Source organism: Pinus tabuliformis, chromosome 6 (assembly GCF_031772625.1).
Source record: "Pinus tabuliformis cultivar Carrire ecotype Pingquan chromosome 6, CPIR1, whole genome shotgun sequence".
Classification (NCBI taxonomy): domain Eukaryota; kingdom Viridiplantae; phylum Streptophyta; class Pinopsida; order Pinales; family Pinaceae; genus Pinus; species Pinus tabuliformis.
This window is the reverse complement of record NC_142292.1, coordinates 1174878460-1175166817: the sequence shown is the minus strand read 5'-3', so window position 1 is coordinate 1175166817 and position 288358 is coordinate 1174878460. Positions and strand designations below refer to the sequence as shown.

The window sequence follows — 288358 nt, the reverse complement described above, 5'->3', positions numbered from 1 at the left end:
CTTGGAGTGAAGATCATTTGGAGTTTCATCTTAGGGGAATATTGTAGGTGGAAACAAGTTTTGGAGGCCAAATATCTAAACTCTTCTCGTTTGAACCTTCTCTCAGAGAAAATCCCATCAAACCATGCTCCCAAATCTAGAAATTAGTCAAGAAAGTTCTCCCTCTTATCAAAGATAACACTTCGAGAATCCTAGGGGGTGGTAAGGACATAAATATTTGGGAAGACAATATCATGGGAAACCCTCCTATCTCCAATCATAATGGAATGAATAATCTAAAAACATGGATGATTAAAAAGGTAATTTGCACATTGGAAAAAATATCAAAATGGAGCCAGAATGATAACTCTTGGGAGGATTAGTTGCCTCCAGCTTTTCCCCATGATCACAAGTCGCAATGGGATATTCTCGTATCCCATCTCAAAGGAGCAGCTCCTATCATATATGGTCTTCAATACTCCTTTAAATGGAACCCAACGTGAGGAGAATATACAGTCAAATCAGGGTATTTAAAGCTACAAGATCAACATGACAATCAGCATTGGCCTTCATGGAAATCAGGTTGGAAGAGAAAGAGTCTTCCAAAAATAAAATATTTCATCTAGACCTTGCTAAAAGGGAAAATCCTAACATCAGAAAATATCAAGAAAAAAGGAATTCTTGGTCCATCTAGATTTCCAATGTGCCATGAAGAAGAAGAAAATATTCAGAATTTATTCATCGGATGCAAATTCGCCAAACAATGTTGGGCTCTCTTAGTTTTACCAATTGAGAAATCTATCAATTTAAATCTCCCCATTATTGAATTCTATTTGAAGTGGAAAGATAAGTATCCATATTCTTTAAAAAACAGGAAGATCATAAAAATATTTTGGAACAACCTTCCTTCATTCTTATGTTGGCAAATTTGGCTTGCCAGAAATAATCAAATCTTCCAAAATACCAAGCCTGAAGTCAGCAAAGTCCTTTCCAAAACTTGGGGACTTGCTACTGAATTTTTTTGTTGCAAAAGGAGTCAAAATGATGGACTACAACCTTCTCCAACAAGAGGAAAAAATATGGATGAGTATTATTACTAATAGGGCTTAGATTCTGAGAAGCCCAATCAGAACTGATTCTATCAAAAGCTGGAAAATTCACTTGAAAGAAAAATATTTTTTAATATGGTTAAATACTATAAAGAGGCCTTGTCTATTTTTTGAAGGAGCTTCAAAATCCAACCTCGGAAGAGCAAGTGCAGGTGGCTTAGTAATAGATCAAGATAAGAAAATCATAACTACTTTTGAATGGAGCTTGGGTATTGAAACCAACAACAAATCGGAGGCTTATGGCTTCCTTCTAGGAACCCAAATTCTAGAAAGGAAAAATTACATGAATCCAATAATCTTTGGTGACTCCTCAATTCTTATTCAACAAATGGTCAAGGATGTCAAGCCAAAAAATGAAAATCTAGCTGAAATCATCTCCAGAATTCAACTTCAGTTAAACATATGGGAAATGCTAATTTATATCATATTCTGAGGGACAATAACAAAGAAGTTGACAAATTAGCAAACAAGGTTGTAGCTCACTCCCTGGGAGAAACAAAAATTGATAATGAAATCCTCTTTCAATTTATCTCGTAACTTTAGTTCTTCCTCCTCATCCCTATTTCTTTTCCATGTGTTTGGGAATGTTTTTCATAGACCTCTTCTCCTCCTACCTCCTATCAGACTCGCAATCCCCACGCAATCCTCTTTTTCCTTTTTTCTCTTCCCCATAAAGATATATCGGATCCTCCTTCTCTCTGACCTCTGATCCCCTCATGATTCTTCACATGCTACCCCTTGTTTCTCTAAATTATCCCCTCCTCCTTCCTTTTTATTCTTGTTTTCCTCTCTTGTGTTCTACTCGTTCCCCTCTCGTTCTGTGTCGTGCGCTATTTCTATCCACAGTGCCTTGCTTCGTAATCCCTTGTTGTGTGTTTTTGTCCCTCAACCTGCCCCTTAGTGTTGTGTTTCTTGCTTATCCTCTAAGTTTTGGATTTGGTTTTTGTTGATCTTTAGGCCTTCATGTCTTTTTCCTCCCTACTTCCATTGACCTCCACTCTGTTTCCCTTTTTCTCTACTATCATTTCTCAAATGGATCCCATGGAAAGTTCTCCAAAGATCCAATCATGCTCGCATTGCAGAGCTCATAAGGTTGTCATTGAACAAGTCAAAGTTATGCATAATCAAATCCGAAGTCATACAAGAGTAGAGAATGCATTTCTTATGCAGCGGCTCAACAAACATCAAAAGGAATTCAAGAAGCTCAATAAAAAATTTGCCCACCTAGAAAACACGATCACCTTCCTGCGATCATCACTAATAAATCGGGTGAAAATTCTAACTCATTGGATCACATCAATAAGAACAAAGAGAAACAGGAAAACACAGTCAACCAGGAATAGCTGGAACTCAAAATCATTTGCTTCAGAATCATTTTTGTGCTTTGTCAGAAGGGTTTTTTCAGTTATAGATTTCTTCCTAAGTTACATATCTAAGTATGAAATGTATTTGTAAGTTGTTTATACAGTAGTTCGTCAAAATCTTTAAGTTAGTTGTAGTAGGAAAGCATGAAATATTTGAAGATAGTTTAGTATCTAGAAAAGAAGGAACGGGATCTTTGACTTTCTCTTCTTCCTTTCTCGCTTCAGCACTTTTGTAATCCGAAGTTTTTCTTCCTGTTTTTTTGGAATTAATACCAAATACCCGACTTTATTAAAAAAAAATTACAACTAATAAACCTAAGACAATTTGGCCTCCTAGAATAAGGATATTCGGCCTACTTGTAGAAAAAAATATGATCAAATCTGACACAAGTAATTCTGTTGTGGGGAAAAATGCCTATGCAGGACGATCCTATCCACCTAAGGTGTGACAGTGCCTTAGCAACAAACAGAGACAGCTATTCTAGTATTCTTCCTTTATGAATTAAGAATGAAGAGAGATGGATGGACTAACCGGTGTCTTCCGTTTGTCCCTCGATCCGGTTTCTCTTCTCTTTGTGAGTTCCCAGCTACTTGCCTTCTCGCTCGCCCAGCTTCAAGAGGCTTCTGCAAGATCACAAGAAGAGAACACTACACAAGACATGGATTCATATTCATAACTAGTTCAGGATTAGAAATAAACTAAACATACTAATGCAAACATACATCAAAGATACATCAGTATATAGGAGAAACAAAGATAGCTTTATTGATGAATAACAAGGTTTAGGAAGAGATACAACCCAGAGGACTCCAATCCAGCATCTCCTTCCCAGCAAATGGAATTCCTATCTTCACCCCCTTCAAAGCATTAAGCACCCAATGATTCCAATCTCAAACCAACAGCAATTCTTTACAATAACAAAATTCCAGCCTCCTGATCTCATGGAGGAGAGATCCATATATAGATGTTTGGAGAGAGGATGAGTCAGCTTGAGATCTGACTAGTGTCCTCTCCCTCTGTCAGTTCTTGATTCCACTTGGAGGTTCTTGCTTCCACTTGGAGATTGGGAACCTCTTACTCATCACTAGTCGAATTCACTGAGGCAAGTGTCATTGAGGAAGATTCTGGAAGCTTCCTGGGTCTTAACACCTCTTGGAATGAACTTGCCATTTGTCAACTCTTGCTCAGCGCACCCTGGTAGTGCTTCTACCTGCGTTGCAGTGCAGGTAGCCAGTGTTGGCTTTGACATTCAGCGCAGACAGCTAGTGGAGCCACTGAATTGATCCTGAATTGACTTGTTTTTTAGCAGTTTCTGGTGGAGAACTTCTGTGAATTGATGTGGTTTGTTAGCCTTGTTCCTCTAGGGGTAGGAACAACATGTTTAGGGACTTTGGATCCCTTAGATTATGGACATTTCATGCTTAATGCTGTAAGGCACAAAAATGTCTATAACAGTTTCCCCCTAAAGTATGAGGTCGTTTATCGAGTGAAATGCTTTATTAGGAGGATCCGAAGTTCATCCAATGCTGGGAGGAGACCTGTAATAAGATACAATACAATACATTATTTTTCATACTGCTTTCATGATCTAGCTGAGGCGGGAATTCCCATGCTCAGCTTTATAAATTCATTTTTCTGTACATAGAACAGACAATCGTCTGATGGTAGACTGATAATTTTAATGAAATTATCATCCTTTGAGTAGGATGATTATCTGCTGCAATGATGTACATGTCAATGTCTTTATCTTTTCTGAATATATATCGCAGCCTGGATGGATGAAACTAGATCCGGGGTCTTCAATCTCGTTCGATCTTCACTCTAAGTACAAGTCGATCCATGTGAGAAATGTTCTGAAGTCGAACATGGAAAGACATCGCTTGATTACCGGTCAATGAGGTAAACCGTTAACAAGCGCGAGAGGAATCACCGATAATGATAATGACCCTCAAGGTACTGTAGTACAATTCACGTGGTGTGAATAAAGGACTTGGCGTCGAACACCACGCAAAATCTTTCAGTTGAAGGTCATTGATGTATACCTGTCGCCGGAAGTGAGAAACTTGCCATTGAGGCATCCAAGCTTCAAAGTACTGAAGGGGTTGTTCCTAGATCAACTTCTTGGATAATGAGCTGATGTCGACAAGAAGCGATCCGTCAAAGGAGGGCCTTAATGAATCCCACATCAATGACACGGAACGGAGCTAATGATTTTGATGGAGGTGAAAACGATCTGTGACATATGATTCAGGGTGGCGGTCATGAAAGGATGAAGGATAATGTACGGTAGTGGATGGGACACGGTTGACTTTTCTGAACGACTTCTCTTGAACATATGGCGACACTGATGCGATGGATCGGTAGCATTACCCCAAATATGGATGGTATGGCGAGACCATGGATGTGGACGGTGAATGAAACAACCTAACCCGATTGTGGTACGGAGGAAAAGTGTCATGTTCAAGAGCGACTTGCTACCATCAAAGTTTTCTTGAGTTTCTCCCAATTTTTCCCCAGTCATTGCTGACCAGTACCTCTTTATTTTTGTCAAGCTTGAGGAGGATAACATATGCTTGTTCTATAACCTGCCCTTTGGGCAAGCCCATCGCTATGTTTTAACGAGCCTAGCGATAGTGAAACTCGTTCTCGTCTAAAGACAAGTTTGTCGCTATTTAATGATTTTAATGAGTCTAACGACAAAGATAACTCGGTCCTTTTCATTTTTAGAGAGTCTGAAAAGGTACATAAAGTTAACTCCAAAAGTCCTTTTTCGTCATCTAATCCCTTAAGTCCGAAAAAGTATAAAACAATACAAAAGGGATGAGTTTTCGATAGTTTTAACGAGCCGAACAAAACAAGCGCTCGATCTTTTTGTGCAATAATCCCTCAGGTCCAAAAAGATTAAAATCTAGAGGAGGGATAGCTCTTGCGGTCGCTTTAACGAGCTGGAAGGCCAAAACTCGGCAATCTTTTCATATTTTACGAGTCAGATGAAAAGAGCTTAAAGAAGACTCGTCTTTTGAGGAACGAGTGATAAAACGGGTTAGCAGTTGATTCCAGGTACAGGTTGGAATTTTCCAATCACGGCAGTGTCACAAGGATGGCTAGTGAAATCACTCTTCGCAGCTGTTCCTCAAAATGGGTAAACAAACATATGGAGGTGAACGATCGGCCGGATGAAAAGTGGAGGTGACGATGCAAACACGACCAAGGCTTTAATGGCTGATAAGGTTACATTCACAGTGGTTATTTACCGGGTAGGTTCATTTTTTATTTTAAAATGAGCTTAAACGCTGGTGGAAACACTTGCTCATTGCTTATGTTTATTTTTTAACGAGCATGAAGTCCGCGTTAAAACTGCTCGAATCTTGCGTTTATTTTTTAACGAGCATGAACTGTGTGCTAAAACTGCTCGATTTACCCAGTCATATGATAAGAGTGTCTCATTGAGATTCTATTTTTTATGGAGCTTCATCTCACAAAGCTATGCCCCGCATCCTTTCTTTATGCAAGTTAGGAAACGGCTAACCCAAAAAACAGATAAATAACCGCTCTTTGCTTGCACTCCAAAAGGTTTGCATGCCCCCAGGTATAAAGTACGATTTCAAGGTTACCCCTACTTCATTTCCGTCAAAACATTTGTTTCACCGAGAGAGGCCTACCTCTTTCAGGTTACCCAAAGATTGTCTCGTTAATCTTTCAAACAAAACACTTCCTCGGCAATGTCTACCGAAATAGACAAAGGTGAGCGACGTAGCCCGCCAACTCACATAACTTTGACAAAAGAATCTTATTCTAGAATAACCCCTCTTCCTAGACGGACGGGGTACAGACTAGTCATATTCTCCCGCGGAAACCTACTCTATACCCAAAGTTTTCCTGCCGAAGCAGACCAGGATGCATGCCCCCTGGGTTCCAGTCATATCCTCCCGGATTACTCGCGCTCATCAGGAGGACAGACCGTGGGTTGAGACACTTCTTGCGTGAAGAGACCATTTAGGGATGGTACATGACTATTTGCGATGCGTGATCCGGGAAATGAAAGTTGGTCCACGAGCTTGACCACTCTTCCTTCATGCGGAAAACACATTACTCTAAAGAGTGAGGAGATGATGGCTCCCATGCAATATATATAGTCTCGTCCAAGGAGTAGGTTATAATCCAAGGGTCCTTGAACGACCATCACGTTCATTTGAACGGTCTTCCCTTTCAATGTTATGGGCACATTGGGGAGGATCCCTAAAGGTCGACTGGTTCCTTTATCAAAGCCTGATAGATTTCTCATTTCAAGCAAAAGCGCTGGCGAACCAAGCGCTTTCCAAGCAATAGAGGAAAGGATACTCACAGATGCCCCCTCATCAATGATAGTGCCAGCCATTACCATTCTGTATATTTGAACGATAATTTTGAATGGTACGCTTGCTGGCAACCGGGGTCTGCCTAGTTGGTTCCAGTCGAAGGACACAACCAGGTTGCTTGGTGGTGGGACCGAGTAGACGGCCGGGTATGACTCTGACGAAGTTCCTTCCTGCGACAAAGGAATGGGCAAATTGCCCCCTTGTTCGTCGGAGTCTGTGTTGATGAAGAGAATTTGGACGGTGTCGTCTTTACTCTCCTCTGTGATGGTATCATTCGAAGATAGAGCCTCTGAAGGCAAAACCGGGTCAACTGCCATCTCAACCTTTAGACTTTCGTCAGTTATGGATTCAGACGGTTCATCTTCAATGATAGGTGCTTCGGCTGACCACCTGGGCGGGCCAGCCGGGTTCTCAACTAGTGAAGGACTTGGCAGGAGTTTTTGATATCCAGGAGGAAGTTGCACTCGTAAGATCGGGCGATCTTCCAAAACTCTTTTAGCCTCGTCTAAGAAGGGACAACGGTGGATGGCATGGTCGCCTTCACACAGTTTGCAGGGAAATCTAGCTTTCCCTCTCTGTCCTGGGACTTCACTTTCACTAGTTGACGGTGAGCTGTCAACATGGCTATCAGAGGTTGACGCCACCGAATTGTGCAAACAGGGAGACCAGTCCCTTAGTATCCGAGGGATGCAGGGACAATCTCTGTGGAAGTGGTCTCCCTTGCATATGACAAATGGCTATTTAGGCCTAGTCAGTGCTGTGTGTGGATTTTTGTCAGACGACACTTGTTTGCCCCCAGTCGTTTTTGGCTCCTTCTTCTTCTTCTCTTTCTTCTCCTTAGGAATTTGGTTTTTTGTTTTACCAGTTCCGTCAAGCGAAGAGGAAGGAGGAGAGGAAGAATTAGATGAAGTAGAAGGCTGGTGGGCAACTCTGGTCTGGTCCAACTGTTGACTCGACTGTTTAGGAATGGTGGTGTTCTGAACGACATTGGTTGAAAAGAGCCAGACCGGCGGGCCAATTGTCAGTCCTAGAAGCGACAATGTGGCCATATGGGGCGCACCAACATCTCCCCAAGAGGAGAAGGGACTAGGATTTCCACCAAGGGGAATTCCTTGGTTGGTGTGCTCCATTTTTTCAACCTAAAGATCAACGCAGGAATAAAGGGTGATTGTTCCGTTTAAAATAAATTTTAACGACGCTTTAGACACAACTTGCTTTTTCAATTTTAAAGAGTCGAGAAAAAGCTAAAGATGACTCTAGTCTCCTTCGATGTTTTAACGAGCCCGAAGTGACAAATGCTCGGATGGACTTTTTCCGTTATAGAGTCTGAAAAAGGCCAAAAGGAACTGCTCTGGAGTTCTAGGCAGAGGGTGTGCCAAACTTTTCGCAAAACCGCAGAATACTTTTTAGGGTACGGGCGGTCGATCTTCCTGAATGCTGTGTTCAGTGCATTGCGATCAGTAGGGCGGCCGACACGGCTTCCTAAGGATAAAGGTTTTATGCCTATAGGGGTCTCCCAATATATACGCGACGGTACGTGGGAGCACAATCCATATTGGCGCTATCGTCCCTCAGGAGGAATCACCCACCATCCACGAGATCGACAGTCACCAGGCTTTACGACGCCGGAACACGTCTCTAGCCTAGACCTCTATGTTGTGCGTTATGTTGCAAAGCGTTGTTAAGTTCATTCAATTTATTTTAGGGGTATCTTTTTAGAAGTTTGCCTTTCTGGTTCACCATGAGATGTATGATACAATTCCTAAATGCAGTCTAAAGATGATAAGCAAGCTTTATATCTTTTCAACTTTGAAAATCCTAGCTACTAAGGGAAAAGAAAGACACCATCTTTTCTCAAAGAGCAATCAGCACACTCTAATGCACTTTTCCTAAATCAGACATGCAAACTATCAAGATGCAAATGCACAATGCAGGTGTTTGTTTTCCGCTTTCTTAGTATTGATGCCTACAAAGAAAGCTTTTTGTACAACTTTGAATTCGCTTTTAAATGACAAATACAAACAAGTTTACTTTTTCGAAATCAGAGAGGGTAGAAGAGATTACAACACTTAACGATTTCCGAAATGAATACTTGTTTCGACACTTAAAAGAGACAAACTCAAACCAAATGCAAAAGTAAATGTATAATCAACTGCAAACAGCCAATGAACTCTCTCCTAAGATCACGATCAACAGATCTGAATCAAGGGCTACAGGATGATTATTTCACTCATGCAAAGGAAAACTGTAAATGACGCCACAAACACATAAAAACACTCACAGTCTTTTTGTACAAAAGGAGGCGGAATTTAAGCAGAGAAAAGGAGTTATCAGACTGGTACCTATGCTGGTTACAGGCTGCAAAAATCAGAGATCAAAACAAGGCAAAACAGAGCAGAGAACCCCAGCTACACAAGGCCTAACTGGTTCAGCGCAACCTCAACACAGGGGTTTTGACATTCAGCGCAGGTAGCCTTCACGGGACCTGCGTTGAAATGCAGAATCCCTTCACAGTGTCTGCGCTGAAGGAGAAACTCTCGTTTCTCACTGGGTTCTGGGTCACAGATTGCTATTTAATCTACTGTTTCAGGCCAAATAAAAGCAACAAGCAAGGTGCAATCAAAGGGATGCTTTGAGGGAGTACTAAGATCTATCACAAAGGATCATCAAATCATTTGTGAGTCCATTGTTCAGATCATAGACAAGTCCAGTGATTGGATCAAAGCAGCAACTGTCTACTTTGCATCTGAGAATAGCAGATGCAGTTCGATTGTTGTTGTTGAGTCTATGAAACAAACAATGATAGAAACACAAATAAAATGACTAAACAAATTCTCCCCAGCGGAGTCGCCAATTTGTTGTGGGGAAAAATGCCTATGCAGGACGATCCTATCCACCTAAGGTGTGACAGTGCCTTAGCAACAAACAGAGACAGCTATTCTAGTATTCTTCCTTTATGAATTAAGAATGAAGAGAGATGGATGGACTAACCGGTGTCTTCCGTTTGTCCCTCGATCCGGTTTCTCTTCTCTTTGTGAGTTCCCAGCTACTTGCCTTCTCGCTCGCCCAGCTTCAAGAGGTTTCTGCAAGATCACAAGAAGAGAACGCTACACAAGACATGGATTCATATTTATAACTAGTTCAGGATTAGAAATAACTAAACATACTAATGCAAACATACATCAAAGATACATCAGTATATAGGAGAAACCAAGATAGCTTTATTGATGAATAACAAGGTTCAGGAAGAGATACAACCCAGAGGGCTCCAATCCAGCATCTCCTTCCCAGCAAATGGAATTCCTATCTTCACCCCCTTCAAAGCATTAAGCACCCAATGGTTCCAATCTCAAACAGCAATTCTTTGCAATAACAAAATTCCAGCCTCCTGATCTCATGGAGGAGAGATCCATATATAGATGTTTGGAGAGAGGATGAGTCAGCTTGAGATCTGACTAGTGTCCTCTCCCTCTGTCAGTTCTTGATTCCACTTGGAGGTTCTTGCTTCCACTTGGAGATTGGGAACCTCTTACTCATCACTAGTCGAATTCACTGAGGCAAGTGTCATTGAGGAAGATTCCGGAAGCTTCCTGGGTCTTGACACCTCTTGGAATGAACTTGCCATTTGTCAACTCTCGCTCAGCGCACCCTGGTAGTGCTTCTACCTGCGTTGCAGTGCAGGTAGCCAGTGTTGGCTTTGACATTCAGCGCAGACAGCTAGTGGAGCCACTAAATTGATCCTGAATTGACTTGTTTTTGAGCAGTTTCTGGTGGAGAACTTCTGTGAATTGTTGTGGTTTGTTAGCCTTGTTCCTCTAGGGGTAGGAACAACATGTTTAGGGACTTTGGATCCCTTAGATTATGGACATTTCATGCTTAATGCTGTAAGGCACAAAAATGTCTATAACAAATTCGACCTCCTAAAGTCAAAATTTACTTTGTGGATTTAACCTTCCCCAAGAATGATTTCTAACTCTAAATATTAGAACTTGATCTCTGTCAATGATAACCCCAACCTCCAAAGAAATTTGACCGCAACAAGCTAAATTCGACCTCTTGGAGAAGTTTGATCACTGGAAACTCAACCTAGGTCAAGGTATAAACCCGATCCTCCAACAAATTGATCCATTTGGCCTTAAGATTAACTAATGGCACGACCTCTTCAGCAAGCAAGGAAATACTCTCTGCCTTAATGGATAACTCGGTCTCAAGAAAAGGACATGAACTAGTGACTAAACTCAGTTCGAAGATACTGACTCGACCTCAGGAATAACCTCAGCTTATAGATGATGCATTCAGCCTTTAAATTGATCTTCAATAATGAATTATTTTTCCTCCCAATGGAAACTTGCCTTCCTGAAACAATATGCAATTCATACCACAAGACTCATCAATCCATCCCTCCAAGGCTCCAACAATTTCGCAGAATGGGCAATTTGGCCCTCTAGTTTTATAATAAATTTGGCTCCTTTAACAAAATGGGTTCAACCTCTTATCAATGTCAATTTGGCCTCCTAAAAATGGGAACTCAAACCTTTTGCCAATACCAAACTCGGCCTGCTTTAAAAATATGAATTTAGTCTTCACCCAAATGAACTCAACCCTCAACGAGATGTTGCAAAATGATTTCAACATGGTTGTACCAATTAAACCTCTAACAATTGGATAATAATTTGTCCTACTGAGAATCTGCCTTCAAATCCCCTGCAAATTGAAGCACAAATGGAAAATCTATTTGATTCCCCACAAGCCAACTAGGGTGGCACTCGAAGTCCACCAAAATTAGTTGAGAACCAACTAGGGTGGCACTCGAAGTCCGCCAAAATTAGTTGAGAACTAGCTAGGGCGGCACTTGAAGTCCACCGAAAATAGTCAGAGAGTCTCGCTTGAAACCCTCGTGCTATAATTACTTGAGCCCCAATCAACCATCAAGAGAATAAGCATAAATCAAAATGCATGAAAAATGGATTTCTATCCCTTTTTACAATATTTGTCGAATCTTCTCCAATCTTATATAAATCTATTTTTTAATCATTTTATTGATAAGCAACTTATTTTCTCTAAAGGAATTTTTACCCCTTTTTATAAATAATACTTTGCCTCTTTTTATTCAATAATATTCACCCATTTTTATTTAATAATAATAATACCAAAATAGAGTTGGTAAAAACTCCCTTGTTCCCTTAACAAATTTCCCCTCTTGCTAGCCTAAAGGAGACAATTAGGCAGCGGGAATGGTATCTCCATGCTCAAACAATTGGGGACATTACGGGTTGATTTGGAAATTTCGGGATTGGAATCTTTTATCCCTAGCCCTAAATCATATGTGTCGGTAAGATACCATGACCATGCACTAGCTGCAAAAAGGGGCTTAAGCACGGAGTTTTTTAACTGAACCAACCACAAGGGATGACTTTGAGTACTACTGATGGCTCGATTGGCAAATAATTCAGTTGATTGAGAGGCAGGTCCTATTAGTTAACAATCCATTAACCAGAGTGGACCAAATTAGTTGGGAGATGAATTAAGTTTCCCATTGGTTGGTGGATTAGTTAACAAAACCACCAATTAATGAAGATGAAAATTCTAGGATATGTCAAGTGATGGGACCAAGGATCTAGAATCTACCAATATCTAAATTATATTAATAGCAATAAATAGGTGCTAGCAAACATGTCAAGTGGCAGAGAATATATGTAGAATATTTGGCTTCTTGCACACCATAAGTATCCCACTAATATTTGACATGGAGAAGGGACTTCAAAAGTGCGAAAATAATCTTCCAACAATTGGACAAGTTGTGAACAAAGAAATAAGCCTCTACCATGTTTAACCACATAAATAAAGCTTCTACGTTTATCAAGGATTCAAATAAAGGATGTCAAAATTAACTTGTATCTTGACGGATGTTGTTCCTTCAAAATGGATGTTTGTTGAATATGCCTCCATGATTATTAGGGGTCATTAAAGGATTTAGGCAAAATGATTCATCATATCCTTCTTCTGTCACTCAAGGGTTACTCACAACAACAACTTGATTAGATCTCCTACTTTGTTGAATTTCTTTACTTTGTTTGCCACATGAGGTTGTTGGAGTTGGCATGAAAGTCTCAACCACGCTCACCTAGTTTCAAACCCAACTCCGTATAACCTGACTTTGTTGGGGGCATTCATGGAAAAATAATAGGGAGGAGATTTTACTAATACCATTGATCTAGATTAGGCTAAGAACAAAATGGGAAAATCAAATATTGCGTAAAAAGCAAACTACGACATAATATTGAAAGCATAGTATTACAATGAGACCAAATTCTATTAATGAATTGTTTGGTGACAAATACCACATTATACATAATATATGAAGCGGAAAGAATCTAAGTAGTTTGTCCTCGAGAAGAGATGCAATGGATATGCTCATTCATAAAAAGTCTATAACATGAGGTTAAAACTAGATTTTATAATAATGCCAAAAAAGACATAAGAATTAATAGCCCTAAAATGCAATACCTTAACTCTAACATGATTAGGGTAGAGTTGGAATGTTGTCTACATGAATTTAATTTTTTCATAAAAAGGAGAGCCTTGTTAGTATCATAACTTTTTTCTTGGTTCTCCATTTTAGGTATTGTTTATCTTGTTGGGAAGAAGCTTAAGAAAGTAAGTTATATCTCTAGTTGTTGGGGATGTAATTGCTTTGAAAATCACATAGGAAGGCTCCAAAAAATGTGTCAAAATCACAGGCTAAAAATTGCTAGTATTAAGACTCTTTTTGAGATTGCATTAAATGGTCACCCAAATCACATAAGTTACATGAATAACATAAATAACATTTACATATGTAATTGACACATCTAACAAAACCAATGTACTCATGCACATCAGTGATGCATTCACGCACATAAGTGATGCACTCACACACCTAAGTGATACATTCACTTAAGTATCTGACTCACAATATAAGTGACACCCACATGCATTCATTTTGAGTGTGTGAGTGCATAAATTATGTTTCCATGAGTGACACTTCCATACATAAGCAACATAACCACACCTAACCCACACATCCACATAAGTGACACATAGTCAATGCACTCACACATAAGTGATGCATTCACACACACAATCAATATAGTGACACAAAAGCAATGCCCTCACACACACATAAGTGATGTCATCAAACATAAATAATAAACTGACACACTTAATATACGCACCCACATAACTGATTCACTCTCACACCAAACCCCTGACACCCACATAAATAATGCATTCACACACCCACATAAGCAACACATTCAAAACCCACACACCCACAAATGCAACACACTCGCACACATAAGCAATGCAATCTATAACAAGTGATGCATGTCATGACTATCATTTATTTTTAAAGCCTCTCACAAGCAACCGATTTCCTTATTTATTACAAAATGCAATATGGTCAAATACACAAGAAGATGAAAATACTAGAAGTTAGAATGTTAAAAGTTAAGGATGCTAACTAAAATAAAAAATGTCTAAATTCATAACTACTAGATATAAACTCATATTTAGACATATAATATTTCATTAGAAAACTCTACTCATATTTAGACATATAATATTTCATTAGAAAACTCTTCATGTAGAAAGAAACATAAAATACAAATGATGTATTAAAAATACACCAATTAAATTCAAAATAAACACAAAAGAATTACCCCCGATCGGGGTGCGAGCTAGCTAGATCCCCGCATGGGGATCGTCACCATGATTGATCATTTAATGTAAGGGTTGCTAGGCAACCTCTCACACGCTCCACCTCCTTAATGACATGAATGGTCGCAGATCTCAACAGATCTATGTCGTGCAGTTTGGTAGGCTCTTAAAATTCCAGGCAATAGGAAAGGAGGATCATATGCAACCATTTGTCCCATAATCAAATTGGTGTATCGGTATCTTAGGAGGCCCGAGACAATTGTTTTCTGGTTCATGGCACTGGGAACATGGGGAGGAAACTATGTTGTGGTTTGTCTTTGGGGAGGAAACTATGTTGTGGTTTGTCTTTGGGGAGGAAACTATGTTGTGGTTTGTCTTTGGGGAGGAAACTATGTTGTGGTTTGTCTTTGGGGAGGAAACTATGTTGTGGTTTGTCTTTGCTTGCGGATGGTGCAAATGGTCTGGTATGTTCTTATGCTTATTCCTTGGGTTGGGGGCTGCAATTAGTGACTCGCCTTGCATTTGGAGGGGAAAAGGAACAATGGTGAATTGGAAAGTTTTTGTGATAACAAGTTCTGGCTTTCTCGACTATGTTATGTCGATCTCCGTCTTTTTTGGAAATTTTCTATCTCGTATCGACATGATTCATGGGTTCCGGGGTCTTATTTATTATGTTTACTCTCCATGTTGAATGTGAGCTTCACCATTCCAAGTTTAAACTTCATTGGAAAACCCTGAGGAGAGAAAGGGTTCAAACATTTGGACCTGGGCGAGTCTACGAACTATGGTCTAAGGAGTGCAAGGGGGCCATTGTTTTCATTCAGATGGTGTCTCACACTCCAGGAGGGTTCTTGATTTTCTCTGAGTATTGGCTTGGGCTATGGATTCATGGTGTAGTGTAGTGCAATCTAGTGCTATCTCTGTCCTTTTGCCCTCCTATTAAGTTTAAGTTTGATCGTCTGTTGGTTTTTTGTTTTGTTGTTACTCCATGTCTACCTAAGTCGCTTCTCCCCAAAACCTTTACACAGTGGGTTGGGTCTCGAGTGCGGGTAGGTGAGAGCAAGTCAATGAAGGGTGGTCTGACTCTGTTCATCATGGTGAAGACTCCTCCTGGTGGTGGTGCCTCTGTGCGCAGAGGTCGTGGTTGCACGGACCAGGGTGGCAAGGGCAAGGGAAAAGGTTCGACGTCTAGCAGGCCTCCACACCAACGTGGAAGGAAAACAGATGCTGAGATTTTGCAAAACATCGTTCAGGCCTATTGTATAAGGACCCTGGCCTAGGTAAAGAATATGATTTTGGCCTAGGAGGCTAAATTAAATTTGAAAGCCAAGATTGAGTTGTCAACAGAAGATTGGAGTGACTTGATACTTGACCCTGGTTACACCTGCAGTCACTTCACTAGGTATAAACAGTCTGTTCATCTTTTTTGACTTATGAAATGCATTGTTGCTAAAGAAATGGCTTCCTCTCTCAATATAGTTGCGAATGAGGATCTTGTTCCTAGTCTCAGAGACATTCATAAAGAAATCCAATTAATTCAACTCTAGCTGCAACACCAGAATGCTCGCCTTGTCTGCATTAAGCACCACATTCCTTGTTTGCCTCAATTTGAACTCTTGGGCTCATGTGCAAAAGATCCTACTCCCGTGGAATCGTCAGATGACTAGTTGATGGAAAGTTTTGTCTGATAATTTTTGGCTTATATTTTGATGTATATGTCGGGTAACATTTATGTTTATAATTCTAAGTCTAGTAGATGGTTTCCATACTATAAGGCTTGGATAGACAGACTCAGACTATTTATGTTTTGGATGGCCTATAATGTGGTTCGGTGGCCAACAGATCTGGTTTTCCACTGGGCAAATTGAGGCCACCAAACGTTTCTTATGTTTGTAACCTGCTTGATTATTGAAATGAATAAATAGATAAATATTATCAAACTTACAAAAGAAAACACACAAAAATTACAATTGATATGAAATATTGAACACAACATCAACTCTAAATACATAACAATGTCTTGCATCTCATTTTCCAATTTGCATGAAGTAAGGATACTCTTTTAAAACAAGTTCATTCTTATCCCTGTCGTAGGGCAGGGATGACGTATTAGGTAAATCATTGACTACCCAATTAGTAACCATTTGACCAAAAACTAAAAATCTTTGTCTAAACTTAACTTTATAAAAACAAATTTTCTATTTTTTGAAATATTTTTTTGAGTTTTCTAGTCATCTATTGGTTAGGCTCTTATTTTGCAATGATTTCACAGTACTGATATGACAGTACTGAACATTTCAAATGGTTTAAAGTTACATGTCATTTCAAAGTAGCGTACCCATGAGCCTGTTGTCTAAAACCAAAAGTAAAGGAGAACTAATTACCTTGTGGGATCTAGTGGTGTGGTGGTAATTATTTGTTCAGTTATTAGTGGTAATCATCTGCGTCCCTTTTACTATTGTGATTTTTCCAATAGGAAGCTTGATTTTTGAATCTTGATATTTTATTTGAATTAAATGAAAGGTGAACCTTAGTGGATTTAAGATTCTCAAACTTGAGATATTAAATCTATATCTATTTAACCACTTAAGTTTCTATTTGATCATTTATATTTAGATTCAAATAAAACTTATCCAAAAATATGTTCGAGAAAAAATAATAAGTATAATTTAGACTGTGCTATATAAATATATATTATCAATACATAATTTGTATTAATAAGAGTGTTGGAGTACTAAGTTTTTATGAATACATCATTTTTATTTATTTTTTATTAATAAGAGTGTTGGAGTATTGATTTAATATGTTATTTCTAAATGTGTATTTTTCAAGGATTAAAAAATATTATATACAAGTGTAGTATTATAATTAATTATTTTAATTTGGATTAAATAAATAATATTTAAATTGAATATGATAATTTTTGGTGAAAATCACATCATAAGAAATATGTGAGAAAGTGAACCCACAGGGCCAATAATGAGGTCAATGCCCTCGCCTTCTTATTATCAGGCACGAATAAAGTAACCCAATTAGTAACCATTTGACCAAAAATTAAAAGTCTTTGTCTAAAGTTAACTTTATAAAAAATAAAACATTTTTTTTTTTAGTTTTCTTGTCATCTATTGTTTAGGCTCTTATTTTGCAATGATTTTAGAGTATGACAGTACTCACACTGACCATTTGCAACGCTAATATTGTATGTTTGCATATGTATTTATGCGTTTAAAGCAAGTACTGGCATGGAATTAATCACTAGATTACATCCTTATATTTCGCATCATTTAAAAAAAAATGATAAGACATGCCCTTGAGTTTGATGCCACTTTGGAGTCATTGTTCCATTGCATGTGGCATAGTCCCTATGTGTTCTTCTAGTGTCTGACATAGCTTGCGTACAACAACTTTAATAGTCTGTATTTTATTATGGAATACAAGTTGCTAGTATAAACCTTTTAGATCAACGAAAAGCCAATAAATTCACATCAACCATACTTCATGACATTGTGTATTGTGATTCGTGCCACGTGTCTTTTTATAGTTTTCCTTGGTGTATCATGAATACAAGTTGTTAGTATCAACCTTTTAGATCAACGAAAAGCCAATAAATTCACATCAACTATAAGTCATGTCATTGTGTATTGTGATTCGTGCCACTTGTCTTTTTACAATTTTCCTTGGTGTATCATTTCATCCAGTATAAACAACGCTCCGAGAAACTTATTTTCCAAGCTTTCCTTACTAAAATTGCCCACGTTGGTGCTTATTTGTTGACTTGAAAGGAATAGACATCCTTCATCAAAGCATAATGGTTTTTAAAATCAACTTGTGATCTCACCACGACAGTGGAATTAAATTAAAATATTAATAAAATATTTATTTTTATTTTATTTTTATTTTGAAAATATATTTTTCCATTATTTTGTATATATTATTTAACTTAATCTATTTTATTTATTAAAAAATAAAAATAATTTGTATCATTTAAATATTAAATTTTAAAATTAAACATTCATTAATTTTATTATATTTATTCACAACAAATGTAAAAAAGGTTAAAAATGTAACTTGTTTTTACCTTAGTGCATATATCATTATTTTAGAATTTGAAATGTAGTGAAATGGTTTGTCTATTTAGTTAATATTGTTTTACGTAATCATGTAGAAAAAGATAAAATCTAGTGGTAGATGTGGTTTGTTTATAAATTTGATGAATAATGTGAATTAATTTATTTTGGACTTTCAGTGAAACTTTTAATCAATTAGAAGTATTAATTTTATGGAAACAATATTATTACAAAGAAATACCTCATTGGTGATTTAAACAAAAAAAAAATCATTTTAAATTCCAAATCACTCTATATTGAGAGTTGTAAAAATAAAAATCTTAAGTTCCAATACGCAAAAATACATGACAAAATAACATTGAAAAAAATTGTATACATTGAAAAAAACATTTAACTTACTAATTTAGAGTTGTAAAAATAAAAATCTTAAGTTCCAATACGCAAAAATACATGACAAAATAACATTGAAAAAAATTGTATACATTGAAAAAAACATTTAACTTACTAATTTTAAAATTCAATAGCCAAAAAATATATATATATATATATATATATTAACTATACAGCTTTGAGTACTCATATACATTATGCATGACAAATTTAAATCACTAATAATATTAGTAAAAATCTTCAACTCCTTAAAATTTTCCATGGATATAAATATAACCCCCAAACATTTGAGTACACAACCCATTATAAAGAAATAGATAATGGGAAACAACTAATAAACGACATTTGATTGAACAGAAAGAAGATATAGTTGGGATATCACATCACATCACCAAGTCATGATAATGACACAAATGAGCATCAACTTCAAAAATGAGTGGATAAGAGCGACCTGAGTCTGCCAAATAATGCCAACAAAACCGGTGTGCTGATTCCGTGTTGGACAAGATTTCCATGCAAATTTTATATAATTAATACAAGATTTACTTATACAAATGCCCATGTTTTCAACACAAACATCCTTCGCAGACTATCTAAAAATCAAATCAGACGTGAAGCAACGTACAATTACCACAAAGTTATCCAAAATGGTGGAGACAACTTCCTAATTGCCGAAAGGCATTAATAGAATAATTTACTTTTAGTGACGAGCCTATGATTCATGGAATTTAGATATATATCAAACAAATGAACTTGATGCACCAGCGCAATTTTTAACTTATATTTTAAGTTAAATATAATAACAATTTCCACAAAGGAAATAGTACCTTATTGAAGAGTTATTAAGTCTACCTAATAGTCAAGATAACCTTTGATGGGTAGTTAATGTACATCCCTTGATATATCCCCTATGTTTTAGTTGCACACGAAAAGGATAACTTATAAAGCCAATGCACAATAACTAAGAGACAAAAGTTCATATTTTTATTATTTGTTTTTAATAAAATATTCTTATATTTTATATGGAAATTATATATATTTTGATTTTCTATAAATTTTTAGATAACCAGATTCAAAGTGATTATAAATATATACTAAATCTAAACAAATAATATAATAACATTTATGCTAATTATATGATTTACATTTAATTAATAAAATTTATAATATTTATCATATATTATATTATAAATGTTGATATTATATATTTTATAAATATGAAAAACTATTTCAACTATAAATTTCTTAGCAATGGTTTCTTGTTTAGAATTAAAAGTTACTATATTTATAAAATAATATTTTCATTTTCATTTTAGAATTAAAGTTATCATATTTATAAAATAATATTTTTATTTTTATTTTAATTTTTTTATTAGCAAATATGTGAGCTCCTGTGTCAAGTGATTTCATGTGAATGTTGTGATATTCAATTGAATAACATTATTCTTGTGGTATGGCTAATTGTAAATAATATTTTCATTTTCACTTTAATTCTTTTAGTAGCAAATATGTGAGCTTTTGTGTCAAGTAATTTCATGGGAATGTTGTGATATTCAATTGAATAACATTATTCATGTGGTGTGGCTAAACAATTTTATAAATTATTGTAAAAGTAAATTTATTAGATATGATATTAAATATATTTAATATGTGTGAAAAAATATTATAAAATAATTTATATTGTTATTTAAATAGGGAATAGTTTAATGGTTAAATGTTTTTGTTTGTTAGTTCCAATCATTGTATAATTTTTTGCCAAATCATACATTTTAATTGTTTAAAATGCATTTTTTAATGTATAGATGAATTTAATGCACCAAAAAGAAAATAGAGGAAAAAGAAAAGAGATTCTAAAACTACTTTAGACCTATTTTAATCTAAATTTATCCGCACAAAATGGAGCCAAAGTTTTTAAAGAGTAGTATTTTTACTGTCTAATTTTATGTCATGTACTAATTCCTTCATATTAAATTATTAAAAAAAGTACACACTAAAATATTTGATCTCTCTTAATGTTTTGATAAATTCGGATTTAAGATAAATCTAGGTTAGTTTAATTTTTTTTAAGCATGTCATATACATGTATACATATAATTATTTATTGTTTATTCAATGTTAAAAAATAAAATAAATTTTTTAATGTAAATTTACACCATCTCCTCCATATTGGGTTGTAAAGCATCTAGCTATATATAATTGTTTATGATTTCATATAAGTCATTCATTATTCAATTTGAAAGTTTATAGTATAGTGAACATTTTATGAATGACTAGATAAGATAGATGATATTGACAACCCTTTTCTAAATAATGATTTAAAGAGCAAAGGTACTACTTTTTTCTTTGATACTAGTATCAAATTTTCCATGAGAGTTGTATTTCAAAGTTTAATTGAAATAAGAAATATGTTTTGTTTTGTATTTTTTCTTTAAAGAAAAGAAGGGAGGAAAAAAAACATCATTTTTTTTCTAACATGGTGGGAAAACCTATCATAACTCAGTTGCCAAACCATTAGTGACGACAACCATCTATGGCTGCTAACTGCAAATGCAGGCTAACTCATCACCGTTATTTAAGGAAACCATATCACTTTGAATAACCCGTTGGTGGTCTGTAATGGGGTAGGCTTTCATTCGTCCTAGATGCCTCTAGGTCTTGGGTCGTTAACATGTTTCCTTACGTCCAAAGAAGATGAGCTCTTAGCCAAGCAAAAGCAGTTTTGGGGCATACTTAAGGCCCTAAAGCATCCCTTCTTCATTTATGTTATGGTTAGAATTAAGTATTTTAAATAAAATTAACTTTCCTTTTTGATAAAAGGCATATGATTTAATTTGGTGTGGTATAAGTCATTGGGCATGGTTGCCATTTTTATTTTATTTTAAGTATAATATATTTTTTAATTAAAAATTGAATTTAGACTTTTTATTTTTTCAAATTTATTTCAATAATAAATCATCACTTTTTAGTTTTTTTATTGTTGTAAGAGATTTCATGATTATCATTCAAGTAATTATTGAGACGTTTTCTTAGGTGGATAGTAAGTTGGCGAAAGTGATGGCCCATTTCACTAAGGAGGCAAAATCAATTAACACAACCTTGTTTTGTCATGTTAAATTTGAATTGAATGGAGAGGCAAATGATTTGGCTAAAAATGCCACATAATTATTACTAGGTGAAATTGAAAATGATGGGAAATGAACTATTTGCAACATCCCTTAATTGTTGGATTAATTTATATGTCATAGTAATAATTGCAAGCATGGCTTCACATGAGTTGATTTATGTAAATCCACCTAAATTGTTTTGAAATAAGAGTGTCAAGGATGAGTGCCTTTCTATCTTGCATGGGGGCTTCCATTAGCCTCGAATTATTGAATGCTTTTGTATGGGAATGCATAGGCAGATGGGATAATGCAATGTGGTGAATTTGGGAACAACGAACAACTTGATCGACTCCTCTAAGTGTCTAGTTTCCTGGTGAGTTTTGCGCCATGCTCTCAATGATTTGTTTGGATATCTGGAATGTTGAACATGTAACATAAGGGTGGTTAGTTATTTTGGTTTTGGTATCAATCTGGTGGTTCTATGGGTAGTTTTCTTTAATATTAACTCCTACTCAAGGTTGTTTTCTTAGGCACACCCTTTCTAAATTTGGGCTCACGTCAAGAACTTTAAACTTGGAACTCCTCTGAAAGGAGGTTAAATAGCCGTGTTTCGTCCCTCTTCTAGGCTTGCTTATATAAGGGCATTATGACATAAACATACAAGTCCTTTTTTATTATAGTGATTTCTTAAATAACTGGGAAGAATACTTTGCTCGTGTAAGTTATCGATCATTATTCTTATTGGCATTTTTAGATTCAATTGTTTGACATTCTGGTTTTGTATTTGTGGGAGTAGTGATGGAGTATAAGTAAAATATGGAAATTAGAAAAGTCTTGTGGAGGCATGAAGAGTTTACCTAATGTAATCATATTGTTAGTTTTTTATGGATATGGTAGCGTTAGACAAGTGTTCTAGTCTCCGAGGTGTCAGAGTGGCTAAGGAAGATGAGATCTCCAAAACCCATAAAAGGTTTTAAGAGAAAACACTTAGAAAACTCTCAATTAAATTAATTGATCAATAATTAAAAAGTTTCTAAGTCTAACTTAAGAAAATTGATTAATTAATAGGTATTCATTTGGTAAATCAATTTTGCTCTAGAGACTTCCAGGAAATTGACTTAATGAAGTCTAAGATGATATGAGCCATCGATCATGATTAGATCTTGGTCATTAATGCTCCAATGAGAGATTAAAAGAGCAGGTCGATGGGGTTTCTATATACACATAGTTTACAAGTTGTGAGGAAGGCAGTTCAAATTCCCCAGTTCGCAGTATTCAGTGAGGGTGCAATTCGAGCCAAGGAAAGAGAGTAGCAGGGGTTTGCAACAGGGAGAATTTCTGAAGGAGGAAAGGGAGGTTGAATTATCCAACACAAAGGTTGTATTTTGTAGTGTGAGTTTCCTAGTTTTCCAATGCAAGTTGTCAAAAGGAGGATTGATTCAGTTGCTAGTGCCCATATCTAGTCCCAAGAGGCTTAGCGAATTGTTTCCAGAGGTAGAAAGAGGCAGGACGACTCATCTGGAGGTGTTCTGATGGCAAAAAAAATTTCTCCAACAAGCAGTGTGCATTTCTAATCTAGCAGTGTGAATTAGCTGGGAAGTGTGAGTTTGCCAGAGAGGCCAAATCAAGTAGCTGTGAGGGAAACAATTTTCCCAATATATTTTCCATTTGAGATAAATTGTTGGAGGATTGTGAGTTGGGCATCCATTTGTAACTGTTTAAAATTGTTGCATAATAAAATAAACCCTCATTTGCTGCATCGGTTTTCGCTTCAGGGTTTTCCGAGGGATGTTTAGTCTAAAATAACAGTGTCATAATTTTATTGTGTATGTGCATCATTTCCTAGTAACTCCATTTTCATAATTCTGCGACATTTTTATTGTGAAGAATGCATCAATTATTTAATTGTTATTTGTCATAATCAAATAAGTTGCAAACAGATAGAATATTAAACTCCAATTGTTGCATTCGTGGAAATTTCACATGGTATCATATCGATAAGATCAAATCAAAGGCTCAGAAGTGAAGGAAGCGGGATTGTGCAGTTTCAGAGTGAGATCTGAAGCACTAGTTTCCATATCTGTGCAGGCCAAGCCAAGGGTGCAATTTGCATGGAGGTAGGAAATTTGATTTCAAATCTAGTTCAGAGGAAAAGTGTGAATTGCCTCAGAGTAGTAGCAATAGGCAGTGTGGGTGTTAGGAAGAGGTCCCGGTGAGAAGATCTGTAAATTCACATAGTATATTTGGGCGTAGAGATTTGTAGTAAGGGCTAGTATTTGTAGATCTACACAGAGAAGGGAAGAGAAAGCACACGAAGTGTTATACACGGGACTTCTGTCGTGTGTTTGAAGTTCTCAAATTTTCCATTATGGGCGCAGAGAGATTCAACATCTAGGAGGCTATGGATTTGTCTTCAAGATTGGAAGATAAATTTACTTAGATAGTTTTCCTCTCTAACTCGACTTCACAAGGTGTATGGTATATAGATAGTGGAGCATCAACACACATGACAAGAGTTAGAGATTACTTCTCTAGCTACAAGGAGGAGCTGATGGACTTCCAGATACATATCCAAATTAGAAACAAAAGTAATTATGCTCCAGTTGGGAGAGGTACCATCGAGATGCAGAGGGAGTTTGCGGTAACTACTAGTGTTACATATGTGTTGCATACGTCGAGATTAGGTATGAACCTTATTTTAGCGTCAGAACTACAAGACAAGAGATTGTAGGGAAGAAGGTGTTTATCAAACACCAAAGCTGGAAGAAGGTGAAGAAAATTGGAGCTTGTAGCAACATATGTATAAGTTGCAGCTCGACTCTCCAAAGGCACTCGCTATCAACAACAACAGTGATAGTAGTAATAGTGGGAGAGATATGAATGAATTGTGGCATTGGATAATGGGTCATATACACCATGGAGCACTTAGGATGCTCAAGGAGATAGTGAAAGGTGTTCTAGAATTAAGAGTGAAACATGATGATGTGTGTAGGGGGTGCATACTTGGGAAATATGTTAAGGAAACCTTCCCAATAAGTGATAATAGTTCATATGGTGTGTTGCAGCTTATACATTCAAATATTTGTGGTCCAATGTCTACCAAATATCTTAGAGGGTACAAGTATTTCATCGCCTTCATTTATGACTACTCCAGGAAAACCTAGATTTATTTTTTGAAGACCAAGGACGAGGTCTTCAGTCAATTCCAAGAGTTTAAGGCTCTAGTGTAAAAAATGAAAAGGAATAATATCAAGGTGTTTCACATGAATAACAGAGGAGAGTACACATATAGTGAGTTCATGGGTTTCTATGTAGAGGAGGGCATCAGGAGGGAGTGGAAATATCCATTCAATCATATGTAAAATGGAGTAATGAAGCAAAAGAACAGGTTTATAGTTGGGGCAGCAAAAGCTATGTTGTATGACCAGGACATGCCCAAGTTTCTATGGGAAGAGGCATGTATCACAATTGTGTATATATAGAACATGGTCCCTCATAGGGCATTTGGGAAGATGACACTAGAGGAGGTTTTCTCAGGGAAGAAGCCAGAGGTCATTCACTTTAGAATCTTTGGTAGTGTGGGCTACTTTCATTTACTGGATGAAAAATGCATTAAGTTATATCAGAATACAAAAAAGGGGTTCTTTGTGGGGTATAATGAAACCTTAATGGCATAAATGATCTACATTCCTAGCAGTAGGAAGATTATCGTGAAATGGGATGTGAAGTTCATGGAGGACAGGGCATTCAAGATATCTAGCAAGATGTCAGTAGGTGATTAGAGTGAGCCAACATAAGCTCCATTATTCTAGCAGCAGGGACAGTCGTAGGGACAATCGCAGGGATCTAGTATAGTTACCAGTACAAGTATGATCTCAAGTACATGGGATCTGTTGATGGTGTTGGATATCACCAACATACAGAGGGTCTCCTCGATGTGAAGTCCCATTTAGACCTAACATTGTTTGGAGTAAGAGCCCCATCCGCAGTATCGACACAACTACCATAACACAAAGGTTTGTCTCGGTTTAAACAGAAAACATAAGAGATTATATACATAAACCTTGAATAAGAAAGTTAGTTTACATTGTGAAACACTGATTGAAATGTGTAGAAGGAGACTTTCATGAGGGGAGAGATAAAAGTGAGCCTCTAGAAGGAAAGTAATAGTACTAACCTAAGAGAGATACATGGGAGCATAAAAAGATTCGTCAGTGAAATAGTTCACATAACGATGTTAAAGTGAATACAACACACATTCACTAAGATGAGTACTGAAGCCACCGAAATAGTTCAATTTCTCTAGTACATATAAACACAAGATATACTATAAACATCCCAAGAATAGTAATAAAACATTTGCGATACATGCATGAAAATGTGTGCGGCTCATATAGCTTCAATTAGGTGAAATATCCAAGTACACAATTACAATGATGAGACATTAGCTCCAATAGTAGAACATTAAGTCACTTCTTGCTTCTCCAAAGAATAGATTTTCTCTCCTATTCCATGTAGAGAAGCCAAGACTAGCTCTCCAAAGCTTAATCCTCCAAAATCCATTTGCTTGAGTTATGAGGTTTCTTTTATAACAAGTGGAATGGCCTTTAATATCCTCATGGATCTTAGATTACCCCCATGACTCTTGGACTTCTAAATAATTCTTGGACTTCTAAATGACTTTTGGAATTCTATACAATCTTTTTCCATATATGACTATGTGACTCTTCATGTTCCACATACGACTCTTAGACTTCCACTTATTTATCTTTTACAATGATTACAATACTACATGATAACCTCCACATCATCATATGATGAGACTTGACATGTCACTATCTTTGATGACTAGGACTGATAGTGACTGAAGACATGGACTTTCTCCAGTGGTGACATAGCTGCCACTTTGTCTTTGCTCTTTATTTATCTCCTGATCGTGGCGCTTTCACCCTCCAAATGTCTTCAATCTTGGAGTCTTTGGGGTGCTTTGATCATCAAGTTTCAAGTGTGTTCTTGGTTCTTTTCTTGCTTCCTTTGTTTGTACTCTTTGCCTGATCTTCCTCATGTGTGCTTGCCATGAGGTCCCTGGAATACCTACTTCTTTAATCACCCATGACGAGCAACTATCAACCTGAAAATTTCATAATCTACCATGTTTTATGCATGTTTTTTTGTTTATTCCTTTTCATTGTGCTCAAAAGGGTCAGAGGTGCTTCTAGGCACATGGGCGCACTTTGAAAGGTTGAAGGAAATATTTGAGGCTTTGTCATGTGCTCATGCACTCAATTGAGTAAGGCAGTCAAGGCAGGGTTCATGTCGCAAGTCCAAAGGATGAAGGGGAAGGCTTTGGGCTTACTAAGTACATTGAGCACTCAAGGGAGAGAAAGAGGGCGCATTCCTTCAAGTCAAAGGAGTGATATCGATGAGGGCGCATTCCTTTAGGTCGAAGGAGTTCTCTCAAGGAGGGTGCACTCCTTTAGTTCAAAGGAGTGCTCTCAAGGAGGGTGCATTCCTTCAGGTCGAAGGAGTGCTCTCAAGGAGGGTGCATTCCTTCAAGTCGAAGGAGTGCTCTTAAGGAGGGTGCATTCCTTTGGGTCAAATGAGTGCACTAAAGGATACCAAATACAGCACATAGAGTAATTCTGAAGGCTGAAGGATGAGGCTTCGTGCCTTCGTAGTGCGCTCAAGAGACCAAAGAGGGTTCATGGCGCAAGTGTGAAGGATGATGAGAAGAGCGTTGTACCTTCAGAGTGAACTCATGCAATCAAAGGTCTAGAGGGCACATGGCATATTGGGTAAGACTGAAGGATTGATATTTGAGTGTTTAGGGTGCACCAATGTGCTAAAAGAGGGTGCACTTCTTCGATTCAAAGGTGTGTGCTCACAGAAGACTTAGTCATTTTGGAGAGCACCGTTTAGAACAAGGAAGGGGATTCATGCTTTGGTAGTGTGCCCAGCTCTCAAGGAGGGAGCAATGTGAACTTTCGAAAAATGAAGGCTCTCCCATCAAGGCTTCGAAGAGTTCTCATGCACTCTTAGCCTTAATGACCTCGTTTTGCAACTGAAATTCGTCTAAGTCTGGGTGATAAGGCAAGGGATGAATAAGATGAGTTCTAGACATAAAACCACATGTGACACATACCAACTCATCAAGAGAACTTAGACAAGCTTAATCAACAAGGAATATACATCAAAACGCCACTTGATACACGTTCCCCAAGTATAACGAGTGAAGTGTGTGTGACTACAACTCGAAAGTGTTGTTTTACAACACAAAGATGTTGCAACCATGAAATGCACTTACAGATGTTCTAATCAATGTGAAGAAATTTGAGTTCATTCAAGAAGACTTATGACATACAAAGAAACATGAAAATGACACTTGACGAATGAGGCGACACTTCATATGACAATGAAGGAGGCTCCAAAATTCAAAATGTAGTGAAATTTTTAGAAGGTGTTGTAGCAGTGACAACACTTGGCGACACATTGAGCGATTTTCAGCTTCTCCGCATGGGAAACTTTTTCAGTTAAGGGCCAGACCTTGAAGAAGTATTGATTGCCCCAAGTTCCCCTTTTCGACTGGTTTTTATACATAGGATCTTACTTTTCTCTACTTGGTTGAAACATGTACAAAAGATACACTATATGACAATTATTTCAATACGGGAAGGGTAATGCCATGACGCGTTTATGATTTTTAGAGTATGATTTTTCATCTCTAGTGTTCCTCCATTGCCATCAATGGACAGTACCCCAACAGAGTCACTTCAGGAACACAAATGTTGCTTCGCTACCAACGAGCCTAGACAATACCCCAACGAAGTCGCTTACTTCACCTCCTTGGGTAGGAAGCCTTTCTCTTATTTCGCCCTTTATTTATTTATTTAGTAGAATTTGCATCCACACTTATTATTTTCCACGGGTGGAAGAGTGATCTCGACTTATTGAGAGTACGGGAGGTTTCTCCTTCAGAGAAGTATTTTAAGACCTCTGATATTAATTTCCTTGATTTATATTTTCCCCTTATCCTTTCTCTACTAAATTGGACAAGCGTTAACACACAGGTATATTTACACCAACTTGAGTAGTATAGAAATTATCATAGGCGCAGATCTAATAGGTTCCCTCGAGGTTATCCTCTTGGACAAATCATATTTTCCCTCCGAACTTAGCTCACCTATGGCAATTTCCCAAACAAAGAAGGAGAAAAATAGAAATCCAAGCATTGTGGTTGTCACACTTCTCTTTTATTCCACGAAAAAGGTACATTTTGAGCCATGCATTTTTTCACACAAGGTCTAATTAAGAAAACACGAATGAAAGACATACAAAACCAAACGTAGAAACAAGAGACAAAGAAAATGGAAATTGAAGCCAAAACATCATAGAAAAAAAAAATAGATGCAAAGACTAAATGGAGAGTAGGAAAGAAGGTGGATGCAATGCAAAGGAAACTAAATGCAACTAAGCCTACTACTAACCAAACGAACTAGAAGGTCATGGCTAAGTGTAATGACATTTCCAATGAAGCTAGCGTAATTTCTCCCGACCTGCAATCACAAAGATACAAGCAATGAAAACCAATATATGATAATGTGCATCAGAAAAGATAAAAATTTTAATATCTTTCACAACAAATAGAAGGTCTTTCTTAAACAAATAAAGATGTGTCATAACACTTGACTTTACCCAACCTGCCACCTTACCTTTTCAATAAGAACAGAAATCATACAAACCTCTACAACTCCTTGTGAAATCACTTGCACTTATATTGTCTTCCTTAGCAAACATAAAGAGAAATCGAAACTTGTTCTAGAAAATGGCCTTCCTAAGTATGAGGCCTCCAACTGATTACAGATTAGATCATGAAATTAAAAAACATCCCCTTGAGAAAACTGAAATCCTTGAAAAGATAATTTCTCGATTAATGGCATGGAATGGGGACAAGAATATTGTGGGGGAAAATATATCTGATCAAATTCAGAAGGTTTGTCAAGATAGTGAGCACCTGACATAACCATCAACAAAGGCTAAAGTGCCTCAACTGCTTGAAAAGAATATAAATATTGATATGATAAACCATAAATATCAGTTGATGTAAAATAACCATCATTATGTACCCTAGTGGGAAAATGATCAATCAAGTGACAGTTGTTAGAAAAAGAACCATGATCAGATGGGTTGATTAAGACATAAGATTCTCGATGGGGAGACAACAAAGATAAATCAAATTTAACAAATTTACAAATTCCTTGAATGAAAGAATCATCTTCCTCATATGTTGAATGTATCAAACCATCTACTTGTGATCAAGTACAACTAGGACTGACATCATAATCATTAAAAAGGAATGCCAATATGGAAAACACATGAAACTAGTCGAGATGTAGCGGATGAAAAAGAGGAACTTGATTCAGCAAATAACACAAGCATTCATTAATACTCAAGAGGAGATTAGGTGCCAAAACAAAAATGATTAGCATTAGAATATTCACAAGAAGGATTAGGAGATGATTACTTCCAAAAGAATGTGACAGGTATGAATCATTTGGCCAATTATAATCTTCAAAATTATCAACTTCAGAACTTCGCTCATCCATGTAAGGTATACGCTATGAACTGAAGTTACATATAAGAGACTTGCATGAGGAATGAGAAATTTAAATAGAATGCTCAATCCGACCAGAAACAAAATCTTGAAAGTTGAAAGAGCTATATTCAAAATAAATAACATCTTTCAAGAAGTAATTTGCATCTAATGAAACCATGCAAAGGAAATAATTTTGCGAGAATATTCAAATCTATTTTAGTTTGAGGGCCTTACCAGAGTCACGAGAACCTGACATAACAATCAACGAAAGTTGAAGTGCCTCGAACCCCTGATGATTCCTATAACTTTCAAGAAATATATAATTGAATTTTGAATATTGAATAAGATTATGCATGGTGCATGGACGGCTACCACCGGTAATTTTGATTAGATCACTACTATCCAAATGGCAACCATCTGCATCATTGATTCGATCACAATTTACATTTTCGACAAACAAATTACCCAAGTCAAAAGATTCTTCTAATAGCACATCTAAATATGGATAAATCAGACAAATCTCATGAGTAACCTAGATAAAAGAATTTTCTTCGTGCAAAAATTGGAAATGATAAGGAATGGAAAGGATACTTGATAAGTTGCTTACCTTCTTTTTCATCATGGATGACCTCACTATCTTGTGTAAATTTGAAATTCAACTCATTAGATGATGAACTTGAAGAGCATGGAGTATCTTCATCACAAATTAATGCATTACAAAAAGTAGAACACAAGGGATAGTGAGGTGAAGAGGGAGTTTCCATGATAACATCTTCTTTAACCAAAACAGATTCAAGATCTAAATATTTCAAATGAAAATCTTCTTGAGAAACCCCAAGATCAGTAGGTGCGCTTGGGCATTCATCACCATGTACTTCAATAGAATCATTATCCTCAAAATTATGGTTGCCCAAAACATTAGATTGATCTGGAAAATCAATTTCATTTGATTCATCACCGAGATTTCTAGATTCAAAATCAATCAAGGATGGAAGAACATATTCTTGACATGGAGGATTTTGGAAAAGAGAAGAAAGAGAAAAAGCATCCTCACCTTCCTGCTCCTCTACATGTGAAGAGTGGTTTCCTTGCACCTACTCACTATTTGGAATTGGAATAGGTTGATTAAGAAAATCATGGGGCAAGGGATGATGAGAAAGAGATGATAGAGGATCACGGGAATTCAAATCAGATTTAAGAATAGAGTTATGGGTTTCAATACCATCTTGACAAATCAAGGGATTAGCCTTCACCTTGGGCTCCATGAACCATTTCATGGTTTCCTCCATTAGATCTAAATCATGGAAAATAGAAGAAGGTTGAGAAGATTATTTTGGAATTTCATTTCTAGATTTCCCAACTTCAACATTATCACCAGGAGGCACCCAAATTAATACTGTAAAAGGAGGAGGAAAAGGAACAAACGGAATAATAGGTTCCTCCTTTGGAATTAGAGGTGTCTCACAATTTACAAAAGTTGGGAGAACATAAACATCAGGGGATTTAGATTCACCGTGTAAAGAGATTCGAACCAAACTTTCAAACTTCCTTTCAAGGAAATCCCAATCCAAAATTTGTCTAGGAAACTCATAACATAAGTGAAGAAAATGATTAGAAAATCATCGACTCATTATGTTAGGCCCCTATACTACTAGTGTAACCCCTTATTGTTATTAGTACAACCCCCTTATTATATTGATGTACCCATGTAGTGCCCATATTGTTACTATTGTGCCCCATAGAAGCCCACTATTGTTATTATTGTGCCCTTACATTATTATTGTTATGTCGGCTCTAATTATGTTATGACCCCTTAGAATCCTATATATAGAAAGGAGGTCTTTTCATTTGTATCATCGAAGAATTGTTCATTTATGTAATGTAAAGGAGGTTGCACCCTCGAAGAGGCTAAATTCTAAGGCATTGATCTATCTTTTCTATCTTTTCTTGAGCTGGTTTCATAACATTTGGTATCAGAGCTTTGGATTCTAGGGTTTCGCTGCTCCAAACAGGTCATCGTGGCATTTTCGCCATAACTTTTATTCTGTGACGTTTCAGAAGTCGCAAAAAAAACCCATTTGAGAAGCAATCTCGCTAAACCTTGGGTCCGAATTTCAGAGCTTTTCGCGCGATATTTGCAGAGATATGATCTGAGGAAGTTGGTCTTTTTGCAGACTCCTGAATTACATTCCAAACAGGTGACCTGGGGAAAATCATCATAACTTTCTCTCTGAGCATTGGATTGAAATTTCATAAGAAGGTATAGAAAGAGGACGGACTGTAGTTTCTTGTATATCTTTTTCAGAGCCAAAGGTCAAAAAATTGACACGTGGCACTTCATACAAGTTCGCTCTTCTGGAAAGGTCTATAATCAGGTCATCTTGGGAGATTGTGCATAACTCTTTCTTGGAGAATCCAATTTGGATCAGACTGGTAGCATTGGAAAGAGGACACAGAGGGCTACTATAGGTAGCAATTTTAGAACTTAAATATCTGAAGGTACAGCGTTACAGTCGTTTCAAGATCGAGGTCCTAAAATCAAGAAAAAGCAAGATGAGGAAGTTTGATGGTAAGGATCCGTTAAATTGGATACTTCAGATGGAGCAATATTTTGATCTACATGGGGTACCATTGTTACAAAAGGTACGTATTGCATCTTCTTATTTAGAACCAGATCAATTTTTATGGTATAAAGGGCTTTGTTCTCGTAAACAACTTGTTACGTGGTCAATTCTCACAGAGGAAATGATAGCACATTATGATGATACAAAGAGCAACACCTTCTTTACAGCAACACCACAACAATTGGAAAGAGTAAAAGGGCTTTATGACATATTGGAAAGTAAAATTATGGCAACAAGGAAGTCTACCCCTCACAACTATAAAGATGGAAGTGTTGTTTCTCATAGCCTTCCACAACCTACAAGGGTTACACCACAACAATTGGAAGAAAAAAGAGAAAAAGGGCTTTGTTACAATTGTGATAACAAATGCACTAAAGGTCATAAGTGTGATGAGAAGAAATTATTTTACATAGAGTATGAAGAGGAGGAAGAAAAGGATCAAGAAACATCAAAACAAGAGGATATATGCCAGGACCCAACCCCAGAGAAAGAAGAAATGAATCAGACCATATCTTGTAAACTATTGGCAAGAATGACCACTTCTCAAACTCTTAAGATAGAAGGACATATCAAGAAGAAAAATGTGCAAGAAGTGAAAGATCACATCAAGAAAGAAGAAATGAATCCAACCATATCTTGTAATTCATTGGTCGGAATTACCACTCCTCAAACTATCAACATAGAAGGACATATCAAGAAGAAAAATGTTCAAGAAGTGAAAGATCACAACGAGCGTCAAGAAATGAATCTGACCATATCTTGTAAAGGATTGGAAGAAATTACCACTCCTCAAAATCTAAAGATAGAAGGACATATCAAGAAGAAAAAGGTTCAAGCAGTGAAAGATCACATTGAGCATCAACAACAAGTTCTCCAACTTTTAAAGGATAACGCCACTTTGGTGCAAAATCAAATGAAACAACAGGTAGATCAACATCATAGTGAAAAATGTTTTGATGTAGGTGATTGGGTATTTTTACTACTACATCTAAAGCAAGCTATTTATGAGAAGGAAATGTTGGCAATACTACATGCACTTAAAAAATGGCGACCTTACCGAATGGGAAGACTCTTCAAGGATGAGGATGTGGAAGCATTGTTTTGTGCTATTTCTATTATCCAACCAGATCGGATAAACAAAGCAAGGGATGAATGGAAGAAGGACAAAGAAGTATGGCCACTTATTCAAAAGTTTCAGAAGATCCCAATTCAAACAATATTGCCAGAAATTGAAGAGGAAGGAAAAATCATATTGGAACCTAGAGTAGTCACAGAAACAAGAACCTGACAACTACGAAATCGATCAATTTCAGAGTCTCTCATCAAGTGGAAGAACTTACCTACTGAAGATTCCACATGGGAGGACAATAATTTTATACAGAAGCATTAAGAACTACTCAAGCGTTGAGGACAACGCTTTTTGAAGGAGAGGGGCATGTTAGGCCCCTATACTACTGGTGTAACCCCTTATTGTTATTAGTACAACCCCCTTATTATATTGATGTACCCATGTAGTGCCCATATTGTTACTATTGTGCCCCATAGAAGCCCACTATTGTTATTATTGTGCCCTTACATTATTATTGTTATGTCGGCTCTAATTATGTTATGACCCCTTGTCGTGGCGGAAAAAGTCGTTTGTGCGGACACAACTGACCTCCCTAGGAGTCTAAACTCTCTAGCGACAAACAAGACAAAATGGAGTGATCTTTCTCTAAATATACCTTTTAAAACATGAAAACTACAAGTGTTTAGGCTTACCTTATTCCAAAACGTTGTTGTTGTAGTCCGTCCTTGCTGATCCGGATGAGCTCCTCCTTCACATCAATTCCTGCAACCACAAACAATCAAACAATTACCAAGCACTTGCATTTCATATAATAAAACATATATTCAACATGCAGACCAAGGAACACATGAAATAACTCATTAACACAAGCTATTGAGAAAAATAAACCAGTTTGTATTAATAACGAAACAAAGAAACTCTTACAACCTGGCCTTGGTGTTGTGCAAGTTCCTCCCAGGGTCCATCAAGGGTTTTCCTCTACTTTGACAAAGCTCACCCACTTCCAAGTAGAATCAAGTAAAGACAATCTCTCCTCACAAGGTTCTAAATGGGAGTCCTAATTCCTGCAGCATTTACCCAAAGAAAATGTATAGCTCCAACCTCTTCTCCCTCTGGCTCAATGCCTTTATTTATAGTGCTGTAAAGAGGTTATTCAGGTCCACCATCAATGGGATAATCCCCCTCTTTGGGTGGGATAGCTCCCTTATTGATGGGATAAGTTCCTCCTTAATAGGGATACATGAACCAACTGGAGGCGCATCCATTTCATCAAACCGACCTCTAGAAAGTTCTAGAAGTAACCACAAGTAACTTTTTTAAGATGAAACTTGCGCATTTTGCCTTTTACAGAAGGACGCACCTGTCCCTTAACATACAGAGCGTCCAAGGACGCAGATTTTGTGAACATTGTGAGCGTCCCCGCAGGTAAGGCTAGAGAGAACCTGCGACCCCAGAGATAAACACATTTTTTACAAGACTTTCTCTCTTCTTTGAGTTTGAGATGGATAGCAGAGGCATAAGACTTGCCTAAGAGGGTAGCATGACTGTTGATTTGAGCCATACTAACTGTAAGTAGTCATGGTGACATTTTTTAGTGTAACAGATTGCCCCTAAAGTGCGAAGCCTGGAATAGATTAGGGTTTGTAATTCTAGGAAGGGTGAAGCGCTTTATCATTTCAAGGATTGTCTTGTGGATGACCTGGTTGGAACCTGCAATTTTCAACACAAAATACATGTATAAGATTATATCATCACTGAGGTAGGCATTCCCATACTCAGATTCAAAACTTTAACTAAAGGACTAACTACTCTGATACAGGAATGATCTTGCAGTACATCATTTTTATAGACTTTTGTAGACATAGTATGGACGCAGCCATCTGTTTATGATTAGTCTACATAGATAATGAATACAAAACTCCTCGCAGCCTGGATGGTAGAAACTAGATCCAGCGTCTTCACTTCTACTTCCCGAATTGGTACGATTCTAGCCATGTGATTAAATGATTTGATGTCGAACATGTTAGAAACCACTTGATTACCAGTCGATGATGTAAACTGTTAACAAGCGTGAGAGAGACCACCAGTAATGTCAATGGTTCTCAAAGTACCAAGCACAACCCGTGAAATGTGAATAGATGTTTTGATGTCGAACACTTCACGGAATCCTTTGATCGAAAGTCAATGATGCAAACTGACGTCAAAGGCGAGAAACCTGCCATTGATGCATGCAGACTTCAAGGTACTGTCAATTCCTAAGTCATCTTTCTAGATAATGTGTCGATGTCGATAGAAAGCGACCCGTTGCAGGCAAGCCCGCAACGCGAAATCATTGTTCAAGTTGAAGAAATGTTGTTGTAAGGACTGACTCAGGGATGGTCAAATGGATGACAAGTATTTTGCAGATGAAAGTTTTGCTCGCAGACCTCTTGAACACATAACGACACGACAGATGGCTTGGTGACGAATAACTCAAAGTTAATCCCCGGAACCCGGTTAAAGACTTTCAAAGTGGTTTGGTCAACTGTGAGGTAAAAGATTTCCCAACCCAGGTGAATGAAAAGTGTCGTGTTCAAGAGTGGTAATAGAGTTTCTTTTGAGACAAAAGGTAACAAACAGGTTCATTCTTCTCTCTTTTCCCCCACCATTTCTGGCAAGTACCTCTTTATTTTTAACAAGCTTGAGGAGGATAACATATGCTTGATTATAAGCTCATCCTTCGGACGAGTCCAACCTAGTTTAAATTCGAACCCTATGAAGGAGTGGTTCGTTCCTGTTTGTAATTGAACAGGTCCTCTACTGTAAAAGTTTTAACGAGCCCAGTATAGGAGAAACTCGGCGTTTTTCAATTTTAGAGAGTCTGAAAAAAAACTAAAGGAGACTCCACGTTGAACTTTTTCGTACGTTTGTGTCCCTCAAGCCCGAAAAAGTATAAAATAATACCTGGGGGAACCGCTTGATCTTGCGACCAAGGAGTACTTTCATAATTAGTGCCACTGACCTGAAAAGTAAAAAGCGGTCAAGGACACGTCGTTTTATTTCCGTATCGAGTTTGAAACGACAAAAACCCGGCAATCTTTTCCTGTTTTTACGGTCAGAAAAGAGCTATAAGGGGACCGTCTTTTAGTTCCGTTTTAACGAGTGTAAAAGAAAAGCTCGGCAATCTTTTCATATTTTAGGAGTCTGAAAAGGGCTTAAAAGAGAACTCCAAGGTTTCACTTTTTCGTAAGTTTTAACGAGTTCGAAAAAGGGATAAAAATGTACTCATGGTTTTCACTTTTTCGTAAATTTTAATGAGTTCGAAAAAGGGATAAAAATGTACTCATATGACCGACTTTCAATTTAATTTACGAGCAGGAAAAGACGGAAAGAACTCGGCATTTTCATTTGTTTTACGAGAATGAAAAATAGCAAAATAATCTCGGGATTTTCATGAGTTTAACGAGTCTTGAAAATAATTGAAATTGACTCGAGATAGGTTTCATTTTTACAAAAGCTTGAAACAGATAAAAACTATGCTTCAAATTAGTTTCATTTTTACACAAGCTTGAAACAGAGATAAAATTGTGCTTGATGCCCCCTAAGCATAACTGTTAGAGCGCATGAACCCCCAGCTTCATTTCATTCAACTAAGGTGGATGAAATGAAGGTTCAAGTACGAGATCATTTGAAAGAATTGACCTAAAACTGTAAGAAAATTATGCAAAAAACTGAAATAACTAACCTAAATACTTAACATCTATAAGATCTAGTCAATCTCTCGACTCAAGTAGAGGAGGATTTGTTTCATTTTTTAACGAGCTTGACACAGGAAAAGAACTATGCTCGGATTTGGTTTCATGTTTACGCAAGCTTGAAACGAAAAACTATGCTTGTTATAAGTTCACATGCCCCCAGCATAATGACGCAAAACGAGGTACATGCCCCCCAAGCTTCATTGCATTCAATGAAGTGGATGGAATGAAGCTTTACTTTCGAAATCTTGGAAAGACTCGTGGGAGTTGTTTCATTTTTTAGTGAGCTTGACACAAGACAAGGAACTATGCTCATAACTACTTTCTACAATCTACCTAACAAAAAACTATACTCTAAAAAAACCTTGATTCATTTTTTAACGAGCTTGACACAAGACAAGGAACTGTGCTCTAAAAACCTTGATTCATTTTTTAATGAGCTTGACACAAGACAAGGAACTATGCTCTAAAAAACCTTGATTCATTTTTTAACGAGCTTGACACAAGACAAGGAACTGTGCTCTAAAAACCTTGATTCATTTTTTAATGAGCTTGACACAAGACAAGGAACTATGCTCTAAAATCCTTGTTTCATTTTTTAACGAGCTTGATACAAGACAAAGAACTATGCTCATGACTACTCTCTACAATCTACCTACTTAACCTACCCTTGTTTCATTTTTTAACGAGCTTGACACAAGACAAGGAACTATGTTCAAAAAGTTCGCATGCCCCCAGCATAATGACGCAAAGAGAGGTACATGCCCCCCAGGCTTCATTGCATTCAACCGGCTGGATGAAATGAAGGTTTACTTTCAATATTTAACTTGAAAAGGGAGTTGTTTCATTTTTAAGGAGGTTGACACAAGAAAAGAACTATCCTCATACCTGATTCATTTTTTAACGAGGTTGACTCAGTAACAGGAACTATCCTCATACCTGATTCATTTTTTAACGAGGTTGACTCAGTAACAGGAACTATCCTCAAAACCCTATTCTCTACAATCTACCTACATATCCTAAAATCTAGCTGATTCATTTTTTAATGAGGTTGACTCAGTAAAAGAACTGTCCTCATGCTAGCCTATTTCATTTTTTAACGAGGTTGATACAGGAAAAAACTATCCTCGTACCTGATTCATTTTTTAACGAGGTTGACTCAGTAACAGGAACTTTCCTCGTACCATCCAATTTCATTTTTTAACGAGGTTGAGAGAGGAACAAACTATCCTCGTAACTCCTTGCTTCATTTTTTAATGAGCTTGACACAAGACAAGGAACTATGCTCATGACTTCCAGTTTCATTTTTTAACGAGGTTGAGACTAGAAGAAACTATCCTCATACACACTGATCATGGCTTCCAACTGGAAGAAAGACATGTCAATGGACTCACCTTGATCATGGCTTCCAAAAGGTCTTCATCAGAAGGAAGAACACTTCTCTGGAAGGAACACATGTCAAGGGACTCAAAAGGGATAAGAACATCGTGTTCAAGTAATCCCATAGAGTTTTCCATGTCAATTACCGGAGCTAAATCAAAGGAAGATGAGCAAACAGTGAGAGGCTCACTTACATCGGTAACTGAAATCATGGGACCGGTTGCCACATAATTAACCCGTGGCAGGGTAGATACCACTTTAGAATCAGGAACATTTAGGGGTGTCATATTATTGGTAGTTGAGATAAGACTAGGGAATGAAAGCTGGTCTACAGTCACAATACTGCCATTGTGAGGGAAAGACATCACGCGAAAGAGTGTCGATACGACAGCTTTCATTGCATAAACATAATCTCGCCCAAGGAGTAAATTGAAATCCAAGGGACCTCGAACTACCATAAGATCAATACAGACAGTTTTACCTTCCAAGGTAATAGAAAACTTAGGAAGGATCCCTAAAGGTTCACTAATGGTTCTGTTAAAAGCTTTCAGATTCTACGTAATAGGCGCAAGCTGAGGGGAACCCAAAGCTTTCCAAACAGCTGAGGATAAAATACTAACAGAAGCACCTTCATCTACCTGAGTACGATGTATGTCCCTACCACCAGCCTTGACAATGATTTGGAAAGGGATGGAGGAAGGAAGATGAGGTTCTGTCAGTCTATTCCAATCAAAGGAAAAGACCTCAGTACTTGGAGGGGGTTCTGTAGAAATAGGTGAAATGCCCCCCGGCATAGAAGAATCCGATGTAACAAGAAGAACATCAGCGGTATGAAATTTACTCTCGAAAAGGAGAGTGTGATCGACCGAATGTGAAATTGAATCGACCACTTGATCAACTAATGGATTGTCAACCTGAGTGACATGAGTTTCACTCTCCAATGGGAGAGTGTGATCGACTGTACTTGAATTTAGATCAATCACTCCGTCAGTTGACGGTAGGTTGGGAGAAAGTTTACGGTAACCAGTTGGAAATTCTTGCTGTGGAACAGTAAGGTTTTCCAACAATGTTGAGGCTTCATCCATGTGAGGGCAGATGTGAGTTTGATGACTCCCTTTGCATAACTTACAAGGAAACCTAACTTTACCCTTTTTCCCAGAAACCTGACTATCACTGGTTGATGGATCAATGGAAAGTTGATGAGATTTTTCTGACCATACTTCCAAGACCTTTGGAATACCAGGACAATTGACAAGGAAGTGGTCACCCTTACAAAGCCTGCAAGGGTATTTGGGTTTACGATGCATGTCGGAATTTTCCTCAACACAACTAACACTTACAGCCATGGTTGGTTGGTTGACTTCTTTCTTATCTTGCTTCTTCTTCTTCTTCTTCTTCTTCCCTTTCTTCTTCTTCTTAGCCTCCTGGTTACTAACATCAAGGCTTTTACCAGGCGAAGAGGAAGAAATGGAGGAAGAAAAATTAGGTGAAGAAGGTAAAGGGTCAACAGAAGGTTGGTGATGTTGAGACGGTGAACTCTGTTGAGGTGAAGCATCCGGTTGAGATGGAACAATTGGAGTATTTTGGGCCAACGAAGTTGAAAATAACCATATCGGTAAACCTATTGTAAATCCAGGTAATGACAAAGTAGCCATATAAGGAGGACCAACATTTCCAAAGTAAGGAAAAGTACTAGGATTCTCATTAGGAGGGGTTCCTAGGTTGATAAATTCCGGAACATTTGCCATTATATTCAACTTCAGTGAATTTTATTAACAATTTAAAACTAAAATTAACAATTCACAATTCACACTTAACAACTAAAATTCACAATTCACACCTATGGTCTCTAAAAGTAAAAACAAACAAATTAACACGCGCTATCAAATCTAGGAGTCAAACCACACACAAACAGTAAGCTCTCCGGACCGAAAACACTAGTTGGTGATGAAGCCCAACCTCGCAGAATTCAGTACAGAAATGGCGGGTGGAACAGTTACCCCGGCAACCTGCTTAATGAATAGACCGGCACAAGTTCCTCCACTTTAACCGTCTCGAAGTGAAGTGAACCCCCCGGAAAATCCAAGTGAGTATAACCGACGTCTGCTCCAGGTACAGTGGGACCTTCCCTCCACCGTCACCTCGGTAGAACCCTAAAGATTATGGTCACTAAGGTCACCAACAGTAACAAATACACCTGGGGGAACAGTCTAAACTCCGACAGCACGCAAGGGCAGAGTAGCAAGCTCAATCCCCTTACCGGCTCCTTGACAACAATCCAAGGTTTACCGATAAGTGACCCCTGGCTCCTCGACAATGGTTAATCCGAGGTTTACCGTTTGTAATACGTATTGTCTGGCGTTGTTCCCAACGAGGGGGGAATGATCCCCTCACTGGTTCAGACACGAGCTCGTGCTTCTCCTTTAAGAGGAGCTTTCCCAGAGTGCAATTGAAACAATTGGATTTATTCTACTCAAGATAAACTATCTGTTTGGTTTTGTAGTCTTGGAGAGTTAAGTACTCACCTACTCCAAGCCCCTAGCCTAAGCTATGTTGGTGTTTCAGAGCCCTAGAAATGTAAAAATTACTAGATGAATTTTAATTAAGCGCTGTGTTATTAAGGCTGTTATTACTCAAATGGTTAAATGGAGATGAAACCAATGGTGTTATGACCCGACTCAACTGAATGCAATCGAATATGATAATGCAATCCTTTCAATTCGATGAATCCTAACTAGAGTAAGGAGAGAGTTTCCATTCACTTCCAACAATGCAAAACATTGATCATTAAGAGAAAATTTAACAAATTCTCTAATGCACTAATTTCATCAAGAAAAACTAATGCAAATCAATTCCAAACCAATTTTTATTTTTATTTTTGTGTAAATTCAAATCAAAGAAAGCTGATCTAAATCTACGATTGATTTTTCAGAATGTAAACTATGCAATTGTAATCTATGCACAATTCACATGAAAAGTATGCAAATGTAATCTATGCACATTTTTCATTCATATTCTGAAACTGAGAACTCTAATTATGCAAATGTGATCTATGCAAGAGAATTCTCAAACACAAGATGATTCTAATGTAATCTAAGAACCAATCAAGTGCAAGTCGAGAAAATTGGGTGAGAGTTCCAAAGATCAAAACATAAAAACACTCAAAGGCGATTAACACTCATACACAATTTAGCCCCCCCGGTGAATGAGGGGGAAATTTTTTTGCAAAAACAAAAGCAAAAAGATGCAAAATTGTGAAAAGACTGAGAGAAACCTCCAAGTAATGACCAAAGGAAATCAAATTAAGAATTTCTCAAAAAAGAGACTCAAAACACCCAATTGATGAAAGCTAAAAGCAGGAATGCTAATGAAACAAGTTCAGGTGAAAATTTTTGACAGGGTACTAAAGGATCTGGGCAGAAAACACTAAGAAAAACCAAAATCTAAAAGCAATTAAAGCAAAAATGGAGTTTTCCTAAATTTTTACAGGAAGACGCAGGCAACCCGTTAGAACAGGCGCGGGCCCGCTCTGTGCAAACGGAAACAGCGCGTCCAAAGACGCACTGTGCAGTACTCAGAGGGTGCGTCCTTCTGGAAAAGTTAAGAAAAACCAAATCTAACTAAATCTAAAGCTAAGCCACCCAAATACTAATTCTCACAGTCAAAAACCAGAAAATAAAAATGATTTTCTCAGAGCAAAGTTCACACAAAGGAAAAGACTTTCTCATTAATGGATTCCCCAGTGGAGTCGCCAATTTGTCGTGGCGGAAAAAGTCGTTTGTGCGGACACAACTGACCTCCCTAGGAGTCTAAACTCTCTAGCGACAAACAAGACAAAATGGAGTGATCTTTCTCTAAATATACCTTTTAAAACATGAAAACTACAAGTGTTTAGGCTTACCTTATTCCAAAACGCTGTTGTTGTAGTCCGTCCTTGCCGATCCGAATGAGCTCCTCCTTCACATCAATTCCTGCAACCACAAACAATCAAACAATTACCAAGCACTTGCATTTCATATAATAAAACATATATTCAACATGCAGACCAAGGAACACATGAAATAACTCATTAACACAAGCTATTGAGAAAAATAAACCAGTTTGTATTAATAACGAAACAAAGAAACTCTTACAACCTGGCCTTGGTGTTGTGCAAGTTCCTCCCAGGGTCCATCAAGGGTTTTCCTCTACTTTGACAAAGCTCACCCACTTCCAAGTAGAATCAAGCAAAGACAATCTCTCCTCACAAGGTTCTAAATGGGAGTCCTAATTCCTGCAGCATTTACCCAAAGAAAATGTATAGCTCCAACCTCTTCTCCCTCTGGCTCAATGCCTTTATTTATAGTGTTGTAAAGAGGTTATTCAGGTCCACCATCAATGGGATAATCCCCCTCTTTGGGTGGGACAGCTCCCTTATTGATGGGATAAGTTCCTCCTTAATAGGGATACATGAACCAACTGGAGGCGCATCCATTTCATCAAACCGACCTCTAGAAAGTTCTAGAAGTAACCACAAGTAACTTTTTTAAGATGAAACTTGCGCATTTTGCCTTTTACAGAAGGACGCACCTGTCCCTTAACATACAAAGCGTCCAAGGACGCAGATTTTGTGAACATTGTGAGCGTCCCCGCAGGTAAGGCTAGAGAGAACCTGCGACCCCAGAGATAAACACATTTTTTACAAGACTTTCTCTCTTCTTTGAGTTTGAGATGGATAGCGGAGGCATAAGACTTGCCTAAGAGGGTAGCATGACTGTTGATTTGAGCCATACTAACTGTAAGTAGTCATGGTGACATTTTTTAGTGTAACACCCCTTAGACTCCTATATATAGAAAGGAGGTCTTTTCATTTGTATCATCGAAGAATTGTTCATTTATGTAATGTAAAGGAGGTTGCCCCCTCGAAGAGGCTAAATTCTAAGGCATTGATCTATCTTTTCTATCTTTTCTTGAGCTGGTTTCATAACACATTAGGTCACATCCTTAGTTGATCAATCCTTTTTAAAACATCTCTATAATCATACCTATAAAAATCTCGATGAAGCTCCTTGAGGAATTGATCAAAAGAGTACATGGAGGTAGACTGTAAAGTATGATACCATTGATTAACATGACCTTCAAGGGTGAGGAAGAAAAGCACACAAGAAAACTCTTCATCATCGATTTCTTAATATTCACAAAATTCAAGAAAATAAAAAAAAAGTGCTTGTCTAAGGATGTTCCATCCCCACCATCAAACTTTAATTGAGACAAGTCAGGATCTTCAAGGATTAAAAGTTGACTAATAGAGAAATTAGAGAAACACCATGGGATTATGATTTGAGGATGAGCCATTATAAATAAGAGATTCAAACAAACTCAATGGGAACAATTTATCATCTGGACCTCCTTCTAGTGCCAGAACATTGACGGTGCTAGATACCGCCACCATACAGGGGGTCTCCCTGATGTGAAGTCCCAATTATAACTCACACCATTTGGAGTAAGAGCCCAATCAGGAGTATCGGCCCAGCTTCGATAACACAAAGGTTCGTCTTGGTTTCAACAGAGAACAAATATATTATATACATAAACATTGAACAAGCAAGTAAGTTGACGTTGTGAAACACTGATTACAACGTGTAAAAGGAGACTTTCACAAGGGGAGAGACAAAAGTAAGCCTCTAGAAGGAAAGTAATAGTACTGGCCTAAGATAGACACACATAAGCATAAAAATATTCATTAGCAAAATAGTTCACATAACGATATTAAAGTGAATACAACACACTTTCAACAAGATGAGTATTGAAGCCAAAAATAGTCCTAAAACATTTGCAATACATGCATGAAAATGTGTCGGCTCATAGAGCTTCAATTAGGTGAAAGATCCAAGTACACAGTTACAATGATGAGACACTAACTCCAATAGTGGAACATTAAGTCACTTCTTGCTTCTCCAAAGAATAGATTTTCTCTCCTATGCCAAGTAGAGAAGCCAAGACTAGCTCTCCAAAGCTTAAGCCTCCAAAATCCATTTGCTTGAGTTATGAGGTTTCTTTTATAACAAGAGGAATGACCTTTCATATCCTCATGACTCTTGGATTACCCCCATGATTCTTGGACTTATAGTGTATCCTATGGAATTCTAAACAATTCTTGAACTTCTAAATAACTTTTAGACTTCTATGCAATCTTTGCCCATATATGACTATGTGACTCTTCATGTTCCACATATGACTCTTGGACTTCCACTTATTTGTCTTTTAAAATGATTACAATACTACATCATAAACTCCACATCATCATATTATGAGACTTGACATGTCACTATATTTGATGATTGGGACTGATAGTGACTGATGACATGGAATTTTTCTAGTGGTGACATGGATGCCACTCTGTCTTTTCTCTTTGTTTATCTTATGATTGTGGCGCTTTCACCCTCCAAAGGGTCTTCAATCTTGGAGTCTTTGGGGTGCTTCAATCATCAAGTTTCAAGTGTGTTCTTGGTTTTTTTCATGGTTCCTTTGTTTACCCTCTTTGCCCAATCTTCCTTGTGTGTGATTTCCATGAGGTCCCTAGAATACCGACTTCTAAAATCACCCATGACGAGCAACTGTCAGCCTGAAAATTTCTTAATCTACCATGTTTTATGCATATTTTATGTTTATTCCTTTTCATTGCGCTCAAAAGGGTCAAAGATGCTTCTAGGCACATGGGTGCACTTTGAAAGGCTAAAGGGTCAAAGAAGGGAATCTTTGAGGCTTCATCATGCACTCAAGGGGACAAGGCAATCAAGGTAGGGCACATTTTACAAATGCAAAGGACAAAGAAGAAGGCTTCAGGCTTCCCTAGTGCGGTGTGCGCTCAAGGAAGATAAAGAGGGTGCATTCCTTTAGGTTTAAGGAGTGCTCTCAATGAGGGTGCATTCCTTCAGGTCGAAGGAGTGCTCTTAAGGAGGGTGTGCTCCTTCAGGTTGAAGTAGTGTTCTCAAGGAGGGCACGTTCCTTCAAGTTCAATGAGCGCTCTCAAGGAGGGTGCATTCCTTCAGGTTGAAGGAGTGCTTTCAAGGACGACGCATTCCTTCAGGTTGAAGGAGTATGCTAAAGGATAAAAAAGAGGGTGCATAGCGTAAGTCTGGAGGTTGAAGGATGAGGATTCATTCCTCATGCACTCAAGAGACCAAAGAGGGTGCATGGCACAAGTCTAAAGGTTGAAGAGAAGAGCTTCATGCCTTCAGAGTGCGCTCTTGTGCTCAAAGGTCTATAGGGTGCATGGCACATCGAGGAAGGATGAAGGATTAAGCTTCAAGTCTTCAAGGTGGACCAGTGTGCTCAAGGAGGGCAGACTTCTTCGAGTTGAAGGAGTGTTCTCACGAAAGACTTAGTCATTTTGGAGGACGTAACTTAGAACAAGGAAGGGGTTTCGTGATATGGGAGTGTGCCTAGCTATCAAGGAGAGCTCAAGGTTCATTTTCGAACAATGAAGGGTCTCCCATCAAGGATTCAAAGTGTGCTCATGAGCTCTTATCCTTAATGAGCTCGTTTTTCCACTGAAATTTTTCTGAGTCTGTGTGATAAGGCAAGGGGTGAACAGGATGAGTTCTAAACATCAAACCACATTCGACACATACCAACTCATTAAGATAACTTAGAAAAGATTGACCAATAATGGATATACATCAAAATACCATTTTATACATGTTCCCTAAGTATAACGAGTGAAGTGTGTTTGATTGCAACCCTAAAGTGTCATTTTACAACACAAAGATGTTGTGACCATGAAATGCACCTAAAGATGTTCTAATCAATGCGACGACACTTGAGATCATTCAAGAACACTTATGACATACAAAGCAACATGAAATGACACTTGAAAAATGAGGTGACACTTGATACGACAATGAAGTAGGCTCCAAAATTCGAAATGTACTGAAAATTTTGGCGGTTGTTGTAGCAGTGACGATAGGATCCAATGATCTAGTCATAGACACGACAACAAGGGCAGGATGAGGAGTTGGTCGAACCAAAATAGAAGTTTGTTAGAAACTGAAGGATTCACATGAGTTTATGGGGGGGTCCTAGGATGGGAAAGAGAGAACATAGACAACCAAACATGTACCAAGCATTGGTGGCACAGGTTGTTGAGCCTTCCAGCTATCAAGAGGTTGCACAACATCAGGTGTGGCAGGATGCCCTAGTGTAGGAGTATAGATCCATCATGAAAAATGATGTATGGGAGGTATTTCCAAGACATGTGGATAGGTTAGTTGTAGGCTCTCAATGGATCTATAAGATCAAATACGTTGTAGATGGCAGTATGGACAAGTACAAGTCTAGTTTCAAAAGGAGTATGCACGGAAGAAGGCATAGACTATGAGGAGACCTTCACCCTAGTTACTAGATATACTTTCATATGGTCATTAGTATCTCTATCAACATAGATGGGATGGCATATTTACCAGATGAACATCAAGACAATTTTTCTTGAACAGGGTGATAGAGGAGGAGGTATATGTCGATCAGTCAGAGAGATTTGAGATACATGAGAGGGGAACACACATCTGCATACTGAAGATAGCACTGTATGGCCTCAAACAGCAACACGGGGCATGGTACGTTCAGATTGATAGCTACTTGCAACAAATGGGATTCATCAAGAGTGTTGCAGATCCCAACCTTTACTATATGATGGTAAGGGTGAGCCACTCATCCTAGTGTTGTATGTGGATTACCTCTTTCTTAATGGGTCATTGGGGCTCATAGAGGACTGGAAGAGGAACTTGGAAGCATAGTTTGACATGAAGGATCTGGGATTGATGCATTACTTCCTAGGCCTGTAGGTATGGTACAGGGATGGGGAGATATTCCTTGGTCAAGGGAGATACACTACAAATATCCTAAAGTGCTTCAGGATGCAAGATTATAGGCCTATTTCTATGCCTATGATTACTAACTGGGGGAAGATAGATGCATCAGAGGATGAAGATGTGGTCTCGACCTTGTACATACACCTCATCGGTTCACTCATGTATCCAGTCAACACTAGGCTAGACATCTCCTTCACAATCAACACTCTTAGTCAATTTATGATGGGACCTAAGAGAGTGGATTAAACAACAACGAGGCATATACTAAGGCAATTATGCAGCACAATCGAGTATGGGTTGAGGTATACTTAAGGTAATGGCGTCAGGTTATGTGGTTATACAGATGCAGACTGAGCAGGAAGTTCAATGGATCAAGAAAGCACATCAAGGTGTTACTTTAGCGTTGGATTAGGGGTTGTATCTTGGTGCAATAGGAAGCAGAAGTTTGTGGCACTAGGCTCTATAGAGGTAGAGTACATGGTAGCTAACATGGGCATGTGCGAAGCTATTTTGCTTCAGAAGATATTAGTGAGTTTGTTCAGTCAGAAGATAGAGATAACCAACATCAACCGTGATAATGGGAGTTGCATCAGGCTCTATGAGAATTTAATGTTTCATGATAGATCTAAGCATATCAATATGTGGTACCACTTCATCATAGATCGTGTACAGTGTGGAGAAATTCCCATAGACCAACAGGGGGCTAATATACTGACAAAGGATCTAGGGAGAGACAAGTTCGTCTACTGTAGAGAACATATGGGTATAGTGGAGAACACCTTCCTCACTAAGAGGGAGTGTTAGGTTTTGATGTATATGGTAGCATCAGATAGACGTTCTTGTCACTAAAGTGTCAAAGAGGCTAAGGAACACGAGATCTCTGATGAGCCTAGGTATTGCAACAATCATGCTACAACTCCCAGGGCTACCAACTTTACTTATCAACCCGAGGTTTGTACAAACTTGGAGGTGACCGTGCTATATGCACAAGTAGAAGTGAAGGTCCTTCCTGTTGTCACTGTTTATCTGGCAAGAGACCCCAGGGGTTTTAATTCAGACTTCTATAGGGTCAAAAGAAGCTTAATCCTTTGATGGAAGAAGAGAAAACATATTCTAAGAGAGAGCTACTCTACTGTGGTAATGAAGAAAACAACATGAAATGTTAAATCACACCATAACCTAACTAACTAACTAAATAGATATGCTAAGCAGAATTTCTAAAAGAATCACTAACCTAAAGTTGTTATCTAAGTTGCAGAGGTAAAGAACATTAAACTATACTAAGGTGTAAGCAAATAAAATTAAGCTAAATTGGTTTTCAAGCAGAAGAGCAATTGGAGGTTGAAATAAATGCAAGGAGGAAGTAAAGATGTAGTAGCGCATAGGGACCATTGGACCGATCAACGAACAGAAGATGAACGGCGAAGATCTTATCGCAAAGGCTTAAGTGACTAGATAGATGAACAGGGTGAACGCACAAGATGAACGGTAGAGATCTTATCATGAAGGCTTCAGTGACTAGAAGGATGAACAGGGTGAACGCACAGGATGAACAGCTAAGGTCTTATCGTGGAGATTAAGTCAAGATTTGGACAGACAAGGTAACGAAGCGATGAACGGCTGAGATCTTATCGCACAGATTAAGTCAAGAGATGGACGGATAGGGTAATGAAGTGATGAATGGTGGAGATCGTATCGCGGGAAAAAGAAACGTGTGGAAATGATGGAGCAGGTTTCTAAGGCAATAAGTAGTTTCTCAGGCGCCCTCAAGGCCATAAGCGAAATTCTGAAATTTCACGCGATTAGCCTTACTGCACGACACGTAGCACGAGAAAACCACTTTTCTTGCATGCTCTTGGGCGGATAATGGTCGTGCCATAATCCACACGAGATTGCATGATAGTCGTTGGATCGGGCGGGGCTGATCAACGATGGAGATCAACTAAGCTAGTTGGCGATTGGGTGACGCGATAGCCGTCGGATCAGGTGAGGCAGATCGACGATGGGGGTTTAAAGCGCATAAAGTGTTGAGGTGATGCAATAGCCATCGGATCAAGAGACAGATCGATGGTGGAGATTAAAGTGCATAAAGTAAGTGGAAGACTTCACACGAGGCAATAGTTGGAGAAAATAATGAATTAGACGGTGATTGTGAAGGTTTGTTGTGGATCAGACGGTGAGGAAGTGATGCATGAAGAACGTGTTGAAGGGGGTTTCAAAGGAAAATGACAAAAAAACCAGTGAGGGTGAACAAATAACTGCGTCGAACAACAAACTCCATAGCTCATGCGAGAACCAGAAACCTATGTTTTTTGGGTCGTTGAAGGGTCTCTTCCTCAAGTCATGGTCCCGAAAGGAGGAGATGACACTGAGACACCTGCAGACAACCTTATGGTGATCTTTTCTCCTAGCTAACCTATAAACTTAAAGTAGGCACAAATGGAAGTAAACTACAATAAATGCAGCTACTGAAGCAAATGAACAGAAAAACCATGAATAATCTACGCTATACTACTGTAATGAAAATGAAGCTACTTAAGCAAATAAAACAGAAAACCATGAATCTACTTAAGCAAATGAACAGAACCAGAAAGCTACTTAAGCAAATGAACAAGATCAGAAATCTCTGCTAGCATACATGTACAGTAAAGAGGAGCTTTGGCTGCTTGGGTTAGGCCCTAACCCAAGAGCTTCAACCCTCTAAGTTAACTCAGAGTTGGCTTAAAACATAACTAATTCTCATTATGAAAACAATGGATTACGGAACAAACTGTCACATTGAGTCTTGCAACTCATAAATAAAGTAGAGTTTTACAATGAAAGTCTGAATCCTACTGAGGTCCTAAGCCTTTCTATTTATACATCTGAAGTCTCTAATGACTTCCTTCAAATTAGGGAGGCTTGGCTCCCAACTCAAGAAAAACAGGTTTATGTCCCTTTCACTTGCTCAGTTGTCTTCTAGTCTTCAAAGTGATGGTTATTTGTACTCCAAGCTAAAGGAGGAATATTCAAATGGAGGGGTAGTAAATGAGGAGGATTTACCTCCTATAATTACTCTCCCTTGTCCCAATTGATTTTTGACCAAGGTATTTGCCATAGTTCCTTGCTTTTATCCTTTATGCATGCATTTTTACTTGCTTGTATCCTTTATTCCTGCATTATATTCACATTAGACACAAAACAAAATATCCAACTCTAACTCATCTCATAAAAAAAATATAACCAAAAGTATGCAATAAGGTGTGAGAATAGTTGGTTTGACTAAGCTAGGAGGTGAATTAAGACCAATTAAGGCCCATATAATTACCCAATGTTGAGGCTCATCATCACCCCCCTACTGAAAGTGTTTCTCATCCTCTGAGCAACTTAGTCAATGTCCATGTCCTTCATGGCTTTGGTAGCCTCTCTGACATCCCATGCTTCTATTGTGGTCTCTTCTTCTTGTTTATAGAAGCCTTCTTTCCTTTCTACTTTTTCCCATTGCCTCGTTTCCTCTTCATCCTTTCTCCCTTTTAGCATCCCTAGGAGTAGTGATGGACTTGGACTGAGTTTTAGGCCTATCCAATTGACCTTCAACCTTTGCATCGATTGCTTATACATAGGTGTCCTGTTGAGTGCCTCTCTCAACCTTTGAGGGGAGTGATATTCTCTGATCTTTAAGCTATGTGGCAGTGTTTTCCATCTCCTTTAGCAGGCATGTATATTATCATCTCTTAGCAACCTAAACATATCCTCAAAATGTGAAATTGCTTGCTCTTGGGCAGCAAGATATCTAGGTTCCAGTTGAGGATCATTTGCAATTAGATTATGGGTGTTGATTAGGGCCATGGGATTTGATTGTTCAGCTCTGATGAAATCAAGGTTCATTTTGCTCTCTGGCCAATATTATTTTCATCTATGTAGCCCCTGACTTCTCATGGTTCATCGATGATGCCAATGCCATTAATTGTAGATCTCCTAGCTCTGCATTAGGATCCCAAATATTCATGTTTGTGAGGGCCATGTTGTGCAAGTAAAACTCAGCCATTTTGGCCCTATCCTCTAGTGCACTTTGATCACAAAGATCAATAAATTGCCTGCAGTCCTGAAATGGCATGGTGTCCCTTTGTGCTAGTGTTTTAATCTGAAATTGCAGCCATTATTCTCTGAGGTAAAGAGCATGGGATTTAGCTGTCATCCTACACTAGATGGCCTCTTGTTGTTCTTTCTCCTCTATTTCAATGCCTTCTTCTGCTTGTTGTTTTGGCATCATCCTCCTTCTCTTCTACTTCATCATGTTCCTCTGTATTAGTTTCTTCTTCATCCATCTCATCCCCATCTAGCTCTGTATCTTCTTCTTCTTGTTTTGCCTCCTCCTTACTGACAGAAGGACTAACATCATAGGTGAGGGTTTTGATGTCATCCTCTACTGGTAAGTCTCTGAAGACTAACCATGTTATAGGGATCCTGAGGTTTTGGAGGGCATCCTTAATGAGGAATCTGATCAAACTATGGTGATCCAACTATTGGGAATTCCCTTCCTTTAATTTGTTGCTAGAGTCTATGGGTGATTGCATTAAGATATAGGGTATGTTGAGTCTTTGGTGAACTGGTGTTTCTACCCCAAGTAGTAATTCTTCAAGCATTCTCAAATGGTTGCCATAATAATACTATATCTATGGACTCTTGCATTCTCTTTTGACTTATTAAAGAATTTCCTTTTTGCCACCTTTTCACTTATAAACCAACTACCTCTTAACCTTTACAACTTTGATTAAATGATGCATATGAGTGAGTGAGTGGGATAATTACCCGTGGTCTTGATGCCATGTTGCAGTTGTCAAAGATCAGAGGTGTTGTGTTGTCTATTTGTTGCATGGTCATTCTTATTCCTCCTCTGTTGTCTGCTGACGGTTTCTTGGCTTTTGGAGGTGTCTATGACTAGAGATCTGATGTTGATGTTGTTATGGAGCTCCTGGATTACCACTTGGAAATGTTTGGTGTCTTCCTTAGAATTTCTCGATCATGTTGTTGGCTGGTGCTATGAGGATGTTGTAATGAATGGACATAGGAAGTAGGAGTGTGTGTGGATGCAGGGATGATGGTAATTGATGAGGTGATTGGTTAGATCATGTCTAGTATGAATTTTGGGGACCTAACCAATCTACCATTCAGGGGATCCTATAGAAAACACAATATTTACCTGAATTGAAGCAATGAAGTGAAAAACAAGGGAATTGATGGAGGGATGCATGGTAAGGAGTGGAGGAGATGAATATATGTGAGGTAGGGTTCCCTTTGGATCTTCTCTTTGCTCCTTGATTGTCTTTCTCAGCCACCTGCAAATAACAATTATGTTTTTTTCTTTTTCTTTTATTATTATATTTTAAAAAAAACACGTAGGCTACCTTGGAGAGGTTTTCACCCTAGATATCTGCCCTGGGCACCTCAAGGAAGGTTTTCACCCAGGGATCTTCTTATTCTTTCTCATTTTTTCTCATCCTCGAGCTGCCTCACGAGGTTTTCAACCCAAAGATGGGACTCAGGTGCCTCATGGAGGTTTTCACCCAAGGATCTTCTTATTCTTTCTCATTTTTTCTCATCCTTGGGCTGCCTCACGAGGTTTTCAACCCAAAGATGGGATTCAGGTGCCTCATGGAGGTTTTCACCTAAATCCTTATTCGTTTTTTCTCTTTTTTAGTGCCCTGATGAGGGAGGAGCTGGAACTTTCTCCATCATCATCACTGTCTTATTGATATTGTCAATGAACTCTTGTTTTGATAAAGGCCTCTTGTACATTTTCAGTCGGTGTCCATTAACAAGCAATGGAATGGCTTCTTCATATATAGTTATGATTTGCACTGAACCATTATCATGACATCTTTCCACCACATAAGGTATGAGCCATCTTGTCCTTAGCTTGCCCTTGAAGTATTTATACCTAGAATCATATAACAATGCCCAGTCTCCCTCTTGAAATTGCTTCTCCTTGATATGTTTGTCATGCCATATCTTCCTCTAAAGAAAAACTATCTCTGTATGTAGGAGGGTCTGCATTCTGAATTCATCCAAGCCATTCAAATGGAACAATCTTTCTTTTTTTGCATGACTGAGATCCAAATCTAGTTGGGTTGCCATCCTCAATGTGTTATATTCAAACTCAATGGACAGCAAAGCCTTTTTCCCATAGACCAACTCATAGGGTGTAAATCCAGTGGTGGTTTTCCATGTTGTATTATAGGCCCAGGTGGCCTCAACTAGTCTCTCTGCCCACTCCTTCCTGTTGTTGCTCACTTCCTTGGTTAAGATGTTCTCCAGAGCCCTATTGGTCACCTCCACTTGCCCATTAGCTTGTGGATGATAAGGAGTGGAGGTCATATACTTGATTTTGTGATGGTTGAGCAGTTCTTCAATCATGATGGCGGTAAACTGGCTGACTTGGTCTGTGACTAGCCCTCTAGGGTACCCAAACTTGTAGAAACATTCTCCCCTAGGAAATCACCCACCTTCTCTTCTGTTACTGCCTTAATTGCCTTAGTTTCAGCCCACTTAGTCAAATAATCAGTGCACACAATGATGTGCTATTTTTGTTTGAAGGAGGGTTGATAGGCCCGATGAAGTCCATGCCCCACTTGTCAAATGGCTCGAAAGTCACTTGAGGTTGTAGAGGCATTTCATCTCTTTGAGTAGGCTTTCTCATCCTCTGGCACCGATCACACTGACTAATGTACTTTTTCACATCCTGATGAAGAGTAGGCCAATAATAGCCTGCTTGCAACACTTTGAATGTTGTCCTCTTTGTTGCAAAGTGACCTCCACAAGGCCCATCATGACAGGTCAAAAGGATGTCAAAAAATTCCTCTTCCCTTACACACCTTCTCAAGATTTGATCTGGGCCAAGTTTGAACAGATTGCCCCCAATCCAGGTGAAGGGGGCACTTTTCCTGACTATCTTTCTCTTTTCTTTGGAGGGCAAGTTTGGTGGGAACTGTGCTGATACCAAATAGTTTGCTATATCAGCAAACCATGGGGAGAGAACTGAAATAACAAACAAATTCTCATCTGGTAACTGGTCATCCACCATTCCTTCTTCACCTGTAGGAAGATTCATCCTAGATAGAAAGTCAGCAACAAAATTTTCCTTACCAAGCTTATCAACAATAGTTAGATCAAACTGATTTAATAAAAACAACCATCTTATAATTCTAGCATTCACATCTGGTTTGTTCACTAAATATTTGATTGCAGCATGATCAGCGTGCACAAATGTTTAATAGCCTGTAATGTAATGCCTAAATTTTTTTAATGAATGCACAACAGCGAGGAGTTCTTTTTCAGTCACAGTATAGTTTATCTCAGCCTTTGATAGGTTATTACTAATAAAATAGATGGCATAGGGCAATTTCTCCTCTTCCTGACCTAAGGTTGCTCCTATGGCTTTGTGTGAGGCATTAGCATGAATATGAAAAGGGAGGGCCCAGTTTGGGCCTCTAAGGATTGGTGCAGTGGTTAACTTACCCTTTAGAATGTCTAAGGCCTCTTGACAACTCTTTGACCATATAAACTCAGAATCTTTGGCAACCAAACCAAACAAAGGAGAGGCCAACTTGCTGAAGTCCTTTATGAACCTTCAGTAGTATCCAGCTAACCCTAAGAAACTTCTGACATATATCTGCTTTTGTGAAGGTGGGACCCTTTGGATGATGTCTATTTTGTTTGCGCCCACCTGCAGTCCTTGCTGAGATATTGAATGACCTAGCACGGTCCCTTCAGTCATTAAGAATTCACATTTTTCTGGACTGATAGACAAGTTCATTTCAATGAATCTGTGCAATACTTTTCCTAGGTTAGTCAGGGCTTCTCGAAAATCACAACCATAAGGTGTAAAGTCATCCATATAGATTTCCACAGCATCATGTACTAATTTAGTAAAAATACTCAAGACTTCTCTTTGGAAAGTGGCAGGAGCATTGCATAGGCCAAAAGGAAGGACCCTATAGGCAAAAGTACCCCAAGTACAGGTGAATGTGGTCTTATCCTAGTCTTCTGGGCAGATTTGGATTTGGTTGTACCCACTAAATCCATCTAGGAAGGAAAAAACTTCTTCCCTGCCAGGCCTTCTAGCACTTGGTCAATTAAGGGTAGGGGAAAATGATCCTTCTTTGTGGCTTTGTTCAACTCCCTATAATCAACACAAATCCTCCACTTACCATTTTTCTTGGGAACTAACACTAAAGGAGAGACCCACTCACTGTCTGAGATAGGGTAAGTGAATCATGCATCTAGCAGTTTTTGTAGTTCTTCTTTGACTATGTCTTTAAGAGCTAGATTCATCCTCTTTTGTGGTTGCCTGACTAGCTTGCAACTTTCTTTGATGTATATGTTGTGAGTACACACTGAGGGGTGTACTCCCTTCATTTCCTTGTAACTCCAAGTGAAGGCTTCTAGGTCCTCTCTCAACATGTTGCATAACTTTTCCTCTTCTAAAGTAGAAAGAGATGGATTAATGTTCAAAGTTTTTTCTGGGCTGAATTTTATGGTTTTGACACAGAGTGGGTTGGAATTGGCCAAGCATAATTCAATTGGATGATTGTTTTGGGTTTCCCTTACTTCTTCTTCTAATGGTAATGGACTAGGAGTTGGACTTTGGAGCAAGTGTTCAATTAAGTCATCCTCATCTTGTTGTCCTCCTCCTATGGTTGCTTCCAAAACATAAATTTGGGTAGAATAAACCTCATCTTCTTCTTCCTCCTCCAAACATAAAGGTAAATCATGCCCTAGGGAAGGTTGAGCAAGATGGTATAGGACTAATTGTTTGGATATATGCCCATTGTTGATGGTCCTATTCCCAGCTCTACAACTAATGTAAGCATCAACTATGGCCAACCATGGCCTCCCAAGGATGAGATAGTAACCAGTAAGCTTAGCCTTAGGCTGGAGAACTAGGAAATCTGCAAGGTACTCCCAAGAGTCAATGGAGACCATCATATCCTCCACTATTCCCTCAAGGGTGACTGTGGGACGGTCTGCAAGTTGTAGAACTATTGTGATCTTCCTCAATGACCCTTGGACGTTAAGCTTGAGCATGGTGTCCTTGGTCATCACATTAATGGCAGCCCCAAAGTCAATCAGAGTGTGTAGGACAATGCTGCCATTGATGTGCACATCTACTGCAGGGCTTCCAGAGTCTAAATATTTTGGACATATTACCTGCCCCAGCATTAAGTCAGACAATTGCCCAATGACATTAATGGTAGGGGCATCCCTTTCTCTTCTTCCTGGATGCTTGAAGCACTTCTCCTTAATCAACTTATTGTAAATGGGAACATCCTTGATTGCCTAGAGAAGGGGGATCTTTACGCAGATATTTTTTAATTCTCCCAGAAGTTCAGTTTCTTCTAGGGTAGGCTGGAGTGGTTGGGCTAATCTCTCAGGAAAGGGTGGATTTACTTTAAGGTTTCTTTCCTCTCTTTCTTCCTCAACCTCCCTATGTCGAGAGGGAGGTTGGTTATCAGGGAGAATTCTCCTAGATCTTAGGTTGATCTCCTATATTTCTACAACATAAGCTGGGTATGATGTCTCTCCACTGTAGACTTGTTCAGCCTGCCTATTGTTTGGGTTCAGATTTGGCTGGGCAGGCATCTGGGTTGCTTAGGTGGAGCAGAGTGCAGGAGTTGTGGTTGGGTAGGTGGTGGAGGCAATAGGGCTGGCACATTGTTGAATTGGGGCCTCCACCCCTGGAGTGGGGTATTCCACTGATGTTGCGGCTAAACATAAGGTTGAAATGACTGGCTGACTGGCTAGGAATGATATTGAGATGCATAGGACCAAGGAGGGGGTGTAGTCCAGGAAGGATGAGTAGGAGGTCCCCAAGAAGGTATAGTTGTGGTTTGGTTGGGGTTGTAATATGCATGGGATGACCCTTGCATACCCTGTTGGTATGGTCTAGGCCCAGGAGGTCTCCTTTGGTTGATGTAGCAAAGCTGCTCAGTGACCCCTTCAGCTCCTTGATATACAACTTTGAGTCCAGGTAAAGAAGGGCACTTGTCTGTGGAGTGGTTTTCTTCACAGACTGAGCAAATCTTAATACAGTTCAATGGAAATTCGTTCCTAGGATGCCTCCTAGTGCATCTAGGACAAAAGATTGCCAAATCTCTCTCTGTTTCCTCTTGCTTCCTTTTGAAGTTCATGGTGTCCAATTGCAAGGCAAGGGTTTGCAGCATATCACTTTTGAAATCTTCCAACATATTTCCAATTTCACCCTTGATGGATGAGTTGGAGGATGATGTATTGGCCATAGGTTGACTACCCCTACCCTTTTTCCTGGTTGCCCTAGAATGGTTTCTAAAGACAGTCTTAATATCCTCATAGGGTAATTGGTAGATATCTCCTCCTGCTATCATATGTAATGTATCCAGAAGATCTTCCTTACTCCTCTAAGCAGGACCAACTTCAGTGACTCAGGGTCAAGTGTGCACCTAGCCCTTTTGTAACTGAGCTGGAATATTTCTTCATAGTCTTCTAAGGATTCATCCTAGCCTATGGTCATCCCGAAAATCTCTTCTTTAGTATCTTTTGATCTATAGTAGTCCCTATATTTGTTGTTAAAGTCCTATTGCATCTTAGCCCAATTTTTTATGCTATCCCCAGGTAAACCCATGAACCAGCACAATGTTGCATCCTTGAGGGTAGATGGAAATAGTTTTAACTTTTGCTCATCATTTGTAGAGTCATAAGTTCGGCATATAACAACAAACTCAAGTAGGAAAGTGTCAAGGTCCTTTGTGGTCAGGCCATGGAAATGAGGTAGATTAGAGGGGCTTATATTCTTCATCTTAGTGTCCCCATTGGTTTCCCTGATGGGGAAGGTACCCTCAATTCTCTCTCTATTCCCTCTGTCATTTCAGTTTTCAGCTGTTGGTTCAGTAGGAATGGGTTCTTCCTCTTCTTCTTCCCCTGTAGGTTCTTCAAATATGTTAGGTTTCTCACCTAAAGGGTCTTCCAATTCACCGTCACTGAAGAAGAGAGACGGTTGACTGTTGGATGTAGTGGGGGTATTTGACAAGAATTTCCTTAATTGTCCCTATTCTTACTAGGCATGAAAGGAAATGTTTTTGGGTTGGTTTTTGTAAGTTTTTTTTTTTTTTCAAAGCTGGAAAGTACTCTGCAGAAAGGAAATTGTTGATTGAATGAAAAACCACTAACAAGAAAAACTACTTGATGAATTGAAATTCTACTTGCAAAATGAAAAGGAAAGTAGATAATGACAAATGAAATAAAGGAAGAAACTAGATTACTTTTTGCAGAAATAAACTAATGGAAGAAAAATGGAGACTAGAAAATAGAAGAAAGAAGTAATCACATTCTACTTAGACACCTCCCTGGCAACGGCTCCAAAAAGTGATGAGCCTAGGTATTGCAACAATAATGTTGCAAAGCCCAGGGCTACCAGCTTTACTTATCAACCCGAGGTTCGTACAAACTTGGAGGTGACAGTGCTATATGCACAAGTAGAAGTGAAGGTCCTACCTGTTGTCACTTTTATCTCACAAGAGACCCCAGAGGATCCAATCCAGACTTCTATAGGGTCAAAAGAAGCTTAATTCTTTGATGGAAGAAGAGCAAACCTATTCTAAGAGAGAGCTACTCTACTACAGTAATGAAGAAAACAACATGAAATGCTAAATCACACCATAACCTAACTAACCAACTAAACAACTATGCTAAGCAGAATTGCTAAAACAATCACTAACCTAAGGCTGCTATCTAAGTTGCAGAGGTAAAGAGAATTAAACCATACTATGGTGTAAGCAAAGAAACTTAAGCTAAATCAATTTTCAAATGCAAGAGCATTTAGAGGTCGAAATCAATGAGAGGATATAAGGACGCAGTAGCGCATAGGGACCGTTGGATCGATCAACGAACAAAACATGAACGACAGAGATCTTATTGCGAAGGCTTAAGTGACTAGATGGATGAACAGGGTGAATGCACAGGATCAATGACGTAGATCTTATTGCAAAGGCTTAAGTGACTAGATGGATGAACAGGGTGAATGCATAGGATGAACGACTGAGGTCTTATCGCGGAGATTAAGTCAAGAGATGGATGGACAGGGTAAAAAAGCGATGAACGGCTGAGATCTTATCGTGTGGATTAAGTCAAGAGATGGACGGACAAGGTAACGAAGCGATGAATAGTGGAGATCGTATCGCATGAAAAAGAAATGTGCGGAAATGATGGAGCGGGTTTCTAAGGCAGTAAGTAGTTTCTCGCATGCCCTCAAGGCTGTAAGCAAAATTCTAAAATTTCATGCGATTAACCTTACTGCATGACATGTAGCACAAGAAAACCACTTTTCTCGCATGCTCTTGGGCGGATAATAGTCATGCAATAATCCACGCGAGATTACGTGATAGTCATTGGATCAGGCGGGGCTGATCAATGGTGGAGATCGGCCAAGCTAGTTGGCGATCGGGTGACACGATAGTCATCAGATCAGGCAAGGCAGATCGACGGTGGGGGTTTAAAGCGCATAAAGTGTTGAGGTGACGTGATAGCCATCAGATCAAGAGACAGATCGATGGTGGAGATTAAAGTGCATAAAGTAAGTGGAAGACTTCAGGCGAGGCAGAAGTTGGAGAAATAATGAATCAAACAGTGATTGTGAAGGTTTGTTATGGAACAGATGACGAGTAAGCGATGCATGAAGAACGTGATGAAGGAGGTTTCAAAGGAAAACAATAGATTAACTAGTGAGGGTCAACAAATAACTGCGTCAAACAACAAACTCCATAGCTTATGTGAGAATCATAAACCTATGTTTTTGGGGTTACTGAAGGGTCTCTTCCTCAAGTCATGGTTCGAGAGGGAGGAGATGAGGCCAAGACACCTGCGCACAACCTTATGGTGATATTTTCTCCTAGCTAACCTATAAACTTAAAGAAGGCACAAATGGAAGTAAACTACAGTAAATGCAGCTACTGAAGCAAATGAACAAAAAAACCATGAATAATCTACGCTATACTGCTGTAATGAAAATGAGGCTACTTAAGCAATTAAAACAGAAAATCATGAATCTACCTAAGCAAATGAACAAAACCAGGAAGCTACTTAAGCAAATGAACAAAACCAGAAATCTATGCTATCATACGTGTACAATAAAGAGGAGCTTTGGTTGCTCGGGTTGGGCCCTAACCTGATAGCTTCAGCCCTCTAAGTTAACTCAGAGCTGGCTTAAAATACAACTCATTATAATTATGAAAACCATGTATTATAGAACAAACTGTCACAAGTCTTGCAGCTCAGAAATAAAGTAGAGTTTTACAATGAAAGTCTGAATCCTACTGAGGTCCTAAGCCTCTCTATTTATACATCTGAAGTCTTTAACGATTCCTTCAAATCAGGGAGGCTTGGCTCCCAAATCAAGAAAAATTGGTTTCTATCAGTTTCACTTGAACGACTGTCTTCTAGTCTTCAAAGTGATGGATGTTTGCACTCCAAGCTAATGGAGGAATATTCGAATGGAGGGGTAGTAAATGAGGAGGATTTACCTCCTATAATTACTCTCCCTTGTCCCATTCGAGTTTTGACCAAGGTCTTTTCCATAGTTCCTTGCTTTTATCCTTTAAACCTGCATTTTTCCTTGCTTGTATCCTTTATTCCTGCATTATATGCACATTAGACCACAAAGCAAAATATCCAACTCTAAGTCATCTCATAAACAAAATATAATCAAAAGTATGCAATAAGGTGTGAGAATAGTTGGTTTGACTAAGCTAGGAGGTGAATTAAGACCAATTAAGGCCCATATAATTACCCAATGATGAGGCTCATCAATCTCCAAAAGACAGAAAATGTTTCAAGAGAAGACACTTGGAAACCTCTCAATTAAATTAATTGATCAATAATTAAAATTTTCTTAAGTCTAACTTAGGAAATTGATTAATTAAGAGGTATTAATTGAGTAAATTGATTTTGCTCTAGAGACTTCCAAAAAAGTGACTTTATGGAGTCTAAGATGATCTGACCCATCAATCATGATTAAATCTCGGTCATTGATGCTCTAATGAGAGATTATAAGAGCAGGTTGATGGGGTTAGAGATAGACATAATTTACAGGTTGTGAGAAAGGCAGTTCGAATTCCCCAATCCACAATATTTAAAGAGGGTGTAATTCGAGCCAGGGAAAGATAGTAGTAGGGGTTTGTAGCAAGGAGAATTTCTAGATAAATTCTCAAGAGTTTTTCCAATTTTCTGGAGGAGGAAAGGGAGGTTGAATTTTCCAGTAGGGAGGATGTATTATGCAATGCAAGTTGGTTAGTTTGCTAGTGCGAATTGTCATAAGGAGGATCAATTAAGTTGCTAGTGCTTGCATTTAGTCCTAGGAGATCTAGGGAATTATTTCCAAAGAAAGAGAGAGGCATGACGACTCATCTGGAGGTGTTCAAGAGGTAGAACGATATTTCTCCAACAAGCAGTGCACATTTCCAGTCTAGCAGTGTGAATTAGCTGGGAAGCATGAGTTTGCTATAGATGCCAGATCAAGTAGCTACGAGGGAAACAAATTTCGCAGTTAATTTTCCAGTTGGGATTAATTGTCGGAGGATTTCTAGTTGGGCATCCAATTGTAATTCTCTATAATTGTTGCATAATAAAATAAACCCTCATCTGTTGCATTGTTTTTCCCTTTAGTTTATTTTTGGGGATGTTTAATCCAAAATAACAGTGTCATAATTTTATTTTGTGTGTGCATCTATTTCTCAGTTCTGATTTTATACATCCACAACGTGTTTTTTTCTGAAGAATGCATTAGTTATTTAATCATTGTTTTTTGTAAACAAAGAAAGTGCTAAAAAATATAATATTAATCTCTAGTTGTTGCATTCGTGGAAATTTCACACAGACCTCTATGTTTTCAATTACCACAAAGATTCACGAAAATGAACATCTTTATGACACTAAACAAGATTCATTAATGAAATTACTAGTTTATCAAAAATAGAGAATTGATGTTCTCGAGGCAAAGTGCAAATTTATGTTGAGAATTTTTGTGCTAAATATGTACAAAGACTCATGTTCTACAACCTTGAACAATAAAACCTCGACAAATTCCATTAATGTTGTAGTTGAAGAAGAAGAAAAAATGCACCAACTAAATGATCCAATGGATATGAAGAAGCAACATGCCCCTCGCTCAAATGTCAATTAAGATGAGGCAACCAACCTCCATGTTTTTATTAAATGAACAAAACTTTGTCATCACTAGTTAGAAAATTTGTAAATTTAGGGTTATGAAGAAAATCTATAAGAGGAAGAGGATTGGAGAAGTGTTGCCATGAAGCTTGACAAGTTTTTATTGAATTTGAACAATGAATCAATGACCTTTGAGCTAAATAATGGAACAATAGTCCATGGGACCATTACAAGGTGGGGAAAGGCAATTGGAGGATTGGGCGGTTCCACGATGTTGTCCACCTCGACGAGCAGCAAGTTGGAGTTGCACTTTCCCGTGGATAGAATCTCCTGGTTTCTCATGGCCAACAAGTATGTTAATCGGGTGGGAGCTCAAGACCCTATCTACCTCATGATAATTCTTGAATATCTTATAGCTAAGGTATTTAAGAGAGGACTTGAGATTGATGTTGTTGTGGGCACGACACTTGGGAACATGTATGCAAAATATGAAAGTATAGACAATGCACACTATTTGTTTAACAAAACTCCAGAAAGAAATATTGTTTCATGGAATGCAATAATGGGTGGTTATGTCCAAAATAGACTTTTTAGCAAGGCCTTATCACTATTCCATCAAATGCAGCTAGCGTGTCTCCGACCCAATGCAATTTTTGATACTCAAGTTCTTGGGTTTAGGCAATGGGTCTTGCAGGGCGCTTTAGCTTCATTGGCTATCATGGTTTCTCCTTTTCACGCCCCTAGGTTGTTTCCTATGTCTAATCTCCCATAATTATCAGCAATAGCCTCCACATTCATACTTGACAATGTCAAACGGTTACAACACCATGCCATTGTTCGAACCTGTTATCACTCCAGGAAACTCTCCTAGGTTGCAGCTCGGAGATGGTTGGTAACATATAATCTTCAATATTGTTCTCATAACTATTGGAATGGATGATGGTTTGGATCAAGTCAGATAACCATTTCATCTCTATTCTTACTCAAGACATGCATGAACACCCTCAACAACACAATGCTTTAGACCACTAATGCTCAATAGTTTATAGATTCAATGAATAGATGGAGAATACTGACTGTACAAGCAGATTACATACATAAACACATATGAATGGCCAGCTATAGGAAGTAAATGAGACTTGCAGATCTAATTTATCAATGCAGAGATAAGATGACAATTATGTGGCATTAGACACAACAGAAAACATGAATAACCTATTCAAGTGCAAGCATAGAACAACAAAGAGAATGGACATTGAGCATGTAGTAGCAAAAGAAGCTTATATTGCTAGAATGAAGATGAGAAGCTTGAAGGAACAAAGCAGGAACAATCTCCAAAAGTTGAACCTTTATTACATTTTGCTTTCAGATATTTATAGCTCTTTAATGATGTTGAGCCTTCGAGGCTTGAGAGGTCTTAATCTATCCCTCTATCTTGTTTAACTGTTTGATCTCTGACTAGGCAAGCATGGCTTGGAGGTTTCTTCTTCTGACAGAAGAATAACTGCATTCAGATATTTCGGGTAGTTTGTTGCACTGTCTAGGAGCTCTCTCATGCAAGAGATGCCCCATGATGTTGGTTTTGATGAGCTGTGCTGGGTTGTTAATGCTTCTGATGTTTTGGGCAAGTTTCGTTGTCTGCTCCATGACCATTCTGTTTGTTTGGACAAGCTACGTGTGTTGTGGCTCCATGATCACTTTTCGGCCTCTGTTTTCCTGACAACCTGTCCCTTGGACAATGTTATGAGGTGGAAAGGGTCCTCAGGCCTCTGTTTTCCCTTTAAAATGCAAACAATGATTGCTTTCTGTTATAAACAGAGAAATGATGCAATACTGAAAAAACCCACCCATTTCTGTTTCTTTCGGACTTCAACAATCCTAAAAAATGATTAATTCCTCTATCGGGTCCGCCCTTCGGGTTATCGCAAGTCGCATTCGGCCCGTTCCCTGCATATTTCCTTTGTATTATGAAATACGTAAAACACTGAAAATACATGGAAAATGGCTTTCCCCGGACTTCAAATAATATATAATTTCATTCCGGAAACCCATCGGGTCCAGGTTTCATCGCTATCGCACTGCCCCAAGGTTCCTTTGTATTTCGTTTAAACAACGAAAACACACAAAAATACATTGAAAATTAGCTTTGGTGGATTTGAAAGATTATACATTTTCATTCCTGAACCCTTTTAGGTCCAGGCTTCATCGCAATCGGCGCTGCCCTGTTTCCCCTTGTATTTCATTTAATAATGAAATACACATAAATGTATTGAAAATGGTATTTCTGCAGCCGTGAGATATTATGTATTTCATACTTATAATGTCGTCGGGTCCAGCTTATCGGGTCACACATATGCCTGTGCATAGGCCCCGCTCCATGGTATAGTGTCAATGCGATATACCGACGCGATCCTATCGCAATCACTAATCACTCATTCTCAAGCCTTTACTTAAATCGTCGATACCTTGCTGAGGCGACCCGCCAATCCAATCATCGGCAATCACTAATCGGCGATGTCTTGCGCCCAACTTTAAATTGTCCTCTCTGCTCGGCCGATTGCGATTAGTTGCTTAGATCTAGGCTGTTGATCAGCCAGATCTAATAGCTGCTATTCATTACCATGCTCAAGCCTGCAATACTTGGTCTTTTGACCATTTTAATGTATTTTTTTCCTCCCGATAGTGTTTTCTGCCTTTTTAAGGGCTTTCCTCCTGCGACTGTTAGGATTTTTGAATGATCCTTATGCAAATTTCGAAGCCTTCAAGAGCATATTTGGATCCTTTGGCATGATTAGCTTATGGATACTTTAAAAAGCATACTTGGATCCATTTTTGGGCCAAATGCTTCCAAGGCTAACACTGGCTCCTTCTGGGGATGATATCCTCCCTGTGAAGTTTCAAGGATCACAAATCAATGCCTTTCATGTAAAACAAAAATCAAATCTTCCTTCTAGTGTTCAATTGGGCATGGAGTCTATTTTGTAATGAAATAAAAACTAGAAAAACATATTTACGATGGCAAGGCTTTAAAGCCTTAAACAAAATAAAGTTTCAAGAACCACACATTTACTGCCCTACCAAAAGAATCTCCCCCTTCTAGACTATGCAGAATGAATGTATTGTTCTGATGAATTTGAGTGATGACAAACGGACCTATCCATAAGGAGTCAAACTTGCCATGATTACCTTTATTTTCCTTAAATGCATCCCATGTAAGCACCCAATCACCAACTTGGAAATTGTCCACTTTTGCCTTCTTGTTAAAGGTTTCTTTGATTTTCTTCTGATGAGCCTTTGACTTCTCAACCAGCTGCTCTCTGGTTTGTTGTAGTTCAACCAATTTATTCATTCTTCTTACCATGTCATTCTCTTCATCTTGTTATTCTTATAAGAATTTGGCCAGAGGGAGAATCAGCTGGATAGGGAAAACAACATCAACGCCATAAACCAATTTAAATGGAGAATTCCCTACGGGCTTTTTGATGGTAACTCTGTCAGCCCATAGTGCAAACTTCAACTTGGAATCCTAGCTCTTTTTGTTGTCCTCTAACAGTTTTTTTATTACCCTTACCAGAGTCTTGTTAGATGATTCTGCCAGGCCATTGCTTTGAGGATAATATGAGGTAGAATGCACCACTTGAATTCCCATGGATTCAGTCATGTCCACCAATTGTTTTGCCTTGAAATCTACTACATTATCAGTGACTAGTTTGGTTGGGCAACCAAATCTAGTGAAAATATTCTCATTCAAGAACTTTATGACAACTTGATGATTGGCATTCTTAGTGGGTATAGCCTCAAATCACTTGGCGAAATAATCAGTGGCTACTAAGATCCATTTGTGTTGGCCATTGGAATGTGGGTTGATCTCACCTATAAAGTCCTAGCCCCACTGCTATAAGGGACCATTGACATGTACTGGCTTCAAGGGCTGAGATTTTAGCTGTTGTCTTGTTGCAAACCTCTGACACCTGTCACAAGATTTCACAAAAGAAAACACATCAGAGAACAGAGTAGGCCAATAATATCCAACCCTTAAGATTTTGTGGGTTGCGGTTTTCCAATAATGATGCCCTCCACAGATGCTAGAATGGAACTGGTGTATGACTTCCACAGATTGTTCTTTATCTAGACATCTCAAGAGGATTCCTGATGGGTCTTTCCAATAAAGAAGATTTTTATTAATGCAGAATTTGGCTAATCTAAGTTTAATGGGTCGGGCTTGACTTGAGCTAAGCCTTGGGGGGACTTCTAGCTTCTGCAAGAAATGAACTATGCTAGAATACCATTCACAGGTGGCTAGATTTTCAGCCAGAGACTGATTTTGATTTTGTTCTTCTGTTGCTCCCTCTGTCTGCTCATCATCTGAATTTATACCCATGCAATTTATGTCTAACAAGCTGCAATTTTCTTCAGCCATAAGTTTAGCCAAGCCCTGGCCTTTGACAAGCTTAATGGGCTTCACCTCTATGTTAAACTCTATGAATTTTGCAATCCATTTAGCTCTCTTTCCATCAATATCTGGCTGAGTTAAGACATCTTTTACTGGGTTAAAGGTACATATGCAACCACTTTGGAATGCAGAATATAAATTTTGAATGCCTTTAAAGATTTTATGAGAGCATGAGCTTGTTTTCCAATAAGGTCATACCTTAGTTTAGCATCCCTTAAAGTTTTGCTGAAAAAGGCCATGGGGTGCTCTATGCCTTCATCATTTTTTTGCAACAGAACTACTGCAAGTGTATCATAAGAGGCAAAAAAGAAGATACAAAACTCCTTAGTGTAATCTGGACTGATTAGAGTGGGAGATTCCATGATAGCTTGCTTGATGGCTTCAAAAGAGCTTCTTGAAGCATCTTTCCATTTTATTTCTAATCCTTTCTTTAGCATGGAAGTGATGTGCTTTACTAGCTCTGCAAAGTTTGGAATGAACCTCCTTACAAAGTTAATCTTCCCCAGGAAGGATTGAATGTCCCTTTTTGACCTTGGGATGGACAATGTTTGAATGCTTGAACCCTTGCTGGATCGATCTTCACACCTTCAACAGAAACAATATGTCCTAGAAGTTTGCCTTCTTCTAGAGAAAATTGTGACTTCTTTGGGTTCACTGAAATTCCAAACTATTTGCACTTTAGGAAGACCTTCTTCAAATGCTGTAAATGGTCTTTGTGGCTGTTGGAGAAGACTGTTATGTCATCAAGATAAATAAGGACAAAATTTTCCTTCTCTCCCACAAAAGCTATGTCCATGGCCCTCTGAAAAGTAGCCCCAACATTCATCAGTCTGAAAGGCATCTTAGAGTACATGAAAGTGCCTCAAGGAGTAGTGAAGGCGGTCATTTCCTGATCTTCAGGATGTACAACAATCTGATTGTAACCTGAAAATCCATCTAAGAAAGACATGACTCTATCCCCTGAAACTCTTTGCAGCAAGTGTTCCATCTTAGGTAGGGGATAGTTATCTTTTTTAGAGCACTTGTTCAGATTTCTAAAGTCAACACAAAGCCTGATTTCTCCATTTTTCTTTCTTACTACCACAAGGTTAACTATCCACTTTGAATACCTTAGGGGAACTATGATTTTGGCATCCAACAGCTTCTTGATTTCTTTCTCAATCAAAGGCAATAAGAGAGGGCCGATAGGTCTTAATTTCTGCTTAAAAGGGATGGTGTTCTTTTCCAGCGAAATCTTATGTTGAATGATGTCTGCCTAATAGGTTTTAAGATCGTTGTATTCCCAGGCAAAAACATCAACGAATTGCTTCATGAGGGTGCAATACTTAGAATTTTGGGTAGAGGACAAATGAGTGGACAGATTTATGTATTTCAGATGGGCTGGGCTCCCTATATTTTGTTTACAAACAGCAGAATCATTTTCTGTTTTGGCAGGCTTATAAGGCACATCGTTGTGATCGAACAATTTCTCCAGAGGCACCAATCCTTTTGGTATATGATTACTAGGCAGCTGGATGATGCTTCCATAGCCGACCTCATTTTTTAGCTTGGACTGGCCGCATTCTTCCATGGTTTCATTTTCTTGGTCAATGTACGTTTCAGCAAATTCCTCAACGACTTGTAAAAACCTATTAATTTCCTCATCGTCTTCAAAAACTCTCCAATATTTGACATTGTCAGACAGAGACGGTCTATATTTTACCTGAACTTCATATGTCAATTTAGGAGGCAAAGGAGGAATAAATGTGCTAGCAGACACAGCAAGGGAGTCGACAAGCTATTTCTTCATTATCGGAATATAAGAAATGCTGAAATCATTAAAAGAATCCTTGAGCCTCCATACCTCATCTCTATATGCTTTCGGCCTTGGATGCTTTGCTTGGAACGCTTTATTGACCTGTTGAATGATGAGGTCTGCATCTCCAAACACTTTCAAGCCTTTGATACCCATTTCTTTAGCAGCGCTTAAGCCCAAATTTGAGGGCCTTCTTCCTCAGAGATTTGGCAAACTGGTTTTTTAAGCTGTGTGGAGGCCAACTGGGATTCTTCAATATGAAGAATACATGCTCCAAAATCAGTGTCCACAGCATAGATGGGATGATTAGTAGGGTTCTTCTCATTACTGATGATATAAGACAATTGCGCCTCTCTGTATAATCTCTTATTGTCACCTCCGAAAACGGGGACAGTAGCATAAGATAGATCATTTTGTAATGATCCACCTAATCTCTTCATCCAACATCTGGAAAGTAACATGCCAAACTTGGGGGGTACATCTGCTACCACAATATCCATCATCATGCTTTTCATAGGCAGCTGAGACAAAGTGATGCCTAGGTCCTTGATTAATCCTAGACCTTTCACTTTTCTAGAGTCAAAATAAAACAAGTCATGATAAGGCTTAATGATGTCAAGATCCAACTCATCCATGACAGCCTTGGGCATTAGATTCCAGTGTCCAAAACGAAGTTGTGAAGGATTTTTTTATGAATAGTTAGTGAGACATAGAAAGATGGGTAGTTGTCTTCACAATTCTCAATCATTGGGCTGAGGATAACAGCTGGCTTGTCATCTTGCAGATTTACATAGTCAGTGGAGGCTTGGATGGCTTTAGGCTCAAGGGCCTCGAGGATGGATCTTTTGAAGGACTCATTCTTCACTAGTTCAATCAAAGGCATAGGTATTCTTAGTTTCTGAATTTATGATTGAAAACTAAAAGAAGAAGGAGACTTGTCAAGGCCTCTTACCTCATGAGCTAGAGCTTTGAGGATGATGGGATCAATTGCCGGTTGTTTTTGCTTATTAGCTTGTTGTATTGCAGGGACAACAACTCTTTGAACAGGAGTTTCCTTGGCATTATTTATCTTTGACCTCAAATTATATCTTTGTTGATCTACAGTTTGTAGAATAGCTTCACCATCCCATTCTTGGCTGATCTGGTCATTGAATAATGAATTTTCATAGTAGCTGAGGTAAAAAAGGAAGCATTGCCTTTGTCTTCCAGACAATGGATCTCATCATCTTCTTTAAACTGCTCTTCTTCCATGACTACATTTTGAAAAGGAGCCTTCACTCTTTGGTCTTCATTGGCATCTTTGTTCCTTTGCAAAATCTGCAACTGCTCATTAGTTCTTCTATATGGATTTGGAATTGGATTTCTAGGAGCAAAGGTATTAGGCACTCTTCCTTTCCCCGGGTGCTGCTCAACCTTTAATTTGGAGATTTCAAAGGCTAATGACTCAATCATTTTGGTCATTTTATCTATCTTAGGATTAGAGGATGATTAAGACTCGCCCCTCTCTTCTTCTATCAACATTTCCCTTGAGCTCCTCTGTAGCCATGATGTTTGATTCCACCTCCAAGGTTTCATCCTGCATGTCAGCCAAAGTAGCACATCGCCTCTCTCTCAACAGTAGGCAGAAGTCAAAATCAAAAGCACTGGCATAGGTGAGTTTAGAAGAGGTAGTAGTGGGTTTTACTTCAGCTGGTATCTTGCTGAACATACGATTAAACCTCTTATTAAAATCAGACATCAACTCACCATTTTCCCTCTTTAAGTTCCCAAACTCAGTGTGGTAGTAGAGGAGATCCTTCTTAGCCTCCCAATGCTTTAGGAATGCATCATCTAAAGCTTAAATATCTTCTATAGATCTTGGGGTTAGTTCTTTGAACCATTTTCTAGCCTCTCCATCTAGGCTTTGAACAAAGACTCTCATCCACACATCATCTTCACTAATGTCCAGATTATCAGCATAACTACAAAATGACTCAAGATGTTCTTCAGCAGTAACACCTTCAGTCCGAGTGAACTTAGGCCTATATTTCTGATATTCTCTAGTAGGGATGGCATTCAAAGGAGTGGGCAGTATTAGAGGTCCACACCTAGCAACTATGATTCTTTCCATTTTGGTAGGTGCTTGTGGACCTGCCATAGTTGTGGTGGCTAAAAGTGTACTGGCAGTCTGAATGATAGAGGGCTGAGGAGTGACCAATAAGACTAAAGGAGCATGATGGATAGGAGGTGAGGTTTCCTTTGGGCTTACAACAAAAGGAGAACCTAAAGAATAAGGAGCTTTATGAATCTCTAAGAGTTTTTATTCACCGCTAGTATTAGATGCTATACTCTCAACATGTATTTGTTCTATTACAAGCCTTTCTTGAAGAGATATAAAATATTGTTTAGGTTTACGTGAACCTAATGCTCCTTTCTACAATACCTTTCTCTCTTTGATGATTTTTTCAGGGTTAGGTACTGGGTCAGCTTGTAGCTTTTGAGGATTTCTCCGAGTATGCCTCACAAACTGAGCCAAAACTATGAAGTGGAGTCGCCAAGAGGTTCAGCCTCCAGTAGAGTCGCCAGATAGATGATGATAACCAAAAAGGTGCCCAGACTTTGTCTATCATCAAAGTTGGATCTATGTCGTTTCCCAGGGAAGCTGAGCTTCAGCTTCCTTTCCCCGGCAACGGTGCCAATTATGTTATCACTCCAGGAAACTCTCCTGGGTTGCAGCTCGGAAATGCCTGGTAACATACAATCTTCAATATTTTTCTCAGAACTATTGGAACGAATGATGGTTTGGATCAAGTCAGATAACCATTTCAGCTCTATTCTTACTTAAGACATGCATGAACAACCTCAACAACACAAGGCTTTAGACCACTAATGCTCAATAGTTTATAGATTCAATGAATAGATGGAGAATACTGACTGTACCAACAGAGTACATACATAAACACATATGAATGGCCAGCTACAGGGAGTAAATGAGACTTGCAAATCTAATTTATCTATGCAGAGATAAGATGACAGTTATCTAGCATTAGACACAGTAGAAAACATGAATAACCTATTCAAGTGCAAGCATAGAACATAAAAGAGAATGGACATTGAGCATGTAATAGAAAAAGAAGCTTATATTGTTAGAATGAAGATGAGAAGCTTGAAGGAACAGAGCAAGAAAAATCTCCAGAAGTTGAACCTTTATTACATTTTGCTTTCAAATATTTATAGCTCTTTATAATGATGTTGAGCCTTTTGAGGCTTGAGAGGTCTTAATCTATCCCTCTGTCTTATTTAACTGTTTGATCTCTGACTAGGCAAGCATGGCTTGGAGGTTTCTTCTTCTGACAGAAGAATAACCGCATTAGGATATTTTGGGTAGTTTGTTGCGTTGTCTGGGAGCTCTCTCATGCCAGAGATGCCCTATGATGTTGGTTTTGATGAGCTGTGCTGGACTGTTGATGCTTCTGATGTTTTGGGCAAGCTGCATTGTCTGCTCCATGAACATTATGTTTGTTTGGACAAACTACGCGTGTTGTGGCTCCATGATCACTTTCTGGCCTCTGTTTTCCCAGCAAACTGTCTCCCAGACTATGCTGTGAGGTGGAAAGGGTCCTCAAGCCTCTATTTTCCCTTTGAAATGCAAACAATGACTGCTTTCTGTTATAAACAGAGAAATGATGCAATAATGAAAAAACCCGCCCATTTTTGTTTCTTTCTAACTTCAACAGTCCTAAAAAATGACTAATTCCTCTATCGGGTCTGCCCTTCAGGTTATCACAAGTCGCATTCGACCCATTCCCTGCATATTTCCTTTGTATTATGAAATAGGTAAAACACTGAAAATACATGGAAAATGGCTTTCCCTGGACTTCAAATAATATATAATTCATTCCGGAAACCCATCGAGTCTGGGTTCCATTGCTATCACACTGCCCTAAGATTCCTTTTATATTTCATTTAAACAACGAAAACACACAAAAATACATTGAAAATGGGGTTTGGCGGATTTGAAAGATTATGCATTTTCATTCCCGAACCCTTTCGAGTCCGGGCTTCATCACAATCGGCGTTGCCCTGTTTCCCTTTGTATTTCGTTTAATAACGTAATACGCACAAATGTATTGAAAATGGTCTTTCCGCGGACCTGAGATATTATGTATTTCATACTTATAATGTTGTCGGGTCTGGCTCATCGTGTCGCACATATGCCTGTGCATAGGCCCCGCCCCATGGTATAGTGCGGATGCAATATAGTGATGCGATCTAATCACAATCGCTAATCGCTCATGCCCGGGCCTTTACTTAAATTGCTAATACCTCGCCGATGCGACCTGCCGATCTAATCATCGGCGATTGTTGATCGGCAGTGTCTTGTGCCCAACTTTAGATCATCCTCTCTGCTCGACTGATTACGATTAACCGCTTAGATCTGGGTCATTGATCGGCCAGATCTAACAACTGTTGTTCATTGCCATGCTCAAGCCTGCGATACTTGGTCTTTTGACTGTTTTAATGTATTTTAGCCTCCAGATAGTGTTTTTCTGCCTTTTTAAGGGCTTTCCTCCTGCGACTGTTGGGATTTTTGAATGATCCTTACGCAGATTTTGAAGCCTTCAAGAGCATATTTGGATCCTTTGGCACGATTATACTGGCTTATGGAGACTTTAAAAAGTATACTTGGATCCATTTTTAGGCCAAATGCTTCCAAGGCTAACAGGACCCTTAAGAACCTAGGCACAACATCAACAATAGATAATGAACCTGTTAGGTCGGATTGGTTCTGCTCCAATTTCAGGTTTCAGATGTTTGTCAAGACCCTCAGTGGGAACTCTATCCCTTTTTAGGTTTCCAAATATGGATATTTGGGTAACTTAAAGCATAGAATACAAAATCGAATGGGAGTTCCAATAATCATGCAATGTTTCATATATGAAAGGGAAGCAACTGCAATATCTTTATTAATTGCTATAGTATGACGTCTGAAGAAACTCCACCATCGCATTACTATTGAGATTGCATGGAGGTGCATCAGGATCCAGGAACCCAAAAGGATTTTCATTTTATAAAGATGCAACATTGCAAAAGGGTCCTACATCAATGAAACAACAATAGTACAACCTAGGACCATATATTGTAGATCAAGTGGAACAAATTCCAGATCTTGAGGTAAACTTAAAAGAGGAAAATCACGTCTTTCTATCCTTTAAGCTAGGGCTTCGATATGCAGATTTAACAATTTTTTGCCAAGCTCTGAAGATTTACATTAGTGGGTCTTCTTGACTTGGACCAAAAATTATGACATATATTTGTGTTCAAAGGGTTTTTTCATGGTTCAGTTCAATGCTCAGGAAGACCTAGAGAAAGTATTATAAGAAGGACCATGGTTCTGGGGAAGAGCCAAACTTTTCATCACTCTGTGGTTCCCATAATTATATGCTCCAACTATGGTGATATCAAAGATGCCAGTATGGGTGAGATTGCAGAATGTTCCCCTCCCTTTTTGGCATCACAAGGTACTAGAGGACATTGGGAACACTTTAGCATCATTCCAGAAAATAAACATTGAAAGGATAGAGAACAACTTATTTTCATTTGCCCAAATTTGTGTGGGAATAGATATAAGCAAAGGGCTACAATATCGTATATTGCTGAAACATAAATATTTTCATTGGGTTCAAAACTTGGACTATGAAAGTACAATATTTAGGTGTTGCACATGTTTCTAAATTGGACATCCACAGGACACCTACTCAAAGACAAGGAAGATTCCAAAAAGGAAAAAGGGGTTGGATCGTAAAACAAAAGTTTGGAAACCTTTTGACCCCATTATACCAGAAGAAGAAGATGGGGAACTTAGAGAGGATCCCACAAAACTAGATGATGTGATACCCATGTTTGTGATAGACCCACTCTCCATGTGTTGAACATCTTGGATTTGTGGCACACAAAGGGGACGAGATGATAAGCACAAAGAGAGAACATGTATTAGAAAGTTTAGGTTCAGACAAAGAACCAGCTGTTGTAGTGACTGCGAATGATCTAGAAATGATACTTATTGACCATCCTTTAGGGGTTGCCAGAAGGTCCAAAGAAGGAAGGGAAAGAAGGATAAGTTGAGTGATTTATATAACACTTAACTCTTCTTTGTATTTTACATATTTTATTTTTCTTTAAAACCGAGATATTACACATACTTGAATGCTTTTAATATCTACAAAATGTATTTTTGTTTCTTGTAATAAAATTACGATTATTTTTGTAAAAATAAATAAAAAATAAATAAATAAATATATATATATATATATATATATATATATTTAATTACAATAAATTTTATTATATAATTAATTTAAAGCTTTGAACTTCCTAAAATACCTCTATATTGCTTTAGCATTAGCTAAAACATTTTATATAAATAAAACTTATAATTCAATTAAAAAATTAAAATCATCACTTGAGTCAATTAAAAGCAAGACTTTTTACTTTTGTTTCCGCTTTCCTTATTATAAAAGATAAAAATATGTGGTTATATATTCAACTCGCATTCTACTAGTTGTAAATTTTATTTGATTTTGTTCGTAAATATTGTGTAAAAGATCAACATTTAAGCTATTTCACAATTTTATATGTATACTTGTTGCGAAAGCTAATTTTTTATATTTGTTTTTTTTTAACATGATGTTTTTATTGATTTTTTTTATAATGTTTTAACATTGTATTAAAATTAATAGTTAGAGAGAGGATGTTTGTAAATTATGAGGGGTTAAGATAATTTACAAATGATATGAATGTGTAAATTTATTTAAGAAAATATGAAGATGATTAATATAGTTTAGAATGTTAAAATTTTGTTACGAAAGGAAGAGAATGTGATTACAAATATGTTGGTGTGTTGGTTTTTTTTGTAAATTAGAAGCTTCTATTAATTGGAAGGATTTGTATATTGTCTAGCTCTTTGTGTCCCTTTGGTCTATCAATAGGGAAACCAAACTGTTGACAAAGTAAGAGAGCTTTTGTCTAAAACATGTAAAGATGCCATAAGCACCATAAGTCTTAAAAAAAATTACAAAACTATGGCTTATTAGCCACAAACATTACCATGAAAACTAGAAAAAGATACAATAGCGATATTGGGGTTAAACAAACTGAAACAACAAACATAAAAAAGAGACACCACCATGAAGGAATTAAGAGGATGTGGAAACATCCACCTTAAAAGGCATTATATCACATGGATTGTTTGAAGGAGTTGATCCCTTGCCATATATGATGGTTGCCTCAATCCTAGCCAAATGTTTATCCATAACTTTAAACTCCAATCAAAGCATATCCATAATCAAGAGTGTTTGATATTTTGCTTCATTTTTATCAAAAATAGCTATGCCTAGGAGCATCTTTAACTACTAGTAGAGATCCACCGTATGCATGTATTGATTCATATGATCCCTTGAATGACTTGTATCTATCACCCAATTAGCCATCATTGCCACTTCAAAGTCAAAGAGAAAATCACACTCCATAATAATTTCTTCTTCAAATTTCATGTAATTATTACTGAATCTTAGGCATAATTTACATGTGATAGAGCTAAGCAGAGGACTAGGCTTAGGCTCTTCAACATAAGCTCATATGGGAGTCATGCCCACCAACACCTATTCGCAACCTAGCTCATCGATGAGCTATGGCAATTGGCCAATTGATAGAGACTAGGACCAACACAAACTCAAACTACGGACAAAAGCGCAAACCCAAACCAAAATACCCACAATGCCTCCATACACTACAACTAATCGTCATTTGAAACAATTCCAAGACACCCGAATATACAAATGTCAACTATTATGTGCATTGAAATTGTTCCATAAGACCCATGATACCTCCACAAACTCTAGCCAACCACCATTATAAATCACTCTAAGACATCAAAATTTACATTGTCAGCCTTTGCATGCTTTGAATCTGTTATAGAAGACCCAAGATACCTCCACACACAACATCCAACCCTCGATCAAAACTATTCCAAGATAATATAATTTACCCAATCAACTAGCACACTCTGAAACAAACCTTTAGACTAGGGGAAGAAATAGCAAGAACCCAAGTTGAAACCAATGCTAGACTTATGGACATAGTCCAAAAAGGCCTGGCCTATTACCCAAGACACCCCCCAAGTAAATCACAATGTAACCAAAAGACCCACCTACATATGAAGAGTCTAACAACCAAAATAGTAGCGTAGAAATGTAGAGAATACATGAGACCCATCATGAAAGGAAGGAAATTACCAAAAGTGCAACAAACATCATGAAATAGAGAAGAAGTGCTTCAGGAAGTTTCCCATATCTTAATGTGAGGCCCACAAATCTTACACTACATGTGGGAGGAGGCAAATTTGGTATAAATGTCATTAACATGTTACTTAGTTGTATGCCCCATTGTATACATGTTACAATCGTCACAGAGGGTGGCAGACATGTCTCCCTTAGCTAAGGATTAAGGTGACAACAACTAGACAACCCTCACCCCCCTTGCCTCCTTAATAACCCCATCCAGGGTAATGTTGTTGCATTGTTAATTAGGCAATGTAAAAGGTTTTTTCGGTAAAGAAAGAGTTTGCAAAGAACAAATTTACAATTTGCATGTGTTTGTAAAGAATAAACATATAGTTGTGTTGAAGAAAATCAAGGTTTAAGTGAAATGGTTAGATGTTTAAAATACATTGATTTCTTTTTCTTTTTTGGGGGATGAAATGTGAAATACAAATTATGTACATTTGGAAAGGTGATTATGACTTGACTATAAAGAATCAATTTAAACATTTAGGAATTTAGTTTGGACAAGTTTTGTAATTGTGGCTAAAGTGTGACTCTTTACTTCCATTCATAAAATAGATGGTGAAATTGTTGCAAGCACAGACAAAAATTTTAATTAAAAAAATACATGAATTAAATAATGTATTAATGATTAATATATTGATAATATTCTTATTACAATAATTAACAACAAAAAATATATAAATTAAATAAATGGATATTAAGTTTATTAGAATTTGATTTTATTTGTAAAATTTATAATGAACACTTTCTAAGTGACTCAATACCGCATATGATATTGTTAACTCTTTTCTAAATAGTGGCTTAAAGAGCAAGAACACAACACACAATTTTTCAGAAGTATTTATCAATATAAAACTATGGACCGTGATAATACCCATGTTAAAATAATATCAAAATTTCTATGAAAGTTTAGAATCGTATTTTAAATTTCCATTCAAATAAGAAATATGTCTATTTTTATCTCTTCTTCATGGAAAAAAAAAACAAAGCATTTATTCTTCAATTATGCTATGAGTTATAATTAAGTATTTTGAATAAAATCATTTTTCATATAAATATTTATATGTGAACTTTTTTTAATAAAGTGTATATGATTTAATTTGTTGTGTTATAAGTGTATAAGATTATTTCAATTTTATTTAATTTTACATATACTATTTTTATTAGAAATAGTCATTAAGATTTGAATTAAGAGGTTTTATTTTTTCAACTCTATTTTAATAATAAATCATCACTTGTCGCTTTGATAATTGTTATAGGATATTTAGTGATTGTCATTAAAGTAATTATGGGGAAGTTTTCTTTATTGGAAAGTAAGTTGGTAAAGTAATAACCCAATCAACTAAGGAGCCAAGAGTAATTAGTATAATCTTGTTTTATCATGTTGAATTTGATTTTAATGTGGAGGCAAATAATTTGGCTAAGAAAGCGATAAATTATAAGTGGATGAAATCGGAAATGATGAGAATCAAACTATTTGCAACATCCCTTAATCATTGGATCAGTTTGAATGTCATGGTATTAATTGCACACATGGCTTCACGTTAAGTTATTTATGTGAATCCACCTCCATTGTTTTGGAATAAGAGTGTGGAGAATGACCGCCTTTATATCTTGCATGGGGACTTTCATTTAGCCTCGGGTTATTTAATTCTTTAGTATGGGAAGGCACAAACAAATGGGATAATGCAACATGGTGAACTTAGGAACAATGATCAACTTGACCAACACATTTGGATGCTTGGTTTCTTGGTGAGTTTTGTGCCATGCTCTTGATTGTTTGTTCGGATTTTTGGATTGTTGAACATGTTTAACAAAATGTGGGCCTATTATCTTGTTTATGGAATCAATCTAGTGGTTTTTTAGTGGTTTTCTTGAATCTCAACTCCTACTCCAGGTTGTTTTCTTGGGCACATCCTTTCTAGATTTGGCCCGACATCAAGAATTTAGTGTTGATCTAAACTTGGAACTCCTCTTAGAGGAAGTTAGACATCTCTATTTCATCCCTCCTCTGGGGTTGCTTATATAAGAGCATTGTGAAGCAATATGTGAGGAAAATCTTATATAGGTCCTTTGTTATTATAGTGATTTCTCAAAGCCCTCAGAAAAATACTCAGTTTCCCCTTGGTTGTGGTCTTATCAATTTTGGTGTAATTTATTGATCGTTGTTCTTTATTGGAAATTTTAGACTCATTTATTTGACACTCTGATTTGGTGTTGTGGGAATAGTGGTGGAGTATAGGGAAATTATAGAAATTTAAAAAGTCTTGTGGAGGCATGCAAGAATTTATCTTGTGTAACCAGACCTCTTTGTTTTCGGTTACCACAAAGGTACATGAAAATCAACATGTGTGTGTCACTGAACAAGCTTGATTAATGAAATTACTAGCTTATTAGAAACACAAGATTGATACTCTTGAGGTAGAGTGCAATATGCTGAGAAATCTTGTGCTAAATTTGCATAAAACATCCCTTTTTACAATCTTAAACAACAAAACAATTACGAATTCCATTCATGTTGCAGTTTAAGAAGAAGAAATAATGCATTAAATCAATGACTCAACGGATATGGAGAAGCAATACATCCCTCGCTCAATTGTCAGTTAGGATGAGGCGACCAACCTCCATGTTTTTATTAAATGAAAGAGTCGTTTCCTTCAGTAGTTAGAAATTTTGTGAATTCGGCTTTATGAAGGGATCTAGAATGTTTTGTTTGAAATTTGCAGTAAAATTTGTTATGTAGTTATAAAGAATTATTTTGTTTAAAGATTTAAACTTCTTGAAATAGATCCATATATATTCATAGACATTGTTGTAGCATCGACAACAACATTTTGTATAAACACAATTTATAGCTCAATTAAAAAAAGAAAATAAAATAATCACTTTTTTTTAGCAGAAATGAGTAGTTATTTTTATTTTTTATTTTTCTTCTAAATCTGCACCCCGAATGCAAATAGAAACCTAAGATAAGCTTACATACTATACAAAGATGTTATCTATTCTGAGTATATCCTTGACGAAGATTCAATTTTTTTTTCTACATGCCTCCTATGGTCATACATGAGACAGAAGTTGCTGCAACTATAGATTCTACAAAGCTTACCACTAACCAAAATACATTTTCATGGTGTTGTCATGGATGAACTAGGTGAGTCAATGAACATCTTGTCGGAGGGTCCATTGGCACACTTTTGGTTGTGATGCGATCCTCGTTTGCATTTCTATGAGCTTGTAAATATGCATAATGGCAACAAAACCAGTCTAGTTCATCTACTAACTGAGCTATCTACTCCAGGAGTTGTTTGTGAAGGAAGAGAATATGTTTTGATTGTTGGTTCATCTGTTGCTTGATTTCATTTATCTCTAGATTTCCTTCAATTGGGGGGTGAGGATAGAGTGGGCACTGATATGGATCCCTAAAGCTTGAATATGGAACATCTCGATACGTCATTTCTCCCCAACAATTGTTAGACTAGTCACACTATGCAATGTTCTCAAGTGGGTGAATTAAACCAGAGAAGAATTTTCTCAAGACTATAATAGAGCCATGGCTAGAGCAGTCACTTGAATCATCACTTCCCTTTTATAGAGAAGTATGGGGAATGTCAACTTTTAATGAGAATGGATATCCCTCCTTATGTTGGCTTGTTTTAATCCCAAAGAGAGAGAAAATTATAGTCACTTCCTGTTGGTTTTCAAAGCTACTAATCACTTCTCTTGTAGCCTGTGCAAGCGTGCCCACCTTCAAATAAATAATCTATTCATCCCTCTCCGATAAGAGGGGAATCACTACACCATCAAACTCTAAGGGGACAAGTTCCGCTTGCTGAGCCCATACCTGACAACCTGGAAGCAGAAGGGAGGCAAGCTAAGAGGTTCTTACACCAATGCCTAGACCACTATAGCATTTGTTCATAATACCATTTAATTTATCTTGATTGCGCTCATTCTTGAAATTTCAAACTAAATGAGTCCAATACCATTATTTTATTCTAGCCATAAATGTCTTTGCCATGCAAACTGAGTCCCACACTACATGATATCCTTCATTCCATCTTGTTTTGAATATGATCAATCCGAACTACATTTGGTTAAGGGCTAATGTGTGGGAGAATATTGGATTATGGTCTATACCTGTCCTTGCAGTCAGTGTGACATCATCGTGCAAAAGTTTAGACTGATAACATTCCTTCAAGCAAAACATGATGCAATCTCTATGCCATCACCTGGCAGTGGTGTTGATTAGGAGAGTGATACATGTAATTGAAGGGGGTAGGTGCAACCTTATATATTTTGTGCTAATTTGACCAATACTATTGATTCCACACTTCTCGTTGGGAGAAAAGGATCCAAAATGAATTCTTGTATTCTTCATGGGATAGCAGGCCATCCAATTAACCCATTCATCTTCCATTGCTTGACATCTAGTTGGCATGTCCTATTAGCTTGTGATTATGCCTCTTTATTTTGTCCTCTTAAAATATAGAAATAAGATTTAGAAGAGAAGTCTTTCAACAATACCCAAATTTTGCAAAGGAGGAGGGAAATTTGGTTGTTCTCCGGATTAGAGCCTTTGAAGGGGTGCTAGATAGTGATGAGAGAATCACTAATAATTAATATGGAGGAAATCCTCGGATTCTTGATTATCTGGAGGCCACAATAAAAAACATACATCTCCACAAGGTTGTTTGATAGCTGACCAAATCCTTAGACGTACTTGACTTCCAGTTTTCTTTCAGGATTGAGAAGAATCCCTCCCCCTCCCGCCACCCCTAAATAAAATAATCATTTAACACATAAGTGTAGACACAACTAAAAGCTAAAACTTTTTACCTCACTTTCAATTTTTCCTTATTATAAAAGCATGTTATTAAACAGTAACCCAACATTGAACTAGTTGACAATTTTATTTGATTTTATTAATGAATAATTTTGTGGAAAGATTAACCATTAAACTATCTCACAATTATATATGTGTGTGAGAATAATAAATATAGATTTATAAAGTTTATTTTGTACACTTTATTAATCTTTTTATATGTTGTTGTTATTGAATTGTTGATAATATATAACATTGTATTAAAGTGGGTGTGGATATGGGTACGTGGAGAGAGAGGATATTTGTTTTGAGGGGTTGACTTAATTTCGAAATGTTATGAATATTCAAGAAAATATGAAGATGGTTAACATAGTAGGGAATGTTAAAAATATGTGGTAAAGGAAGATAATGTGATTAAGAAAATGTTGTTTAAAAAAATATGAAGATGGTTAACATAGTTGGGAATTTAAGTATTAGGGGGTTTATGCAGTGCATTATATTAGATATCATGTTTGGGATACAACTGCGTTAAGTAAGTCATTCATGTATGACCATTTCCATGAGAGGTAATCGTAACTGACTAATTTCTCATGATTTTTGAATAGTTCACTTAGCACTCATTGCATCAAGTGATGTTCACAGGGGTGAAGAAGTGGGATTAGAACTAGTGAAATGAATCACATAGCGTCAATCATCACTTCTGGGGCTTGCACCCGGTAACGAGGACTTCCCGAGAGGTCACCCATCCCAAATCGCCTCTGCCTCAAGCGCGCTTAACTTTGGAGTTTTCCCCACAATCAAGCCCACTTAGCTTGCTACCCCATTTGCAAAACCTTAGCAAGTATTGTGCCTCATGAACCATTTAAGTAGAGATCCCTTCATAGTTGGGAATGTTAAAAATATGTGGTAAATGAAGATAGCGTGATTAAGAAAATGTTGTTGTGTTGTTGATTAAGCATATTGATGGTGCATTTGTTCGTAAAGGATGAGATTGTAGTTGTGTTGAAGAAAAGCAAAGTTTAAGTAAAATGATTAAATGTTTGAACTAAATTGAATATTTTCAATTTATTGTTAAATGAAATATGAAATATAGGTGATGTAAATTTGAAAAAGGTAATCATAAGCTAATGTTTAGTTATTTAATTTAGTAAGTTTTATAATTGTAGTAAGAGTGTGATTTTTTACTTACAAAGCTTTTAAGTGGAAGAATTACATAAAAAAAAAGTTAATTCAAGAGGAAGCTAATAGTCTACTTGAAACATAACTACTAGTAAATATTAGGGGGGTTATAACTTGTCCTCCTTACCATAAACTGAGCTTGCTACATGGGGGGATTTGAACATGGTTTGTCGTGTTTGAAATACTTTATTTTTATTTTTTATATTTATTTATTTATTTTTATGTGTTGTTCACAAACACTAGAGATTGATGGTCATTGCGTACATGGAAACTATTTGGGTAGATTCACCTAAACAAATCACACCCCATCAACTTATTAACAAAACCTAACTCTAAGAGCGTCAAAGATAATTGACCCATGACCTCATTAGCAATATGCTTTTAACATCAAAAACTCAATCAAATAAATAAACCCTTATGCTAAAATTAAATACTTTATTAAGAATCAATTTATTAAAAATATATTTAGATTATTATATAAATAAATATTAAATTAATTAAAAGTTCAATTAGTTGAATAAATAAAAATGATTTTTTTCATAAACAATGATACATTGATAGTTTCATCCATCCCACAAATATATGTATACATGCAACAATAAAACGAAGGACATTGTAGAATTCAAATCCCACTCTCTCTTCATTCGTCATCGCTACAATTTTTCTATTTTTAACACTAACGGGCAGTGATAATAAAGCATCAACAATTTCTGTGTGACATTAAAGTGGGAGTAACGAAGATGGCAATGTGGAAAATAGCTATTCCAAGCGATTAGAAAAATGTATACCCGCGTTTGAGAATATGTAAATGCGTGTCAAAGAAGTCACTTAAAGCAAAGAAAAGAGGACCCTCTGATAAGTGCGTTTAGTTTGTTTCCAACGAGACGTGGGTGCGTGGCCTTTGACCCTTGTATCTGGGAAGTTTCTTGTATTTATGGATAACAAGAAATTCCAACGCCTTCACAAATCTTAATATTCCAAACTGAGCGAAAAAGGAAAAATTAATATTTGCTAAAGATAAATTATAAATGTTTAATAATATTTTTGTTCCTACACATAAAAGAAGTCACATATGTTAAATACTAAAGTACATGCGAAATTTTTTGTTCTATTTTATGGAAGAAGGTTTTGTAAATTAAAATTTTGGTTTTCAATTTTTTTTTTACAGAGGGATAATTCCTCGTAAAAATAAAAATATCAAATTTATGTGTTTTTTTTTTTTTTGAAATTTGAATGTTTTTATTTTATTTTTTATTTATATAAAAAGAATTAGTTGATTTTAGAACATTTTTATTAATTAAAATGTTATATTAAAAATGGTAATGAATAGTTATATTTAAAAAAAAACTTGATATATTGTTTTAAACAAAATTGTAACATTAAACAATTATATAAGAAAGTTTACACATTTTTAGTATTATTATATGATTTATTAAATTTACATGTACATTGTTTATAAAAAATATTTAAGATATATATGATTTTGAAAGACATAAAAGTTGAGAAAGGACATGATAACCATGTACTTCTTCTTGGTAAGATCATTGATCCATCTCCGTTAGTTCTTTAGATTGATGACTAATATTTTCCTCATTACATTCTCTTTTTGCATCGTTGGAAACATGTTAGTTTGAAGCCTGTGATTAGGGTTCCTTTCCTCGATTCATAGGTTTTTTGACATATAACATTTTGCTTTAAGAGCCATAATTTTCCACCTTTTCTCACCCATGATATTCATGCTTTCTGCTTTCTATGCTTGACATTGTTTTTCAATTTCATGAATGATGATAAAAAAATGACTTGAGGGATATGCCATTACTCTACAGAGTTTCCTTGTACCTTCTCAAAATCTTGCAGATTTTGATGAGGTCTCTAGGATGCATGGAAAACATAAACAAGGATAATAAAGCTAAGCCCAATTGATATTCGTTTGAGTTAAATAAAGCGGAGAAACCAAATAAAGTCTAAATCAATTCCTCAATAAAATTACACTTGCATAATAAGAAGTTTGTGAACAAGTCTGTTAGTTTTTGTAGTATCAGATGTGTTCTAGCCACAAAATTTGGTGGAGAGGTTAGAATACATGAGATCTCCAAGACCAAAAAACATTTCTGGAAATTCCAACTAGAAGTAACTTAATTAGATTATTAACCAATTTTTTAATGTTTCCTAAGTCTAAACTTAGGAAAACTGGTTAATTAATCAGTATTAATTAAGCCAAGGTGAGAATCATCTAAAAACTCACACAGATCGATTCCAAGATGATCCTAGTCATCGATTAAGTTTTAATCTTGGTTGTTGGTGCTCCAACAGTGGATTATAAGAGGAAGTTGATGGGCACTTGGAGAACGCACTTGAGAACACCAAATATTCGATTTCCTTGGTAGACCCATTTCCAAAGTAGCAATAGTCAGTTGTCGAAAAGCCAAAGATTGAAGCAGTGAGTGAGGGGCAGTGACAGTGAGTTGAGAGGAGATTTTCTAGATCCGAAGAGCAAACAACAAGAGGGTTGAGTTATTCCCAGTGAGGTAATGCGGAGGACTACGCAGTTGCTTCAAATTGGGAGTTCAATTTAGTTGAGGAAAAATTCGTTCTTAGTTCCAGAGGTTGGCAGAGGTTCTAGAGTGTCAGGGAGACGATTTCCTCAGCAGAGGCAGACATAACGACTTCATAAGAGACTAGTTGGAGGCTTGACATCATAGAGACTGCACAAAGTCACAAAAGGGCCTAGGAGACTGAGTTTTCTAAAGGGAAGTTGTGTCGAGATTGCTTGTAGAAGAAGGGTAATTCCCTTAGATAATTTTGGCTAGATATTCTTGCTATTTGGATTGCCAATGGGACATCCATAGATTGTACTCAAATTTTCATTGTTGCATAATAAAAGAAAACTCTCATCCGTTGCATCGGTTTACCCACATTGGGTTTTTCCAGGGACTTTTGTCCAAAAACAATGGTGTTAATTTGTGTGTGTCTGTGTGTGCTAGTATTTTCTCAATTCCAACACTATTTATTTCCACAAGTTTTGTTTTTGAAGGTTGTAGTGTGTTTATTTCGATGTTGTCGTAGCAATAAACTGAATAATTAATTTATTAATTAGGAGAAATAATACGAGTTGCTGCAATATGATTCCGTTTTTTGGAATTTTCACAGAGGCTATGATGTGGTTCCCATGATCAAGTATAGATAGAGACTAACACCAAATAAATGGGATTGCATGGCATAAAATTTTGGGGGAGGTTCCCTCTAGATAGCCATTGAGAAACCTAGACTTGAAGATTAAAACAATGCCATTCCTAAAGAAGATACCATGAAATTGGGCATATGGGTTGGGAATTGTTTCCCAAGCCCTTAGATATTGCATGAAAACAACAATCCACACTTGAAGACCATCTCCAAACAATTTAGTCATAAAGTGTCTTGGAAAATACCTCTCATATTCTAAAGCATGAAAATGATAGCCAAAGAGATTGGAATCTTACTTGCTCAAAGTGCATTACATGAACTGACCTAAACATGAAACCTTGGTACTTGGAGCAACAATTCGAATTCCTTTTGGAAAGAATGGCCACAGAGGATGGCACAAGCTAAGAAAGCCATAGAATACAAACCACATTTGTAGTTACAAACCACCTCTTTTTTTGAAAGTAATGCTAAGGAATTAAGTTCCAAAATAACATTAAATGGGCATGTACGAGGTCACATGGGCTACGACCGTTGCTTCATAATCTAAGGCATATAACTTCTGCTTCTTCTCATTGGATTTCACATATTCCATTAATGTGAAGCGACACATTTCATTATTCGGAGGGATCAAGAGCTTAGGGGATTAGGGTAGGATAAAAAACCATAGGTTACCAAAATTCCTAATGAAAGATCAACATCTTCATTTTCTAATCCATCAACAATGCCATTTTCATCTCCAAGAACACGATGGAATGGTATCTTTACTAAAGATTGAGAAGCATTGATGGATCTCGAAATAATGGAATGCAACTTGAGTCTCTCATTATGATTGGAGATTCTATATCAAAGCTGAGAGGTATTATAATACTTCAAAGGAGTGCATATGCCATTCAATTTTTTTGTTGAGATCACTGATCCCTATGCAAAGGTGATCTCTTATTTCCCTTTGCGGTCACATATAAGCCCTTGCTTCTACTACCTTTAGAGAGTTTTCAAATTTATTTTAATATCTATCTTTACACAAATGTAAAACTTAATAACATAATTTAAAAAAGAGAACAAACATTTGGTTAAGAGCGTGTGTTTCCTAAGTTCACAAGTTCAATTCTAGAAGGGGATAGAGTATGTATACCTTCATAGATTTTAGCAGTCAAATCATTGTGTAGGAGGTGAGTCCCTTGTCTCACAAACAAAGGGGTCTCATACACCAATTTCGGGTGTGGCTTGTCCATGACCTTAAAATTGGATTATAATTATCATTAAAACCATAGAAAATTTTAAGGATAGAATTGTATTTAAAAATTTATAAACTTTGGCAAATCTTACTAGCCCCTAATATTCAAAATGTAAAATATTTGATGATATTTTTATAAAAATATTCAAATTTATAGTGATATAGTCTCCTATAAATTTTCCGCGATTTTTAAGGTAAATTATTTTATATTATAAAATTTGGGTGAACTGATTTTAGAAAAAAATGGAAATTCAGGAACCTCATGGAAAATTAGCCAACTTGCAAATATTAACCCCAAATTTTTTTCTTGATTAAAAATATGGAAATAATACATATTATATAATATATCATTTCTTCTCATAATTATAATTATAAGATTGAGCTAAACTACAAGCTTACAAAGAAAAAAAATATAATTTTAAGAGGTTCTAAAAGGTTAACAATCAAATGTATAAGATTTTGGTTAAAAGATAAGTAACAAATTAAAATACATATTTTAGTTTAAGAAACAATGACATTGGAGCATCTAAATTGTAAAAATCACTTGTAAATTATATTTGACCTAGGCCACACCATACATTAACATAATTGGGTTTTAGGTGTCTCCTCCTAACTATCATGAAGTTTCAAGCGTGGGTTGCAATAAAAATGAGGCCCTTCGGAACTAATGGCGTTAACATCTTGGCTAGGCCACATAACCACTTAACATAACTGGATTTTAGATATCTTCTCTTAACTACCATGAACTTTCAAGCTTAGGTTGCCATATAAAACAAGGCCCTTCTAAACCAATTGCATTAACAATATTTGACATTAAATTTGATATGGGGTAAGGCTTTTGATCCACTTATGTGTCATATGGATATAACCACATGTTGAATCACTACCTCAAGATAACCCCATAACTCTAAAGTAAATAATAATAAAATTATCACTTTCCACCATTAAATCTAATTCCTTTAAATAAAAAACAAATTAATAAAAATTAAACTAAAATAATAATTTTAAAAATAAAAAAATTGCAAAATTCAAATAAATAATTTATTTTTAAACAAAGGAATTTTAAAAATTAAAAATTAAATCTTCATTCGGAAATAATTTATATATATATATATATATATATATATATATTTTCTTTCTATATTACTCAAATAAAAATAAAAATAAAATAATTTAAATATATTTTTTTCAAAATATCTAATAACTTCTTCGCAATGTGAAAACTTTTAACATATTTTAAAAATTTTCATTTAATTTAAAATTCAAAATGTTATTTCAAAATATAATATTTTAAAAGACTATTTCTTTTAATAATTTTTTTAGAGATTCTTAATAAATTCATAAATTTCAAATCAGTGAACATGTTCTTAATTATGTCGAACATTTAGAGAATGATACCACAAAGATATAGGTAATGCAGCCCTTAGTTGTCTTATCGGCTAAAAAAACGGAGTCGTCTAACTAGGCGGAGGAATTCCCTGGATGGCCAAAAGTGGCTGGAATGGGTAAAAAAATTCAAAAAATATTGTCCAACCATTGTTTGAATCGTGTTTTTGATGGTGGAAATGGGTTTAGCACCATCAAAAACGTCTAGTAGGCTTAAAATTTTGAAGTTTCACAACTATAACTTGGATTTACAAAAATCATTACCGGATAACCAGAATTTCCATAACTTTCGAAAGAACTCCTCACTCCTCTGCCTCGTTTCACAACTATAACTTGGATTTACAAAAATCATTACCGGATAACCAGAATTTCCATAACTTTCGAAAGAACTCCTCACTCCTCTGCCTCGTTAGACTAGGTGAAAAAAAAACTTATTTGGGTGGGGTAAGTCTCCGTTGGACCCAATTTGGGCAAGTTGACTAAGTCTCTAAACCGTTAGAAGGGAAGGGGTAAAAAGTTGGAACATATCACAATGGATCAAAAATGACGGTATAGACCGAAGTGGGAAGCAAAATATGGAAAATATTACAATAAATGCAAATGGTCTTTAGAGAAGTTGGAACCAAATGAGCGACAAGATGGAATAAATGCAAATTGGCATGAGAGAATACAACTGTAACTGTAATAGCCTAGCCCAGTCTTCATGTTTCATTTCAGTGTTCAACGAGAACAAAAACAATAACAAAGCGTCACTCAACAGGCAGCTGCTCTCCAGATCCCTCTCTGCAACACACAGCGCCACTCGACGAAAACTGCGCGAGGACGATCAGTCTGCGTAGAGGGGAAATACGCCAAAATAATTTGTTATTCAAAGACCCGTGGTATCATGGAAAGGCCAGAGGGGGGCAGCGTTGAGGAATCAACATCCGCTGATCTGCGCGTATTCTGCGCAGCTAGGGCTTTATCCTCCGACTTCTAGCGGTCTTCGACGCGGTTTTATATTAATTACTTAATATTTTTGATTTCCGGTTATGCAGTCAATAGCCGAAGTCAGGGTTTGATTCATCCGCGTGATCCTTTTAACGGAGGCCAGGGTTTGATTCGTCCACGTGATCTTCATAAATACCGCGCTTTTGAAAGAGAAAATGAGTTTTGGTACTGTTGTTATCTTCATCGGTGTCCTTGAAGGACAAGGAAGAAGCCTGCGGTGACGGGAGCGACCGTGGACAAGAATTGGGGGAGCAGGTGCTCGGCTTTCCTTGCACATATATGCTGCCCCGAATTGTTATCATTATCAGTATTATTATCTTCTCCCAACGGCGACAGAATGACGGATATATCTTCTCTTCTTCCTACGTCCGTGCTCCGAAATCTCGCGGACAAGCTCTACGAGAAGCGCAAAAACGCGGCCTTGGAGGTAATGCTTTCCTTTTTTACCATTAAAAATGCTTTTTAGGTTTTGGATCTTATTCAGCACCCTATGCAATGCAGATTTGCTGATTTCTTTTCCTTCCTGCTAGTCTTTTAACGTATACTGAGTGGATAACGATAACTTAAAGAAGAACGCTAATCATAAAATTTTGGACTTCCTAGAAATCCTTGTCCGTACTGTTCTCTCATTTTCGAGCGCCTTCCAAAGTGCGGGGATCGAAACTGCAACTCAACCATCCCACCGTAGCTGTAGGTGTCGGCCTTACCAGTTGCCGCTTTGGTGCGGTGTGGATACAGTTATAGCAATTGTTTTGGTGGCGTTGGCAAAAGTTGCAAACTCTGTGAGATGAAAGAAAGGTTAAAGCGGCATCGGTCGTTGTCAATTGGGATGTCTACGCCCTGGATTTTGAATAGAGGAATGAAACACAAGTAAATTGGGCAGCGTAGGGTTACTATGCACAAGTAGACAAATAAAGATCAGTTAAATTCTCTTCATTTCCCCATCAATCTGTTGATAATTCAGTGAGGATTAAACCCTGGAATATCTAAGTACTGCTTTGCACAACCTTTTTCTATCACCAAGACAATGAGATGAATGGCTTCGTCAAATTGTCCCAGATATATGACTTTTAGAAACTCTTGAGGAAACAAATTTTCTTTAAGAAGCTAAAACATCCATTAAGATACTGCGAACTACGATAATATTTAATAAAAAGTTATTTGCCTTTAGCCTTAGTAGAATGCATGCTCTCCAGAATGAAATAGACCAGTTTTAAGTTTCTTTTAATTTATATTTGCACCAAATGAACCGAAGTATGTTCCAGATAAATTTAGTTAGTGCCTTAACAACCTGCAGTATCTCTCAACTAGGTCATGAGCTACACAGAACTAGTAAAATCTAGTTTATCTGGACAGAATTTCATTGCTGAAACATTCCTGAAACTGAAATTATTTAACATTCAGCTTTACGTGACTTGCTGTTGGTATAGGTGCGAAGATGTACAAAACCTTGCAAAGTCTAGTACTCCCTGACAGTGCTAAAATCTTACGTACTTAAAACTGATTTTATCTTTTATTTTAGCTTTTCAGCTAAAGCTTTTTGACTTGATCCATCTGAAATATCACTCTATGCAACGTAGCCCTAATCAAGTAAGGGTGACTTGTTCATAAATAAATCTTATGCAGATTATTAAAATTTATTAACGCAATTTGAGCTGTAATCCCGAGCTTAGGTTTCTCTGGCCAGTTAATCAACGGGATAAATGTAAGAGAAGTGAATGGCAGCAATTGGCAATTCATAGCAAGTTGAAGTTCTGATGGTGATTAGGTTTTCTGTTTCCCTTACATTGAGTTTGGGGTAACCAGCAATGAACATACAAAGTCTTATAGGAATCCTATTGCCTGAAGACTCTATCACTGAGAAAGCCATGGTACCTATTTCATGGGTCACTTTAGACAGATCTATATTTCCCTGTAAATTATAACAACTATTTTCTATGTTGTATATCACATACAACTATCTCTGACTATTCAGGTAAGATATTTCTGTAACTCTGGGTGTTGATTTTCTTCTAAACGTGTTATCTAATTACTGGTGGAGATACTTTAAAATGTTGTCCTAATAAGTTAATAACCCATGATTCTATTGAATTTTACCAGCTTCATTCTTAGCAGAAGTCTTAACTGATTTCCTAGCAAAAGTGAAGTAAACTATAACTTTGCTCAGCACATGTAATTTACACATGTAATCTGGCAGCTGAAAGGGATGATTTGATGGATTGAATCGCTGAAACAAGTTGCAAAGTTGGCAACTTGTGAATCTTTAATATATGTCATTAGCTACTAAAGGAAAGGAAAAACAACACATTTTCTCAGTTTTTTGGTGGTTCACAAATGTGTACAAACAAATGGTTGTGTAAACATTTGAGCTGTACCCTTTCATTTCCCTTCCTTTGCTTGCCACAGTTACTGGATCATTTAGAAATGCACAGACAAGCTGATTCCTCCTCCTGAATCTAGATACTGGCACATCTCAGGTGTACATGGTTTTCTTTTATCTGAATTTTATATTACAAGTTTTGTCCTTTTTAGCTGCTTAGCTGCTCAACAACTACTTTTGGGATTATGGTCACTTTTGATGAGCTAAGTAAAACTGATTCCACAGCACTGCAGTTATGCCTTCTGGTTGGCCATGGCTGAATGCTAAGTATACTTCCATTTTTAAAATGAATTGCAGCTCTAAATTTTGAGTGGGGACCCTAAACACTCTGTTCAAAATTTTGGGCAGGGATTTTAACCACTATTTGAATTTTTGATTCTAAACACTGGATGCATTCATTATCAGCTAGTTAGATCTTTGGTCAATGCCTGAGTTATTGGAACCACCCTTCTGACTATTTTTAGAATGTCACGATGGTGTCCATATTTCTCTGGTTAATCTCATTTTCAATTATGGTTGTGACTTATTGTGGCATCTGTCAGAATTTTACATATACAATTGCAGATTCACAAAACAGCAAATTGGAAGATATAAATAAAATAAAATAATTTTATTGATTTCTGATGATAGACCACAAAAGTAGGTCAGTGGGACTGAAGAATACAATGTAACTCCTGGAAAATGCTGAAATTGATACAAAGAAAGAAACCTACATAATTATAACATCAGAACATATGTGTAAAACCGTGACAAAGGTATGGTAAAATGTAAAACACTAAGTGAGTTTGTCCAAGACTAGAAAGGTGGACAACCCAACCCAAGAACCTATCAAGAGAAAAAGAGAGAGATATTAGACGATGAGGCTGTTGATGTCAACTTGAGTATGGTGGCCGAGGTTGAGGGGGATGAACTGGGGATTGGCTCATTGTCGGAGTCTTTTGGAACCATCGGGGAGCTCGACTGCATGGTCTTAGAGGGGATGTAGGAGTTAGGGATACTCCTAGCATTTGAGGTCGAAAGAAGGAAACTATTGTGTATGAGGCTATGAGCTAGGGATACTCCTAGCTTTTGAGTTCGAAAGAAGGAAACTGTGAATGGATCTTCGATCGCTCTTCTAGATCTGGGGGGTAGTCTGAAAGTTGGAGGTGCTATTCTCTGGATTTGTTTGGAGCTAATCTCTCAAATGATCTAAGAATGTGTGGCTTGATGGATGGATTGGCACCTTCGAACATGTCTCAATAATATCAGGTGGTCCCTGAGAGGGGGAGGCTGAGGAGAAATCAAGGGTCTCACCATCTTGTTGTCTGGTGCACCTTGTTGTTTGTTGCTCCAATCTGATGGGTCAACAAGGGAAGTATGAGGTAATTGGCTTGGTTATTCGAGGGCAAGACATGGCGTGCAACAAATGATATCTACGACTGAAAATATCCCGGATGAATAGGGCTAAGCATCTCTAGTCCTGGTACTAAAAGAAGGTGGAGAGAGAGCCCCCTTGAGTCCCTATGGATTCAAATGATAACATCCATTGATCTCATTGTATAGGGGATGCCAAAAAATGAAGTGCATTGTCATCTCCAACTCTTGAAGGCGACATACTTGGAAGGTTTGATGAGATCATGGTATATGGTGATTAGTCTCTATCTAGAGTCTATGGGAGTTGACTCGGAGCTGTCCAAAAGGCATGTTGCACGAATGCATCCAATGTATGCATGTCTAAGGTGGGTGGACAATGATGCCATCTCATAGCTTCAAAAAGTGCTCTAGGTAGAAAGACGTCTTCGAGCTATAAGCCTTGTTGGAGGTGAGATCCAACTTTCCAAGTGATTTGATTGTAAATTTTTTAGATATCCTCTTTGATAGCCTGGTTCAGTACATATGTAGTCAACAAGAGATGGCATGACGCATCAAGGGAGAATCTGAACAGAGGAAGGTACTATGGTTAGATAGTACTCAACTGAAGAAGCTGAGATGGGTCAACAAGGAAGTATGAGGTAATTGGCTTGGTCATTCGAGAGCAGGGCATGGTGTGTAACAAATGAGATCTACAGCTGAAAATATCCCTGATGAATAGGGCTAAGCATCTCTAGTCCTAGTACTAAAAGAAAGTAGAGAGAGAGCCCCCTCGAGTCCTATAGAGGCAAATGATAAAATCCTTTGATCTCATTGTAGAGGGGATGCCAAAAAATGAACTGCGTCGTCATTTCCAACTCTTGAAGGCGACATACTTGGAAGGTCTAATGAGATCATGGTATATGGTGATCTGTCTCTATCTAGAGTCTATGGGAGTTGACTCGGAGTTGTCTAAAAGGGATCTTGCACGAGTGCATCCAATGTATGCTTATATAAGGTGGGTGGACAATGATGCCATCTCACAGCTTCAAAAAGTGCTCTAGGTAGAAAGACTTTTTCGAGCTAAGCCTTGCTGGAGGTGAGATCCAACTTTCCAAGTGATTCGATTGTAAATTTTATAGATATCCTCTTTGATAGCTTGGTTCAGTACATGTGTAGTCGACAAGAGATGGCATGACGCATCAAGGGAGAATTTGAACAGAGGAAGGTGCTCTGGTTAGATAGTACTTGACTGAAGAAGTTGAGATGCCTCTAAGAACCAACCTTGCGTTCGACCAAAGAGCCTTCAAAGAGCAATGTCCAAGGTAGGGATACCTCCCTCACTCAGTAGCAAAGTCTTTGAGAGATCAAAGTTTATAAAGGAAAGAACCAAGCGAAAAATGACCTCGAGGTGGAAAGGGTGGATGTAGAACTTTGCATGAAGGAAGGGCATGGAACCATTTGCTTCCCTTGGATGATGCACTTGAGAAGTAAAGTCTGTACTTTCCCTAACCTAGTTTAGTATGTTTACAACAAGCCCGATCCTTAGATCTTGGAGCCATAGAGAACTGTGTTTTTGATAATCACTTCCATGAGATAGAGTTTGTTTGAGATGTCCTAAGACTACCCTTGGAAGCATTGTCTCTTGATGAGGTCCAAGGAACTGTACCCTTTACTGAGTTGAGGCTGAAGGGCCTATTGCAAACCAAAATGAGGACTTTGTGAATTGTACCCCGATGCAAGTGTAAGTTGTGGTTATCTCAATCTCTGTCCCTTGGTAGTAGAGATGTAGTTTGTAAGAGAGCTCTTTGGTACATTGAAGATTAAAACCTTGATTTTACCTAGGTTGACCGTCAATTATTAGAGGTCACAAAATTGGATAGTATGTTGATTTGTATCTATAAGCACTTGGTAGTAGAGACGAACAAGACCAAGTCATTGGTGAATAGGAGCAAAGGGGATCAACACTTGATGTAGAAGACAACCATCGCTCTCTTGAATATGCCCACGAAGGACTCTAGCTCATCAATATAGATCCCAAAGAGGATTGGTGAGAGGGGGCACCCCTATTTTACCCCAATGGTACTTTGGTTGAAGTTGGAAAGGTTTTGTGCCATCTTGAAGTGTCCTTGAACTATCTCATACAATCTCATGATGGCTGCCAGTAGAGTCTCAAATATGCCAATGTCGTGGAGTATGGAATAATGACTCCTTCGGGACCATGTCAAATGCTTTTTGGGAGTCTAAAAAACAATTTTAAACCTTCACAAAGCAATGATGAGCCTCCTTAATAATGGCTTAGAGTGTGAAGATGTGATCACTCATATGTTAATTGGGGCAAAAATTTGCCCTCTAGCCCTAAGATGAAAGCTCTCTAGCTCCTTAGAAAACCACTAATGTAAGATTGTTGTGTAAAGATTGGAGAATGTATGACCCACATTGATTGTTTGATAATTGCTTGTTTCACTATTGCTCTTCGATTTGTGTATAGTATGAATAATGCATTTTTCCTAGGAGGGGGAAGCTTGAACATACAACATTATTAAATAAATCAGCAATATGGGAATTAAGGAACTCGACCAACGTTGCACGAAGCAGGGACACAAAAGTATCATTTCCCCAAAATCTAGGAAGCAAAGTGTCTATTATATATATATTTTGCATTTATATTAAAAAAACATCCCAAATACCAAATTAGTTGTAGATGACATGAAAACATGCATATATTTACATAAATCAAGGTAGATATGGCATCCATGATTCCATTGTACATCAACGATTAATTATTCGAGCATCAACCATCTAGATTCTAGCAATTACAAACATACTTCAAATTTTTAAGCATATTATAAAACATAAAACATTTAGAAGATAAGATCATCAAACATTCAAGTAACTTATCTAGCAAGTGAGCATCTGTCAACATTAGGCATGTCCAAAATTCAAATAATAATGTTTACAAAATAGGCCATTTTGCCGCCACCAAGACTCAAGTACACACTGAACTAGGAAGAGTTAGACAAAACAATTCAAATTCACCACAAGCCTATAAGTCTCATCTATGACAAAAGTAGTAAATTGTGAATATATCTACTAATCTCTCCTCCTTCCACCACGAATATGACATGAGCCTCCACGTGGTGGCAATGAAGACGATGGTGGCTCTGGAAGTTGTGGCAGTGGCTGTGGAATTGATGAAGATGAAGCCCTTGTTGTTGGTGTTGAAGCATGGAACTTGGAAACCAAGGGACCGGATGGGGGTGGCATCTCAACTTGATCATCATCATCCTGGATAAGAGCATCCTCCAATTGCTCTAATTGCGACACTTCATCCTCCAAATTGGGCTCCTCTAGATTTTTGTCCCAAACCTTACGGCCTTTATTAGTCTTTGCATCATCACAGTAATGGGACAACAATTGCAAGTTGTAGTGAACATAAACCAAGCTCTTTGCCCAACCTAAATTTAACCTGTTCCTTTTAACACTATGGATGAAACAATAAGAGCTCCAACACCTCTCTGCAGAAGAAGTGTTTACCACCTGTGATAGCACCCGTAATGCCAAAGTTTGTAGAAATGGGGTTGCACCTCCATGCATTTTCCACTACTCACGAGAAGAAAAATTCTCTCGATCTCTAATTGCATGCATGCTCCCAAATGGACCAATGCTAAGCGTATGGTTTCTCAACTGTTTCTGTACCATGGCAGCCTCCTCCTCATCAGGGACTAATTTATCCATTGCTTTCATATAACCAGAATCCATATAGAACCTTTGGATCTAGGGGTGGTTTTCTCCTGCTCCCCCCGGCCAAGCTACCGGTGTTGAAAGCCATGATGGATGATAGTATTTAGTTGTTAGAACAATGCTAGGGCATGCAATGGAATGTTTAGCATATCCCATTGTTTTTCCACCTCTGCACGAATAGAATTGTACAAGGTGATATCTCTAGGCTCAACAATGTGTTTAATCTGCCCCAACATGCTATCCATTTGCTCATACACCTCCCCACTTATTGGCCGATCTGAATCTACAAACTTGATCATGTAATAAATTGGTTTGGTGAATTGCAAAATATATTTAATCTGTGACCAAAAGAACATGTCAAGAATAGTGTCCTTGCTTTACATTAGCACCATGTCTATCAGTGTTAATTCCCTCCCATGATTCAGAGGTCACCATCATATTAGTTAAAGTTTGTCTCACCTTCACTAGCCGCCTAAAGCTGAGGTAATAATTTGCAAAAATAACTTGCAAATCTTGTTTTTGCAAGTTTAAGCAACTACAACTTGGAGTAAGTGCCATAAAAGTAGTTTACCCGTGTATGCCCTTCGATAAATTTAATGAGTTGCTTCCCTCTCTTGTAAAGCTCATTAATCCATCCACATTCTTTATGCTTCACATTATCATGCATCAGAAGGTTCAATGTGTGCACCAAGCACCTAGACCAAAAGATGTGTGGATGAGTATGTGCAATAATTTTTCCAAATACCTTACAATTTGCTGCATTATCAGTGATCACTTGAACCACATTATTAGGACCAACATTTTTGATTGATTGCAATATGAGATCTACAATGTTTTGGGAAGTTGCATTGACAAAGGAGTCATGACATGTAATAAATACTGCACCACTAGAAGAAACACCAAGAACATTTATCAAATGTTGGTTTCTAATATTTGTCCACCCATTTGATACAATGGATACCCCACAATCCACCCACTCATTTGTAAAACGTGTCAAAGCTCTTTGAACCTTTGCTTTTTCTCTTTCTAATAACACTGTTCTAGCTTTCTCATAGTTGGGGCTCTTGTATCCTTTTGGGGCTTCATTGATGGCCTTAACCATATCATGCCAATAGGGAGAGCGAAGCACATTGAATGGTACACCGCAAGCACAAAGAAATCAGACTATCTTTCCATCCACATCATCCCTCCCAGCAACATTCAAGAAATCCCCTATTGTTCTTCTACTTCCAGAGGTTGCAGAAGTACCATGAGGAGATGAGCTACCAAATCTAGAGGTTGCACTTGATTCAGACTGAGTTTTTTGTTTCTTGTTTTTTTGTTGTGCAACCTCCTCTATTTGGATGTATTTTCTTCTTTGTTCAGTTGAAACGTTTGGGCAAATTTGTATCCCCACGACACCCTTTTTGTCATCACTGTCCAACACCCCACAAAGATGCCTCCTCACATGGGTATATGAACCACTATATGGTTTTCTTCCATGACAACCATGAGGGCGCAAAAACTTATAGCTTCCACCTCCTTTTTTCCCTTCAAGTTTGGTCACATAGTTCCACAAGGGTGTCAATGCAGTTTTCCCCTCTAGTCTTTCAGTGTTCTCTTCAGGTCCATCCCCTTCCTCCTTAAACCCTTCCTCCTCATCATACATTGGGTCACTCATACGGGGACCATTATCCTCTTGTTCTTCTTCCCTTCTATTCTTACTCCCCCTTGCCATCATGAAAACCAAAAGTGGAATGATACACAGAACTTAGAAGCTAAAAGAACACCATCTTGGAATATGATTATAGGTGGTGGACAACCTGCAATTAAATGAGCAAGAAGAAATAATGGGAAAGAGGAGGAAAGTGTGGAGAAAAAATACAAACAACAATGGCAAAAAAATTAGGGAGTTTGGAGTTTGCTCTTACCTATTTAGCTCTTGTAGATGGAAGCCCTTCTTTACTCCTCCAAGCTCCTCCTCCTTCACTGCTCCTAACTCCTCTTTCTTCACTCCTCCAACCTCTCCTCAAGTCTCTCTTCTCCTCCCTTTCTCCTCTCTTCTCGAAGCTCTCCAAAAATACAAGAGTGAGGAAATGAGAGGAGAAAAAGAGTTTTATTCCCCTCATTCTTTTCCCTAACCCGAGCTAAACCCACCCCAACCATAATTAAGCAAAAAAAAATAAAATTAAGTGCGTCCACCTCGAGGAATTGACCGATGGTGTACGAAACCGCTCGGGATCCACCCGGAGTCAGCCTCGATCTGCAACGGATCCACGGGTGATTTAGCCTCGGAGCCGCAAATTGCGTCAACACGGTTCCTGTTTCCGAATTACGATTTCGGGGCCGGATCACCCACAGATCCATATGAGCCACGAATCCAGCTTTTGATTGGGGGGGGGTTCTTGCAACACTGGATTGGACGCCATGCTTAAGGAATTTGGTTTGAAGTCCTTCTTCATCATCTGGTTTGTTGGTACACATAGCTTTGAATGCTCTCTTAATGTCTTGCATAAAGGAAAGGTGGCAAGTAGGGGGGGTGGAGGAGGCTTGGGTAAGAGGTTGTCTAGGAATATGGTAAAGGGTTGTGGTGTAGGAAAACATGGTCTGTGTGTAGGCAAGGCAAAATGTTATGGAATCGAGGAAAATAGGCATGCCAGAAGGCTTTTAGGGAGTGGCAGAGGGCATCACAAAGTTTCCATCGCTTTCGAGAGAGAAATGCTCATTTTTTATGGTGAAGGAGATTACAATATGTTTTGCAGAGGTGAGGGGAGGAAGATGGGTTTTGTGTGAGGGTGAGACAAAGCTATTTGTGGAGGGATTTGCATTTCATCATCAAACCAAAGATTCATGGGGTAGGAGCCAGGGGTAGGTTTGTGGTGTGATGATGATTAGAGTGGGGTAAGAGTCAAGGGTTACTTCCACGAGGGCTGAGGAAAGTATCTCATATTTGGCTATAGTTGTTTCCAATGATTTGAACTGAGAAATGGTGGGGAGTAACTCCTTAAGTTGGGTGATGTAAGATGCGGCATAATCTCTATCAAATAGGAAGGTGGTGAGGGGGGATGGTGAGGTGGGATGGGAGGTAGGAGAAAGGGGACATAAATTAGGGAGGGAGAAGGTGAGGAGGGTATGGTTTGCTAAGGGGAGGTGGGAAATTGGGAGGTGTTGAATATGTAGGAGAAGGTCTTGGTTGGCTAGGACATAGTCAACCATAGGCTTCCCCATTGTGGGGGAAGCAAGGAAAACCTCTTGATCCCGAGAAACAATGTAGCCTGTTCAGGATCAATAAACCATAGAATTCACCAATTTGCAAGAGTTGTCTCCCATAGCTTGTGAGGGGTCCATTCTTGTCCTGTGAACTCATATGAAGACCCATAAACTCTTGCTCCAACTTTTGTTATACATAGCTCACAAATAATGTTTTACATAACTTCAAGGAGAGATTGTCGAGGAATATGGTAAAGGGTTGTGGTGTAGGTGGGATCGAGGAAGAAGGGCGCCAAATGGCTTCCCGGTGGCAGAGGGCATCACAATGTTCCTGTTGCCTCTAAGAGAGAACTGCTCATTTTTATGGTGAAGGAGACTACTGTATGTTTTGTAGAGGTGAAGGGAGGAAGATGGGTTGCTTGTGAGGGTGAGACAAAGCTATTTTTGGAGGGATTTGCATTCATCATCAAACCAACAATTCATGGTGTAGGAGCCAGGGTTAGGTTTGTGGGTGTGATGATGAATAGAGTGGGATAGGAGTCAAGGTTGCTCTCGAGAAGTATCTCATATTTGGCTATGGTTGTGTCTAATGATTTGAAGTGAGAAATGGGGGGGGGGCAACTCCTTAAGGCAAGTGATATAAGATGCGGTGTAATCTCTATAAAAAAGGAAGGTGGTGAGGGGGGATAATGAGGTGGGCTGGGGGGTAGGAGAAAGGGGAGGGGAATTAGGGAGGAAGAAGGTGGGGAGGGTATGGTCTGCTAGGGGAGGTGGGAAATTGAGAGGTGTTGAATATGTGGGAGAAGGTCCTGGTTGGTCAGGACATAGTCAACCGCAGGCTTCCCTTCCCCATTGTGGGGAAGCAAGTAAAAGCTGTTGAGCTCGAGAAAGAAGGGAGCCGTTCAGGATCAATAAACTATGGGATTCACCCAATTGCAAGAGTTGTCTCGTGTAGCTTGTGAGGGGTCCATTCTTGTCTTGTGAACTCCTATGAAGACCCACATACTCTTGCTCCTGCTCTGGTTAACATAGCTCCGAAAGAATGGTTTACATAACTTCAAGGAAAAGCATATTCACTTCATATTCCCAATATCTAATTCTTTTTCTTTTTCCTTTTCCTTAGAAAAAAGTTCATAATTTTTATACATAAAGAAAGAATAACACATTCTGCATATGCTATACACATTTCACGATCCCCCAAGGGGAATCTAATATCAAATATCTCAAAAGATACCATGACTTATGTCATTTAACAATCCAACTCATTACACAAAATGGATCCACAAAAAAGATCCAAAGATCAGTTGTCTAAAAACCACATGATCCTCACATTGTCTGAAAATTCTTAAATTATACATCAAGAACAAATCTTCAACGAACAGATGGCTTATGTCATTTGATATGTCATTCAACCATCCAACTCCTTACAGAAAAGGGATCCACTAAAAAGATCCAACGATCAGTCTTATATCAACTGATATAAAAAAACACATATGATCCTCACACTGTTGGAAACTTCATAAACTATACATCGAGAAAAAATCTTCAACAAGCATATTAAAAACCTCCATGGACAACATCATAAAGATCTTCATGTTAAATTCTTAAAGTAAAAGTGATATTCACCTTTATCTTTCATTTTCATCTGTTTACTTAAATTTTTAACATTCCCATTAGTTGACTCAGGATATTTAAGAGTGGTTCCAACCTCATTGGACATCATATGGAGAAAATAAAATTTGGTATCCTATTCAAAATTTAGTAGACTTTAACAGTTTTCAGAATAAGCATGTGGCTTTTGCAATGCAATATATTAGATGTCATTTTTGGGATGAACTAACTACGTGGAGCAAGTTAATAAACTATGACCATATCCATAAGTGTTAGTCTCGATTGACCAAATTTCTCATAATTTTGAATAATACACATAACACTCATTACTATGGGCGATGCTCATAGGGGTGAAGAAGTGGGGATTGATACTAGCGAAATAAATCACACATCAATCATCACCTCCGAGGCTTGCACCTGGTAACTAGAACTTCCTGAGAGGTTAGCCATCCCAAAACTCATCTGGCTCAAACACGCTTAACTATGGAGTTTTCCCCACAATCAAACCCACTTAACTTGCTACCCCATGATTAGTGGGATTGCGGCATTTCATTAGATTCTATCATGTATGAGGGTATGTGATTGGCAAAGCACCAAGCCCTATATGTAAACCAGTGCTGGTGGTCTTGATTGTTGAACTTTGTTGTCATAGCCTTAGTAAAAATGTACCCTTCACTCAATCCAAAATCATTGATCAAGCAGGTTAAGCTTTTTCTACCATATTTTAAGGCTTGGATTAGGTAGTTTGATCAAAATTGGGCAATGTTGACTAATGTCTCTAGAAAATTGAGGTAGAGGCAAAGGCTAGACAAGAGGAGAAGAATGAAGGATGATACTAGTGATGAGGATCTTGATATAAGTGATGGTGGAACATTGTTTGTGAAAGAGTGGTGGAACATGCATGATGATGCTACCCCACAACTACAACATTTGGTAACATGGGTGCTTTCACAATTGGTGAACACTTTTTGTAGAAAGGTGTTTAGCAACTAGCTTAGTTTATTGTTCTAGACCTTTTGGTCTTCATATTTCAGTGCGTAGATGGCCTATACTGTAATATATATATATATATATATATATATATATATAGACACTTCCGGGATGCTTTGCTTTTGAGGATTTTTGTAAAATGACGCATCATATATACATATATATATATAGACACTTCCGGGATGCTTTGCTTTTGAGGATTTTTGTAAAATGACGCTTCTGATGCTTCACTTCCAAAAAACGCACCTGCTTTGTCCCTGCTTCCTGCAACACTACTATTTTCATTGTTGGTCACTAAAGCATGTGGTTTTGCCACATCATCATCAACAAGTCTATAGGGACATTGTTCCTTTCTGCCTAATGAGATCTTCTTATAGCTACTTTTAGCAATCACAAAACACATTTCTCCCCATATGTTGCCTAATAAGTAGGAGTTGAATGAGATTATTAACGAGGATGTTTATAGACTATATCTGTGTCACTTAGATTGCTCCTCTCGAGGGTTTGAGACCTGAGATGGCCTTTTATGCAAAGAATTTTCAAGAGCTTAGGGATGGCCACATAGTTCGGTCTACTTTTTATTATATGACTTAAAAATTTGTATGTTTTTTTGTATTTGATAGAATATAGATTCTAGATGGTTGATGCCTGATTAATTAATCATTAATGTACTATGGATGCCATTTCTATCTTGATTTATGTACAAGAATGCATGCTTATATATATATATATATATATATATATATATATATATATATATATATATATTCACGCTTCCGGGACACTTCGCTTCTGAGTATTTTTGGAAAATGACACTTTTGGTGCTTCACTTCCAAAGAATGCACCTGCTTTGCCTCCGCTTCGTGCGACACCGCTGTTTCCATTGTTGGTCACTAGAGCATGTGGTTTTGCCACATCATCATCAACAAGTCTATAGGGACATTGTTCCTTTCTGCCTAATGAGATCTTCTTATAGCTACTTTTAGCAATCACAAAACACATTTCTCCCCATATGTTGCCTAATAAGTAGGAGTTGAATGAGATTATTAACGAGGATGTTTATAGACTATATCTGTGTCACTTAGATTGCTCCTCTTGGGGGTTTGAGACCCGAGATGACCTTTTATGCAAAGAATTTTCTAGAGCTTAGGGACAACCACATAATTCGGTCCCCTTACACGCTTTGACATTGGAAGCATGGGCTCAATATCCATTTGGACCAGTTTAGATTGTGGATCTCATCAGCTTTGAGTGGAAGCTAAGCAATGTATTCCATGGGATGACAAATTAGGGCAGATTTGCCATAGGTAGGAGATGACAGAGGAACACATTATTTTTAGATGCCTTTGGTATCATGAGATACATGGTTAGTTCCAATGCTTGTTTCGAGAGCCTTATTATTCCCTTTCCACTTTTTCCAGCTTTCAGATCAGCAACACTTGGTGTTATATATGAGAGAGGACCTCAAGTTTAGATCTTACTTTCTTTGGCCACCCAACTTGGTGGACTCTACTTAGAGGATCACGTATTTCTTTAATTTTTTTTCTGGTGCTCCAGGTGTATAGGGACATAAGAGGCAGATAGAGAACAACACCACTTCAGTGCCCAGTTCTGTTGTACATAGGGAGGCAATCTGACTGCTGCCAGCGAGAGCTTGTGGAGTTGCTGTCTTAGATCTCAGGACAGTTTGGACTGTCTTCTTCCTCCAGTTACCAGCAACAGTCCACCTCTCCTAGACAGAGAAAGTTCTCTATCCAAAGGTTCTTTCCTTTGGTCTTAGATGGTAGGAGAGTTGCACATTTGAGAGCGAAGACTTGAAGGGAGGACAAAGTTACAAACCCCCCTCCAGTGACAGGCACTTGGATTCTTGAGGCTCTTTTCTTTGCCCCATCTTATAGAGAATTGTGTTTCACTTTGCCTTTGCCCATTGGAGATTAGATCTTATAGATTAGCTTTACCTTCTTGCTTTAATAGGGATTGCCTTTGCATTTTGGTGTTGTATCATCGCTAATGTACTGAACAGTTCTGTTGACCTACTTCTGGTTATTTGTTGGACATTAATAACCCTATCTTGTCTTATATTATGTACTTCTCTACCAATTGCTAACAACTAATGTCAGATGTCTTCTAATTTCAGAAAGCGCTCTGAAATTGAATCCCCTGCTCTCATATTCATTGAGAAAGATTTCCCCTGTGAAAAGGTGTTGTCCCAGTGTTTCTGCAAGCTTGCAGCTACATCTGGGAATGCTGGGATGCCCCCTCATCCCTAGAAGGGGAAATTGGCCATCTTCTGAGATATCCCTTACAAAAGAACAGGAAAACCCACCTTTATTATTGTTATTACCTTTTATCTAGTACATCGCAAGCCCTAGTACTTGTCTTATATAAGAAATTGTACGAAGACCCCATTAGCTTGTGTGTAACCTCCAACCTCAGATGATGCTATGAGGTCTGCAGACAACCCCAAATAGCTGCTGCAGGGACTCCACTGGGTTGCTGTTTTACCACATTAGTTATCTATATATGTTGTTTTACCCCAGGGTTCATGGGTGTGGTTGCAAGGACAGGGATGCCATTTTTGAAATCAAGGTAAATTGGTGTACAAGGGAGGTGCAAACATATGTATATAGAAAATATGTATTAAAAAAATTAAAACTTCTAAAAACATATATAAAATTTTAAACGTAAATACATGTGATATGAAGTGTAAAACCAAACTCAATACCATTGAACAACATCAGTCAGCAACTTATATGAAGGGTACATAGTTCTAGGGAGTGCAAATCTCGAGGAAAGTTAGTAGGCATACATTCAATGATTTGGCACTGGACACAGTTTGGATCTCTATAATAGATTGTCAAGGAATAGAAAACACAAATCCAACCTTTGTATGGATACACAACATAAATTATATAAAAATTAGAATAAATCTCTATAGTCGGGCATGAAATATGCAGGTCAGATTCTTAGGATAGCTTCCTGGACAGATTCATTTTATAGATCACATGGTAATTCATACATTGAATCAGATTGTTGGGCATTGGGTATGCAGATCAGACCTTAAAAGATGGGATTAGACTGTTCATATAAAAATTTCTTTTTGTTTCAAGGGCATGTCCTTCAAGTTTAGTTGTTGCTGCCTTCCTAGATGTGTACCCTTGGATGGGAAGAGTTGTCTGTTCGAACTTCGATGACAACAGACATATGTTATAGGATGTCATCCTTTGAAATTTTTGGGTTCCCCTGTTCCATCTCCTTGTCTCTGAAACTCGGTGGAACAAAAGCAAAATGATACTGCATTACTAATTTAAAAAGTTTGTTTTAGATTTAATTATGCATGAGTGTTAAAATGTATAACTTGAGTTACAAAACTTGCACACTTTATCTATCACATTTTCATTTTTTCTTAGAATCACTCCTATACGTCATGTTTCTTTATAAAGTAGAAATATTTTTGAAACAGTTTTGTTTTTCGTTGTCATAACAATCATGGGCAATGGATCCGATTAAAGATGTTGTTGAGCTGTTGGTCATTTTTATTTATATGTATTTAATACTGTATTAGTTGTTTTCTTGTGGAATAGGTTGAAGGAGTTGTCAGAACATTGACTGCTGCTGGTGACCATGAAAAGATATCGGCAATAATCAATGTGCTGACGCATGAATTTGCCTTCTCTCCTCAAGCAAATCATCGAAAAGTATGTGATACAGAGCTGTCATTACCTTAAGTCTTCATCTAGAACTTTTGTATCATGGAGATAAGCTAATACAAGTTGACGTTGTTTTCTTCCTAACATTCTGTACTTCCATTGGCACAAATTTGCACATGGAAAGAGGTCAAAGAAATATTCTTTCAAGTAATAAGTTTGTAGGGGGTGTAACTGTTTGTTTCGAGATTATGGCGGAAAAATGTCTGCAGTGATGCATGCCTGTCCCTTGAGGCATGCATCTCTCGAAAGTAACATATCCTCCGTGGGTAATGTTGTTCTACAATATAGAAATATAGAAATATCCTTGTAAACAGTAATCTAACTGCAAGTTTGGCTTTTCTAGGGTGGTTTAATAGGGTTGGCTGCGGCAACTGTTGGTTTGGCATCAGAAGCTGCTCAGCATCTGGAGGTGAGTACCATTTTAGCAGGTCTTGTTTTAGTTCATGATCTTTTTCGCATGTGTTAAAAAAATTGGAAAGTCAATAGGCATATGTGTGAAAGATGTGATATTCTGAAAAATAATTCTAGAAACATGATTTGGTGTAAAAGACGTATTACTAAAAGTAATACTAGAAACATGATTTGCTCTGAATGATATGTACTGTGCTGATTGAAAAGTAAAATGTTAAGTCTAACTGAAATGAATGTGGTGGTAAAATATATTTTTATCATCTATAATGGATCACTTGTAGTGAGCTCAAGGTGATGCCTTTTTAAGAAAGGGCAATTATTTTGTGAAGAAAATTTATTCTTCTTCTTGTTCCTTAACTTTTTCACATGTAAAATGTTTGGAAAGTGAAGACGCAATAGACAAACCACGTGAGAAGCACAGTTAAAAAAAAACTATTCTTGAAATATGATTTTGTAACTTGTTGTTTATATCAATTTGTACTGATTGTAATATTTAATAAACAAATGACACAAGTTTGGCGGGTAAAATCTCTCTGTGTGTCATCTACAGTAGTAGATCACTTGTAGATCACCTAAAGTACAACTATTTATGAGCAGAAAATAGTTCAGTGAATCAATGTCTGTTACTTTGGATGAAAGCTCTGGAAAGTCAATAGGCACACAGTTCAAGAAGCATGGTTTTAACAAATGTAATTCTGAAAACGTTATTTTTTATCAATTTTTGGTGATAAAACTGTAAGTGGCAAGTGAAATATATGTGTGCCCTAAATCTCTATCATCTACAGATCACTTCTGATGAGCTCAAGCTCAAAACTTCTAAGATTTGGTAATTATCTACTGGGGCAGATTTTGCTGTGGATTTTTTCATGTATGTATTTATCTATATATGTCTGTATGTATAATGACCATCTACCTACCTACTCATCCATTATAAGGTGGGTAACTTACTCATCCATTAAAATGTGGGTAACCTACTCATCCATAATAAATGGAGGACTTTGTTATAGTAACTACTTGCCATTGGCATGTATTATAGAAATAATGTGTCGGGATGGGTGTCCGAAGTAACATCCAAATGGGGATGTCCTCAAACCTAATAGGGTGCATCTAAACCTAATGCCAAGGCATCTGAAACTGGAAAACAGTTTTGGTATTCGAAATAACGCTATTCAAAAATTTCAGGGAGTGTGAAAATGACAAATAAAATAATTTAAAAACATTTAAAACATAAGAACACAAAAAGTATTTCTAATTTCTAATTCTAAAAGGTTTGCGCTTTTCATTCCTTTATTTTTGCATTTTTGTTTTATGCACAGACAGGCTATTTCTGGATTTTGCTCCCTTTGAGGGACATTACACTTTGTTTTTTTCCTTATTTCTTGGAACAATGGAAACTTGCCATATGTAGCATTTTTTTAGGAAGTGTCTCAGAAATGTTTCCAGAAACAGAAATGCTCTTTTGCTGGGTGTTTTGTACCTGTTTTGGTTTCCTAAACATTTCTTGGCAGAAAACAGCGGGTGGGCAAGAGATTCCTGTGGCCTTGCCGTAATGTAACTTTTCATAAGATGTTTGTACCAAAATACCAGTTACAACATAACCCCAATTGGATTATACAATTGTGTTTTTATTTTTATTTTTTATCCAAGAATGGGCATAAGAATTAAAAAAGCTAAAAAATTTCAAATTGGAGAAAAAAAATCAAGGTGAATGACCCTTTAGATTCTTACATAACCTTTAAATATACAAGTTTGCAGGTCTGAAGTGATTGGCCATTTCATTTTTTTTTTTTGTGAGTTGTTGGCTCTTTTTGGGAACACTGTGGTTGTTTAACTTTAGTTTTCCACAAATTGAAATATATCTGATTAATCATAGAAGCCGATATTATTACATAGCTTATTTTGTTATTTATGACACTTATCTTTAAATCTTCTATATGATTTGTTTTATGATTTTTTTCATGGAATATATATATATATATATATATATATATATATATATATATATATACACACACGCACACAAATACCTTCATATTCTTGCATATCATACTGTAGTTACATGTGCACAATAGTATAGGACCCTGTCGAATAATTGAGTTCCTAGATAACTGGATGTAAGTAAACTTCTGTCTTAAGAGGCCCACAGGGCTCATGCTGTGCAACCTTTTGGCATTATGGGTCCATATGGCATGGGCCTTATATATATATATATAATGTTGATTCACTGGGGAAAAATGTATAATGTTGATTCTGTCTATTCATACACGTAGCGTTCAAAACTTCACCCATCTTTATAACCCCACCTTTCGTTATTGTGGGCTTACCTGCAAGGTGAGCCTGCAAAAATGGAAAGTATAAAAATTGACAAGTTTTCCAAAACATAAAAGCTTGGTTTTTCAGTACATTTAACTACAACAACAAGGTCTTCACCATATCATCATTCCAGTTGGAAATAAAACACCAGGGATAATTTCTTTTCTATTCACTAGGGATAATGGCCCTTTACAATCCCTTCACAAAATGCCAAATACGAGACAATACTTACAGCTGTTAGCTCTGTAAAAACTGAAGTCCCAACATGCAACAGCTGCTGTTCCTTTAGCAGCTCCAACAGCCAACTCCTTGGGCACCTTGAACTGCTCCTAGTGACTTGGCAGCTCTCCTGGCATGCCCCCTGTACACTCAATCAGCAATCTTCCCATCTAGCAGTTCTTCAACTACATCCTGTAGGCCACGGTCTGCTTCCTCAGTCCTCCTGTAGCAGACTTCAAAGCCTTGGCCTACTTCTTTAGTCCTGAGCCGCCTTGCTGTAGCAAGTTCAGGCAGTCGGCCCCCCTGCACGGAACTCCACAGGGCCACAGCCCTTTCCTTCTTGCTGTGGCCTCCTTGTCTCTCGTTCGGCTACCTTCTCTAGCTGCAGCCAGCCTGGACAGGGCCAGCCTCTCCGGCCTGCGGCCTCCTTTCCTTATGCCACAGATTGCCCTATGCTGTACTTAAACAGTCAGCTGGCCCTCCATAGGGCTAGCTCCTTCCTTCTTGACTGCAGCCTGCTCCCTTTTGTCCCTCAACTGGCTCACCACTGCCCCCTTTCTGCTTGCCAGCCCTTCCTTAGGGCACGACCTCCTTCTTCAGCCTGTGGCTAGGTCTCTTCTAGCTCTCCCACCTGCAAACAGAAAAACCAAAAGCCCTTCCCACCATAGAAAAGATGCCCACCAAAACCCTTGCTGCCGTAGTTGCAGGTCTGCGGTATCCTTGACAAATTTTAGAGCTCAATCAAGAAGAAATCCATTTCATCTTGTCGATGTGAGTTGTTACTTAACACTTTCCATTGGCCTCTTATTTATACTTGACTATTGGTCCCTTTGGAAGCCCCCTTGTCCATCAAGAAACTCCCAACATCAAACTCAACATTAAATTAGAATTAGAATATTAAATGCTTTCCTTGGTTACAAAGGCCACGACTTGGGTGCAAAGCCCATACACTCATAAAATCACTTTATGAGCATTTCTCTTTCACAAGCCTAGCACCAAGGGCATAGAAAAGATGCCCACGAAAACCCTAGTTGCAGGTCTGTGGTATCCTTGACAAATTTTAGAGCTCAATCAAGAAGAAACCCATTTCATCTTGTCAATGTGAGTTGTTCCTTATTGCTTTCCATTGGCCTCTTATTTATACTTGACCATTGGTCCCTTTGGAAGCCCCCTTGTCCATCAAGAAACCCCCAACATCAAACTCAACATTAAATTAGAATTAGAATATTAAATGCTTTCGTTGGTTACAAAGGTCATGACTTGGGTGCAAAGCCCATACACTCATAAAATCACACTTTATGAGCATTTCCCTTTCACAAGCCTAGCACCAAGGGCATAGAAAAGATGCCCACCAAAAACCCTTGCTGCCCTAGTTGCAGGTCTGCATTATCCTTGACAAATTTTAGAGCTCAATCAAGAAGAAATCCATTTCATCTTGTTGATGTGAGTTGTTCCATATTGCTTTCCATTGGCCTCTTATTTATACTTGACCATTGGTCCCTTTGGAAGCCCCCTTGTCCATCAAGAAACCCCCAACATCAAACTCAACATTAAATTAGAATTAGAATATTAAATGCTTTCCTTGGTTACAAAGGCCACGACTTGGGTGCAAAGCCCATACATTCATAAAATCACACTTTATGAGCATTTTTCTTTCACAAGCCTAGCACCAAGGGCACAAAAAAGATGCCCACCAAAATCCTTGTTGCCCTAGTTGCAGGTCTGTGGTATCCTTGACAAATTTTAGAGCTCAATCAAGAAGATATCCATTTCATCTTGTCGATGTGAGTTGTTCCTTATCGCTTTCCATTGGCCTCTTATTTATACTTGACCATTGGTCCCTTTGGGAGGCCCCTTGTCCATCAAGAAACCCCCAACATCAAACTCAACATTTAATTAGAATTAGAATATTAAATGCTTTCCTTGGTTACAAAGGCCACGACTTGGGTGCAAAGCCCATACACTCATAAAATCACACTTTATGAGCATTTCTCTTTCACAAGTCTAGCACCAAGGGCATAGAAAAGATGCCCACTGAAACCCTTGTTGCCCTAGTTACAGGTCTGCGGTATCCTTGACAAATTTTAGAGCTCAATCAAGAAGAATTCCATTTCATCTTGTTGATGTGAGTTGTTCCTTATCGCTTTCCATTGACCTCTTATATATACTTGACCATTGATCCCTTTCGAAGCCCCCTTGTCCATCAAGAAATCCCCAACATCAAACTCAACATTAAATTAGAATTAGAATATTAAATGCTTTCCTTGGTTACAAAGTCCATGACTGCGGTAGTCTTTCAACCGCTTATAGCGAGGTTCGGCACTACCAATCGTTTTCTTTTCACCAATACTTACGATTGTAGACTACGCTTAACATTCCATACTTAGTCTTATTTTCATTACCAAGTATTATTAATGTGTTCCTTTATACAAGTGAAAGCCCATAACATTCACATAACAACATTATACAAGAGAAATGCACAACAATACAAAGGGAGGGGCAACTCCTTGCAATATGAGTCTGCCCGAATCAATATATTATACAATTTTTCCCCTTTTACAAAGTACAGACTAAGTCCTTGGGAAACCCCAAATTTATACTTAGCCAATTTTCACAACTTCGGCAAACTCGATTGCCCAGCTCGTCGGAACCTTCACACGGTCGCCGCACGACTCTCCAACCCTTCGTTCACCTCGTTGCACGATTGTGTTGTTTGCCCAACTCGGGCGCGCCTCCAAGTCGCCACACACGGGCGTCTCTGCCCGAGACACACCTTCGTTCACAATCTCAACACTTCACCAAGTCACCGTGCACACTTGCACGACGGGCGGGTGCTCACCCGAGTCACCCAAAAACCTGTGCCAAGTCGTCGCACAAATCGGGCGCCCACCAACGTTTCACCGTCGGGCACTCCGTCGCATAAACTGGGCGCCACACACACTCGTGCACGCCTCAATCGTCCGTCGGGCGCCACACACCCGTGCACGCCCTCACCCAACCACCGGGGGACCTTGCCCGTGCCCTTCACCCACTACCGAGTCAAACGCGTCCTCTTCGTGCAGCCCTGTCCAAGAATGGGCGCATCTCAACCTGCGCCTTTCCTCCTTAGCTTTGCGCACTTTTAGATCTGCGCCTTACTCCTTCACATGAGTGAAGATGTGATGATCGAATGATTTGCGATGTCCAAATGATTTAACGCGTCCACCAATATATACACTCATAAAATCACACTTTATTAGCATTTCTCTTTCGCAAGCCTAGCACCAAGGGCATGTGAGAGTACCTCCCTATGCTACCTAATCAATAGTATGGAAATTGAAACTAGAGTACTTCTCTAATGGCATTTCCATGATAAACATGTAAATACAAAGATTCAATGAAATTTAACCCAGATATTTGCCCCTAACAAGAAATGGGTTTTCTTCTCCTTGTGTTGCTTGAAAACACTAATAAGAGATTTGCACATGGTTGTTGAGAAGATAAACACTTGCACCTCCTTTCTCACCTTGCAACATGCATTTGCTCAGAAATTCACACCTTGAATCTTGATGAATTTGTTTGATAGTAGATAGATTTGATGGATGATTTCCTTTGTATGTGGTTCCTCTCACAAATTGCAGCTCAGATCAATCTCTGAAAGGTACCTTGACTATCTAAAGACGACTTGATGATGGATCCCTTTCTCACTAGCTCCACATCAAAGAGAAGATAGGGGACAAAGGAAGAAATGTGAATGTTGTATGAAAAGATCAGATTTTAGCTGAAAAGATGCCACTGTATATTGTATGTACAATAAATGAATTACACTATTAAAACCCTAAATTTGGGGTTTGCCCAGCTCTGGCTTCATTTAGTTCCTTTGATTTTTAAGTGACATTAGTATATTATAAAGTTGTCCAAAGTTGAATATGACAAAATCGTTGCTTCCTAATTGATACAATTTGAAGTCTAGTAGCTCCATTTCTTCAAAGGATATACTCTAACAATGATATACATATCAACAATTAATTTGTCTCTATTGCATGTCTTGAAGTTTTACTAGTGGTTAGACACTTCATATGTGAGGGGGAGAGCCTTCAATTATGTGGTCCTGGTTGGTGGAAAGGGGTGAGGGAGATGATAACTGTGATGAAGCTCTATCCTAAATGGAAATGCATGCTCATTTAGCAAGCCTTTTTTCTTTGGAGAAAAAAACCGTAATTTTAATTAAGAGAAATAAAAATTACGTTTTTTAGACGCATTGAGTGTGTATGCAAATCTGAACAATTACTTGCCTGATCCAAACAACATGAGCACATGCTAAAACGAATCAAACATTAACGCCACATGACAAAAATTTGAAATAGCAAGAACTGGGCATGAAATCCTTGCCACAAAAGATGTGAAACATTGAGGCAAGAAACCTAGCAAATGAAAACAAAATAGATCAGGGCACAAGATGCCTTGCAAGCTTCAGAAGGAGGTCCATAACCAAGTTGCAAAAAAAAAAAAGGGCAGTGAAGCCAAACGAAAAAACCACGGTGACATCCATGCAAACAACTGTGAAGACGACCTCTGAAAATAGCAAGAAAAGCGATGAGAAAAGGTGCAAACACAACACCCCCAAAATGCATAAGCAGTTTCGGACCAAAGAAGACAACACCGTTGACGATAACCAAAAAAGCCACATCATAAACATAGAACACTACCAGTAGAGCAACCAAGACTCACCGCATAAAAGCCCAAATCATATGATGACCAAAACCCTGGCAATGTAAAGAAAAGGCACAAAATGAAGGGTCGAGTAGGAAAAGCATCCGCCCAACCTTCTGCCCCCTCAACTCTTGCCACAGTGGGCCATAAACACATCTCTGATAGGGTACCATGAGACAGAAGCAACATTCGCAAGGAGAAATACGCCACGACGCAAGAAGAGAAAGGATGCATGAAACAGGGCCAGAGCAGCTAGGGTTTAGCCGCCGCGACCCTGCTCCCTCAACACCTTCCTATCCACCCATTTAGCAAGCCTTTATGAAAGGAGTTGAAAAATTATTAAGATATTCCTTGTGATTTATTACGAGAATACTTTTTTAAGATTTATCCTTATCCAATACTATAAAATATAGTTCATAATTTGGAAGAACGAATGAAATATCCATTACTTTAACCTATACCAAGGCCTTAGAAATAATTCTCAGTTCTATTTATTTTTATAACATTTGTTTTCCTAGCATTTTTGTTTCATGTTTCATTGCGTGAAGGATATGACCCTCTGTTGTCTACTATTTTCATTCTCCTTTAAGAATTGAATTGAAATTATACTAATATCCCCAAATGACCAAAATAAGTAAATGACTAGGAAGAACAAGGCTCGACAACAATAATGGGGAATTCTATGGCAATTGGTAAAGTCTTGGGCATTGTGAACATTATTGATGTTTCTTTGAAAAATATGAAAGAGGCTTCTTGTTGTCTTGGCCATTCACATTGTAGAAGCTATCTAAAAGCCTCCATTTTTTTTACTGACAAAAGTTCGAGCATTTGTGTGAATATTATTGGCCTTCTCCCAAAAAAATGTGTGGTATGTGTGGAAATCATGGCAAAAATGATACACGGTTCTAACATTTCATTGATATATATGGAAAAGTTTCCTCACTTATGACCAACAACTTCACTAAAATATTTGAATACTTCTCTTGAGAGTGAGAATCTTATGAAGAAATGGATCATAACATGCTCAAGCATCATCAATGACATCCCATTCCTTTTGACATATGTAGTTTTTCAAACCAAAAGTATTAATGGATAGGTGGTTTGACAATAAAGAAACAAATAGTACTATTTTGAATTTGATCCTTTAATCTTTTTGTGAGGTATCAAGGTTCAACACCCTTGTTTTGACTGTGGGCTCGGATTTTTGCAATAAAGTAGGCACCTATATAAATACTTATTTTTTTATTTGCATGGAATCTCAAATTTGGCATTAGTGTCTCTTAGATTCCACATAAGATCTATAGTCTACATAATTGGTGTTGAAAAATATGTCATCCAGACAATGTGGTAGATAACTTATATTTCATACGTTAACTAGTTTCATACTTGACCTAACTACCATGATTGATGACACTTTATTAATTTGGTTGGTCACTTAACATAATGAGACCCTTAAGTGACTGTTATCACACATTAAAAGCGATTTATTAAACTTTGACACTTAGTATGTTTGAAATTTCAAATGGTCATAGGGTCACAACAAAACAACGAACTCACAAAAGCCATGAGATATTACATGGAAAAACCCTTGAAATGAAATATGCAAAAATTGAAGGGGCTCAATTATAAGAAAGATGCTTGCATGCTAACCGCTCACGTATTTGTAGTTCAGTAAGACAACTTAATTAGAAATGCATGAAATAGTTGGATTCTCCAAGTTAAGCTTTCTTCAACACAGGATCCATCAATGCATGGTAATATCTGTTGGAAATGTAACTAGGTTTGGTCTTCAAAATTATCATTGTACTTGTATCATCTTGTATTTCATGAAAAATCAAAAGAAGAAAAATATTTTATTTGTATTCTTATTATTATTTCATTAGTCAAGCATGTTCTTCATGCTTCTAGGGTTTATTGAGTCAAAAGAATATTTGTCATGAGTCAATCTATTGTACTTGAGTCAAGTCCCATTTGGACTTTTGGAAGAAAAAGGAAAGAGAATTTTATTTGGGTCAAAAGAGTCAATTTTGTCTCCATAAGACCAATTCGGCTCTGCCTAGACAAGTCGGCCCTGGAAGGGACCTATTCGACCTCTTAGATGTGTATATATAGAGAGAAGTTCGACCTCATTTGGACACACATTGGCAACTTCAATTTCTGTGCAAGAAAGACCAAGAAGACAAGCGAAAATCAAAGGAGGAAAAAAAGTCAAAGAAAAGAAAGAGAAGGTCTAGAATAAAGAAAATCGAACTTTTGTCTATCTTTGTTCACATGTGCGAAGTACTGGGGAAATTTTGCGAATTACAGGTCCGAAACTCTGTTTCTGCGAAGGTGTTGGGGCAACTCTGCAAAGTTGCAGGTCCGGAATTATGATCTAAAGAGCTTTGAACTTTGTTGACTTGATTGAGGAAGGCTTGAACGAGGGTTGACTTGGGTCTTGTGGAAGCTCCTGGTCTTGATTTTTGGGTCTTGGATTTCTCACTTTGATCTGATTCTATAAGAATAGAAGTTGGTTGGGTTTTCCCCCTTGTGGGGTTTTACCCTAGCTTGGAGCCTATATCTTGTGTTCATTGTCTTTTGTGTTCTTCATGGTTTATGTTTTGGTAATTGCTTAATGAAGAGAACGTAATAAAAGTAATAAGAAGCCAACATATATATTCACAAGCAATTATCAAATAAGAGAAATCAACTCTAACTTGATGCCCTAGTGATATCGCAACAAGATCAAGATAAGTTAGCGAAGGCAAGTTTTATTTTGATAGCTCCAATTCTTTATTTGATAATTACTAAGCTAATTGCTGTGCATAATTAATTATTAAATGTGCCCAAATAACTATGCACCCACATAGTATCAGAGTCTAAGTTGCATGATACAGGGAAATGAGTACGAGTATCTGAAACAGGTACGGGTACGAAATGTGACCCCCCCAAATTTTGGAAACGGGGAAACACAATATATATATATATATATATATATATATATATATATATATATTAGGACATTTAAGAAATATGTGCAATCATAAAGCATACATGATACATTATAAATTATTACATTATGATTGAATATTCCAATGTCAATGCATAAACTATAAGTCTCTAAAATTACATCACATTTACTCATGAATGATCACATAGTGAAAAGAGCAATATCCAAAATCAGCCACGAGAAATTTCTAATTTCTTGTCTCGTGCTTGATTGGGAGTCTCCTCTTGCATAGTCGAATGACCTTAGTGATCTTGATTAAATACAAGTTCCATACCCTAGTACCTTAGGTGCTCTTGATTATTGGGAGTCTCCCCTGCATAGAGGGCTTGGCTTTCTTGGTTAAATACAAGTTCTATACCATAGTACATGACAAAATCCAATGGGAACATTGCAATCCCCCCAATCTTGAAATCTTGAAAAAATGATAAGTCTACTGGATTTTGAGTGAGATCTAAAATTCGACTTTCTCCATATGAAATCCAATGAGGGCGAAACCACTCTCAAACATCCCGAGTCATTTCATGGTAATGTTAAAAATTTAAGTAAAAGGATGAAAATTTTCATCCTTTTTACTTTAAGAATTTAACATTACCATGAACTGCATATCGACACTAGGGCCATAGGCTTGAAGATTAGGCTGCCCCACTAAAAAAAATTGTTTCCAATCTTCAATAGCTCCCTCTATCACTCCTGAATTGGCAGGGAGCAAAAATAAAAAAAATAAAAAACGAAAAATCAAAAGAAAAAACTGAAAAAGGTCACTTTATCACTGAAATGTGGTTGTACGATTTGGAAAGCTGTACTGGGCCACGTTTCCCCGACGTGAAACGTGGCGGTACGGCCTGAAACGTGTTTCCAGGCTATACCAAACGCGTTTCCGCGTTTCCATATCTTTTCTGCGCAGAAACGGGCTCAGGTTCAGCGTTTCCTGCAACATAAATTGGAGTGTTAATTTTCAAATACCCCCAAAGAAAAACACAATGGCTATTTTTGAACAATCAGTTTCCCCCTCAATTCAAAATCTCAAAACTTCTACAAAGATGAATACAAAATTGTAAATGGACACATTTTATCTTCTCCTTGTGGAAATTTCTTGGGATTCAGAAATTTGAAATTTCACTTCTTAACTAGTCTTCTAGGGGCTTAACCATGTGAATTTTCAGCCTTAGAGTTGTTCTGAAATACAAAACAAAACATTAGTGGCAACAGACAATGTTTCAATCCCTAACAATTCCAAACTTCTAGGCAATGTAGGAGCAAGATACCAAAATGTCCTGATAAGTTTCAGTCTTTAAGGGAAATATTATCATGCATAAACCAGATATAAAAAATCTTAAATACAACAGTAAATATAGCAACAAAACAACCCTTATCATCTTCAATTACAATGTTAAATCACTTAACACAATTGCCCTCAACTTATGTCAAATTAGCAAGATACATAGCTGGAAATTACAAACCATGAAGAACCTAGATGGCTAAAAATCAAATGTGAAATTTACACAAATATTGGATGGATGAAAACTTCTTTATCATGCATAAGTCAAGGTTGCACGAAACGGGGAAACGGGTACGAGTTTCCGAAACGGGAAGCGATACGAAACGCGACCTCCCCAAATTTTGGAAACGGGGAAACGCGAATATATATATATATATATTAGGACATTTAAGAAATATGTGCAATCATAAAGCATATATGATACATTCTAATTTATTAAATTATGATAAAACTGTCAATTGTCAATGCATAAACTATAAGTATCTAAATTTGCATCACATTTACTCATGAATAATCACATAATGAAAATAGAAATATCCAAAATCAGCCACGAGAAATTTTTAATTTCTTGTCTCGTGCTTGATTGGGAGTCTCCTCCTACATAGTCGAACAACCTTAATGCTCTTGATTAAATACAAGTTTCATACCCTAGTACCCTACATTCTCTTGATTATTGGGAGTCTCCCCTGCATAGAGGGCTTGGTTCTCTTGATTAAATACAAGTTCCATACCCTAGTACATGATAAAATCCAATGGAAACATTGCAATCTCCCCAATCCTGAAATCCTGAAAAACAGATAAGTCTGCTGGATTTTGAGTGAGATCTAAAATTCTACTTTCTCCATATGAAATCCAATGAGGGCGAAACCACTCTCAAACATCCTGAGTCATTTCATGGTAATGTTAAAAATTTAAGTAAAAGGATGAAAATGAAAAATAAAGGAGAATATCACTTTTACTTTAAGAATTTAACATTACCATGAACTGCATATCAACACTAGGGCAAAAGTTCACTTTTATAACTTTAGACAGGCATCTAGAAGCAACTAGAAGTCAGTAGGCTAACGTAAGAATAGATTAGAAAACAAATAAAATAAAAAATAAATAAATAAAAACAAGTAAATGCTGAAACGTGGGTCGTACGGCCCTGAAACGCGTTTCAGGCCGTACTGGCCACGTTTTAGTTTCGTGAAACGTGGCAGTATGGCCTTAAACGCGTTTCAGGGCCGTACCAAACGCGTTTGCCGTACTGCCCACGTTTCAGTTTCGTGAAACGTGGCAGTACGGCCTGAAACGCGTTTCAGGGCCGTACCAAACGCGTTTCAGCGTTTCGTACCCGTTTCCGTACGGAAACGCCCTTCTGCCCCACGTTTCCTGCAACATAGGCATAAGGTCAAGTTCATGTTCATACCATAACCTTATCACAATGTACAGAATAAGGGATCCAACATGATGTAGCCACATTCTACACTCCACCACAAGACCACACGAATTCTAAAGCTCGTCCTAAGCCATGTATTTCATTGGGTCCACCCCCCGTGAATAAGCACTGTTGCAACCCAGGTGTCCCTAAGTCGACCCCAAGGCTCCATAGAGCAATCCAAGCGACCCATTTTGTAACACTTCTTTGCTTCATCTTCAGATCTTGGGACTTCATCAATGCTCCATTACACGACCATTTATCTTTCCTTTTAAATATTCAAATATTCAAAGGGTCATATCGCTGGGCAAGGATCATACAACTGGACCCCCGGATGGTTTCCGAGGACTTCGACAATGAGCCATTGCCTAGTTTCACCCTTGCGTTGGTTATCAAACCTAGGAGACCTTGACATAGATGTCTTCTTTCTTTATGTTATTTTTGGCATTTTCTAGGAGTTGTGCTTGCACCCCCACATTGTATTCATACTGGTTGTATCCTTCAGTCCCATTGACCTACTTTTGTAGTCATTTGTTGAACATTAATAAATTATCATATTTTATCTTGAAGGTATGATTTGCAAGATATTTGTCCTCTTTTTTAAGCTTAAAAGTGTTGACTTGCTTTCATCCATGCTTTGGTTTTTCACATTCATAGAAGGATTTTGTAGCTAGTATTCAAAAACTCTAGGGTCTAGGGATTGTATGTTTCAATGCCATGTAGAAAATATCAATACAAATACAAGAGATGTGTGGGATATACTATTTTATTCAAATGGAGTCATGTAGTACAATTCACCTCGTATTTCACACAATATTTAGTTGTGTTGCCTTTTTGTCTCTACTGCTGAGTACCATTGCTGATGACACATCATTAATCTAGTTAGTTAACATATATGGCATATATTACACATTAAAATCAATTTGTTAAACTTTGAATCCTAGTATTGGAGTATTTCAGCGAGGCATTGCTAGAAAGTTATATTTCATGATTGAAATTTGTAACAAATGCAAGTGGTGTCGAAGTGTATGCTAGGATATTTGTCGTTGATTCCTCTAACGTTTCGTAATGTAAAGTAATGCATAGTAGGAACATTGATAAATCACTTTATATATCACACAATATTTTGTTGTGCTTTCTACCCGTCTCTACTGCTAACTACCATTGCTAATGACATCTCGTCAAACTAGTTGCTTAACATATTTGATATTTATCACACATTAAAATCAATTTTCTATACTTTGACTCCTAGTAGTATTTCAACAAGGTGTTGCTGGAAAGTTATAAGTCATGATTGCAATATGTAAAAAATGCAAGTGGTGTCTAAGTGTATGTTAGGGGATTTGTTGTTGGTTCTTCTAACTTTTCAAGAAAACAATGTATAGTAGGCACTTTGATTCTTCTACTTGTTCTTATGTCTCTCTTGTCAATCTATTTCGCAAGTTGGCAATAATAATAGGAATATTGGCTATTGTTGGAAAGAATCTCATGGAGTGTAAATTCATAGGATGTGCACTTGGGAATGACTTGCCAAGCTAAAGGGTAAGTGTATGAGTTCGACTAAAGAAAAGCTTGTCCTAAAACTCGACATCTGTAAGAGCTCAAAAAATACTTAAACTAGAAAAATGGATAAAAAGTCTAATAGAATTTGTCGAAATAGTCAAAACAAGTAACTTGATCAAACTTACTTAGGCTTAGTCAACTCATTGAATCTTGGTCAAACATGTTGAATCATGGTGAGTTTGAGAAGATTTCTTTGAGTTTGGTCCATATAAGTATGCTTGACTAGCTTTGGAGCTGAGCAGAGTAAACTTATTAAGTAATCAACATTCTTAGAAATTCTTGTTTTAGTGGGATGGCAACATTTGATCTATATGTTGAAATATGTAACTAGGTTCGATCTTCATAATGGCATGTGTAATCATGATTTTATGTAAAGAAGAGAAATAAAATTATTTTGTAATGCTTGAGTCATGAGTTTCATGCTCAAGGCATTGTGAGCTAGTAGGTTTGGTCATCAAGTCATAAAGTCTATTGAGTCAATATCATGTATTGAAGGCCCATGTGGGCATGTTACATGTTGTAAAAAGAGAATTTGTTTGAGTCATTAACCCTACAAAACCTTGTCACAAGCTCTCCTTCAAGTTGGCCTTCAAAAAGGAATGAAGATGATTCTAAAATAGCATGTCAGCCTAGTTACAAGGTCAAGTTGACCTATTTTGCATGGACAAACCACTATATATAGAAGAACTCAACATCACTTGAAGGGACAATTCGGTCAAGCATATAAAATAGAGAAGGAAGTGCGAGAAACACTAGAGAAAGGGCTCATCATCAAGCGAAGAAAGGAGGAACAGAAACCAAAGTACTTTGGCAATGTTTTGGGTTATTCTCCTCGCATGTGTGACAAAATCTAGGGTTTCTGCAGTAGTATCATATCAGTCCTTGAAGAAGTCATCAAGAAGGTCACCAATCTAGCTCCCTTGCTAGCCGAGATCACCAAGGGAAGACTTCAAGTCAAGTGAAGAAGGCAAGCATCTCAAAATTTCCTCAATCTGCACACATGTACGGAGTTGTAGAGGTATAGATAGGCCGAGAGTTGTAGGTCTGTGAAAGAAGGCCGAAATTAGCAGTGCTAGAAATCATTTTGACCAGTGTTGACTTGGACAAGAAGAAGAAGCAATGAAGAAGGGTGTTGTGACTTGGTCTTGGAGAGGTTGATATGTTAAGGGTCTTGGTCTTGGTATTTGTCACTTGAAGTTTCTATAAGAAGAACAATTCGTTTGGGTTTTCCTCTCAAGTTGGAGAGGTTTTGGCCTTGGCTGATCACCTACATCCTGTGTCTCTTGTCCCATTATTGTTTATGGTTTGGTGGTTGTTTGATGAATAAGAACACTATTTTAATTTTAAGTCAAAGAAGAACCTAATCTAAAGAAAAAGTATTCACAAGCAATTATCATTGCTAGAGAAATCACCTTTTGTTTCTGCCCTAGATTTCTCAACACTATATACTTATTGACTATGTTCAATAAAGTTGAGTCAATAGTGTAGATCACAAGTACAATAGTGAAAACTATTTGTTTTGGCGATGGGTGTTGATTTGCTTGAAACTTCAAATAAACAATCTATATGATCTAGTAACAAAGTGAAAGTCATTTGTTGGAAGGATTGAACCTAATACAATGGAATTTTGCATGAGATTGGACCACATAAAAAAGCAGTGATTATTATTGAGATACACGGATATGAGTTGTATGATACTTGTTACACACCAAACGTGGGAAACCCACAGGAGAGAACTTTCTCCTTGGACAACCAACCAACTAACAACCCTATATGATCAACACAACATGTTGCCAAGATCCTCCAATGCTTGCTTCAGTAAAATTTCTCTCCCATTTGGCATTCCTTCTTGAAGGAATGTGGGTCATCCATCGATGAGTACTTTAACCAGTTTTGCAATCATGTGCTTTCACTTAACATTATGGGCATACTAATATGGATTAAGGGGCAAATTGGATAATTGATCAATATTGACTGTATTCTTGTTCTCTTACTTTACTTGGGAGGTTAGTCTTTGACTCTAGTATAGTGGGACCTTCTCTGAGGCCTTGGGGTTACAGGAAGGACACTACTAGGGAAGCACTGGTTGAAGTAGCGTGTCCAAGGTAATCCATACTTACTACTTTCCATCTTTCTCTATATTCTTTGGGCTAGTGGTCATTGGCGATTGAGATTGGCACCCTTCATCTTCCTCTTTGAGTAATGGCTTGGAAACTTAGCCTTACAGGTTGATGTAGCTAAACATAAGGTAAAAGCATAAGAAAGCCAAAATCAAAGAAAAATGAAAAATGCAAAAGATGGCTAGGACATTTATTTAGCGCGTGGGCAAAAGCCTAGTATGAGCTCTACCCCCCCTCGTTAGCCATCACCCAGTTCCTCAAGCATATGTTGTGTCGTCCATAAAAGAAACTCTTGTATTGTCCCAACCCTGATGAGCAATAAATTGAATCATCCTAAAAGGGTAATAGCTTGGGCTTATGAGCTATGCATCCAAATAAATATAAATCATAAAAAGTAAAAGGCACAGAAGAGGGGTGGAAAAGTAGGTTGAGGAAAGAGGTAACACATGTCTCCATGATTGCTCCCATCTCACATCTATACAGGATGGAGACACCTAATAGGATTGTTGACCTAACTATCCCTAATATAAGGAGGTAACTTTTTCTACATGACTTGATCGAGGTAACTTTTTCTACATGACTTGATCTAGTTAGAAATTTGAAGGATGCTTTGTGTGAAGTATTCTTGTGCTCCAAACATTAGGTATGGTTCACTGTGATGCATTTATGGTTATTGTCCCTGATGATTGGTGATTTCACTTGATCTTGAGAGGTTCTTGTTAGGTGGTATTATCACAGTAGTAGAGGCTTCTTGGTAGATGATTCTCATCCCATTCACTAGCATTCCAAAGGTCGTTTTACCCATTCTAGAGAGCAGTTTTGACATTATTGTTGCAACATTTCCCACCCAGAGGAAAGCGTTGAGCTATGAGATGGTTCCACATGGTACATGATTCACCTAAGTACCCCCAGATGTTGAAATGCTAAGCCACTAAGGCTTGGAGTTGGATTTATATAGATGTGCGTAGAGGGGACCCTGGACACCCCCAAACTAGCCTTGATACTAATTGATGGGCATTGCTTGTTTTGGATTTCAAAAGATGACAATTATTCTTGAGATTATAGGAGAGGGCTTGCACATCACCAAGGCCCAAACACTTGAGCATGATGCTTCCACATCACTTGTTTTGCATTTAAAAGGGTGACATAGGGCACCTTGGTGATGACATCATGGTTTTGGAGGCACGCCCATGTACTTTGAACTATTGCTTGGAGTATGACGCACTCATGACCCACTTGTCACTTGCTTGTGGCATGTTGATCACTTATGAAGGATAATGTCATAATGGAGGAGCTTATTTTCCTACACTGGTGGGCTATTTTGGCATTATTTGTTATCTTTTCTAAGCTATTATGAGTTTTGTTTGTCACCTCTCATTTGTTGAACACTTGAGCAAACTTGTGTTATGGCTTTACTTGTAAGTTAGTGAAAATAAGGGTTGTCAAGCCTCATATAAATAGAGGCTTCCTTATTCCATTTTTATAATCACACATTCATCACTCTTCTTCTCTAAAAGAGTGCACACTGCAAATTAATCCTCCTTCTCTACTTGGGCAGAAATGTGACTTTTCAATGTGCAAATTCTATTCAAGATGGAATTTCGTGTGGAGATGTTCTCCTGAGATTGAATGAAGTGTTTCTTTTGGAGAATTTTGTAAATTTATGTCTATTTTTCTATATTTTGTATAATGTATTTGTGTAGTAGGGTTTCTATTTTGTGCCATGATTAAATGCTAAATCTATGTTGAAATCTTGCTCCTTTATAGCATGCAAAATTGTTCTCTTTGAAACCTACAAGGAAACTCTGAATGTGCATTCCTTATATTTAAATTCTCCCCTCACAAGGAAAATAGTTAGGGTTTTAAAAGTGGATGCCTTATTCATCCCCCCTTACTCCTTCAAAGCTCATTGAATTTTTCCCTAGAAGACTCCATTTAGCCCATTTAGGAAAAGGCACTAATTATAAATTGTGTTGATCATCCATTAAATTAATTAAATTTCTGCATCTTTTGACTATATACCTAGGGTTAGCGGCTAGGGTTTTATGTGGAAATATCCTAGAAGTGAACTTATGTTTGATGTTTACGATTTATAAAGTAGGAATTGCATCAATAAATAATCTAAAAGCAAAATATAGCATTGTAGCATGGTAAAACCTTCCTCCTTCGGGCTGATGCCATCATTAATTTGCTATTTATGCATGTTTTCAGCCATAAAATTCCATTAACAGCGCCTGATTTTTGGTGTCTATTGGAAGGCCTTACTTCCTTTTTGATATCCATTGGATGACCTTTTCCTTGGGCTGTTATATGACATCGTATAGCTTGTCATTGAAAATCAGCAAAGCCCTAACTTATAACAACCATCTAATAGGTCTAGGAATAAAGTACTTGAACTTTGGCATTGAACATTTGTTAGAAAGATTTATTTCTAATTGCGGACTGTTTGCTGAGAAATACACATAAGTTTATATATATATATATATATATATATATATAATTGATTGATAATAATTGAATGATGAATACAAGGCTGAGGCAGTGCTCCTTTAATAGGAGTTGACTGGCCATGCCTAATCAGAGAGACATGTCCTTTGGGACTAATGTCTCTTCATTTAACTAATTAATTGACTATAATTAATCATTTATTTATTTAGATAATATTTTAACATTTTAATAATTTTTATGAATTTAAATTCATAACATTGCCTTCCCCTTAAGATGCTTTGTCCTCAAAGCATAGGTAGGTTTGGGTGTTGATGAAGAAAACGTTCTGATTCCCAAGACGAGTCTTCCTCTGGTAACCTCTTCCATTTGATGAGGTATTCCTTTATTGTCTTGGACCGTAAAACCTTTTCTCGGGTAGCGAGTATACCTTCAGGTTTGAGGACTATTCTTCCTTCTTCATCGGTCTCTGGTATTTCTGTTTGTGCTATTTGGTTTTGCCCTAATACTCTCTTGAGACTTGATACATGAAAGGTATTATGGATTCGACAATTATCAGGTAACTTTAAGCCATAAGCTACGCTACTTATTTTTTTGATTATCTGATATGGCCCATAATATTTAGGTGATAATTTATTCTTCCCTTGTTGTTTTAGTGATAGTTGCTTATAAGGGTGGAGTCTAACAAAGACCCGATCTCCCTCCTTGAACTCTCTTTCAAAGCTGTGTTGGTTGACTTATTGTTTCATTCTATTACGAGGCATGGTTAGATTTTCTTTTAGTAAGTTGACGATTCTTTGACTTTCTCCTAGGTGGTCTTTAACTGCTGGTACCCTGGAATCAAGGAGTGCAAGGTCTTTCCACCTGGGTGGCTCATAACCATATAAGGCTTGGAAAGGTGTCATTTTCGTTGAAGTGTGGTACGTGGTATTATACCACCATTCTGCTAGGTGTAGCCACTGTGTCGATTTGTTTTGTTTATCTGTAACGAAACAACGAAGATATGTTTCCAAGCATTTATTAACGATTTCGGTTTGCCCATTCATTTGTGGGTGATAGGCTGAACTCATGTTGAGGGATATTCCTGCTCGGTGACAAAATTCCTTCGAAAATTTACCTTTAAACCTTACATCTCTATCGCTGACGATGACCTTAGGAAAACCGTGTAGTGTGTAAATATTTTTACAAAACACGTCAGCGATTTGTTTAGTTGTGTCAGTCTTTTTAATAGCTATAAAGTGGGCATATTTAGTGAGCCTGTCGATTACTACAAATATTTTATCCTTTCCGTCAGATGCAGGTAGTCCTTCAATAAAGTTGTCGAAATCTCCTCCCACTTCTGATTTGGAATGTGTAGTGGATGTAGCAATCCCAAAGTTGGAACATTTTCACTCTTGTTTCTTTGACAAATATCACATTCTGCAACATATTTCTGAATTTGCTTGCTCATACCCTCCCAATAGAATGACTATTGGATGTTGTAGTAAGTCTTGTAGAATTCGACATGTCCGGCTGTAGGCGAATTGTGAGACACTTTTAGTATTTTCATATTAAATTTGGATGCGAGTGTTAGGTAAATTCTACCCTTGTACCATAAGATGTCATTCCTCCACTCGAGGTTGGTATACTGACTGATATTCTTAATCATGGAGTCACAATCCTCATGCTTGGCATATTTGGCTTGTATTTCATCCAACCATTCCGGAACAACTATCATGGCGGCACATGTTATGTGGTCATCATCGTTTTGTGAGAGTGCATCAACTACAACATTCTCCTTTCCTTTCTTGTGCAATATTTCTAAGTCGAAAGCTGACAACTTATCCATCCACTTCTATTGTTCTGTTGATAATGTCTTTTGCGGAAGTAAGAACTGAAGACTGTTGTGATCGGCTCGGATTGAAAATTTACTCCCAAGCAAATATTGGCGCCACTTCATTAAAGCGTGTATCTGGCGAGCATCTCCTTTTGGTATGTTGATTTTAAGCCTTCTCGTTTATTAAGTTTCCTGCTCTCAAATGCTATAGGATGGTTCTCCTGCATTAATACGGCTCCAATTCCAAATCCAGAAGCATCACATTTGACTAGGAACGGTTTGGAGAAGTCAGGAGTCGCTAGCACTGGTGTGGTTGACATTACTTCTTTTAAATTCTCAAAACACTTGTCTGCTTGGTCATTCCACTGAAAAACATTCTTCTGTAATACTCGGTTAAACCTAAAAATCCTCTTAGCTTGGATACATTCTTGGGTTTGGGCCATTCTTTGATTGCCTTGGTTTTGTCGGGATCCATGTGGACTCCTTCCCTAGATATATAACATGTCCTAGGTATTCAACTTCCTTTTGCCCAAACGTACACTTTGATGGCTTGGCGTAGAATTGGTTCTTTTCCAATACAGACAATACTTCTTCTAGATGCTTGAGATGTTACTTCCACGTCTTACTGTAAACCAAAATATCATCGAAGAAAACTAATACAAACTTCCGTAGATATGGGTGAAAAAGTTCATTCATGGTTGCTTGGAAGGTGGTTGGCGCATTTGTTAATCCAAATGGCATAACCTTAAACTCATAATGCCCTTCATGAGTCCTGAATGCTATCTTTTCGACGTCTTCTAGTCTTACTCGTATTTGGTAGTAGCCTGATCTTAGATCTAATTTGGAAAAGTATTTTGCACCGTGTAGTTCATCTAGCATTTCATCAATGAACGAAATCAGAAACTTATGTTTAATAGTGATTCTGTTTAAACCTCTGTAATCTATACATAATCAGAAGGATCCATCCTTCTTCCTGACCAATATTACAGGTGCAACGTATGGACTTATACTTTTCGTAATGATTCCATGCTTCAGCAGGTCTTGTATTAAGCGTTCTATTTCTATCTTGTGGTGATGGGGATAACGATATGGCTTAACGTTTACTAGTGTTGAGTCTGGTTTGACTTCGATAATGTGTTCAATTTGCCTTTTAGGGGGTAACTTCATTGGTAGATCTTGAAAAACCTTCTCGTATTTCTGAATCAAGGATGAAATTTCTGATGGTTGGTGGGTCCCTTCTATCGATAATAACTCCAACTGCTGACATTGTGTGACAAATGTTGGTGCCCCCTTGCGAATAAGTTTCTTCATCTGTTGAGCAGAGATGACTTGATTTGGTGGTGCTTGAAAACCAAACAACTTATATTTCCTTCCATCCCACTTGAATTTAATGAACTGCATTATGTGATTTGCTGAGTACGTGCCTAGTGTTCGTAACCATTGTGCCCCTAAAATGACATCTACTCCTCCTAGGGGAACTGTATAAAAACTGGACTCCAGTGTGTAATCGTTTAATTGCAACTTAACCTTATGGCACTTGCCTACTCCATCTATATGTTTTCCATTTGCTACCATAACTTTTAAATCTACTCCTGGGTAAGCAAATATGTTTAGTCTTTTCGCAACATTGACATCTACGAAGTTGTGTGTACTCCCTGAGTCTACTAGAACAATAACGTTTTGATTCTTGATGTGACTTTTAAGTTTCAATGTCTATGGTTGAGCTATCCCTGTGATGGCCGCTAAAGAAATTCGTGGCATATTTTCTTCTGATTTTGGACTAGGGTTTGCATTTTCTTCATTGTCCTCTTCGTCAGAGCTGTCTTCTGAAGATTCTTCTTCTCGTTCGGCTTCACAGTTGTATAATTTTTGCGTTGCGCATTTGTGTCCTATGTAATACTTCTCTCCGCACTTCCAACATTTTCCATCCTTTTTCCTTTCTACACTGGATTGTTGTTTTCCTTCATTTCACAATGGTGGTGGAATGTTCTTGCTAGTGTTCTCTGACGATGGTTTAGTTGACTTCCCCTTTGAATAGTTGTTAGTTCTCTCATTACTGGCATATGGTGCTTTGTGAAGTTTATATTTCTAGTCGATAATTATGGTTGTGTCTCTGGCCTCCTCAATGGTTTTGGGTTTATGCAATTTTAATTCTTCGCGAATGTAATCTTTAAGGCCACAATGATACATTTTTTACAGCTCTTCATTTGAGAACCCTCTCTGCCTTATGCTAATACTTCCCATTCATGAGTGTATTCACTCATTGATCCTTTTTGTTTTAGGTGAACGAATCTCTCGTTGACATCATCCTCATCCTCGTCATGAAACCTTTTTAGCAGGGCGTTTTTAAAGTTTTGCCAATTGAACGAGCAACTTGTATATTTAGACAACCGCCACAAAAACTAATCGTACGCTTCTGCTTCTAAGTAGTTGGATGCATTCATGATTCTTTTTTGCTTGTCGAGTGGAGGGTTCACTAAAAAATGGCATCCATCTTATTTACCCATACGACAATGCCCTTATAGTTCTTACCATCATAATTACGTAATTCATTTTTGATTTTAAAATGGTTCCTTTCAGAAGATTTAGTATAATATTGGCTTCCTTCAAAGTGGATTTGTGGTATTTGTTGCTTCTCATGCCTCAGGAACTCATGCTCTAGAGAAGTCTCACCTTCTGGAGTCTTGGGACTCTGTGTAGCCGAAGGTGGATCAGTCCCTCCGAAACGCTGGGTCATCAAGTCTTTTAAGAAAGAGATATCATTAGCGATTTGGTCTTGCTTACTAGCTGACTTCTTGACATTATCTAGGTGTTTATTTAACTTGTTGACGTCCTCTTGAATTGTTTTCATATCGTCATTGCTATTGCTTGCCATTTTGTTTTGTTCTTTCCTACTGGACCCAAATTTTAATAATTTTTTTGTAAATATTTATGTAATTATATATATATATATATATAATAATTATAAGTTATATATTATATAATTATCATTAAATTATACGTTCTAATTATCCACCAATTGTATCTGATCGGAAACTGGGTCACGACCGTTGACCACCACCGTTTCGGATCACTAACACCCTCCATTTGGATTGATAACATACCATAATTGTTGACGGCTGACCATGGTTGGATCGTTGATGACTTGACCGTGGTTGGATCGTTGACGACTTGATCACGGTGGGAGCGTATCGATGACGACGTAAATTGTTTGGGGTACACGCTACGACTCATGACACCAGTCACGACACTCGGGACCCTGTGGATGACACGATGGCTGTGTGTTCCACGCCACTGAGCCATGATCAGTCTACGCTTTTGCGGAGCCACTCGACGCCGGTGTTGACAGTTGTTCTACGCCCGAAACCGCAGATGACACACTGCTCTTCCACGATTGCTATTCCTCCACGCTGCTGAGCACAGGGAACCGTCGACAGTTCCGAACAATGCTTGCAACAACAAAACTGCACAATAGGCTGAGGATGGGAGGCCCGTAGGGCTTGACGACCAACAAGATGTCATGGGTGTCACCAGACGAATTCTGGCTCTGATACCACTGTTATAAATATTTATTTTTAATTGCTGACTGTTTGCTGAGAAATGCACAGAAGTTTCTGAATATATATATTTAATTGATTGATAATAATTGAATGATGAATACAAGGCTGAGACGGTGCTCCTTTAATACGAGTTGACTGGCCATGTCTAATTAGAGAGACATGTCCTTAGGGACTAATGTCTCTATTTTTTTTTGGTCAAATAAGAGTGGAGCCTTCTATTAATTGCAAGAAAGATTACATATGTTACATGGCTTTACAATGTAAGGACCAACAAGGGCTAACCCTATGAAGGGTAACCAACTACATAACCCGAAATAAACCCAAAACCATCTAAGATCTCGTGAGATCCGACGATCACAAACACTATCGTCTCGGCAACATGCGCCCCTTTTACCCAGTTCATGGACCCGATAATGATTGTGAGCCATTGGTTTATAAATGTTCGGGTCTGTTTTGAAACTTAAGCTCTGATTACTTTTAGACCCGATAGTTGATCTGACGGTCCTCCGAGATATCGGAACGGAAACCTGCATGGTCTTTAATTTCCTTTTTGGACCCGATGAGGATTATAAACCGCTAAACTAAAGAACATCGGGTCTGCTTTGGTGGTTAACCTTCGATTGCTTTTCCACCCGATGGCCATTTGATTACAAAGGCTGTCAAGATCTGTGGCTGATGACCTACTAAGAGGCCTGCTGTTTACCAAGTGCCTCTCCCCTGTGGAAAGCTCTGTTTTAAGCATTTATCTTCTCCCATTTTTCCTTTTTTCTTGGAAATCAACGGTTAAAAATGGCTTACACTTCTGCTTTCTCCTGCTTCCACTTGTCTTCCTTCTTGTTCAGTCCTAATGGTTTGGAAGTTTTCCATGTCTTTGTCCGTCTATCTTTGACAATCCTCCCGCAGTTTCCCCGGGGGTGTCTAGTCCCATGCATACTTGCTGCAACTTTCTTTGCAAAAAATTCCTTCATTCGCCAGATGATCAGCTAGTATATTGGCTTTTCTTCGCACATGAACAAATCTAGACGTTCTTAGGGTTTGTAGGTGGGAATGAATGCGCTGAAAGACTTGAAAAAGTCGCCAATGTTTTGATACTTTTCTAGGTGCTTTTCCATTACAGATCTTCTTGGCCGCATTAATAACCAATTCTGAGTCTACTTCAATGATGGCATTATGAGAATTTGACTCAATTAGTATTTCCAGGCACTGCTCTAAGGCCATGAGCTCCGCCATGTTATGTGTGGGAGTTCCGAGATGACTATGAAAAATGTCCTTTATGCACCCTTGCTTATCTCTGATGACCCCGCCAAAACCAGCCATCCCTGGGTTACCTTTAGAGGCTCCATCTATGTTAATTTTCAAGAAACCATGGGGATGAGGTTGCCAAAAGTCTTTACCAACGTTTATTCGGCTCACATCCTTGCGTATGCTCTAGGGAACTAGTGAATGGAGACCCAACTGCAGCAGTATACGTCCCGGGGCAGAGTTGGGGTCTGAGGAGGTCTCCCCTAACATGTCACCAACAATATCTTTGCGCTGTCTTAATATTTGTGCAATAGTGTTCTAAGTTGAGCCAGTTTTTCTCTAGAAAATCCTGCCATTGCATTCTTTCCAAATGTCCTAGATTAAGAAGCCTGGAACCAGAGTCCAAGCGTTGTTGATGATCTCATTGCCTGAGAAGTTCCTTCTCCAATTCCTCAAAGTGTTGGTAATACTGAGGCCATCCCTATCAGTTTGCCTGAAGACTGAGGCCACCCAATCCCACAAGGTTGAGGTGAAGGGGCAAAGGTTGAGTAAGTGTTCCATCGTCTCCTCTTGTGTACCACACAGATAGCATTTGGATGGGCCAACAAAACCTTTCTTCAGAAGATTTTCCCAAGTTAGAATTTTCTTTTGTTGAACTAACCACATGAACAACTTTATTTTCATCCAATGCGGGTGCTGCCAAAGGTTCTTCCATGCCTTATCAGGGTTTTGATAATCGAACCCTAGGGCTATTTGTTTGGCTTCTTTGAGGTTAAAGTTACCTTCTGTGTTTCTTCCCCATCTTAGTTGGTCAGATGAGGATGAAACCAAAATCTTCCTTTGTTCCAAGTCCATAGCAAGAGAGTTTGCCTGAGCTTTCAAAGGGCTCTCTTCCCTGTAGCCTAGATCCTTCCATATTCTCCATTTGCCATTGTTCCTTACCTGCTCCCAGAAGTCACTTACCATGCATAAACCTTTGTTGTCAGTGTCATTCTTGAGATCGGTTAGTTCTTCCCTAAACAGGTTTGGTTCTTGCTGCCAGTTGTCCTCCCAGAATCTTGCCAGGTTCCCATCTTGGATCTCCCAGAAGCTGTGCTGCTGGACAATGCCTCTATTTTCCCAAGCAAGATTCCAAATGTGGGAGCCCTTGATAAGCCCAGACATTCAAATATGATCCCTCTCCTGCCAATTTTTTGCATATTTCTGTTTCCAAAGCTTGGCCCATGGGGTTGCTGATTCCTTGAGCCACCTCCACCAAAGCTTTGCACCTGAAACTCTGCTGAGGGTTTCGGGGTCATGAAGCCCCAAACCTCCATGGGCCTTAGGTTTGCATAACTTATCCCAAGCTACCAAAGCCCATTACTTTTTCTCTTCCCCCTTGCCCCAAAGAAAATCTATTTGAATGTTCCTGATCTGTTGCAAAACTCCTTTAGGAATAGGAAGAGCTGACATCATGAAAATGGTTATGGCCTGCAGGATAGCTTTTGTGAGCACATGGCGCCCTGCTAAATTTAGAGATCTGCACGTCCATTTCCTGACCATATCTTGGAGTTTGTTAATGACCGGCTCCCACACTCCCCTGCTTAGAGGTTTGTCTATAAGGGGCATTCCAAGGTACTTAGAGGGTAACCGATCTCTTTGGAACCCTAGAATTTTGGTAAGATTTTTCTGAATAGCATGTCAGTGATAAAAAAGAAAACTTTTGATTTGTCAAGGCTTACCTCTCTACCAATAGCCATAGCAAAGTCATTCAAGTTTTGTTTAAAAGCTTTGGCTTCCTTGACCGTGGGAATGCCCTGCAGCATAGTGTCATCCACAAATTGTTGGTGAGTTGAGGCCGCTCCATCTGTGGTGAGTTTCAAACCCTGGATTCTTCCCTCAACACTTGCCATTTTTATCGCTCTGCCTAGCCCTTCCATCATGAGCACAAAGAGGAAGGGGGAGAGCGGATCTCCTTGTCTTAGTCCCCTGGAAGGCATGAAGGTTCTTGAGGGCGAGCCATTAAGCAAGATTGAAAAACTAGCCGTGGATGCAAGGGCCATAACCCATCTGATCCAATTGTGGTCAAAACCATAAGGTTTCAACACTGCCCTAATGTAAGACCAGCTTAGCTTATCATAAGCTTTCGCTAGGTCAAGCTGTATGATCATACCAACTTTCTTGTTGCTCTTTAGAGAGTGTACCATCTCATGAGCTTGTATGATATTGTTGAGAATCTGTCTTCCTTCCACATAACCAGTTTGCTCCTTCGAGATAAGAGCTGGAAGAAGGGGTTTGAGTTTGTTAGCAATCACTTTGGATATAATTTTGTACACCACATTACATAAAGCTATGGGTCTGAATCTATCCGGTGTGATGGCTTTTTCCTGCTTTGGAATCAAAGCTATGAAAGAGGCATTGAGAGCCTTCAAGACCGATCTGGATCTTCTTGAGTCTTCCACCACCTCAAGGATGTCTTGTTTGACTGTTTTCCAGCATGCTTTGAAAAAGTCCACATTGAAACCATCCAGGGTAGGAGCTTTCCCATTTTGCATCTCATTGATAACTTCACTGACCTCATCTTCAGGTACTGGCCTATTGAGGTTATGATTGTCTTCCCTTGTGACAAGCTTGGGAATGTACCTTGTGAATTTGTTAATGAACTGTGACCTGTCTAAGAGAGGCTCCTTTGCAATGCTGAGGAAGTGTTGTACTAGGATAGATTCCATTTCTTTGTGGGTGACGAGCTCTTTCCCTTGAGAATATTTGATTTTAAAAATTTTGTTGTGTGACCTGTGACTCAAAGTTGACTTGTGAAATAACTTTGTGTTTCTTTCCCCTTCTCTAATCCATTGTACTCTCGATTTCTGTCTCCAGAAAATCTCCTCTTGCCTGCACTTGTCATCCCATTCCTTATGAAGAGCATCAGCTTGAGATCTTCTTTCCTCGTTAAAGCCATCTGTGATCATGAGCTGATTAATCCCCTGAAGTTTTTGTTCAACTTGTTTTTTGGCTTTGAAAATGTTACCAAATTGTTTTTTGTTCCAATCTTTGAGTCTGACTTTGATGTGTTTAAGTCTTTGTTGTAGCATGTACATTTTAGTGCCTTGAAAGGGCAACTCTTCCATCCACCATTTATCAATATTGCTAGTGAAGTTTGGGTGAGAGAGCTAGACATTTTGAAATCTGAAAGGTCTGTTCCTCGGTGTACCAAACCAATAAAAGTGGCTTCAAGCTGGACAGGCTAGTGGTCTAAGCCTCCAAAAGGAAGGATTAAAGCTAACATGTCAGGGTTTGTGAGGAATAGGTCCTCTGAGATCATGAATCTGTCTAGTTTAGAGGCAACTTGAGAAGCCCCTCCTCTCTTGTTGTTCCAGGTGAAAGTGCCATTTATTGTTTTAGCATCCATTAATCTCATGTTATTTATGAAGTTTGGGAAGGCAATGGAGTCTCTACCTAGTATTCTGGTGCCACCTTTTTTCTTTGTAAGAGATTTGATCATATTGGACTCCCTTGCTAGAATCCAGGATATATCAGGACATCTCTCTCTTAGCTCCTCAAGGGAAGTGAGAAGTTTGAGTTTGTCTTCTAGTTTTTGAGGACCATAGACATTTGTAATCATGTAAATCTCCTTATCACCCACAGGTTGTATTACCAGCGAAAGATAGTTCTTGGACGCTTCCGCGTCCAGGATTCCAAGTTTTTGGGGATCCCAGAGTGTAAGAATCTCTCCTGCCGAGTTGTCTGCCTTAACCTCAAGATACTCATACCTGCTTAACCATTTGCTATGTATTTCTCTGATTTTATCCATTGAGCACTTTGTTTCCTGAATGAAAACCATGTCTGGTTTTTCTTCTTTTGTTCTATGATCTAGGTGGATATTGGTGGCCACCTGCCAAGTCCACTTGGACCCCCACCATTGTTTCTTTCAGCTTTTCAATTTCCTTAATTATAGCAGAGTTTAATATTTTTAGTAGTTTTTCGGGTCTTGAACTTTCGGCGCCGTTTTGAGGCCCTAATCGATGTTTTTTTGGAAAACTGGGAGGAACATGGGTGCATGGACCAATGTTGTTCTTCCCAAAGTTGTAGTTCTTGGATAGATCTTTCTAATGAAATACTATGCGCGTCAAACAGAGATTGTATGCCAAAGTTACGACCTCGGGAAGTTGATGTACCAATTTACCCAAACGGGGTCCACAGTTTGGCGTTTCATCTTATAGGGTTATGTTTTTGGATGTTTAGGGGTTTCCATTGTTTCTCAACAATCGAGTCTCATTGTAACACAGTTCAGAGGCATGTAGCCGCCACATCTCTTCTCAGAGATAAGCTACCATCGCCCTAGCTAGTTTATTTCCATTTTTGTTTGTAAGCATATTTTAGTATTTCACATTAATGAAATGAAGTATTATTTCCGCTGCATCTTTGTGCATATGGTTATCTCTATATTCTGTTGCGTTCTTGTTTAAATTTGGATTAGTGGTATCAGAGCGGTCTGTTTTTTCTCTGTTTTTCTTTCCATGTCCCCAACGAGGTTGGGATTTAAGGAGTTAGGGCGTGAACTGGTTGAACCTTTGCAAGACCAACGTCGCAAATCTCAATGACCTCCCATGGCAGATGAAAAGAAAGACGAGGGGGCAGGAGATCCTATCAAAATCTTGCTCGAAGAAGCCCTTGAGCGACAAAGGAACGCGATGATGGACAACTTTGCCTAGATCCTTCAGCGGCTACCCAGGGGCGACGCATCGGCTTCCAATAGCTATTTTAGAAATGCCACATTGTTTAAGGTACAAGTTAATTTTGAAATCCCCATATTCGAGGGTCAAATAAACGCAGATGTGGTCGATAAATGGTTAAATTTGCTAGAGGGTTATTTTCTTGTTCATGATTTTTCCGGTTGGGAAAAGATTATTTTCGCTCTTCTCAAAGCAACCCCCCATGTCAAGGACTGGTGGGAAACCTACTGCGAGCATAAGGATGAAAGTACAGGCTCACTATTTTTGGCCGCACCCACTTGGGAATTATTCCGGGATGCCATCAAGGAGCAGTACTACCCTGTCGGAAGCTATGAGGATCAACACATAAAGTGGACAACGTTGCGGTAGGGAAGGGACCAAGATGTGCCGGAGTTCACCAATATTTTCCAAACCCTTCGCACAAAGTTGGGTATCAAGGATTCAGAGCAACATTTGGTACTCAAATACCGCGGCTGCCTGCACAAGTACATCCAGGAAGAAATAGAATTCTTGAACATCTCCTAGCTCGACACTGTATACTGATATGTCGTCAGGGTCGAGCAAAAGTTTAAACAGAAGAAGCGAGACTTTGGATCTGCGAATTCGAAGCAAGGGAAAGGTGCCCCCAAATTGCAGAACAAAGGACAAAGCCAAGGCGGGGCGACCCAAGACAACCCGCCAAAGCTGCAAGCAAAGAACAACACCGTGAAGCCGAAAAAGGACACGAGAAAGTGGTGTGAATTCCATAAGAGCTACACTCACAACACAAGTGAGTGTCGGGCCAAGCAGTCACTGGTGGCTGAGCTAGAGGTTTGAGAATCAGATGCAGGTTCTGATTCTAAGTCAGAACTCGACAAGGGAAATGACAAAGGGAAGCAGATTATCGATGCGGAGCCCAACGCCATTGTTTCCACCACGAAGATCCAGAAGGAGGAATCCGAAGATCCAGAGGAGGAGGAGTGTCTATTTCACTCCCAGATGTGGGTAAAGGGCTCCTCGCTACAGTTGATTGTCGATACCGGGAGCCAAAAGAAGTTCATTTCGGCAGAGGTCGTGAAGCGACTGGGCTTACCGACCACAACACATCTACAACTGTACACCATTGGGTGGCTTCACCAAGGACGAGATCTTCGCGTGAGCCAGCAGTGTCACCTTCCATACAACATCAAGCCCTTCACGGATGAGGTATTGTGTGACATTTCTCCCCTTGAAGTTTGTGATGTATTACTAGGACAACCATACTTGTGGAAGCGACATGCTGTGTATGAATCAAGGCCTCGTGTTGTTATTGTTACTTTGGGAACTAAGTTGTACAGGATACCGGAGGTAGCACCGCCTACTGCCATCTCCTTGATTACTGCAAAACAATGTAGTAAGCTTGTTTCCAAAACCGGGAAATTTGTTTTCCTGTTGATGCCCTCTCAAGGAAAGAAGAAGACGGTGGCCACGACTTCCAGACAGGGCCCCTCCGCACGACGACTACAGATGGACAAGGTCGTCGAGGAGTACGAGGACATCTTCACCTCCTACGTAGGGGTTCCTCAGCACTGTCAGGTCAAGCACTCCATCGATCTGACCCCAGGTGCGCCGCTGCCCAATGGACCAATTTATCAACGCTCTGTTCTGGAGAATGATGAAATCAAGAGGCAGATTCAGGAGCTGCTGCAGAAAGGTCACATCCGTCCAAGTTCATCGCCCTGTGGGAGTCTGACCGTGTTGGTATAGAGGAAGGATGGGACTTGGAGACTCTGTATTGACTATCGGGTGCTGAACAAGATCACTGTCCGTAATAGGTACCCGATACCATGGATTGATGACCTCTTGGACCAATTGAAGGGGGAAAAATATTTCAACAAGATCGATTTGAAGTCAGGATATCACCAGGTACCAATCGAACCCTTCGATGTGTGGAAGACTGCCTTCAAAGCCAAGGAGGGCCTTTTCGAATGGTTGGTGATGCCTTTCGGATTGACGAATGCTCCTGCAACCTTCATGAGGCTAATGGATGAGGTCTTGCAACCATTCACCAACTCATTTGTAGTGGTATACTTGGATGACATCTTGATCTTCAGCCAGAGTTGGGAAGAGCACCTCCACCACATCCGACAGGTTCTCCAAACACTGTGGCAACACAAGTTATGTGCCAATTTGGAGAAATGCACTTTTGGCATAACCCAGGTTCAGTATCTAGGATACATTATTGATGAACAGGGGGTGCATGTGGATCCATCCAAGATCCAAGTCATTCGAGATTGGCCATCTCCAACCACTCTAACAGAGCTTCACAACTTTCTAGGTCTTGCCAACTTCTACCGCAGGTTCGTGTTGGGATTTTCTCATATCACTTGGCCCTTGAGTCAAGTCGCCAAGGGAGGAGCGAAAGCAAAATTCTTTTGGTCTGAATCTCAACAGAGGGCATTCACAGAGTTGAAAGATCTCCTCTGCACGGTACCTGTGCTCGCATTACCAGCCTTGCAACAACCATTTGAGGTCGAGACAGATGCCTCTGACTATGCTATTAGTGCAGTCCTTGCTCAACACGGGCATCCAGTGGCATATCACAGTGAGACACGTTCAGACACAGTTCGAAAGTATCCCACTTATGACAAAGAGACGTATTTTGTTGTGCAGGCCTGCCGACAATGGAAGCATTACATTTTGGGGAAGGAAACGATCATCCACACAGACCATCGACCCCTGCAGTTCATACAGACCCAAGGGAAATTGCAGAATGATCACCATCAAAAGTGGTCCACATACTTGCAACAGTTCCATTTGAATATCAAGTATAAGAAGTGTAGCACCAATAATGTTGCAGATTGCCTCAGTCAACCACCGATCATGGCGTTAACCACTGTGCTCAACTCTTGTGGGCACGAGACTTCTGATTGGCCACTTCTCTACAAAAGTGACCCAGAATTCGGCCACACATACCAGACACTCTTGGAGGGTCGACATGTTCCAGATTTTCACCTCCAGGATACCCTGTTATGCCACCTGGGTCACCTTTGTGTTCCTTCAAGCGAGCGTGCCAAGATGATTTGGGAAGCACATTACAGTCGGGCTGTTGGACATTTCGTGGCCGAGAAAACGGTGGTAGTATCGCAGAAGTATTTCTATTGGCCGAATCTTCGGCACGATGTCGGGAAGTACATCAGGTCATGCATTGCCTGTGCCATTGCCAAATCGACCATCAAGAAGCAAGGCCTCTATACCCCACTGCCTACCCCTAGTCGACCTTGGGAATCCATCTCCATGGATTACATGTCAGGTCTTCCTTCCACTAAGCATGGAAACGACTGTGTTTTTGTGGTCGTCGACAGGTTCTCAAAGATGGCCATTGTGGCCGCCTACAAGAAGAATTTCACAGCAGAAGCCACTGCTAAACTCTTCTTTGAACGAGTGTGGGTAAACTTTGGCATCTCACAGTCTATCATCTCATATCGGGACAACAGGTTTCTCAATACATTTTAGTCCAATCTTTGGTCAATGCTCGACACCAAATTCACTAAGTCCACAATCTTCCATCCTCAAACTGATGGCCAGATAGAGGTTGTCAACAGGATGATTGTACACATTCTGCGCATGTACAACTTAAAGCACCCACGCACATGGGACGAGAGCCTCCCCTAAGTTCAACACAACTACAACTAGGCTCTCCATAGCTCGACTGGCCACAACCCTTTTTAGGTGGGCTTGGGATTCCAGCCACTATGTCCCATTGATGTGGCCATGCCAGTTGCAGCTACTCACACAGATTCGGGTCATGTCTAGTCTGAAACAGATAAGGCAAACATTTTCATTGAGCACATCCAACATATTCGCCAGCAGGTCCATGACATTCCGGAAAAATCAAATGCCATGTACAAGCAGCGAGATGATCAACATCGGGTGCCACACAAGTTTCAGGTGGGCGACAAAGTCTGGTTACATTTGTAAAGGAACGCCTTATCGGAGCCTATCGGAAACGCAGACCACTTCCATATGGTCCTTACACCATTACCAAGGCTGTGGGAGACAATGCATTTGAGCTCAACATTCCCCCATTCCTTGGCTAGCACCCAATGTTCATTGTGCACTGCCTTCGGCCATACTTTCCACCATTACTAGACACATCCGACATTGCAGAACAACTCACATCCACAAAGTTAAATCCAGATTGCATGGAACAAGGTGCCACTGATCGGCTCATGGACACACAGATCAAGCACACTCGCCAACAGAAAGTCCAATTGTATCGAGTTGTCAAAGCAGGCCAACTCCTTCGCCAGGGCAAGTGGCTCACCAGGGACTAAGTTCAGCAGAAGTTTCCTCATCTCATGGAGGAACTCAACGCGGACCATTGCTTCCTAAGGGGGAAGGAATGATCCAGGTGGATAATGGTGGCCACCTGCCAAGTCCACCTGGACCCCCACCAGTGTTTCTTTCAACTTTTCAGTTTCCTTAATTGTAGCACAATTTACTATTTTTAGCAGTTTTTCGGGTCCTGAACTTCCGGAGCCGTTTTGAGGCCCTAAACGACGTTTTTTGGGAAGATTGGGAGCAACATGGGTCCATGGACCCATGTTGCTCTTCCCAAAGTTCTAGTTCTCGGATAGATCTTTCTAACGAGATACTGTGGGCGTCAAATAGAGATCGTATGCCAAAGTTATGACCCCGAGAAGTTGTTGTACCAATTTACCCAAACGGGGCCCACAGTTTGGCGTTTCATCTTCTAGGGTTAGGTTTTTGGATGTTTAAGGTTTTCCATTGTTTCTCAACAATAAATTGGCCTTCGAGCCTCATTGTAACACAGTTCAGAGGCATGTAGCCACCACATCTCTTCTCAGAGATAAGCTACCATCGCCCTAGATAGTTTATTCGCATTTCTGTTTGTGAGCATATTTCAATATTTTACATGAATGAAATGAAGTATTATTTCCGCTGCATCTTTGTGTATATGGTTATCTCTGTATTTTGCTGCGTTCCTGTTTAAATTCAGATCATTCTATTGTTGAGATTTCTTTGTTTCCTTTTACTTCCTAGGCCCCTAATATTCCAGGTTGTAAGCTTCATTAAGAAAGGTTTGTAAAAGAGTAATTGGTGAGATCTTTCATCTTACCTGAGTTGATCATGAGTTTTCCACATTCTGTCAGCAGCTCATTCTGTCTTTTCCTTCCTCTTTTCCTACCCGGGTTCTTGGAAGAGTGCCCGGTGTTTCCTCCATTGTCTTCATCCCTCTATTTTCTTAGCTATCATGGTTTCTTTTGACTCCAGAACTCTTCGATTGGGATCTCCATAGGAAGAGTTGTTGAACCCTGTCAAACTCCTCTTTTGGCAGGGAGTCAACTCCTTTGGTAATACCCTGCTCCAGAAACTTTTCTAGATCCAAGTTTTCCTTCTCAAGAATCTCCTATAGTTCATGATCCTTCGTTCCCGCCTCACTTGGGGTCATCTCATGGTCCCTGCTGAGCTCCACAATGCTTGGTAGATCATCCTGTTGCTGGCTGTTCTCTGGTATGTCCTCCATGCTATTGGTTTTAGTCTCCGATTTTTGGTTTTCCTCGTTGTTTCCAATTTCTTGTTCTAATATTTTAAAACTATTATGGCTCAGTTGTCCGTCCTTGTTGATTTTATTTTGGTCGCGCTTTCCTCCTTTCCCCTTACCCCCCACCATAGTGAAACCCTCAGGATCTTTGCTTGTGGTGGTTTTTTTGTTGCTTTCTAGTTTGTTTAATGGGCAGTCTCTGTATAGGTGCCCATGTTCATGGCACTTACGACACCTAAATGGGACATGCTCATAGTCCACCGCCTGCACCCATTCTTCATCATAAACTTCTAAAATGATCTCGTCTGGGAGTGCCCCAGATAGGTCCATTTCCACATAGATCCGGGCAAAGGAAGTGTATTTGCCTCTTAATGTCGCATCTGATGTCTTTATAAAATGCCCTAGTTTATTGCCAATAGCCTTTAGAGACTCCGACAGCCAATAATCTAAAGGAATGGAGTATAGTCTCATGCATATTGGTACTGAAGTGAATGTTTCTCATTCTGGGACAAAGTTCATCACCCATGGTCGCATGTACAGGCCTGCAGCAACGTAAAAATAGGGTCCTCCCTCGAACACTCTGTCTTTATCTTCTAAGCTTGTGAGCACCACCGTAAAGAAACCCTTGGATCCAAGGTGAAGTTTTATTTCCCCTTTCGGTTTCCAGTGGTTCCTTATCCATGCATGTAAAGCCTTCTCCGTTGGCCAAGTCCCCATAAATTTGCATATGATTGCGTGTTCCGCCATGTGATCTTTGTGCACCTGTAGCGCTGGGTCACTTAAAACGACCCGAGGAGTTATGGTCGACTTGGATGTGCAACCCCCTGTCGCCCTCAAAGGTGCAACGTCTTGACTGTTGCCCTCTTTCGTCTTCTCCCTGCTATCTTTCTCATGATTTGCTCTTTGTTCGTGAGGTTTGATATTTCCTTTGTTAGTGTCCTCAGTTATCCCCTTTGTTGGTTTCTTGAAGTGATGCAGATTAGTTTCCTTGTTTTTGTTTGCGGCTATTTGATTGTAGGAGGGTGCAGAACTCCCTCCTCCACGACCCGCCGTGGTCACCAGCTACAAACCTTGACTCAAACCCTAGATTAGAACGCAGAGCGCCTCTCTCAACAATTACTGACACAATTTCCATAACACATCAGGACTAATGTCTCTTCATTTAACTAATTAATTGTTAATTAATTGACTATAATTAATCATTTATTTATTTAGATAATATTTTAACTTTTTAATATGTTTTATGAATTTAAATTCATAACAACATTTAGGCCTTCTAGGTTTCGCTGGTACTTTGTCCCATCTTATAAACCTCTTATATATCACCTTGAGCCATAGTAATTGAATATTCTTTAGGTGATTTAGGGAAACCTCCCTTGTGGTCAAATACCACTAAAGAGCAGGAGAAAGGTTGCTGAGGTGACAGTGGCAACCTTTTCTCTTGTTGCCATAAGGTCTGTTTCTGCCTAGTGGGGCTTAGCGCTAGGCCTGCTAGATTTTGCAGCAATACCTATGAGGTTGGATGAATTGTAAAACAAGGGCATATCTTATGAGTAAAATTTTGGTTGTAAACAAGCTTTGTTAGTGATTCTAAGTGTATATGTAATATCCTTTCTCCATTCTACAAAGCATTTATATTTGCTAAAGCCTAAAATTGTGTTCATCCGAAGATGTGGTTAACTTGGAAACTCAAGTATTTATATTCCTTTGTGGCCCAGCCTTTTTTGTCTTGTACGTCCACCCTCTTTTATCACATTGATGATGATATCTTGATAATTTGGTGCTTGAGTTCCATATGCTAAAAGTTTGCAATATTACAATCTTGATGATCAACAAGCCTGAGATTGATGGATATGTTATTATTTTTTGCTTGAATTCTATGTGTTTTGTTGTTTATGGCGAAGTCATATTCGTTAATGTATTTTACCAGGTATATATTAAAAGTGTAGCACCGTACCTTTCTTGACCCCAAGGGGCGCATCCCTTACTTTTCCCTGCCTTAAGGAGCTTGGGGATTGTAGTGGGACATCTCTATTTGGCAGGAATGTCCTTGGGTGTTCCCCCCTAAAATTGGGGATTCTGACATGATGTTTCTTGCATGATAAGGTATGCCGAGATATTGGTTGATGGTTTTGGGGATGCATGTATGTCCCTTGTCCAAACTGTCATCCATGTGGCACTGGTTCACTCAGTAGTTTGTCATTCAGACCATGGCAAATTTCAGCTATGCATTGTGTGGCATAATATGCGGGGAATAAACACAAACTGAGTTTTGACTCAAATGTTTGGTATTGTATCAATATGCATGCATTTTTATGAGGGTTTCAATCTCTACAGAGACAATGTCCACTGGATCTGCTATTTAAGAATTTATACTTTTATTGAGTTGTATTATACGCCTTTGTTCTTGATTTTAAAATAATAATAATAATTATTATTATTTTTAAGTTTTAAATTTTATTGATTTTTAAATGTTCAAAATAGATTTTCCATCCCGATCACCCTGTCCCCATGAAATTTTGGGGAACCTTCCCTGCAACCTGTCATTGTTATTATGAAGTTTTTTTTTTTTAGTATTTTATCTTTTTTTTTAAATTTTCAAAATAGCTTTTCTGTTCCTATGACCTCGTCCCCAGGAAATTTGGGGGTACTGTCCGTGCAATCTGTCTTTATGTCCCCACATTCCCCAAAACTCAGTGCACTATAGTGTATTAGTGATGGATTTATGGGACCCTATGAAAAAACATCTTGGTAACTATTGTATAGAAACAAACATACAAATCTTGCATATCTATCTTAGAGTTAAAAAAGTACTGTGGTAGAAATGCATACACACATAATTGTAGGAATGCAATTTCTTGATTATATATTCTCAAGATTTGGGCCTCATGCCATTTTCTGCATAAATACAGTTAAGGTGATATGGTGCTTGATTCTTAATCGCTTGATATCTGTGATACAGATTTAGTCTAACTCTTATAAGATAGCAAAAGCATTTCTTCTTTTCAAAACATATATCAACATTTAAATTTGGTATAGATCTATTCATAAACTGGAGTAATATTCGTGTTAAACTAGAAATAACACCCACTAGATGATCTCAATGATGGAATATGTAGCAATTTTTTTCTTATAGATTTGTATATGGGCTTCATTGAAATAATAACTAAATCTTATGAAACAACTAAAATACTTGAAATGTTCATAATAAAAAATTTAGTTCTGGTTTTGAATGAACTCATGAGCTGTCGAGAATATTCTTTTCTTTGTGATTTAATAAAGGTATCCGTAGTTTCCAGCCGTTTTCTATGCCTTTGTTGGAATATAGCTATGGTTTAAAGGAAGGATTTTGTCTGTTGAAATATGTAACTAGGTTCGGTCTTCATAATGACATATGTAATCATGATTTTATGTATTTAATGAAAAAAGAAGAATTAATTTATTATTGTTATTCTTGAGGCATGGGTTTCATGCTCAAGGGAGATTTATTTTTAGGTCAAGCACCCATTGAGTGCTTCTAGGGCTTGTCATTGAGTCTTCAAGTCAACTGAGTCATTGTCATGTATGAAAGACCCTTTTGGGTGTGTTACATATTGTAAAAGAAGATTTATTTGCATCAAAATAAAGTCAAAAGACCCTCCAAGACCTCGTCATGGAACAAAGATCAAGTCGGCCTACATGAAGGGACAAGTTGGCCTAAATATAACAATTTGTAACCCTTAAAAGCCTATAAATAAGAAGGAACTCGACCTCATTTGGACACACTCTCAAGCAAGTTTGATCTCCTCAAGATAGAAGCTAGAAAAGGACGAAGAAGAACAAGATTGAAGTTTTGGGCATCTCTCTCTCTCTTTTTGTTAGGGTTTCTATAGTTACTGGGCAAGACGAAATTCTGATGCTATATCGAAGCTGTGAAGCTGCATCGAAGTTGTGAAGCTGCAACTAGGTTGAAGCTGTGAAAGGTCGAAACTGTGAATTTGCTGGAGAGGTTGAAGTTGCAGTGGAATCTGCTGGTCGAAGTTGCAAAAGAATTTGCTGGAGGTCGAAATTGTAATAGTTGCTAAGGCACTGCTAGAAGGAGAGCTCGTCAAGGAACTTGGGCTTGGAAGGTCTTGGTCAAGGGTCATAGGTCTTGGAATTCGTTAATTGAAGATTCTATAAGAGAAGAATTCTTGTGGGTTTTCCTCTCGTGTGGAGAGGTTTTGGCCCTAGCTAATATCCTATATCTTGTGTCCTTTTTGTCTCACTGTTCTTTATGGTTTGGTAGTTGTTTGATGAAAAGATCACAATAACAATAAAGGTGAAAAAGAATCTAATCAAGATAAGCAAAAAATACATCACAGGTAGTTATCAAAGTAAGAGAATTCACATAATCTAGCTGCCCCTAGATTTCTCAACATGGTATCAGAGCTAAGGTGTCAAGACAAGGAAAGGCAATGAAAAGGACACTCAAAGGCCGAAGCACTAAGACCATCAAAAGGAGTATCAAGAAAGATCAAAACATTGACATCGTACCATCAAGAAGACATTCACAAGGACCGAGTACAAGCAAAGAAGACCTCAAAACCCTAGCTTATCAAAAGAAGGGTTTCTCACTTGAAGCATTGTTGGGAAGCTCACACATCATCATCAAAGAAGATCTCAAGGACCCTACCTAGAAGGACTACACATTGAAGCATCTTGAAGTCTCTACATTCAAGGGAAGCAAGAAGAGGCGTTGTCATCATCATCAAGGAATCAAGGTGATCTCCCTCTCTTTGAAGGATCACTTTTGAAGGAAGACATCTTCTATTATCAACATCATACTCAAAATCAAGAAGGCATCAAGTCACCAAGGAGTATCTTCACTTGACAAGTAAGTACCTTTATATTTGTGACTGAATCTGTTATCAAAATGACTTCATTTTGCAAGGAAAGCAACAAATTAGTTGGGTTATCAAACTTTCTTGCATGGAAGAAGAGGACAAAGTTGATCCTCATAGAAAATGAAGTCGTTGAACGTGCTAAGGGATCAATTCCTAAGCCTCCAAAGGAAGAATCTTAAGCTCTAGCAAAGTATATGAAAGGGGAAGTAATGGCTCACAAGATTCTCATTGAATCTATCAAGGATCCCCTCACAAACAAATATATGACAAGTTAATAGAATTGTTCTCTATAAGTACTGTAGGAGAAGTGATATCTTTGAGGAATGAACTATACAAAATGTAGATCTCAAAGGAAGATGGAATAGCCCCATATTTTATGAAGGTATCAGAAATAAGAGACCAACTACAAGAGTTGGGAGAAATAATTTATGATAAAGAAATGACCACCATAGTGCTCAATGCACTTCTAGAGGAATGGGGCAACTTCACATCTAGCATCTTTGGAAAGAAGGAAGCCACCCCATTTAGTGAACTTTGGTCATTGTGTAAAATTGAAGGAACCATTGGTGTCTATAAGTCATCGGTCTCACCAACATTGTGCTCTGATCTTGTGGAGAGATAGAGTTGTTAGTAAAGGCCCTTGTATGTGACAATGCTGGATGATATGATGCTAAACAGATGGGATACCAATCCAACTCTTCTTATGAGAATTCTTCAGATTGAGAATGTCCAAGTACCTTGTATGGATTATGAATACCTCCTTAGTTAAGAGGGAGTGTTGAAATATGTAACTAGGTTCATTATTCATAATGACATATGTAATCATGATTTTATATATTTAATGAAAAGATAAAAAATAAATTATTATTGTTATTCTTGAGGCATGAGTTTCATGCTCAAGGGAGATTTATTTTTAGGTGAAGTACTCATTCAATGCTTCTAGGGATTGTCGTTGAGTCTTCAAGTCAATTGAGTCATTGTCATTGTAAAGAAAATTTATTTGAATCAAAAGAAAGTTAAAAGGTCCTCCAAGACCTTGTCATGGTGCAAAGATCAAGTCAACCTACATGAAGGGAAAAGTTGGCCTAAAGATAGCAATTCGTACCCCTCAAAAGCCTCTAAGTAAGAAGGAACTCGACCTCATTTGGACACACTCTCAAGCAAGTTTGATTTCCTCAAGATACAAGCTGGAAAAGGACGAAGAAGAAGAAGAAGAACACGATCGAAGTTCTGGGCCTCTCTCTCTCTCTTTTTGTTAGGGTTTCTACAGTTACTAGGCAAGACAAAATTCTGAAGATGCATCGAAGTTGTGAAGCTGTAGCTTGGTCGAAGCTGTGAAAGATCGAAACTGTGAATCTGCTGGAGAGGTCGAAGTTGCAGTAGAATCTGCTGGTCGAAGCCGCAAAACAATTTGCTGGAGGTTGAAATTGCAGTAGTTGCTAAGGAACTGCCTGAAGGAGAGCTCGTCAAGGGACTTGGTCTTGGAGGGTCTTGATCAAGGGTCACATTTCTTGGAATTCGTCAATTGTAGATTTTGTAAGAAGAGAAGAATTCTTGTAGGTTTTCCGCTCAAGTGGAGAGGTTTTGGCCCTGGCTGATCACCTATATGTTGTGTCCTTTTTGTCTCACTGTTCTTTATGGGTTGGTAGCTGTCTGATGAAAATATCACAATAATAATTAAGGTGAAAAAGAATCTAATCAAGATAAGCAAAAAACACATCACAAGCAGTTATCAAAGAGAAATCACATAATCTAGCTGCCCCTAGATTTCTCAACACTGTCTGTATCCTTTACTTTGATGGGTTGGCCTATAGATCCATTAGAATATTTCGTTTGTTCAATTTCCGCAAAGAGTTTGAACTTTGCAGCTACTATATAAACAAGCTTAAACAGCCCAAATGAATGTCTTTTATGTATATCTGGTGGGAAAGGCAGTGAATTAATTTGAACAGTTTAGTATTTGTTTAGATTTAGTGTACTGTTGTTTAGATTTAGTGTACTATGAGTTGATGTTGGGACTTTGATAATTAGATCCTAGAGCCTAAGACTTCATGGGATTTCAGGTGGAATTTTGATGGAGCTTACGTTTAGTTTTGATTTTAAAGCTAAAAATAGACCATGAAATATATGGTTTTCAAAGCATGTAAATATTTTTGGTTAGCCTTACAGAGAATATGCCAAATAATAGTTTCTACTGTCGTTTTCAAAGAAATATTATCATTTCATATTATACTTGTGCACTACATTAAAAGAACATATTGTGTTTGTCTCTATTCAGCAAATTGTTCCACCTGTTCTCAACTCTTTTTCTGATCAAGATAGCAGGGTCCGTTATTATGCCTGTGAAGCCCTCTATAACATTGCAAAGGTATGTACTCTATTAGGAATCTCTACTACCGAGTTTCACTTGCTGGGTTGGTGTCATTTATATTATTATTTGAAGCTACTGAACTGGAAATCTGATAAACAAATCTTTTGAACTGTATTATTTTACAGGTTGCAAGAGGGGAATTTATTGTATTCTTTAACCAAATTTTTGATGCGCTATGCAAGCTTTCAGCAGATTCAGATGCTAATGTTCAAAGTGCTGCACATCTTTTAGATCGCCTGGTTAAGGTGAGCTGGTAAAGTACAATTTGTTCTCATTTTAATTTGGGTGGTATAGGTTTCTAATATCAATGTTGAGCATATGGAAACATGCTGCTTCTTTATGATACTTAGAATAAGTACCTTTAATTTTCTTCATGCAGGACATTGTTACAGAAAGTGACCAGTTCAGGTATCCATTGCTGGTCCATTTTCCTGTTGGTGATCATTCAGGCTTGTGAAGGAAAACATCATTAGCAGTAATAATTAAGCTTCATTTTTATTATAAATATCGACTTAGAAATCACTATGTTGGATTGCTTTTTCTGATCCTTAGGAATTTGCTTAGGAGTTTTTATGTGAATTTTTTCAGCATCGAGGAGTTTATACCACTTTTAAGGGAGCGCATGAATGTTCTCAACCCTTATGTACGCCAATTCTTAGTGGGATGGATTACTGTTTTGGACAGTGTTCCTGACATTGATATGCTGGGCTTCTTGCCAGACTTTCTTGATGGTATGAATTTATTCTGAATAATATATGACTTTGGAGGCTGGGACTCGCTTGCACGCCTTTCTGAGGCCATTGTTACCTCGATTTGTGTATCAGATTTCTTTGTTTGCATACTTAAATGGTTATGCTTTGTACTGACTCGTATGTTTCTTTTCTTAATCATTTCGTTTGATTGTTTAGGCCTCTTCAATATGCTTAGTGATTCTAGCCATGAGATACGGCAACAGGCAGATTCTGCACTTTCTGAATTCTTACAAGAGATAAAGAACTCTCCGGTGAGAGTCTGAATTCCTATAAAGAATGCTTAAGGATAGTTTATTTGGTTATCGAGTTACTCCTGATCATGCATGATGTCAGGTTTCCTTAGCTTGAGCTAGCATTTCTTCTTTCCTGTGATTTGTTTGCTTCAGTTTACAATATTTATATGCAATACTAAATGCATTAGGAGGAAAGATGTAAGTGTTTGAAATTACGTATGATGGTAATGTCAACTTTGGAAAGTGAAAACAGTTCATGAATACACTGACTTGAGCATTTGAATTTTTCTTAATTCTGGAAAATGCCGAGAATGTTCTGAGTCAGTTACTAAAATTTCAAATATCTACATTTTAAATGGTTTGAATTTGTTAAAGAGCAGAACTTAATATTGAGGATCATTAATATTTAATGATGTACTCCATTAAACTAATCTAGTTTTTGTTACTACTTATATCTTCAGAGTTGTAACTGACAAGGAATGGAATTTGATGAAATTTTGCATCTTATATTGACGTTGATTATTTTGGCATAGTTAAATTGGAAAACTTTCCCATTGTATTTGACTTGTGTTCTTTGCTGATATCACATAGTCGGTAGACTATGGGCGCATGGCTGAGATATTAGTGCTAAGGGCTAGCTCTACAGATGAGTTTACTCGGTTGACATCCATCACATGGGTAAAATTCCTTACTTTACCACCTTTATAAGTTGTCGTCACTCATAAGCCAAACTTATATTACTATGTGGTTTCTCTCTTACATTAGCGTAAAGTGTTACTTTGGTATGTTGTATTTGAACATGAAAACAGTGGCTTGTGTATGCCATGATGATTTAAAGAGACTGTTGCATGCAGATGAATGAATTTGTTAAGCTTGGTGGAGACCAGCTGGTTCCTTATTATGCTGATATTTTGGGAGCAATTTTGCCATGCATCTCTGACAAAGAAGAGAAAATAAGAGTGGCAAGTCACTGTTTACATCTATTTTTTCATTGTTTCCTCAGTTTTATGTTGTGTTCCCTTTAGAGTGGAGTTTTTATAATGACAGTGTGAAGGTGTTTTCTATATTATTACAGCCATCACTGTTATCTTGATTGAAAACAGGTTGCTCGTGAAACCAATGAAGAGCTTCGTGCAATTAAGGCTGGGCCTACTGAGGGATTTGATATTGGAGCAGTGCTTACCATTGCTAGGAGGTGCAGTTTTTGCTATCTGGCAATACGGATAGGTTTAAAGGTTATTTGGAACTTTTATATTTTGTTGATTAATTGATCTTTTGTGCTTTGGGGAAAAAGCACACTAGATCTCATGATCGGGTTCAAGATCTATCTTCCAATAAATATGATATATCAATATATTCATCTGTAGGGTCTGATGTACATAATATGGTATTCTTTCTTGGAACTTTATGTGCACAAAGTTTTCCATATAGCTCAAAACATTATACAACTAGTTCTATTATAATTAAATTGAAATATAAATTTGTGATTTGACAGAGAACTGTCAAATGAATGCGAAGCTACAAGGATTGAGGCATTACATTGGATGGCAGTTCTTCTAGAGAAACATCGAAAAGAGGTACAGTGTGCCTGTCTAATGTTTCAAACAACCTTAGGTTTGCTTTTTCATTGCCCATGCTGAGAATTTTGTGTGACAGTAAAAAATTCACCACACAAAATGCCACAGATATGCACCATAGAATTTTCAGTGCTAGTACTGAATATGATTTCACTGGAAGCACCTCCAGTGACTTCAGATCTGCAATTATATAACCATTAGCTTATTTCAGTAGCCTATAAAGCAAGTTCTAACTTAAAACTCACATCTGAAAAATACATTAGATAACAGCTATCAGCAGCTTAAATAGTAGACATTGCAATTATATAACCATTAGATCATTTCAGTAGCCTATAAAGCAAGATCTAACTTAAAACTCACATCTGAAAAATACATTAGATAACAGCTGTCGGCAGCTTAAATCAATGATGAATCAGATCTGAAATAACGTAAAGAGCATGCTAAATCAGTGTTAGCATTCAGCACAGCTGTTTGTTAAATATGCATAACAAATCAGCCACAAAACACCTAAAAAAGTCAATTCTGAATGATTAGATATGCAGCATAAATTGGGACTGCAAATTCAATTCTCTCTATTTACATGAAAGAAGATTACAATACAATATAAAGGTTCATCCTGAACTGGAAAACACAAAGCCTTTACAACTCATCCCTACAACCAAACCTGGCTAGGGCACCACATGCTAATCATGAAAAACCCTAGCATTCCATCAGCCAAGCAAAGCTTCCCACTAAGCTCATCAAGTGAACCTTATAGTTCCACAACTAGGGAGTATCACACTAATTAGTCTACTGTTACTTTCATTATCAAAATGACAATGACTACAACTATACTAAGCTAAGCATTTATAGAGCAAGGAAGAGAAAGGCCAACAAGCATGCTATGCTAAATGTTTAATGAACAAGACAAAGCCCCTATTGGATCGCTCCTCCATTCAGGGACCCCAAGATGGTACACCTTTCAAGTAAGATTGCCCTTATTCCAAGATTTCTTCTTCTATTTCGGTGCAAAGTCACTGCAATGCCTCTGGTGCTTAGTACCCTACCTCTTTGAGCCTAATTTTCCTCCTTATGCCATGTGCCAAGGTGATTCCTTTCTCCATTTGCCAAGCACCCACCCTCAACATTTGTAACCTTTCCTCCCAAAAGAAGTGCTCCCATGCTCTAGAAGATGCCCATATATGCCATAGATGTACCGACCAACTTCACATGAGGTGTGGCATGTGTAAGTAGTAAGCACAAATTCTTTGGTGAAGTGCCCACCTAGGTAAGTACCTCCATGTGTCAAACAAGTGCTCCTCAGACACTAGGTGCTCATATAGTGGAAGGTGAATGGAGAACAAGTGTGGAGCAACTAAAACTAACAACTCATTCCTTTCCCTCTTGCCCCCTTCTTACCATTACCTCCTTGCTTAATTTGCCTTCCCTTTATTTTTCCCTTTTATCCCTTAGCCATACATTACCTAGATTTTGGCGGAGATGAATACCTATTTCATTAGATTTTTGGCCTTGTGATCCTTGGCGTAAGCATGATAAGGAATAGATGTTCCCTCATTTGAATGTTCAATAAACAATTATATATCTTATTCTCACATCCACTAAATAGTTTGAACCTTGAACAGAGTAAGGGAAACTAGTCCAATCATTGTTTGGTAATAACTTCATGCGCAATTCAACCTTTTGAGATGGAAGAAATCAAGAAATGAATGTTGAGATTTCAAGTATTAGAAATATGGGAGAATTTGTTATGATAAGTGTGTTGAAAGTTGAAGAATGTGGCAAGATGAAGTCTATGATAAAAAATGTGTAAAGAATGCACTCAAAGCCGGGCCAATTTGTGTAATCATGTTAGGTGTTAGGTCGTTATATACTCCATTTTCACCTTAAAACATAGTGTATTTTCAAATTAATAAATATATTCTAAGAAATGGTAAAATATCCTAGTTTTTTATCTAATGTTGCCTTGTTTTGATTTCATTTCATATCTCATATTTGGGGGCCTTTTGTATAGCTGCAATTTTTGCATGGGCTTCTTTTGATAAAGTATTTTGTAGTCCTTTTTGTTCTAGTCAAAGATCTATGACGAGAACCTCAACAATCCCTGATCCAATCAAGTAAAGCATTTCAAGTTTTTAACAACATTAATCAAGAGTGGATCATGCAATAAGAGTGCTGAAGAGAGAGATAGAGAGAGATTTGGTGCTTGTAGGCCAACAGATAAGTCACAAGATGAATCAATATGATGTTACAAATGGGGCATGAGTGGTGTATCTATGCACAACCCATGATGTGGAGCACCTTCTTCCATGATGGGGTTACAGGGGAGTTGAAGTCTCAAAGCTACCCCCTCTTCTTCCTTGTTATCGATTTCATCAATCAATTGATTAACAATATGAATGCTTTCCATAGTTGATTCAAACATATTTCCACCTCATGTCCTGGAATTATTGCAAGGTGGTATCTCAAGCCAATTATTCTGCTATTAATTTCCTTCCCACACAACTTACAAAACAACCTTTGTCAAATACGAGGGTCGTTAGGCTCACAATATTCTGATGATGTGCTTAAAGTCTTTGGCATTATTGTAAGGCACTCACCAAACCCAGGGCACAGAAGAGAAATGGGAATGAACACAAATATGCCTAACACTAACATTAAATATCCCATTAAAAATGTTAATTTTATGTATGTTATATGCTTAGAGCATTTTATTTCAATTTTCATAGTTAGCTCAATACCTTTTCTAGATTAGCAATCACATCAGCATAATAGTAAATCGCAGATATAACATAAACATAAATCATAGAAGACAAACCAAGACAAGAGGACACAAGATGTGGTGCTAGCCAGGGTCAAACCCCAATGTAGGGAAACTGAAGCGAACAAAGTTCCTTCTGTAAATTAATTACTCCAAAAGACTTGGAATATCAAGATATCCATTAAGGATATAAATATTATATATTAAATGTGTGAATAAGAATGAGAATGATTTACAAATGAGAACGAGAGGCTTGCTTATATACCAAGCAAGTATCTCTTCATGAAGAGTCATGTCCTATTAGACATGCCTCTTCAACCTAATTACTAGCTTAACTAACTATTATTTATGATTATTATCTTTTACATTATATTTATATTATTTATATATTTTATTTGTTACTTTGCCTCCTTCTTCAAAAAAGGCTTGATCTCTTTTTCGGCGTCGAAAGTCTTTCTGTCTCGGAATAGTCATCTTCGTCGATACAAGTTGATATGATCTTCTTAGTGACAAACAAAATTGTCACACCGAGAAGGGATCAGACCATCCCAGATTAATCTTCTGTATAGTACTCTGATCACTGCAATTTTGTAACGACTTGTTAGCATAAAATTGGATTGAGATTACATCACTATTATCCGGAACATCAGTTTGTTGTTTCGGTGCTGACTGGTTCAAATATGTAGCTTGGTTGATTCGTCTGTTCTCATGATTCGAATGCCGATAGGGAACTTTTTTGGTTTGATTTCTCCTTACTGGGCATGTGCCAATTTTTATATTTTCTTCTGGCAAAGATGTTGTTGAGATGGTTATGGAACATTCACTTGGGATGTTCATTGTAACTGTAACATCTACGTGTGTCATTTCTTCAACTGACTTGTCTTGAGTTGTCATATTCACTGGGTCGGTATTTGTTGTTTTGTCATCAACTTGAAATCCTACATTTGCTACTTCTTTCTGGATAAATTGTTGTACTTTGTTTTCTAATGACTTCTTATCCTTCTTAAGTTTCTTAATTTGCGTCAATAATTTTTCACTATGGTTTTTAAGTCGAGAAACTTCTTCATTTTTGTCAATAGTGATTTTGTCAATTTTATTTTGCATATTTTGTAATGCTTTTTTACCTTCTTGAGAAATTACTTTTGAAATATCCGATATATCTTTTGGCGTTATTGAATTAGGTTTCAGTGTAACATCTTGGAGTGTTATTTTCTTCTTCTTGTAAGAAAATGTTAAATTTTTTTTCTTAGTATTTAAAATAAAGGAACCTAGAGTTTTCATCCATGGTGATCCCAAAACAATGTCACTATCGTTAAAACATAAGGTTTTCACGGTGAATTGTGAGGTAAAAGTATAATCTCCAATATTTAGGTGTAGATTGCTTATATCGTATTGTTTGCCAAAAATATTTGTTTCAACTATATTTGATTCAGGAATCACCAATTGATTAACACATTTAGGACTAACATAATTATTTCTTATTGAATTGAGACTTCTGTGATCCATATCAATTTTTTGAAGAATTCTTCGGCGAAAATCACATGGAGAAATTTCTGTCGACGCGTTTCGAACCAACCAGTGTGGTTCATCGTCAGGACAAGTTGAATGAGCAGATCAGGCTATGCACTTTAAATAGACAAGGCAGAATATCCAATGACTCAGATTCCTCGATAAGGTCACAGCTGAAAAGACACCAGCTAAATTTGACCTGATAACGGCTAGTTTGACCATGATAGGGTATTACTTAATATTATTTATTTTAAAATATTAGTTAATTAATATATAATAAAATAAAATAAATTAATTTTAATTTAAAATTGTTAGAAATGTATACAAGAAACACATAAATAAATAATTTCAAAAATCATAATTATTAAGAATAAGAATTAATTATAAAAATATTAGTTAGTTATAATGGCTAGTTTGACCACGATTTTTTTTTTTATATTATTATTATTATTATTATTATAAATATATATAAATATTGTATCTATAAATTTGGTTATTAATATAGATTAAATTAATATAATTAATTTCAAATATATATACATATACTATATTAGAAATATATAATAGCATAAGTAAAATTAATAATAATAAAAATAAATCTTTTCAAATAAATTAATTAATAAGAATAAAATTAATTTATTTGAAATTATGATGTCTCTTCTTGCGAGTGATGCTTTGATTTTAAATAGTGTGTAAACACATGTACTGTGGGTTTCATTTTAAATAGTGTGTAAACACATGTACTGTGGGTTTTAGGAAACCTTTCATTACTAGTCTCCATTTTTTCCTTGATGTTTTTACGTAAACAATATGTCAACTGGAGCTATTTTTATTATATCACTTATTTCTTCTATATATATTTTTCAAATATTCTCCTTTAATGTGGATTGTTAAAACTTGAAGACCCTTTTATTAAAAAAAATACTCCTTTATATTGTTGCCCTCTATATATATATATGTATTTCTTTATATTAAGACCCCTTTTCAAAATAACTATATTATCTTATAATAATAACAGTTTAACTTTTTTTTTTATAATAAATTGGTCCCCTTTTTTACATACTTAATTACTTCCACGATAAATTTTTAATGTCACCCCACTTAATAAATATAAAGGTCACGTCTTCATATGACACAGTCACGATGTTAAAATACCATGGGCTATTACGATGGGTTGTTTTTAAAACCCCCATTAAAATGTTCTCCACGTAAAAAGTAAAGCATATTCCTTTTGTTTTTTTTACTTCTTAAAATACCATGGGCAATTACCATGGGTTGTTTTTAAAACCACGGGCTTCTCCACGTAAAAAGTTTTAAATATACTTGGAAATATTCCCTCTTATCTTTATTATGCACTTATTTTATTTTATTTTTCTTTTTTTTTGAATTTGATTTTTTTTCTATATTTTTTTAATCTCTTTTTTATGACTTTTAAAAAAAAATAATCTTTATTATTATTTTTGTATATATATATATATAGCCAAAAGCTTGGTAGCGAGACGGAGAAACCCCAGATATTTAGCGAAACGCTTGACTGCAACAGCAATAAATTTGACGAAGAGTCGATAGTCAAAGACTTGGATTGGAGAACGAGCATTGTGCACCGGTTAAACAACCTAGAGGACCGAACTGCTATGATACCAAATGAAGCGAACAAAGTTCCTTCTGTAAATTAATTACTCCAAAAGACTTGGAATATCAAGATATCCATTAAGGATATAAATATTATATACTAAGTGTGTGAATAAGAATGAGTATGATTTACAAATGAGAACGAGAGGCTTGCTTATATACCAAGCAAGTGTCTCTTCATGAAGAGTGATGTCCTATTAGACATGCCTCTTCAACCTAATTACTAGCTTAACTAACTATTATTTATGATTATTATCTTTTACATTATATTTATATTATTTATATATTTTATTCGTTACAGAAACCCTTGATCAATTCTTCTTATATGTTCTTCAATAGTTCAACAGAGAGAGAGAGATAGTACATTTACAACAGAAGTCAACACTTTGACTTATCTAAATAAGAGCATAAATCATCTCCAAGAAGATGATACATAAGGTCGCTGAACTCAGTTGAAGACATGTTGCTTCAACTGATTCTCCCAAGTGACTCCATCACCAAGCTGCACCTATCATTGTGTTGCTCCTCACCGTGCTGCACCCATGTGCCACTGTTGCACCATGTTGCCACACTGCTGTCCCATGTGGTGTGCTGAACCATGTGCTTGCAGCACCATGCTTGCCACTGCGATCCGATGTGCTTGCTGCATCATGGTTGCCATGCTTTCCCAATGTGCTTACAACACCATGCTTGCTGCTGTCCCATGTGGCATGCTGTACCTTGCTGCTGTCATAATGAGTTTGCATCATCATGCTTTGCTGCTGTCCCGTTGTAGCCTTGCTGCCACATGTCATTACAGCTGTCCCAATTGTGCCTTTGCTGCCATGTGATAGCTGCTGTCCCAATTGTGCCTTTGCCGCACCATGGTAGCCATCCATTGTTGCTCCTATGATTGCTTGCTGTCCCACTGTTTGCTGCACCAAACACCATGCCTAGCTGTTCCATTTATCTAGCTGCCAACATTCCATATATGTATGTACTAGCTCACTGTTTTAAGGCCAGTTTGGTTACAGCAAACTAGTTGTGGTTAGGGCACACAACAGTCCTTAACCAGCCTTCTTTTTGTGCCCAAAATATTCCCAAGAGATGCGGCTGCCCTTCTTTGAGGGGCCGAGGGTGGCTGCTTCAATTCTGGGTTGCCCTAGCCCATGTCTATCCTTCGGCCCACCTGTAATTTACAGCAGCAGCCTACAACAACACTGTGTAGGGTTGGGGTTGCCTTTCCATGGATCTGCACCCCTCCAAAGTGACCTCAAAACAGTCCTATGATTGCGGCTCTTCCAGCAAGGGAACTCGACCCTCCACCCAGAAACAGGCCTTAAACTAACACACCGAATACTCGGCCTCCATTAGGGCAACTCGGACCCCAAAACAGTCCTCCTATTCCACGTTGTTCCAGCCTCCTAATGCTGCGGCTAGGGCATGCTATATCCCTCCTTGAATGCGGCTAGGGCATGCTATATCCCTCCTTGAATGCGGCTAGGTACAACTTGTTTAGGGCCTCCTCTATAGCGTTATTTCTCCATCCTAGAACTGCGTTAGGGCATCCTCCTTAGGACTGTGTTAGGGCGTGTAGAGGGCAGCGTGTAGGCCTCCTTCCCTCTTGTGTTTTAGGGCTACTTCCTCCTAGATTTCTCTCACACTAAAACCCAAGACAAGTGGAGAGAAATCAAGAGAGAAGTGTGTGTGAAATGACTCTCAAGTCATCTCCTTTTATACTTAAATGTTGAGCACATGTGGGGTTTATTTGGTTGCTGGCTGACCTTGACTTAGTGTCTATTAACACAAATAAATTCATAACTCCATGAATACTTATCGGAATCGGATGATCTTTAGATCAATCCTACACCTCTCGATAAGAGGGATTTAAGAAAAATATCAGCTTCCAAAAATAAGATGACCAACATGGAGTTTGGTCCTAGTTGCCAATTTTAACAAATTGATAGGTCTAATGGGCATTGCAAACCCTTGTTCTAATCTCACAAAACAAATGATATACAAGCTATAATTTTAATACATACCTGGCAATATGAAAATAGTAGACAGGAAGCGACCCCCACTTCACAATAAATCTGCTAATGGCAATGAAAACACTCAAATTTCCCTTTTAGAATCTAAACTATATGGAAGATGCTCAGTAGCCTCTTTGAGACTTTGATCTCAATCACCTACTTCTTCTATTCAATATGAGCAAAAAAAAATTGAAAACTTTAAATTTTATAAGCAATCTATAACGCCCTCGACAACATGTTCCATTGACTCATGATATCTCAAAATATTGACTCATGTTCCATATTTTCAAAATATTATATTCATACACCTCAAGAAAATCATGATTTCTTATGTCGAGTGTGTCAGCTAGGTGAAAAAGTCATGAAAGGCTATCATAATATATCGACAATATTTGCAACTCTAGTTGAGAGTACTGTTTTAAAATTCGGCCGAATCGAATCCGAAACGACCGAGTTGATCCGAGTCATTGAAGAATTTTATGACTGGACAGAAAAACCAGTTCGGGAGGCAGAGTCATGACTGACTCGGCCGAGTCAGTCATGACTCGGTCAACCCGACGGCTGTTTCCGCATCTACTCAGTTGAGTCATTAAATCCGGCCAGTTACCCAAAAAAGCAGTGGGTTATTTTTTATTTTTTTTATTGTGGTCTTATAACTTTTTAACATTTAGCTGATTGTTGGGGACTCCAAGGTGTTTTCGAAATTGGTTAAGTGCTATTTGGGGTACATTCCCCTCTCCCAAACCCTATTTAACCCACTCAAATGCTCTCATTCTTTCACAACCATCTCATGCATTTGAGTGAGAACTTCAGTGAGAGTTAGTGAGCAGTTCTTGAGTTTGTTTTTGGAGTAATAGTGAGGAGTCTTGGGCAAGCATTGTAGCTGGAGTGAGGAGCTTCTTGGGTAGCCATTTGGAGCAGCGTCGAGGAGTTGATTCTTGGAGCAAGCTTGAGGAGGCAGTTTGTGCCTGGAGGTATTTTTTTTCACTTCTACAAATCTATTTTTGCTTATTAAATTTTATGTGCATATCTAGAAAGCCTAGAGAGTGTTTTTTGTGAAAGAAATGAACATTGAATCAATGTTTTTTATTTTTTATTTTTCATTTTCAGATTGTTTGCTTTCATTTCCTAGTAAAAAATTGGCACCTAGAGCGAGAGATCCTGCTTGGGCATATGTTGAAATGGTTGATAGTGAAATGTATTGCAAATTTTGCCAAAGGAAAATTAAGGAAGATCCTGGGGGGATTTATAGGCTGAAACAACACTTGGCGGGGATTAGAGGCCAAATTACTCCATGTACCTCACTAGAAATTGGGGAGATTAGGAAGCAATTGTTAGCCAGCTTTGAGAAGTTTAAAGAAGATAAGGCTAGGCAAAGAGAGTTAGAGGCTGAAATTGAGAGGAAGACGGAGATACAAAAAATGATGGCCACCAACCCCCATTATGATTTTGAGGATTCTTCCTCTATCCCTCATACTGATGCATCCAACCCTTTCCGATATGTTCCTTCCTCTTTTGGTTCTGTTCAAGATAAGGGAAAAGGTAGAATGAAAAAGGGTGATATGACTATCAAAAGTTATTTCACTCCCTCCTCTCCATCAGATGAACATGGTCCTCAAGCTAGTAAAAGTCAAATGCAACCCACTTTAGATGACCATTGGAAGAAAGAATTGAGGGAGACTGCTTGTGAATACATAGCTAGATGGTGGTATGATGCTGATATCCCCTTCAATGCTTCCCGTTCACCATATTATGAGCCTATGTTTGATGCCATACGTGCTGCTGGAAAAGGCTTCAAAGGCCCTACTATGCATGAGCTAAGGGGATATCGTTTGCAGAAAGAAATTGACTCCATTAATGAGTATTTGAAAGATTTCAAGGACTCATGGGAAAGAACAGGATGTACCATCATGTTAGATGGATGGACTGATCAAAGAAACTGTACCATCATAAACTTTCTTGTCTTCTGCCCACAGGGAACCATGTTTTTAAAATCAGTTGATGCATCTGATAAGGTAAAAGATGGGCAATTGTTGTTGCAACTATTGGATCAGGTTGTTGAGGAGGTGGGGGTGGTTAATGTTGTTCAAGTCATCACAGATAATGCCTCTAACTATGTTCTTGCTAGTAAACTGTTAGAGGAAAAACACAAGACCATCTTTTGGACCCCATGTGCTGCACATTGCATAGACCTCATGCTCGAGGATATTGGAAAGATAGATTGGGTCAAAAACACTGTAGATCATGCCAAAAGCATAACAAAATTTATCTACAATCATTCATTGATTTGAGCCTCATGAGGAAACACACTGGGGGCAGGGATATTATTAGGCCTGCCATCACTAGATTTGCTATTCATTTTTTGACATTGCAATCTATGCTTTCTCAAAATAGAAACTTGCCAAAGATGTTTTCTAGTGATGAATGGAATCAAAGCAATTGGTCTAACAAACCGGAAGGCAAAGAATTGAAAAAGAAAGTTAATGAAGAAACTTTTTGGAGAAAGGCAGCAGAGATTGTGAAGCTTGCTGAGCCACTGGTTAAGGTGTTGTGGTTGGTGGATGGGGAAAGGTTGGCTATGGGCTTCATTTATGAGGCTATGGATCAAGCAAATGAGCAAATAAAGAGGGCATACAAGGATAGAGTGGCTAAGTATGGGCCCATTTGGGCAATCATTGATGAAAGATGGAACAATGAACTCCATCACCCAATATATGCAGCTGGGTATTTTTTGAACCCACGGTATCATTATAAAGCTGAGGAGTCAGAAGCTTTGAGGGGGGATGTCAGAGATGGACTGATTGACTGCATTGATCGCATGATCCCATTGGAGTCTGATCAACTGGAGATACACCGACAGATCACGACCTTCAGCAATGCCTCGGGTACCTTTGGGAAGAACCTAGCAAAGATTGCAAGAGAAGCAGATGAGCCAGGTAAACATAAATTTCAATTTTCAAATTCTTAATAGTTTTACTTTTTTTTTTTTAAATTTTGTTAAATCGTTTATAATTTGAAAGTTGGATATAATCTGTAATTTTGTTGAGCTAACTCATTACACTCCTATGTTTTTTGCAGCACAATGGTGGGAGGCTTTTGGTGGCCATTGTCCTGAATTGCAGAAATTTGCAATTCGTATTTTGAGTCAAACTTGTAGTGCTATTGGGTGTGAGCGCAATTGGTCTGTCTTTAAGAGGATTCACTCAAAGAAGAGAAACCGTTTGGATAAAAAATGGTTAAATGATCTAGTCTATGTCCAATACAACCTCTGGCTTAGACGAAACCAATTGCTGAACAAAAGCGCTGATTCAGATCCCATTGTGTTGGAAGACATTGATCCAACATCAGATTGGGTGGTGGAGAGTCATCCAACAGAGTTTGATCCTGATGAGGATCTTGATTTAGATTTAGATATTGAGGCATCAGTTGAACATGATGTTCAGTTGAATGCAGATCCCGATCCTCCTGCACTACCAGCCTCAGTCTCACAGCCAACAAGGACTCCAGTTGCAGGTGCTTCCTCTGCTTAGCCATGACAGAAGTGCAGCCGCATATCTTCTCTATCTCAACTTGCATCTGTTGCATAGCCTGCTAGTGGTACCACTTCTACAATTGCAGTTGGAGATGATGATGATGAGGAGGAGCCATGGGACCTCCTGTCTGACTCTGATGATGATCCGCAGATTGATCGACATGATGTTGGCTCCTCTGGCAGTAGCTACTAGCCAGTAGTAGTGGAGTCTGTTCACAATTTACTTTTGTTGTAGAGGCCATTTCTAGCCTCCTTGGTTATGTGTTTTTTGTTTTGAATCTTTGATCATTTATGACTATGTATTGCCATTGGACAGTGCACTGGGTGCCATTTTGATATAATGGATATATTCATGAGCCTACTTTGATCATATGTTGTCTTCCATCTATATTATAATGCTGTGTGTTTGGAAACAGGAATGAAAATCTTTAAAATTTTGTTTTTTTATAAAAAAAAATATTTAATGTATTTTTTACAACAACCGAGTCATTGAAATTGAGCCGGCCGAGTAGATACTGAGTTGGAGTCGGAGTCGGGGTCGATCCTCGGCCGAGTTGGAGTTTTAAAACATTGGTTGAGATCACCCTCTAAACCATACAGATCTATACTTGTCAGATATTGGATCAGAGTCACATGACCTGGACTCAGCGACGACTTGGGCATACTCAAAATAGTGAGTCAACTCAATGATTCAACACAACTCTATAATAACTCAGTTTATTAAAATAAAGAGAACACAAACTTAAGCAAACTTGGAAGGACTTGGAAAACTCAACAAAACTTGACTAAGCTGAGTTTGACTGCAGTGCATTGAGTTTTGGCCGAAATGGCAACTCGGCTCCTGAAAATGGCAAGTCGAGTTGACCCACCAAGTGGTTCATCACATTGGGTTTGGATTTTGTTTTCATTGTCTTTGTTGCAGGGAAATATGAGCCTTCTTCGAGTCATGAATTCGATGGTTGCAAAAGTGCAGCTGTCTTAAAATTGAGAGCTCATAAAACCTTCTCTTTATGTTAGAGGCATGCCATAGGATATATAATATTTGGGTTCTACAATTTAGTCTACATTCTGATAATGATGCCTCCTCACTCTCTTTAAGAAATGCAATTTTTCTTCTAACTGTGAATTTGATTTTGATGTGACCTCTAGTGGCGCCTTTCAAGCGTCTTTGCCAGATCCTTTCAAGGTGGCTGATTTGGAGAACTCCCTGAATCATAAGGACCACTGTGTCAAATTGGAAGTGGCTAGACTATGATAAGTGGTTGCTACAGGCCTCCTAATCAACAACAAGAAAGTGGGTTCCTAGGAGGCCTGTGGTCACATTCGATCCCTGAGCTTCCCTGACTGAAATTAAAAAAGAAGCTGGTGGTGGGGTATGTCCTCACAGAGTACGACTCTGTTGTATTGTTGGTGGCCTTCAAAGATTCATGTTATTTCACATGCCTGAAAACATAGGAAATTTTATTTCCAAGGAAACTCTACACTCCTGGAAATTCATTCTATATTCTCAACTCTTAAGTTTGACATAGCTGTTTGCACATTCCTTTTTGGTTAGAATCTTCACATTGTAGAACTATTTGGCTTGAAGAATGTGCATTAGAAGTTTGTAACTTTGGAGCATTTCTGCATTTAAATTGCCTGGCATGAATACACATCAAGTTCAAAACCCCCACCTTTGTCTCAAGCGAGGGTGGCATAAGGATGCCCAATGTTGGCTGGACTACTGGGGAATCAAGGAGGAGATCATCTTGCAGAATCCGGATAATATTAAAAATACTATTACTTCCAAATTTAGGGAGAAATTGAGGTGATACAAAGTAGAGGATAAAAGGAAACTAAGATATTATAAGGAGGTGATCAACCCCAATCTCGAAAACCTATATATATATATATATATTGGTCTTTACTAGTGTTAAAAGAAAATTAACATTTCCAAGATAAGAACTAATTCTCATGAGCTTCATAGTGAAATGGGCATTGGTCAATTCCCAAAATGCCATGGAATGAAAGAGCTTGTCACTTGTGCGATCCTAGTAGGGTTGAAGACGAAAAATACCTTCTCTTAGATTCTCCATCATACACTCTCTTTCGATCTAATTTCCAAAATATTTGTCATACTACGAACCTTCTCGACCTTTCAAGTCAGCAAAATTGTGGTGATCTAGGAACACTTCTGTCACTTATTTTTGAGCATGGAAATAAAATGTTAAAGAATTCAAATTAATCTCTTGCCTTCTTAAACTTCGATAGGCTATAGGTTCGAGTGGACATTAAACATCATCATCACTTATGTTGATAATGTTAATTTTTAGTACCAGATCTGATTTAATTTTCCTAGCAATTTATTTTATACCCATAAAATATTTCACCCAGTGAAATATTTTCTGAAAACTGCTGAAAATGAATACACTTGTATTTTAACTTTGCAATTTTGCAGTAGAATTAAGAACAGAAAATCAATTACAATAACAACAAAATTTTCTCAACAAGTTCTCCTTCACTTTTCTATTACTCAAGAAAATTAGGGCTCTTTGACCAAGGACAATAACCTTAAGAAAATGCGCAGAAAATACAACAATCTAAATAACACCTCTGGAAATTTTGGCCTGCTGGAAAAAAATTCTGCCCTTGGATATTTTTGGCCCTTGGAAACTTGAGCTCTTTCTCTTGTAATTCGGCCTCCTCTTTTCAACCTATATGACCCCCTGCACACTAAAGATCGACCTCTCTCTCCTAGGCTGTATGGCTCTTTGTGCAAGGCTCTGCTAGAACCGGGCCTCCTAACTCTCCAAGATCTCGGCCCCTTAATTCTTTTTGCTGACATCTCCTTGTTGCACTCTTTTCTTCTCCTCTTCAGTTTTGAGTCTCTCACTCACACTTGACAAAATTGTTCTCCCAAGGATTCAATGTGTCTTCCTCTCCCTTAGCTTCTTTTATAATTTCTTATTGAGCTAGATCTCCCAACTGATGGATGGCAAGGATTGAGTCCTATGTGTAATATCCCCCATTTTTGGTTTCCCTTATGATGCGGTTAGGGTGGATTTCCAAGGTTTGTGTCAGCAAGGTCGCAGGAGCGAGGTTACGTCATGAGTAATCCTGAAGGGTTTTGGAGGAGTTTTATGGGGTCCAACGGGATTCGTTTGCTAGATTTCATCATTAGGGTAGTTCCACATAGTTCGTTCTTTGTTCCATTGCATCCCGACGATTCTCATAAAATGGGGTTATTATCAAGCATATTTTAATTAAATACGCTAAAGGTGTTATTTGGAACGGATTATTTGGAGCAACACCTTAGTGTAATTGCTCATTGGAACTTGGATGAAGAGAGCTATAGGATGGGATGATGAAAAGTGAATTTTAGTGGTTGAAGAAATCGTAGAGGCGGATTAATCATTTTCCCGGATTAAAAGTGACTTAAAGAAAATAAAATAAAATGAGTCACTTAAATAAAATGAAAGGGAGAAGGTTCTAGAATGGGAATAAAATAAAAAAATAAAAGTGCTTCTAGAAAGTTGAAGAGAGATCCATCAAATCTTTAAAGGGCGGGGGAGGGGGGGGGGGGGGTGGGGTGGGGTGTTAAACTCACAAGAAATTGATAGACACGATTAGATAAATGTAAGATACTTTTTATTAAGAAGATGTACATATTAATACATTATTTTCTGACTATCGGTTTTCATATTCCAAGACATCTCTTGGACTTCTCCAATTGTTCATATTCCACACCATAACTCTTAGTGGATTATGTGTCCAACATCTCCCTCCTAATCCGAAGGGGTGTATATGAATCCAAGATGAGTGCTGAAATACAAAAAAATCCGAAGGGGTGTATATGAATCCAAGATGAGCGCTGAAATACAAAAAATGCAAAAATACATAGTAGTCTATAACTGGATGTGCTCTTTGAAATGGTGGTTTCTAAGGAAGACCACACACGCAAAAGGTGGGAGAACTCGAGGTCTCAAGTAGTGGGGGTTCAAGGAAGTCCACCAACCAAAAAGCATGCCCATGAGGCATGAATTTGTCTCTAGCTACAACTCTGAATCTGGGTATAGCTGACTCTGGCTTTAGGCTCAGGCTCACATGATTTGGATTTGAATATGGTAAGTGACCATCAATTACCCCCTATCAAAGACAAGGTGAGAAGATGAAGAAATATCAACTACAAGACATGTCAATACTTGAGAACAAATCCTGTGATATGACTGGAATATCTTCTTGGCTGTTGAAGCCCATTGCCAAGAAGTGATCCATCCAAGGTGAATCTTCGTTCTTGCAGGATTCTTGTTTTTGGAACATTTGCTTGAATGATGAGTGTGCTTACCACAATGTTCACAGGGGTGAAGATCAAAACATTGATCTTTCACATGGCCAATTCAATCACAATGTTGGCATTTGCAAATTTGTGGTTGTGAATGTCGATGAGGAGCAAGATCTGGAATAGGTGAAGATGAACTTCCTCGAAGAAACCCAACACTTTGAAACTAGATGGGCTTAAAATAGTTTGGAATATGAAAGGACACATTCTTGTCATATCCAAGACCAGTTTTGTTCCTGTTGTTGACAATTTCTTCCCAAGGTCTGATGATCGACTTAGGAAGTGTAGACTGAACCGTTGCATCTTCAAGCAATTCTGCTCTTGAAATGGCCTCAATATTATGACAAATTTCTAACTGCTGATGGGAGTCAACTTCAGATTCCAATAGGTCCTTGTTTAGGGGCAAGGACCAATTCAGAATGACAACTCTTCTGCTGTAGCTCATCTTGTTGTAGTTGAGATTCAAGCTGAGAAATTCAATCTTGTTTTGTGCATTTTGCAAACAGGTTCAAATGTCAGAAATAGTGCCCTTGTTGATTTTTACCATCCCATCAATAGTGGAATGAATTAGGGTATTCAACAACTCTAATTCATCTTCAAGTCTGGCCATTTTCAAGCTCAACAAATGGTAAAATGAAGAGGTATAAATACCCTCTTGTAGTCTCAGCACATTAAGAAGGAGAGAAGACTCCAGGCCTACCAAAATTAAAATTAAGAAGACTCCAGGCCTAAATAGTTGATTCAGAAGGGCTACCAAAAATAACAGTGGAGAGCTTCTCAGTCATTGGCCAATTTCCATTATTCACACAACCTGAATTGAGGCTGATTCACTGAAGCAATTTGAAGGACGCATTGCCAGATATAAAGGGTAGAGCTACTTAAGCAAATTGGAGGACAAAATTTGCAAAAACAAGATAATTCAAGGGGTTTCCTGTCAATTTGTTGAGCCAGATTTATTAATTGTTGTAGGAGTTAAAATCGTTATTGTGCCAAAGCTGAATTCTTTGGCCAAATTTCTCTAATTTTATTGAAGTTGAGCCCCAGGCTGAGTCATTTTCCAATTGCGTTGCTGGCTAAGTTGAATGGTTCTTATAAGAGGGCCAAATTGCCCTAACGAGGAGAGCCAAATTTAAAGGGGGAATCAAGCTACTCCAGTGTAGAGAACAAGCTGCTAATCCATCAGATTCTTGAAATCTAATTGGAGCTATGAGTCAGCCATTTAACCAATAAACCATAGGGTTGAATTCGCAGTTGAAATTCACAACGTTTTTTTCAAGTGTTTGAGACTAGGCCAAAATTATTTCCACAAAGCCGAAATTATTATGCAAGCTAGGCTGAATCAAGGAAGGGGCCGAATTTCGCGGAGTTCAAGATCATCATGTTGTGAGTGCGAATTCCATGAATTATAAGGGCCGATATAGGGTTTTTTTAGTAGCCACGTCCTTTAAATTCACTAAGGTCCATTTGTAACATTTGTTGGGGCTAATTTGCTCTTAGCAAAAAAGTCGGATTTTCCTGAATTGAATGGAGGTCGAGCTGCAGACCAGTGAGGCCAAAATTTAATTGTTTTTAGGGCCGAAATTATTATTTTACAAGGGTCGAGCCTGAGGGTTTTATTGAGGCCGAGCTCATCGTCTTCGTGGGTCAAATTTATTAGTTGGAAAGGGGCTGAGTCCATGGTTTCTCAGTGGATAAATCTGTGGCTGTTATTGAGGTCGTGTTCATCATTGTTGATGGGTGGAATGGCTATATCCTGAAGTAGATCAAGGGCCGAATCACCAGACGATTTGATGTCGAATTTCCTGAGAACGAATTGCTATTTGTTGGTGGTCATATTATTCAGTAGTTCGAGAGCCAACAATCTAAGGGTTTATCCATCAGGGCTTTTTAATATCTGTTAGCATAAGGGGAAGTTGAAAATTTGTACATTTATTGGCTCATGAATGATCCATCAAGGATCTAAAGTGACTCGGCCAAAGGCCAACAAAGGTTGGATGAGTCATTAAGACAACTCATAACCATCGATGCCAACCCTCATCTCAGAATAAATTTTATGAGAATAATTTTGGGGAAGGTTTAGATTTGGAAAGGATGAGGAGCCAAAGCAAAGGTTGTCTTAGGGACTTCCAAGAAAGATTAGAAATCAAATGAGAAGAGAGCAGATCTATTTCACATGTCAGGCAGATTGGGCACCATATCACATGTGTGGAGTTAAAAAGGAAAAAAATACGTATGAGGCTGCAAAAGTTGAAGGAGAGTGAGAAATGGCAAAGAATTCAGGTCAACAAATTGAAGAAATGGTTGAAGGATCCATGGTTGGCAAGGAGACGCATGAGGAGCACTATGAATTGCATGACTCAAATTTGCATCATGAGGATCACAAGTTTTCTCTTTTGGAACACCCTTTGAAGGCTTAAGTGATAGTGATGGATGAAATGGTGTTGAGACATCCAACGTGGTTCCAAAGTGCAAGTAGGTGCTGAGACATCCAACGTGGTTCCAAAACTTCGAGATGACAACCATCAGTAGAAGACGAAACATTTTAGGGCATGTCTTCTAGCAATGAAGGCGAAGACCACGATACTCCAAGACACCATATGGCAGCAAGATGGTGAACTTGAGGTCCTAGGAGTTAGATGTGCCAAGACAATTGCCAAGCTTTTCAGTGTTGGGGAACAATTAAAATCCCTAGTGAGGCAACAAGAGAAGTATACTTGGGAGTTTCAGAGCAACCCTCTTCAGGAGTGCATAGACAGGGCTTGCAAAACTGTTAGCCCACCTAACCAAATATAGTTTTAGTCAGGGGCACAACTTCGTAGGGGTCTTTAGACATCGAGATTACTAGATGCTTTAGTTGGTAATGGTATATAGGTAGACAATTCATCAACATTCCAGTTGCACTAGACCAACATAAACATGGTGAGATTGACTCTTGCATGGGCTCTTATGCATGAGGTCAATGCCAGGGGATGGATTGGAGAGAAGCGATGAGTTGGTATTCTACTGAGTGGATAATTTATGGAGCAACATCCATAGCCAAGGACAAAGTACAGTTGGAGCCATGGGACATGGGCGATGATGGATGGCCAAGTTGGCATTGAGATCCAGGTGGATCTTTGGTGGTAGGATGAGTAAGAAGTTTGTTTGGGGATCCATTCATGATTGGGTGGCACCGAGGCATGTTGTGATCATGTGACACAATGCTTCATATGGGATCCTGGTATTGGTGTACAAATGCCTTTACATTTGCCAAATGTGGATTGCTTGGGCGCAAGCAATCTCGAGGTGGGAGGACTTGTAATATCCCCATTTTTGTTTTCCCTTGTGATGTGGTTAGGTTGAATTTCCAGGGTTTGTGTTAGCCATGCCACAGCAGCGAGATTACATCATTAGTGAGCTTGGAGGGTTTTGGAGGAGTTTTATGGCGTTTGACAAGGTTCGCTTACTATATTTCATCATTAGGGTCAATTACACACAATTTTATTGAATTTTTGACCGGAGAATCCACAGTAGTAGAATTTTTACACCAACGTTTCGAATCCCAAATGGGATCCATCATCAGGGTAAGAGAAAGATGATAAAAGAAGAGCCAGATGGAAGAAATAAATACTAATGAGGGAATGAATATTAAAGGAGCAGCACAGGTCGGCCAGAGAGATTTATAATGAAACCTAAATTTAATTTTAATTTTATAAATTATTATCATTTATTTAATTTTTATAAAATTAATATCATTTATTTAATTTTTATAAATTAATATTATTTATTTAATTTTTATAAATTAATGTCAGCTATTTAATATCTATAAAACAAAACATTAAACTAAAAACAATATTAATAATAAAGTCTAAAGACTAATATATATTAAAATTAATATCATAAATCTATATATAACCTAAATTTAATTTTAATTTTATAAAATTAAAATTAAATTTAGGTTATATATAGATTTATGATATTAATTTTAATATATATTAGTCTTTAGACTTTATTATTAATATTGTTTTTAGTTTAATGTTTTGTTTTATAGATATTAAATAGCTGACATTAATTTATAAAAATTAAATAAATAATATTAATTTATAAAAATTAAATAAATGATATTAATTTTATAAAAATTAAATAAACGATAATAATTTATAAAATTAAAATTAAATTTAGGTTTCATTATAAATCTCTCTGGCCGACCTGTGCTGCTCCTTTAATATTCATTCCCTCATTAGTATTTATTTCTTCCATCTGGCTCTTCTTTTATCATCTTTCTCTTACCCTGATGATGGATCCCATTTGGGATTCGAAACGTTGGTGTAAAAATTCTACTACTGTGGATTCTCCGGTCAAAAATTCAATAAGCTCAAACCACAGATCTCTGAAATCCAATACACACAATTTGTTCTTGGTTATGTTGCATTCCGACAATTCTCGTAAAAAAGGGTTATTATCAAGCATATTTTAATTAAATACACTAAAGGTGTTATTTGGAGCAGATTATTTGGAGAAACACCTTAGTGTAATAGCTCGTTGGAATTGGGATGAAGAGATCTATAGGATGGAATGATGAAAAGTGAATTTCAGTGGCCGGAGAAATCGTAGAGGCAAATTAATCATTTTCCGCGATTAAAAGTGACTTAAATAAAATAAAAAGAATCAAATAAAATAAAAGTCAGAAGCTTCTAGAATGAAAATAAAATAATAAAATAAAAGTGCTTCTAGAAGGTTGAAGAGAGATCCATCAAATCTTTAAAAGGGGGGAAGCAAGCCTTTTGGGACATCCAGAGTTAATCATTTGTCATTTGTGAAGATTGGGGAAATTGTCCTCACAAGTTCATTGTGCATGGGATGAAAACTCTTGGGTACCTTGGTGAGATTGGACGGAAACTCATCTCTACCAATCTCTTGGTGAATTCATTCAGAATTCACAGGGGCATATATTGGTTCCAGTTATGATTTTTGATAGCATACATAAAATTGTAGGTCAATTAACACAAAATTTCTTTCTCAAAATGGATTGGATAAGTTAATCCATTTCTTCAAATTGATTTTTCTAATGCCCCCACCCCCAAAAAATAAAAATAAAAATAATGATACTGATAAAATCTCTGGATTTTCCATCTGTGCCTTTTTTGATCTATATTTGCTTTCATTCTTTGTTATCACATCTATGCCCTGGCTGGTAGAACTAGAGAGGCAATGGGCAAGAGGTAGAAGATTTCTATATCTGATTTAATACAGTACATTGTGACTTTGATTATCCCCTTCCTGATCTCCACCCAAACAAATCGGTGGCTCTAAAGCTAAACTCAAGCCCTACTTTCATAGTTCAAAAGTAATATAAGCAAGATAGGTACAAATCCAAAGAATACTATCATACATTGCTGAGGTAGTTCAATATTCATTTAGTGATTCTTTGCATCCAACAAAAATTTAACTTTTGAAATTAATCAAGCAGTCCACTTCCATAAAGTTGTAAAAGCAGTCACACAACTAAAATAAGTGCAATCAACTAGGATTGATTTACGAGGGAATAGTTCATATGGAATGCCATCTTATTTCAAGTGGTAATCTTTTGTAGGACTGTATTTTTGAAGAAGAATATTTTGTCAGCAAGCACTACCAATTTCTAACAAGTTTGTTCTTGACTTTGTATCAGGTCATATCATTTCTTGATGATATTTTTCCTGCACTTCTTGATGCTCTCTCAGATCCATCTGAAGATGTAATTTTACTACTCATTGTTCAATTATCAAGTTTCATGCATCTGTTCGTTTTTATACTTTGGATATGACGGAATAGCTTGAAATGTTTTAGAAACTGTGTTCACTTGCCTTTGTCAGGTAGTGTTGCTAGTTCTAGAAGTCCATGCTTGCATAGCAAGAGATGCACCACATTTTCGCCATCTTGTTGTCTTCCTTGTGCATCATTTCCGGATGGACCATTCACTTCTTGAGAAGTATGATTTTTATTATTCCTATTTTTCTTGTATTGTCATTTGCATTTTACTAATTGAAAAGGTTTTGTACACATGCTTTTCGAGGAATTGGCATTACTAGGAAAATATTTAGCACTATTATAAGTTAATTTTGAGGGTCTTTTGCTTATGTAGGCGAGGAACATTGATACTACGGAGGCTATGCATTCTTTTAGATGCTGAACGAGTGTATCGAGAGTTATCGACTATCTTGGAAGGAGAAGCCGATTTAGATTTTGCCTCAGTCATGGTTCAGGTTGATGTTGGAGATAAAATGTATAACAGAATGAAAGTTCTGGAATTTGAAGAATAGATCACGCACGGTAACCATATGTTATTCCTGTGTTTTGCAGGCACTTAATTTAATCCTTCTTAATTCCTCCGAGTTGGCTGAACTTCGAGCACTGATAAAACAGTCTTTGTCCAACCCTTCTGGACGAGATTTATTTAATGCCTTGTACTCTTCCTGGTGTCATTCACCAATGGCAACAATAAGTCTCTGCCTATTGGCTCAGGTTAGCTGTCAGTCCTGATATATATTACCAATTAGTGTCATGGTGATCTCATTATCTGCATGGATGCTAATCTGTTTTTAAACAGGCATATCAACATGCCAGTGCTGTAATTCAATCACTAGTAGAGGAAGACATTAATGTGAAGTTTCTGGTGCAACTGGACAAGCTTGTTCGTCTACTTGAGACACCAATCTTCACATATTTGAGACTGCAGGTTTGCATTTTTGCAACTAAACTGTTCTTTATATGTTTCTGGACTATCTAAGATCAAGTTTCTTCTTGATGACCTCTGTGGACTAATGATTTGCCCATGTATCTAGATTTTTGTTTAAAATGTAGGCATGCATGAAGTAGCAAATGAACTGGAGGAGAGTAAAATATATGCTTCACTTAGGCAATGCCTTCAGAAACTTATCATTTCTTATGTATGTTTGTTCCTTTATTTAAATTGGCTGTGAATCTTTCCAGGGAAACTGATTCCTTTATTACGTTTTAAGATAAACTTGTTCACGTGCAAATTTTATTTGAAAAATTAGCTTTTGGAGATGATGGGTCGCTTAGTATATGTAGGGAGATTCTTTGATGTACTAAAAGACATTATAAGAAATCAATTTTTATAATTTTTTTTTATATCCTTTCAAACCATATTGTGTCCATATATTTTGTCTATATATATATTATAGCTTGCTTGTCTGATATGAACACAATGGAAGCTGTTAACTTACTTTGCTGAGAGAGATAAGGAATGATTCACAAGAAAAATGATCTTTGTTAACTGTTTTCTTTGTTGTGTACTGGACAAGATAGACATTAATTATGTTTTAGTACTGGCTTCCAAATGGCAAACACTAGAGGCAATCCTGATAGGAGGTCATATGTTATTTATTATGATATTATGCTTCATCAATACCACCCAGATATAGTGGAAACTGTCTCCTATTTGTTGTTCAAATGCTCTGTGAAAGTAAACTGTCTTTCTTGCTGGCTATGTATGTGGTTGCCTACTTCCTTTGTGTTGTACACACCTTGGTCTCCAAAAATGCACGAGCTGAAAGAAGCTGAAAATTCCTGCATTGTGCCCCTTAAATGTAGGAGTGGTATTTCACCTTCAAGCTGTGATGGTTGATAGAACTCGAGGTTGTTGATATTCCTAGTATCATAGATGCCCAATTATGCTGCCAGATCATGCCAAAAATTACTAGAGCGATAATGCAAAGGCTGGTGTTTATGATGCTGTCTTTGCTTTAATTGGTGCCTGTTTAAGAACAGACAGATTTTATCTCCAACATGAATGTTATAGGGATGTGTTTTGCAGAACATTGTACTTTTCTTGATTCTGCAAGAGAATATCTTTGATTTTGGAATGTAACTGAGCCAAATGGTCAACAAAAACATAAAGTTTACCTAGATTTGTCAGTTTACAAATTGTGGAAGGAGCTGGGACAATTGCATACTGTTTGGTATGTATTATATTCTTTGCATGATTATCCCCATGTGTTGTATATTGTGCCGGGTGCAGTGGGGGGTCACAGAGGTACTCCTGATAATTTTTTGGGTGTTTTTTTGTGTCCTTTTTGGACAGTTTTTGGCACAGTTTTTGCTTTTAGCAGTTTTGTGGTGCACGGTGGTTCATAATTCCACTTAAAAAACTGCGGTTATATTCTAATGCAGAGTAAATGGATTGGTTGTTTAGGGATGTTGTGGGATATACATATTGTATTGCAACATTGTAAGACTGAATATACTGAAAAATCTTTCTGGATTTCCCTGTTTGGGTTTCCAGGGTAAAATCTCCGTGTTATTGTGTGTGTGCCATTACATATTTTCTGTTTTTATTAAGAATCTGTTTGCAAGAATTAACTATAAAGGGTTAAATCTACATATACCATTCATAAGATGCAGAATTCTGTAAACCAATGACACAAGTCAAAAAGGAGAGTACAAGTAGACAAATGAGGTGCCAGTGAAAACAAGTAAGATAATTTGAGTTGCTAGTTCCAGAGTTTTACAAAAATTCTGTCCAAAGTAACTGGAAAGTATACAGTCACGATCAAAGATGAATTAATGAAAGATATGGGCAATGCCAAAATGTGTTTTGGGCATACTGAAAAACAGTTTGGCTACTTGGGTCTAAGTTGCACAGATACAAGTACAGATATGGCATCCCAAATGAAAATGAGACATTTTCAAACAAGGCTGGATACATATGATGGGAGAACAACAAATATATATATTTTCTTCCAAGGAAAATCTTGTTTCATCTCTCCTATTCTTCAGAGTAGCAACTGAACTACAATAACGACTGGCCTACCCTAGGGGCTCCACCAGAATTGGATCTGTGATCTATGGCTTCCTCATTGGCAGCATGTCTTGGGTAACCAATTGGGCCAACCCTTGATGATGAAAACCACACAGACACACACAAAACTTCAGATTAGCATTTATGAATTTCCAATTTTGAAATACCATTCTACACATTATATTCAATGTTCAATTTCATAATTTCATTCTACATTAAGTTGCAGGGAATGCCTAGTTTGGCCATGTTCTAGTACCCAAAATGCTTGGAAATGCTTAATGGGTATGAAATGCCACTGGCCATATGGTAAAATGTTTACAAATCTCGAAACCCTATATGGTATGGTTGGTGGCATTTCCAAAGGCATTTTGTCCGTTTCCAGTAAGTTTCGGGCACTTTTTTGGAAGTTTATGGGCCCACCGAAGTGCTTGAGAGGTGTTGAATTTATAACTATGGCCGGTCTTCATAATGTACTTTTGGTCACTTGATGTAATGATATTTATCATTGTAAAGCATATTTATAAATGCTTGAGTCAAAGGAAAATTTATCTCAAGTCAAAGTCCCATTGTGACTTTTAAAATATGTGAATTTGAATTTTTAAAATGAAATCTTTGGCTTTAAAATGTGACAAGTCGGTTTCCCTCCAAGTTAAGTTGGCCCTGGCCAAGAGACACGTCCATTCACCCTAGGCAGATTACTATATAAAGGCTGCTCGAGCTCCTCATTTGTGCAATTCACATTCCTCTCTCAAGATTGTTTCTGGGCAAGTGAGCGAAGGACTAAGAAGAACACCAAATTTTCTATGCTATCTCTCTCTAGCAAGTCGCACGTGTGAAGGAATCTTTCTCTCTATAATTCTTAGTTTATGGGGCAACTGTTGCGAGGATCCAAAATTTTCTAGGTTACTGGCGCAACTGCTACTGGGACGAAATGCTGGGTAACTAACTATTTTAGGAGGGGCCAAAATTCTGGAAGTGCAGGATCGCAGGATCAAGAACAAAGTGCAGGGTCAGTTTGGGTGATTTGACATGGAGGAGAAGACCATGTTTGACCATAGGTCTAGGTGTATCTCTTATTGAACAAGAAGAATTTCTCTATTGGAAAGGTTTTCCCAGGGTAAATCTTGTCTCTCTTTTGTGCATTGTGATCTTTACTGCTCTAATGTTCTTTATTGTTGAATTTCTGAAGTATAATTGCTGAATGATATATTGGAACAAGTTAAAAGGAGATCTACAAAAGTAATTATCAAAATTTCAGAAAAATTGTGCTAACCCTAATTGCACTAGAAAATCAACATGGTATCAGAGCTTTGATGACAAAAGTAAGGTGCATTGAGATCACTTTTGCACAGACCCTAGAGAGAGCATTTTATTAAAGTTCTTATACATTGGCATCTATGGCTTCCTCCATGAAATCTGAAGACAAGCTAGAGGGAGCATCAAACTTCAAAGCTTGAAAAGTCAGAATAGATCTCATTATTGCCAAGAACAAAGTGTTGGATATTGTGACAGGAAAGATTACTGAACTAATTGATGCAATTGGAAGGGAGAAGTTCAAGGAAGATGACATTACTGCCATGAGTCTAATAATGGTCTCCATTAGACATCATCTCATTCCCTATATTGCAAAGCATGATACCTCCAAGATGTATGATGCCCTAATAAATCTCTATACCATCAAAAATGTTGGTCAGTCCATGAGTTTAAAGAATGAGCTCTGAAATACAAAGATGACTAATGTCGACACAGTGGCTCCATATTTCGTGAAGATTTGATAGATAAGAGATCAAATTCAAGCTATTGGAGAATCAATTCCGATCATGAACTTGTGACTACAACACTCAATGGTATCCCTAGTTCATGGGACGCATTTGCAACAGATATAAGCAATTGGAAAGAAGCACCTTCATTTGAGCAATTATGGACATCATGTGCTCAAGAAGAAGCAAAATTGATGACTAGAGATCATCAAGATGAAGAAGTTCAAGCCTTTGTAGCTCATCTCAAGAACAAGGGAAAGAAGAAGTTTGGACCTCTACATAAGAACCCACGAAAGAGACCTTCTTCCTCTAAGAAGAAGAAAGACCTATCAAATATACAATGCTATGGTTGTGAAGAATATGGGCATTTTAAGAGAGATTGTCCTAATATGGCTAACAAGAAAAGAAAGGGGAAACAACATGCTTTCGCAACAAAAGTTGAAGAAGATGAAAAACCAAAGAAGTCCAAAGGTGAAAAAGGTTTTTCTACTATTCTGCTTTGACAGGTTCCTTTGCAGATGATGATGACATGTGGTTGGTAGACAGTGGAGCATCAAGACACATGATTGGAGAGCGTGGGAATATTTCAAGCATGAAAAAGAAGTTATCTCAAAGAGTTGAATTGGGAGACAATAACAACTATGTAGTCAAAAGAGTTGGAAAGACATTGATAGAGCTGGAATATGGTAACCACGTGCATCTCAACAATGTCCTTTAAGTACCAAGTTTGAAAAAGAATCTTGTCTCTATTTCTTGTTTAGAAGATAAAGGAGATAAGGTTTCTTTTGTGGATGGCAAAGAACTATGATGAGACTTTTGCTCCAGTTGCTATGCACACCTTCATTAGATCCATCATTTGACTTGATGATTCCATGGGATGGGAACTACACCAGATGGATGTAATGGCTGCTTTCCTCAATGGAGTAATTGAGTAAGAGTTGTACATAGAGCAACCTCAAGGAGTTGAGGTACATGGGAAGGAGTCTCATGTTTGCAAATTGAAGAAGGCCTTGTATGGACTCAAACAAGCTCCAAGAGCTTGGTATGCTCGTATCAACAATTATATGACGAGAATGGGATTTACTAAAAGCGAAGTCGATCCAAACCTTTACTTTAAGGATTTAAAGAATGCACCTGTGATCTTCTTATTATACGTTGATGACTTGTTTTTGACAGGTGCCAAGTCTCTTATCATCAGTGCAAGAAGCAGTTGGCTTCTGAGTTCAGTATGAAGGATCTTAGGCAGATGCATTATTACTTGGGTTTAGAAGTATGGAAAAAACTTGGTGAAGTCTTCCTTGGTATATGATAGAGATCATAAAGAGATTTAGTATGATGGATTGCAAATCCGTGGCTACTCCTATGGTGACTAACTTGAAGAAGTTAAGAGGTTCCGACTCCAAATTCGCTGAACATTTGCTTTGTTGTGAACACCTTGAGCCATTTCTAGGTAGAACCGAGACACATGCATTGTATTGCAGCAAAGCACATCTTGAGATATTTGTTTGGTACAATGAACTATGGCTTGAGGTATGTTGCAAATGAGGATGTAAAACTTCAGCGATATACAAATGCTGATTGGGCAAGAAGTGTTGGAGACAGGAAGAGTACCTCGGGAGTATGCTTCAGTTTGGGATCTGCTATGATATTGTGGATGAGCATGAAGCAGAGGTCGATCACACTCATCATTGTTGAAGCAGAGCACATCACAACTAATGAAGCTTGTACCGAAGCAGTATGGCTTTGAAAGTTGTTTGCAGGATTGTTTGGCCAAGAGTTAGAACGAACAGTGATACACTGAGATAATCAAAGCTGTGTGAAGCTTTCAGAGAATCCCATGTTCCATGAGAGGTCGAAGCATATTGAGATCTAGTACCACTACATCCGTGACGTGGTGTAGAGGAGACCAATAAGGCTCAAGTACATCACCATTGATGAGCATATAGTTGATGTTCTGATGAAGTCGTTACCAAGGGACAAGGTTGTGTACTTATGAGACAAGTTTTGACTCGTGGAGATCACCCTTCTCATTAAGAGGGAGTGCTGATTTGTCTGCAACATGAATGGACATTCTCTTGAAAGGGAGAATGGGTCCAGGAGACTTAGAGGGCGGAACAAGCAGTGTTGAGTGGTGTCTCCTAGAGGAGTGAGGTCTTAGACCTTGATCACACACCAAGCATGGTGGAGTGAGGCCCTTCAACATCTGGACCTTGATCACACACTAGAAGGGTGGAGGGAGCTCCTGGACCCTAATCACATACCAGATAGGGTGGAGTGGGGTCCTGTCCAACATATTGACCCGATGACCAACCAGGTAAGGGGTTGAGTAAGGTCTTGGCCCAGACTGCTCACCAGGAAGGGGGAGTGAGTGCTTGATAGTTGAGGGTCTCTGCATTTTGGCCTAGGTAGTGGCCATAGGATTCGAAGACGGATCACTCTCGAGGAGTGAGTCTTGATATGCTGTTGGCATTGCCATGGGCTTGGTACCACCCCAGATATGGCTACTAGCAGATGTTGATGACAAGTGATGATGCTGGTAATAATTTATAACCTTTTCTTTAGAGAAATTTGTACAATTTGAGAACATCTATGGCAATGATTATGAATAGCTACCTAGTTAAGAGGGAGTGTTGTATTTGTAACTATGGTCAGTCTTCATAACGTATTTTTGGTCACTAGATGTAATGATATTTATCATTGTAAAGCATATCTATAAATGATTGAGTCAAAGGAAAATTGATCGAGTCAAAGTCCAACATTGTGACTTTTAAAAGATGTAAATTTGAATTTTTGGCTCCAAAAAGTGACAAGTCAGCTTCCCTCCAAGTCATTTTGGACTTGGCCAAGAGACACGTCCATTCACCCTAGTTAGACTACTATACAAAGGCAACATGAGCTCCTCATTTGGACAACTCATATTCCTCTCTCAAGACAGTTTCTGAGCAAGTGAGTGAAGGACAAGAAGGATAAAGAAGGATGAAAAAGAAGAAGGTCAAATTTTCCCTCCTATCTCTCTCTAGCAACTCACATGTGTGAAGGAATCTCTCTCTGTGATTCACTATTTATGGGGCAACGATTCCAGGCGGTTGGGATTTTCTGGGTTACTGGGGCCATTGTTGCTGGGCCAAAATATTGGGTAACTAGCTATTTCAGGAGGGGCCAAAATTTTGGAAGTGCAGGATCAAGAACAAAGTGTAGGATTAATTTGGGTGACTTGACTTGGAGGAGAAGACCAGGTTTGACCATAGGTCTAGGTGTGTCTCTCATTGAACAAGAAGAATTTCTCTATTGAAAAGGTTGTTGAGATTTTCCCTTTTATGAGTTTTCCCAGGGTAAATCTTGTCTCTCTTTTGTGCATTGTGATCTCCACTATTCTATTGTACTTTATTGTTGAATTTCTGAAGTATAATTGTTGAATGATATATTGGAACAAGCTAAAATATGATCTACATCAGAATTAATTATCAAAATTCTAGAAAAATTGTGCTAAACCTAATTCAAGACTACTGCATGCTCTTACATGTTAGCAGTCCAATGGTTATGTAGTTGTTTCAAACAAGTCGAGGTGAATTTTCTTGCAGTCCCTTACGTTTGCTACCATTGATTAAAAGAGTCAAATCAAGACAAGCAACTTAAAATGTCATGGTGAGGCATTGATGTTAGGCTTGAACCTCTCCAAGTGAAAGGTCGATTAGTCACCTTTGCAGATTTGCAACAAAGTTTTATTCTGAGGGCTGAGGGTCTAAAACAAAATGCCCAATAGACATAATCAGAACATAGGCTGCTTACTAATATAACTTATCTTGGAGGCAAAGAGTAAGAAAATAATTTTCATCCAGTCAATGGAAGCTTCGCTGCTCTAGCTTCTTTAGGAGGACCAAACCTTGAAACTGCCTCGAAAGATCCTTCACTAGGCCAATAATTTCAGAGAGACACATAAGGAATCATTGTGATTTGTTGTCTTTGAGGGTTGATTTTGTGTGTTTTTATAGTGTTAAGGAGGGCTTTTAAAGTGAGACGTTGGAAGAGTCTTTAGTCTTAAGTAATTTCTTAATATGTTAATTTATTTAATAAGTGTTATGAGCAAGTTTTCTTGTGACCTAAGGAAAATGTGTGCTACCTTTTATGATGTATAGAATAGGCTTGTAAAATTATAAATTAGTAAGAGCTTCCTAATGGTGGAGGAGACTAGATCTTATTAATATTATTAATTTATTTATAATATGCTTTGCGTTAAGCTCTACTAAAATTTGAAGTCAATGATTGACTTAGTGCATATGGTCCTACCCGAGTGTGAAGTCAATGATTGGTTTACTACCTTTGGATATTGAAGGTATTCAACTTATATGTGGTGAGATTATGATGAGAATCCCTGTCATATATTGACAACTGTTGGTGAATAAGGTGTCATGTCTCTACCTTCTGGGGTTTTAGCCCACATAACTAGGTCTTCAACTTTAAACTCAATTTTCTCTTGAACTATAGGAACCACGGGGTGTACCACATATAAACGGAAACATTTCTTTGAGGAGAATGTAATGACCTAGATCTTCAACACAAACGCAATGGTTTGACCCTTCAAAAACCCTCGACAAAGTCGTGGTCCATCCTCAGTCCAGGGAACCCAAACCCTAGGACTTGGGATTTTAACCTAAGATGCATTGAAACGGATATGGAAACAGGGTTTGAAACATATATGAAAATTTTTAGAAAATATGGATACGATACGACAAGGAAATGACACACACACACACACACACACACACACATATATATATATATATATATAGACACGACTAAATAGAACTTTCATATTACTATAAATCTTTTAGAATCTAGATTCTATATTTAAAAATACATAATCATCATCATGAAATCCACATAAACAAATAATCATCATCAATTCGACATAAGCATTGTCATCATCATTAATGATTATCATAACATTCAACATATCATCAAGTTTCTGTTTCCAATTTCAATCATCAACATTATCACCAAAATTAATAATGTTATATGCACACTACATAACGCAAATTACAAAATGAACTATAACTGACAGTCTACTATCATATGACATATTATGGTATTCCATGTCCACTTGAAGCTGCAATTATTGGTGGCTCCTCATTAAACAAAGTCATATGAGACATGGCATTCAACATCATATCCAAGTCAGGAAACATTGGAAACGGATCTAAAACCCTTAAAAATGCTCGAAACGTTTCAGAAATAGGATTCCACGTTTCCAAAAAATGGAAACGTTTCAGAAATAGGATCTTGCGTTTCCAAAAACCGAAACATTTACGTGCTGTTATCATGTTGTATTGTACCTGTCTCTGTTTCCGAAATGTCGAACAACGTTTCTGCGGTTTTGGAGGGGTGTTTCCGGTAACTTAGTTTTTAACCATCCAACAGTATCGCTGCCATCTTGATGTAATCTGACAATTACTAAGAAGCGTTCATTAACCATTTGACATCAATAACTCGTATTTTTGGTCAAAGTCAAACCCAATTAATTCCATGGGTTGACATCAATGACAACACCATCCAACAACAACTCCCTTCTGAATCCTGTCTTGTATGAAGTGATGCTTGATCTCGATGTGCTTGGACTGGCCATGAAATTTTGGATTCTTAAAGAGTTTGATACAATCTCTGATTATCATAGTAGATCATCATACGATCAAACTCCTCATCAAATAAACATGCAACTTGTGAAACTAGATAGCCTCCCAACTCATTGTACTAGCTGCCTTATACTCTACCTTTGCTGCACTGAGTGCCACATAATTCTGCTTCTTGGTGAACCAGGATGTCATCAATGGTCCCAAACTAAAGTAACACCCTACAATGTTCTTCCAGTCTGCTACACTACCTGACCAATCTGAGTCTGTATACCCCCCTGCAACTTCACCTTACCATCTCCAAGATATCTTAGACCATGTTCCATTGCGACCCTCAAATTGCTAAGCACTTGTTTTGCAGCTACCCAATGCTTTTGCCTCAACTCTACCATGAATTGATTTAAGATGTTGATTGCAAAACATATATTTGATTTAGCGTTGATCGAATACATCAAGTAACCTTCAATTGCCTGTATAACATGGGATCCACCGACTCTGAATTTCAACTTATCACACCCTTCAGATTGGTGATCATGGGTGTGGCCATAGGTTTGCAGTGCTCCATTCATAATCTCTTGAGGATTTCAATTGCATTGTTACACTGTCCAAGGAAAATCTCCCTTGGTCTTTGTGAAATCTCTAAATCTATGCATCATACTGATGTCCTCCATCTCAAACTTAGTTGCCATATCCGGTTTGCACCCTACAATGAGCTTCTTCGTACCTATGAGAAATAAGTCATTTACATATAGCACCAAAATATACATATCACTCCTAACAATTATATAATATAACTTAGGATTTGCTTCACTTTTGGTGACGCCCATACTCAACAAATATCCATCGATCTTGGAATAACATGCTCTTAGTGCCTTCTTGACTTCATACAAAGCTTTCTTAAGCCTGCAAACATGAGAGTCCTTCCCATGTACCCCAAAGCCTTGAGGTTGTTGTGTGTACTCTTCTTCCTCAATGATCCCATTAAGGAAAATTGTCTTCACATCTAGATGATGTATCCTTCATCCCATGAATGCAACTATTGATCTCTATTGGAAGTGTACTTAGCGACTAGAGCAAAAGTCTCCTCAATTCCCTCTCTTTAGGAAAACCCTCTCACCGCAAACCTCATGTTTAACTTTTGAATGCTGTCATATTGCAACATGATTGATTTTGTAGAGCCACTTGGAACTCACAATTGATTTTCTCATTGGTCTTTGCACTATGTCCCAAACATCGTTCTTCATGATGGAGGTGTACTCCTCCACCATACCTGTTGCTTTGTTGCCTCATGAAAACTGGAGGTCTTGGAACAATGATGCAACTCATGAATTCCATATAGTTGTGAAACTTCTTTGGAGGTTCTCTCCTTAAATGTGCTCTTACAAGCTTCAACATACTCATGAGCATCCCTCAATGTCTATGTGAATCATCAAGGTCTCTTGACAGAATTGGAAGGGGCTAATGTCTCCTTGTCAATTAATGGTTGTTGTCCTGAAATGGAAATAGTCAATGTCTTTGGTGACTTTGACTCAACCTTCGTAGCTTCTTGCTCTTCATTCATTGTCACTAGAGTGTGCTTATGTGTCTTCATGGATGCAAATTCTTCCACAAACATTACATCCTTGCTTACTATTGTTTTCCTTAGATTTCAAATATAGGTCGTATAGGCCTTTGAAGTCTCACTGTAACCCACAAATAAACCCTTCTTGCTAGAGGGCTCCAACTTGGTCCTCTTTCCTATAGGTAGATGAATGTAGATTAGACAACCAAAGAAGTGAAAATGAATCACTTGTGGCATCACATCTGTGAATGCCTCTTTTGGTGTCATATTCCCCAAGATTTTGCGAGGACACTTATTTTAGATGTAGACTGTTGTGTTGCATGCAATGCTATCAGAATTGCATCAATCATTGAATTGGTCGACCCCAAAAATGTGAATTGGAAAAAAATGAACTAAAAGACTTGTTGACCAAAAATACATACAATATTCAAAATTTGTAAATAAATATATATAAAAATAAATATATATATATAATATATATATATATATATATATATATATATATATATATATATATTAATGTGCATTTATATGAATCTAGACCATTATACACATATGCAAAGCTTTATAATATATATAACAAGGGTGCATATAACCAAAATGACATCGAATGCAATCCATCTTTGAACTAAAAATACAATAATAATGAGGCTCTAAATAGCCTATAGAGTCCATATAAAATCATGCTACAACAAATAACCATATATCATCAAAATCTTGCCTATATTTGGATCCTCATCATCAATATCACCCTTTGGGCACTAAAATAAGATAGAAAAAGCTTAACATGCCAAATTAGTGATTTTGCTTGAGTTAAGGGTACGATTTTACTAGGGTCATGATAGAGGAGTTCAACAATCAATGCCACCAACATTGAAATATATAGAAGGCTTCATGCTTTTGATAAAATTCCAATTCCATACACTCATACATGACACAATCCAATGGAAACATTGCTATCTTGTGAATCTTGAAATCCTAAAAATTGTCAAGTCTACTGGATTTTTAATGGGATCTAAAATTTTGCTTTCACCATATGAAACCGAATGAGGTAGGAACCACTTTCAAGCATCTTCAAACAATTAGTGGTAATGTAAAAAAATAAAATAAAAGGATGAAAATGAAAGGTAAAGGAGTATGCCCATTAATTACTAGGGTGAGTGCAATAGAGGGGGAGGATATCTTATATCATTTTTTTGAATAACTAGTGGAATTGACAGCTGGGGTAGTCTCATACTCACGTGACACCAATGTTTTAAAAACCGGCATTGGTCCACCTAATGAACCGGTTTCGAACTGGAATCGGTCGAACTAAGACTGGTTAGGTCTAAATGAGCCGGTTTTAAAAAAATACATTAAATAATTATTTTTTAATGAAAAATATTATTTTTAAGATTTAAACCATGATTCCAAGCCAATAAAGACAAATAATGCAAAGTTTGCTCATTTATATACCGTGTAAAGGTGAATATATCATCAATAAAATACATAAGAAATGAGGCTCTAAATGGCCTATAAAGTCCAAAAGCAATGCTACAAGCTATGCGGCCATTGGTCTACTACAAGACTACAAGTCTAGACTCTAGACTCTAGAGTCTACACATGATTAATCATCAAATTCATCACCAATACTAGACACGTGATCATCATCATCAGTAGGAGCTACATAGACATCATCTGGATCATAATCTGAGGATGCCTCATCCTCATTTGCAACCTCAGTAGCAATGCCACTAATAACAATAGAAGTGGGCCTAATGGAAGCACAAGTTGGTCGAGTTGAAAGATTAGTGCCTTCCATTGGTTGTTTGCCTTTGCTTGATGCCGCTACTGATCCTGGTTCTGATGGCGCCACCAAATCTGCTTCATCCCCTCACAAATGCCATGTCAATATCAAAATCAACATCAAACACGGGATCTTCAGTCTCCTCCACCCATTTTGATGTTGGATCAATATCGTCCAACACAATGGGATCTAGATTAGGTGTTTTGTTCATCATTTGTATCCTCCTCAGTCGAAAGTTGTATTGCACGAAGACAAGATCATTTAACTGTTTTTGTTCCAAATGGTTTCTCTTCTTCGTGTTTATGTGCTCAAAAACAAATCAATTGCACTCACAACCTGAAGCATTGCAAGTTTGGATGAGGACTCTAATTGCAAACTTTCGCAATTGAGGACACTAGTTGCCAAATGACTCCCACTTCAAATTGAAAAGAAAAACAAAGTGGAAATTGGAATTTCTTACCTAGTTGATCCACATCTCTTGCCATCTTTGCCAAGTTTTTGCCAAAGGCACTTGATGCCATACTAAAAAGAGTAAGTTGTCTATGTATTTCCAACTAGTCTGCATGACTAGGGACCATGCGCTCCAAGCAATCAATCAATCCAGCTCTAACCTCCCCATCCTGCAGATCTCCTAGCCGAGCTTTATAATGATACTTTGGGTTCAAAAAATACCCATCTGCATGTATAGGACGATGGAGTTGATTGTTCCATCTGTTATCAATGATCTCCCATATACGGCCATATTTAACTAACTTGTTGTTATAAGCTGCTCGTATCTACTCCTTTGCCTGATCCATAGCCCCTCCTAAATGTAGCCCATGGCCAATTTTTCCCCATCCACCATCCTTAGCACCTTAACAAGGGGCTCGATAATTTTCACAAGCTCTGCAGATCTTTTCCACAAATAATTGTCAAACACTTTATTTTTGGTGTCTTTGCCATCTTGTCTCCGAGCCCACCGAGATTCAGTCCAATCATCAGAAGAAAACATTTCTTGTAGGTTTTTCTGTTGAGCACTGAAACATTGAAACGTGAGGAAGTCAGCTGCAAATGTCGTAATTGCAGGCCTAACAAGCTCTTTTCCCCCATTGTTTTTCCTCATTAGGTTCAATACCCCTGAGTGGTTGTAAATATATTTTGTAATGCACTTGGCATGCTCTAAAATGTTTTTTACCCACTCCACTTTGTCTATGTCCTCAAGCATGAGGTCTATGCAATGTGCAGCACATGGAGTCCAAAATATGGTCCTATATTTGGACTCAAGCATCTTTCCAGCAAGAACATAGTTTGAGGCATTATCGGTGATGACCTACACAACATTCTGCTCCCCAACTTCTGGAATAATGTCATTTAAAAGCTCAAATAGAAGGGTTGCATCCTTCACCTTATCAGATGCATCAACTGATCTCAAAAACATGGTTCCTTGAGGGCAAGAAATAAGGAAATTAATGATAGTGCTGTTCTTTCCGTTAGTCCATCCATCTGACATGATGGAACAACCTGTTTTGAGCCATGAATCTTTATACTCAACCAAATACACATCAACGGAAGAAATCTCTTTTTGCAAAAGAGCTCCCCTCAAGTCATGCATACTAGGGCCTTTGAAGCCCTTTCCTACAGCTATAACAAAGTCCCACAACTTGGTAATAAGGTGAGCGAGCAGCATTAAATGGGATATTTGCATCATACCACCATCTAGCAATGTATTGATGAGAAGTTTCTTTGCATTGTTTTTCCAATGTTGATCCAAAGTGGGTTGACGATTTGGCTGGGAGGAAGTGGGATTAGAAGAGGCGATGTTGGTAGAGGATGAGAAATAACTCTGGATGTTTGTTCTCTTTGTTCCTTTGATAGTTGGCCAAAAGAAGGATGAACACAGTGAAAGGGGTCATAGGTGGAAGGGATATAAGAGGTGTCTTGAATCTCGTAACCATCATAGTACATACCCACTCTCTTTCATGGCTTCTAATAATTCCCTCTTCTTTGCAATGTAATCTTGGACAACCTCCTCCCTAGCCTGATCCTTATGAAAATTTTCAAGCTTGGAAAGGTATTCTACCCTAATAGGACCTAACACTTAATTTGGTGCATCACATTGCTTTACTTGGCCTCTTACCCCAGCCAAGTGTTGTTTCAATCTGAGAATACCCCCGCCTCCAAAAGGTTTATGGCATAATTTGCATATCATTTTTCCATCAATCACATCACAATGAGCCCATGCACCGTCCTTGCCTTTTGGAGCCATGTTGGTTTGAAATAATTAAAATTTGCAAAGAAATCTGCCATTTAAAAAAAATTGTAGCTAAGAAACATGGAATCCAAAGCTAAATTTAGGAAAACAAATGCACATGTAGCCTACAAAATTTGATAGCATAGAACTAGAAATTTGATAGCATAGATGATAGAAGTTAGAAGTTTAGAACACATAAAAAAATTTAATACATGGACAACAATCAAATGAGGAATTTTCAAGTGAAAATCCTTACCTGGAAATGCAAACTAGCTTCCTTAGCCTCCTCTTGAAGATGCCAACTCCACTGACAGCTCCAAACTATCTCCAAAATAGCTCCAACTCCAACTCCAAGCCTCCAAGATGACTACTCCAACAAAATCTCAACACTCTCCAAGCTCCCAATCAAACTCACAAATACTCTGAATGAGATGTGTGAGACAAATGAGAGGGAGAAGGGCCTTATAAGGCATGGAGAGGGTGTTTTTGGAGGGAAGGGACCCTTACTTTCCCTCCAAAACACCCTAAAAAGTTGGAAAATAGCGCTGCTTGGGTCCTCCGTGTCCGTGGCAGCGAACTGACCGGTTTAGGATGGAATCGTCCGGTTTGACCACAAACCGGCCGATTTAGGATGGAACCGTCCGACTTGACCACAAACTGGCCGGTTCTGTCCTAAACCGGCTGGTTAGGACTGGTTTGTCTATTTTTTGAAATTTGGGCGAAATGAAGGGTCAAACCTGGTTTTTTTGTCGGTTTGACCCGGTGGGCTAGCTAACCGGCTGGTAGTAGACGACATCAACCTTGTGTCACTCAGTGTTTTAAAAACTGATCTGTTTGAACTGGTAACCGGACCGGTTTGTCTCTTTTTTGGGTGAAATGAAGGGTCAAACCTGGTTTTTCTACCGGATTGACCCGGTGGGCTAGCTAACCGGCCGATAGTAGACGACATCAACCTTGTGTCACACAGTTTTAAAAACCGACTGGTTTGAACCGGTAACCGGTTCAAACCAGTCGATTTTTAAAACAACCGGTTCAAACTGGTCAGTTTTTAAAACACTGCGTGATACAAGGTTGATGTCGTCTACTACCACTAGGTGCACCACACTTCCCTTAATGTGGACATGAGATAATCAGGGAGGAGGGATGGCGGGGGGTTGTACCAAAGATCTCATAATATTTTACATAACATGCTTTTCCAAGTGAGCTACAGCCCTGGGGTCCTCTTTAAATAATGTTAGTAGGGCCCTAGGGTTAGATACTATGCTTGCAAATAAAATCATTTAAAAGAAAGGTTTTCATGGTCCCTAGTGGCACGATATGACACTATGAAAATGGTCGGTTCAATGCGAAATTGGCCGGTTTTGTACTGAACTGGCCTAAAACGGTCCAGAACATTAATTGGATTAGTGTTCCCTCCAAATTCGTCAGATCAGACAATTTTATTGCTTTTTGTCTAGTTCTGATAAAATTGGTCGCATGTTTCTGCCCAAAGAAACATCAACAAGTCTTGGTCATGAATGATGACCTTAGCAGTCCCTGTGATGGATCGATTCTTTTGCTCTGCAACGGCATTTTGCTGTGGGCTATATGAAACTGTCAGCTCCCTCTTGATTGTTGCCTCCATGCAGAGATCCTTGAAGTTGTTGGAAGTATACTCACCCTATTGATTTTTCTTATACTTGATCTGATTTACTTCAACAGTTTATTAAAAAACCAAAAGATATTTATCTCAAATATTTCTGAAATTTCTGATAAAATAAACACACTGGTATATTAACTAAGAAAATAAATTGCAGCGGAAATAAAATGGAGAGATCAATCATATAACAACAACACAATCTTCATATTAAATTTCTCAGGAAATCTGGGCCTATACCCACAGAGAATACATATAGTACAACTGCTGGGAACGTGGAAACTTGACCCACTGGGAAAATTAGCCTCTGGAAATTGTCCCTCCTGAAGAAACTTGGCCTCGGAGAATTAGACTTATCCCCTGTTGTCCCCTGAAAATATTGGAAGCGCGCTCTAGCAGTCTCAGAAACTTGTCCCCTGTCCCTGCCATCCCCCTTTTCCCAAAGTGTTGTTTTTCAATGCTAGCATTGCTTTGATCTTCTCAAAGGTATCTTTCTTCAGTGGTTTGGTGAATATCAATGACTTATTCAGTGGCACTGCAATAGTTCAATTGAATCTGGCCTTCCACATGCAACTGCCTCAAATAGGTGAATAAGCACTTCAATATGCTTTCTACACTGATTAAGAACTACATTTTACACAAAGCTATACAGCACCCTAGTTATCACAAAAAAGAACAATGGATTTTTCTTGCATTAAACCAATTTTAGTCAGCATTTGCCTAAGTTAAACTCCACATGTTGCATTCAATGCACTGCAATATTGAATCTCTGTTGAAGATAAAGTAATCGTTCAACTTCTTGCTGCTCCAATTCACACTAGCAGAACCAACATGGAAAAGAAAACCATATATGGGCTTCCTATCATTTGTGCATCCAACCTAGTCAGATTCTGTAAATCCAACTGACTCCAAATTTTCATTGCTCTTGCAAAATTTAGTTGCAAACTCAGTGTTCCATGCAAATTTCTGAGGATCCTTTTCCCTGTTCTCCCTAAGATTTGCCATGCATCGAGACAGTGCCAACTATGTAACAATTCTAAGGGCTGGTAATGGTCAAAGAGATCAAACTATACATAAGTTGTCTTGATGGAGTCACAAACATTATTTTCCTTCCTTCATCCTTGGCAGCTTTGCTTTAGTATGCATGAGGGTGTCACAAGTTACAATTCTCCATTCTAAATCGCTTGATTAGGTAAATGGAATGTTTTCAACGAGACTGGAAAATTTCTTTTGACCTATGTGAAAATTCCATTCCAAGATAATATACACTGAGATATGACATCTCAAATGAGTACGGGGGCCTTTGTTTTCACTGCGTCAATATCAACTTCAACATTACCCATGAAACCCAAATAATCAACATACAATATGATATGTAAAATACATCCATTCCAAGCAGTGCTAATCACACTTTCAACACAACGGTGCGTATGGTTTATTAATTTACATTAGCACCAAAGCTAGCAACAATGCTTTTTTTTTTTTCTCATATTTTTAATGGCAGAAGTTATTTTTAAGATTCAAGGTATATATGACTGCTACCTCAAAATGACTCACTCTAAAAGTGATTAAGGCATAATAGACCTATTGACCAAGGGTTACAAAAAAACTGTAACAATACATGATGGTTTCATCTTTTAGGCATCTCTACAGCAATATGTAACAACTATGTTTAATTATGACGAACTTTTAATATGTATGATGGTGATGTTTCTTTAATTTGGCAGTGTTTGGACAACCATCACAAGGGAAAAATTAACATAAACAGTTATTGAGAGAGATTGTGCTTGTACTTCAGTGTTCACAGTGGTTTGGGCCTTCGTGTTTTTAGCAGCATCAATGGTTAGGAATCTACCACTTCATCTTATCATTGGGGCTAGCCAAACTTTTTTTCACACTTTTTTCGCAGTGACAATGCTGTTTTCTAGCCTTCTGTGTATAACTGTTATCTCAAAAGCAACGAGTCACTCTAAAGGCAATGTTGGCACCCTACAAACTCTCAAGCAGTGATTGTGTTTCTACAGTGGCTGAAATCAGTAATTTCCTTCCATGAGTGTCTTATGATCAACCATTTTGTTGCTTGAGCACGATGCAACAAGGGAGTGAAATGACATTATAGGTAGCTAGAACTCATGGGCTTTTATACCCCTCAATATCAAGTTGAACACAAAATATTGGGAAAGAATATACTAATACTTTGTAAATTGATTAGATAGAAGAATGGTGTTTGCCAGTATAGTATGATAGTTTACACGCACACGTGTATTGGGTATGTATGCAACTCTTTACCAAGCATACCATGTATATGCTATATTTTATGTTTTATTGAATAGATTTATTAGTGAGTATTACACCCTCCTTGTAAATTATTAAATATATTTTCTTGGTGAATATTACACGCTCCTTGTACATTATTAAATATCTTTATCCATCAACAGCTCCAGATATAGAAGAACATCAGAATTTGACATGTCCAGGTGGAACTAAACGATCACACTCCACAGAGGGTTCAGATTCTGACAAAGAACCCCCACATCTGGAGGGGGTTAAGAACTAGCTTTGAATCTAGCTGATCCAGATCCCAATGGATGGCAACATGTGCAAAGAAGGAAGGGCAAAAAATAAAAAATCAGCACTATTTGTCATCCTTAATTTCTTTCTCTCTATTCTCTCTTTCTCTTTCATTTTATGGCATAGCTCGGTTGTACAAAGACTTATTAGCTCCCGATATGCTCATTGTTGCTCACATATGTAATGACATGCTCCTTTGTGCCCCTTACAGCATTCACACTGTGAGTTTACAAAATGTAATTTTATTTAAATAAAAGTTACGGTTTTTCTTGTGGAAAAAAATATTAAATACTTTTATTAGTGAATATTACATCCTCCTTGTTCATTGAACTTCTTTTCCTTGAAAACCTCTGGGCAGAGGGTGTACACCACTTGATCTCCACCTCTAGTAGACTTGGCCAATTAGAGTTGCCCCCCTTTGCTCTCATTCTATTAGTTTTCTCTTTTTCAAGTCAGGTCACATTGTTGTCGCTCTCATCTTTTGTGTGTTTTGTTACCCCTAGTGCCTGATGTATTTTCGTCAATAGAAGGTATTATACATACATTGGATTTGGAACAGAATCGAGTCAAAATCTCTGCACAACATAATTCTTCTGAAGCTCGGTTTAAATATTTCTCTGAAAAGAGTAACCTTGAAGAAAATCTTCAGAGATTTCAAATAGATGTATCTGTTCCACTTAAAGGTGAGGAACAACAAGAATAAATTGGCCATTGAAGATGTTGAGATCAATGGGCTTGATGTGTTAGGAAATGACCTAGAGAAGAACAAAGATAGAAGCTTCCTGAGGTAACGAGATTAATGATAAGTCCAATGCCAATCAATCATGAACAGAGTGGAGGAACAAAAATTAATCTTATAAAAACTGAGCTTTTTAAACAAGAGATTCTTGCAATGAAGAATGCCTCCGATGTTGTTGAGCAAGTGCAGAGAAAGCAAAACCACCATAATGAAAATAATGAGGAAGGTCTAGATAAGATTTTGGTCAAGCACATCCCAGAACTTGAGAAAGAGAAGCTGGTAGCAGCAACATTGTCAAATACAGCATCCAATAGTACTCAGAAACACACCATCATTGCGTGGAGAGTTTAGAGAAAGTCTTAGTCAATCATATCTCAAAGCTTGAGAAGGAAAAAATAGCAACGTCAGCATTAACATCAAATTCTTTTCAAAATGTAGATAGAAAATATCAACAACATGATATAGTTGAGGAGAGTTTCAATAAGGTATTGGTCAAGCACATGTCAAAATGGGATAAGGAGAAACTGGTGGCGTTGGCATTAGAAAAGAAATCGTTTCAGGGGGTGCAAAGAAGTCTGAAGCACTATGATGTTACCAGAGAGTTTAGAAACTGTCTTGCTGAAGCATAGCTGGAAAAGGAAAAAATAGAAGCAGTGCAAGAAGCATCTAAGAGGGTACAAAAGGCGGACATGACTGTGAATCTGGAGTGGAAGAATAGATTGCTATTTGTGACCAACTTTGGAGATCAAGAGGGAATAAGATAAACAATGATAAAGAAGCTAAGAGTTCCGATACAGAGAAGCCCAATAATATGTTTGAGAGGTTACAACAATGCTTTGAGTCTTTGATTAAAGAGGGTGAAAGTGACATGAAGAATAATTCCAAAGGAGAAGTTGAAATTGCATTTTGTGAAGATGGACAAAATGATTCACGTGGGGAACCAAGTACAACAAATTAAGAAAAAGAGCACATGAAGCTTGGGTGGTTTCTGATGTTGAGAATAAAGAAGGCATAAGGGGAAACTACCGTGAAAGTTTAGTTTGTTTTTGAAGCAAAGTCTGAGGGAAGCATAAATGGAATTTCAACATCCATGGGAGGCATATATGGTTTGACTAATATTGGCCAACACTCTAGTATGGGAAATGTGATAGGACATAGCTTTTGATCTGGGACCATGAGTCCACAAGCAGTCACAACATTGGCAACTAAAACACACTTGGTTCAACGCAAAGTACGCCTAGGTCCAATCGGAAATCCTTCCATAAGAAATCCATTTGAAAATATGTAGGGGATATTTGTGGGTAATCAAACTCATAACTCAGTGGGTTTGTCAATGTAGGAACAATCTGAAGGTAGAGGCATATGAGTTCCTTAGAAAGCGCTGCAGGTACAGGGATGGTCCTCTAGAAATTATAACATCTGGTATGGGTGGTGTCCTTGGATAGGGCCTCTATCTCAACCAACAACTAAGTAATTAATCATAACAAATTAACTCCCAACAGCAACTAAATCAACAACCATAGTTGATTGTGCAAAAACAAATGAATTGGCCACACCCCCCCTCATCTCAATAGCCTTTGAGTTCACAACCCTTACTGAATGTACAACACCTTTAACAACAATTGTAGATGAAGATTATTCTTTCAGGAGGCATGCATTCTTTTGCATCAATGTGGGGAGGGAAGATAAGGGGTGTGAAGCGGTCCTCAAAGAGGTCTTGCAATCATGGGCCCAACTGGTATGAATAGTGTTATGGGTATGGGAAGCATAGAAATGAGATCAATTGGAATTCTGATACACTTTGATGAGTGTAATAATCAAGCCAAAAAAAATAAAACAAATAGAGATTAGTTTGAGTCTGATTCAGAAGATGGCTATAGAGAACTTAATTATGTTGATATGAATTATGCACATTAAATGGGATCTAAAGGCACCGGCTCAAAATGATTCTTTAGATACAATAATTCAAGAGAATATTATATCTGTTATAGTTTGTAGTTGTACATTAAACATTGCAGCTGATACAACAATAGATAAAGGGAGCATTCTGGGACTGGATTCAGAAACTTATACCACAACTAAATGTACAAGAATGCATAAGCACAAAGAGATGTGCAATGAAGATCCTTCCAAGTCAACATACCTCCCTTTTAGGGCTTGATCCGTGGGGAGTATTTATGAGGCAACAAAGGTGTTTGTATGGGTTCCAGGGCACTAAACTCCCTTGATTCTCTCTCCTTGTGGTAGTGTAGAGTTTCTAAAGTAGAAACAAGGGTCACTGGTTCACTTTAGGGAAAAAAATCCTCATCCAATGCCAGTGGCCCATCAACAATTACTTATTTGTGGTAGCAGATACAATTTGAGGCCATTGTGATAAGGGTCCACCTCTGTAATCTTGCCTAAGGTAGCTCTGTGGCAACACCCTAATCTAGGGCACAATTAGTGCTAACATTTGAGGCTCTGTTGGTGGCAATGAATTTTGATTGAGATAGTTCTTTAGGGTAACGACGCCCATTTGAGGGTTTGCTTCTGTATGGAGGAATCATTGTGATAGTATAGGTTTGCCATTTGTTTGATAGCAACATGTTGTTGGAAAACAACGACTCATTCTGTGACCCCTTTTCATAAGGAATTTGCGGCAACACATTGGAATTGAGGCGTGATCTAGGCATCAAACTATCTTTGTGTAGACTTGTGGCATCAAAAAGACAACTGAAGGCATAAATTATTAAGGCTGCTTACAAGGTCATATTTAGGGTATTAGGATAATAGGGATTTGTTGATGCAATATCAATTGTTATGTATTTAAACTGTAGTGTGAGATTGGGAGGATTGTGGATCTAAAGTACTTACGTACTGTTGAATTGGTTTTATGGGAATGAGTTGTTGAAAACATGGTTACACTACTTTATTGCATTTTCGATATTGCCTTTGGTTGCCAAATTGAAGTATGTTGTGATGCTAGTTAAAATACAAAACTTGTCATGTGCTCTTTTCAAACCTTACGGGCAATTTTACCCTAAGAGATATTAGTATAGTTAATATATATATATATATATATATATATATATATATATATATATGAAGCCAAGAGGCTACCCAAAATTTCTTCCAACTCTAGTCAAAACCCTGCCTCCAGCGCAAGCGAGGTTGGCATAAGGATGCACAATCCTGGCTCGACCATTAGGTGATAAAGGAGGAGATCATTTTGGAGAATAAGGATAATATCAAAAACACAATTATTTCCAAATTTAAGGATAAGTTGTGGGATGATAAAGAGTTAGAGGGAAAAAGGAAGCTAAGGTTTTATAAGGAGTTGATCAACCCCACACTTGCTAACCGGAATTATCTTTCTGTCTTGACCTGTGCTAAGAAGAAATTGAACGCTGCAAAGACAAGAACTATTTCTCATGAGCTTCGAAGTGAAACTAGAGGTTGGTCTATTTCCAAAACACCTTGGGACGAAAGAATCTTCCCCTTTTGCAATACTAATAGGGTTGAAGATGAAAAAAACTTTCTCTTGTATTGCACGAACCTTAGTCACATTCGCTCTCCTTTTCAAACTTTTTCCACACTACCAACCTCATTGACTTATTAAGGCAACAAAACTACGATGATCTTGGAACGCTTATCTCCCTTATTTTTGATCATAGAAATAAAATATTAAAGAGTCTCAATTAATCACATACTTTCTTAACGTCTGATAGACCCTATTGGTCTTAGTGGATGCTAACCATCATCATCCTCATCACATATATATATTAAAAAAATAAGCAACCATATGATTTCTTCTATAGTTGCCACCTTCGCCACTTGCAAATCGAGCGTAGCTAGCAGCCGCACACCCTTACACTTTACACTACAGCATGCGTCGTATGTTTTTATCGGACAATCGTCGTTTCCATTGTGATACAATCGATAGTTCATTAAAATTCTAGTGTAAAAATTAATTAGCTGTACAATTACTAGTGATTGTATAGTAGAATTGGGGGTCGAATTGTTGTGCCAACCACCATTGTGCATTCCATCGTTGTGTCGTACAATTTCTGTGCAAAATATGTCATACATAGTGATAAAGTCCAATCAAATTCAATCCATTCATATCGTAGTATTGTTCCATTTCGTACATCATGCCCATTCACAGAAAACGATCACAACTTAAGTTGATTAAGTTTTAATTACAAAAGAGAAATTAAAGCTTTATTATTAGAAGACTATGATTATAATTGATATTTTTATTTAAAAAGGGGTACCTTTTTAGTACCCAAGGTACTTTATAATAAAATAGAATAATCATAAACTATATATATATATATATATATATATATATATATATATGTATATGTATATATACAAGGTTATAAAACAAATAGGATATTTGAATATTCTTTTCCTATTAGAAAAAATGGAAACAAGTTTTATTATAATAGTTAAAAAGGGTTACTATTAAAATATTATGGTAATTAAAAAATAACCCTAATCTTAAAAGAAAAAAGCTCAAAAGTATTTAAATATTCAAGACCAAGAATGGATTATAATTCGTAAATGAAAGAAGTAAGATTTTTCAATAAAGGTATTCCAATTGCAAATTGCAGATTCTTTACATTAAAAGGGAGTATCCAAGGAAAAACAATTAATATCATTATTAGCACAAGCAACAAGGAAAATTACGTCAACATTAAATTGATGAATCAATTATCAATTCCGGAACCAAATATAGTTGAAAAGCTAAGTCATAGGACATGGCCCTTAGGGGTCTCGTATTCGGAGTGTCGAACAAGATAAGAACCATAAAACGTGTCCGACATTTTTGAACGTGTCCTAAAATCAAGACACATGTTTGGGCCGTGTCGGACATGTGCCTTGACATGTCCTAATTTTAGGACACGTGTCCCACTAAAATCCCAAAGTAAGATGTGCCACGTCTTGATCTTTTTTCAATTTTTCTATCAATTTTGTGTTTGTTCTTGAGAGGAATACTGTTGAGTGTGCAACTATCATCGACTCGTGGGCGAACGAAGGGATTTGTGTGTAAATTTTCACACAGTAAAATAGATATGGATGCTACACACTTAATTGGGACCCGTGGGTTCATATTGGCATTTGGCAATGGCAACTTGTATCACTACTGCCTACAAGGAGATCGCTCAAACATGTAAAATAATAATTTAGTAAATTATAACAATAACCTTCAAGTGATTAGTGGCCCCAAACTTTTCGCTGCTCCACACCTCTATTTTCCATAACTGGTAGCATCTATACTGATGGATCAACTCCATCTGAGCGTATGTAGCCTGTAATATGTACATGAATCATAAATTTTCCCTCTTTAAAATTTTGATAGCTCCAAGTATGAGTTTAAGTTACAACTATGATATTCCTACCTATATTGTATGTACACTATTTTGTATTTTCCAGTGGCATTATCTTGGTATCTATGTATTACATTTTTATTTTGATGAGTTAATGAAACAATCTACAATTTATGGGTGTTAAGATCTAAGTTATACTTCTAAATTTCTAATTTTATTTTATCAATCATGATATTTCTAATTTTAGTTTCTTATGTGCTTGAACAATTGTTAATAACATGAACAATGAACATTGAATTGTAAACATCATTGATGTAGATAATTGATAAACTAACTAGTTCCAAAATTGTAAAATTGTAGATACTAAATTAGTAAATTACTAAATAGATATCATCATGATTCATATATGTATATGTTATAATTTTAAAAAAATATGGATCATGCACTATATTTCAGTGTTTTTTTAATTACTAAATAGATATCATCATGATTCATATATGTAGATGTTCTAATTTTTAAACAATATGGATCATGCACTATATTTCAGTGTTTTTTAATTACTAAATAGATATCGTCATGTTTCATATATGTAGATGTTCTAATTTTTAAAAAATATGGATCATGCACTATATTTCAGTATTTTTTTAACATGTATATATATATATATATATATATATATATATATATAATATTTCCCTTGTATCCTGTTTTTGGGGTTGCCTATTCTCATGTCGAATACTCGCACTTATGTGTCCTTAGTGTCTTGTGTCCTCATATCACGTGACTTGGGGGAAAAGGAATATATCTTTCACAAGAAATAGTATGAAATCAAGTACCGACAAGTGACAATTGATGATCATGAATTTATATCTAAATTAAGTATTGTACCTATGTTTGAAGAGAAGGTCGACATAATTCACAGTTTATCGTGGTTTGAAAAATTGGGTACCTTCATATTAAACACAAAGAAAAGGTTTTTGACTTTTCTCGATAGGAAAAAGAAGGTGAGACTTCAAGATATTATAGTGAAGTCATATTCAATAGTACCTCCATCCGAAGACTTGAATGATATATCAAAGGTAATCACTCAGGAAAGTCAAAAGTCAATCTCAAAGATGCAAAAATAATTTGACCAAATTATCTCAGATAAAAACAAAGAAACTTCTCGCTTAAGAGATCATGGTCAAAATTACTTGCACAAATCAAGAAATCCAAGGTTATGAAGCAATCATTGGAAAACATAATAGAACGACAGTGAATGTGATACTCAGAGCAAGATTTTATTGGCCTTCAATGTTCAAAGATGTTTACAGAAAGGTTGCTGCTTGTCATGAATGTCAAATATTTGAAGGAAAAAGGAAGTTACTCTCATTGCCTTTGAAGCCCATTTTTGTTGAAGCCCCTTTCCAGCAGTGGGGCTAGATTTTATTGGTGAAATACATCCTACATCTTCAGGCCAACATCGATGGATCCTAACAACCACTGATTACTTCATAAAGTGGATTGATGTTGTTCCCGCAAGGCAAGCTACAGATGCAGCCATTATTCAATTTCTGGAAAATAACATTATGTCAAGATTTGGATGCCCAATGAAGATCATCAGTGGTAATGCCCAAGCTTTCAAATCAAAGAGGCTGGTAAGCTTTTGTAACCAGTATAATATCACTCTTGGTCATTCTACAACGTATTACACCTAAGGTAATGGTTTAGCTGAATCATCACACAGAAGTCTATTAAGAATCATTAAGAAGATTTTGCAGGAAAATAAAAGATCATGGTATTTAAAGTTCAAATTTGCTCTATGGGCTGACATAATTTGTACTAAAAGATCTATAGGTGTTTCTCCTTATGAGTTAGTTTATGGAACTGAAGCTGTTTTTCCTAGTTCTCTTGGAGTTCTGGTCATGAAACTGTTGCAGGGACTAGAAGAAGAACCAAATGCTATCCAAAGGAGGATCAACCAACTAATTGCTTTGTGGGAAAAAAGAGAAGAACTCTACAGTAATCATTAGCAATCTCAGAACATAATTAAAAAGACTTTTGACAAAAAGACCAAAGAAGAAAATTTCAGTCCTCAAGACGTAGTTTTGAAGTGGGAAGCTAAGATTGAAGATAAAGGAAAACACGGCAAGTTCGAGAATCTCTGGAAGGGGCCATATAAAATTTCAGCTTACCATGGGCATAATACATTTATATTGCAAGAGATGGATGGTCAACTATATGCAGGAGGACTTGTTAATGGCAGGTTTCTCAAACATTATATCTCTCGTTCTAGTTGATCATTGGAAAACATAATATAACAACTTATTCATATAGAAGCATTGAAGCCTTCAGGTAAAAACGTCCAAGTTCAAGAGAAAGGAACAGATATAGATCCCATTAACCTTACAACTTAGAAAGATGCCACTTTAATTGATGTCAAAACATAGTCTGATGCTGCAATACAGAGGATGGAATTTCCAAATGAAGATTCTATAATCAACTCAGCCACATTAGTAATTGCAGTAAATCAGGAAATCACGACGAGCATGATAAGCTAAAATTAGGTTACGAAAATAACTTATCGACATCGTCATCATAAAACTAGATACCTTAATCAGTCAACATATCAACATCATATAGGATGAAAGCAACCAACTTATGTTCCGAAAAATATTGATGTTAGTGAAATTAAGTCTTATGATAAGAATTCATCCTATGTATCAAATAACTACAGGGTTCCACAAATGATTGGTTTGGGAAGGTTAGATCATTTCATAGTGTGACAATTTTGTACTACAATTAGAAGTTCACGTTGTCTTGTATCGTCGAAGATGATAGTTCCATGATTTGGAAAAGGCACAGAGATAATATGAGACAAAGAAAATGATAACACACCTTTTCATCCATATGCTTTGAACACAAAGCATTTCTAAAGGAGAAGATAATGTTATGATCATGAATATGAAATATTATATATAATAAATTGTTGAAATTTGATGACTAAAAAAAGTTTCTTGCAATCCAAATCCGGTTTTAATTTCACCTTATCACTCCCATTCAGTTAAATGCCTTTTCCCATAAACATACATTCAACATATAGAATTTTGGAAATGAAATTTTCAGATTAAAATACATGGGATTGTCAACACATGCTGAAAATAAATATGAACATAACCAAACCAGCAATACACATAAAAATCCACACAGATTTTTGGTCAACTTAGACCTAGGCAAAACCCCTTCAATCTTCTCCGGGGAAAACCTGTTAGAGAGCTCTTTAAATTTATTTATCTTTCAAGTTCAGGAAAACTACATTTGCAGACAAAACAAAACAACAAAATACAACTTACCTCTTTAGCCCAAAACTCCTTGAAAATCGTGCCAACTTTGCCTTGATTTCCGTGCCCACATGAAGTTGAAAATATGTACTGTATGGATACGATTGTATGGAATGTACTATATAGACTCCGTACGGACTGCACGGATTTCTGTACCACTGTATGATTTTTTTTAAACTTCTCTTGAACAGTCTGCAACTCACAACATTCAATGCTGTTCGTACTGTACCTTTTGTTGTCTTCTATGCCTTGATTTCCATGCCCAACATTGCCCAGAAATCACTCCTTCAGCTTGCTGCACCAAATTTCTCCTTCAGAACTTTTCTCTAGCGCACAGCCTCCTTTCTCCAATCTGCCCATGAAGAATGAATGCAATCTCTCTTTTCTTTTCTCCCTTTTGTTTCCCTAAATGACTTTTGGGCAACCCTAAGATCTAATGGCTCAGATTCATTTAGATCAAGGGATGAGAATAAATGTGCATTTAATTCTCACTTTCTATTTTTTAACTCACCCATTAAATAAAGTGCCCACATTGTACTTTATGTCTAAAGTCACTTTTCACTTTATAATTTAACATTGACTTTACCACTTATAAAGTCACTTTCATTTTATAAAGTCACACTTAGGAAAGGAATTATTTTGGACACTTTTCCCTAGGTAGAGACTAACCCATGGGAAACCATTTGTCCTAGGTATTGTTGTAGCGGCTACAACCACCCTCCAAAATTTTGCCTTGGCTTCGTTTTGGACTCTCCCTACCAACCCTTCATAGCAGCTTGTCTTGCTTCATCAAGTACACAAGCTTCAATGCTTTTCTTGCAGAAAGGCAACCTGTCTATCAGAGCTTGATGCATTCCCCTCACAGGCTGTTTCTCTGGACTTGGTCCAACTGCAGGCTGAGCAACTCCTTCAAAAAATTGCGCAATTGTGGAGGGCAACCAACTCTCCCTCCAGAAATTGTGCAATTCAGTCTGGCAACCTGCTGGGCTCCAGAATTGCGCAATTCTGCCAATGAGGCTTCATCCAGAAAATTGCGTAATTCTTCCCAGCAGGGCTGCTTAGCCCAGGAATCGCGCAATCCTAGGCAACAGTCAGCTGCTCTGCCCAAAAATTTTGCAAATCTCCTGGGAAGCGAGCCCAACTCCCATCCAGAAATGTGCATTTTCTCCCAACAGTTGAGCGGCCTCTTGCATGTGCAGTTGGGTTGACCAGTTCCACTCGGGACCAAGGAAACTTGACTTGCATGCATGGTTTGTTTTCTTGGAATAGCAAAAGGAAACATGCAAAAAGCATCCCTTGATTTAGGGAGCTATTTTTAGCAGCTGGAGGTTACATGCAAAGATTGTTTTAGAATCTTTCCTCCAAGTGTCGCTTTTTCCTAGATTTATGGCATGCGCATCATGAGCCCAAACTTATTTATTCGACACATCAAAGCTCATTCTTTCACATCGATCTTGGAGCTCTGAGATCCCACCACACATCCAGGACTCTTCGACACATCCAGCTCAGCTATTCACGAGTAAGTGGTCTCAACTTGTCTTCTTCAACATTTCTGTTGCTTTTTGTGTTTTCGCTTGTGTAAGTGTTGTTTTCTTGATTTTTTTGAACGCTTGCTGTTGTTTACATGCATACTAGCTTGTACTAGCACCATTTCAGTTTTCGTTGCTATCTCACTGTTGTCGCATGCATGAAACTATTGTGCGTGAACAGTCACCGATTCGGTGACCTGCTTGACCCACATGCTTGTCATTCCGTTTTCTGAATCTTTCATTCACTATTTGCATGCACGATCAATCACTTCTTTTTACACTCAATATCGCCATGCATTCACTTTCACATTTGCTTTCAATTGCACCTCGGTGGGTCTGGGTAGCCTTGCCCCGAACTCTGCCTCACCAAGACAACATTGCGCAATCCTGAGAGGGAAGGCTCTGCTTTCCTCTCCAGAAATGTGCATTTCTACCCAACATCTATTTCCAAGGCCTGCTTTGCGCAATCCTGAGGGACAGTGAGTGTTGGCCTAGAGAATTGCGTAATGCAGCCACTGAGCATGCAGTCATTGCCAGCTGGAATTGCGCATTGCGCAATTCTAGCAGTCAACAGTTAGCCTGGGTTGCGCATTGCGCAATTCTAGCAGCTAGTCAGCCTCCCCAGACAACCAAAACTGTTTTTTGCACAAGTCTGGCAGCTAGTCTCCCAACCTCCCAGAAGAGATTGCGCAATCCTTGCCAATCTTACCCCAGGTATGTGTTATATCATTCCTCCAATTTGCTTTGGTTTTTGCATACAGATTGCTTGCCATGCATGTCGCTTTGTCTCCAGATCCTTTAGGTGTTCATCCGCATCTTAGCAGTACAAGATCAATGGCCTCCAAGAGAGCAAGGTCAAAGGACATTGATGAAAGTGCAACTGGAGTAGCAGTTGAGCGAGTGTCCTCAAGTCTACCGATGTATGAAGATACCAAATTGATTCTAGACAAGGACATCAAGCTGAAATGGCAAGAGGTCAATGTTGCATTTACAAGCACATTTGGGGAAGACCTCAAAGACCGCTAGGTATATGTGAACATTCACAAGCTCGGCTTGTACCGGATTGCATGTAGATACCCCAATCTCGAGATGATGACCTTGAGCAGTGTCAGCGGGACGAAGATTGCAACCTTTAGGGTAGAGGATTATGATGAGATGTATGAGATGTTGGAGCTCGTAATTATCATGGAGACTCCCTCCAGATTACCCAGCAACAATGCCAACTCCAGAGACATTCTGAAGAACTGGGTAAAGGAGCTGGCTAGATTTAGGATGACTCCCAACTAGATCTACAAGACGAAGATACTGCGAAAGGTGTATCAATAATTGGTCATTTTTGCATGTCCACTGTATGGCCAAGAAAGCACCGAAACCTTCCCACAGAGCTGGGTGATTGCGCTGGAACAACTGGCCAGAGAGGGAAAACCATGCAACTGGTTCGACATGTTGGCTCATCAGCTAAAGGAACATGTAACAAGGGCTCGACAACCGCCCAAACGTATGCAAGCAAAAATCTACATGTTTGCCTACATCTTGGTTCAGTCTGTGCCCGACCGGAGTTCCCGGGCTTGAAGTGGGCTTGGCCATCGGTGGAGACTATTGTGAACACGTATTGTAAGATGTCTGAATGCAACTTCAGAGGAGTTATCACACGGTTGTCCGATCATTTTGTCACCTGGGTTTACAAGATGATATTCGAATAGGATCCACCATGCATGTCGAAGGTGACAATGGAGGCACTGATAGACATAGCTGATTGGTATGCCTCACTGTTCGGCACCTTCATACATATGTACAACACGGAGAAGCCTCTGCATGTTCTACTGAAGTTTGCCTTGGACATACTTGTCATGTAGGAAGTAGCATATCACATCTCGACAGGATTGACAACTAGACTGCACCGGAAGAAGAAGGCACCTTGGCTTGCTCTTCCGTTGCGCATTGTGTTATGTGAGATCTGAAGTTTCAAGCACGCGGATGGCGAAGTTGAGCAGATGAAGAAGTATCCATTTGATCTTCGAAGTTACAATCCATATGGCCCGCATTGTCTTGTGAAAGATCACCGCACGAGAGTACAATTCAACTGGATCCACGAGGCATTTCATTCGGCGAAGGAGGACCCATGTTGATATTACTACAGTTTCTCCAGACCCAATGAATAGGTCGGCTTCGCTGTGGAATGGTTAGCGAAGCAATGTGAAGCAGCATCCTGGAGAACACCAGAAGCAACAACAACAATAGAGGTGAACGTACCAGTGCACGACAAGGGCAAGAGAAAGATTGTTGATCGCATGGAGGAAGAGCAAGGTTGTAAGTTTCGAGCAGATCCACTTGTAGAGAAAGCAACTATGGCTATAGAGGCGAAGAGGCAACAACACGATAAGCGAATCGTGCAAAGGCAGAGGGAGAAATGAAGGATGGAAGAGATGGAGGAGTTGCATGAGTTGAAGAAGCAACACCGGAAGGAACAAGAGCTGCGCAAACAGGAGAGGGAAGCGCAATAGTAACATGTACAACAAGGGGCGCAACATGTGCAGATGGATGAAACAACGCCTGTACAGGTAGTGGACTCACCAGAACTGCTGGCATCGGGCAGATAGGGTGAACCATCCCAGGAGCAAGACTTCGCTTGTGAGATAGAGAAAGCACTTCAACAGTTGGATACAGATATGGAGTAGCAGGAGTTGGAACTAGACTTCGACCTCATGCCTCATCACCAAGAGCTCGACTTACTCGCTTCACTGCATCCAGAAGATGAGCAAGTCTCAAGCAACCAAGGAGGCACTGAGATCCTTGGAGATCAGCCGGAAGGAGAGATGCGCAACATCTCATTCGACGAGTCTCAACATAGAGTTGTACAGTCTCACAGAGTGTTGACTCTAGATGATCATACATCTTCTTCGCAAGTTGAGGAATGAGTGATCGTGTCTGACGTGCGCAAACATCCAGTAGCCTTGGCTAATGCCACTAGAGCATATGCCGAAGCCACTAGCTCAAGTGTTCACTTTTTGATAGCTAAGAATGAGCGAATGGTTAAGGAGCTACAGACGGCCAAGAAAGGAGGAGAGTTGGTGACAGCATCTGCCAGAGCTGAACTGAAGAAAACAATATTAGATGAAGTATCGTCCCTTGACACAATTATGCGAGCATTGTATTCCAAGTCTGGTACCGTGCATAAGGCAGTGGTCCATCTCCACGGATGGCAGCAACGATGTGCTAGAAGAGCACGTATCTTGTCAAATGTGCATTTTGTTGTTGATTGCATGCAAACGTGGACGATGAGATACAAGGGAGCCTCGTTTCACTTGCCTAAGATGATGAAGCCCAGAGCGGTCGAGCTGAAGGCATGTATATGGAGTTAGATCCGGAACTATGAAGAACTCCCGCAGCTCAGCACTAGTATACAGGCTTCCCATGCACATGTATTTAAGAGTATGGATGTTGTGGTGCACGCACATGCGGTCCCATCTATTGGGACTCTCACCCAGGCGAAGACAAAGGCACATGTCTAACTAGAGCTTGACTCGTATTTTGACGAGTTGACGCGCATTGCCACTAGCCCATACTTGCCCACCAATGCAGACATCATGCACAAGTATGTCGCTGGTCCAGCCGCATTGAAGACAATGATGCACATGCTTTGAGGCGAGTTGGACAGAGGAGCTCGAGCAGTGTACCCAGAGATGCTATGGAGGCAAGAGTTAGGTTCCAGAAAGATGTCACCTTGGAGCACAAGGACACCATTGTGGACTACCGATCTTGGCATTAGTTCGCTACTGTCAATTACAATGAAGATGTCGAAGAGTTGGTCTTCCAACAGTTGTCCGAGTCATAGTGATGTCTAGCAGGGTTTGCTCAAGCCGTTTTGTCTCGCATGGGTACATGTGCATTGTAATGTAACATCTTGTCAAGTGTAAGTTCAAGTGTCGATAGTAGACGTAAGAGTCATAGAGTAGATGAAGAGTCATAAGGGTAGATGAACTGTCACAAAGGGGAATGTCAAGGGTCACCCCACCCTTTGCTATAAATAGTCCCTCATAACTCATTGTAAAGGCTTTTGGTTAGCGAAGCTTTTGATAAGACTATTTCTAAAATTGGAAACTAGGGAAAAACTTCATGTGGGTCATCTTATTCATGGCTGATAATATTTTTATTAGATTCCTCTCGTCGAGAGGTGTAGGATTGATATAAAGATCATCCAATTCTAATAAGTATTCATGGAGATATGAATTTATTTTGATTATGGAATTATTATCAAGCCGACCTACAACTCATGTAGGCTCAAAAGCCCAACAGTGGCATCTATTCAAACACCAACGTTGTGTATAAATACAGGGGGACTTTTCCTCATTTGGACTCACTCATCTCATCACATCTCTCTCTACTGCGCAGAAAAGAGTCTCTTCTCTACTGCGCAGAAAAGGGTCTCTCCCTCACACATGTGAAGCTGGAAGCTGTTGAACCTGAAGCTGCAACTGCAGATCCAAAATTTGACTAGTGTTGACCATCAGATCTCCTCCTTAGAACTGTGTTGTAGGTCCATCTAGATGTCCTCTGAAAGCCGCAACTTTTGGTGGTGGAATCAAGTCAATCCGACGGACGGTTTGCAAGATATCGACTGCCCTAGTTTGAAGCTGGATGCTGCCGAAACTGAAGCTGCAACTGCAGAAGTAAAGTTTGACCTGCGTGGACTAGAAGATCTCCTCATCTGAACTACGCTATAGGTTCATCTGAACCTCCTATGAAAGCCGCAACTTTTGGTGGTGGAATCAAGTCAATCCGACAGATGGTTTTCAAGATATCGACTGCCCTAGTTTGAAGCCGGAAGCTGCTGAAACTGAAGCTGCAACTGCAGAAGTAAAGTTTGACCTCCGTGGACTAGAAGATCTCTTCATCTGAACTGCGTTGTCTGAACTTCTACTAGAAGCCACAACTTTTGATGGTGGAATCAAGTCGATCCGACGGTCGGTTTGTGAGATATCGTCTGCCCTAGTTTGATAATGAAGTCGCTAATGCTGATGCTGTTGATCTAGGGTTTGCTACTGCTGATATGAATCAAATTTATTGTACTATTTCTCTCTGCTGAATAATTGAAGATAAAAGAAGATTTGATCAAAGGGTTTCCCCACACATTGTGGGGTTTGTCCTTGGCTAGCCGCCACATCTTGTGTCTCTTGTCTTGGCTTGTTTTCTGTCGATCGTTTAATGTTCTATTTGCACTTTACGTTATGTATATGTGATTGCTAATTTGTGGAATATAATAAGAAAAGGAAGTAAACTGTTATAAGTATAGAACATACCATAACCTAACATGGTATCAGAGCTGAGGTGAAGACAAAGCCCGAGCAAGAGCAAGAGCAATCACCGAAGAGAAGATTGGCAAGGCTATCCTAAAAGAACGATGGGGTCCTCAACACTCTTTCCTGCCGAAGACAAGCTACGTGAGAAAGTTGACTATCACGGATGAAAGATGTCTATTGATCTAACCCTTGAGGATCAAGGAGTGTTGGATCATGTGAGAGGCAATATTGTTGAACCTCCATCAAATGCACCTCCTACTGCCAGGAACAAATGGAAGAACGGAGAAATTAAAGCAAAGAAGATCATCCGAGACTCTATCGACAAGCGCTTGGTGGCTTACATCTCCAAACTAGACACCTCCAAGGAAATCTGCGATAGATTGGTGAGTTTATTTAAAGTTAATGATGCAAATCAAGTTTTGTTTCGTAGAATCACCGAGTTCAAGAACGATCTCCTATCTATTGGGGAGACTATTATTGACAAAGAAATGGCACTTACAACTCTTGGAGGATTACCATCTGAATGGTACGTGTTCATGACCACTCTTTTGAACAATAATGTAATTCCTGGTTTCGAGGAATTAATGGCTAGATGCATTCAAGAAGAAACAAGGGTAGAAGAGCAAGAAATGCCCTTGCCTAAAGGTCCTCCTGCTGCTTTTTTTTCTCATGCTAAGAAAAGAAATAATTCTGGGTCTAAATCGAAAAGAAAGGCTGGACCTAAGGGTGGAAGAAAAGGACGATGTTTCATTTGCAATAAAGCAGGTCATTATGCAAGGGAATGTCCTGATAAAAAGGACTCTCACCGTGATGATGATCAAAATCCCTCTCATGGTAATTGAAGGAATGGAAAATTCAACAACAAAGGTAAAAGGAATGCTGGAAATCAAAGAAGAGGGCAACCATTCAAGAAGGCTAGAAATTCTAGGTATGAATCTAACCCTGTTGACAATAAGCAGGCTGAATATTATCTACCAGCTGCTCTATCTACATAGGCAGCCAAACAACTTGCCTCTATTACTTAGCTAACTCATCCATGCATTAATTTTTCACTTTTTACATCATGGAAGCTTCTAGAAGGGTAAAGAGAGATAAAATCTATCAAAGTGCCATGAAAATATTACATTTATCCATCATCTACAAGTAAAAATGGTCAACCATAGTCAAAACAGTGTTTTTTGACCAAAAATGTGAATTCTGGCAAATCTGGAAGTTCTGGTCGCGCCCCTGGAAGTTCTGGTCGCGCCCCTTCACAGCTGTTTTTGAGTGGGTTCCACTGGTCCAAATCAGGTGCAAGATGGCTCATTGGAAAGCTTGGCCTGTCTACTTTCCATCCCAAGTGGAATTTCTGAATTTGGTGTTGATTTGACCCCTCAAAAACCATTTCTCCCAAGGTCACTTTCTGCAACTCAAAAGTGGGCAGAAAGTCATTTTTTTGATGTATTTTGAGCTTTTGGAGGCTCAAAACTCAAAACCAGGCTCCTTCGGACTCAATGGGAATTTGGCTCATTGTTCGTGGTGCCTCAAGACACTTCACTGGTTACAAAGAAGTACTCCATAATCTGGTAGAGAAAGAAACTAACCTGGAAATTGTCCTTGCAGATGACATGAAATACCCCGTGAAAGGTGTAGGCAATGTTTCTCTCAAATTGAATCAAGGTAATACGATTCACTTACAAGATGTATTATATGTACCTGATCTGAAAAAGAACCTGGTATCCATCTCAGCAATGGAAGACAAAGGCTACAAGGTAACCTTCAGCGATGGCAAGATACGTATATGGAAAAATAATGTTAAAGATGCTTTCACTCTTGGGTTTCAAGTTGATTCTTTATATCAGGTTGGTGGAAGTCCGCTAGGTGTCATGTCTTGTGACACAACTCTTCAGTCCGAACTTTGGCATTAGAGGTTTGCTCACCTTCATCACAAAGCTCTACCCGATGTAAGACAGATTGTAATAGGGATGCCCGAATTCCTTGTAGAGAAAGAAGGTGTATGTCCGGGATGTGCTGAAGGAAAGCTCAAAAGGTGATCATTCCCTTCAAGTCAAAGCAAGACCTCCAATATATTACAACTAGTTCACTCAGACATATATGGTATGATGCCTGTGAACTCCTTGGGAGGATACTCATATTATCTTACTTTTACAGATGACTATTCTCGAAAGACCTGGATATACTTATTGAAAAAGAAGGATGAAGTTTTATCTTGGCTTCAACACTTCAAAGCCCTGATCGAGAATCAAATCGAAAAGAAGATCAAGATCTTAATAACTGATAATGGGACTGAATATGAATCTAGTGAGTTCCATGATTTTTGTAAAGAGGCTAGCATCAAAAGGGAGACTACTACACCACATACTCCTGAGCAGAATGGTGTGGCGGAAAGGAAGAACCGTATGATTGTGGAAGATGTCTCTATGGGTAGATGATGTAACAATGCCTGATGTGGAGGAACCGATGGATCTTATTTATCCACCTAAGCCTCCCTCTTCTAGGAAGAGGCCTTCATGGCTTAGGGGATACTTGATGATGCTGAAGGACATGCTGCACCCCGAGGAACCTTTCATGAAAGTAAGAAACCTAACAAGTATCAGGGATACCTGACCATCATGAGCACGATCATACAAAATGAGCCTCCTTCATTCTCAGATGCTGTCAAGCATCAAGTATGAAAGGATGCTATGACCAAAGAATATGAGTCTATTATGGAGAATGATGTTTGGGAAGTAGTTCCTAGATCCCAGGACAAGACAATTGTCACATCTAAATGGCTTTACAAGATAAAGTAGTTCCTAGACCCCAGGACAAGACAATTGTCACTTCTAAATGGCTTTACAGGATAAACCATGCAACAGATGAAAGCACAGAAAAGTATAAGGCTCATTTTGTTGCTCATGGTTTCTCCCAGAAGGAAGGTATAGACTATGATGTGATATTTGCACCTATTGCCAGATATATGACCATCCGCTCGATCATAGCCCTTGTGGCTTCACAAGGATGGAACCTACATCAGATGGATGTCACGACTGCGTTCTTGCACGGTTCGATCAAAGAAGAGGTCTACGTGGAGCAACTTGAAGGATTTGAGATTTATGATCGAAAATCTCATGTATGCAGGTTGAAGAAGGCTCTCTATGGGTTGAAGCAAGCACCTCGAGCATGGTATGAGAGGACTGATAGCTACTTGATGAAGTTGGATTCACTAGGAGTGAAGCCGATCCTAACATTTACTTTAAGGTTGAAGATGACAAGCCTCTCATACTGGTGTTGTATGTGGATGACCTCTTTCTAACAGGGGCATACCCTCTCATTCACAAATGTAAGAGGGAGTTGGCTTCTGAATTTGAAATGAAGGACCAAGGATTTGAAGTGTGGCAGAAGCCAAGGGAAATTTTCCTATCTTGAGGAAAATATGTGGTAAAGATATTGGAAAGATTCGGTATGATGAACTGCAAGCCTGTGACTACCTCGAGGATCTTAACTTTTAGAAGTTATATGGTAGTGATGTCGGATCAGATTTGGGAAATGCCTCTGAGTTTCATAAACTCATTCGCATTGGTGTTCCTGGTGAACCTCCATTTGAACATATGTTTTGCAGTTAGCATTGTGAGCTCATGTTTGGTTGAGCCTCACTGGATTGATGCCAAGAATCTTCTGAGATATCTTTGTGGCACAATTACTAATGGGTTAAAATACACTGCCGGAGATGTGAGACTACTTGGATATACTGATGCTAATTGGGCAGGCAGTGTGGTGGACCGTTAGAGCACTTATGGGTGCTGTTTCACCTTGGGATCTGCTTCGATATCCTGGATGAGCAGGAAACAGAAGTCAGTGGCTTTGCGCACCGCCGAAGCATAATATATTGCTGCTAGCATGGCCACCTGTGAGGCAGTCTGGTTGCGAAAGCTCTTTAGTGAGCTGTTTGGATTTACATTGGATACCACTGTGATTCTTTGTAACAACCAGAGGTGGGATTCGATTATTGAGGAATCCCATATTCGTCGATTGCTCCAGCAAATATACATCATCTGGGATATGGTAAGTCAATGAGCAAGGAGGCTCCATCGCATTAAAATGATGTACAGGTCAATACACCTTGCCAAAGCCTCGAGGAAAGATCTAATCTATGATTTTCTCGAACGACTTGGAGTCGTCAAGAAACCCTTGTACAAGGGTCCTGCATGTTGCATACATTGAGCTCTGGGAGCTCTAAGGGCTTGCAGTTCTTACCAGAGCAACATACGACCACAGGGTGACTCACCCTCCCCTGGTGGTGCGCACTGGAATAAGATGATTCACTCTCTTGTGGGACAAGATGATTCGTTCTCTTGTGGAACAGGATGATTCGCTCTCCTGTGTAGCAGGATGATTAGTTCTCCTGTGAGGCCTGGATTGATGTGTTCTCCATGGCGATTGTAACAGGATTGATGTGTTCTCCTGTGAGGACAGGATTGATTAGTTCTCTTGTCGAGGCATCCTACCCATGCAGTCTGGGACTCATGGGAAGTACCTCTCATCTGATAAATAAGTAGGGAAATGAAGTTAGGGACCATAGTAGTACCGATGGACGCATAGTTGTATCTACCATACTCCCTATGCTAGGATGACCTCCATTGATCTGGGATCAATGATATTGGTCTGGGACTAGTGGTAGGAGTTGTACCATACTATGACACCGACTTCGGGTTGGTTGAGACTGGTTTGGGACCAGTGGTACATACTTTGAGACTGACTTCATGTCAGTGCAGTACTGGTTTGGGACCAGTGAGAGTGGTAAATACTATGACACTGACTTCGGGTCGGTTGAGACTGGTCTGGGACCAGTGGTACACTCTCTGAGATTGAAATACTGGTCTGGGACCAGTGGTAGGAGTGGTACTTACTATGAAGCTGGCTTCGGGTCGGTTGAGACTTCTCTGGGACCAGTGGTACGCACTCTGAGACTGACTTTTGAGTCAGTGGAGGATGATACTAGTCTGGGACCAGTAGAGTTGTACTCACTATGACGCTGACTTCGGGTTGGTTGAGACTGGTCTGGGACCAGTGGTACATACTCTAAGACTGACTTTGAGTCAATATGATACATCCTCGATCATTTCTTCTTCTTCATAATTCGGACAAAAGCAGAGCAGCGCATAACAGAGCAGAGCCGTACAGATCTGTATAGGGCAGAACAAGACAAAGCAGAACAGGCAGAATAGAACAAGAGTAGGGTAAGGGACAGGCTGTACAGGGCAGTGCATTTGATGGATGAATAGTAACGACCGATAGACAGATTGCAGATGAAGTTCTCCCTAGTTGAGAGGGAGTGTTAAAATTGGAAACTAGGGCAAAACTTCATGTGGGTCATCTTATTCATGGCTGATAATATTTTTATTAGATTCCTCTTGTCGAGAGGTGTAGGATTGATATAAAGATCATCCGATTCCGATAAGTATTCATGGAGATATGAATTTATTTTGATTATGGAATTATTATCAAGCTGACCTACAACTCATGTAGGCTCAGAAGCCCAATAGTCGCATCTATTCAAACAACAACGTTGTGTATAAATATAGGGGGACTTTTCCTCATTTGGACTCACTCATCTCATCACATATCTCTCTCTCTACTGCGCAAAAAAGAGTCTCTTCTCTACTCCGCAGAAAAGGGTCTCTCCCTCACATATGTGAAGCCGGAAGCCGTTGAACCTGAAGTTGTAACTGCAGATCCAAAGTTTGACTAGCGCTGACCATCAGATCTCCTCCTTAGAACTGCGCTGTAGGTCCATCTGGATCTCCTCTGAAAGCCGCAACTTTTGGTGGTGGAATCAAGTCAATCCGACGGACAGTTTGCAAGATATTGACTGCCCTAGTTTGAAGTCGGAAGCTGCTGAAACTGAAGCTGCAACTGTAGAAGTAAAGTTTGACCTGCGTGGACTAGAAGATCTCCTTATCTGAATTGCGCTGTAGGTTCATCTGAACCTCCTTTCAACGCCACAACTTTTGGTGGTGGAATCAAGTCAATCCGACGGACGGTTTGCAAGATATCAACTGCCCTAGTTTGAAGCCAGAAGCTGCTGAAACTGAAGCTGCAACTGCAGAAGTAAAGTTTGACCTGCATGGACTAGAAGATCTCTTCATCTGAACTGCGTTGTAGGTTCATCTAAACCTCCTCTAGAAGTCGCAACTTTTGGTGGTAGAATCAAGCCGATCTGACAGTCGGTTTGTGAGATATCGTCTGCCCTAGTTTGATAATGAAGCTGCTAATGCTGATGTTGCTGATCTAGGGTTTGCTACTGCTGATATGAATCAGATTTATTGTACTATTTCTCTCTGCTGAATTATTGAAGATAAAAGAAGATTTGATCAAAGGGTTTCCCCACACATTGTGGGGTTTGTCCCTGGCTAGCTGCCACATCTTGTGTCTCTTGTCTTGGCTTGTTTTCTGTCGATCGTTTAATGTTCTATCTGCACTTTACTTTATGTACATGTGATTGCTAATATGTGGAATATAATAAGAAAAAGAAGTAAACTGTTATAAGCATAGAACATACCATAACCTAACAACTATCTTGGAGAGAGCTTGGACAATATTTAACCGAACCTTGTCTTCTCCATTGCACAGAGCTAGTGCATCTCTTTGGAGGAGCAGATGGTTGTGGCTATAACGTTTTGTTGTCGAAACTAGTGGTTGGACATGGATGTATTGTATGACTGGAACTTACACTTCTTAATATAACAAGAGCCAACACGTTTCATGCATATGTTGTATTGTATTCTATGCTTTCTAGTTTACTCTAAATGACAAATGTATCTGTTTGGTTACGTATGCATGTATAGCTTTCTATGTCTGTATGTATGAATCTTTCTGAAATGTGTTGTTGGTTTAATCATCACTTTGGATTGCTAGCTAACTTGCCTTCCATGTTGTGATGCATCTTTGCTCGTGCGTTCCCTTCTTAACTCCGTGCTATCACAGGTTTCCAAGGGGCGCACTCATCTCAAACCCCGTGTGTTAGAACCTCTCATGCACCTTCCTTGTCTCACTGCATATGTCACACCCTTGCTACCAACAGAGTGATCCTACTTAACTTTGTGTGAAATTGCGGTCAAGGCATCACCGTACGACTTAATGCTGGGACTCCTACACCAAACAGTCTAAGCTCTGATTGGGACTTCTTACCGAGGAGATCCCCTAACATGTTGGCTGGTCCAGCGCCGTCAACAGGTACATTAAAAATCAACGCTCCCTCTTACCGATGTAAGTGTTTCTCACCACCCATTTTGTCCCTGAAATGGATATGCTTGCCTCTTGGCAAGGACTTCGTGAGAATATCTGCCACCTGCTCATCTGTTGATATATACTCCAACTTCACTGCCCCCTTCTGAACATAGTCCCTGATGAAATGATATTTGATGTTAATGTGTTTTGATCTGTCATGAACCACTGGATTCTCCGTGAGTTTAATGCAACTCTGATTATCACAGTGAATAACTGTTGGTCTCAACTCCTGATCAAATAGGCCATACAACAACTTGCGAAGCCAAATGGCCTCACAACTAGCTTGACTAGTAGCCATAAACTCAGCCTCAAAAGAGCTCAAAGCAACTGACTTTTGCTTTCGACTGAACCACGACACAACTGCCGAACCCAATCCGAAGCAACACCCTGAAGTGCTTTTACTGTTAGAAGCACAACCTACCCAATCTGAATCTGTGTAACCCGCCAACGTCACTCCATTTCCCCGCCTATAGTCTAGACCATAATCAACAGTTCTCTGCACGTGGCGAAGAATGTGCTTTGCAGCTACCTAGTGCACCTTCCTGGGCTCAACCATGAACTGGCTAAGTGTGTTCACTGCAAATCATATATCTGGCCTAGTGTTGACCAGATACATCAAGGACCCAACAAGTTGCCTATACAATGTGGGATCCGCCAAACTAGAATGTGAAGCATGAAGCTTCTTCCAATTGGTGATCATAGGTGTAGACATGGGTCTAAAGTCTACCATGTGAAATCTGCTCAACACATCCACAACACACTGCCCCTGCCCCAGAAAGATATGCCCCTCCTCCTGCCACACCTCAAGCCCCAAAAGGTAATGCGTCAGGCCAATGTCCTTCATCTCGAACTCCATAGTAAGATCCACCTTGCAACCACTAATCAGTGTCTTTGCCCCAGTAATGAACAAGTCATCAACATATAACACAAGAATGAGTGGATTGTCCCCTACAACAATGTAGTATAGGTTCGGATCTGCATCACTCTTCGTCAATGTTGCCAGGAAACGTGGGTTCGGGGACGGGGACGGGGACGGGGACGGGGACGACATTTTTGGAAACAGGGTGTGTGGGTTCGTCAGGTAATATAATAATATTAAATTTTAATAATTAAATTTTATAAATTATAAATTTATAAATTATAATTAATAACATATATGAAATTTGAATTTGTATACTTTTTCAACTTTAAACAAGAAAACTTTAATCATTTAAACATGCACATCATTGAACATTCAACATTCACATTGAAATTTCAAAATTTATCACCAAAATTTAAGTTGAAGAAACTTGTTCACATCGCCAGGGATGGAGCCACTTACTCCAACTTTGAAACTCTTCCATGCAGTGAAGGCAGAGTTATAACTACCTTTCCCATTCCTTTTTAACAATGTAAAATCTAACACGTGAGGTATCAAGCCAGTACCTATCTGCCATCTGGTTAAGTAAAATCCGCACAATCAATAATACCGCTCAGTAATTTCATTAAGGCCAACTTACTTGGTGCCATAGTTACACTCACGAGAGTTAACCAAACTCAAGGTCCATGCACCCAGTAAATTTATATGCTGATCCTTATGCAGGAATATTTACGTGTCTTTATATTTCTCAGTTTCTGTCAGTCACTTGGTTTTTAGTCACTCATTCTAAGCCCTGTTCCTACCAACCTTTTAGATTAGGACGTTATATATCATGGTATTGATAACCAGGCACACTACATATGTCATATACATGGTTAGGGGCAGTAATACGCTCTTGAGGCTCCCATTCCACCACAACAAGCTTGTAAAACGGTCTACTATCCTAAGTTCAGTAATTTCAGCAATTTAAGAATGCTTATTCAATGAATGTCTGAGTTATAGATGTAGTATTAAGGTCACTGATCTTATTTTAACAGTGCTATGGTTTGATTTAACAATGAGGCACTAAAGGTACTCAAGAAGAGTATAGTTGGATTCATTTGAATGCGGTTTCTTGTAGCTGAAATGTGCATATATTTGTTTCTAGGGCAATCAAATAACTGAGCTATGCCCTGTCCGATGTTGCAAGTTATAAATCATTAAATTAAGAATATGTTATTCCTACAGGGAAGGGCCAACCTCATTAAATTAAACTGGATTTTCAAAATCCGATTTATTTGTGAATAACATGATAACTGGATTTTCAAAATCTGATTTATTTGTGAATAACATGATAACTGTTTTAGACTATACCATTGCTGTTGAAATAAACTAGCTGAGTAAGAAAATTGAAAACGAAAGAGCACCATAAAGTAGTAAATACCACTGCCGTTGAAGCTGCTCTGTCCACTGCCGCTAAAGCTGCCCACTGCCCACTGCTGCTGAAGCTGCCCACTGCCGCCAGAAATGGTAAATGGGAACGGCTCAAGCCTCAACCAAAATGAAATCACATATCGTGCGTTCAAAGAGAGTTAAAGATTTAGGGTTTTTAAAGTTTTTTACATTTGTTAAAAGTTAAAACTTAATAATAAAATAATTTTAAATTTCAATAAAAAAAATTATTTGAAAATTAAATTTTTAATATAGTTTTTTTTATGAAGAACCCAAAGAACCCAACCCGAAGAACCCGAAGAACCCAAGAACTCGAAGAACCCGAGAACCCAAGGACCCGTTAAAGGAAAAGAACCCAATTTTTTTTTGAAGAACCTGGTTCTTCATGTAAGAACCCGGTTCTTTTGGGTTCTTCTGAGAAGAACCTGTACCCGAATCCGGTACTTGGGTGCGGGAACCCGGGACGGGTTCGAGAACCCCACCACCGGGTGCGGGAACCCGTGCAACATAGCTCTTCGTGAAACCCATCTGTTGCAAGTAAGTATCAATCCTCGAATACCAAGCTCTCGGAGCTTGCCTAAGCCCGTCGAGTGCTTGCCTCAACCAACATACACGGGTCTCTCGCCCAAGTACCTCAAAATCCTGTGGCTGCTCAACATACACCTCCTCCTCTATAACTCCATTCAGAAATGCTATCTTCACATCCATCTGATGAATATGCCAACCCATCTCTGCAACAATAGAAATAAGGGACCAGATAGAAGAGTGTACTGAGCTACGTGAGGGAAGGTCTCATCATAGTCAACTCCCTCTATCTGTGAGAACACTCTAGCCACAAACCTTGCCTAGAACTTCTCAATGCTGCCATCCGCAACATGCTTGATCTTGTAGAGTCACCTGGAAGTCACAACTGACTTTCCCTCAAGCCTAGGCACCACTTCCCAGACATTGTTCTTAATGATAGAGGCATACTCCTCCACCATAGCCTCTCTCTATACCTCCTGGCTGGCAGCCTCCTCATAGGTAGTAGGCTTAGAGTCAATAATGCTGGTAGCCTTGGCTACATAACTGCAAAAGTGCTCAGGTGGCACACTCCCCCTGTTCATCATCTTTAGAGGAACAACGAACTCCGCTTCCTTCAAGGTGTCTTGAAGCCACTTGGGCCTCCTCTTCCCCAAAGAAGCTTCCCGATAGGGAACCTCATCCTTTGCCCCCTAGTCTGGTGAACCTGAAGGTCTGCCAATTGACCCTGGTGTGCCTGTACCAACACTTGTCCTTGAAGAACCTGTACTGGCACTTGTGCCTGTGTCAGCTGAAGTGCCATGTGAACTCTGTACCAGTTTACTCCCTAAAGAAGTGCTCGGTGAACTCGCCATTGGTGCCCCAAATGTCCCTGATGTTGAAGTACCTCCTGTACCAGTCGATCCAGAACCTTGAGGTCTTGCTCCCTGTACCTAACCTGCTTGCTGAGGAGAAGTCTGTGACTCTCTCTTATCATACTCCCGTGATCTCCGATAGGCCCTCTCTTCCTCGAACTTCACATCGCTCCTAATCACCACTCTTTGTTTAGAAGGAATGAAGATCCAATAGGATTTCGAAGTCTCACTGTAACCCATAAAGATACCCTTCTTTGCCCTGGGTTCCAGCTTCGTCCTCTGCTCCTTGGGGATATAAGAATATGTGAGACATCCAAAGATACGAAGATGTCCCACATGAGGCTTCTCTCCAGTGAAAGCCTCCCTTGGAGTCATATTCCCCAATACTTTGTGAGGACTCCTGTTCTGAATATAAACATCAGTATTGTAGGCCTCAACCCACAAAAACAAAGGTATCCCTAATCATGAATCATCGCTCTAGTAGCCCCAACAATAACTTTGTTCTTCCTTTTAGACACCCCATTCTGTTGGGGGTTGTAAGGAACTGTGAACTCTCTCCTAATGCCCTCATGTGCATAGAAGTCAGAAAATCCACCATCGGTGTACTCACCACCATTGTCTGACCTCAAGACCCGAATCTTCCTACCTGTCTGCTTTTCCACAAGAGCTTTGAAATCTTTAAAGTGACTGAAGACCTCACCCTTGGTCTTCAGGAAATATATCCACGTCCTCCTAGAGTAGTCATCAATGAATATAACATAATACTCATAACCACCCAAAGACACATGAGACATACGGCTACTAACATCAGTATGAATGAAGGCTAGTATACCTGTAGATTTGCTGTCGCTCGCTGGGAATGGGAACTTAGTGTACTTGCCCAAAGCACACCCTTTGTAGACCTCATAATGCTCGACACTGAAATCAGGAACTCTAGCAGTGATCTCCCTTAGTACTCTCAAAGCTCCATGATGCATATGCGCCAACCTCCGGTGCCATAACTCGCACAAGTCTCTACTGCTGGTGGTACTAGTGTGAGTGCTACAAGATGTGCTACCCACCAATGCTCATGCCAACTAAAAATTGAAACTGTATAGTTTCCCAGAGTGGACTCTAATCACTTTGGCCAAAGTGATGGAAGCTCCCTTGGGATGGATCAATACCTGACCTCCTGAGAAAGTGACGTCAAACCCCTTCTCCTCCATAGCAGACACTGAAATCAAGTTCTTCATCCTCGAAACATACAAAACATCCATGACCTCCAAACGAGGCAAAAAGTCCCTCTCAAAGGTCATAGTCCCCACACCAACAACGCTCACAGTGCGGTCATCTCCTAGTACAATCTCAATATCAAGTGCTCTCTATGCAAGCTCTGAAAAGAACTCCCGTGTACCTGTCATATGGCGGGAAGCCCCGCTGTCTATGTACCACACATCAGATGATGTACTCCTACTAGATGTAGAAGTAATAAATGCAAAGCCCTAGTCAAATTGTGAAGCAAACTGCTCCACCTCTGCTAAAGCTGCAGTACCCTTCTTGCCCTTGTTCTTCCTCTCAGGACATTTTGCAGCATAGTGTCCCATCTTTTGACATGCCCAACATTTGACTTTGGACATATCCGTATCTTTCTTCTTCTTCTTCTCTGTTCCCTTAGCCCCATCTGATGAGACCCCTTTCTTGGCCTTGCCTTTGTTCTTCCCCCTGGCTGTCAAGGCTACATCCTCCTTATCTGCTATCTTCACCCCACCACTGCCAGTCTTCTGTATATCATGTTGCACACAATCTTCCCAGAATTTGTCCCAATTGGGAAGATTCTCCCTAGAGGTAACAACATCTCCAAAGACCTCCCAAGACTTAGGAAGTCCCGCTACAACTATCCCGACTAACTCTATGGGTGCAATTGCTTCACCAATAGCAGTCAAATCATCATGTACCTGTTTGACACTGCCAAGATATTGAACAACACTTTTAGCCTTTGTCATCCCGATGTTCTTCAATTGTTCTTTGAGTACCATCTTCCTGCTCTCATTGGTACTCTGATAGAGAGTGGTTAGAGCTGTCCACATCTGATATGCATATGTGTTTCCTCTCACCTGAGGAACCACATGATCCTTCAGACTGTCCATCAAAATCCTTTTTGCCTTTGCATGATTTTTTGTGAATTCAGCAAGTTCATCTGTAGCAGTAGGAGGTACAACAACTTGTTGCACTATGTCCCAAATTGTTGCCTCCTCAAACATTGTCTGAATTTTATCATTCCAAACGACATAGTTGAATATCCCATCTAGTCTGTCCTCTATCCTTAAGAACATGGCCAGGACTACTGTCCAAAATTTACAAAAGCAAGAAAATGGAGAAATGAACTTTCCAGCACACCTTTCTATCCCAAAAGTTCAGTTTGTGTGAAATTTCACCTTGCTGTCCCAAAATAGCAGTTTGTTGTCCAAACTTTCAATTTGTTGTCCAAACCACTGTTTGCTGTTCAAATTGCAATTTTTAGCATGTAGCTATGATACCATGTTGAAATTTGATGACTAAAAAAAATTTCCTGCAACCCCAACCCGGTTTTAATTTCACCTTATCACTCCCATTCAGTTAAATGCTCTTTCCCATAAACATACATTCAACATATAGAATTCTGGAAATGAAATTTTCAGATTAAAACACATGGATTGTCAACGCATACTGAAAATAAATATTGACATAACCAGACCAGCAACACACATAAAAATACACATAGATTTTTGGTCAACTTAGACCCAGGCAAAAGCCCTTCAATCTTCTCCGAGGAAAACCTGTTAGAGAGCTCTTCAAATTTATTTATCTTTCAAGTTCAGGAAAAATGTATTTGCAGATAAAACAAAACAACAAAATACAACTTATCTTTTGAGCCCAAAACTCCTTGAAAACTGTGCCCACTTTGCCTTGATTTACATGCCCACTTGAAGCTGAAAATATGTATTGTACGGATACCACTGTCCGGACTGTACAGATTTCCGTACCACTGTACATATTTTTTTAAACTTCTCTTGAACGGCGTGAAACTCACAGCATTCAATGCTGTTCGTACTGTACCTTATGCTGTTTTTTATGCTTTGATTTCCATGCCCAACTTTGCCCAAAAATCACTCCTTCAGCTTGCTGCAACAAATTTCTCCTTCAAAACTTTTCTCCAGCTCTCAACCTCCTTTCTCCAATCTGCTCATGAAGAATGAATGCAGTTTCTCTTGTCTTCCCCCCCTTTTGTTTCCCTAAATGACTTTTGGGCAACCCTAAGATCTAATGGCTCAGATTCATTTAGATCAAGGGATGAGAATAAATTTGTATTTAATTATCACTTTCTATTTTTAACTCACCCATTAAATAAAGTACCCACGTGGTACTTTATGTCTAAAGTCACTTTTCACTTTATAATTTAACATTGACTTTACCACTTATAAAGTCACTTTCACTTATAAAGTCACACTTAGGAAAAGAATTATTTTGGCCACTTTTCCCTAGGTAGAGACTAACCCATGGGAAACCACTTGTCCAAGTTACATTAAAAATCAACATAAATAATATAATATTGTCGAAGATGACAGTTCAATCATATTACTTGTACTCAAAACATTATATATATATTATTTATCATATGATGGATATTCTCATTTTCTAGATATTTTAAATATTTGTGTGATAAAGAACTCTGTTTGTATCATTATATGTGCAATTGTTTAAAAATAAAGGTGAGAAAAGTAATCATCATTAGTGGAACTTGGAAATTATTTTGAAATCTATCTAGTCAACTCATATTGTGTACAATAGGTACGTGTGAACAACAAAGATTGAGATGATGCATATATGCTTGTGGACTGTAGTTTAATGTTGTTGATATTTCTTACGGAATTCCTAGTTTCATCAACTAAAGAAAGATACGTGTATTAATAAATCTAGGCAAAAACATAATTTCTTTGCGGTATTTCAAAGAAAAAGTTCATAAAAGACTATTCTTGGCATGTTTACTTTGCGTTTAGTTTGCTAATGCCGTTAAAATATCTAAGGTGATATAATGTTTGTGTTCACTTTGTGTTGTTAAAATGCCATATCTTAAATATGGTACCCTGTGTAGTGATCTTGATTTCATGCAATTATTTACCAATTTTCTTATTTGCAAATATGATCGTATGTTTTATGTGAATCAAGTTTTGTAAGGTTGGAGACCTCACATAATTGAGTAAAATAATGAATGCTGATATTTGTTTTGTACTATAGCTTTTAGATCCTGGACGATATACATGGTTGCTGAAAACTCTTTATGGTCTTTTGATGCTACTTCCTCAGGTATGTTAATGTTTATTTGACTACCTTCAATGTTTTAGTTTAGTAGGCATGATAGGCAGAGTTTTTGATTATCTGAAAACTGTGCTTTATACCTTTGGCTTCTACAAGCTTCTATCCCAACTAGCTTCATCTGAGTTCCACTAAAATTCAAGATTTCTCTGTTTGCACTAAAGGAATTAATCTAGACTGTATTGAACCCAGTTCCATTTGATATTGTTTAGAAGCTAAACCTTTTTTGTTAGCCTCATAGAACTGCAGATGAATGATATATAGTATGTGAATGATCATATATTATAGATTCACATGGAAGTATCAGAATGGACTACTTTCAGAAAGTATTGAAAAAGTGATTACAATATATAGATGATGTTGCCAGTGTGGGTGCCAGTATGGGGATGCATTATTTAAAATCTCAGTTTAACATTGACTTGCTGAGGGAAACTCATTTATTCCCTGGAAACGAGTTATTCATGGATTGGGCAACAATTGAAAGATATACGAGATATTCTACAGTTTTAAGTGTTTGTTCAGTTCTTTACTGGCTGAGTTATTTCAAGTTCTGCCTGCTAGTCAACAGCCTTTTTGGTGAAGTCATCTGCTGTTGAGTTGTTCTCTGTGAGGGGTTCTAACCAGGCAGCAGGACATACCACAGCTCAGCCCTTCTGGTTGGCCACCTATCAGGAGCTTTCTTGCTTCAACTTCAGATGGTAGGAGAGTCACAGGCATTGAAATTGCAGTTCTGGCCGGAGGCATTCCACCCCTTTCTCCTCCCATTTACAGGAAACTGCAGCATCACCAGGACTTGTTGAGATACCCTCCCAGGTTTCCTGATGCTTGACATTTCTATTCTTGGTCCGAGGGTTGTGTATTCTCATGCATGGGATGATTCATCAGATGATGTCTTGCTTTTATAGTAGTTGCTCTTGCATTCCCACTTTGTATTGACACAGATGTACTTAGCAGCCCCATTGACCTTTTTATCTTCCTTTGTTGGGTATTGACTTATCTTATCTCTATGACAAGGAATCCTTAGGCTCAGGAATCCTGTGATGGCATCTGCAAGAAAAAAGATTTTGATTGCATAGTCCCCATTTAGCCATTCAGTCACTTGTTTGAAATAGCCAGAAACTTGGATCTCTTTTATGTTGATTTTCTGGGCTATTGCTAGGAGTATGAAGACACTCTGATTCCAGTTCAATTGTTTGGACCATTTCCAAAGACACATAAAAAGGATATCTATTGATTTTCATTAAAGAAATGGCATCCTCCTGCCCTGCTTAAGTCTAGGTTTTCCTTGGATCCCCCATCAATGAATCCTTGTGTGTAAGAGATGTCTTTTAACTGCCTTTCTCTGTCTCTGTTTTAACTTGTGATTGTTTCTTGTCCACCCGTCATATCTGAAATTGATCATGTGGGTTTGAGTGGGTGTGAGGGCAGTATTTTCAAAAATGGATTTCTTTGTAATCATCCATATTGACCATGATATCACAGCAGGAAAGGCAGGATTTTCACTCACCTGCTTGTCATATAACTATTTTTCAGTATGAGATGTTAAAAAGCCTTCTGAAGTTAATACAACTGAACTAAGAACATAAAAAACTTAAACTTAAAATGTAAAATAATACGATGATCGCAAATCCAATTTGACACTCGTGATTCAAACTTCAGTGTTGGAATCAAACTGCCTATTAGGGATTGAAATTTATGCTGTCCCATTCTCAGCCTCTGCGTCTTGCTCTAGGAACTTCAAAAGTTCAGAAGAGGGGGCACTGAATTAAAGGCAGCTAAAAAAGCGAGAAGCATTGGGAGTCTGTTTATGCATGTTATTTAGTTTTTAAAGGTTGCCCTAGTTTTTTTGTCGGTGTTCCAGTGGGACTTGTTCCCTGGTGTTGGGGGTGCACCTCCCTCACTTCCTACTCTCTAAGCCTTGGGGGATGCTGGGGAAACATTTCCCAATGTCCCCATTTTGGGAAACACCCAGGGAAACATGTTCTGAATGTGGGGAGTGCATTTCCCAAAAAGGGTTGCCTCTGAGTGCCCCCCCTCTCCCCTTCCTGTTCTTTTTCCTATAATTCTTAAAATTTTAAAATAATGCAATTTCGGTCTTCTAAAGACTAAAACATATCTCTATCTCACATTTCACATGCAAAGTTTAAACTTCATGCAGCAGATGGATGTAGAGGACCAGTGAATGGGATTGTCTATAGATATTGATGACCTCATATTGAGTCTTTGGCTTGTCACTTTTACTATTTGTGAGTGATTTCAATTTAGTATTTCAAACTTTAGTATATGCTATTCTTCATACTACTATTTAGATTCTAGATTGATGAATCTGAAACAATTTGTACAATTTTTCATTATGAATCAATGTATTTCATTTCCTTATATGAATCTGAATTGTGTTTATCTTATTTACAAAATTTAATTTAATATTTACATTGCACAATGATGAATTTGCATGGGATGAATTGTTCTATTTGGGATTTTATCAATTTTATTGTTATTTTTAAAATTTTACTCCCCGACCCGCCAAATTCTAGGGATAAAGATGTCCCTTGATTTTGGTGGGGGTGTGTGGGGTGCATCTCTTTGTTATATATAATGTTCATAAATTATTATTAAGACTTGGGTGTACTTTAGACAATATAATAATGTCTTAATTAGATGTTGGGTTGTAGTTTAGTGGTTGGGATGGGGTGCTGTCATCCAAACAAAACCAGATTTGGACCTTGATTGACGGAGTTGGTTTCCCACTATCAACAATGTGGCTTAATGCATGTTTGACAAGCCAAATCAGTTTAAGAGGATGTTAATGGGATACTTCATCCTTTTATTAAAGTGATGTAATTATGAGTTCATGAGTGTAGCCATTATAGGATTTGGTATTTAGGAGTTACATAACTACTACTCTCTCTTACTATGTAAAGAGACATTTCATCACTCGATAATGAATCAGACTATTCTTTGACACTGACATGGTGTCAAATCCATGCTCCTTTGCATGTAAACACTGACATGGTGTCAAATCCATGCTCCTTTGCATGTAAACACTGACATGGTGTCAAATCTATAGTGAAGAGAAATTGTCAAGGAAGCAGGGGAACGAGTTGAGTGATTGCTATGATTAGAAAACGTGTTGAGGAATTGCAATCACACATAGTAGGACATGTTGTCGCCCAAATTGTACAGGCTAGATGCGACAATGCTCAGGGTGGGAGCTGTTACTCTGATCCGTGCCCTCTCTGCTCTCGTTGTCTCCCAACAACAGGCTATAGGGGTAGTCCCTATGAAATGTGAAGATGAGAGACTCATTGGCAACCAACAAGTCTGGGAGACACAATTGAATGTCCTAGCAACTTGGTTGAATTAACAAGTTTAAAGATTAGATTAGATTATCGTGGGAGACCAGTGCCTTGATGGAGTCAAATACTTGCTTTATGTTAATTATATACCAAGTAACTGAATGAATAGTTGCTGCTTTTGGATGCTTCAATATTCTAATTGAGATGCAACTTCTAAAATCGAAGTGAGATGCAAAATCTTGGCTTATTTTAAATTATATTCCTATGTAGTTAAATCCTTCCTCTCAACTGTTTTGATGCTAGTCTCTAGAGTAGGTTGTGAGAGAGAAACCAAGGGGGAGGAAACCATGGCTTGATTAATGATTGCCCCCTTGAGTTCTAACCCCATCTTATCCCTCTGGCGTTGCAGAGACTGTGGCTCTGACGAATGCAAGGTCACCGTGTTAACCACTAAAGAGGTTCTAGACTTTGCATGCTGGGTGAGAAAGGTGGGCCTATCTCTCTATCAACTAAGCTTATGCTTGGAAGTTAATTAATTAGTGCAAAACTAGGCCTAAGATGCAAGTGCAAAGTATGAGTGAAGATTCTTAAGGTGAGATTATTAAGTTCTTAAGTACATAGACAAGATACAATGATTTTCAATTTAAGACAATGACGTACTTAAACAATAAATAAATGACAATCTTCACTACAAGAGAAACTTCTCAAAATAAACAGTGGCAGAAATGCTATCAATATTACCAATGGACAATTGCTTTAAGAGATAGACGAGATCAATGCTCAAACAATTAGATCTTAAGAATGGAAAGTCACTCTGCCAATTAGATACAAAAGAAAGAGAATAGGTTCCTTATGAATGCAATTAGATCTCTTATCACAATTATGATTAAATTTGATTAAGGTGCTTCAAGAGTGACTTGGATTACAAAATCCACAAGAGAAAATGCATCCACTTATCCAACAATAAGGATAGCAATGAGAAACAAGAGCATTTGATCACAATGTATTCTTAGAGCAATTAAACAATCTCATTAGACAATCACCACTTAATTAGAGCACTTATGTTTGTTAATGTAATATGCTAATGCAAGAGTGCAAATGGGATGCAAATATGCAATGTTATGCAAGATGCATTAGCCAATTAATGAATGATTACAACAACAAGAGAGAAACCCAATTCCACTATTAAACAATTGTCCAAGATCCACAAGATGCATGGAAAAGGAGCTAAGTGAAATTAGATGACTTTCAACACCATTTCCACCACTGTAAATTTTGTATCAGATCTTTATGTAGAGTATAGCAGACGCTAAGTTGTAGAAAACGCTGAAACATCTAGAAGTTTCCGAAACGGGGACAATGCAAAATGTGACCCCCAAAAAATGGAAATGTGGCCGAAACATCATATATATATATATATATATATATAAATTATAACACAATATTTTGCAAGAAAAGAAAGAATGAGACATATAAATGACATTTTAGAAGGAAATCCAAATTTATATTAACTCCAACAAATGATTACATGATGAAAATATCCAAAATTAGCCTTTATAGATGAGGCTTTACATCCATGACTCCAAAACCACCCTTTATATGTCAGGCTATATGTGCTAAAACTGAAATAAAACATGAACTAAAGACAATCATGGCTACAATAACATATCATTACTAATAAAAATCCTCATCCTTGTCAACAAAGATAGAACAAGATGCTTGTTCAACATAAGAGGCAACTCTAATAGTACTTCCAGTTGCACTTGCATCACGACTAACACATATATCAAGAGCAGAAAGAGATAGCTCTAAATTTGGACATTCTACATCCACACCCCAATCTTTATGAGGTCCACTTTCATATTCTTCACCCCTATGAAACACAAGGCGTGGGTTTGAATGCCCATATACAAGGTCCTTTGCCTTCTGGGATCCCAACCTGTTGCGCTTCACACTATGAACGAAACTGTAGGTGCTCCAATTTCGTTTTGCTAATGAAGAGCTTGCCACTTGTGATAGAATACATGTGGCAAGACTTTGCAAATGAACACCACTTGCCCCATGACAAGTCCACCACTTAACTGGGTCCATGGTCCTCTCATGCAAAGCTAATATGTTTGCAAAATCCTCTAATCCAGCAGCAAAACGGGAAAATTCTTGCCCTACATCAGTTGTAAAGAACTTGGAAATATCCTCTGAAAGGATTTCATCACTCCATTGGCCACCTCCTTGTCCTTATGTGGAGCCTTCCTCTTCCCATTGCTTTCAACAATGAATTCTTCATCATAAGATTTTGGATTCAGAGCATGTGCCAAAGTGTGCAATGGAGTGTTGATGCTATTCCACTTGGTAACAATAATGGACCTCACTTGTTCAGCAAAATTAAAATCCACAAAAAGAAGAGTGGGAGCCTCTTGTGTAATAATTTCCATAGTTTTTTCAACCATGGTATCCATGCCATCATAAACCTCTGCTAGAAAAGCTTTCTCTGTTTCTGCATCTCGGAGAAGATCAAATGTAGGTGATGTGAACTTGAGCAAGAAATCAATCTTGCTCCACCAATCTTCATCAACCAACACCCTCCTCACCCACCATACTTCCCTTCTCTGAATCTGCTTGTCTCCACTCAGCCCAAGTTGGACCTATCACCATACTCATTAATGCATTTTTAACTTCAACAAGGCACAACATGATGAAGTTTGAGGCATACCTTGTCTCAACAACTCCAATTTGGAGTATTCTCGATATTTTGCTTGAGATTGGTGGTGGTTGGTGATGAATTTTATAATCTCCCTAGCTTGCCTTGTGACCTCCTTAAACTATTCCGCTTTTGCCTCAATCTCTTCTAAAATAAAATTCAATTTGTGGACAATGCAAGGAGTCAAAAATATGTGATTGTATCTACTCTCAACAATCAAGCTTGCAACTTTGCAAACACGTGCATTATCTGTGATAACTTGCACCACATTTTCTAGCCCTACTTGTTCAATAGCATAAATTAAAATATCGACAATGAACTTACTATCCTTTATTTCACCTGAACAATCTTTTGCTTTGATGAACATGGCTCCTTTTGGTGATGATGCAATGACATTAATCAAGGCTTGCATCTTGTAACAGTCCAACTATCTGAGATAATGGAAAGCCTTGTACTACCCCATAAGTTACGAATTGGTTTTAGAACACCATCAAGAAGTCGCCTCTCCTTCTTCAACAAAACTATACTTACTTTTTCATAGTTTGGGCCCTTGTAATCTTGAGGAGCTTTGTTAATCACTCTCACCAATTCCTGCCAATATGGGGAACAAACCACATTAAAGGGGATGCCACAAGCAAAGTTGGCCTTTGCCATTCTTGAGTCAGCTTCTTCTCTCCCTTGACTATCAAGCATTTTCAACAATCTGTTGTCTTGAATTGGAGTTGATGGCTTTGATAACTCTGCTTCTACTTCGAGTGCCCTCTTCTTTCTTACTTGTTGAACAATCGTTAGCTCAATGCTATCAAGCATGCAAGGATTGGTAGTGCCCATGCCGATTTTGCTTCTTTGATCCTTCAACCGTTAAGCATCATCACTCTCTTTCTTGAATTTAGCCCTAACCTCTGCGTTTTTGGTATGCGCACACACATCAATACCCTTTATCTCTTCATGCAAAATGTGAGCCTTCACTCTTGTGTAAGAGCCCTTGAAGGTATTTCCATTTTTGCATAAATTGCACTTCCATTCCCATGTACCACCGAAACCCATCTGCTTCACTTTGGTAACATACTTCCATAGAGGATAATATTCTCGCCACCTGGTTGCTTGAGTGGATTTAGGGGAACTTGAAACACAAATTTGAGAAGCCATGAATGATGCAAAATTACAATAATACAAAATGAAAAACTCACCTTGAAACACAACTTTGAGAAGCCATGAATGCAGCGAAATTAGGGAATGAAAAACTCACCCAACTAACTGTTGCCCACGCTCTTCCTCTTGCTGCCCACACCCTTCCTCTTGCTGCCTACGCTTCAAAACACAAATAAACTCCTTACTATTGCTATAGGAAGCTTTTCTTGCAAAACAACGTGTGAGAAATGAGTGAATGGAGTGCCTTTTTAAGGAAAAGAAGAGGCGCATAGGGTTTCTAGATAATTCTATTCTTTTCATCTTCTAGAGAATTCCGTTTGTATTTTATTATTATTAGATTTAGCTAACAACCACAACAAAAGTGGTTTATTAGTGTGTTTTGTTGTTAGATGGGCCCACATTCTTTTTCCACTCCTTGAGATGGCCAAAAAAGTTCAAAATTTTTATAATTTTTGTTTTTTGGTTGCCGAAATATGGCTTGTTGCGGTCGAAATGCCGTCGGCCTAAATTGCGAAATGTGGTACGACACGATAGACAATGTTCCGACCTCGTTTCAAGGCCGTTTTGGCATTTTGGGCCGTCCCCAGTAATGGTATGACACCATTTCCGTTATTGGTATGCCATAGTTTTTGATGTTTCTTGCAACATAGTTCAAACCCTAAACTATTATTACAACCTTCAGTAAATGATGAAATATGCCAAGTAATGCAAGACCAATGAGTGCAAATGATTAGCCAATGACAATATGTTTGTAAATTGATTATTAGACCAAGATTATGCTATTTTGTCACCGTTGTAAGTGGATTTATGTGGCTGTAGCAAACATATCAGATCTGGAAATTAACCTACAATCCAAAAATATTCACTTATATGCACCAAATTTGACCTTAGATTAATTCTCAATTGCTTAGGCAAATTATTTAGTGAATTTAGACTTGATTTAAATGCACTTGAGCCCTGAATACACTGCTGTCATAGAATGCTTCAGAATTCAAAATGATAACAATGATGAAATAGAAGGGTTAGAGAGCAAACCAAGAGGCCTAATGGTCTTGTAGATGTCTAGAGAGAATCCCAATGAACTTGAAAACTTGCAACCACCAAGTTAGTTCTAAAAGTTGTTGCAAAACCAAGTGTTACAGATGAAATATTAAACCAATGATTGAATAATAGTTGAAAGAGGGCTAGAATGATAGATTAGGACTAGGAGACACCTACACTAGTGCTAGAAAGGGCAAATGAAAGGCTGGAAATGGCAAACAAGGGCAGAGATGAGGTGGAAGAGGCCTTAGAAGGCCACAACTAGGGAAATCAAGCCCCTTAGGGTTGATGTCAAGCCCGAAAGGGTTGATGTTGGGGTAGAGGAGGCCCTAAAAGGGATAGCGACCAAGGGAAAAGCCCATTTAGGGTTGCGGCGAAGGGTAGAAGGGGGCAGAGGGACAAAGGAGGCTCTTCAAGCCCATGAAAAGGAGAGAAAGGGAAGGCCGAGGGTGTTGAGAGGCCACAGAAAGCCCTAGAAGCATTGCGGCCAAGCCAAGGGGGGGGGGGCAAGGGCCTTAGAAGGCCTCTAGGCCTCATGACTAAGGCAGGAAAGGAGGATAGCTTGGCATTTGGGCCTTTTGTTTTGTTTTGTTTTTGTTTATTTTTTAGAAGTTTGCAAACACAAAAATTCGCCACAAAATAATTGCAAAAATGGCGGTCGACTTCCGTTCTTGAGCTAGATGTTGAGTTGTTGGAAGCCGGGGAGGCTAGATCTTACCCTTAAGGGCCTAGATCAACCTTCCTTCCTTGGTTGAATAGCCTAGAAAAATTTGCTGCTTCAAACCCTTGAGCTGTTACCTGCAAAATGAATCAAAGAAAGCCAAACCCCAAATATATGTACAAAACATATAAAACCCCAGATACCCAAGTGATGCAAAACAAAATGGGTTAGGAAAATAATTTACAAATTTATTTACAAATGTACGGTATTTACAAGCTTTCATTAGCAAATAAATTCTTTTTAGCCCAAAAGATATTAATTTTGGAAAAATACTTTTAAATAAATAGTAATGGATGAATAATTTCGAAAAATAAATATTGGCCAAAACCCTCTTCCCCACATAGTTGGCTCTTTCCCAAGGGCTACGTACCTGTAAAGTAAAATTGTTAGATCATATGGTGAATCAGATCACCTAAGATAACATATATCAATAGAATGTTTTTATCACTGATAAATGAAATAACAATTTATTAAAAATATTTAGCACAATATAGGATCACACATAGCTAACACATATCACAAATCAACAAAAGAAGAACAACATGAAGTGAAACCCAAAGTCTTTCTATTTTGATAAAATAATGTTCCCAGTAGAGCAACAACTCAATACCAACGTTCAAGAATTACATCATCCAAAGATATCAAATAGAAGCCAAATGGCTTCTTTATATAGTGAATCCCCACCAAGTGGAAAATAACGGCTAGTTGGCTTGATCCTTGTCAAAATAATCTTGACTGTTGAAAATAATGTCCCCAAATTTTGGATTACTAAGCGAGGTGGTTAGGTGAGTTTTCCAGAGCTTGTGTCAACTTGGTCATAGGAGTAGGATTACTTCATTGATGGGCCCAGAGGGTTTTAGAGGAGTTTTATGTGTCCAACTGAGATCGCTTACCATATTGCATCATCAAGATCATTTCGCACAGTTTTCTCTTGGTTCTGTTGCTTTCCGACGATTTCTGTAAAATGGCGTTAATAACAGACATATTTTAATTATTTATGCTTAAGGTGTTGTTTCAGGCTGATTACTTGGAGAAACACCTTAGTGTAATTGCTCGTTGGAATCAGGTTGAAAGATCTATAGGGAAGAATGATAAAAAGGGGCTATGGGTGGCCGGTGTGACCACAAAGGCGAATTAAGCATTTTCTAGCTTTAAAAGTGACTTAATTAGTTTATAAAAGTCACTTTATTAAATAAAGAAAGGAAAAATGCTTTTAAATATTTAATTGGAGCAAAAAGGTAAGTGAGTTATAAAAAAACAAAAAGAAAAGAAAAAAGGGAAGGTGAAGGTGAAAAGACAACCCTAAACTCATTAAATAAGGAAAATGAGGAGACTCTCCTCATTCTTGCATTGTGTGAGCTTGAAGAGAGAGCCCTTGGAGAGAGTTGGAATAGAAAGTTGAGGGATTTGGAACCCGAGCAGCCATAGCAGGCTTCAGTGTTGCAACGAGACCCCCTAGTCTGGTTGTGGGAGTGAAATCACTCATTTCACCGTAGAGCTTCAATGGAGAACAAGATTTCCGAGAAATATTGAGGTATTCCAGTGTTATCAGTTGATTTTATAAGCTTATTTGGTGCTTTCTATTTCATTTGGCAGGTTGAAAGATCTCATGATAGTCTGAGCACATAAATCCAAATCTAGGCCTGTGAGGACGAATTCCACTGTTAAACAGAGGTCAAATTTGTAGTTTTGAGTGACTGTTCTCATTGTGGTGGAAGATTGAAGACACAATGGTTCAATTTACTCTCTTGAAGGCAACTCGAGTACCCATTCCTTTATCTCAATGCTAGATGAGTTTTCTTGTTACCTGGGCTGTGTATTGGTAGAAGAGCTAATGTGATGACTGTGAGTCATATTTAGTGATATTACCAGGCCGAGTATTCTTTCCCTGGGCTGCGTACGAATCACCTATCTTGTGCGTGGCACTGTGGAAGACTCAAAGGCTGAGTTCCTTCTGTATTGACATCACAATACCTCTCTATTCACTGCATGGGTGTTGGACTCATACCACAGTCGATTTGCTGGAGTAAATATACCTCTGCGTGGATTCTTTCTTGGCTGAAGGTGGGAGTATCTGAGTTAGAAAGAGTGGCTGAGCTACACACATTATTTCAGACCTGCATGGAGTCTTTATCCCTCTGCCAGCAGTGATATTGTAGCATTTATTGGAGCTGATAATTCAGTGTCAAACAAATGATTCAAACTTCATCTTTGACTGATATTCTAAGGCCGTCTCATTGTGGCAAGTTATCATGTTCATTTGTTCCCTCTCTTTTCTGTGTATTGTATAATGAGTGTAAAAGAAATAAAGGAAGGAAGTTGTTGCCGTTAGTTCTCATTACTATGTATCAGCTGTAAATAAATTTCTATGTATGGAATGAATCTGTTTGAGCATATGGAAACTTATATTTTGATGCATGTGCCTACTATGTTTATCTTCTTTAGTTAAATTTGTAAATGGTCACCTACAACAAGTATAATCAAACTGTTTGACGAAAGTTCTCACTGGGAAGCACCGCCAATTTTTTTGAGAAATTCAAGGGGGATGGGAGGATGCTGGGGGCCCTGCCTCTAAAAATATAAAGATAAAAATAAGAATGGTAAAATCCCAACAACAACAATTCATCCAATGTAAATTTATCATTGTGCAATGTTAATACTAGACAATAAAATTGTACTAAATTCAAATTTGTAAATATTATAAACATGAGTCAGATTCATATTCAGGTTCAATAATGAAATACATTGATCTATAAGCTATAAATGAAACGATGATAGTAAGATATTAATACATTGATTTAAATTCATCATTCTAGAATCTAATTAGAACTAAGAAAAATATTAGATACTGAAGTCTACAATTGTAAATTGAAATTACTCAAACTCAAGAATAATAAAGAGTGACAAGTCAAAGAAATGTTCTGAAGTTGTCAGTCTTTAAAGTCAAGACACAAAACTTACAACTGAAATTTTGCAATGAACAATGAACATTAAAAACAAAATGAGCAACAAGGAGTGAAACTGAATAAAATGTAAATAAGAGAACGTGAGCATAGGGTTATATATATATTTTGTTTGCTAGTTATGTGAGTCCTGAGATGACTAGCACAACTAACTTGTGGCTTGAGTAGCCGTCACCCAAGGACATCTGATGTTGAATTTTGTAACTATGGTCAGTCTTCATAGTATATTTTTACATTGATATATTTACATTTAAAGCATATTCTTCATGCTCAAAAGAAAATTATATAGATCTGTTAAAAAGAGAATTTGAAAAAAGGCATTTTCTTCATGTCCTTTGCAAAAGAAGAATTTTTAATTTTCAATTTGTATTTTTCCCTCCACAAGAAACCAAGATGGATCCACTAAATGCTCAAGTCAGCTGAGTCCCTTATGACACCCATTCGACCTCATGATGGCTATATAAAGGAGTCATTTGTCCTCCCTCTTGGGGCACTTTGCATCACACATAACAAGCAATATATCTTTGCAATCTATGAAGAAATACAAGGAGTCAAGGAGGCTGAAAATAGAAAACAAAAGTATAAGAAGTACTTTTTTTGCCCTCACTCAAGCAAGCATAGGAGGTCGAGATCAGTGTGAGTTTTTGTTGTATCTTTTTGACATAGAATCCAAAACTTTTTGTTGTTCGTTTGTGATCAAGACCGAACTTTTGTGGCTAAGGTAGAGGCCGAATTTTGGCCCTTTGGAGCAAACCTATTTCAGATCTTGGTCGAGTTATTCAAGGATACTTTGTGGACAATTTTGTGAGGGCTGACTTGGTTTCTTGGTGAGAGGTTGAGCTTGTCATCCATGCTGGTCAGTTGTCTATCATTTTGACTTTGATGCCTCTCTTGTTGGATTGATTCTATATAGGAAGGATTGTTGGGTTTTTACCCCTAGTGGGTTTTCCCAGGGTAAACTTTGTCTTGTTTTTGTGCGTTGTGATCTTTTCTTTCCTTCTATTGTTAATGGTTGCATTTTTGAAGTATAATTGCTTGATGAAGAAGTTGTAAAAGCTAAAAGAAGACATATAATCATCAGTGTTAAAAAATTAGTACTAGTCTACATTGTACTTGAAAAATCAACATGGTATCAGAGCTTTGGTGAAGAAAGAAACTTGAAGAACACACCTTCTTGAACCTCTCTCTCTCTCTCAAGGAATAAATCTCTTATCTTTATGTCCAAGTTTTCTAAGCAAATGGTTCCCTCTTGCAAGGAAGGAAACAAACTTGAAGGAGCATCAAACTTCAAAGCATGGAAGAAGAGGATTGATCTTTTCCTAGAAGAACATGAAGTTTTGCAAAATGTCCAAGGTAAAGTACCTCAACCAGATGATAATTATGCTGTAGGGAAAGCAAAGTTTAGGAAGGTTGAGGTCAAGGCTCAAAGAATTCTATTTGAATATCTCAAGGATCATTGAATCCCATTGTTTCAGAATTGGCTACATCAAAGGAAGTCTATGATACTCTTATTAATTTGTACTCAATCAACAACATTGGCCAAAAGATGTCTTTAAGAAATCAACTCCGTGATATTAAAATGTCAAAGCATGAACCTGTGGCCTCCTACTTCATGAAGATAGCTCACATAAGAGATTAGCTCCAAAGCATTGGTGAAATCATTTCTGAATCTGAATTGATCACTACAACAATCAATGGACTACCAGATTTATGGGATGCATTTGTCGTTGGGTTATGTTCTAGAAAGGATACTCCAAGCTTTGAAGAATTGTGGACCTCTTGCACTCAAGAGGAATCTAGGATTATAGCTAAAGGAAAGATCCAAAGTCTTGATGAAGAAGAATCTCAAGCTTTTGCTGCAAAATCTAGAAGGAATAATAGAAAGGAGTTTGGCTATCAAAATAAAAGCGCAAGTAAAAGACCTAATTCACAAGGAAAGAAAGACTTGTCAAAAGTCCAATGTTATGGTTGTCACAAATTTGGACATTATAAAAATAATTGTCCTGAAGCGTTGAACGATAAGAAGAGGAAGGAAATTGATGATGATGATATTGGACATCCTCATCAGAAGAATTCCAAGAATGATGCTACAAAATCTTTAGTAGCTAATGATAAAGACTTCTCTTACTAGAATTACTACAAGTGGGCTAGGAGTAAGAGGACGTTGAAGGGTTCTCTCACATAAAATGAGATGTCATATCGAGCCCTTCTTAGCACTGTTGAGTAAACCCTAGAAAACCTAGAATTCTTGATAAGAAGGCTCTAGGGTGTGTGAATAAAACCCTAGAGTTAGATCTAGTTCAATATTTCTGCTAAAAGATGTAACCCTAGGTTTTGAAAGGAAGGAATGATGTAGTTGCAAAAAGGATTAGGTCAAGAGGGAGCTAACATTTTTCTTTTCTCAAGAAATTATTTTATATCTTTCTTCCTTGATTATTGCTATTGTTGTCTTTACTAGTAATTAGTCTTTTGTCTTTGTATGCTTTGTGTAGTTATAATTGTTCTTCCATGACCTCCTAGTGATGATTGCAGGTACGCATTAAAAATGCTCTGGTAGGAGATAGAAGAGATGGAAGAACGAAGCAAAGCTAGTGACAAGAAGACTAGTGTTGAGGAATATTGTACTAGATGAAATTTGTGGACTAAAAGGCGAATTGAAGTAAGTCTTGATCTATGCTGACTAGAAGTAAGTGAGATGAAATGGATAGAAGTACCGAGGAAAGGATTGCCTTAGTAAGAGGGAAGATGCAAAGATTTCTATGATTTTTGTTAGATGCAAAGATCTTCTTCCGTTAAAATCTATTTTTATGATTTTTGTTAGATGCAAAGATCTTCTTCGGTGATGAAAGAAGAAGTGTACATAAAAGCTACCTCAAGCTTGTGAGGTACATGAAGAAGTCCTATACATTCAAGCAAAAAGAAGGCTTTGTACAAGATTTGATACACTGGATCGGTGAATCTAGGGTTGATTCTATATGATTTGTTTTCTGATGAAAGTAGAAGAGCTCATTGCTTTAGAGGGAGCAGTCAAGACTTCCTCAGGAACCCTATTTTTAACTTCAGAAGGAGCTGACCTCTGAGTTTGTGATGATGGACTATCATTGATAGTTGATATATGAAAGATAACAGTGGCAGAGGGTGCAACCTGTGTTACCACAACAGGATATGTATCAGTCTAAGAGGGAGCTCCCAGATTGGGTGACCAAAAAGCATTTGTGATCCAGTGAAGGGAACAAATTAGTTTTTGGTTGAGCTTAGATATGTTGCTCAACATGTGTTGGAGTACCAACATGGTACAATTGGTCATGGATGATTTGAGAAGTACAACTACAGATTTAAAAGAGTGCTGAAGACAAAAAAAAATTCATCAAGATGTTGCTTCAGTTTGGACTTCGGTATAATTTCTTGAATGAGCATGAAGCAATCATTTTTTGCAGGTCGAGTATATCGTCGCTTGATCGGCAAGTTGAGAAGCAATATGAATTCAAAGGTTACTTGCAGTGCCGGTGATGACCAGGATGACATGTTGAAGCACATTAGGGATCAAATACCATTTCATTCGAGACATGGTGTTGAAGGGAGCTGTGAAGCTACAACCCCACAGATGAGCAGATTGTTGATATTCTTACAAAGCTTCCTTCTAGAGGGAAGTTTGTGTACTTTTAGGACAAACTTGGACTTGTGGGGAATGCCTCTCTCATTGAGAGGGAGCTTTGATCAAATGACATAACAAATGGCTCATTCTCCTTGTGTGTCTATATGACCTTGGTTGGAGGATGGCTCATTATCCCTATGTTTGTATGACCTTGGTTGGAGGATGGCTCATTCTCCCTTGTGTCTATATGACCTTTCTTGGAGGATGGCTCATTCTTCATGTTTGAATGACCTTGAGTGGAGAATGGTTTCACAGATTAGATAGCATAATGGATTGACATTCTTATTGTGTCATGTACTTTGACACGATTAGGGAGGTTATCCCTGTGTCAAGTACATAGGCCTGATTATGAAGAATGGTTTGGTGGACTGATATTCTCCTTGTGTCAAGTACTTTGACCTAAATAGGGAGGTTATCCCTGTGTCAAGTACTCTGACTTGATAAGCGAGAATGGTCCGGATTCTTTGTGTCACCATTGGATGAAGTATGGTCCTAGAGGTTGTCGCCTCCCAACATCATGCTCTGATCTCTTTCTAGAGTGAGTGTAAGAGCTGAACTAATTTAAAGAACCATTACTGGAACTGTAAAGATTGTAAAGGAGTTTTAAAGAGCCATCTATCCTGAACAGAGTATGAGACCTTATGAACCTGTTCTAAATTTATACAAAACTTCGTATATCTAATTGATTGATTCGATGAGAAGTACTTACCTGGTCCACTGTTGATGAAGATGCTTCAGAGCTTCTCCAGACCGCTCCCGTTACCAAAAGACCGAAACCACCCAGCCAAACTGAGCAGAGCCTCGCTACTCAGTCCAGTAAACTTCCCAGTTGAAGCAGACTGTTCCCCCGTGCCCAGAAACCTCAGAACAAGCAAGGCCCAACTGTTCCTGATGATAAACAAACTCTGTGTACAAATTTTCCTCCTCTGCCACCCCCTGCCTCCAGTCGTTCCTTCCTTCTTATAAGTTTTCATTTACCGACTTCCTCCATCACCGTTTCCAAACTATGATACGTGTTGATTTTTTTATAAACAAAATCTGATTTGATTTTATTTGAATATCTTAATTTGAAATAAAGTTTATTTATTTATTTTAATGATTTAATTTTAATTTATTTAATTTATAATTTAATTAATTTTATTTAATTTCATAAATTTTAATTTATTATAAGTGGGTCATTACAGTGAGCTTGTTTTGGCATCACGCTCTCGTCTCTTTTTAGAGTGAGCTTGTTTTGGCATCATGATCTGATCTCTTTTTAGAGTGAGCTTGTTTTGGCATCATGCTCTGATCTCTTTTTAGAGTGTGAGCCTCTTGGTGGATACTAGATGATGCATATGTGCCATACGTCAGGGTACTGAATGGGTTATGGCAGTGTGGTTGATGCTGGTGATGATATCGATAATGATGCTTATCTTAATCTTGATCCTTATAGAATCTGTCAACTTGAGAACATCTTGAAAATCATTATGAATACCTCCCAGGTTAAGAGAGAGTTTTGAATTTTGTAATTATGGCCAGTCTTCATAATGTATATTTTTATCATTGATATATTTATATGTAAATCATGTTCTTCATGCCCAAAAGAAAATTTTATATATTTGTCAAAAAGAGAATTAGAAAAATACGTTCTTCACGACCTTTGCAAAAGAAGAATTTTTAATTTTTAATTTGTATTTCCCCTCCACAAGAAACCAGGTTGGCTCCTCTAAATGCTCAAGTTGGCTCATGCCCTTATGGCTCCCATTTGACCTCATGATGGCTATATAAAGGGGACATTCGTCCTCCCTCTTGGGGCTCTTTGCATCACACATAACGAGTAATATACCTCTTCAATTTACGAAGGAATACAAGGAGTCAAGGAGGCCGAAATCAGAAGCAGAGTTGCGGGGGAGCGCTCCCCCTCGCTCCCGCTCGCAATTCGCGCTCCCGCTCCCGATAAAAAAATTTGCGCTCCCTGCCAATTTCGAGAGCGACATCGGGAGTGTCGCTCCTGGAGCGAAAATTACAGCTCAGGAGAGATTAGGGAGCGATCGCTCCCGATCGCTCTCGAGCGTTAAATTTTCGCTCCGGGAGTGATTCAATTGACGCTAGGAGCGATCTGGGTGGAAAAAAAGTCGCGGACGCGAAAAAAAATCAAATTTAAAAAAAATTATGTTTTAAGAACTCAATGGGGCAAACAAAAATTTCATTGTCACTTGAATGAGAGCAAGAGCAAAGGAGCGAGGAGCAAGTGTCGAGGAGCAAGGAGCAAGCTTGCAAAGAGGTAAGTAACTTAGTAATTTAGTTAGTTTAGTTAGTTTAATTTAGTTAGGTAGTAATTTAGTTAGTTTAATTTAGTTTATTAACTATATTTAGTAAAAAAATCATGAATTTAAATTAAATTAATTAATCTAAATAAATTAAATTAATTTGCAGATTCAAAAGCCTACAAATATCAAACATCATGGACGTGGCTATATTACTTGGCATTTTCCTCTTCTTGGTCCCTTTTATGGTTATTATGCTGCTGGAGAGTAGGAAACGGAGGGGCCAAAATGAAGAGGGGGATGAAGAAGCGGGAGGAAGTGGATTTGATGAAAACCCCGGTGAGGAGGAGCTGGAGGAGGGTGAACATGACTCTCAAAAGACTAAATGTTGCACGAAGCGGGGCCTAAGCGGAAGCGTTTTTTGGAAGCAGGGACGCGAAAGCGTCATTTTCCAAAAATCTAGGAAGCGAAGCGTCCGCGGAAGCATTTGCTATATATATATATTTTAATATTTTTTTTGCATTTATACTCAAAACAAACATCCCAAATAGCAAATTAATTGTAGAAGACATGAAAACATGCATATTTTTGCATAAATCAAGATAGATATGGCATCCATGATTCCATTGTAGTTACTAGTATGTACAACAATCATCTATATTCTAGCTATTACAAACATCCATCAAATTTTTAAGCATGTTATAAAACATAAAACATTTAAGCATATTATAAAACATAAAACATAGAGCATATTATGATTTATCTAGCAAGTGAGCAACTGTCAACATTTGTCATGTCCAAAATTCAAATAATAATGTTTACAAAATATGTCACTTGGTCACCGCCAAGAAAAAAAGGTTCAAAATTCAAATTCACAAGCCTACAAGTCTAATGAGTAGTCTATGACAAAAAGTAGTAGATTGTGTATATATCTACTAATCTCTCCTCCTTCCACCACAAAGAGAACGTGGCGGTGGGCCTCCATGTGGTGGCAATGAAGAAGATGGTGCCTGTGGAAGTTGTGACACTGAAACTGATGAAGAAGAACCCCCTGCTGTTGGTGTTGAACCTAGGAACCAAGGGACCAGATGGGGGTGGGGGTGGCATATCAACACGATCATCATCATCCTGGAATCGCTCAAAAAATTTATGCAAAAAAAAAACACTAGTTAACAAAAAAATTAAAAACATGAATTAGAGAAATGCTTTATAAGGAAAAATTGGAAAATTCATACCACAATGGACATACCTGGATAAGAGCATCCTCTAATTGCTCTAATTGCAGCTTTCCATCCTCCAAATTGGTCTCCTCTAGATTCTTGTCCCAAATCAACAGGTCTTTATTAGACTTTGCATCTTCACAGTAATGGGACAACAATCGCAAGTTGTAATGAACATAAACCAAGCTCTCTGCCCGGTCTAAACTCAACCTGTTCCTTTTAACACTGTGGATGAAAGAATAAGAGCTCCAACACCTCTCTGCAGAAGAAGTGTTTACCACCTGTGATAGCACCCGCAATGCCAAAGCCTGTAGAAGTGGAGTACCCCCTCCATGCATGTTCCACCACTCAAGAGAAGAAAAAGTCTCTCGATCTTTAATTGCATGCATGCTCCCAAATGGACCAGTGTTAAGCGTATAGTTGCTCACCTGTCTCCCTACCAATGCAGCCTCCTCCTCATCAAGGATTAATTTACTCAATGCAGCCATATATTTTCTGTAAACCTCTTGATCTTGGTGTGGTTTTCTCCTGCTTCCCCCCCAGGTGCTGGTGTTGAAAGCCATGATGGATGATAGTATTTAGGTGTCAAAACATATGCTAATGCATGCAATGGAACATTTAGCATTTCCCATTGGTTTTGCACCTCTACACGAATATAATTGTACAAGGTGGTATCTCTAGGCTCAACAATGTCTTTAATTTGCCCCAACATGCTATCCATTTGCTCATACACCTCCCCAATTATTGGTCGATCGGAATCTGCAAACTTGATCATGTAATAAATTGGTTTGGTGAATTGCAAAACATATTTAACCTATGCCCAAAAGTAACCGTCAAGCACAGTGTCCTTGACTGCATTAGCACCATCTATGTCAGTGTTAATTTCATCCCATGTTTCAGCACACACTAGATTAGTTAAAGCTTGTCTCACCTTCACTAGCCGCCTAAAGGTTAGGTAATAACTAGCAAATCTTGTCTTTGCAATTTTAAGCAACTGCAACTTGGAGTAAGTGCCATAGGAGTAGTTTACCCTTTATGCCCTGTGATGAATTTAATGAGCTGCTTCCCTCTCCTGTAAAGCTCAATAATCCACCTACATTCTTTGTGCTTCACAATATCATGCATCAAAAGGTTCAATGTGTGAACCAGGCACCCAGACCAAAATATGTGTGGATGAGTACGCTCAATAATTTTTCCTGCTGCCTTACAATTTCCTGCATTATCTGTGATCACTTGAACCACATTATTCGGACCAACATCTTTGATTGATTTCAATAGGAGATCTGCAATGTTTTGTGCAGATGCAGTGATGGAGGAGGAGTCATGACATGTAATAAATACTGCACCACTAGAAGAAACACCAAGAACATTTATCAAATGTTGGTTTCTAATATTTGTCCACCCATTTGATACAATGGATACCCCAGAATCTACCCACTCATTTGTAAAACGTGTGAAAGCTCTTTGAACCTTAGCTTTTTCTCTTTCTAATAACACTGTTCTAGCTTTCTCATAGTTGGGGGCCTTGTATCCTTTTGGGGCTTCATTGATGGCCTTTACCATTTCATGCTAATAGGGAGAGCGAAGCACATTGAATGGTACACTGCAAGCACAAAGAAAACAGACTATCTTTCCATCCACATCATCCCTCCCAACAACATTAAGGAAATCCCCTATTGTTCTTCTACCTCCAGAGCTTGCAGAAGTACCATGAGGAGATGAGCAGCTACCAAATTTAGAGGTTGCACTTGATTCAGAATGAGTTCTTTGTTTCTTGTTTTTTTGTTGTGCAACCATTTCTATTTGGATGTATTTTCTTCTTTCTTCAGTTGAAATGTTTGGGCAAATTTGTACCCCCACAGGACCCTTTTTTTCATCACCATCCAGCAACCCACAAAGATGCCTCCTCAGACGGGTATATGAACCACAATATGGTTTTCCTTCATGACAACCGTGAGGGCACACAAATTTGTAAGATCCACCACCCTTTCCCTCATCAAGTTTGGTCACATAGTTCCACAAGGGTGTTGATGTAGCTTTCCCATCTTGTGTTTCGGTGTCCCCTTCAGGTTCATCCCTTTCCTCTTCAAACCCTTCCTCCTCATCATACATTGGGTCACTCATATTGGGACCATTGTTCTCTTGTTTTTCTTCCCTTCTATTCTTATTCCCCTTTGCCATCATTAAAACCAAGAGTGGAATGATACATAGAAGCCAAAAGAACACCATCTTGGAATATGGATATAGGTGGTGGACAACTTGTAGGAGCAAGTGGAAACAATGGGAAAGAGTAGGAGAGGGAGGAGAAAAATACAAAAAAATTGTCAAAAAAATAAGGGAGTTTGGGGTTTGAACTTACCTCTTTAGCTCTTGTAGATGAAGTCCTCCAATCTCCTCCTCCTTCACTCCTCTAAGCTCTCCTCTCTTCTCTTCTCCTTTCCTCTCTTCTCCTCTCCTCTCTTCTCTTCTCCAACTCTCATAAACTCAAAGTGAGAAAATGAGAAATGAATGGGGGCTTTATTCTTTTCATTCCTCACCTTAACCTCACTCTAACCTCACCTTAACCCACCCCCTTTATGCTAAGTTAACCTAAATTAAAAAAAAAAAATTTAAAAAAATGTTTTTTTGCCTTGCGTGCGACCTCTTTCCCGAAGCGTACGCTTCCTCCTCCGAAGCGCCACGCTTCTGAGGCCCGAAGCGTCGTACGAAGCGTGCTTCGAAGGCCTGGAAGCGGCGCTTCCGTACTGTGCTTCCAAATTTCCAGGAAGCGTGGCGCTTCCGTATGGGACACGCTTCGGGGCTTGGAACCGCAGGCCGGGGGGGGGGGGGCGCTTTGTACAACATTGAAGAAGACCAAACCCCATTGTGGAAATATGTTAACAGGCCTGAAGCAGGGAGAGGGGGTGGAACCACTAAATTTCATTGCCCCCATTGCAACAATGATTACACAGGTTCATACACCTGTGCCAGAAAACACTTCTGCGAGAAAAGGCCATGGGATGGAGACAAACAAATAGGAATCAAAACTTGTCCAGTGGTGTTAGCAGCGGATAGAGCCAAATACACAAGGGAAGAGGAGGAAGCCCAATACAAATAAAAAAAATCAGGGGGTTTCTTTGAACCAAGCTCACAATCACAAGCACAAAGAACTCCTTCAACATCCTCCCAAGGCAGTGAATATGGAGGCACAAGGTCATTAGCTTTAAGGCGTAGAACCATATCAGATTTCCTTGATGAGGGGTGTAGGAATGATTTGGATTCAAAGGTTTACAGGTTTCTCTATGCATGTGGACTTGATTATAAAAAAGCAAAAATATTACATTCTTTGAATAGAATGACAAGTTCTTGGACTGACCATGGGGTGTCCATTGTATCTGATGGATGGACAAATGTAAAAGGCAAGCCATTGATAAGTGTTCTTGCTGTGTCTGTTAGTGGTGCCATCTTTCTAACTGCACATGATTACTCAGACAAGTTCAGGACCACCATCAACATTGCAGAAGCATTACTTGAAACAATTGACCGTATTGGGCCATACAATGTCATCCAAGTCATCAATGATAATGCTCCTAATTGTAAGGCAGCGGGAGCAATTATTGAGGATAAATACTCCAACATATTTTGGTCTGGATGTTTGGTTCACACATTGAACCTTCTGATGCATGATGTTGTCAAGAACAAAAATGCACAATACAAATGGATTGGTGATTTGTACAAGAAAGGCAAACAAATGATAAAATTTATTACAAATCATAGCAATACCCATGGCCTTTTCCGCAGTCACTCGAGATTGGAGTTGTTGAAGATTGCAAAGACTAGATTTGGTAGCTATTACCTCACCTTCACCTTCAGGCGCCTTTTGAAGGTAAGAGAGTCATTGGCTAGCATGGTATCAAGTCCACATTGGAAGGTATTAAAGGAAAGGGCTACAAATGCAACTGACAGGCAAGGATTTGAATTGGTGGAGGAGGCCGCTCTTGATGGCCAGTTTTGGACAAGTGTGAGGCAAGTATTGGATTTCACCAAGCCCATTTATCACATGATTCGGTTTGCAGATACAAACAAACTAGTGATTGGCGAGGTGTATGAGCAAATGGATACCATGTTGGGGCAAAGAAAAGATATTGTTCATAATAGAGATTCCAACTTGTACAAACTGATTCATGATTGTGTGTGTGAACAGTGCAATAGTCTCAATCTTCCACTACATTGCTTGGCGTATATCCTTACGCCAAAATACTACTCTACATCTTGGTTGGGCCAACCTGCACCAGGGGGTGGGATTAGGACCAAACCCCATTTATATGCAGAGGTAACTAGTGGATATTGCAAGCATTAGAAAAGTTGATACCTAACAAGGAGGAATGTGCAGCTGTGCGCCTTGAAATAGGCAAATACTTCGTGGCACTGGTGTGTTTGGTACCTTCCATGCAATGGAAGACAGAGACAGATTTGATGCTCTCACATGGTGGGAAACATATGGCGGCCATGGACTTTTGCCAAAATTGGCAAAAAAAGTTCCATCACAGGTTGTGAATACTTCTTCTACAGAGAGGTGTTGGAGCACCTACAGCTTCATACACAATGTGACAAGAAATAGACTCAATGAAAACCGAGCAGAAAGCTTGGTTTATGTGCATTACAACTTGAGGTTGTTGAGTCATTACTGTGATCGGGCTTATGAGGATTCCACATATAAAATTTGGGACAATCAACCAGAGGATGACAATTCGAAGGATGGTATAGTGCATCTTGAAGAACTGGAAGAGGAACTTATAAGGGATGAAGATGAAGCAGCTGCAGCTGCAGCAACCATGCCACCTCCACCTCCACCATCCAGTAGCAGTGCTCGAGGTCCGAGTCTTGTTCCTTTGTTGTCGCCACCTCCATCTACACCCTCATGTGGAGGGCATGTGCTTTTTAGTTCTGGTCGTCGGTCTGTGCGAGAGACTCCTAGAAGACCACCACGACGTGCTTATACTCCTGGAGACTCTCGTGGCAAGGGATACATGTAGATTTACAGTTTACTTGTCTTTTCTGATCTGTTTGTGGGTTTTGCTGAGAGCTATCTGTTGGGTTAGTTGATCACTATCTTACCCCGCTTAGGCCTCGATCTACTTTGTTTTGCTCGTCGAAGTGGAATTTAGCCTCTTTAGCGCTTCTATTATGCTTTCCATATTTATAGGAGGAGTTTAGCTAAGTAAGAAGTCTGAGTTTTCGCAGAGATTTTTGCCATATTTTCTAGATCTGTACCTTCCTGTTTCAGATCATCAAAGATAGGTTGTTTCCATCCAAAGTTTCATCTCAAACCTTGTTTGGTCATTTGCCTTAGGGTCCCATTGATTGTCCTAGGTTTCACACCCATCTCCCTATCTTTTTGCAGCGATTTTTCTCCCATAGTTTTTTTGCTGTTGTTGCACCATTTTCCAGCGACATAGTGCCATTTGATCCCAGTCACACCGACGCTTAGATCTCTTGGCCTTTTTCGTGCGTTTTCAGTTGATTTTGCTACCAACCAGTACAGTGTTTGCAAAACCAGTTTGGGTGGGGTTTAGAAAGTTGATTTGCTGTTCATTTTTTGTTTTTAATTTCAGTTTATTTCAACAATCTTTTTCTTTTTTCAAACACGATCTGGGCTTAATTAAGAAACACACTTATACACAAGCACACCTTAAGCGAAGGGCACTTGGTTTACACCGCCAAGCCAAGACTTAATTAATTTATCTCCCCACAAAGAGACAGAAACATCTTGTTGATCTCCCTTCACCATTTCTGTGTCACTTGTGTCTTACAGCAATTGTGCCACCAAGACATTTGCCGCGGAGACTCTTAGGCCTTTATCCCTAGTTTCCGCTTGGGCATATTACTTATTCCCGTAGGGTTTGAGTTCATAGTTCCCCGAGTCCCCATACTGATTCCTCTTCTGTTTCATCTGATTCCTCATCTGATTCCGAGTCTCCTTCACCGCATACCGTCATCATGTCAGTTCCCACTGCAGGTGCAGGAAACCAACCTGGTGTTGGCTCCGGTTCTACCCTGTAGTGACATCTAGTGGAACTGGTACGGGAACCGTTCGGGTAGCTCCCATGCTACCTTTCATGGCTGGGTTAAGGCTCCTGGATTTTAGCTAGTTGATCAATGACCCTATACACCATGACACTGGTTGGCCAACTATGTCGACTAAGCTTCCCTCCGACATTCCCAAGTTTGAGGGTAATTCTGGAGAGGACCCCACCAATCACGTCCGCTCCTTCCATATGTGGTGTTCATCCAATTCCATCACCAATGATTCCATTCGTCTTCGGTTGTTCCAACGCACACTCATTGGAGATGCTGCGAAGTGGTATGTTGACCAGCCCACCGCCTCTCATTCCATTTTTCGCGACGCTTGCTAAAGCATTCCTCTCATATTTTCAGTTACCTCTTCGATACAACACTGGTATAGAGCTCCTGACTGCATTTCGTCAGTGCTCTTCCACCCGTCTTTCCGATCATGTCCAAGAATGGTGTAGGAGGAGCATGTGTTGTGCTCTACCCTTCAAATACTGTGTCTACCTTGATTGGTTCTTTAGAACTCTTTTAGTGCCTATTGCCAAAGATGTCACATCTCATTTTCCTCAGACAGAGGAAGAGGCTCTCCAGACTGCTTTGAGATATGACTTGACTTATCCTCAATCCGGTTGTCTATGTCGTTATACCAGACCTCCCCCGTCTTGGTGGTGCCAATGCACTGGAGGCATCTCACGCCGCTGACGGTATTGTTGGAGCTATTTCACATCCTTCACCATACACTCAGCAGAGTTATGGCTATCCGCAAGGGGCACCGGTTCCTCCAACACTTATACCCCTCCTGCCAGCAACGTGTATTCAAGACAATGCACTTCTTATACATTTACCCAACCACATCAACAGATGTCAGGGCCAACTAGTGCTCAACTTGTTTACCAGACTGTTGTCCCTTGACCATCCTATATATATGCACCGCCAAGCGCTCCAGCTACTCAGGCATTAGCACCGCAGCCTCCCATGCATCCTCAGCCCTAATAGCCACCGCCCTTCAGGGTCAAGTGTTTGCACAACAGAGTGCGACCAATCCCCCAAATTCGAAGAAAAAGAATAAGGGAAAATGTAATAAGGGTAACCAAGATAACCACAATAATCAACCTAATGAACCCCAGGGGAACTAGCCTAACACTAATAACCAGCAACAGGGCAACCAGCCCAAGCAGAACAAGGCTATTCGTATGAACAAGCCTTGTGCATGTTGTGGTGTACATGGCCATTATACTCATGAGTGTCCTCTCTTACCCCAGATGCGCCAAATGTGGGAAGCCCAAGCAGCTTCTAGAGGTCAACTGCCCATGCAACAATCACCTCAGAATCCTATGCCATCTCAATCGACCATGCTCACAAATCCTTTCCCTCAGCAAGGATTTGTTGCTGCTCAACCTCAGCAAGGTCAAGCAACCCACCTTCCCCAACCTTCTGGTCTTGGTGACTACCAGATCCTTATGATGAATTCTGATGAGGTCAATCCCTCTGATATCAACCTGCAAACTTGGTCACGTCAATATGACAAGCCATCGACTTCGTCTGCCACTGAGTCTAAAACCAAAGCATTTACTGAGCCTCTTACGACACCAAATGGTCTGCTACAGATCCTTCAACCTAAAGTTGACTCAATTCGTAAGATCCCCATGGGACCATTACGCCGTAACGCAACTTCTAACTGAGCTGCCCATACATACAGTATAGTAGACGACTTGGCGTAATCCCCTGCTGCCATGTCGACACTGGAAGTGCTCCAATCCCGCCCATCTCAAAAGAAAGCTCTACTAACTGCTTTGGGTGCAGTAGGTCCTTCAGACGATTGTTTGATTGTCTTTCCTGTTGATACGTCAGAACATCCTCCATTACCTCCTTTCGTTGCTTTCCAGATACTAGTCTGAGTTCGTAATGCCATCATCTCCCGATGCATTATTGACGAAGGTGCATGCACTTGCATTATGTCTGCTGCTGTTTGGAAGCAACTCAAGTCACCTGAACTGTTCCCATCCATCATCACTTTGCGTACTTGGGAAGGTCACTCCTCCCAACTCCTCGGCATGTATCACAATTGTCCAGTGACTCTTGCGGGCAAGGCTGTCCACCTAGACATCGAGGTTATTGATGCCCCTCTAGATTACAACATTCTCTTGGGTCGTAGTTACACTCATGCCATGTCACCCGCCGCGTCTGCAGTTTTTCGTAAGATGTGGTTTCCCCATGAAGGGAAGATCGTCACCCTCGATCAATTGACATACTATGAGTCGCCATCTTTGACCTCCCCTGAGTCCATTATATCGTCGATGTTTGATAAGCAGTCTTATACCTCTCCCACTCACCTGGAGTCTACAAAGATTCCTCATTATTGGGTGCTTTCCTCGGTCCACCCCTCCCATCTCCGAGCCTAGCTCTTTGAGTGTTTGCATGTTATAAGTGTCACAGGCTGCTCAAAAGCAGTTTGGTACATGTGATCCACAACCATCTCCTTAGCACCCTGTGGTTACCATCTCAATCGAGCCATCCAGATTCACCCCCAGGACCTCCCCCTTTTGTGGGTGCCTCCCCTTTGTTCCCACCAGGAAATATTCCTCCAGGTCTCAACCATCTAGAGGTTGTTCCGCCGAGACATTACCCTGTAGGACATATACCTTTCTTGTTTCCTCCTCTGGGAATCTTTTATGTCCATGTCATGGCTTCGTTGGTCTTCCCTAATATGATTTTGGGGATCCCAGTGTGGTACATTGATCACTGTGCGAACACTTCGCCTAGTTAGTTCAGAACATATCATGCTTTGACCCCAATTCAACCAGTCGCTATGACCCTTTGTCGCTGCTTCAGTTCCACAACAACCTCAACAGGAACCCAGTCCTATTGGGAAAGCATTCGGATAGGGGGTCAAAGCCAAGAGGAAGGAACTTAAGGACAAGGCTCCCCAAGCACCTCCAGCTCCCAAAGCTCCAAAGCCGACACCTCCATGAGCTTTGTGTGAGGTTGTTGGGCATGTCACCAATAATTGTCTTGAACTTCCTCATCTCAAACCTTTGGTTCATGAAACGTTCCCTGAGTCAAATATCCCTGAGGTCCATGTTACCTTACTGGGACCAGCGAAGAAACTCAAAACATTGCGCACAAATCACAAGGGTGATTTGTGCGATCATTATGGTCACTATTCCCATTGCTGCCCTCGTCTCGACGAATTTCGTGATTGTCGTCTAGTGCTTTGCGAATACGAGGCCACTCGTAGTCGATCGCCTACTCATCTACTTGTGGATTCTGGTACCCCAAAATAGGGGGATTCTGGTCCCACCATCGTGATCCCTCCCCCCGATGTCGAGATGATGGACTCCACGATCCATATCCTTTACCTGTCGTCATCCTTGAGTTCCTCGCAGACAAACCTTTTTGAGGTTTCTATGCGTGCCTCTATCGAACCTCCTTCGTTGGAAACCTAGGTCTCAACATCAGTAGATTTTCCATCTACTAGCTCGTCGTCTACCATTCCAGATGATGTGTATGTGTACCTTCTTTCTCAGGATGATGCACTAGGTCCTGCCGCCGCATCATGTAGTCAATCTTCCTCTAGTCCTCCGATCTTCCATTCCAATGAGGACATCATGGAAGCCATGACTACCCTTGATTACCCTTAGGATGATATGTACCATTGTGCGTACTTACTGCCATATTTGCGAACCCAGAAGTTTTCTCCCCACTCTAAATACATACGGTATGCCCATAGCATACTAGGGGCACATAGGCCCCTACATCTCATTATCATCCTTTGGAGTATCTTGTGCCAAGTTGGACCGAGATGCTTGAATCCCTTTTTCGAGCACTCGGAACGCAATGGCGCTCCACAAACTCCTCCTGCTAGGGGGCATCATTCCTGCCTTTGCATACCAAATCAATCCCCTCCATCACATATGCTTGCGAGCATGATGGTTTTCCCTTGGTCATCTTCTCAATTGATTAACATAAGTCTCGACCTAGATCACCACCGTATCTAGTTATGGTCGATTATCCTCCCATTCCTTGGATAGTTTGTCCTACCGGCCTCTTCGACGAGCCATATAGTCCCCATGTTTGACTTAGTGGGTGAGGATGATTCTAGACATCCTCTAGTAGTTCATTTTCATTTTCCTCTTCCCTTAATTCTTCATTAGGAACCATCTTTTCACGAAGCATTAAGGCCATGTTTAGACAAGTAAGGCCACTTGCCTGAAAGGCGCAAATCCTGATTTCGACGGGTCGGTTTGTCTCCTACGATCTCCACAAGATTTAGGGCCTTCTCCTCCTCTCAAATTGAAGGGAAAGCACCCTTTTATAGGAAAAACAACAATTTTTTCTGTCACACATTGCGACCAAACCTTAGCTCAGTTCACGAATCTTCATCACCATTGGCCAACTCTCATCAACTACTATCACTATTGTATCATATCATAGTATTCCATCCATTGCTGCATACCATTCATCCCGTGTTGTCCATTTTGGCCCTTCAGTCATACTGTCCACCATCCCCTTCAGAGTCGAGTCAGTGGTTGCCAGGTCAACCATGCATTTTATGCTCTGACAAGGGAAGTCGTCTAGTTGTCCCTCAGTCCCATTTTTCCCATTGTCCTGGTGTCAGTCCATCAGTCACATTACTATTTTCTCTCATGCCTTAGTTGAGGATCCTCATTGCCTCACCTATGGTGTACCCTATTCTGTCGACATCAACATATCTATTCCAAAAGAATGGCCTAGAGGGCAATGTATCTTGGTTCCATCTTCCACTCTCGTTCGATGCCTTGGATCAAGCAATGGGAATCATCATTGTACTTTGACTTGATTGTTTCATGCTCGTGATTCATACACTTCATGGTTCATTGATGCAACAGATTGTACTAGTGATTCCCGGGTGTGTGTGAGATGTTTCAGACCTCATGAGGGGGTGGCCCTTCAGGTAGCCCCCCACATGCTTGGATGCCTTCCTGTTATACTACAGCCTCAGATGCAGTTCCGCTGACTTGATGAGTTTGGTTCCTGCTGCTTGCAGCATTCATAGCATGTGTATCTCCTTCAAATGATCCATCCAATTTTGCAGAGCCCTTTCCTGTTCAGCGAGGCTTCTTTGGTTGTTCTACCCCCCCTACCCCCCATTTTTGAGGGAAGGGTCATTATAACTCATGTACTCAGATTTTATTGTATTCAGTCCTGGGTCATGTTTTTTCTAGGCACATTATGTATATGGGACACATTGTATTATTTTTTGGCTCATTTATGCCAACGTTTCATGTACCATTCAACATGTACTTCATTGCTCGGTTTCATGTTTCTGGGCGCATCATTATTTTTGAACTAAGTTATCTCGATGGGTATAGGTATGCCTTCCCCGCCTCATAGAGATCTAATACCACAACATAAAAGGAGACTTGCATTGGTCTCGCCCCCTCTGTCACTATCCTCTTTCGCTTCAGCTCCATTGGTCTCTCTCTCTCTCTCTCTCTCTCTCTCTTTGAGTTCACTTCGTAGTCTAGTGATTGTGCACTTACAACATACTTTGGTCATACATTTTGCTCCTAACACTCGTACGTTGGGGGGGCAATTTGTTATCACAAAAAAATGATCATCTAGCCATAATTTATTAGATGGATCGAAGTACAACATGTAGGGCCAATTTTACCATAGTAAAATTGCTTTCACTGTGAAAAATTACTTAATAAACCACATTTGTTAACTCATTTATAATTAAACCCATGAAGAATAATTAAATAAATCATTATTTATTTAATTATCCTGTGATTTATTTAATTATTCTTCACGGGTTTAATTAATTAAACCATTGTTTAATTAATATTCCTTGTGACATTTGACCCAATTATGAGAAATCAATAGATAAACCATTAATTATCTTATTTTTCTCTAGGAATAATTAATTAATAACTAATTAGTTATTATTCCTTGTCAAGTTTGACCAAATCCCTTAGGAATTATAAAATAAATCATTATTTGTCTACTATTCCTTAACCATATTTCTTGAGATGATAAATAAATCATTTATTTATTTATTATTTCTAAATAAAAGTTTAAATACTTTTTCCCTGTAACCAAATATAATAAAATATTTCAAATGGTTATTTCTAGAATGGGGTTAATCATATTTTATTATTGCTCATTATTCGAGGATAACTTGATATTTTGTTATAAATAGAAGGGTTTTCCATTCATTATTTACTTTCGATTATTTTCATTGTTGCACTCATTGTTGCAGCTCTGATTATTATCACTATCGCTCACCATTTTCTTTTCCATTTAAGTTCTCATTGAGCTCAAACATTTTATTTGCTGGGTTTACACATTATAGAGGAGAGAGACTCTATGAAAGCTTGAATACATTTGAGGATATCCAAGAGCCCATACCTTAGAGGGGGATTGGTTACATTATTTGTTCCCTTCATAGGTGTTGTTTAATAAAATATATTCTTTATATATCTGGTTTCCATTGGATTATTGGAGTTACTTGCGCTTATTTTACTATTCCATTTCACTGTTTAACTATGATTGTGGCATAGATTAGGGCTTTGGCAGGTTTTGTTTCTATCATTTGCTGCAAATCTACAATGTTTAGCAACCATTCTCATTGTTAGGGCTATTTGTCATCCACAACCTTAAGTGATTTCTTTTCGTACGCATTCAAGAAGAAAACAAAATAAAAAGGATGATCGGACAATGTATTCTGGAATGCTTCGGTTGTCTTGCGTCGTTTTTCCTCCGTAGATTAGATTCTGTAGGTATGTCGGATAGCCCAGTTTATGAAAAATATGCTGCTTCATCCTTGATACACAATTAGATGCTAGAACCCATATGAGATGTGATTTCCCATTTGGAGATTTGATGAAAACTTGAAAGGGTGTTTTGTGTTTCAAACCGATCTCTTTTGTGTATAGATTTGTTTGTCAGGAGTCGGATTTATGCCGGAGGACTGTTCTAAGTGGCATTGTGAAGGTTTCAACATCATGGGCAGGAGACGTGCCTTAATTTACCCTCCGATTCGCTGGAGTAGAGAGTCGATCCATCACAAACTTGCTCATGCAGCTCTGTTCCAACCTCATGCTACAATATCATTTGATTTGGACCCTCTACGGGAGGATAGACACCGGCTCCAACGATTTTGGCCATGAATTTTCTGCTAGATCCACGCCCAAGGAAAAATCTTGACAGTTGTCGCGGGTCGTCTCACCGATCTGCATGGTGCTTCTCCTTTAGCGTATGGAAAACTAGACAGCTTCTTCAGATCTGAAGAGGTTGTTGATCTAGACAGATCTGGTCCTTGCACCTTGCGAAGGTCCCTGCACCTTACGAAGGTCCCTACACCTTACGAAGATGCCCTTGACCTTCGTTTGTTCAATTCGGCATGAGATGAGTCAAAGCTTCTGTGCTACCTCCCAATGAAACCCTGGCCGTCTCTTCCATCACTCGGGTTCTCAGAAACTCCATCCGATATTGACAATTCGTCCGTGAGGGTAGGGTTATATATATATTTGTTTGCTAGTCGTATGAGTCCTGAGATGACTAGCATGACTAACCTGCGGCTTGAGTACCTGCGACCTAGGGGCATATATTCCATCAAAATCACCTAGAGATCGCACCGAACCTGGGCCACACCAGTGCTTAGCATGCTTAGATTTTTTCTCACAGAGTTTTGAACAGATGACCTTTACACCATTGACGCCTTAATAAAACACCCTATCACCGTCTATTCTATGCCACATGGGTGAGGGTAGGGTTATATATATATATATATATTTTTTTTATTTTATTTTATTTTAATTTTTACTTGTTTTCATTTTTTTAAAGCCTTTATAGGCAAATTTCTTTAATTATTATTATCATGATTATTATTATTTTTTATGGGGGGGGGGATGGGTGGGTTGTGGGATGCCTAGAAATCCCCTTTTCATGGGGTGACACATAGAAACACCACTTTTCTGAGGGGGACACCCAGAAGTACCCCTTTTAGGGAAGAATGCCTCCCACATCTATGTCACAAGATTTGTCAAACTTAAACGTTCAGGTTCAAAATTCGGCAACCTTTTTTTTTTTGAGGTTAGGCAAACCTCATCGAAGCTCATGTCCATTGACTAAGCCCATAGCTCAAGCTCATAACCTCATGTCACAATTCAAGTTTGCAATATACATATATTTCTATGTGCCCCTTTGGAATGAAAGCCGATACATCCAATACACTGGGATGACATCCAAAATTGAATTGGTTCGGATAAATTCTCCTTTGCTTGATAACCATATTATTGTACCAAATTGAGAGCCTTCTTTCCACCTTGGTTGCTAACCACTCCCAATCCCTTATAAGGTGTTCATTTGGTTTAATATAAAACTACAAGTAGTTTAGCGAAGTTTGTAGCAATACCTGGAAGAAAGGAAATAGCTAGGAAGAGAACCTTATGTTGGAAAATGAATTAGGGCAACATATTTCTCTTTACATTTTCCTTTACTTGACATTTTCTTGTGATATTAAGATATTCTTTTGATTATTATGCTTATGTGTTCATCATCAAATAAATGCCACAACAATAGAGATCACATGAACACAAGATATAGACTCCAAGCCGGGGCAAAACCCCTCTAAAGGGGAAAACCCAGAATAATTTTTCTTCTTATTAACTTCAAAGGAGACTTCTGAAGAAATTTCAACCCCCACTCCGGTTATCAGTTTTCTTTATCACTCCAAGCATTTAGTTTTAAATCCAAGCATGATAAAAATTCTAAAATCTGGAAATGACAATATTTTTCTGAAAACACAAATTTAGAGATTTCACAACTGCTGAAATTGCAGAAATAAAACACAACAAAATTATGACAGCCACACATTGAAAATAACACAGTGATTTTTGGTCAATGTAACCTTGGAAAAACCCCCTACAACTCTTGGGGAAAACCAGTTTGAGAGCTCTTCTTTATTTCTGAAAATACTTTTACAAAGAAACTGAAATACACAGTAAAAATTCCAGCAACCACAAATTACAACTTATCTCGATTTTCGTGCTTGAACTCCACCTCGAAAATCATGCCAATCAGCGAACAGCGAAAACAAAAATTTTCCAGCGATAAACAACATTAAACGCTGTATGGCCAGCCTCGAAAAACGTGCACAGAACTTGCTGTATGGACTGTACGGACCATACGGATTTCAGCAATACAATTGCCTCAAAATTTGTGCCCAAATCTACCTCGAAAGTTGTGCCCTTGCTGCTATCCCTCGTCCCCGATTTATGTGTTGTCCCTCTTCCTCGATATCTGTGCCTTTCTCTTGTTGTACGGTTTTGCCTTGTGATGCGTGCCAGTAAATGCTGCTGCCCAGATTTGCTGAAATGTCTTCTTGCTGCTCTCCTTCACTGCTCATAAATTTTCTCCTTGCTCTCTCTTCTTTTTCTCTCAAATGCTCATGAAAGAATGAATTGGTCTTTTCTTCTTCTCTTCTCCTTTTATTTTCTAAATGACCTTTTGGGTTACCTTAAGATCTAATGGCTAAGATTCATTCAGATTTAGGGATGAGAATAAATGTGCATTTAATTCTCACTTTCTATTTTTTAACTCACCCACTTAAATAAAGACTCACTTAGCCTTTTATTTCCATAGTCACTTTTTTCACTTTCTAATTCTTCATTGACTTTAATAAAGTCATCTTTAAATTAGAATGTAACTTTTCCACTTATAAAGTCACTTTTAAATAAGAATGTAACTTTACGACTTATAAAGTCACTTTTAAATTAAATTGACTTTACCACTTATAAAGTCACTTTAGGAGAAAAGTAAAAAATAAATTTGGATACTTTTCCCTAGGCCAAAGATCAAAGCTTTAGGGAACCACTTGTCCTCTGGTACCCAAATTTGAACACTCCCTCTTACCGAGGAAAGTGTTTCTCACCACTCCCATCTAGTCTCTGAAGTAGACATGCTTGCCCCGTGGTAAGGCTTTGGTGAAATTGTCCGCTACCTGCTCATTTGTGGAAATGTACTTAGGCTTGAAAACTCCCTTTTGAACAGTCTCTAATGAAGTGATACTTGATCTCAATATGCTTTGACCTATCATGAAAAATTGGATTCTCCGTGAGTTTTATGCAACTCTGATTATCACAGTAAATTACTGAAGGTCTTAATGCCTGACCAAATAGACCAAACAACATCTTGCGAAGCCATATGGCCTCACAACTAGCCAAACTAGCAGCCATATACTCTGCCTCGGCTGAGCTCAATGCAACTGACTGTTGTTTCCGGCTGATCCACAACACAACTGTTGAACCCAACCCAAAACAACACCCAGAAGAACTCTTCCTATCTGAATCCCAACCTGCCCAATCTGAATCTGTGTACCCTGCCAGTCTGACTCCATCACCCTGTCTATAATCGAGACCAAAATCCACAGTCCCCTGCAAGTAATGAAGAATGTGTTTTGCAGCCACCCAGTGCACTCTCCTTGGCTCACACATGAACTGACTCATAGTGTTAATTGCAAAACATATATCTGGTCGAGTGTTGACCAAATACATCAAACAACCAATCAGTGGTCTGTATAGAGTAGGATCCACCAACTCGGAATTAGAAGCGTGAAGCTTCTTCGAGGTAGTGATCATAGGTGTAGACATGGGTTTGCAGTCCTCCATGTGAAATCTGCTAACAATATCCACAATATACTTCCCTTGTCCCAGGAAGAAATGCCCCTCCTCCTGCGACACCTCCAATTCCAGAAAATAATGCATCAAGCCGATATCCTTCATCTCAAACTCTGAAGCAAGATCTCTCTTGCAACCCTCAATGAGTCTCTCTGCACGAGTGATGATCATGTCATCAACATACAACACATGAACTGACTCGTAATGTTAACTGCAAAACATATATCTGGTAGAGTGTTGACCAAATACATCAAACAACCAATTAGTTGTCTGTATAGAGTAGGATCCACCAACTTGGAATTAGAAGCCTGAAGCTTTTTCTAGTTAGTGATCATAGGTGTAGACATGGGTTTGCAGTCTTCCATGTGAAATCTACTAAGAATTTCCACAATGTACTTCCCTTGTCCCAGGAAGAAATTCCCCTCCTCTTGTCACACCTCCAATCCCAGAAAATAATGCATCAAGCCGATATCCTTCATCTCAAACTCTGAAGCAAGATCTCTCTTGCAACCCTCAATGAGTCTCTTTGCACCAGTGATGATCAAGTCATCTACATACAACACCAAAATAAGAGGTTCCTCACCCACCATAATGAAGTATATGTTCGGATCAACCTCACTTTTTGTGAAACCCAACTGCTGCAAATATGTATCAATCCTAGAGTACCAAGCTCTAGGAGCTTGCTTCAGGGCATAGAGTGCCTTTTTCAATCTGCATACATGGGACTCCTTCCCATGCACGTCAAAGCCCTGCGGCTGCTCAATATAAACATCCTCTTGAATGAAGCCATTGTGAAATGCGGTCTTCACATCCATCTGGTGGATCTTCCAACCCATCTCTGCTGTAATCGATATAATGGAGCGAATAGATGTATACCGAGCTACGAGTGAAGGTCTGCTCATAGTCAACTACCTCTACCTGTGAGAACCCTCTCGCCACAAATCGAGCTTTGAACTTCTCGATGCTGCCATTTGCAACATGCTTTATCTTGTAGAGCCATTTGAAAGTAACAACTGATTTACCTTCAAGCCTCGGCACTACCTCCCAAACATCGTTCTTCATGATAGAAGAATACTCCTCCATCGTGGACTCTCTCCGCATAACTAGAAGGCTCGGAGTCAACAATGCTTGTTACCAATGCCATGTAAATACAAAACCGCTCAGGTGGTTTACTCTCTCTAACCTGTCTCTTTGGCCTAGCAACTGATGTGGCCTCGCGCAAGGTATCTTTAAGCCACTTGGGCTTCCTCTTCCTTGAGCATACTTCTCCCACCAGAGTGAAAAAATCCTCATCATTATCAGAAGCATGAACTCTTGAAGGCCTGCTAACTAACCTCATGCCTGAATTTGTGCCTGTAGACGCTGAAGTACCGTGCGAACTGTCCATTAGTGGACTACCTTCTGAACTGCTCTGTGGACTGCCCTACATGTTGCCCGAAGAACCACCCGCCTGACTTTGAGAGCCACTGCTCACTGATGGACCTGACACTGTAATCGATGTACCTCCTGATCCCTGACCACTGGATCCCTATGACTGACTCAGCTGCTCCTGAGGGTCTAGTGACTCTGGATACTCTAACTCCTTTGACCTCCTGAAAAATCTCTCTTCTTCGAACTTCACATCCCGCCTGACAACCACTTTCTTGTGCACAGGAATATAAATCCGATAAGCTTTCGAGGTCTCCCTAACAACCACAAAGATGCCCTTGTTTGCAATGGGCTCTAGCTTGGCCCTGTTCTCCTTGGGGACATAGGAATATGTAAGGCACCCAAAGATACGAAAGTGCCCAACATCAGGTTTCTTCCTAGAAAAAGCCTCCTCCGAAGTCACATTCCCGAAGCCACGATGTGGACTCCTGTTTTGCAAGTACACAACAGTGTTGCAAGCCTTTGCCCACAAAAATAAAGGTAACCCCTGATCATGAAGCATGGCTTTGGCAGCCCTTGTAATGGATCTGTTCTTTCTCTCTGCAACTCCATTCTGCTGTGGGTAGTATGGAACTGTGAACTCCCTCTTAATGCCCGCCTCAGCACAAAAATCAACAAACTCACCAAGGTTATACTCCCCTCCATTGTCCGACCTAAGGACCTTGATCTTCCTACCTTTTGGGTCTCCACAAGAGCTTTGAACTCTTGAAACCGTTTGAAGACCTCACTCTTGGTCTTCAAGAAATAAATCCAAGTCTTCCTGGTGTGGTCATCAATGAACAAAACATAGTACTCATAGCCACTCAAGGATACATGAGACATCTGACCACTCACATCGATATGAATAAAGTCAAGGATCCCGATCGATCTGCTGTCACTGCGGGGAAAAGGGGATCTGACAAACTTCCCCATATCACATCCTCTGCATACATCAAGGTGATCGGAACTGAAATCTGGCACACCAGTGGTGATCTCCCGCAATGTACTCAAGGCCCCGTGATACATGTGCCCCATCCTGCGGTGCCAAATCTCACATAACTCTGAACTGCTAGATCTGCTATCGGTCCTATCTCGGGCGTTGTTACTCAATGCCATCAGGGGCTGGAATGAGAACTTGTACACCTTGGCATGGCGCACACCAATCTCTCTAGCTGAAGAAACTGGAGTTCCCTTAGGATATATAAGCACCTGCCCTCTCCTAAACAACACATCATACCCTCTATCCTCAAGTGCTGAGACGGATGTCATGTTCTTCTTCATTCCAGGCACATATAGAACATCTGACACTTTGAAGGGAGGTTTGGATCCCTTATCAAATGTCAATGTCCCCACACCGACTGCTCTAACAATGATGTCATCACCAAGTACTACCTCCATATCAGTATCACCCTCTAAAAGCTCTGAGAAGTATTCTTCAACTCCTGTCATGTGGTGGGAAGCGCCCCTGTCAACATACCAAATGCTTGAAAATACTTTGCTAGTAGCGGGGAATGCACACTCCCTTTGAACCTATATGGCAGGTGATCCTGCACTAGTGGCCTCACTAGCTATGAACCCAAACTCTCGATCAAAGCTCTCTGAGAAGTTCGCTATCTCTGCAAAAGTTGCCATGGGTTTGTCTTTCCCTTTCTTGTTTTTTTTCTTTGGACACACAACATCATAGTGTCCCAACTTTTGACAATTCCAACATTTGACTTTGGAATAGTCCTTCTCCTTGTTCTGCTGCTTGCCTTTACCTTTGCCTTTGCCTTTGCCTCCACTGTTGGAAGCTTGTTTCTTTACTTTGTCCTTCTTGCCTCTTGCTAACAATGCCACATTGTCATCCTCCTCCACCTGTTTGGCTGCCCCAAGATGGTTCTTTCTGATCTCATTCTGAATTCAATCATCCCACAACCTCTCCCAATCAGGAAGGTTTTCCCGTGCAACAATGCCATCCACAAAATTCTCCCAAGTCTTGGGAAGTCCATTCAAAGCAATCCTCACCAACTCAATGGGTGCAATGATTTCACCTACGGCTGCCAACTCATCTCTCACTGAAGTGATCTTTGTGAGGTATGCTATAGCACTGTCAATCTTAGCCGTTTTAATGGCCTTTAGTTTCTCCTTTCGGACTATTTTTCTGTTTTCATTTGAGCTCTGGTAAATATTGGTCAAGGCTATCCACATCTCATGTGCGTAAGTCTTTCTTTTCACATGAGGAATGACATGGTCTTTGATTTTTTCCAGAATCAATATTTTTGCCTTAGCATTTTTTTTGTTAAACTCTGTCAACTGTACAGGGTCAACAGGTACTACTACTGGGTTCTATGTAGTATTTATCATAATTCCCCAGACTTCTGCGTCCTCAAAGATGTTATGGATTCTCTTCTTCCATGCACTATAGCTGTTCTACCAATCCAACGTGTCTTCAACTGTCAAACCCAAAGACATGTTTCACTGTCCTACCAAACTGAAATTTTCAAATCTGTGGTAAAGGTTTTGTTTTCTGTGTAAAAATCAACGTGCTGTAATTTTCACTTTGTTGTCCCAAACTACACTTTTTAACCAACCAAGCTCCGATACCATGAAGAAATTTCAACCCCCACTCCGGCTATTAGTTTTCCTTATCAATCCATGCATTTAGTTTTAGATCTAAGCATGATAAAATTTCTAAAATTTAGAAATGACAATATTTTTCTGAAAACACAAATTTAGAGATTTCACCTCTGTCGAAATTGTAGAAATAAAACATAGCAAAATTATGACAGCCACACACAGAAAATAACACAGTGGTTTTTTGTCAATGTGACCCTGGAAAAACCTTCTACAACTTTTGGGGACAACCAGTTTGAGAGCTCTTTTTTATTTCTGAAGATCCTTTTACAGAGAAACTGAAATACACAGTGAAAATTCCAGCAACCACAAATTACAACTTATCTCGATTTCGTGCTTGAACTTTGCCTTGAAAATCGTGTTAATCAGCAAACAACCAAGACAAAAATTTTCCAGTAATAAAACAACATTAAATGCTATATGACCAGCCTCGAAAAATGTGCCTAAAACTTCTTGTACGGATCGTATGGATTTCAGTAGCACGTCTACTTTGAAATTTGTGCCCAAGCTTGCCTCAAAATTCGTGCCATTGCTTTTGTCCCTCTTCCTCGATTTCTGTGCTGTCCCTAATTTTCGATATCTATGCCTTTCTCATGTTGTACAATTTTGCCTTGGGATGCATGCCAATAAATGCTGCTGCCCATATTTGCTGAAATGTCTTCTTGCTGCTTTCCTTCACTTCCTTACTGCTCAAAAATTTTGTCCTTGCTCTCTCTTCTCTTTCTCTCAAATGCTCATGAAAGAATGAATTTATCTTTTCCTCTTCTCTTCCCCTTTTATTCTCTAAATTACCTTTTGGGTTACCCTAAGATCTAATGGCTGAGATTCATTTAGATCTAGGGATGAAAATAAATGTGCATTTAATTCTCACTTTCTATTTTTTAACTCACCCACTTAAATTAAGACCCACTTAGCCCTTTATTTCCATAGTCACTTTTTTCACTTTCTAATTCTTCATTGAATTTAATAAAGTCACCTTTAAATTAGAATGTAACTTTACCATTTATAAAGTTACTTTAGGAGAAAAGTAAAAAATAAATTTGGACACTTTCCCCTAGGCCAAAGCAGTGTTTTACAAATTGGCCGTTTCGAAACCGAAACGGCCGAGTCGATTGCTGGAGGAGTGACCCGGCCAAGTAACCGGTCCGGTTGACCGAGTCACACATGACTTGGCCGAGTCATTGAATGACTCGGCCGAGTCATGTGTGACTCGGTCAACCCGACCGGATCCAATTTGACTCGGTCATCAATCATTACTTCAGCAGTGCCTCCAATAGTAGCAGTTAGAAATTAATGGTAGGCACCTTCTGACAGTGTAAGGTTCAGTGGCTTATATTGCAGCAGTGAGAGGTTCATGTTTCATTGGTTTGCAGTAAGGGTATTCACATTGCAGTTGTGAGTCTTGATGATTCTAAGTGAAAAGACAGAGGCACTGTATGTAGTAGCATTCCTCTTATTGACTGAAGTTGAAGATTTGTAGAAGAATATGTCTTTGTCTATAGTAAGGTTATCATCATCGGAAATTGGAATTGGTCTCATGATCAGGAGTTCATTTACATATTCTAGGCCAAACTTTCAGTGACATGACAAACAATTAATCAATAAAAAATACACTTCAAACATAATGGGGTATAACTTAGAACCTTTCAATCCCTTTTCAATCCCTTTCCACGATCCATTTCCATTCAGCATAATTCACAGGCCAGCACAAGTGTTTTCATGGAATTGCCATTCTTCTTTCAAACAAAGGGAAAGAGATTTCTTATTTATCAAAGACCTACACTTCTGTAAGGAAGAAATAAATCACTGAGTTGTAAGTAACAAGTGCAATTGTATTAAGCATGAAATTTTACTTTAGATATGTCTTGGACTGACATGAAGAAAACCTCAGACTTTACAAACAGAAGCATTTTTCCCACCTTGCCTCCTGTTTTATAAACTGCTCTGTCATACCCATACTTGTGACTGCAAGTACAGTGTCATTTGATAATTTATCTTCCAAAATTTGGTGTGTTTTGGAAAGGCACTGTATTATGAGGATTCGAATTTGATGTGAACCATTGTCCTACATTGATCATCATCTTTTGCTCTTTCAGACAGATATTCCGAGGTCATTTTAAGGTTATGAGTCCTGGCTTACTTCATCAACAGTCCTTCATTCTAAGATAGGGGGCAGTAAAGGTTTATGTTTCATCATTGTTGTAGCACTCTGGAAGGTGCTTCATTGCTATATCTGAGCAGCTATAAGACGCATGCCAGTAAGCCTCCTTGGGCAGAGGTTGAGATATTTTCAAGGTCATAGAGCTGACCTAAGACATCTAGCTCTGAGCCTCACTGCTCACAGCATATTTGTTGATACATCCTTTCGGCACCAGTGCAGCAGTGTAAGATTGAAAGCAGCGTGGCATAGTTGATTTAGCAACTGCGCCATGAGCTCCCTATTGCATATTCATTCGTGAGCATTGCAGTGTTTGTGTCGAGGGCAACAATGGTTGTTGTATAGTTTAGTGACAATGTCAAGATTGACAGTCAAGGTTTAATGTACAAATTGAACAGAAGCAAAGAGCCTACTTTGATCATATGTTGTCTTCCATCTATATTATAATGCTGTGTGTTTGGAAACATGAATGAAAATCTTTAAAATTATGTTTAAAATATTTAAAATTATGTTTTTTAATAAAAAAAATAAATATTTAATGTATTTTTTACAACGACCGAGTCATTGAAATCGAGCCGGCCGAGTCATTACCGTTTCGGAGTCGGAGTCGGAGTCGATCCTCCTCGGAGTCGGAGTCGGAGTCTTAAAACATTGGGCCAAAGATCAAAGCCTTAGGGAACCACTTGTCTTCTGGTACCCAAATTTTAACAACTTCCAAGACCAAAACGTAGACAAGGGCTCTCACAAAGACCAAGTAGACCAGCCTGCCTTCCATAAACAACATCTACACTCTTATTCTGCAACTTTGGACCTGAACCATATCTAGATGCACGTGTAATCTGTCCAGGCAATAGAGATCTGACCCTTCAAGCTTACCCTTCTTCCTTCCCGACTCTTCTAGTCTCTTTGTACTCCTTTTTCTTGACTGTAGATCAGATCAAATTCAGACTTCAAGGAGGTCGATGTACCTTCTTATATAAAGTCTTTCCAAGAGGCTCTTTATGCCCACTCTAGACCTACGTGAGCAGGCTGGCTAACTTGCCTTTTGGAGCTCTCTAGACACATTTAATTACAAAAAGATTATTTCTTTCTTTGATCTAAGAGCCCAATAGGGTCTTTTTACATAATGACAATGACAATTTTGACTGATGACAATCCATATAGGCATGCAATGGATGCCTTTATCTATTTGACTAATGGCCCAAGCATGAAACCCACGCTTAATACAAATAATTTATCTTTTACAATTTTTTTCTTTTCTTTCTTTTGACAAATATAAGAATTACATGATGTCATGAACCAAATAATTATGAAGACCGATACTAGTTACATTTTTCCAACGCTGTACCCTATCCTCACCAATGCCTAAGAATGAGACGCCAGTCTTTCCCACATTATCTTCATGGTGGTTTCTGACCAGTATAGATCACTAATTTCTTTTTAGCTTCAGGGCATCCCTTCTCAAACCATTACAGAACAAAAATATGTGATCCACAAATAGAAAATGAGAAAGAAACAAGGATTTATCACTCTGATATCTTGAATGTTCAGCCTCTTTTAGCTTCTATCAAAGCAATGCTCAGCCCCTGCACCGTAATATGAAAGAGCAAGGGTGACAATAGACACCCCTTAGACTCCTGGGCCTAAAAACTTTGAAGCATTAATCAGAATGGAAAAAGAGACCGAAGACACATAGCTGATCTGATTTGAAAATGGAAGTACTTGAAAATGTGTGCAAGGTATCCATCTCCATTAAATTAAATGTGTGCAAAGTTTTCCATGTCTTGCTGATTAAACAAAGTGTTTTTGGTAGCTATTTATGAGTTTATGTGTGAAGGAAAGTTAATTTAATTTGCTGTTTAACATATTAAATCAGAAATACACAGCAAGATAACTTTAGCATAACATGACACAAATGTTTGGTGAGCAGTTCACCCCTCCTGGGCTATGTCTGCTGCTGGATCGAGCCTCCCAAAATGAGCTTGTCCTCTTGTATTATAATGCTCTCAAATGCAATACAAGTTTAAAAGTGCCTCAATAGGCAAATCTGAATGCAAATACAGATTCAGAAGACATGAAAATGCTAAAAATGCCTTTCCATATTCACTAAACAGTGAAAAATTACCAAATACAGTGCCTTCTTCATTCGGCCTTGATGGCTCTTTGAACTCCTCTGAAGCTTTTCGGGCTGTACAAGTCCTCAAACAGTTCTGAAACCTCTTCCATTAGGTACAGAAGGTTGAAAATAGCAGAAAATGGTTTTTGGTTCACCTCAAACAGTGAGGTACAACTCTAGATAACTCCATTTTGCCAATGGCCCTGATGGCTCTCCAAGCTTCCCTGAAGCTGAACAGGCTGTAGAACACCTCTACTGCCTCTAGAACCTGTCCCAATGGCTCCAGAATGATGAGAAGATACGAAATCAAAAAAAATTTCATCCAAAAAGGTTTTCCCATGCCAAAAGTTATGGCTAACTGAAGTTTTCTCCCAGTTTGCCTGAAAAAAATTCCACCAAATGTGGAGGACTGGAGTTAACTGCAGATAAACTTGGCTAAATCCGCCAGATTTGGCGCGCTCTGCCAACTGACCGCCAAATGCGCCATAACCACCGGCGGTAACCACGGGCATGTGACCAGCTAAGCTTAACCGTGTCCATAACTGTCGCGCTGGGTTTAGGGTGAGGTCACCGCATTCTGGTCGTATGGCTAGGGGCTGGCCCCTTTTCTGCTCGAACTTAACTCCATCAAACTTCAAATATAAACTAAGTCCTTTAACTGTTAAGAATCATCGGTAGGCGGGCTGGTCAGGCCTGTGGGCTGGTGGCCACCCGACCCGGGGTCGAATCCCGCGAGCTCCATAAAAGTTTTACCAAAACAAACTTTGCGTTTTAGGGGCCACGTGGCGGCTTCCAGGCAGGCCACGTGTCAGCTCCCGATTGGCCATCCAGAACAGAATATTCCCGCAAATCAGCTATGTCAACATGTCATATTGTAAGCCTTTGAGATATCCAGCTTAATCACTATTGCCTACAATTTTTTGCTTATTATTGAGTGCATACCTTCTTGAATAGCTTCATGAATCTGTCACCTGGGGAGAAATCCAAACTGTTAGTTTGAAATAGAAGCTGATAGCAATTTTTTAACTCTCATAGCTGTGATCTTTGCCACAATTTTATCTTCTCAGATACTCCGGACTTTTTAATGGCCCTCAATAAAATCCCTTCAATGGTCTGAATAAAACCCAGAAAAAACACTTGGCCACCCATTGGACTGTGTACTGTTGTCTTTTTGGAAGGAGTGACAAACAGAATATAACTCCTCGGATACTTCCCCAAGTAATCTTGCATTGGCCTCTTTGAAAAATCTAGGGAGAAAATGATGTCATTATGGAAACCTCAGCAATTGTGACTCTGTCATTGTCCTCATAGATTTCTTTGAAGTGCTCAGATCCTGTACTGACCAGATCCTGAAAAGTGGAAGCCCCTGTGCCATCATTTCTAGTCACCTTCCATATAACGGTCACATTTGTCCTGTGGCTAGCGAACTGATGAAAAGTATTTTGTATTGTGATCCCTTTTTTCCAACGAAAGGACTTTGCTTTTATTTTTCTATTCAACCTCTTCTCAGCCAGTATCTTCCTCCTCTGCTCCACAAGCTGAACCCTTCTACGATTTTGGAAAATCTGTATTTTCCAACCAATTATGGTTGAACTAGAATAAGCTGGGAGGTTTCCTCGCTAAACATGACAACTCAAGGAAGACAGGAAAGTGGTCTGATTCCCCCCCTGATCCTACACACTGCCTGATCCTCACCTGGCCAGGTATCATAGCTTCAGAAAATAAAAATCTATCCAGGGGTTTTGCAATTCTGTCCTCCCCCAGCCTCTTATTCTCCAAGCGGGTTTCACCTTAATCAGTTCAACATCATAAAATCCTTCTTGTTCCTCCAGTCTGTGAATGAAGAAAGCAGAAAGAGGATTTTGAATGTGGTCTAAAATTTTTGGGGGTGTCTCCACACATTCCTGGGATGCATTTTGCCATTCCTGCATCCCCCCATCTCAGGAATTTGGCGGAACATTCCTTAACACCTATGTGCCTGTTATTAAGCCCTATTAAACATTAACATTTGACTTCTAATATTTTTGGAGTGCTGATATTTGAAGTTTGAACACTTGCGTTAATATGGAAATAATATTTTTTTCAGTTTACTTCCTCTTTAATACGAAAACATTTTTGATAACAAAGCTTTTAAAGTCCTTCTAACTTTAACAAAGAAAATGCTTGACAACTAAAAGATGATTTCATAATTTGAAACCAATCCACTGAGACAGTTGGGTAACCATCCATAATGCTTGTTGTTTCTATGGGCTGGTAGCTTAATTACATGTCTTTATTTCTCTAAATCCGGAATTTATGACTGCTGCTCTATCAGATTGACATCACCCTCTCTAGGAAGGGAGATTCATGCTGAATTCTTCTAGACAAAGCTTCTTAACCGAGCATCCCTTCTAGAGTTCCTTTATTTGGAGACCTGCCTGAGCAGTCAATCAAAAGAGGATACTAGATAGTCTATTTTTCATCATTGCCATCTGTATCCATTGTTTTCATTGTCATTATCTGCATCTTCTTTGTAATGCCTTTGCCTTTGAGCAAATAGGACGCTGAAATTTATCTCTGTACTGGTCCCGTTGTTTTTGGGCAAAAACTGGTCTGAACTGGGCCTCGGAACTGGAATAGGCTGGTATATTTCACCAAACCGGCCGGTTCAGGACCAGTTCCATGCAGAAAAATTTTGCCTTTTGTTTTTTATTTTTTTTGATTTTTTAGTTGGTTGGCCCACTTCTTACTCTCCCCTAGGCTAGCCTAATATTCAAGCCCATGGCCCTCAGCCTAATAGTCAAGCCTATGGCCCTAGTATTGCTATGCAATTCATGATAATGTTAAATTCTTAAAGTAAAATTGATTTCACTTTTACGTGGATTTCATATGGAGAAAGTAGAATTTTAGATTTCACTCAAAATTCAGCAGACCTAACATTTTTTCAGGATTTCAGGATCCGGTGGATTGCAATGTTTCCATTGGATTTTGTTATGTACAAGGGTATGGAAATAGTATTTAATAAAGAGCACGAAACCCTCTATGTACTTTGATGTTAGTGGCATTGGTTGTCAAACTCCTATATCAGGAGTCTACTAAGAATGTACCCATTACTCAAACAAAATCTTGCCATGACATGCTATGTTTTTTCTATCATATTTTAATGCCTAAATGGTGATATTGAAGGCGAAGACCCCAATATAGGCAATGATTTTGATGAAGTGTAGGCATTTGTTGTAGCAGGATTTTTTTTAGATGCTAGAGGCCATCATGAGCCTATTTGTTGATGTATTTTTCATTCAGAGATGGATTGCACTCGATGCTATTTTAGTTATGTGCATCCTTACATGCTATGTAAATGAGAACTTTTGCATATTTGTGTATAAATGGTTTGGATTCATATGGATGCAGACGAATATATATGCTTTTCTTTAAAATATGAATATTTTATATGTTTTTGGTAAAACCGTTTTTTTCTGGGTTTTTACCGGTTCCTGGTACACAAGGTTTTTTGGTTCGATCACCGGTTTGGTTCTGATGACATTGGGGTGCTGTGAGGGCTGAAATTACGGTCTGCAAGGACTGTGAAGAAAGCTCTTATAGAGGGTTAGGTAGCGGCCCTTTTGGCATATTAGATGCCTACTTTAGCTAGCTGTTGCATTAAAGCTTTTAACATGTTTATTTTATATGCATAGACATTACCTCCATGCTAGCTGTATTTAACTTATTTAGAAAATTCAAGATAGTGTAATTGTGGGTCAGATATTCTGCCAATGACAGATTAACTTTAAGATCTCTTATAGTCTAATCAAGCAATTCATCATAAAATGGGGGTTTACCTTCAACTCCAGTCACTATACCCCATACATTCAAGTACATTAAATGTAGTTGCGATTTAACTTTTCATGAGTTGAAGTTTTGTCCATTAATTTTTTTCCTAGGTGACAACAACCTTTTCTATTTTTGCGGAAAGAAAGTAAAATATAAAAGGTACATTCTCATCTAAACCCTCCGTAGACTCTGAGAACTAGCCTTGTGGGAACACCCGTGGAGATTTCTGCATCTGACACCGGTTGCTAGATATTGTACTTGATGTTTTTGTCAGGGTGAATGTTTTCTGCTATGCAAAAATACCTTATGATTTTTGTCTGCACATTCGTCTTTCTTCCATTTATAGTCTGTCCTCGTGGTGTCCATATAGGTATCTGGGAACGATGCTGTTTGATGTCTCTCACTGTGGGGTTGCTGAGTGTTTTTGTGGGCTTCAATAATACTGTACAAGCATATGGGTTTTGGTAAATTTGTTCAATATTTGGTCTTGTATCTCCATCTATGATGCTGATATTGAGCTAGGGCTTAACTCAGTGTTGCACGAAGCGCCCCCCCCCCGGTTCCAAGCCCCGAAGCGCGTCCCGTACGGAAGCGCCTAGGAAGCTTGGCCGGAAGCGGCGCTTCCAAATTCGGAAGCGTCGCTTCGGCTTTTTTAGCCGCTTCCTGGAAATTTGGAAGCGCTGGCGCTTCCGAAGCGTCGAAGCGCGCTTCGTACGACGCTTCCCAGGTGCTTCCCAGGCGCTTCCCAGACGCTTCCCAGACGCTTCCTAGACGCTTCCGTACGCTTCCAGAAAAGCTTCCGGAAAAGCATTTAGAAAATCATTTTTTTTTTTCAATTTTTTTTTAAATTTTAGGTGAGTTTGCTTGTTGGGAGTGGGTCCACCTTGGGTTAGGGTGACAAATGAAAGCAAAAAAAAATATAAATATAGCAGATGCTCCCTCATGGTAATGTTAAATTCTTAAAGTAAAAGTGACATTCTCCTTTATTTTTCATTTTCATCCTTTTACTTAAATTTTTAACATTACCATGAAATGACTCAGAATGTTTGAGAGTGGTTCCAGCCTCATTGGACTTCATATGGAGAAAATAGAATTTCATATCCTATTCAAAATTCAGCAGACTTAACAGTTTTCAGGTATTCAAGATCAATGGGATTGTGGCATTTCATTAGATTATATCAAGTATGAAGGTATGCGATTAGCATTTAATCAAGAGCACCAAGCCCTATATGTACCCTGGTGTTGGTGGTGTTAATTGTTGAACTCCTTTGTCACGCGGCACGCCCTTAGCAAAAAATTACCTTTCAATCAAGTCAAAATCATTAATCAAACATGTTAAGCTTTTTCTACCATATTTTAAGTCTTGAATTAGGTAGTTTGATCAAAATTGGGCAATGTTGACTAATATCCCTAGACAATCGAGGTAGAGGCAAAGGCTAGACAAGAGGAGAAGAATCTAGATTCTAGATCATTAATGTACAATGAATGTTATATCTATCTTGATTTATGCAAAAATATGCATGTTTTCATGTCTTCTACAATTAATTTGGTATTTGGGATGTTTGTTTTGAGTATAAATGCAAAAAAAAAATATATATATATATATATATATATATATATATATATATAGCAGACGCTTCCGCGGACGCTTTGCTTCCTAGATTTTTGGAAAATGACGCTTCGGCGTCCCCGCTTCCAAAAAACGCTTCCGCTTTGCTCCCGCTTCGTGCAACATTGGCTTAACTATTATACCTAGCCCCTGTGCCTTCTTTATTTATTCCAACATTACTTGATCAGAGGTTCAAAATCAGAGCAGGGTAAAGTTTGGGCATGTTGAGTAATTACGTTGTGATGTGGCTTAAGGGGTGTGCATCCCCTTGGCATGGGACCGCCAAAGGGAGTGTCTCCAGATGTAACGGTCCATGGCCCCGTGCCAAGTCACAAGTTCCTGCTAGTATTGGGTTTGAAAAAAATTTACTTGATCATGTCCTTTAATGCATTTCTTGTGTCTGTTAGTTAAACTTTATGATTTTTAGTGTAGCCTTCTTTACTTCTGCAGGTGCTAATCACTAAGAGTATATTTTTTTTGTCAGCCCGATTGACCAACCTTTTTGGGCATATAGTTCTGGTATCGTTCTGGGTCTTTAACCATTCTGTGGGCATCACGAGGACTAATGAGGGTGTTTATAAACATAATCATGTGGTCTTCTCAGTGATGTCTAGAACCCTTGCTGCTATTTTTTTAGGGCTGGTGACATCTGGATGTTTTTATCAGTTCATTAGTCACACTTTTTTTGTACTCCATCTTTTCTATCTTCAGAATTTTGTCTATTGCCCTCATGAAATCCGCTGTTAAGAGTGTTTCAGATTATCCTATAGTAATGTTTTGCTCTGTTTAGGTGTGCAACAGATCGTCTCTACTTGTCCATGACATAGACATCATGCTGCAGTCTCTTAGTGTTTTCCTTCAAAACTTAATGTCTTGAAAATCTCTCTTCTTGTGATCAAATGTCTTCTCCTTCTCATAGATTTTCTTCTACTTGAACTTGAGTCTCTAGACAAGCCTCCAAAATATTTGATCACAAGCTCCGAGGCTCAATGTCAGAGATAGCTCTGATACCATGTATAAATTTGAGGATGCACATGGAATATGGGAGATTCAGAAAATATTTTTTTGTTAATTTGAACTTTATTAAACCTTATTAAACATTATCATAACCCCTAAAACATTAAAGTGCCGATACTTCAACATCAGTATGGTTTGAATTAGAATTCTATTCCATTGGCTAAGTACCATTTTTTGGCATAAACTGCAAAGAATTGTCACCTGATGACAGTTTTCTCACACAGTTTCTCATTATGGCGACTGGGTGAGGCTACTCTTCTGCTGCTACTATAATTTTGGCAAAAATGTTTGCTTGGGTCGCTTGATCAGAATGGCTGACTTCTAGATGATTGCTTGTTTAACCTGCTCCTTTTAGTGTTATGGGACATCTTATGCCCCTGCCTGTCTCCTATGTCTGGAATGAAGTCTCAAAACCTACGTTACAGTGTTCTCAATATGCGAGGGCTCATTCTGAGGTTGGTCTTGTCTTATTTCACTTGTGCTTCCCAGAAATATTTCGCTGTTTTCTGAAATGATACTAGGTGATCCGAAGCTTAATTGGATCTCTGTGAAGGACTTGGACTAGAGGGTTTCTAGGGTGTTGTCTATTTACTCAAATTCCTAGTGGCTTATATTTTTTGCTGAAACTGTCATACCAAGTCTTCTTGAAACAGTGAATCATTTTACAGCACCACGGAACAATTCTCTTGCTCAGTCAGTAAGTCTTTCGATACTATACTACATACTTACTGGTAAGTGCTTTAATTTTTCTTTTCCTGCGGAGTGCATCGCCACTTTTGCCATGAGAATTATTTATATTTCTTACTATTATTGCTGTCAAACTATTCAGCAAATTGTCGAAACCGGGCTCGACCTTTCTCGAAATGGGAAAAATTTGCTATGGAATGTTCATGAGTTGTCAAGTTGTTAAAGAAAAGCACTTTCAGTGCTCAGATCTGGGCCAATCGATTTGATTCTAAGATAAGAGGTTCTATAGATCATGTAAAGTTTTAAAGGATGTTAACATGCATTTTTTGTTACTTACAAGTACACAATTTAATCTACTTAATGAAACATAGTTAGCCTTTTTATGGTAGGATTGTTTTATTTACTTTTTTCTTGTTGGGTGGGGGAATGAGATGTAAAATTAAGCTCCATATAAATATGGTTTTTTTTCTAATTCCAGTTTGGCTTACTGTACTTTTTAAAATCAAATTTTCTGATTCCAGATTCCGTAGTTCTTTTCAGTTTACGAAGGATTTAAGAAATACCTTTCTGGATATCATCAATGTCTCAGAAAGCTTTATATTAATTAAAGAATGATCATTATCCCTTTGTGAATTTTCCACCATACTTGCTGGGGTTTCTTAGAAATTCTCCTTTGTTTAAATGATTTCTGTTAAGAGCTTTCCATAAACCACTTTTCATCTGATCTTGGGATAATTCAGAACCTGAATTTTACATTCTATTTCAAATCATGCTTACTAGGATTTGGCAGGACTTTGCACAAGTATTTCAAAGATTCAAATGAATTACATCTTCTCTCCATTGTACATAATTCAAAATTGCTCCTGCTTTCCATCTTCTTCTGTGGAACTTTAATTGTAAAATTGTAAGCTAATAAATGCAGTCCTTGTTTCTGCCTTGTCATATATAGAGGAAAACCAAGAAAGCTAATGACAAACACTGCACCACTGTTGGGATAGACAATAGTGGTAAGAGCACGAGAGGCAAACATCCTGCAGGTGGTTTTTCCTATATTTTTAAAAAGGGAATGTCTTTTTTTGGATGATAAACCTGGAAATAAGCACAACCCAACACATGGTTGCTAGTACCTTGCCAGTGCCATGCCATTGTTCTGCCTGAAGGTTACATCAGCAAGTTACAATCATTAATTAACACAAGGCCTGAGATCAATAGCCACATTGGGAAAACTCCATGCAAGGGAGGATCATGCATGCTGGGATTTGGACCTGGGTCGTTGTCACAACAACTGGTCCAAGTTGCCACTAGGACATAGCCTGACAGGCTAGGTAATTGCTCCTATATGTAGCTTCCTTCAGTTAAACATTCAAGTGAAACTGTGTTCGTATACTGGCACCGATAATGTACACATCTTTTTTCATTTTGGAAAAGTAGAGCAACATTACCAGTGTGAATTCTGACTGATGATTGGTATGTAACTTGTTAATGTGTGTTTTTTTGGCTAAATAATATTTGCTTGCCGTAATTTCTGTAGAAGCTTTTGGCATGTTGCGGGTTATATTTTGGCTGAAGTTGATGTCTAGAAGACAATCATTGCTAGGCTCTTTTGATTTTATTGAAATGTATATTGGAGTCATGGCAACATTATCCTGCCTTTTATACCCTTTTCCTCTGGCGTTTGTAGTCACTATTCTCCAACTTTGTTTTTCTTGTGTGGCAAAATGGACGATTCAAAGCTTTTTTATTTTAGTTCTATCCTGTTGGCTGCCATACCTTTATTATTTGATACCAATCTAATTTTCTTTATTAAATCTTAGCAAAGTGCTGCATTCAAGATTCTAAGGACACGATTGAAGACAGTTCCAGCATACACCTTCAGTGGTGAACTTCCAAACATTAGTGCTAATGCAATTAGGAGAACGGCTTCAGGAAATCCCTATTCACAAATCTTGTCTCATATTCCTTCCCTTCCAAGTGGCTCACAGAATGTTGAAGATGGAGACAGAAACACAGATATCAGCAATGGAACTAATGGAATCAATTTTACCATGAGGTTGCAGCAGTTTGAGCACATGCAACGCCAGCATCGCTTACATTGCAAATCACAATCACAGATGACCAGGCAGACACGACGATCTAATTCATCAGGCACTGCACAGGTTTGTGATCCTGTGATTTCTAGATCTTTTACAATTCTTGGCTTTTATTACTTGTTCTTTTCTGGTTTTTGGTTTTGGGTTTTCACCAACATTTTTTGTTTCTGTTTTAGGAGGCGCAAAGATCAGATGAACCCCGAAGATCATCACTGCCAGCAGCAGATTCAAGTCGACCACCTTCAAGATCGTCATGGCGATCTTAGTGCTAAATTAAGATTCTAGCTTTCTCCATTTTTTGTGTGCATCATTCGACTCCTGGGGCAAGCTTTTGAGGCACGTGTAATTTTATTGTCTTTCAAGGAGTGTTATTTATGCAGCTGCCCACTGCAAATACTAGATACTCTTTACTGCTTTCTTGTGAGAGCATACATCCACCAACATCTGGTTCTCTTCTCTTCTAGGCATTGTAAAATGTAAATGCTTTTGTCAAAACGAATTTTGATGCAGATAGCTGTATAACAGTTCCAAAGTAGAATAAGGTGGTCGAGCAATCACCTATATTAATTGTAGATGCTAGATTCCAGTTTTATTCAAAAGCCCAATAAAGATCATGGGCTATTCTTTACTCGAGAGTGCCTTGTGTGGTTTTATTTTAGCTGACCATCTGGGCCAAAGTAATTGTCAAATATTCATCTTTAATTCCAATATATTGTCACCTTTACAAGCCAATGAACACCGAGTATTTGGTATTGTGTGGCTGTGTTTGTGTACCAAAATACCCGGAGTGGATGTTAATGTTTAATAATGGAAGTTTAATGTTGCTGTCAGGTTCTGGATGTTCAAGAGATCTTTGGTGCCGTAGCTGGTTTTATGATATGAATGATGCTTGACTAAAGCACTGAGTTTTGTTTATGTTGGGATGAGCCTGCCTAGTCTTGCCAAGAGTGCTAATATTAAATGGTTTGATCTTGCATTATATATTCAAATAGTTCTAGAGGTTGGGTATGAAACATCTTTAACTGATTCTTTACCTGATATTATCATTTGAGATGTATGAGTGCATGGCATATGACATCTCCCATTAACTTCATACAGATTTGCCTGGATATTCTAGAGTGAGATGATTTTGATCAGTATGGGGAAAGGTCCGGGAATATTTGGTTGCAGGGTGTTATATTTTTCCTGTATTAACCAGGAGTATCATCACAGCACACATGTTTTGGATCTGTAATGATTCTTTAAGTGGTTATTGATCTGTAATGATTGTTTAAGTGGATGAGTATTCCGTGCGGCATCGGAGGATAAGCTGGCAAATTTTTAGTTCTATTCTCAGTTCCCAAGGATATAGCAGATATAGTTATATGCTTTATGTAAAGCAAGAGGAGAGACTTTTACCATGATCTAAATGATTAAATGAGAATATCTATCTCATGGCTAAAATGGAGGGTTAATTTGGAGTTATCTAAATGTTCTACGATATGTATTGATTTTAGTCGTATATTCACCTTTTCTGGTTGTGATGTGATCAATTTTGATGGTATATAGGTACAAATCATAGACTTTTTAGACGACAACTAATTCGAAAGGTGGATGTACGGTATCATATAATTGTGTTGGGGTGGATCTAAAGCTATATGGTAGCCATTCTGTTTTATGGGGACCATTTATCATATGGAGAAATTGCCATCAACAAACTTCAGAAATATTCTCTACATAATAGTTTGTTATTTTGGTTAGTCAATCAAGTTGAAATCACATTTTTCAAATTGTAGGGCAGTGCCCACACAAGTTACTATTGTTCAGGATAGATTTGGTGTGAGGCGTTTATTAAGGGTGTTTTAGAGGCCTAGTGGAAACCTTAGATACATGAAAGGATAAGGGTATTTAATCACGTTTATGAAATAAAGTGTAATAGTTTGTCCCAAATTTAAAAAGTGATGGTTCAAACTGTTGTCTTACATGAAAGAGATGGTTTTTTTTTTTTGGGGGGGGGGGGGCGCTAACATGAAGGGTTTTTTTTTTGGGGGGGGGGGGGGGCGCTAACATGAAGGGGAATTGGTGAACCCTTCATTGGTGATTTGTTCAGATTACTTTTAGAATTTTATTTTTTAAGATTTAGGGGAATCAGTGGCTGGTTGAGGTTACCGGTGTGAGGTTCAGGTTAAAATGCTCTCAGTTGTCTATTATTTTCAGGCAATCAACAACTTGCAAGTTAGTCGGAAGCTTGGGTCAATACGTTTGGAGGTACACCCACCAGGGGAGGGGGGGCCGGGGTCTCACTATTTGGCGGCATCTCCATTACAGCTTTATCACAATGGCCAAACGTCTCTCATTGGGGAATCTCTTCAAAGTTTCAAAGTAGGGATATGTGTGGAGTTTTGGTCTCTTGTAGTGAGTGGATAAAAGCCTAGATGCTTGGTTTGCCTTGGATATTCCGATCTTGAGTTGACATTCACACTTTTTCAGAAAAGTCATTAATGTTTGTCTTGAGAATATTTTCTGGGTTCTCTGTTCTGAAAGCTCTTATAATTGATGAGCTCCCTGCTACCAGTCATGTAATATTCTGTTATTACACTTGATATCACTGGATTTATCACCATTGGTGATGAATTTGATGCAAATGGTGATTTATATTAGTGGTTATCATTGTTAAGTTTACAGTTAGTTTCCTAATTGCAATTTCCACCAGTTTCAAGGACAAATGAATGCATTCTAGGGATGTGTGGTGAGATACCCAAATTTCAGGTGGAATCAGAGTCATGTGAAGTCATACAGGATGTAAAGGGATGTGGGGAGAGATCGCCAAATTTTATGGGACATTAGAGTCAGGAAACATCATAGAGGTTGTTTGGTGATGTCACAGGTGTTTGGGTGCCCCACCATTATGATCGTACACAAAATATTAAATATAAAAATGTAGCAAATTATAGATGAAAAGATATAAAAGAACAATAAATGCTAGATCAAAAACATGGTGGACGTCAGTGTATATATAATTAATAATATACAATCAAGGCAATATTAATATGGAGTGATATTGCATTTTTAATTATAAATTTGTGAATGCCCAAATTAAAACCAAGTACAATATATTATATGGTTATACATTCATCATTATTAAACTTTAAATGGCTGGAGCTTGTCCAAACAAAAAATAATATTGAAGAGAACTGGAACAAAACTAAAAGTATTATTATTCTATTTTTTCCAGCCAAGGAAATGTGAATCTTGAGAGCTCTCCAATTTTTCACCAATAGAATACTTGTTGGGCCTAAAATGTTTTTGAAAAATGGTAGCACATCCCCACTGTCTACATTACTATTCATTAGATAGCTAACTGTTTATGGAAATCCAGCTTCAACCTCTTTAATGTGTAGGTTAATAGGTTGTACGTAGAAAATCATGCAAATGAGAGTGTTGGGTCCCTTATCTTCATTTAAAGAAAATTATTTGTTTGTTACTTTTTATTTTGTTTTTATGTAACTTACTTATGAGGGGGTGTCCTACCGTAGCATTCATAGTCTTGTAGAGGATGCCCCCAAAGTATCCAAGTACTTGGTTGTACAAAGGGTGTTCCTAGGTGAGGGGAGTGTAGAGACCATGTTTCCAATCTTAAGTGATGTAGAAGTATTAGAGCTTCTAAACCATTAAGCCTTTGAAGGACAAAGTTCCAAAGAGCAGTTTTTTCCTCCAAAGGCCTGATGGTTTAGAGGCTCTAATGGTCCCACATCACTGAGGAACTTCCCCATGGAACATAACATGGCAGCCTAGATTTCATGTTTATTTATAGATCTAGATTGTTGAGATTTTCATTCGATGATAGTGGCAGTGATCTCTCTAGTTCAAAAGGTCATTTAATTGTCCAAAGAAAGTCCTTAGGGGAAGCCTTTTAATAGACTCATAACAATGTTTTAATGTCCTTAATTAGTGAAGTGTTTCATCATCATATAGGCATATCTCATTTCAATATGTAGGAATTCCTAAAGAGGGAACATAACTCTCTAGAAATTGTTTGTGTTGTTGCTTTTATATTGTATTGACATATTTCATTTCAGTAACTAGGGATAACATAAAGCAAAGACACATCTCTAAACATCTTTAAGAAGTGTTGTTTTAACATAAAATAATATATTGTATTCTATAACAATGGTATCAAAGTGATTTTCTTGGTCGTGTGGGTCAACCGATGATGGCTTCATATTTAGTCTCTCATGATGATGGCAAATCAAAAAACGCTACACCAACAATTAATGTAATAAGAGGGCCCTTGTACATGATAAATGACACCTTGGGAGAAGTGAATTAAGCCCTGCACTCATTGGTGTGGCCATGCATAGAATGTAAGATTGAAATGTCAATGAAGGTGAGAAGGTTGTCACATTTCCCAAAATTGGGGAAGAATGTTGGAAATTAGGTCTAGAAACCTTTCACAAAGCACTTTAATAAATTGGTTGATTATGAGAATCAATATGACCAAGGAACTTGGTGTTGAGGCCCAAGCAATGCCTCAAGTTGTCCAATTGGGGTCCCCACTTTTAACATTTTAATCAAGCCTTGTTAGCCTCTTTCTGTAAGTTAACTTGGTGATTTATGTTGCTCATTGGAATTGCATTAACTACATATTTGTTTGACCTTTTCTTTTGTGTTGTGTAATTATAATAATGTGTGTTGGAAAATTGCTTTTCCAAACATTTATCCATTGCTTGCATGCTAGTTAAAATGCTATTATATTCTATGGATTTTACTACTTTTGACTCTATCAAAAGTGTTACACAACTTTTCTTGGGGCATTCAATATCTTCTACATCATTCATTGGATTGGAACTTATTTTCAGGTGAAATCAACGTTCTTACTGAGTGCTTGCTGCTAGGTGCATTGGAGGCCAACATACCATTCCCTAGATTAAATTCTTTCAAATCCTTGTGAAATATGCCCTAGTCAGTGAACATCTTGATGAAGTCTCAACAAGTCCCAAGCTTTCTGAAGAAACTCAAGGGTCCTTGTTTTCTTGATTTGAATAAATTTTTATTTTTAATTGCATATTGTCTTGTTCCTTATTTTTGTCCTTAGCTAGGGAATGCCTTTTATATATTAATTCAAGGCCTTGAGCTCTTTTGACTTCCTTCTTTTAAAAAGACATCATTTGTTGACATGAAACTTATTTTGAGGTGAAATTAACATTTTTATTAAGTGCAGGCTACTAGGTGCATTGAAGGCCAATAGACAATTTCCTGGATTAAACCGTTTCAGATCCTTGTGAATCATGCTAATATTGGTGAGCATCATAATGAAGTCTGAACAAAACCCATGTTTTCTCAACAAACTTAGGTTCCCTCTTTTTCTTGATTTGAATGAAATTCTCTCTTGATTTGCGTATTGTCTTGTTCCTTATGTTTGTTATCAAGTATTTCCTTTTTCATGTTAATTCAAGGCTTTGAGCTCTTTTGACTTCCATCTCTTCAAAATAACGCTGTTTCATTTTCCTTTACAAGTGAGTTGTATTTGATTAATTCAATTCTCAAAATGGGTATCTTTTTACTTCCTTTTTGAATTGTAGGGTTTCCCCCCCTTTTGACCCTATTTCTTTATAATTTTTAAATCGAGATATTTTTATCTTTCAAATCTTTTTCTTATACCATGAGGAGTCTCAATCTTGGAATTGGTCTAGTTTTTGACTCCCTTTTACCTCTTGATTTTTCACTTTAAAGATTTGCGACCCTAGCCCTTGACTGGGTTTGATCTTTGGATTGGGTCATTTTGGCCATTTGGATTTCTTTATTGTTCTTGATTTTTGAATTGAGCCTAGTTTGTGATTTGGACCCTTTTCTTTTTATTTGTTCTCTCACATAATTTTCTCCTTGTTGATTCCCAAGTCACCCCCCATGTTTTGATCAAGCCATTTTATATTCTTTTAAAATGTTTACTTCTTGATCTTTTGGTTAGGCCTTTTTCCACATACTTTTTAAAACAATTTTCTCATCAACATTCTAATTAGGCTTGATCTTGTGATTGGGTGTATTCTACGTATCTTCGTTTGAATTTTACATATGGATCAAAAAATTACGTATGATTCTTTGATTAGATCCTTGCCTATATTAGGCTTCAATTTCTAGTTTGAATAAATAAACTGATTTGTGATTTGGCTATGATTTTGCAATATGGGCCTCTTCCAAACACTTTCCAAATTATGGTGTTGATGCTCGGATTGGGCTCGATTTATGAATTAATTTCTCTCTTAATCCTTTTTAGAAACAAGTGATGAACATTATAAACACATTGGAAAATGTGGCTTTGATTAGGGTAGGGCCCTCTTAATTTCTCAAAGACGATCCAATTCAAATTGTTAAAATAGGCTATGATGTGAGGTTGTTTTTATTTCAAAACTAACATATCTCATGTGCTTTGTGGTTCCAATAAGTAATATGTAGGTTTATATACATGGCTCCAAGGGGCAAGCAAAGAAAGATTTTAAAACCAAAGAGAGAGAGAGAGAAGAGGCGAGAAAAAGACAAGCAACTACTGAAAATCAACGGAGAGGAAGAAAAGGAAGAACATAAGGAGAAAGTGGACCTCAAGGTGTTAGAAGAAGAATCAAGACTGATGTTGTGCTTCGTCATTGCTGTTTCTAAGGCCTCCATCTTTTTAAAACATTAGAATCCACATGTCCATGTTTCCCACAATAATTACAATGTTTGTCAATTTTCTTATTTTTTGATTTTAGTCCTTTGTCACATTAGGAGTAGAGACTAACTGAGAGCGTTTGGGACCCTTATTTTGCTGCTTGTTTTAAGTATGTTTCTTTTCTGGATGCTTGGTTTTATCTTTCTATTGGGCCACTAGGGCCTTGGTAGATGTAGCTACAATGCTAGTCACTCCAATATGAAAGAGCTTATCTTGTTTTTTATTCAGGGAGTCATAAAAATATTTAAGAGAGGGTTTTTGATAGGTATCCCCCAGAGCTTCTTTAGTGGCATAAAATGTAGATACAAAAACAAAATATATAGAACTAAGCTTGGAAAGAAAAATATATATGCAACATTTATCTTTTTCTTCGACTACAGTCAAGAAGTAAATGTTTAAGTGTTTTGAACTTAGATAAGTAATATTCAATGCAAGAGAAATAATTAAGACTTAGTCATGATATGATTTTCAAGCTGGTCAAACCTAATAATATTAGGTTCACCAAATATCTGTTTCAAATTTTCCCAGTTTGCATTTGGGTTGTCGATTCCTTGAATATCACAAATAAGGAGAAATGTACACTCTGATTTATCCACATGCTTTGTCATTCATGTTATATCCTATTTGGTTCTCTTACCAACATTAGTCATTAGTGGAATTTTGAGCTAAAAAATAGGTTTCAAAACATTTTTTTTATAAGAACCAATACGATTCAAGATGATAATGTCAACCCTAGGGGTAAATATTTTGGAGGAAAAAGAGGAAAACTATTTGTTTTAGTTATATTTTCTACTTATTTCCTTGTAGGTTTACTCAAATGTCAAGTGTATACACCCATTGGATGTAGAATTAAATTCCACATTCAATAAGTACTCACTATGCATACTTTTGAGTAGATCCATACTGAAAAAAAAAATAAAAAAAAATGAAAATACATGAAAGAAACATAGGTATGATCCACATCAATTTTTTTGAAAATACATGATTTTTTTAATGTATTTTCAGTTACTTCTGAGTAGATCCATACTAAAAAAATGAAAATACATGAAAAAAACATAAGTATGACCCACATCAAATTTTTTTGAAAACACATGACTTTTTTAATGTATTTTCAATTTTTTTAGATGTGGGTCTACTCAGAAGTATGCATAGTGGGTACTCGTTGGATATGAAATTTAACTCCACATCTAATGGGTGTCTACACTTGACATTTGAGTAAACCTACAAGGATATAAGTAAAACATAAAATACAAGTAGTTTCATTGCTTTTTCTTTAAAAAACTATAACACTTATTTTATTATTTTAACTATTATTTTATTATTATCCTCATGAGGCTCATTTTAGACTTCAAAATTTTCC

General features: G+C 38.5%; 1 protein-coding gene across 6 annotated transcripts; it reads left to right on the top strand.

The window, feature by feature from the left end:
- Nucleotides 1-90472: 90472 nt before the first annotated feature.
- Nucleotides 90473-285202, top strand: LOC149262963 (protein VAC14 homolog). Of its 6 annotated transcripts, none has more exons than XM_089425510.1 (20): nt 90473-91286; nt 107687-107800; nt 108156-108221; nt 151264-151353; nt 151482-151601; nt 151736-151764; nt 151945-152087; nt 152265-152359; nt 152933-153019; nt 153196-153303; nt 153445-153536; nt 153837-153918; nt 175330-175395; nt 175514-175629; nt 175783-175903; nt 176001-176162; nt 176248-176376; nt 227022-227090; nt 280206-280379; nt 280490-281045. In XM_089425510.1, the coding sequence occupies exons 1-20, from the start codon at nt 91197-91199 to the stop codon at nt 280577-280579; spliced, it is 2043 nt and encodes a 680-aa protein (XP_089281636.1). In that variant the 5' UTR covers nt 90473-91196; the 3' UTR covers nt 280580-281045. The 6 variants fall into 6 exon arrangements, with proteins under 6 accessions (XP_089281636.1, XP_089281646.1, XP_089281644.1 ...); XM_089425506.1 differs by having other exon boundaries at nt 90474-91286; nt 280038-280379; XM_089425520.1 differs by lacking the exons at nt 280206-280379; nt 280490-281045 and adding an exon at nt 285152-285202.
- Nucleotides 285203-288358: the final 3156 nt, after the last annotated feature.

What these genes read in the sequence shown, in the direction of transcription:
- LOC149262963 (XM_089425506.1), top strand. Translation starts at nt 91,197, where the DNA reads ATGACGGATATATCTTCTCTTCTTCCTACGTCCGTGCTCCGAAATCTC. An exon ending in GTGCTTACCATTGCTAGGAG is followed by an intron (nt 153,537 to 153,836) that starts GTGCAGTTTTTG and finishes GTGATTTGACAG; the next exon opens with AGAACTGTCAAATGAATGCG. An exon ending in GACCATTCACTTCTTGAGAA is followed by an intron (nt 175,630 to 175,782) that starts GTATGATTTTTA and finishes TTGCTTATGTAG; the next exon opens with GCGAGGAACATTGATACTAC.